This window comes from Peromyscus eremicus, chromosome 9, assembly GCF_949786415.1.
Source record: "Peromyscus eremicus chromosome 9, PerEre_H2_v1, whole genome shotgun sequence".
NCBI lineage: Eukaryota > Metazoa > Chordata > Mammalia > Rodentia > Cricetidae > Peromyscus > Peromyscus eremicus.
In genome coordinates, this window is record NC_081425.1 from 88,181,455 (window position 1) to 88,469,812 (window position 288,358).

A 288,358-nucleotide genomic window follows, 5' to 3' on the forward strand; every position below is an offset into this window, starting at 1 on the left:
TCTCTCTCTCTCTCTCTCTCTCTCTCTCTCTCTCTCTCTCTCTCTCTCTCTCTCTCCCCCTTTCTTCTCCCCCTCTTCCCTATCTTTCTCTTCATCTCTGTTTTATAATAAACTTTCCACATGGATGCAGTACCTGGGTGTGAAGGACTGTCCACATGCTGCTGCCTCCTGCATCTGCCCAGCATTTTTTCCCCTCATGAGCGGGCCCTGGTCTGGCCAGCCTTGGGTCCTCCATGTGCACAATTCATAACATTGGCACCCAGTGTGGGGCAATCCCACTGCCTTCTGCCCACTGTCTGACAAGCTCTGGGACCCTGTGCTGCCCACCATTTTTCCAACTGGAACACCACCAGGGACTCTTCACCCTATGGGATTGGTAAGATTCCTCCCTTCCCTTCTGGCCATTTTCCCACAACTGAGGATTCCTCTCAGCTTGCTTGCCGGTACCACGCGTCTTTCAGGCTTTAGGCCCCCTGGCCCCCGGCCCTATGCGGCCGCATATGGAAACGGCCTGTGTCCACTCAGTTCCACGGCCCACAGCCTTTGTTACGATGGTCCATGGGCTATCTTGCACCGTTATCATTGGCCCTCGCTGACCCTCTGGGACACTCGAGGTCAGTTTGCAAGGCCTTCTACCTAACTGTGGAAAAATGTGCCTACCCTACCCCAGCTCCCTCCTCATCACCCACCTCCCCATGCTCCTCCAGTGTCTGCTAAGCAATTATGTCATCACCTGTCGCCAGGTTCCTTTCCGCAACATGTAAAATTGCCTGCCAGGAAAAGCTCGCTCTCTCTGCCTGTCCCTTGCCTCTAATTCCTCTCCTTGTCTGTAATTCTATCTCTTAAATGTTTTCCCAATGCCGCTTAACTCGGTTGCCAGGACCTGCTATTCCAACCGAGGGAACTTGGCGTGAAGCCCCTCCTGCTCTGGCAGCCTGTGCAGTGGCCGCAGAAATGTCTGTTCACTTGACTGTATTTCTGCTGCTGCCGCTGCTGGCGCTGCTGGGTCAAGCCAGGCGGAGCATAGACCCCTGCCCCCACCACGCCCGCTTGCACCATGCTGCAGCTCAAGGAAGGCGTCCCTCTCTCCCGCCAGGCTGCACTGCTACTCTGTTTGCCAGTCGGCCCCACAGCACCACCTCTGAGCTCCAATGCATTCCAGTAAAGTTTCCCAAAAAACTTTTCTCCATCTTTCTTTCACAAAGTCTACTTCCTATGTTGAATGGAAATGTATGATTGATATGACCATCTATATTTCTTTCTGACTTTGAAACACTTCAGTTTATCTGTTCCTTATCTGCTCAGTTTATTTTGGGAAAAAAAAACCCACGTGAACACATGGTCAGGCGCATATTTGATAGGGACCCACCATGTGGTCAGGCAGTGCCATCTTAAACAAGGGCAATGATGTGATCAAGCCGCCATCCTAAATACGTCAAAATGGACAGGTCATATGACCTCACTGCCATCTTTACTAAGGGCACCAGGAAGTCACTTCCTGACTCGTTATGGGCAGGGCGCCCAGCATGATGGAGTTCCAGTCGTGGCCTGGTGTTTGTTCCTCCATGGCCACTTGTGTCGGTGCTGTCTGGGTGGGGCAGAGGTCCAATTGTGGCCTGTCCTTCATTCCTCTGTGGCTACTAGTGTGGGTGGGACCCAGAGACATATGCGCTCCCCTCTGGGGCATCAGCAGAACCATTATATTAAGATTTTAAAATTTCAAATCTTAACATTAATACAATTCTGATACACTTTGGGTCACAAGCTCAGGATTTTAAATTTTTCTTGGTTATTCATTACCTGCTTTTCCTGATTTGAATTTCAATGCTGATTGGTAATACTACGGTATTTAAAACTTTTATGACATTTTGTAAGATAATTCCTATAGGCCTCAGAGGATTGAAAGAGTCATAAAACCTAGATCCACTTCACAGAGGTTGGAAGGACTCCAGATAAGTACAGCTTAAATTTTCTCCACTTGTCTATTCCAAAGGATGGTATTTTTCCTCTCTCCTGGTCTTGGGACTCCTGCTCTTCCTAATTACTAAGAATATGGGCCTAAAAATTCCAAATAAGTTCATAAATTTTAACTTCTGTTCCTAGTTTGAATTTGTCTCAACAGGTTTCCACTTGGCTGGTGGACACCTCCAAGCTTCAGTTGCTGACTCCACTGCTGCAGACTTGCTAATTGCTGATGTGGACCAGCCCAGCCACTGTAATTGTTCCTTGTCTCTACTGCTGGGTCCGATAACCACGTGCTTCTGACAGATGCCCCACTGCCCAGCCTTTGACCAGCCTTTTAGTCTTTTTTGGGGCCCTGACAACAACGCCCAATGCCAGCGTGCCGCAGTTACTGAAGAGAATACATTGTCCCATGTTCATTGTCCAAAATAGGCTGAAATGCTGGGTCAAAAGGAAACCCCCTGGCATAGAGGACCAATTGGCTATCTAATGCCCATTGATATTTATTAATTAAAATGGTTCTGCAATAAGATAAGAAACTTGACTTTCTTTATGCTGAACTAGGGAGGTATTGTATGACCTTAAGAAATTATTATTTTTTTCCAAGACAGGGTTTCTCTGTGTAATTTTGGTGCCTCTCCTGGATCTTGCTCTGTAGACCTCAAACTCACAAAGATCCAGCTGGCTCTGCCTCTTGAGTGCTGAGATTAAGGCATATGCCACCACTGCCTGGCAAGAAATTATTTCTATATAAATCATTTAGGATGGACTTTCTGGTCCACCAAGAGGGTCTTTTTCCTTTTCTCAGAGTTGTGCCATACCCTGACTCACAACCCCCTTTCTCCTGTTCCCATTTGGCCTTGGGATCTTTCCCCTGTCACTCTTCTTTGCCTTCTCAGGAGACAGCTTAAGAAATAATTATTTCTATATAAGTCATTCAGGATTATAATCTGGCTGTATTCAAAGATCAGTACCCCCCCCCCCACATCCTTGCTAACTTCATTAAGCTATAACTAACTGAGAAACCTGTATATTCAGATTTAAGTAATATATATGCTCTCAAAGTTATAAATACATCTAACAGATTTTGTTCTCCTGGTCCTCAAACACCTGTAGAGATCTGAGAATATGGCATTTAATATGAAACGTTTTATGATAAAGAGACATGTCAGCTCCTGTATCTTCTCCAAGAAGACGGTTGGCCACAGACTTCTACCTGGAAGCTCATGGCAAGGCTGACCACACAGCAAAAAACTGAGATCCTGTCCAGACTGTGAATAAGTGCCCCATACTGCAAAGTCAAGGTAGGTCAGTCTTCCCTAATTTCTACTCCACATCTGTCAGATCTTCTGAGCCTACCATCTGAACGAATGCTGCCTTTGGGGCCTCTGTCCCCAACAACCATGGAGAGACTTGGAATTGCTGCCTAGGTAGCTGGAAAACTATCTCACTTCTTGAATTTATCCTTCTCAGATCTGACGATGTTTAATGACTAGGTATCAGTTTAAGAGCTCCAGACTTCATGGTGCAGGGTAGACTGGTTTCAAACATAACTCCAGAGGTTCAAAGTTTTAACAAATGGTTCCTAAGGTTTTTAACCCTTTTGCCTTGATGTAAATTCATTCCAGCTGTCTTACAGATAACTACAGGCTCCTGGGAAAAGTTTTGCTACTGTATCAAGAAATCTGGTCTGATGAAAACTAACAATCTCCAGAGCCCACTTCTGACCCCACCTATTTTTTGAGCATATTTTGCAGATTCACTTTTCCCGCCTGACTTCCAGAGAAACAGCAGATACCATGGCTTCTCTACTCCGGATTTGGTGTGCCATTTCCCCCTAAGCTCCTGGAACACCACTGCTGCAACCTGCCTCCTCAGCTCCCTCAAGGAACGTTCCTGAGATCTTCCACCATGCATGACTCCCGGTTCCCCTCTCCCCACTTCACCCCTTGTCAGCTTGAAGCATTCTCAGGAATTCAGCACCCTTGTTCCCCGACTTGCTCCCATAACTCAACTCTTTTATAATAATCAAAATGGAGGAATGTTAGTATTCTGTTTTGTCCCTTGAAATCCTGCCCCTTGGGGCCACCCTGTGTCCTGATGTAAAAACCTCATTTTAAGGAAAACTCCTCCCCTTCCTCTCTTCTGCTTTTCCCCCCATGAGGTGCACACCCTCAACCCCCCCCCTTCTCCCCCTTTCCTATCTTTCTCTTCATCTCTCTATTATAATAAGCTCTCCATGTGAATGCAGTGCCTGGGTGTGAATGACTTTCCATGAGCTGCTGTTACCCCCCATCTTCCCAGCATGCTTTCCCTCATGAGTGGGCCCTGGTCCGGCAGCCCTGGGTCCCCCACATGCATAATTCATAACAAGAGGAGCCAGACATTTTGCTCTGATGGCATTATCAAAAGTGACTTAACTGCTGTTCGTCATAGCACTGGCCTGGAACCCCAGTTACTAGGAAGGCTGAGGCAGGAAGATCCCAGGATCCAGGCCTGTTTGGGTTACAAAGTGATTTCACAGCTAGCCTGGGCAACTTAGTGAGACCCTGTCTCAAAATGAATAGTAAAAACGCAGGCTGGAGCTATGGCTGAGTGGCAGAGTACTTGCCCAGCATGCACAAGATCCAAGTTAAATCCCCAGCACCATGAGATGCTATGTAACAGAACTTACGTTTAAATTTGTGTGTGTGTTCAGGTGTTGCACACACGTGTACATGTGTTCAGGCAGAGATCAACCTGGAGGTGTTATTCCTCAGAATCCACCTACCTTTCAGAGATTGTTATTTTATGCATGTGTGTGTACCTGCATGTATGTCTGTGTCCCTGTGTTTGTAGGTGCCCTTGGAGGCCAGAAGGATTTCCCAGAACTGGAGTCACAGGTACTTATGAGCCACCTGATGTAGGCGCTGAGAACTGAACCCAGTTCCTCTGCAGGAGCAGCAAACACTCTCAACCATCTTTCCAGCTACCTTCTTGTTTTTGAGACAGTCTCTCTTTCTGAGACCTAGGGCTTGCTAACTAGGCAGGCTGGCCAGTGAGTTTCAGGGATCTGCCTGTCTCCACTTTCTCAGCCCTGGAATTACAAAGTGCATGTCAGTACATTCAGCTTTTTGAAAACTTGAAATTAAAAAAAATTTATGTGTATATGTGTTCATCTGCGCGTGGGCTTCTGCACATGAGTGCATGTGCCTGCACAGAGTGCAGTGTCTACACATGAGTGCAGTGACCACACATGAGTGCATGTGTCTGCACGTGAGTGCAGTGTCTGCACATGAGTGCATGTGTCTACACATGAGTGCAGTGCCTGCACGTGAATGCATGTACCTGCACATGAGTGCATGTGTCTGCACATGAGTGCATGTGTCTGCACATGAGTGCATGTGCTTGCACAAGCAGGAGGAGAGTGTTGGATCCCTGGGAGCTGGAGTTGCAGGCCGTTGTGGGCCACCTGGTGTGGGTGCTGGGAACTGATCTCAGGTTGTCTGCAAGAGCAGGCTGGTATTTTAACTGCTGAGTCATCTCTCCAGCTGCCGCATTTTGTACTTGGGTTCTGGGGACTGATCTCAGGTTCTCACGCCTGCATGGCAAGCACTTTACCAACTGAGTGATCTCCCCAGACCTACCACATAATGCAATTTCGACTAAATTTTCATTTTGTTGAAATATTTATAAATCCTCAGTGTATATTAATATTATCAATGCACACTAAGTACGAAGAATATCAAGTATTAAAAATAAGAAAGGGGAGACAGAGTCAGCAAGATTGCTCAGAGGGTGAAGGTGCTTGGTATGCAAACCTGATGACCGAGTTCTCTCCCTAGATTCCAAGGTGGACATGTGTCATTAACTCCCCAAAGTTGTTCTCCGCTCCTCGCACCTGCACTGAGGCATGCATGCCCCTCCCAGCCCACTCCCTGTCCACACATACACTAACACTACTAATACCAGTAATAAAATGTCAAATAAAGGGAACGCTTGATATTTCCAATGCAAATGAAATGCCAAGAGGGACAATGTTGCTGCAGCCGTGGAGACTGGCACTGGCCCCCAGCCAGTTCTCCTGTCACACCCTCACTTCCTTGTCAGTCTCAAGAGAACTCTGAGACACTGGAGTAAGTTTTAGAAGTATGAGATACAGGCTATGGCTCTTTGCCTTAATAGTTTCCTCACTGTGCTTTCAAGTATTTAAATGGTCATGCATGATGGTTTCAGGTAGCCAAGGAGAAAGTATATAATGGTCGGAGCTTTAAGAAAGGACATTAGGGAAAGAAATACTTTCCAATATAAATTAAATTATATCCACCCAATTGTCCAAATCTTTCTGTGTTTGTATCAAACTGTGAGAAACTAGATAAAATCTGCAAAGATTTCCACATGCTTCAACACAGCACTTTGTCTCACATTTTCTCTGAAGGTGTCTAGCTGAACTCAAAGGCATCTGGTTACAGGACTTTTCTAATCAAGGGTGAAACATCAGACAGAATGAGGTAAAGGCCCATTCAAGGAGTGACACCACAATACTCAGTTTGGGAATTTTTTTTTAAGTAAGTGAAAATTTAAAAATTATCAGATGTTTTCTAAATTTGTTCAATTTAGTTATCCAGCTGACAGAGCAGAGCCACACCACGCTTGACCCAATGTTGAATAGGCAGGTCTGTTTCTAACAACATTGCAATAACAAAGTTGGTGGAATGTCCTGTAGTGGAAAGAGTTCCTTTACGTTCACTCGTCTTGTAGAGGGGACAGATATAGGCGTTTGTCTTTGTAATCTTGGACTTTTCATCTTGAAAAAGAAGAAAAGAGAGAGACATCCATTAAAGAAAGAGGAAACAGCCATTATTTCTAAAAGAACATTTGTTTACTTTGTAATAGAATGGCCAAGATCTTGAGTATGATATTTGAAAGATTTAGGTTTTTTTAACAGTGGGTATATCGAGGCAAGCACTTTCATATGGTTAATGAGTCTGGGTCTACAAATCAAGAGTTGATTGAAAAGTTTTGCTCCTATGGGACTGAAGGGATGGCTTAGTAGTTAATATATGGCTCAGGAGTTAAGAGCACTGACTTGTTCTGGGGCCCCAGTTCAGTTTCCAACACTTGTATCTGGCAGCTCACAACCTTTTGTAACTCTAGATATAGGAGATCTTTTGTCCTCTTCTGGCCTCCACAGGCACCCGCATATGTACATACATAGCACACACAGACAAACACACAAATTAAAAATTAAACTCTTTCAAATAATTATGTGTATATACATGTGTGTTTCTTTGTATGGGGATGGGAGTATCTGAATATGAGTTCAGTTCCCCACAGAGTCCAGAGAGAGGGCACTGGATCCCCTGGAATGGAGTTACAGGCACTTGTAAGCCATCCAACATGGGTGTAGGGAAGGCAACTTGGGTCCTCTGCAAGAGTAGCAAATGCTCTTAACTGCTGAGTTATCTCTTCAGCCCCATAAAAACCAATCTTACAAAAACAGTTTGGATCTCTGGGAAGGTGTGAATCTCCAGAGGATGAGGGAGGGAAAGAGAAAGCACACACACAGGGAGTGTGTGATAGAGGAGATTGGGGAGAAACTGCTTAGACTCCAAGAGCACTCCTTAGAACTGCACTGGACATTCTGAATTACAATTGAAGCAAATGCCAAGAAGTACAACAGCGCTGCAGGGGTGGAAGCTGGCACTACCTGCCAGCCAGCTTTAACAGGCCAATTAGAAGAAGCTGAAGGTCCTACCTGTTTTTAGCAGGTTATTAATAAGGAAAGTATACCAACTCCCGTAAACTCACAAAATAATCTATGTATAATTCCTAGAAGAGTTTTTCTAAATGAAAGGCACCCTTGTCATCGTTGAATAATGTTAGTAGAGAAGATATTTGATGGTTGGGTGGTGACTGTAGGTAATTGGTGAATATGTTCCTCCACTGTTATTTAAGACTAGAAAATTGGGGCTAGGGGTCTTAGGGGGCTTAGGGGTCTTTAGTCAGTGGAAGAACACGTCTTCACATGTGGGAGGCCCTAGGTTTGATCATAAGCACTTCAAAAATAATTTTTCAAAAATTAGAAAAATGAATGAGCCTCATTATTCATTTACTTTTAGACAAAAATGGTCATAGTAGAAAGAGCAAGTGCCTCCTCAAAGGGGTAAAGTTGCCCTCTATCCCACGTGGTTTCCATATGGCTCTTAGATCTCCTGGTTGGCTCCAAGGCCTATGGGTCTCTTACAGGCAGAAAATGCTGGGCACTGGCAGTCTGCATCAGATCCTGTGGGAGGGGGAAGAGGCTGTCGCTCTGTGAGATCCATCACAGAAGCGTGAGGATGTAATAAACAGGATGGTATCTTAAAAAGATGGGTAGTTTTTAATTTACATGTTATGTGCGTATGTCTGTGTGTACGTGTGCCATGTTTGAGCTGGTGCCTGCTGAGGCCAGAAGAGGATATCAGATCCTCTGGAGCTGGAGTTACCAGCTGACAGACATGGGTGCTGGTAATAAACTTGCGTCCTCTGGAAGAACAGCAAGTGCGCTTCTCTGCTGAGCCATTTCTCCAGCCCTTAAAACTGTATCTTGTAGAGGCTAACAGAGTAAACAAAGTAATATAAGTGCTCCCAAATAGTTAGAGCACAGACATTCCATCTTGTGTAAATCACAAATGAATTAAAACCTAAAAGGTTTGGGTAAAAAGTTATTTAGGAGAATAATTATCCTCTAACTATATTCTGTTACATATTTACTTGGTTTTATCCATATGATGGGCATCAGGTCAAACAAAAGTTTGGGATATTGTTCAGCAAGCAATCCACTGCAAAGAGAAATTGATGGATATTAGTAGTGATTCTGAAATTTACTCATTAGAACAAAGTTGCCATTTGGACATTGACCAGAGATACAGGAGAAACATTAGATTTATAGAAAAAGAGAGAGGAGGAAGAAAGGAAAGAGGAGAGGGAAGGGAGAAGGAGGAGACAATGGAGAGTTGAGAGAGGAAGCTTATGGACAGGCGAGGTGGACAGAGGTGAACAGATACCAATGCTGGCCAGTTTTCAAGCGCTGCTCAGGACGCAGACACTGTGCTACCACACTCCACACCCACGAGGCTCATGCCGTTCCCAGTCCACAGAGAGAGTGGAGGCTCACAGACAGAATAATCTTCTCCAGTTCCTGACAGGGTCAAGGGTCAAGTGTAGGCGGGGCATGTTGACTCATCCCTCAAAGTTCAGTGCTACAAAGGCTGAGCCAGGAGCACTACCATGAGTCCACGTCTACTCTAGGATAGAGTGAGACCTCCATAAACAAGACAAAATAAATATAAAGAAAACAGGTCTGCTCTCTAGAGAATCTGTTCTCCTTTTAGCATGCTACATTTTTTTTTTTCCCGGTTAGGAAGGAAGGCAAGTTAAGCAATTGAAGAAGGCGAAGAAAAATGGCAATGAACTGTTGAGGGGTGAACCAGCCATGGTGGTGCACACCAGGAGGTCAGTGCTTGAGAGGATGCGGCCAGCCTGGACTACACTTCTGTGGGGAACAGAACTCAGAAGTGTACAGGGGTTAAAGATGAGAGGCTGCCATGAGTCTCAGAAGAGACTCTGAACTTTGGAACTGTGACAGTGTTGAGACTGTGAGACTGTGGGGACCTTTGAAGTCGGACTGAGTGCATTTTGCATTATGATCCGACTATAAGACCCTGGAGGCCAGGGAGGGGACTGAGCCTCTTCAGTAACCCTGTCTGGAAATTATCTCTATAGAATTACCATATTGCTTCCTTTTCAGTGGTTTTTTTCTACCTCATTTTCCACAGACTTGGGAGCAAAGTCCAACCCTGTTTTTGAACAATAGATCATGCCGATAAATGAATTGTTAAGGACCAGGCTCTAAGGGAAATGTTCTGCCTTTTCTTCTCATCCCTACTTATTTTAAACCAGGAAAAGCTTAATACTTTCCTCTCTGTTTCTAAGAATAAAGCTGGGAATCTGTACACACACACACACACACACACACACACACTCAGATACACACAGACATACATACACATAGATACACACACACACACACACACAATCAAATGTCAGCAGAAGATTTCCATTCACTAAATGGGAGCTTTATTAAACTGTCAGTGGTTAAAAAATTGATTCAGTCTTACACATTATAAGATGGAAGGGATCCGTTTTCAAGTAGAAGCAGGAAAATAATTTCAGCTAACTTTTTTACTAATGAGACGACTAGAATATTAGCTAAAATTGTTAGGACCTAAAAATAATTCCTCGTCGATTTTCCCAGTCTGCATGATGACTTGTGCAAGGATTCTGATGACATGTTACTTCTCATAGAAGAGACCCTTTGCTTTGAAAGAAGACAGGAGACCACTATCATATCTATGACTAATCTGTGGTGGCAGACGGTTTGAGTGGAAAGCACTAACCTGGTCCTGTCCCACCGTGCTCCATCAAGGTATAACCCATGAATATACACGCCATCTTCTGGTGCACTGTCAGAGGCGTGACGAGAAATCACCTGCAAAGAGACCCACACTATTAATGTTGTTCACCACATACCTTCATCTCATGAAGAAAACTCTGGCTGAACAGTCAGGGTGCATTAAGAAAAAAAACCTGTTAGACTATAAAGTTTTTCAGCCATAATGTCTAAAATACACAATATTATATAGTTGCTGTGTGTGTGTGTGTGTGTGTGTGTGTGTGTGTGTGTGTAGGCATATGAGCATGTATATGAATGGGTGTGTGGAGGCAGAGGTCAACCTTGGGTGTGATTCTTCAGGAACCATCTTCCTTGGTTGGTTGGCCAGTGAGCCCCAGGTATCTACCTGTCCACTTCTCCAGCACCGGGATTTCAGATGCATGTAATCTGGCCAGCAGTTTTACATGGGTTCTTTTCTAGGGGTAGAAGTCAGGTCCCCAGGCTTGTGTGTTAAGCATTTTACTAACTGAGCTATCTAGCCAGCCACATATAATTATTTTGAAGCATTTTATCACATTAATTTTTGTTAACATAAGAACAATACTGGGTTATTTGTACCAAATATTGACATTACAAAAGTTCTAAAGACTGTAAGACAAGAGTTACATAATTTATAAAACACAAAGAATAGAGAAATAGTTTGGTTATATCGAACCTTTATATATAAATTTTCCATATTCTTCTTGCTTAAGCATATGACTGATTTAGTATCATATTATTGAGTTAAAGGAGTGACCTTCTGTACCTCAAATTCGTAGCCTAGTAAATCAATAGGGATGGTGTATTTTCTGGCATAATTCTGCATCGCTCCGGTTAAAAAAGCTTGGGTGAAAAAGAAACCAGAGATCCAAAACACATTGGGTTTTCCCGAAGAGAACCATTCCTACAAAGGGAAACAAGACACATTATGTCCATTTTCACGAAAGTGTCACTGCACATACAATTCCTGATTCTGACTTTCATCTATGTTGTCCTCACTTTCCCTGACATCAAACGCTCTCTCTTTCCTCCTTTCTTTTTCCTAGTTATTCTTCTTGAAAATTCAAATGGTTTCAGCATTAATTTGAGTAAGTTTAACTTGAAAGAGTCAAATCTGCAAAAGGCCAACTGTAATTTTGAGTATTCATTGCATTGTTGAGCCCAGTGAAGAGCTGCCATCTTTAGAAATTTTAACCCTTAATTAACGATATTTCTCATGCTAGTCCAGCTCTTGAGCCCGGGTAAGCCCCTTGTTTGCATGTGCACTGCCCATCCGGATGCTCCGTCTTCTTCCTGCTCCAGCGTGACCTGTCCTCTTGCTCCTGTCTACTCAATGTCCGAACAATGTCGCCGAGACACTTCTGACCAGGCATAGTTTGTCATCATGCATAATTCTGCAGCGGCCCACCAAAGTAAAACCAGACCTCCTAGTCTCCTACTCAAGATTCTTTTCCATCTGCCCCCATGGTATATTTTCAAGTGTGCCTTTTACTTTCAGGAATTCTTCAGTCTAATTAACCAGGCCTACATGGTGGTCCTGGCTATGCTGAATGAGCACTGTGGGGTTTTTTTTTGTTGTTGTTTGTTTGTTTGTTTTCTGCCTTTTTTCCCGCCCCTCCCACATTCTCAGTCTGAGTCTTTCTGGAGGCAGAACTCTGCCTAGTCCTGGAGTGGAGCCTGTGATTAACATCTGGCCAATCATACTTCAAGTCACGGCGGCAAGTGACACAGTGTAAGCCAAAGATGCAGAAGCGCTTGCTACAGGTTTTACCCTACTCTCAAATATCCCTCTAATTCTCCCCACACAGTACCTTTGTGTAAACATAAACTATGAGATGAGAAAGCACAGGAGCCAAGGAAGAGCAGCAGCTTCTTGTCTTACACTTTCCTGTGCCCTGACATCTTTGTGCATATATATGCATGTGCAGCCTGGGAAGGGAGATTCAAAGAACTTCTCTCACACTTTTTTTTTTTTATATAAGATAGAAGGCAAAGGACAAATGTTGATAAATCTAAGCCTTGGGCTTTTTTGTGACTTCCTTTGAGCATTAAAATCACAAGACAACATTAAACAGTAGAGTCTGGGAATCATAGACTTAGAAATTTTATAAATATGTCACTTGAGTTTGACTAAATTTCAATTTTCTACTCAGTACTTCAAAACATGTGCATTTTATTTATTTATTTATTTATTTATTTATTTTTAATTAATTAATTATTATTATTATTTTTTTTTTGGTTTTTTTCGAGACAGGGTTTCTCTGTGTAGCTTTGAGCCTTTCCTGGAACTCTCTTTGGAGACCAGGCTGGCCTCGAACTCACAGAGATCCGCCTGCCTCTGCCTCCCTAGTGCTGGGATTAAAGGTGTGCGCCACTACTGCCTGGCATTTTATATATTCATACATTTTGCTTAGATAACCAGGAAACTACTCATCACATTTCTTTCAACCTAGGGACATTAAAGTGACCACAGTTGATTACTAATCTCTCTCTGCTCAACAATGACAAGTATATATTTTGCTATATACAATATATACTGTGCTATATACAATATTTGCATGAATGTTTTTTCATTTGAATAATACATATTTTAAGTATAAAATTATCTATCATCTATCTATCTATCTATCCTCTATCTATCTATCTATCTATCTATCTATCTATCTATCTATCTATCTATCTATCTATCTAATACTTTACCTGTAAAAAGCTCAGCCGGGCTAGGAAATCTGTGATGTAACTTCCAAGGGGCTTCAGACTTGGGTATGATCGTTCTGCCCACATTTCTGGAACCTTCCCAACAAGCAAGCTGCTTGAAAGCGCTTCCAATGCAGAGTCCATTACAACCACACCTTTAATAGCCTTTTTAAGGTCCTGTAGAGTATTACGTATAGTTCTAATTAAACTGCAATGAAAGAAATGGTGTCATCAACATATACTTGATAGTAAACATCCATGTACAATCTACAAAAGAAGAGACAACAGGAAACAGTCACAGCTTTGTGGGAAGGTTCCCCAAAGCATGGCTATGCCAGTTGATAGGTGGCATATGAAGTAAATGTAGGTGCCATTTGAATGAGCATTGTTATTTTAGCCATTACATACTTTTTTTTTGAGACAAGGTCTTACTGTGTAGCCCTGGATAACCTGGAATTGGCTATGTAGACCAGGCTGGCCTTGAACACATATAATCATAGTATTTATATAAGAAATACTGAATTATTGTTGGAGATATGACTCAGTGGTAGTGCATCTGCCTAGCACATATGAAGCCCTTGGTTTCAATCTTTAGAACCACAGAACAAAGAGGCAAGCAAACAAATCAATTATGCTCCCCTCAAAACCCAGAGTTAAATAGAACAACATGGTATTTTCATATAGTTTACTTTAGTATGTCAACAAGTCTAGAAAACAAAATAAGCATGGAAATATTACAGAAAACTCATAACAAAAACAATTTTCTCTTTCTTGATCCAGTTTTTGAATTATAAAAAATTCAATAAAAGTCAGCGCAAATAATTTGTTTATCATGGGGTAATTAATCAACTTCAGTAAGAAAAGGGAGCCAGACATAGTGATACGCACCTGTAATTTAGCATCTTCAGAGGTGGAGGCAGCAGGTTTAGGAGTTCAAGGCCACATGAGCTACATAGCAAGTTTGAGGCCAGATTAGGCTATACTCGGTCTCAAAAACCAACCAACCAACAAATGAATAAGGTCAGGTCTAAAGGTTAGTTGATAGCTAATCTGGGCCACAGCACTTAAAAATAAAGAGAAAGGAAGCACATATCAGTGACAGAAACTGGTAGAAAGGACAGATAGACCCATCCATGCTCACTCTGTTTAAACTATTTTTAAATTATGTGTATGTTTGGGTATCTGTGTTAGGGTAAGTGCGTATGAGCGCAGCTGCCAGACCAGAGGAAGGAGCTGGATACCATGGAGCTGGAGTTACAGCTGTTTGGGAGCTGCCTGATGAGGCTACCAGGAACTGAACTCAGGTCCCCTGGAAAAGCCGCAAGTGATCCTAACCACTGAGCCATCTCTCCAGCCCCATCTTTACTTTGTGAAGAGGACAATAATAGATGAGAAGTTATGTGATTAATGACTACTTCTAATCAATAAGAGTAGATCTCTTTTTCATAATCATTTTTACATGATAAAAGATTCTCTCCTGGGGTAAAAGGCTATGGTACTTAAAAAAATAAAATTGGACATTTTGATAATTTCTTAAGATTTTAAAATTCAATAGCAGTAAGTCATTTTGTCAACTCTGGTTGGCTGCTTTCTGACTTCCTGGGGATTTACTCACTTGTTAAACCGTTCCATTTCTTGCACTAACACAGTATTCATGCTCTCTTCATACCTCACAGGATAATAGCGTAGTGCTCTTTCAATGTCAAAATCATTGGGGAGCTGAAAGAACATATGTTGAAAATCACAAGTTACTCTCAAAATAGACAGTAAGCTTCATTCAGCTATAATGTCAATAATAACTAACACATAGGTAATCATTATTATTTCCACTTTACAGATAGGACATCATTATTTCTAAAAATCTGTATAGTTTCTTTTTGCAAACTGAGTCTTGTTTTCCATGGATAAAACGTATTTACAATTTCATGAATGTTTCATGTTCACTTATAATTGATTATCACTTACCCTCCTATTAAATGGTTAATCTTGTAAACACAGAAATGTTCTAGGGCACAGGGAGAGAGAGAAAGCCATATTCTGATGCCATATTTACAGATACTTGAGGTGACGAGGTGGTGAGGACTTTGGAATGTTCCAAGTCCTAAGACATTGGAGCTCACACTCCTGAGGTGGCAAAAGAATTCCCAGTTAGGGAATGCTTGAACTGAGAGTCAAGCTGCCCTTTGCGTCCTAAGAATCTCAGTGGTGCCGTCTAGTGATTTTGACTCAGCACTCCCCCAAATATGTCTTAAATCTTCTTCCAGTTCCTTCCTAGGAATCTTACTGGAGACAGCATTCATGAAGTCAACTGCCTTTCCCCACAGAGGTAAACCATAGAAGCAGGTGTGAAGAGTGGCATGTTGCAAAATCAGTAGCTTGGAGGCCAGGACTGACTGTGGCTGCCATCATGGTGGCATACAGTGGACCTCCCTCCCTACTTTAGTGACCACAGCCAGGATTGTGTGGGAATCCTGCAGCGGTACAGCCCATGGCCTCTGGAGGCAAGTGGAATAGGGGCCAGATTCTGCCACGTCAGGGTGTCTGACACTGAAGGGTGGGCATACTTACGGTAGCTACATTGGAAGGGAACTATAAGATTGCTGCTGAGGGTCATAATCTGTTCACATTCCCCTTAGTCACTGGAAAAGAGGACAGTAGAGTGCCATTCCGCATTACCTAGCAGGCTAAGTGCACTGGGCTGTACCATGGAAAGGGAATGCATAACTGCTGGCTGAGCACTGATATGACTTCCTTGTGACAGCCACCTCCTAAGGTACAGATAAAATAAAATTTAAAAAAACCCACCATGTTCTCCCTGAACCAGCAAGTTCAGAGCATTCCATTAAAAATGTCTTTTCACTTTTGATTTAGAAATAAAAGTGAATGATAGGCACAGTAGTTCATCCACAACTATAGTTATTAAGGACTTAGCTATGTAGTAGGCATTTTACAAACTACTTTAATGTTCTCCTTAATGTCCTCAAAAAGCCTTATAACAACTGCAACTACTCTCCACCTAGCAGATTTGGAAACTAATGCATGAGAAGTAAAGTATGTTGCTGAAAGTTATAGTCCAGCTTCATGGAATTTCCCATCCAAATGTAATTTCTATTACAGCAGAAGCACCGCATTTCAAACCAAGTGTCACCTGGTAGAGGATATCTTCAGTAATTTCTAACAGGATCTGGTCAGTACTTCCCGAGGAGCCTGATTGCTTGGAGCCTCCCTGGGTGAGAAGCAAGGACTCAAAAAGGACTTTTGTTTGTTGAAGATCTTTGGAGATATCAACATTGTCATGTAATCCGAATATCTCAGGTTCTTGAGTAAATGGAAGTTTCTAGGGAAAACAGATTCAGCATGTATCATATATTCACTAGGGATCAGGATATGCCACTCCAAACATGCCACCTTAGCATAAGCATTACTTTGAGCTAAAGGCTCATTATATTTGGGATTTTCTTCCTCCCCTAATCTGCCTAACAGCAGGGCGTTTGTAATTTCCCCCTTGTGTTGTGCCAAGAAGAGGAGAGTTCTTACTAGAGACAGAACTGTACTGGGGTGAATCTGCAGATTCTACTAAGATAACTTGATCTTCCATTAGTTTCCCTCATATGTTTCCTAAGCACTTTCTCACAATTTATTGCCCCTTAAGGTCCAAGGCTTTTCCTTTGTTTTATCTGTGTATTTAAATGGCTTTATAAACCCCAAAGTAAACTGCGTCTTTTGGTTTTCAATCCTTTCACTGAAGCTTCCGTAGACACAAAATATTAACATCAATACAAATTATATGTTGTTTCTCCCATGAAACTGCCTTTCATCCAGGGAATACCATAAGGGCAGAGGAAAGTGTTGTTCTTTTCCTACTACAAAGCATCAATTCCTGTTGTAGAATATTTTTTTAAGGTGTGTTACTTTTGTTTATGTTGCATTTGTTTAACTCTGTGAAGCTGTGTTACTGTGCCTGTCTAAAACACCTGATGGTCTAATAAAGAACTGAACGGGCAATAGTGAGGCAGAAGAAAGGATAGGTGGGGCTGGCAGGCAGAGATAATATATAGAGGGAGATATCTGGGAAAAAAGGAAGAAGTAGCCAGAGAAGGTGGAGGACATCAGGGGTCAGCCACCCAGCTACACAGCAAGCCGTGGTGTAAGGGTGAAAGTAAGATATACAGAAGAAAAGGAAAAAGCCCAGAGGCAAAAAGTAAATGGGATAATTTTAAAGTTAAGAAAAGCTGGCAAGAAACAAGCCAAGCTAAGGCCAGGCATCCATAATTAAGAATAAGCCTCTGGGTGTGATTTATTTGGGAGCTGGGTGGCGGCCCCCAGAAGAACAAAAACAAAAAACAACAGATTCATAAGGCAGATGTGCAAACAGCAAAGGGTTAAGAATCAACTAAACATCAAATACTGAAAGCTTCAGATTCTCTGATGTAATTACCTGAACAAAAATGAGTCTGAAAGCTCATTAGAATCTTGCTTGTCTAAACCTGTACATTAGAGGGTACAGATCATCGCTCAACACACACACACACACTTTCTCTCTCACACATTCATACTTTTTCTCTCTGTCACACACATACACTCGCACATGCACACACACACACTCAAATATTCTCACACACACATTCACATACTTTCTTTTCACACACACTCTTTCACACACACACTCATACACACACTTTCACACACACTCTTTCACACACACACTCATACACACACTTTCACACACACTCTTTCACACACATACACTTTCTCATACACACTCACAAACACTCTCTCTCACACACACTTTTTCACACACACACTCTCACACACACTTTCTCACACACATTCATACACACACTTTCACACACACACACTCATACACTTTCTCACACACACTCAAAAACACTCACACACTCACACACATTTACACACTTTTTCACACACACACTCTCACACACACTTTCTCATACACACATTCACACACTCTCTTTCACATACACACTTTGTCACACACTTTCTTTCTCACACACACTTTCACACACACATTCACACACTCATTCACACACACACTTTCTCACACACACTCTCACGCAAACACAAATCTGTTTTACTCTCGTTTCAGACCACCACTTACCTTGATGAACTCAATGTAGTCCTCGTAAGTGCCTTTGGGAGGAGCAAAATAGTTACCACTGGGCGAGAACTTGTAATGAGGGTTTTCGATGATGTGTAAGTTGTAGAAGTCTGCCAGCATGGTCAACAGGAGGCGTCTGTCCCAGTCGTCCGTCACTCTTCCTCCGTAGTTACACTCCCCGGTCAGGTAGGAGATAGCTTCAAATGGGATTGTGTCATATTCGTTTATGAACAACTGAAGCAAAGACAGAGTGAAAAAAAAGTAGATTCTTTCATTTCATTTCCGGTTTAAAATGGCTTCTCTTTTCTCTCTCTCCCTATGTAGAAAGGGAGTTGAAAGAATTATTACCGAATGTCCGGTGTTCAGTATTTTATTTTGAATGATTTTGTCTCCATTCTCCATTCTTCCGATATAAAGACCTTGATATTTACTATTTATTTACTCTGACTCTATAGTCCGAGCTGGCCTCAGACTCAAGCCAATATACGTGTTTTAGCCTCCCAAGGCTGGGATGACCAGGGTGAGCCACCGTGCCTAGCTCATCCGTTGATTATGTGTGGGGGTGTGCATGCATCTCAAGTGGGTGCCTGTGGAGCCCAGATCAGGATACTGAGTGGCTTTCTCTCTCTCTCTGCTTTGCTGCCTTGAAACATGGTCTCAGTGAACTGGAAGCTTGCTGTTTTGGGCTAGGCTGCCTGGCCAGTGAGCTCTGGGATTAGCCTGTCTGGGCATTAATATAGGTGCTGGAGATTCTCAGTCAGAGGCTCAGGTAGATCACGTGCTCTTTTCCAGTGAGCCATCCTCTAGCCCTCAAAATGCCTTTTTCTTGAAAAAAAAAATTACATGTGATCATGCGCGCGTGCGTGCGTGCGTGCGTGTGTGTGTGTGTGTGTGTCACCTACACATGGGAGTGTAGGTGTGTGGGGTCACCTACACATGGGAGTGTAGGTGTGTGGGGTCATCTACACATGGGAGTGTAGGTGACCCCAAAGCCAGATTGACATTGGGTCCCCTGGAGCTGAAGTTACAGGTGGTTGTGAATTACCCAGCATGGGTGTTGGGAACTGAACTCAGGTCCTCTGCAAGAGCAATATGTGCTCTTAACCATTGAACCATCTCTCCAGTCTTCATAATGCATTAATAAATGAGAAAAATACTTAAGTTAAATAAGCGACATGGGAATTGCTACAGCTTTTAAAAATGAATCAATCCTAACAAACCTTTTTGGGTATGAATTGGGGTCCATTTTTATCTGTGAGGGATACTCAGCAATGACTGGAGATCAGTAAATTATAACTGTGGTAGGTGTGAGGTGCTATTGTCATCTCTTGGGTAGAGGTATGGGATGCTCTGAATGCGCAGGGTAGCTGCCCACAGTCCCAGATACCAATAAGGCCAAGGCTGGGGGCCTGAGGCCTGTTTCAGGACACCTTTCATGGTGAGATAAAAACAGCAGTTCTAAGTCTTAGTGCCGTGTCCTTGTTCCCATGGTGACATGGTTTCAATACATAAGTTTCCTTGTAATCATAGCAATAATGGTAAAGCTGTGATTTGCATGGCTTTCACACTGTCTTACACATCTGCTATTAACCCTGAAGAACATGAAATAGAGTTAGGAAAATGTAAAGTAATGGGAAGACTTAAATTTATTTCTTCCACTTGTAGATCCTGTGCTTGGCTCAATATACAGGGGTAGTGTGTGTGTTGCAATGGTATGTTACTTGCTGAGAGAGTTTTGCCTGTCTCTGAATTATAGAAGAAATGGTGCATGGTTGAGAAAGTATTTCCTACATTCTCCAGAGCCCAATCAAAATAAGGGCTTAGTCTTTTTTGAGACCCTCATGTTTTTGGGAGGAAGATAATTGTCAAGAGATTTGAGAGAGGGGGCTGAGAAAAAGGCAAGGTTATCCTTGGAGGGAATGAATTATGTGCCATTTGAAAAAAAGTTTCCCCTTCCTTCTCTTTAGGGGAGGACACATGTATGTTCAACTGGGTCCCCCCAAGCTGGAGGAGACCCCTAGAGAACGGAATGTTAAATTTGTACCATATGCAAGAAACAGAGACAGCTCTCTCCCTGATGTTTAACCACTTAGCTGCCAGTTTCTGCTTGGGCCTTTTGGAGAGATACCCTGCCATTGTGACCAGATGAAGATGGCTTAAAGATGAATCTCATTTCATGACCTTACCACTAGATATGAAAAATGGATCTAGCTGATGTCTGTGGATTTCAATGCTAGTTCTGGGAAGGGTGAGGTCATGAGACTGACATCTGGGGCCTGGCAGATGGTGAGTTCGCAGTTGTTTATAGGTTGTATGGAAAATATTTTAAGCAAAATATTCTCCTACCTACTACAAGTTTCAAAAACAATGTTCAAATCAAAGTCATTCAACATATATTGTAATTTATAAGCACTGATTTCAGCAACTATAAGGATTTTCAAAATAAAGGACTTATTTCTGTTTAAGGTTTCTGATTCATTATTTTTTAAAGACTTGATAAGATACTAACAATTTATTTTTAACTCTTTTTTCCTCCTTCAGTGCTGGGGTCCAAACTTGGGCCTCATGTATACTAAGGCAAGTGCTTACTTCTGAACTACATCTCCAGCCAAGTATCAATAATTTCTACAAGAAGAATCTGTTATCTTTATTATCAAGTCTGACCTATGTGCCACGAAGTGCGGCCTGGGGACTGTTAGAGTGCTCTGTCGTAAATGCTTGTTCTGGTCTTACTACCTGCAGTTGCCTGGGGACTGTTAGAGTGCTCTGTCGTAAATGCTTGTTCTGGTCTTATTACCTGCAGTTGTCGGATACTGATGCGTAGGTCTGACTCATTAAATCCATATGGGATGTTCCAACCCAGAGGACCGAATTTCTTTCTCTCTTGAACAAGAGCATGAAAAAAGCAAACTCCAAAAAGCAACTTCTCCCATGCCTTTAATGCAAAAATTGTACAAGAGAAAAATATGATTAAATTTCCATCGGTAAAACTAGAAAAATAGATGATCTTTCATTACAAGATTCTACGTTCCCATGTCAGTACAAACTTCTAGTTTAAAAAGGCATGTATCTAAAGGCATACTTTCTATAAAAAGCATTCATCTTATGCTTAATTCAAATATCCAACTAAGCAAGCCATAATAATGTTGAATGTCACTAAAATAAAAATTACTACTATTTTATAAAAATGTTGGTTAATGATACCTGCCATCCACAGCTATCTCTAATCCCAGCACCCAGTATTATTTTGTGGATTTGTGGGCATGTAATTGAGACTGTAAGTGCAAAAGAATGACTAATGAAGAGAAAATGAATGAATTCCAATATGCAATGCTCAATTTTATTACTTTTCATTTGGAGAGCACAAGGGAAAGCATTTTTAGCTGATCTCTCCATGACACTGTCCAATGTCTAATATGGATGTCACGTACCTCCTGTATCAGTGCTCTGAAGGATGCTCACCCATCTCTTTAGGTCTTCCACAGTCGATTTCAAGTACACTGATGACATGTACTTCAAGTTAGAACACCTCAGACACAGCTCTAAGTCAATCGCTCCCCTCCTGTGATGCACTGGTATAACTGTTTCCTTCCCTCCTTCCCTTCCTATTTGTTTTCAAGTAGAATCTTGCTCTGTTGCCCAGCTGGCCTCCTGGGCTCAAGCAGTCTTTCTGCCCAAGAGTCTGGAGTGGCTAGGACACAGTCACAGTTCATGGTTTCTTTCCTATTGAGATGCAGACCAGGCATGGTGGTACACCCCTAGCCTTAGCTGCTCAAGCAGGAGGAGAGCTTGAGCCCAGGAGATGGAGGTTACTCTGGGAAACGTAACAAAATTCATCTCAATACTGAAGCAAAACAACAACAACAAAATCTAAACCCAACCAATCCAGAAATGTAAGCATACTGTGCCTTAATGAAGACACTTTATTCTTGAAACATACAAAAGTCAAAATATATGTTCATACACTAGATAATGGTATAGTGAAACAGGGAGAGAAGAACCTTTTGAGAACAATTCCTTGATACATAAATATATTTCTTCCTCCAGACACTTAGATAATGGGTCTGTGCCACCATTATGCCTTGCCTCCCATGGATAGTTGATCTACCCATGACATCTTCCAGTGTTTAATATGGATGTCACATAGGCTTCCTGTAACAGTGCTCTGGAGGATGCTCTGGAGGATCTCTTCAGATCTCTCACAGCAGATTGCAAGTATACTAATGGCATAGCTAGCTAGCTAGAGGAGCATGCCTTGCACTTAGTAGGTGTTCAGTAAATATTTATTGACTGAATGGAGATCACCTCCTCCAGGGAGACTATAACTGGGCATAGGAGATGTAGAAACTGAAAAGGAACTGATATCACTGTTAGATATCTAAGATATCAACAACCTGTACCAGTAAGATATTTATTTCCAATGGCCAAATGATGACAGCTCAAATTATTGTGGGCTCAGCTGTCAGATATTACTAGGGGCATATCAACTATTTCTGGGAGCCTCTAAAAGAATTTTATATGTATCTATAAGCTAGTGAAGAAACCTTAGAATAATGGTTTCCAAAGTATGAGTGCCAGGGTCATCAGCATCATTTTCTCTTGAGAATTATGATCCCAAATTCTTAAGCCTCTTCCTAGACCTACTGAGTTGGAAACTTGGGGGCGGGGGAGGGTAGGGTCTGGCAGTGCATGCTGGAACAAGCCCTTTAGGAGAATCTGCAGCACAGTGAGAACAAAAATCATAGAGCATTTCACTCCGTGTGGGTCTGTTTCTTTTCTTTTCTTTTAATTTATTTAACTTTATTTTATGTGCATTCGTGTTAGATCCCCTGGAACTGGAGTTACAGACAGTTGTGAGCTGCCATGTGGGTGCTGGGAATTGAACCCAGGTCCTCTGGAAGAGCAGCCAGTGCTTCTAAGCCCTGAGCCATCTCTTCAGCCCCTGGGTCTGTTTCTTTTTTGCCTTGACACAAACTAGAATCATCTGGGAAGAGGGAACTTCAATTAAAGAACAGCTCCATCAGATTGGCCTGTGGGCATGTCGGTGGGGCATTTTCTTGATTGGTGATTGATGTAGGAGGATCCAGGCCACTGTGGGCAGCACCATACCTAGGCAGGCAGTCCTGGGCTGTGTAAAAAGGGGAACTGAACAAGCCATTGCACAGCTTTCCTCTTAGTTCCTGCCTCTGATCCTCCTTGAATTCCTGCCCTGATGTTCTTCAGTGATGGTCTGTAATCAGGACATGGAAGCCAGATAAACCCTCTCCTCCTCAAGTTGGTTTTGGTCAGTGTTTTATCACAGCAACAGAAAGCAAAACAAGGCGCAACTTTCTTATTTGACCTATCTTCTATTTGTTTTTACTTCCAGAGAAGTTTCTTGGTGAAGGTCACCACTATTAACCATAAAATTATGATACGTGGCATGGACACTAACTTTGGATCTCACAGACAACAATAATGGAGTGCCAACATCGCTTGATCAATGTTATAATACAGAAAGTGCAAGGGGGGTCTCTTCTCCAACACAGCACCATTTTTTATTTGCATAATCTGAGTCCCAAATTAGCTTTGCTTATGATTTCCTGTCTTTGGTCCTCTGTCTTCTAATTGTAGGGATCACACACTATGCTGCCTTCTCTGTTCTGGTAAGCTCTCTTCTAAAACCATAAAGTGTCTTCTTAGACTTACAGAGTTACTGTGCAGAAGTAAGAGCATAGGAATCATCATTAAGCAGAGGCAGTAGTCTTTCAACTATTCAGTCCTTTCTCTTGCCTTCACTATTATTCTTTTTTTTTTTTTGGCTTAAATAGGCAAATATAAAATAGTTAATGTTGGAGCTAGGTATGATGGCACATACCTAGAATTGCAGCACTTAGGAGGCTGAGTCAAAAGGACTACTGTGAGTTTGAGGCTAGCCAAACCCTCACTCAAAAGGTTTTGGGGGGTCTGGGGAGATGGCTTTTGCAGGGAAAGCAGGTTCAAATCCCCAGTACTAATGTAAAAGCCAGATATGGTAGTATGCCTGTAACCCAGAGTTGGGGCCAGAGACCTGTCGATCCAAACAGTTCACTGGCAAGCCAGCCAGCCTAGCCAAAATGGCAAGCTTCAGATTCAGTGATCTCCTGCCTCAAAAAATAAGGTGGAGAGCAGCTGAGGAAGACAGCCAATATCATCAATAAAGTTGTAATTTCGTCTTTCCTATGTATATGCTTTTTTTGGGGGTGAGATTCTTAGTTGGAAAGAATTCAGACAGGAAAAGTGCGTGCTAGACTGGGATCCCCTAAAGTCTTCAATACCATGTGCAAAATTGTACATTTATTTACTTGAGGGGTATTATGCTTTACAATTTTATTGACATGTTCATTTATATTCATGCTATCACTCTATATAGTGTTGCATTTTATGAAGAAAATTTATTTCAAATTATATCATGTACTTTAATCATACTTACTTCCCTTGTCTCCCTACTATGTTTATATGGTGTGTGTGTGTGTGTGTGTGTGTGTGTGTGTGTGTGTGTGTGTGTGTGATTAATTACAAGGCCTACAAATAAGAGAAAATATGTGATATTCATCTTTCTTTGTCTGGCTTTTTTTTTGCTTAATACGATGATCTCCCATTGCATCAATTTTCTAGCAAATGACATAATTTCATTCTTATTCTTGGTAGAATAAAACTCCTCTATGTATATATGCCACACACTTTCTAGTCATTGAGCTATTGGCAGACATGCAAGTGAATTCTACAGCCTGGCTGTTGTGAATAGTGCTTCAGCAGACATACTGTATGGATGCCCTGTGGTGTATTGCCTTAGCATCATTTGGATATTGTGCTGGTTAGTCTTCTGTCAGCTTGACACAGCCAAAGTCATTAAAGAGGATGGAGGCGCAATTGAGAAAATGACCCCATAAGAACAGGATGGAGGCATGCCTGCCGGGAATTTTCTTATTTAGTGATTGATAGAGGATGGCTCAGCCCATTACGGAGGGCACCATTCCTGGGCTGGTGGTCCTGGGTTCTATAAGAAAGCAGGCTGAGGCCAGATGGTGGTGGCGCATGCCTTTAATCCCAGTACTCGGGAGGCAGAGGCAGGTGGATCTCTGTGAGTTCGAGGCCAGCCTGGGCTACAGAGTGAATTCCAGGAAAAGGCGCAAAGCTACACAGAGAAACCTTGTCTCAAAAAACAAAAAAAAAAAAACAAAAAAAAACAAAAAAAAACAAAAAAAAAAAAAGAGGAAGGAGGAAAGCAGGCTGAACAAACCTCGGGAAGCAAGCCAGTAAGCAGCACGCTTCCATGGCCTCTACATCAGCCCCTGTCTCCAGGTTCCCGCCCTGTTTGAGTTCCTGCTCTGGCTTCCTTCCATGATGGACCACAGTGTGGAAGTGTAAGTCAAACAAACTCTTTCTTCCCCAGCTTGCTTTCGGTCATGTGTTTCATCACAGCCATAGTAACCTTAATGAAGACAGACTTTATCCAGAAGTGGTGCAGCTGAGTCACACGGCCACATTAGTTTGAGGAATCTTCATACTAACTCCGCAATGGCCGAACCAATTTGCACTTCCACAAGCAATGTGTAAAAGGGTTCTCTTTTATCCACATCTGCACCAGCAATTTTCTTGTCTTTTAGGTGATAATCATTCTGGTTGGGATGAGATAAAATTTCTATGTGTTTTCATTTGCATTCCCCTGGTGGTTAAGACGTTGAGTGTTTTCCCATGTGTTTACTGGCCATGTGCATGTCACCTTCTGAGAACTGTTTGTGGGCTTCAGTCGCCCATGTGTTGGCTGGTTTGGGTTTACTGTGTAGTTTCATTGCATCTCTCCACCGCCCCAGTACTGTGGTCCACAAGGGCATCTCTCCACCCTCACGGCACTGTGGTCCACGAGGGCATCTCTCCACCGTCAGGCACTGTGGTCCATGAGGGCATCTCTCCACCGCCCCGGTACTGTGGTCCACGAGGGCATCTCTCCACCGCCACGGTACTGTGGTACCCGAGGGCATCTCTCCACCGCCACGGTATTGTGGTACCCGAGGGCATTTTAATGTGAGTCTATGTTGTACATGGAGTGTATTTCCTCCGCAGCTCTATGTTCTCCTCTTTCCCATCGTCCTCCTGGCTTGCTCCACTCATTTCCCTACACAGCTTTGCTTCTGCTTTCATGTCACACACACATGCATGGTTCATTACACAACATGGAGGAAAACGAACAGGAGAAAGTATTTTTTGACTTGGCCACTTAATATATTTATATCCCCTGCATCTATTTTCCTGCAAATGATATAATTTCATTATTCTTTACGACTGAAAAAGTCCATTGTGTCTGTATACCACAGCTCCACAACTTGGCTGTTGTGAGTAGTGCTGCAATAAATACTGTGTGCAGGTGTCTGTGATGTGTTGACTTGCAGCCCTCTGAATAAAAACCTGCATGCGTTTTACAGTAGATCTAATTTTAGTTTTTAAAAAAGATTTAAAATTTTTATTTTATGTATAATGTATGTGTCTGATTCCCTATATGTACACTATGTGTGTGCAGTGCCCATAGAGACCAGAAGAGGGCGCTGGCTCCCCTGGAGTTGGTGTTACAGATGGTTGTGAGACACCCTATGTGGGTGACTGAGCTATCTCTCCAGCCTCTCATTTGTTTTTTTAACGTCTGCTAGTCTAACTTGGGTCACAGAAACTCCTTTTTTAAAATATATATAATCTATTTTTATTTTATGTGCATTGGTGTTTTGCCTGCATGTATCTCTGTGTGAGGGTGTCAGATCCCCTAGAACAGGAGTTACAGACAGGTATGAACTGCCATGTGGGTGCTGGGAATTGAACTCAGGTCCTCTGGAAGAACAGCAGTGCTCTTAAATGCTGAGCCATCTCTCCAGCCCTGAGGACCTCTTAATGTAGTTTTAATTTGCATGTCTCTGATAGCTAGAGAGGTTGAGCATTTTTTCACTTGTTTATTGAACGTTCGGTATTTCATCCTTTGAGACTGTTCATTTCATTAGCCCATTTACTGACTGAGTTGATAGACTTTCTCCAGCTCTCCAGGCTGTCTCTTCCATTGATTAGCTGTTCCCTTTGCTATGCAGAAAGGTTTAGTTTCATGGCGTCTCATTTGTCAGTATTCCTGAGTTACTGGAGTCCTGTTTGGAAAGTTCTCAGCTATGTCCACATTTTACAGTGTTGCCTCACTTTTTTCTTTAAAATTCTCAGAGTTTCAGGTCTTGATTCATTTAGAGTTGATTTTTGTGCAGGGTGAGAGGTGGGATCTAGTTTCATTCTGCATGTGGGCACCGCTTGTTTCAATCTGTAGCCCAGGCTAGCCTAGAACTGCTTATGTAATCCAGGCTGGCTCCAGACTTGCAGCAATCCTCCTGCATCAGCTTCGCGAATGCTGATGTGACAAGCATGCACCATGTTGTCTGACTGTGAAGTGGTTTTAGTTATACAATGAAAAAACTAGTATTTGAAATCATTATGATGAGAACACAAGTTCTTCAAAGGCATGCTTCTCTGCATCTGTATTCTTTTTGCTTCATAGCTAGTACTTTGGGACATGCCCAACACACATATTTGCTGTAAGAATAGTTAAGTTACATAATATAAAACACTCTTGGGCTTTAGTTTATAGACTAAATTACATTCATTCAAAAATATTTCCATGTCTACTACATCATAAGCAGAATATAAACCACTGAGAATAAAATGATGAATTATATAGAAACAATTTTTCTTATGTTAGAAAATATACCCAGTTTAGAAAACATATTAAATAAAAGCCTTGTATTAGCATGTTTCATTACTATAAGAACACAACTGGGGAGTCTTGGAAGCTGAACATTACCAGTTCTTTGCCTGGGCATCCCTTGAAAAACTGAGAATCAGAAATTGGATCAGAGACATATGATTGAAGGAGATTTAGCCGAAGACCCGTGGGAGGTTCATTAGTCATTTTTACTCCATTCTGTAGAATTGTTACTGGGAACTAAGACAAAACAAACAAAGTATTATGAAAGATGACAATCTTCAGCCCTAAAAATGCAGACATCAGTGGATTAACAAAGGAGTATAGGAGCAGAATATTCCCAAAAGGTTAAGAGTTTAAAACTTAATTAAGAAATACGGTATAATAGCTAAATAAATGTACTGGACTCTGTCATAAGAAACATACTTTTGGAGATGGATAGCTTGTGAGCCAAAGCCTAAAAGTTGAATTGCAGACTTCAGGTGAAAAGTCTTCACATATCTTTTCCAATGTGGGCATCCAGGAAACAGCAAGGTGACAGTTTTGTAGACAAACCCAAGTTCCTTCTTCTATTGCAGCTGTGATCATTTTTGCTGCAACCGGCCCTTGTCCTTGACCCAGGGAAATAGCTTGAAACTTATTTCCGGACATAGATTTATCATTTGCAAACTTCAGCAGGCCTACAAGGGACGGGAACAAATGACACCACTATTACTCTAGACCAGCTTACAGTTCCTGTGTGTGCATGTGTGCTTTATCACGGTTGTGGGCTGAGATGGCTCAGTGCATAAAGGCATTTGCTGCCAAGCCCGATGCTCTGAATTTGACTTCTAGCACCCACACAGTGGAAGGGGAGAACAGTTCCCACAGTTATCCTCTGACCTAGGTATACAGCACATAAACAAAAACAAATAAATATATGTAATAAAATAAATTAAACAATAATAATAATTTGTTCTTGTGTCTTTCTACCTGAAACAGTCATTTTCATTGTCATTCCCTAACCATTGGATTTGTTAACAGATTTATAATCATATAACAAATGCATGTTGAACAAATGTTTTTAATTATAAGTTATAAGCTTACAATATATGCTGGACATGCAGTACATTTATATATATGCAGGCAAAACATACACAGAAAATAAATTGTGTGTGTGTGTTACAGTATATATACTTACTGGCCATGGGATCTGCTCCTGGAGACAGCACAAAAATTAAGGGAATGGTGCAATTTGAATCCAAGTAACTCTTTGTCAAATCAAATGGTGGAGGTTCTACAAATTTTTTCCCTAGCTTGTCAGTTACATAATTTGTTATAGCTGGGGTTATCTGGGGATAGAGAAGATACAGTCTTTTGAGAAAGTTTTACTGCATACCACAGATTTACTGAAAAACAAACAAAAAATAGAGTATCATTTCCAAAAGGCATACAGTGCATAATAGAAAACCATTGATTTCCTTAATATGTAAAAAGTAATCTGTAAACTGAGAACAAGAAAAGCATTCCAAAGAAAAATGGACAAAAGAGATTATCTTTTTACAGAAAAAGAAATACAAGTGAGTCTTAAACATAATGAAACATGGGTCTGGACTGGAGAGATGGCTCAGCAGTTAAGAGTGTTTGATTCTCCTCCAGAGGACCTGAGTTCTGTTTACAACATCCACACCTGTCACATCCACTTGTAACCCCAGTTCCTGAAGAGCCTATATCCTCTTCTGGTCTCTATGGACACACACACACACACACACACACACACACAATTTTAAAAGATCCTTAAAAAATAAAATTCTTTCACTTAGTATGGCAGAAACTGTAAACTATCCGTGGATAGTTTTTGCCTCCTTTAGGTAATAGATCCCCATGTATTTCTCAGCATTTCTTGTAGACAATATCACATATGACTGTTTCAGGTAGAAAGACACAAGAACAAATTATTATTATTGTTTAATTTATTTTATTACACATATTTATTTGTTTTTGTTTATGTGCTATATAGGTCAGAGGATAACTGTGGGAACTGTTCTCCCCTTCCACTGTGTGGGTGCTAGAAGTCAAGTTCAGAGCATCGGGCTTGGTAGCGAATGCCCTTATGCACTGAGCCATCTCAGCCCACAAGCAGAAATTATTTATATTATTTTGAGGTCACATATTTATAAGGAAGTTTCCTTCAATACCTTATTTCCCTCTTCAACAGATGTAGTGTTCATGAGGAAGTGCCAATCTTGCCGACTAAGCGACCTTTCTAGATGAGCAAAAGAACCTGAGTTTCCAGGTGATCTCCAAAGCAAAGCTAGCCCAGCAGGGTAACCCTGAGGCAGAGGGACAATCTGATACCTGCTGGGGTTCCATAGCAAAACTGTCTCAAAATAAGGATAAGTAGGATAAGGGCTGGAGAGATGGCTCAATGGTTAAGAGCATCTTTGTCTGGCAGAGGACCTAGGCTTGGTGGCTCACAACTGCTTGTAGCACCAGTTCCAAGGGATCTAATACCCTCTTCTGACCTCCATGGGCACTAGGCACACATGGTATACAGACATACATGCAGGCAAAACATTCACACTCATAAAATAAATATCGTAAGGAAGGAAGGAAAGAAGGAAGGAAGGAAGGAAGCAAACAAGGAAATACATTAAGCCGTCTTGCCATTTGTCTTTGGGCTGTTGAGAGTGAAATTAACTTCTCAGCAGCTGTATTTTTATGTCTTTATTATAGTGTGTTATTTTATACTCATATTTATTATAAGAAAAATAGAAATTATAACTATACTTAGATATAATATTTTCCCTCTCATCCTGCTATATAAACAAACAAAAGATGTCTTTTAAGGCCACAATACCCAAATATTTGGTCTTCACTTTTTAGCTGAGACTAATATTTAGATCAGTAGACTAAGTAAAGCTGAGTTTTCCCTCTGTAATACAATGTGGGTAGGTCTCATCCAGTCAGAGTACCAGGTTACAGGACAAAAAGGCAGGGGGCAGATGTCTTATGGACTGCCTCTGGAGCTGAGCAGCACTGTCTGTGTTGCCTTGAGTCTCAGGTCCCCCAGGCTCCCTGGCCACTTGCCAGCTTCACCATCTCAGGACCCAATCAGTCTGGACAGCCCCAAATGACACATGTTTTGATTCAAGTTAGTTCAACCCACTTTGTAGAAACTGACTGACCATATAGTACCTGCCTGTGCAGTGCTTCAAGTCTTGAAGATACACAGCAAAACAAGATATGGGTTCCCACCATCAAGAGTTCCCTGCTCTAGCTAGAGAGACCCTAACAAATCAACAAGTATTGTGAGTTCTAGGGAGGTAAGTCCAATGGCGTGTAAGGTAAGTTCAGCCTTCAAAGTATGGATGGCAAAGCAGTAACCCCACAAGAGGTGGGACTAACTCCACTTGCCGCCCGAGAGCCAGTCTGTGACTCACAGACAGGTGTCCCCAGATACAAAGCAAGAATCTTATTAGGTCAGTTCACCAAGGTTTTTTGTTCTTCAAGAAGAAATTACCCTTAGCTTATGGTAGTTTTTAGCTTCATAAACTTACTCAGCTTTTAAACTTTTTAACACTTAGCTTATACAGACATTACACAGCATCCCAAAACATAACCCTTTCTGGCCTAATTCTATATGCTTTTTTTCTACATTTAAATTTTAAAATACTTATTTATTTTTATTTAGGATTTTGGAAACAAGGTCTCACTCTGTAGCCTAGGCTAGCCTGGAACTCGTGGTGGTCCTCCTACCACATTTTCTATAAGCAATACCCAGAGAAATGGAGGGGTTTCCCCCTCCTTCTTCCCACTCTGGCTAAAACTGTAAGTTCATTTCCTCTAGCTTATTGCTGTCTCTAGGTTTTCAATACCAGTCAGAGAAAGCCTGAGATTCTGGTTACACAGTGTTTGCTGGTTAAGAGGCCCATCACCATGGACGACGGTGTCATCACACACCCCAAGGCAGTTGTGTTAAGACTGGAGCTTCATAAACTGCAGGTTATCTGGATCTCAAATTTGTCTTTTACCTTATCGGGCCTCAAGCACCGAAGAACAATTATTTTCTGCAGTTCATTCAGCGTCTTATCCATCGGTTCTGGAAATTTCACATTGTGCGGCTCTTTGCTGTCATAGATTTCCTGCCACTCCTTTATGTGCTCACAAAAATGCTCCCTAGTGGAAAAAATAATTATTTTTTCATTGAGAAATATCTTAAGAGATGATTGAGCAAGGGAAGAAATAAGACATCAAGGGGACCATGTTAAAATTACTAGAATACAGGAGTTGTTCTTTTTGTTTGTTTTTGGTTTTCGAGACAGGGTTTCTCTGTGTAGCCTTGGCTGTCCTGGAATTCACTCTCTAGTCCAGCCTGACCTCAAACTTAGAGATCCGCCTGCCTCTGCCTCCTGAGTGCTAGGATTCAGGCGTTGAGGGGAGACGGGGAATGCATTCTATCTAGGAACAGATAAATAAACCCTTCTGTCCGAGTAGAAGGTGTGACAGAAGCCGCCAGAGGCCTTGATTCATACAATGCTGCTCTAGTCAGAGTTCTGACACGATTCTCCGGCAGCTTGCAGGACTCTGGCCTCGGTGACGACAGACTCAGTTGACTCCACCCAGCTGTGAGTTCTTCCCTGACAAATGTACCATGCTATTATTTCAATCCTGAAAAGAAATGCCACTTTTTATTGCTCCCTGGACATAAAAATTGTAACATCTTCACAAAGAAGAGCACCATGTAAAAAGAAATGGAGAGTGATATGCAGAAAAGTAAAATAACCAGAACTGTTTTTTTGTTTGTTTTATTTAAAATTTTTTTATTCATTTTACATACCAACCACAGATCCCCCTCTCATCCCTCCTCCCACTCTCCCCCTTGACTAACCCTCTCTTCATCCCCTCCTCCAAAAGGGTCAGGTCTCCTATAGGGGGACAGCAAAGCCTGGTACATTCAGTTGGGGCGGGATCCAGCCCCTCCCCCTGCATCAGGGGTGAGCAAGGTGTCCGACCACAGGTAATGAGCTCTAAAAAGCCAGCTCATGCACCAGGGATGGACCCTGAAACCACTGCTAGGGGCCCCTCAAACAGACCCAGCTACACAACTGTCTTCTGTATGCAGAGGGCCTAATTCAGTCCCATGTAGGTTCCACAGATGTCAGTCTAAAGTTTGAGAGTTCCTATTAGCTTGGCTCAGTTGTCTGTGTACATTTCCCCATCATGATCTTGACTCCCCTTGTTCGTAGAATCCCTCTTCCCTCTCTTCAACTAGACTCCCAGAGCTCAGCCTGGTGCTTGGCTGTGGATCTCTGCATCTGCTTCCATCAGTTACTGGATGAAGGCTCTATGATGACAGTTAGGGTATTCACTGATCTGATTACAGGGGAAGGTCAGTTCAGGCACCCTCCCACTGTTGCTAGTAGTCTAAGCTGGGGTCATCCTTGTGGATTCCTGGGAATTTCCCTAGCACCAGGTTTCTCCTTTACTCCATAATGTCTCCCTCTATCAAGATATCTCTTTCATTGCTCTCCCACTCCATCCCTCCCCCAGCTCAACCATCCCATTCCCTCATGTTCTCATCCCCCATCCCCTCCCCTCTATTGCACCCCCTCACCCTCAGTTTACTCATCAGGATCTCCCCAAGGTGATCCATACATTCCTCTTAGGGTCCTCCTTGTTAGGTAGCTTCTCTGGGGCTGTGGGTTGCAGTCTGATTATCCTTTGCTTTACATCTAGTATCCACTTATGAGTACATACCATGTTTGTCTTTCTGAGTCTGGGTTTCCTCACTAAGGATGATATTTTCTAGTTTCATCCATTTGCCTGCAAATTTCATGACGTCATTTTTTTTTTTTTTTTTTTTTTTTTACAGCTGAGTAGTACTCCATTGTGTATATGCACCACATTTTCTTTATCCATTCTTCAGTTGAGGGGCATCTAGGTTGCTTCCAGGTTCTGGCTATTATGAATAATACTGCTATGAACATGGTTGAGCAAGTGTCCTTGTGGTATGATTGAACATCCTTTGGGTATATGCCAAAGAGTGGTATCCTTGGGTCTTGAGGTAGGTTGATTCCTAATTTTCTGAGAAGTCGCCATACTGATTTCTAGAGTGGCTGTACAAGTTTGTACTCCCATCAACAGTGGAGGAGTGTTCCCCTTGCTCCACACCCTCTCCAACATAAGCTATGATCAGTGGTTTTGATCTTAGCCATTCTCACAGGTGTAAGATGGTATCTCAGAGTTGTTTTGATTTGCATTTCCCTAATGACTAAGGATGTTGAGCAATTCCTTAAGTGCCTTTTGGCCATCTGGGATTCTTTTGTTGAGAATTCTGTTTAGATCTGTAGCCCATTTTTAATTGGACTGTGTGATATTTTGCTGTCTAGTTTCTTGAGTTCTTTACATATTTTGGAGATCAACCCTCTGTCAGATGTGGTGTTGGTGAAGATCTGTAGGTTGTTGTTTTATCTTATTTACTGTGTCCTTTGCCTTACAGAAGCTTCCCAGTTTCAGGAGGTCCCATTTATTAATTGTTGCTCTCAGTGTCTGTGCTACTGGTGTTATATTTAGGAAGTGGTCTCCTGTGCCAATGCAGAACTGGGTTTTTTCAGTGTCATCAATGGCTGCCATTTAGCCCATAGCTTTGAGTAAAAAAGGTCCAGAGTCTGAGCCCAGATGCCTCTGCTCTGGCAAGTGACCAGTTTAACCTTACACTGGCAGATCAAACTGACCCTGACTAGTTTTTCCACAAAGAAAAGACTCCAAGGATATCATCAGCAACATGAGTGACCTGAAGATCTCCATGTTCACGATACACATACATTAACACCTCTACTTCATCGACTTGAGGTACATTCTGTGTGCTGGGTGTTATGGATTACTTGCACTTTCATGCTCTGTTGTACGGGCCTGGAATTCACATTTAGACCAGGCTAGCCTTGAAGTCAATCTTGTTTCCTCAGTCTCTGGAGTGCTGGGATTACAAACATGTTCCACCATGCCTGGAGATGCTGATTGCTTTATGTGGAGATGCTTCAGCAGCGCTATTTCAGTCAAACAGTTAATTGGGAGTTGGTTGATTTGTTTGTTTTTTAAAGATAATTCCCATTCTTGTCAAATTCTTTTTCTGTCTCTCTAAAAAGGGTGGGGAGGTTTCCCCACCTCAGGACTAAAGATTGATAAAATGGAAACAATTAAATGAAAGCTCCCCCCTTTAATACAACCCTTAAGGGAAATGAAGAACTTTTAGGCAGTCTCTACCATGCCTTTGCTGAGATGCCGAGGTGGTTGTTGGAGACTGGTTCCTGTCTCCAGCTTGGTTCTTGTCCCACATTTCCGCAAGAATGGAGCAGGCAGATAGCAAAGGGTATTAACGGTGAGTAACTCAACTGCAAACTCGGGGTTAAAATCCTTAACAGGATAAAGCAACTGAGAACAGGTTGCCATTTGGGATTTAAATGATTGGGTTTGAACTCCTGGGAGCAGTGAGCAAGTCTGAGAAGCAGCATAGCCCTAGAAATCACGAGCAGCTGCCAGAACAAGTCCGCAGGCTTCGGAGGGCTGCGACCTCGCAGGCTTCCAGAGCAGCAAAGGGTCTTAATATCTGGAGGCTGGAATCCATCCAAGTCTGAAGCGTGGAGCCTTGGAGGCTGACACAGGAACAGGTCCTTTGCCTGTGGTAGCAGGTGAGTCCTGGAGGCCGGCGCACGTGATCTGTCGACCCAGTACAAAAGCCATAAGCATAGGCAGTCTTCCTTCTTCTCCATCTAGTTCTACATCACCCCGCGCCCTGAAGCCCAAATTCACAGAGTACCAGCTGGGCCCTTGTTGACTCAATGGGCATGGAAGCCAAGTGAAGAAAACGGGTCCAATCAGACAAGAGAGGCTAACCCTAGCGAGAGGAGAAGCCCTGGAGCTCACCAAATGCTCACTGTCAGGTCTTCCAGTGTCCAGACACTTGTTAGAAAGTTCCTCTCAGTTCTGGTTGCCATGGTGCTCCTCTCAGGTTGCCTGCTCTTTCCCACTTTCTTCATCTAGGGCAGGGTCCTCACCCTTCCTAACGCTGTGACCCTTTAATTCAGTTGCTCATGTTGTGGTGATCCCCAACCACAAAATTATTTTCAATGCTCCTTCATGGCTACTGCTATAGATCATACTGTGAATAGCTGTGCTTTTTGATGGTCTTAGGCGATCCCCCTGAAAGGGTCGTTGGACACCCCCAAGGAATCTCGACCACTGATCTAGGGGGCCTTCCCTCAGCTGAGGTCTTGTTTCTTCTTAGCTGTCGCCGCCTCCAGTTAGCGGCCATCAGCAGTCCACCCCCTTCAGCTCCTTTGCCCACAGGGTCGAGCCTCCAGCTGTCGGAAAGCTCCGTACTGGGGTATGAGGGAGAGGCTGTGCAGGACACTTACCTGTACCATACCTTCCAGAGTGTAAGTATAACAGGTTGTGTTTCTGTTATAGTGACTTAAATGTTAGCTTCAAGGCTACATGGTTAAACAACACCGGCTTTGACTTTTTGTAAGGCAGGTGCTGCAGTCTGTGAAATGCTTATGAGAAAGATCCTTGGAAACGGATTTTGAAAATGTATTGACTCCCCACTTGGGCCCAAAAGGTGACTAACAATCAACGCCTGGCATCTTGTCCTTGTTTCATGCCTGTCTCTTACTCTGGGCCACCTATAATCACCTCTCAGGTCTTCATGTGAGGAACTGGAGGAGCATCTGTCTACCCGGCCTCAACCCCTTCAAGGCTGGAGGTGCAGAGGCAAGTTACAGTGTAAACCTGCAGTCACCATTGGTGCTAGGAAGAACAAAACCTCGGAGGATGGACGCCCCGCCTCCCCAGGGGAGGGCAATTGTCCACGAGGGCCAGGTGGCTCCTGAAACAGGAGTGATCATCCAGCTGTCAAGACACTGGTAAAGATTTCTTTGGGCCACTTTGCAGGAGTGGATCAAGAAGACACACCTGTACCAGTGATGAGAGCAGGAGACAGAAATCGGTCAGGTAGTTTAGGGCAGGGACCTTGGTTCCTGTGCTTGGTCAGCAGCTGGAAAGATCTCTGGTTCTGTTCTGGCCAGAGGCTAGAAATGTCAGAAAAAGCAGGGTGGGCTTTGATTCCTACTTTGGTCTCTTGTTTTTCTCCTAAATGAACACTCTTGCCTGGAAACTGTGTGAGGGACGTGACGGGAACTGAGAGGCATCTGGACATCCTTGGATGAACTGACTGACTGACCAGCTCATCTCCCCAGGCCTCACCCCAGTCTCTGCTATAAGCCTGATAAAACCTTCCTAGGCCAGACACTCACTAGCTACCTGCTCCCTGGGATCTGTTCTGCTGTCCAGGAGCCCTGCCTTCTTTATAGTAAACTTTATATTAAGTTTTGTACCAAAACTTCCAAAGCTCACCCTTCTGGGGTTTAGGAATTTCATTTTTCAAGTTTACAAGACAGGAACCTGGAGCCATGGACTCAGTGGAAGTTGTGTGTGTGTGTGTGAGCTTGTATACCCTAACTCCTGGGGAAAAGCCCACCCGAGGCCAGGATCCTCTGCCACATTCAGAGACCCCTCTTTTTGACCTTAAGTACCTCACTTCCTCAGTATCACTAGGACTAATTAATTACACATGCTCTTGCTCTAAGTCTGTCTCTGTAGACCTAAACCTCACATCAGCACTCTGAATACAGACTTGGGGGAGGGTCACTGGACCCCTATGTCTCTCTTCCCAGTGTGGCCACTGTTACTTGTTTCTTTCATTGGTATACTGGGGTAGATGACAGAGCTGCAGGAGACCATGCTTTTGCCCTAAAACTTCCTTACATTCATGTGAAGTGTCACATTATGCGAAGAGCCTGTCTTTCTACTAACCACGGAAAAAAATGTAGATTACCAGTTTAGTATTACCATTCAACGTAAGTCTTCAAATGGACACAATTACCTGAGTCCTTGGAAGACAGGAAGTTCACTTGCTCTGCAAATCTCCTCCCAGCTTTTATCCTGTAGCCACTTCGGAGCAGGATTTTTTTCAGCACTCTTAAGACTTACTCCTCCAGTTAAAAGAAACATGAGTTCCTGGTATTCGATCTCTTTCTTGGCCCTGTGTTCCCAAACAATAGCCGTTGTAAATGGTTGCTGTTAAGTGGGATGCTATCAACTTCTGTATCATAGCCTCACACCAATGAAACAACAACTGTTGTGGACACCGCAATAGACTGTGCAGAATGCAGCCACCAAGAGACAGAGGAGGTGGCTGACATGGCTGTCTCAGCTACCTGCCCAGTGCCGCTTCCCAGATGCAGAGCAGAGGTGGTAAAAACGGAAGCCGGCAGGCAGTATTGTTGGGACAGGAGCAGGGGTAAGAGGGCTTGTCAGCAGCAGCAGGGAGACCCAGTCAGCAGTGCTGAGTGTGGCTGTATGAGTGCAGCTCCTTAGGGACCTCTGCTCAGGTAAAGCTGACTCTTCACCTATGCTACAGAAAAGAATGTCGAGGTGAAGCATCGGTCACACATTTACAAGGCAGGGAGAAGGAAGGATGAAAAGGTGTAGAAAAGTAAGGGGACTGGGAAAGGGGTAGGAGTCTGGGAGTCTCACAACAAGACTGCTTAGTCTTTGAGTACGGTAGAAACATCGTAACCTCCTCTGGGACCCTTGTGACCTAGGATTTTACTGTATCAGCAGTAATCTTTTCTAAGGCACACTGGGAACTATGTTCTCATTTACTGAAATCAAAACCCTTTGAGATGTAACCTCAGAACTTAACAAAACCAGCCTATCTGCTACTGTAAAGATATGTAACCCAGCTCTCTTGGGAAGCCCATACCCACACTTGTGTGTGTCTTATTGCTTTCCTTAGCACCTCACTTTCTATTAACTCCTGTGTTAAAATCTGTGTTACATCCATCTTTCAGTTAACTCCAACTCTGCTTCATAGTGGCTCATTCTGAAATTATTTTCTGTAGTGAAGTCAAGGGTCAATGACCCAGCTTTACCTCACAGAGCTCCTTGAAAACTCAGGAGGCTGGTGGCTTACTCACGGAAACATCTCCCTAGTCACGTTAATTTTTTCTTATGTTGAATCAATTTCTTTTGTAAATGAAATTTTAAGGTGGTTTTATGAGCTCACTGTTTGTGCTCAAAGATAAGAAAGGAGTGCCAATAATTTCCAGTTAAATTCAAGGGCACACACATCCTGGTCTCAAGTAAACATAGTTTTTCTTTACATCCTTGTTTGATATGGCTTTAGGAAAATGAGCAATATAAGAAGGCAGACCTACTGGAATAATGTCTGACTTTAATGAGCGAATAGCTATATGGATAAAAGGTAAAACTTGACGTTTAGATTATGCTCACAGATCTGTTACCTCTGGCTTAGATCTAAATGTAAAGAAAAAATAACGAAGTTTAAAGATAATTATGAAAATCTTTATGGTAGTGCACTGAGGGCAAAGTGTTTTCACTAATCACAGACTGCAAACCAGACAATTTTAAAATTAAGACTTTGTGTTAATTAAGAGAATGAAAAGGCATTCTAGATAGTGAGTGACAATCACACATTGTTAGTGGGTTTGGATCTAGATTATATGAAGAACTCATATAAGTCAGTTAGAAAACAGCAAAAACCCAATAGGAAAAAGGAAAGTGATACAGATTTCTAAAACTCCTATGTGGATGTAATGAGTATGTGTGTATGTGTGTGTGTGTGTGTGTGTGTGTGTGTGTGTGTGTGTGTGTGCGTGTGTGTTTATGTGTGTTAAACCACAAAGGAACAACGCTTATCACATACTAAAATGTATTTTGAAAATGACAATAGATAACACATACCTATAATCCAGCACTTGGGGGACTGAGTCAGGAAGATTGTGAGTTCAAGGCCATCATCCTGGCTACTGAGGACCCTGATGCAAAGGGAACAATACAGAATTCGGTGCAGACCTAGAACCACAGAAGCTTGACCGCTCACTGGATACAAACTGGGGCATCTGGCAATAATTTGCATGTTTCTTTCTAGATATCTTCCAAACGGAAGTGTGTGCACTAGAGCACCAAGACCTTCATACAGCAGCGTCTGTAGTATTGTTATTTAGAAGATGTTGAGGGAAAAAGCAGACAGAATACCTACTTTTGGATACTGTTTATATAAAAGCAAAACTAAACTGCAGCATTGGAGAAGAGACTAGTAGTCACCTGTGGAGAGAGTGTGGGGTGAAGTACAGAACAGAATCAGGAATGATGGGACCACTCTATTTCCAATGTTACCTTTGTGAGTTGACTGAGCTCTGTGTTATATTTTGTACATTTGAACATTTATGAATATATAAATGTTAAGATTAAAATAAACACCAGAATATCAAGACTATCGTGGAAACTATTGTTATGAGTGAAATAATGAATTAAACCAAGCAAGACATTGTACTACTTTCTAAGAAGCCATTTTGTAGATTATATTCCAAGGCACGTTTTTAAAGTAATTATAATAGGAAAATGCAAGTCACTTACAGAAGAAGATTAGCACATAACAAAAAGGAGAACAGTAGCTTGTCCTTCTCAAACAGCGATCGGCATATGTTGCAATATAAGTTGTATGTGAAGTGGTCATTTAAATATCGCAGGCGCTTTTCCAAAATTTTGGATCTGTTACTAAAATGTTAAAAAAGAGAAATATGTTATCAAACAAAAATAGGAAAAATAAGTGACCTGGGTTAACCTATGAAATGTTTTAAATTGCCAGGTGGTGGTGGCGGCGGCAGCGGCTGGCAGCAGCAGCAGCAGCAGCAGCAGCAGCAGCAGCAGCAGCAGCAGCAGCAGCAGCGGCGCACACCTTTAATCCCAACACTCGGAAGGCAGAGGCAGGCAGATCTCTGTGAGTTCGAGGCCAGCCTGGCCTATAAAGTGAGTTCCAGGATAGCCAGGACTACACAGAGAAACCCTGTCTTGACAAACCAAAACCAAGGAGAAAAAGAAAGAAAGAAGGAAAGAAAGAAAGAAAGGAATCCTGAGCATCATTGGAATACTTAAAAGACAGACAGAAGAGCGAGGTGTGGTGCCACATGCTTTAATCTCAGCACTCAGGGAACCGAGATGGAATGACTGCCACAAGTTTGAGGCCAGCCTGGGCTAATAGCAAGTACTAGGTCACTCAGGGCTACATCGTGAGACCAACCCTACACATGTAAATCTTCGGTGCATGAAACAGCTTTTTAAAAGGAAGACTTTAGTTGTCTTTCTTTTGTTCTCTTCTCCTTTCACTTCCTCACACTTAATGTCCTACAATGAAAATACTACAGAAGTAACTGCAAACAGTAATTCTATTGTTTTTAAATGGGAAGGATGGTGAAAAATCTAATCTAGGGAGAATGGGCGAAACTGGCAATGCGTACCTGTCATGAATAGAGTTGATGTAAAGGTTCACAAACCAGATGAGAGAGTACTGGTACATGGGGTCGATGTTAGCCAGGTCTGCAATGCTAAAGAACAGCACCGATGAGTGTTTAGCGATGGGTCTGTACCCTTCTCGGGACTCTGCTATTTTGAGTTCTGTTTTTTCTGCAACCTGGTAGAAGGGAAAAATCAAGATGAATGAATAGGGAGTGTCTTACTCACATACTTTCCATATAATGAGTCTTATATGTATTTGAAAAGCCCTTAACTCAATAACAAGTTACATGAACTCAATTTAAGTACATTCTACATGAGAGGAGTTTCTAGCTAAAAGCTAGAAAGAAAGAAAAAGGGAAGAATTACAGAGAGAGGAAGAGGAAGGTGAGAGTCAGGAAAGAGGAAAGGAAAACAGATGAACTTTACACTGTAGATTAACAGGGTAATTGCCCACCGACCACTACTCTCTTATCTGAAGAATATGAGTCCTCAGTCTCTGCCTGAGTCTAGCATGTGTGTCTATCAGTTATTTACCATCTTTTGTTTTAATAGGTCAAGAGGAAGGGGGATAGATAACAGTGTGCACATATCCATGTTAAAGGACATTACCATGTGTACTATAGCTCAGTACAAACCCCAACTATCTAATAATTAATGGTTTTATATACACTTAGAATACATTTCTCAACTAGTCTCTCACACATTTAACCTCTTTGCAGTTAACTGTACCATAGATATTCAACCATGATAGAAGAAGAAGAAGAAGAAGAAGAAGAAGAAGAAGAAGAAGAAGAAGAAGAAGAAGACGACAAAAACAAAAACAAAAACTTCCCTAAGGTAATAGCTCTTCACTTGACAATCCAATCTGCTAGGCTGATATTCATTCTATGGGGAAATGTTTAGGACGCTGCCCCAACCCACTTTCCTTGTTTTGCTATGGTGTCCTATCCACCCATTGCTGAATGGGTATCCTATGCAGGCTTGATCACATAGAATAATCCCATTTGTAACTACACAGTCGGGTGTCCTGAGAGAGTTAGAACTTGAACCACTCAGAACTTCAGTCAGATGGTGCTTGTCCTAAGTGCTAGCAGATAAAGGGAAATTTCTCTGCGTTGTTTTCTACATGGTAGACAAATGCATACAGAAACAAGGACAGAAGTTTTGCTAAGAGACTGATCTTTTGATAGTGTAGAGAAGGACCACACAGCCCCAGTAAGGAAGAGACAGCGTGGGAATACTGTGCTTCTGCTCATCCCTCAGCCCTTGATGGATCATGTCAGAGGAAAAGAAATATTCTAATGTAGACGTTTTTTAATTTTTAGCTAGTCTGAATGGAGTTCTATTCTTTCTGAAGTTTCCCCAAATCGATAAAATATAATCACAAATGGTCTGAAAGTTCTGAACCTCAGTCTTGACTAAAGAACAGCTAACAGCCATTGAGAATTGATAGTATGTTATGTAAAGAAGCATCCTACCACATGACTCACTTTTCCTTCTCTCCTTCACCCCCACTCTTTCTTTATGGCAGCGCACCCTTGGGCAGGTGGTCCTGCGTTAAACAGAAATCAAGCTGAGCAAGCCGTGGAGGAGGAGCCACCATGTGCTGGGTTTCAGTCCTGCCTCCAGGTCCCTGCTTTGGTTAACCCTGACTATGGACTGTAACCTGTGGACCAAATAAACATCTTCCCGTGTCGGTTGTGGGCAGCGTTTCATCACAGCAACCGAACACAAACAAGGACAGCTCTCCTCTCTGAGAGTCAGTTTCAGAGGAACTGGGAAGACACCACAGAGATCTCGGCCATGGTCTCAGATGTGGGCTGCTGCGGAATACTTCTCTAAGACACTACCTTCTTTGGTTCTTCAAAAATATAAGATAAGGACCAAATGCCTGACAGAAAGGATCTTTATCAATCATTAATGTAAAACCAAACCTCTTGAGCGCCTGTTCCAGAGTGGAGCTGCATTGGAAGGGGAACAGATGGAAGATGCTGAGTGATTAATGCAACCTCTGTTAGCTAGAAGAATAAAGTGACAGAGGCTGGAGAGCTGGCCCAGTAGTTAAGAGTACTAGCTGCTCTTGTGAAGGACCTGAGTACACTTTCCAGGACCCAGATAGCAGCTCAAACCATCTAACTCCTGTCTCAGGGGATCTGACACTCTCTTCTGGCCTCAGAAGACACCAGGCATGCATTGTAGTGCACAGACATAACATTCATATATATATGAAAGAAAAAAAGAATAACAAATGTTTTAGAGGGCAAGTCCTGAATTGAGATGGTGAGATGGTTCAGTGGTAAGAGCACTTCCTGACCACCTGAGCTCCTCTCCAGACCACATGTAAAAAGCCAGATGAGGTGGCTCCGTCTGTCATCCCAGAACGGTCTATGGCAAAATGGGAGGCAGAGACAAAAGACTCAGCCGAAAGTCTGAGACGCAGTGCAGTAGTAGAAGTAACCAGGAAGACTGGGCTTCAGTAACGCAGAAGGAGGGAACAATTCCAGAAAGCTGGCCTTGGACTCTCCATCTCAAAAACACACACATCTTTGGGTAAAAAGATGTGCTATAAAAATAGCGCCTGCCTGTTTGATGAATTTGGAATACATTATTGGCTACAGACACCTGCCTCCTCTCTCCACCTGCCACTTAATGTCCTCCCTCCCCCCTCCCTCCCCCTCCCTCCCCCTCCCCCCTCCCCCTCCCTCCCCCTCCCCCCTCCCCCTCCCTCCCCCTCCCCCCTCCCCCTCCCTCCCCTCCCCCTCCCCCTCCCCCCTCCCCTCCCTCCCCCTCCCCCCTCCCCCTCCCTCCCCCCCTCCTCCCTCCCCCTCCTCTCCCTCTCCTCCTTCTCCTCCTTCTCCTCCCCCTCCTCCCTCCCCCCTCCCTCCCCCCCTCCTCCCTCCCCCTCCTCTCCCCTCTCCTCCTTCTCCTCCTTCTCCTCCCTCTCCCCCTCTCCCCTCTCTCTCCCCTCTCTCTCCCCTCTCTCCCCTCTCTCCCCTCTCTCCCCTCTCTCCTCCTCTCCTCCTCCCCCCTCTCCCCCTCTCCCCCTCTCCCTCCTCTCCCCCTCTCCACCCTCTCCACCCTCTCTCTCCTCTCTCCTCTCTCTCTCTCTCTCTCTCTCTCTCTCTCTCTCTCTCTCTCTCTCCAATGAGCACATGAACCACTTATTGCTCAGCCATTCAGGACTTATCTCCACACAGCTCAAACTCCAGCCACTAACTGGGGTAAGACAACTTTCAAAGTTCAGTTTTTAGATGGAGAGTCAACTAAAACTAAACAAACCTAATACACTGCACATGTAACTATTAACTTTATTTCTTCTGTGTGTAGGTAATGTATGGATTGAACTAAGTTTAGAGAAATTCAACAGTAAGATATTATGTATCCTCTGAGCTTAAAATTAGTTTCTAAGTTTTCATATTTGATCAATTATTCTTTTCTTGAAAGCCTACTTAACAGCATTTCCTCAGAGACGAGAAACCAATTAGAACGTTAGAATCCGAACATTTCCAGGAGTCTTTCTTCTCACCTGCTGTTTCTTCGTTATCTCATTAGACATCATCTTGGCAGAGTCTAAGACTTTTATTGCACTCTCATCTTCCAAAATGTTTCCTTCTGAAGATGATAATGTTTCTAAAATCCTTGTCTCTATGTCTTTTAGCTGCTTCTTATTAGCCGCAGACTGAAGAATAAGAGCATTCCGCTCCTCCTCTAATTCCGGTCTAAAAAAGACAGACACCTTTGCTGTAAATTTGTAGCAATTAATCCAATTTATATCTAAATATCATATATAAAAGTTTGTGAATATTTGAATTATTTTACAGCTGTAACAAAAGCTAATCAATTTTATTATGGTAAGGGGAAATATTTGCATATTGTGATGGTTGGTTTTAATGGTTAATGTGACATAATCTAGAATTGCCCAGGAAAGAAGTCTCAGGGAGGGATCATCTACGTTAGGTTGGCCACCACTTCATGAGCTGGACCCTGAACTATGAAAAGGAGAGAGGGGGCAAGTGCAGGCATGCATGTATCTATTGCTCTCTTCTTCTAGCACATGTCATGTGACTGGTTCATTCACTCTCCTGCTACTGCGACTTCTTTGCTAAGAAGGACTATAAGCTGGAATTGTGGGCTAAAATAAACCCTGCTCCCCCGAGTTCCTTTTTGTCAATGTATCTGATCACAGCAATAGGAAATGAAAAGGCTCATACAAACATTGAGTTGAGAAGTTGAAACAAAGAAAACATCATTTGTCTACTTAAAATGTGACAGCAACTCTAAGAGTGAGTTAGATCAATCCTTATGGCAGAGCTGCTTACATACAGGAAAATAAAAAGACTCCAAGTAAGAGATTTCTTTCTAATACCTTGGCTTTGTCATCAATAACTCCTCTAAAAGAACAATCATAAGAAGAAGGACTGGTCTTTCTGGAGTTTTAAGTGAAAGGCAAAATTGGCATTAAGCATTAATGAGCAAAAACGAGATCACACTTCAAAATAATACCATCTGGTATAGGATATATTATAACACAGGCCTTGTTTATATTTAACTTTCGGAAGTAACAAAGCTACTTTTATATACTTTTAATTGATTTCACTCAACAGACCACTTAATAATGTCATATTATGCTTCAATTGAATCAACTGTTTTCTTCCAGAGTAGTTCTTTCCTGTAGCTTTTCTGGGCATTGTTATTTTTTTCTCATTTGAAAAATAGTGTATATTAGTAATGGAAAAATACCAAAGTGTCAATAAAACCATAAAAATTGCCTATGCTCTTACACACTGGGTAAAATAACTGCTAATATTCAGATATATTCTTAATCTTTTCCTTTCTTTTTTCATTTTCAACACAGAGATTCATTCATCAATTTTTTAAATACAATATTACTTATATTACATATATAGTTTTTTTGTTTTTTTTTGTTTTTTGAGACAGGGTTTCTCTGTGTAGCTTTGCGCCTCTCCTGGAACTCACTTGGTAGCCCAGGTTGGCCTCGAACTCACAGAGATCCGCCTGGCTCTGCCTCCAGAGTGCTGGGATTAAAGGCGTGCGCCACCACCGCCCGGCTCTATATTACATATATAGTTTTATATCCTGTTTTCACACCCTACCCCAAGCATTTTACAAATTTAATAGTCTGTATAGGAGTCTTTGAATACATTTCTGATTATATCTATGGCCTACATTATTATGGACAAAATTTCTAGCTTAGTCTGATAGAAGTCACAGCATGTATTCTGAATCTCATTATCTGTAGTAAAAGACCAATATAACATGACTTGGCTTAAAAGTTATTACCAAAATGATATTTTAAAGGACTATATAATTGCCTGACATATAATGACAAAATATAAAATTTAGTCATTTCAAAATAGTCACAATACAAAAATACTAATGGCCTACAGATATTCTCTAAATTGTCTGAAAGCTTCAAAAAAAATACATACCTCTCCTTTGCAACAACAATGCCTAGTAATTGATCTTCAAGCCCTTCTGGTGTTATCATGAAATTGAGCAAAGATACTTTTGTAGCCAGTTCTGGCATATAGTGTGGATTTCTCAGTTTTGTGGTGATATAAAATTTAAAATCAAAAGAATATTCAATAATGACTTCACCAAGTCGGATGCAATCAATGCCACCTATATTTCAGGAAAAAACAGATAATAAACGAGGCAAAGTTACTTAGCCTCTTTTCCTATGTACCTTTAAGGCCTTACCTAAGTTATAAACAAAGAGGCCTAAGTAAGTTAAATTAGAAAACAGATGTGACTAGTAAGCAATTATACAGTAGGACTCATTTTGGAGCAATGGAGGACATTGTCTCTGGTTGTCATGAACCTTTGTAAATCAACATACTTTTTGAGTTTTTTTTTCTATCAAATTTTAGCTGTGATTCCAAAATTTTTATATGACCAAAGCTCACCAAAGTATTAGAACTTGACAGAGATAAATGTTCATCAGCAGAAAGATACATAGTGGGTCATGTTCACCTAGATTCAACTCTGGCCCACATTCTTGTCATTATTCATAATTAATGGACTTTCTGAGGTCAACCATCATAAGACAAGGGGATTTCGATCTGGCTTAAACTGGATCATGCTCTCACCAGAGCTAGAATCCAGGCAGTAGTGGATGAGGCAAAAGAGGCTGAAGTTCTGACCTTAGGATACCCAGAGAGATTCACTTCTGAAAGCTTCTTTCGGGTTTCTCTCCCTACATAGCAACACTACAGGAGTTCTACCTTATCACCATCACCATATTAAGTTTATGTATTGTTTTTCTTTCATTAGTTCTACCTTGTTTAAACGTTTGTCGAAGTAACAAAGGCTCCAAAGAGGGATCTAGGTCTTCACCGACATTTTCCAGCAGAAGTGGAGTCCCAAACTGAATGCAGTTTTCCAACGTTCTCATATAGTCGGTATCCGATAGCTTAATAACACTAAGCTGATTTTCTTTCTCAGAGTTTTTGATCCACTTATTGGCTTGACCCTGGGGATCAATCATTAGGGGCCTAGAAATAGAAGAAAATTCCAAGAGGAATACATAAATGCTGCAATTTCTTAGAATCTGTACAATTTAAGTAAATGTTGCCATCAATTGTTACAAAGTATTTTACATCAAGATTTATCTTCATAAAAGCCCTATGATTATATATGTATACTATGTAACAATAATAACTAAAGAAGAGGTCATGAATTTGCCAGGGAGGGGAGCATAGGAGGAATGAAAGAGGTTAGAGGGAAGGGTAGATATTGTATAAATACAGTATTCATGTATGCAATTCTCAAAAAATTAAGAATTTAAATTAAAACAAAAAGTAAAAGAAGTGTCCCTGGCTAAACCCAGTGGTCACAAGGCAAAACCCAAAAGACAGGAAAGTACAATGGTGGGAGGAGCTGGAGGACTGGTGGTGGGAGGAGCTGGGGGAGGGTTGATGTTGGTGGGAGGAGCTGGGGGAGGGCTGATGTTGGTGGGAGGAGCTGGGGGGAGGATTGTGGTGGGAGGAGCTGGAGGAATGGTGGTGGGAGGAGCTGGGGGAGGACTGCTGGTGGAGGAGGATAAGAGAGGGTAAAAGGATGAGTGTAACCAGAATATATTATATACATGTATGAAATTGTCAAGAGAATAATTTAAAAATTGAGAATTTTATTCTTATAAATGAAGAAATTCAGTCTCACATTGGCCAAAATCCCAAGATTCTAAAACTAGGCCAGTGTTAGAAGAACTAGGAATTTGTGAATCTGTGAGTTCTTCTGTTTTCAATAACCTGTCATCACAGCAATTTTAATGCATGGCATCAGTTACTGTAATGTGAAAAATATGGTACAAAACATTTGTTAAAAGTTTAAAATAAAAACACACCAGCTAACAAATGATTTTTACAAGTTTGTGAGTAAAGCTATACAGAGTGAGTGCCCAAGTTAAGTCTGGTATATATTTAAAATCTATTCAGGAACGTTTTCTAAGACAGTGAAGTAAAGGCTGTGTGTTTGGGAATATGTAACTGGTGGCTGGAGTGACGGTTCAATGACTTAGAGCACTCATTCCTCTTACAGAGGACTCCTGTGCAGCTTACAAGCGTCTGCAACTGCAGTTCCTGGGGACCTAACACCCTTTTCTGGTCTCTGCAGGCAACCAGGTATGTGTGTGGCACACAGAAATACATGCAAGCAAACATTCATGCACATGAAGTAAATAAATCTATTTTTACACAAATATATAATTAATTAGGAGAGAATAGAACAGTGGTTACTCAGCCTGGGACTTGCTGGAGGATGGAGGCTAGAGAAGAAAATAGTAAATGGTTATTATAATCAACTTTAATATGAGGAATAATTCCCAATATTGGAAAATTACTCTTTTTTTTTTCTTTTTTGGATTTTCGAGACAGGGTTTCCTCTGTGTAGCTTTGCGCCTTTCCTGGATCTCGCTCTGTAGACCAGGCTGGCCTCGAACTCACAGAGATCTGACTGCCTCTGCCTCCCGAGTGCTGGGATTAAAGGCGTGCGCCACCACCGCCCGGCTTACTCTCTTTTGAAAAAGTATCTTCAGTGGTTATTCAGCCATCTTCTCATCCAATTTTAAGTCTTCCCATTTCTAAAGCTTGCCATGACTATACTCTTGAGTTCTCATATTCATTTGGTACTACACTTAAGTGTCCCACATCCTCACAACAGGCTGGCTTAGGCACAATTATTGCCCCACTTTATAAACAGAGAAATCGAGGCAAGAATGACTTAGAAACCTTTAATTTGGTAAGATAACTGAATAAATGGTAGAATCATAAGTGCTGATGTATTTATACAACAGAATATAAACCTCCCTGGAACAAATCACACCCACACATGGAGTAACATGGATGATTCTAAAAACAGTTATGCTGAGAGGAAAATGTCTCATATATATGTCAAGAAGTAGATATGATGTTACATTACAGGCATAACCAATCTATGCTGAGAAGTAATAGGGACAATGATTTCCTGGGTGGGATGAGAGCAGGAAAGGAATATAAAGAGATAGCCTTGCTCTGCATCTTGATGGAGATTTGAGTGCACAGGTGTGTACTCTTTTTGAACTCACCAAATGGTACATTAGAGTTATATATAATTTTTACCTCAAACAAACAATACATACGCTAATATTGATGTAGTTAACAATATGCATGTTGAAGTGGCTAAGGGGAAAACACATGTCTGCAGCTCATCCGTAAGCACATTTAGAAAGAAGGTTGGCAGAGGCGTATCAGATTCGTGATTAAGTGGCAAACAAAGCACAGTGCTAACTGCAGAGTCTCGGGGTGACTATCACACTGTGCTCCTTGTGAAAGTCTTTCAACTTTTATATATATTTGAAGACTTCCAAATAAACACAAGGAAACCCTTTATGTTCCTTACCATCGTCTGGAATTATTAACAATCACGCCATTGTCTATGGAGAATGCATCTGTTGGCAGCCCAGCAATATTCCAAGCTCTAATTTTTACTGGATCACCCAAGGTTTTACTCAATGAGAACTCCTCTGAACATGGGAATTTTTTCTCCTGTAAGAAATAAACAAAAGTCTGATGGTTTCTTTCATCTTATTAATTGAAATATTAAGTTAAATACATATTTAATTTCCATAACTAAGGATCATAAAAAATTGCATTGAAAGTTGGACTTTGAGTTAAAAAAGAGGGAGAGAAGGAGAGGAAGGAGAGAGAGAGAGAGAGAAAGGGATCTCCCATATTTTTAGTACTCTTCCTTTCACTGTCCTTATCATATTTTCCAAAACACGCTTGGAATGTTCCAAACAAAAGTTGCTAGGTGTAACTCTAGTACCTTGCACAACCTGCTCCAATCTTCCGTGCATTCTTGTCGAAATCCGGAAGTGAAAGCACCAAGGTAAGCTATTACTCCTGCTGACACGAGGACATCACCCGTTAAGTTCTCATATGTTATTTGAAGGTCATTGGCAGCTTGAGACCATCTGTGCAGCAAGCCAAAGGCAAAACCAATTTACAACAGACACTTGTATGGGAAGGGCTGGCTGGAAGGATGGCTCAGTGGTTAAGAGCACCGGGCTGCTCTTCTAAAAGACTAGGGTTTAGTCTGCAACATCCACATGGTGGCTCACCACTGTCTGTAACTACAGTTCAGAGGATCCAACGCCCTCTCCTGGCCTCCACAGGCACCAGGCATGTATGTGGTGCACAGCCACACACATAAAATTAAAACAATAAAAAGGAAAGTACAAGGGCCTTCTTGTCCAGTCCTGTTAAGAAAATATTATGAAATGTTGAGCTTATCTGTAAAACAAGTAGGTTGGACCCCTTCCAGCTCTGATATGCTACATTACATGAATTTCCACATTTCAGTATTAGAGCAACAGTTATGCCCTGTGGGACTCAGCTTCACCACCAATGACAACCCAGCATTTTTTCCTTTATACTTTTCTGTTGGGTCCCACTATTTGTTTCAGTATTTATTTCTAGAAAATAAGATCCAGAAACATTTGCAGGTCATTCCAGAAATACTATTTTGAAGCAAGACTCTTTGAAATTCCTTAAATTAAAAAGTTGAGATCCTGCAGATAAAGTCAATAGTTTTTCCATTCAACAAAACCGTCATGGTAGAAGTTATTTCAAAACCATCTAACCTGGACTAAGTTACTATGTCATGCTATTCACTGAATAAACATTACCAATACTGAGACAGCTGACTGTCCAGTCCAACTTAAAGATACATAGAAAACTGGAAAGTAACTGCACACCCACCAACAACGACCACTTAGATTAAAAATTGTTGGCCGGGCGGTGGTGGCGCACGCCTTTGATCCCAGCACTCGGGAGGCAGAGGCAGGTGGATCTCTGTGAGTTCGAGGCCAGCCTGGTCTACAAAGTGAGATCCAGGAGAGGCTCCAAAACACCACAGAGAAACCCTGTCTCGAAACCGCCCCCCCAAAAAATAATAAAATAAAATTAAAAAAAACTGTTAACATTGCGTTTCCTTTTCTCCTTTTCCCCTTTCCTTTTGTTTGTTTTTGATTTTGAAAACAAGTTATAAATATTATCCTCAACACTGATCTTGCTCCTTTGGAGAGTCCCAGCCAGGTGCTTTACAAAACGCCTCCTGTTCTCAATCAGCCACTGTAAAATCGGGAGTGACTGGGACAAACAACGGATGAGAGCCCCCTCTCAAGCCTGTCACCCTCAGCTCTCATGAGAAGCGGTCGGCTCTACCTCGATTTTTCTCCTCCCAGTCCTCCTATCAGTTTGGAGGCTCGTTCCAGCTTCTTAGCACACAGCTCCACCTGATCTTCCAAAGCTGCCTTTTCCTCTGTTTTCTCAAGAAAAATCTTCTGTAGATTTTCCAGGTGATGCTCTACTTCTGCCAGTTCTCCTCTCTTCTGATTCAGAAGCTCCATGGTCTCAGCTAAGGACTTCTGAGCCTCCGATAAGCGAGCTTTCTTAGGAGCCACAACCTGTTTGGGAACAATATGCAAATGTTGTGCGCTTGATGTAAAAGTTAGATGTTACGGGTCAGACATGGGGTATAAGGATACATTATACATAATAAGCATCTAAATCTTATATAAAGCAAACCACCAATATACTCCACAAAATATGTAAATCACTTGGACTTGTAAAGTATAGCATATAAAATTATTCTAGAATAACAAGGTATTTTAATGTGGAATAAAAACACCACAGTATGTAGCACAGTGTTTTAAGATAACGAGAAGTTGCCAATTTGGGGGAGGGAGTGCAGGTGGTTCTGTTTCTTCCTCTTTGCTTAACTTGTTGGTTCTTTTGAGACAAGTTTTTACTCTGTAGTCCTGACTGCCTTGACCTCATGACAATCCTCTTGACTTAGCCTCCCAAGGGCAGGTATTAGAGACGTGAACCGCCATGCCTGGCTTCTCATTCTGTTTCTATAGTAAGTTGTTTTCTTTTCAATATACGAATGTGCTTTTGGTTTTAGTGTTTTTGAGTTTTTTTAAATATCATTTTCCTCTCTAAATTGCCGGGCGGTGGTGGTGCACGCCTTTAATCCCAGCACTCGGGAGGAAGAGCCAGGCGGATCTCTGTGAGTTCGAGGCCAGCCTGGTCTACAGAGCGAGTTCCAGGAAAGGCACAAAGCTACACAGAGAAACCCTGTCTTGAAAAAAACAAAAACAAAAACAAAACAAAACAAAATTTAAAAAAAAGCAAAAAAACAAATTATGACAATTTCTTGGATAGATATGGGGAAAGAACACTTATTCAGTACCGGTAGGAGTGAAAAACTTGTATATCTGATATGGAAAAAAGTGTGAAGGTTCTTCAGAAAATGACCATACCGTCCAGCTACACCACTTTTGAACAAATACCCAAGGACTTTATATCCTATTATAAAGATACCTGCTCATCTTTATTCATTGTGCTCTCCTCACAATGCCATGAAACAAAAACTTAGATGTTGTAGAATATTATTTTAAGATGTATTACATTTGTTTATGCTGTGAAATTTTTGTTTGATGATGCAAAGATGTGTTACATTTGTTTGATTAAATAAAATTAACCTGCAGTCAGGAGGCTGAGTCAGCAACTAGCTGACAGGACGTGGTAGGGAGGAACCATGTGTAGCGAGGGTTCTTAAGTGGGGTCGGAGCACAAGTGTGATGGGAGACGCGAGCAGTGGGAGAAGGTTAGCTACTGGCTATTCAGCCTCTCTGAGTGAGCAGAATTTCACCTCAACCTTGGAATCCTGAGTTCTATAGAGGGGCAGAGATCTAGATAAAGTTTCCCTTAGTGGCCTTGAGAGAGCCAGAGCCTGAGGGAACAGAATTCCCTGGGGTGATATATTGTGTACCCTAATAAACTTGCATGAGGATCAGAGGACAGAGCCAGCCACTAGATTAGACATAGAGGTCAGGCAGTGGTGGCACACACCCTTAATTCTATCACTGGGGAGGCAGAGATCGTCTGGATCTCTGTGAGTTCAAGGCCACCGTGGAAACACAGCCAGGCAGTGGTGGCACACACTGTTAATCCCAGTACTGGGAAGCACACGCCTTTAATCCCAGGAAGTGACATGGTTGGGTGGAGAGCGATATATAAGGCAGGAGGAGACAGGAACTGAGCAGCAGTTCAGCTGAGAGTCTTTTGGGTGAGGACTCAGAGGCATTCAGTCAGAGGAAACAGGATCAGATAAGGAGAGGTGAAGTGAGGTTGGTTGTGGCTTGCTCTTCTTTGATCTTTCCTCTTTCACCCCAGTATCTGGCTTCAAGTTTTTTATTAAAAGACCACCTAAGATTTGAACAACTCATGCCCGCAGCGGTTGGGTTGCTGTTGCTGATTAGGACAGCAGTTACTTAAGAGACCGCCACTGTATTTAGTGAAAAAAAACAGATGTCCATCAACAGACGAATAGACAAGGAAAATGTGGTATATTTACATAATGGAATATTATTCAGTTATTAAGAATAATGAAATTATTTAATTCACAGGAAAATGGACGGAGCTAGAAACAATCACTCTGAGGAAGGTAACCGAGACTCAGAAAGATGAAGGTTACATATTTTCCCTCATTTGTAGATGTTAGCTTTGAATCTTCAGATGTGTATATTTCATTTGGAATATCCACAGAGATCTGGAAATAAGTAGGAGGCCACAGGCTGGGGTAGAGTTGGGTTTTCAAGGGAAGGGATAGAGAAAGCAGTGATATAAAAGCTTAAGGGGGCTAATAAAACAGAAAGGGTTTAAACTGAGGTGGGGGATGGGAGGGAAGGCTAGGGGAAGGAATACAGGGGGGATAATTAACTCTAAAGACTTAAAAATCATATAGAAACCTACTTACTACTGTAGAAACTTACACACACACACACACACACACACACACACACAGAGAGAGACAGACAGACAGACAGACAGACAGAGAAAGAGAGAGAGAGAGAGTTAACATACATATATAATATCCTATAACACCAGAAGCTAACAAAAGCCCAGTGCTGGGAACGGATTCCCTTGTTTGGAGCTGTTGGTCAGTGAAGTCCCATAGACCCCCAAACGTTATAGGCTACTGCCAATGCTACTGGTTACTTCCGAGAACTCAGTGATAAGACCCCTGTTGCTGAAGACACCATGTACTTGAGTCACAGAACATGGAGATTGTTAGTTGGTACTGACCCAAGAGTTTCCTCCCATTGCTAGCTTCCTCAGTGCTAGAAGGTGCGATGAAAGCTGCCAGAGGAGAAAAGTAGTCATCAGTCTTACCCAGCTGTGAACGCTGGGAGCCACAATAAGGACTAGCTTTGACAAGACATGCCGGTGGTGTAATAACGACACAATAATTATGGAATAACCAACCACTTTCTGACTGGATTTACACCCCACTCCACAAGATGAAGCCCATACCTGCACTATTGTTGGACCAAGAACCCAGGGCTAGACAGATCATATGCCTTAGGGAAGAACCTACTACTACTATTCTGCTAAATGAACAAAGTGTTAAACCCGCTCCTAATGACAAATTGACATATTTGTGACGTATCGCATCTCTCAGCCATCATCAAGGAAGCTTCTATTTGCAGCAGATGGTAGTTAAAGAGACTCACAAATAACCGAGGTCTAAAGATCCTGCAGAATGCTTAGCCCTAAACTGAACATACATGCTGTACCTGCCCCTGAAGCTCAGGGATCCTTACGGAAGAGGTGAATGAATAGAAGGAAGCAGTGTCCCCTGGACACACAGAGCAGATGCACACATGAACTCCCAGCTGTGATGCAGCATGCACCAGCCCATGCAAGCTCAAGCCAGACCAAAGCCCAGAACGGACAGTGGAGGTGGAAACGAAATCCACCTTTAGCTACTGGGAGAGGGCGAGTCAGTTGTCTTTAGGATGCTGCCACGGGTGGTTGGCCATGCTCCAGTGGAAGACCACACATCTAAGAATACCTGTGCAGCACGGACTGGACTGGACGGGCAGGGAATAACAAGGAGAACACAAAGTCGGGTGGGTGGGCAGGGGAGTGGGATGGATCTGCGAGGAGCTGGGGAGAGGTGAATATAGTCAAAACTTACTTTATGAAATTACGAAAGACCTAAAACAAGATAAATGAAAAAACTTAAAGTGTACATTTTTATTTCTGAGACTATTTTAGCAGGAAATAGGTACGAAAGTTCTGAAAATACCTTTGCAACTCTGTCATACACTTCCATAGCCATGATCCATTTGCACAGACCTTCAGCTGCAGAAGAAGCTTTAGCCACCTTAGGGGGATCAAACTCAGGGTTTGTCAAGTATTCACTACGAATCTTCTGCATAACAGCCACCTATATAACAGAGATTTAGAATTTAAAATTAAAGCATTCATCACACAATCGTAAAGTGGAAGAAAATCACATGTAATAAAACCATTTTGGCTGGTGGCAGTGGCACACACATTTAATCCCAGCACTCGGGAGGCAGAGGCAGGCAGATCTCTGTGAGTTCGAGGCCAGCCTGATCTACAGAGCAAGATCTAGGACAGGCAACAAAACTACACAGAGAAAACCCTGTCTCAAAAAACCAAAATAAATAAATAACATTTGGACTTTTAAAAGTGACATCGAGGGCCCTTGAGATGACTTATTGGGTAAAAGACACTTGCCACCAAGCCTGATAATCTGAGTTCAATCCCTAGCACTCACATGATGGAAGGAGAAACCTAGATACTTTACATCATCCTTTGGCCACCTGAGTGCCACAGCACATGTATCCACACTTATAACACACACACACACACACACACACACACACACACACTAAATAAAATGATTTTTAAAGAGTTACATTGTTTTTAGAAATCAAAATAAACATTTTGAGATAATTTTAAAAGTGTAATTATAGCAGAAACAAAATATTTGTGATAAAAATACATAAATTTATAGATATTGAAGAAAGATGTTTCTTCCAAAAATGCAAAAAAGACTCTGTAGATTGATAGGACATTTGAAAACAGAATAATTAACATCAATAAATAACAATTCAAATGGAAAATATGATATCTTCTTATTTTATGTAAATATGAACAAGATTTCCTAATAAAGAAACTATTATATGAAGATATTGAGAGAACTTTTTCAAGTCAACAGTACACTAAAATAATAATTTACTAATTTTCTAATAATCTGCAAGTGTTTTTTGTTATTATGAAAATTCATTCTATAGCCATTAATAAATGCAGTATCCCTTTATCAATTATCATAATCTCACAAAAGGATTATCTCCTTATGTTTTATAAGTCAGTATGTAATTTAAAGATTATCACATCCCAACAAAAAATCACACTTAAAGAAGAAAATCCGATATAACTTACTGGAATATTGTCCTTGTCATACTCTCTCAAATCTCTTAAGAAATTCATATCTCCCAGAAGTTTTTTGCTAGGTCCCCAGTAATCAAATATCTACAAAAGAAGTTTACAGAAGTGGACAAGTTATACAATTAAAAGTGCATATCAGTCAGAAAAATGTTTATATATTTAAGAAATCTTAACTTCTTGAAAATAAAGACTCATTTCTTGCCAGATGTGGTGGCACATACCTTTAATTCCAGCATGCTAGAGGAGGCAGGCAGACCTCTGTGAGTTCAAGGTCAGCCTGGTTAACTTTAGTGTTCCAGGGCAGTCGGGGCTATGTGTGAAACCCTGTGTTTAAAAAAAAACAAACAGGAAAAGACTCTTCTCCCCAAGAACATGTTAAGGATACACTATATGAAGTATTTTAAACATGCACATAAACTTATTATTGAAGCTTTAATCACTGAAAACAGAGGCGGCCATCTCTTTTGAAAACTTAAACAAGCAGTGACCACAGTCACGGCCACAGCAGTTTCACAGAAGGAAGTACATTTTATTACTTCATGTTTTTAAAGGTTGGCTCTTTTTGTTTTGTTTTTATTAAATTATTTAGTGTGTGTATGTGTAAATGAGAATAACTAGACAAGGGTCTACTTACTTTATTATCTTAATGAAAAATATAATTGAAAATTTTTAATTTAGGAATTCAAACCCAGGTATTATAAACCCTGGAAAGAAAGTGTCTGTAAATTCAGTGTAGGATGCCCCCTCCTCCTTAAGGGATATGTGCCTTGAATTATAATTGCAATAACGGGCTACATTTATTGTGTGTGTGCTGTTGACGAGGCTTTCGATATTGAGCTTTGTAGGCATTAATTAGCTAATACCCTCGGACTTGGTGAGGTGGATGCCATGATTATCTTTTGACTAGAATCTCCTAGAGATTCAGACACTTCTCCCAGAGGTCACATGGTTACTGGGATCTTCTGGCTCCACAGCCCTTGCTTTGATGTTCATGTTTTATAGACAGAACCTCACCCCATGACTCAGGCTGCTTTGGAACTCACGATGGAGCCCAGAGAGGCCTGGAATTTACAGCACGCTTCCTGCTTCAGCCTCCTGTGGTAGAATGATTAGGTGAGGCACAACACACTACCTTTTTTGTTTATTTGTTTCTGTTGCCCAGGCTTGCCTTCAATGCTGACCGTGAACTCCTGATCCTCTTGCCTCCCTCTGGAGAGCTAGGATTACCACACCTGGCAGCACACGTTGATTTTTTATTTGTTTGTTTTGCTTTACTACAATTCTCTTAACTCAGTAAAAATGTATGAATTCTCAAAAACACCACCGGAAGGTTCTATGTTGCTTTCTTACAAGTCTTAGCTACAAAGTACAGGCCTCAGGACACAGGACTGTAGCAGGGGTCTGTATGGCCAGAGAAGAAAATAGAAGCAACTAAAACCACAGCTTTCTGACACCGTATTCACGGGAATCTGTACAGACACTATTTTCTGTAGGTAACTGAGTCCATACAATCTGGAAAACAGTATTTCTTTCCTGGATTGCAAGTTGTTGGTATTTAATTTGATAATGGTAGACAATTAAAAAACAATAATATGATTTAAATCTGTGCCCGGCTATTACCTTGCCTCCAGTTCCTGAAGGATCTGAAATTTTTTCTGGTTTTATATCTTTCATGACACAAACAGCAGCCATAACAAGTTTAACACCAGCAGGAGGATTCTTCATGGATTTCACAATTGTGATATCAGCTGGCTGTATCAAAAGAAAACAAGACATCCTTATAGAATAGCTTGTTTTTAAATAATGGGAATTAAACACCAATGTTGGGGCTAGCTGTGGCAGTGTTCACCTATAATCTCAGAGCTCAGGAGGTGAAGGAAAGGGTTAAGAGCTTGTGGCCAGCCTGGGTTACACAGTGAGATGCTATCTCAAGAAACAAAAAACAGCCGGGCGGTGGTGGCGCACGCCTTTAATCCCAGCACTCGGGAGGCAGAGCCAGGCGGATCTCTGTGAGTTCGAGGCCAGCCTGGGCTACCAAGTGAGTCCCAGGAAAGGCGCAAAGCTACACAGAGAAACCCTGTCTCGAAAAACCAAAAAAAAAAAAAAAAAAAAAAAAAAAAGAAATAAAAAACAAAGTAATTTTTGGAAATAAAAACCATCTTGGTAATTTTGGCTTGCACGGTTATAAAAAGAATTAGCAATAGAGAATGGAACAGAGACCAAGCCTCAGTCTTGATGAAGACACAATTAGTGTTATGAAACCTCCAGAGAATCATCTGTAAAATGATGTAAAAATAATATGACAAGCCTCTATTAGAACTATGATTTGTTACCTGTATATTGTTAAGAAAGATACTTTCAGTTGTCTGATTATCCCAGTACTCTTCTGGTATTCCTTGTAATGGTTCAAGTGCTGGAAAACTAGTAAGTATCTTAGTCCCTACACGGGAACAGATTCTAAGATCACATCACCCAAATCCCACTAGAATTCAGACAGTGAGTGGGAAGAATGGCTGGTGTGAGGCATTTGTTTCACTGCTGTGGATGAGTGTGGAGCTGTACAGTTATGTGGACAAGGTCTGTAGGCTTCATTACTGGAGAAACAGCTCCTGGTAGACCAGTTCTGTGCTTTGCCTTTGTGGGTCATTCTTAGTAGATCATTCCAAGAGCTCTTCTGTAGTTCTTCCAATAATTCTGTTATCCATTTATACATTTCCTTAAAACTTCTTGACTTCTCATACTAAACAGAATCAACTCAGACCCTGACTCATATTAATAATGCAAACCAGGAAATACACAGCAGCAGACTCTAACTGAAGGTGGAGGCTAAGACCTGAACTGGCAGGGTTTGAAGGTATTAAGACTCTTGTATTGGAAAAGAGTCTGAAAGTTCATGGAACACAGTGATAAAATAGTTCCTTAAATTGATGGTCTTGGTTGCCTAGAATGATGTCTGTGTTAAAAACAAGGATTTTTGGGTTCAGTTCTCAGCACCCACATGGTGGCTCACATACAGGGATCTGATACCCTCTTCTTGTTAAGCTTCAAACCCAAGACAAATGGCTGAGGTGCTTATTTAACATATCAAAGTTGGACCTGGCATCCAGGTTCTCCCAGCAACCCTCAGTCCCTACCTGTTAGACTATGGCTGGCATACCCTGCCCTCTATCCTGAACTCTCCAGCCCAAGGGGTATGCTGCCCTTCCCCAGAGGCCCTTCCCTACATAATCCAGACATTTTGGTTACCCACCCTTTTGAACCTTTGGCCTTCTGGCTGCTGCACCTGGTTCCTCTCTCTCCCCTCTCTCTGTTCCTCCCCTTCTCTCACATGTCCCAGCTCAGTCTGGTCATGTCCACTCTGGACTCTCCCAGATATCGCTGCCTCCGACTATGCTCTCCCATATATGGACAATAAACTTTCTCCTCCACTATACCTAGGAACAGTCATGTCTTTTCCTTTTCATTTTTTTCATTCACTTTTGACCTCTACAGGCATCAGACAGACATGGTGCACACGTATATACAAGCAAAACATTCATGCACATAAAATGAAATAATCTAAAAACAATTTTTAAAATAAAAACAAAGTTTTGTTAAATTTGTCTGTGGTGACAAACCTCTACAGGGAAACTAAGCACCATGTGGCTTTTAAATGTAGTGGGAAGCATAGAGAAACATAATCATAGGTTCTGTGGTTGATTCTGCTTTGTTTTTTAACAGTGTCAAAGCTACACTGTTTACTGTACTGCTTGAAACCAAACCAAAGTGCCAATACGTCACTACAACTACAGAGATTTCCATCTAAATCTTCATGACACTGCAGGCACAAAAATACTGGGACATAGTTTCAGAGAACTGATATTTTTCAAAATACAGCAAACATTTTCGTTTATGCTTGAGAAAAGGAAGTGTTCAAAGAGGTGTGCATTTCAAACCATCACAGGTGACATGTGAGAGAATTTCTGCAGCCAAACATCTTTAAAATTTAACCAATGGCAGTGTGTCAGCATATTTAAAAATCACAGGACCCATGTTGCCCATGACGAACTCTTCATGATGCTGTGTGTTTGGAGCAAGATGTCCCAGTAGCATAAGTTCCATGGTGGTTTGGTGTTCTCTGGAGATTAAAACTGTTCTTCTTGGGATAAATGTAGCTCAAAATACAACCCAGTTAACCAATAATGCCCTTCTGCCACAGTCCAGTGACTTCCAGGACATTCCCCTAACACTAGTTTTGTTTTGGGGGCCTTATTCAGAGTTTTGAGGATTCTATCTGTGCACTGTGATCTTAAGCACATCTATAAAAGCTATTCTCTGACAGCCTAGATGAGAGAAGTTAATCGGACGATCCATTTACCTAGCATAGTGTATCATGTGCCACCTTCTTCTGACTGTTAGTTGAAGATATTGGTTGATTTGATCAATTTGGCATTGAGTGATGTTAGCTAACATGAACTGCATCAGGAAGCCCTCCATATTAACTACATCTATGTTTAACTCCTTAGAAATAAAGGGACAATATCTTCCTGTGTAAGGCTCAGTTTACGAACACTGGTGTTCATAAGAGTTTTGTAAAAGATCTCAGTGTGTGTTCTTATGATTGCATTCTTCCTGATGTTGTGATTTGTGTTAAGAATCATTTCAAATTCAGTGATATCATTATTCTGACAGCCATTGACTTGATTTATCATTACTAGAATTTTTGTAAGGTTTGGCTTTCTGTGGATCAAATGGATTTATTTTAAATTTCATCCGTATATTTGCTGGGGCCAGATATTTTAAATGAGCGGTAATTTTGACTTCCAGATTGATTGTAATTCCCCAAATAATCAGCATATTCCTTTCTCTGTTCACCACTCAAGTGCATTTTGCTGTCACCCTGTGTCACCCTCACTGTGAGGGACGACAGACTTGATGAGAAGGGACCTCATAGAGAGCCTTAAGGGTTTCTGTTGTTATCTGCCTGTGTTCTCTGTGCATTTGACTCTCCAAGGCGAACATTCTAATGACTGTGTACCTCTACCTCTCCCCCCCAGGGCGGGGGGGGGGGCATCATTTCTATCACCAGTCTGGCTGCACTGATACAACTAGCTTAATCATTTTAGAGCTCCCATATTCTTCTCTGTATCTTGAGCCTTGTGTTTGTTTTAAACCACAGTGTGCCATTGAGAGCACGGTCCTAAGCTTCCAGTGCTGCTTCATAAAATTCCTCAGGCAATCCATTTGACATTTTAAAAGTCAGAATTTTGTTTAGAAGTGGAGATAGCATTAAAATATAATTAATTGAGAATATAGAATATTAATGCATTTTATATTAATTTAAGAGTATTAATGAATTTTCAGAATAATTTCCTGTTCCTATATTTTGAATCTATGCCAATAGCTGCTTGAATCTATTCATTATTCCTGGGAAACTTGTCAAGCTGAAATTGATCTTAACCACTTGTTTCATTGCTTTTAATCCCTCTTCTCCATTTTTATCTTCAAGTTCTAAAACCTTTTAGAAGCTGCTTAATGTTGCTTCAGCATCACCTTCTTTTAATGCTCTGGAAATCTATAGCGATTTTCCATTTGCCTAGAGTATTATAGACCGTAATTCTCCTCCTCGTCACACAGGAGTTCATCCTCCTTGTCAGATATTGCGGCTGGGAGCCGGGAAAGGGAAGGAAATATTAGAAACAAGTTCTTTACATACTGCCCCCCACTCAGAGACATTGTGTTCAGCTTCTCAAAATTTTTTTTTGAGGTTTTAAATTCCTAGTTCACGGCACAGTGAAAATACTAGGAAGTTTATATCAGTATGAATGCCCTAAAACAATCTTGTCTTAAAGCTACCACTAGGCTGTCTAACTAAAGTCACACAGGGGTTGAGCCTGTGAAATGCTAAGCTAGCTGTTGGTTGAGTTCATAGTCTTGTCAGGTTTCCCACATGGAAAATTATGGTAATGACTAAGGATGCAGGCTAGGAATAGGGTCTGGATACTCTCAGCCTCCCAGTCAATGGGCTCTTGACTCTCCTGTTCTGATTGTGAAGTAGTTCTGGTCTCGTGTAAAGAGCCTTAAAAGTCACACACAACACAATGTACTGCAGAAAGGTACAACTCACAGCTGCATAAGACATAACTTTTGAATTTTCTGTGCACATATATCCAGGAAGCTGCAGAAGTAGAGACACACCTGTTCTTCTCTTTCCCTCCTCTCTTATTCCTTTCCTTCTGGCCCATGAGTAGAGCCTCTTGGGATTCACAAAGACTACTCATTCCATTCCCACTAAACTATCCTGATTGAAAATTAGATACAACTTAGGAAAAGCAAGTATGTACATATAACATTGTATCAAAGAAGAACTGTTCAGACGTAAGTTTCACTTAACTTGACAAATAAACAATACAACCCAGCAAAACAGAGCCAGAGCATGCTAACCAAAGACCTGCATATTGCTTCCTTGTGGCAAATTCAAACACTTCCCTTCAGAGTATCCAGTGCAGACAGAGCTGCTTCCAAGGCAGGAATGGCCTCAGCCAGGTCACTCTCACACTCATTCTTCAGAGCCTGGGCTTCTTCTGCCTTCCCACTGGCTATCTCTTCATCCAATTTCACAAACTTTCTTTTTGCTTCTACTTGTGCAGACTCTATCTCAATAATCTAAAGAAAAGACATGAGGTAAAAATAAAGACAGATTTTCAAGTAATGTATTGCTTCTTCAAGCCTAGAGACAAAAACTATTTGAAAATTAGGGAATCCAACACATCATTTTGGATAGTAGAAAGATTTGTTATGAAAAATTAAGTTATGAAGTTCGAAGATACATGGATAATGCTGGAAACAATCATTCTGAGTGGTAACCCAGAAAGACAAATGTCATATGTCTTTTGTGGATGTTAGTTTTGGATCTTTAGATAGCTTTATCTCATTCAGAATACCACAGATATCAGGAAATTAATAAGGGAATGGAGAGGGAGAAGATTTCAGAGGAGGGAAGACAGAATGCAGTGATACAAAGAAGAAAGAGGAATAATGGGACAGGAATGGTCAAACGGGGTTGGGGATGGGAGGCTGGTTAGTGGAAAAAGTACAGGGAGGGATAATTAACATTAAAGACTTTCTGAAAAGAAAACCACATGAAAACTACTATTGCAGAAGGCTCCTAAAATATAAACATTTACACACACAGAGAACTTCAATGCAGTTGCCCTAAAATAATGCCCTACTAACCACAGGTTAACAAAAAGCCCAGTGCCGGGAATGTGCTACCTCTATAGGATTTGTTGGCCAGTAAGGTTCCACTGACACCTAAATATAAGAGGCTCTACTATCACTGCTCTGGGTGACCCTCCAGAGCTTCATGGTAAGACCCTGTTGGTGAAGACACCCATACTCAGAGCAAAGAACACGAAGAAATCAAGCTGGTGTTTAACTTGGAAATTTCATCCCTTACCGGCCAGCTTTCATAGTGCTGGAAGGTGCTATGCGTGTTACCAGAAGAGAAAAATAATTATCAATCTTATCTAGCTGTGAACCCTGCCAGCTACCGTAATGACCTGCCTGTCAAGAAAGTCTCACTGGTACAACAATGGGAGAATGGCAGGAGAGTAGTCAAATACTTTCTGATACCATTTAAAGCCCGATTTACAAGATGCAACCCACATTTGGCACTGCTGGTAGGATCAAGAACCACCTAGGTTGTAGATGAGAACCCATCACTATTACTCTGTTGACTCCTAACAACTTCTCATCCTAACCAAAGATTAATGTAGCCCTCAGATCTCATCAGAGAAGCCTCTATGTCACAGCCTTCCCCTTCTGAGGTTTGAGATCATTGTAGAAGAGGGGGTAGAAAGACTGTAAGAGTCAGAGGCAGTAGATGACTACAAGGAAACCTGTTTTCTGGACACAACAGGGCATATATGAACTCAACAACTGTGAGAGCACGCGCAAGCCACTTGGAAGCTCACACAATGACAATCCCTAGCTGAGGGTTATTGGTAATTGATAGATGTTGGAAGAGAGAGAATTACTTGCTTTCTTTTTTAAAAAATTTTATTCTTTTTTACTTTACCTCTCAGCTACAGCCTACCCACACCCAGCTTCCCCATATCCCCTCTGTTCTCATCCCCTAATCTTCTCCTCCTCTGCCTCTGCCCAGGAAAGGGCAGGTCTCCCATGAGTATTAACTAAACATGGCATATCAAGTTGCAGTAAAACCAAGCACCTCCCCATGCACTAAGGCTGGGCAAGGCAACCCAGCATGAGGAGGAGAGTGCCAAAAGCCTATAAAAAGAGTCGGAGACAGCCCCTGTTCCTAACATCAGGAGTCCCACAAGGGGACCAAGCCCCACAACTGTAACCCATATGAGGAGTGCCCAGGTCAGTCCCATGCAGGTCCCTGGTTATTTGTTGGTCCAGTCTCTGTGAGCCCTTATGAAACCAGGTTAGTTGATTCTGTGAGTTTACTTGTGGTGTCCTTAACCCCTCTGGCTCCTACAATCCTTTGGCCCCTGGTAGGTCTAACATAACTCTAGTATTTAGGAGTCTATAGATAGCACTAATAGGACTCAATGAGTTAAAAAAAATGAGGACGTGAAGTTGGGTGGGTATATAAAGGGGAGTGCATCTGGGAGAAGATGGAGAGGGGAATGAAGATAACTAAAATACAATGTATGAAATTCTAAAAAAAGCCTAATAAAATACTTTAAAACAAAAAGATAGGTCTACCAAAGAGAGTGGGAGGTGTGACTCTGTTGGAATAGCTATGGCCTTGTTGGAGGAAGTATGTAGTGTCTCAGTTCACTTCCTGTTGCCTTGGATCAAGGATGTAGAACTCTCAGCTCCTTTTCCAGCACCATGTCTGTCCGCATGCTGCTCTCTCTCCACAGCAATGAAAACCTTAACTAAGACAGCTCTTAAGGTAATACATGTAGCCGGTCTCTAGAACCCATCTTCATGGAAGAAGTGACATGAACTTTGAGAGAATTTCGCTGTAATTGTGCCTCCTTCTGCACACAGGATTATGTTACACCAGGAAACTGTTCCAAATTGTGCTGTACTTAAACATGCCTAAAATACACTGCCAGTGTCAGGTTCTAGAAGTTCGAACCAACACTGGCTACGAAGTGTGGTGAAAAAAAAAAAAAAGATAGGTCTAGCTGGGCAATGGTGGTGTGCACCTTTAATCCCAGGAAGACAGAGACAGGAGGATCTCTGTGAGGCAGCCTGGTCTACAGAGTGAGTTCCAGGTAGCCAGGACTGTTACACAGAGAAACCCTGACTCAAAACAAAACAAATCAAAAAGAAAGAAAGAAAAAAAGAAATAAAGGAAGGAAGAAAGAAAAAAAGGTCTAAAACAAAGCAAAAAGAAAGAAAGATAGGTCTAAAATGAGAATATAAATGCGGCCTTATTTGGAGATGGGTTTCATACCAGCCTCTGAAAGTGACAAGCATAGAGAACCCGTGAGATACCCAGTCAGTAGAAGAGCATAAACTCCATAGGGTCTAGTAACAAAAAGTTAAGGGTTAGTTTCAAGACTAGTGTTACACAATTCAATTGTTTTTTGACATCAAGAAAAATACTGATTTCCTACCTGCATCATACGTGCATTTTCAATTTTAGCTTCCTCCAATTTGGGCTGCAGTTCAACGAGCTCCAGTTGCATTTCCCCAACCTAGACAGACAGTTTGTCATTAAGTTTTCACTGCTGTAACAGCTGACAGAGAAATTATAAATTTAAATGCATCATACAATGCTGGCCATGAGAAATCCTAATTTTCCCAGTTCTTTGCATGATAAAAAGAACCACGATAGCATATCCAGTCCTGTTCACAAAAGATTATGAATCTTTTAAGTATTTTACAGGGCACTGGAACAAGTGGCCATGGAGGAAACGAAACCAGAAAAGATGTCAGCTCAGGTATTCTCATTATACTATGGTATACAAATAAAACACTAGCAAGTATTAATAGCACTGGACTCATTAGAAAAAGCCCATCTTATATTTAACACCTGCTACAATAGAAAGCCAAAATAGATTTCTTATATTTTCAGATGACAACAAATTATTTAAAAATAAACAGAATGTATTTGAGTCTCTGTGGTCTGGGCAACTTAATGAGTTTCTCTAAAACTTACTCATCTATAAAATGAGGACATAAGAGTGACTACCTCTGGCGTTGCTAAGAGAGTAACTGAGATAGTGTATGTGAAATATATGACAGAACCTGTAATTGTAACTTACAGTCAACAAACAGTTGCTCTTGTTTCTGTTATTATTTTTTGCATTTATCAGTATATATTATTATTTTGGAAGCTTCTCAAGTTTACCTGAGACTCGGCAAAAGCTAACTGGTCAAGTCCATTCACGTAGCGTTGTTTGGCTTCCATGACAGCTTGCCGTTTCTTAGTCAACAGTTGCCGAAACGAGCCAATAAGTTCGAGATAAGAAGTAGCGGTAACATAGTTATGTCGTCCTAACTCTTCTAAGAACCTAAAAAAGGGGCAACAGACAACAGTATAAGTAATGGATTTCACAATCATGTAAATTCAGCATAGCATTAACCATAGGCAATTATGAATAAAGGTTAAGGTTTATGCAGAACATGCTAAGTATTTTAACTTTCTGAAACTCCAGAAATCTATACATAACCACATTCCAAATTCTTACCTGAAAAAAATATCAAAGACCAATGACACATTTAAAAAGCACAAATCAACAAAGGTGTGTATAAAGGGTGAACTACAGCAAAAAAAAAAAAAAAAAAAAAAAAAAACAGTCTTTCTTTTTCTATGTCATATACCAGGAAGCTCTAGATTTATAAGACATTCAAGCTATTGAATGAGGTAGGCAAGCATCCAGAAAGGGAACTGCAAATGGGACAAGTATGAGTTTCATGGCATGTTACATGTTGACTGAATGTATAAGGCCACACACACAAGACTGGTACACACACACACACACACACACACACACACACACACACACGGAAGGATATACATAAGATACACAAGTATGCAGACTTTAGATGGGCAACATAACAGCAGTTAAGTTCATGTCTCTATGAAACAAGGACTTAGAGATCAATAGTTATAACACTCACTATTGAGGTATCTACCCTCCCCTGACCATCCAATTAGCTCACCTTTTCTATAACTTTCACCCAGTGTCTTAGTAGTAGTGTTTTCCCTAAGAAATCTGCCACACTAACCATTGTTGATTAGATCAGGCACTAGACACAATGATAATCACACTTTGGGATAAATGTGGAGCAGGAAGCTAGAAATAATTGGCTAGCTTCTCCCTCTACCTAAAACTGCAAGAAGTATGTTCAAAAGCAAAGAGGCAGACAGCTTCCTCTAAACACAAAGAGGAAGAAAGGAAATGCCCATAGGGAAGCAGTGATACATATCGAGAAAAAAACACTTGTATGTTTTTCGCAGATTCTAACTTCTTCTGGTTGTTTTTCAGATCTTTGTGAGACATTCGTGGACCTTCATAATAAATTCTTCCTTTCTATTACTTCCTAGCTGAGGGTTTCAACTAATTAAATAACCAGAAAGATTAGAAGACAAATAATATCAAAATGTTGAACTTTCGTAGAAAATACAAGGCACTTAAAATACAAGGCATTTGCATAATTTTAAGTATCATTACTATTAACCTTTCTGAAAGGGTCATAATGGAAGTATGAAAGTGTTTACAGATCGGGACTATCTCTTTCCGCTCAATCTCAGTAAGCTCCAGGGTTTCTAAGAAATTCACAGCTACACGTTCAAGAGCATCTTCAGGCCATGGCTGGAAAGGAGAAGAAAATTTTATTAGAGATGAGCAGTCTCCAGTGGTTAAGAGCTCTGGCTGCTCTTCCAGTGGACCTGGGTTCAAGTCCCAGCACCCACATGATAGCTCATAACTGTCTGTAACTCCAAGATCTGACACCCTCACACAGACATACATGCCGGCAAAACACCAATGCACATAAAAGAAAAATAAATAAATTATTTTTGAAAAGCTGAGCAGTCTCAATCCAACAATGTAAGTAGTGACTTCATATAGAAGAAGAGTTTAGGGTTATGAAGTTGAAACTTTAATGAGGAAAACAGAATTAAGTAGACTGGGGTCTCGATATTTTTGAGATTTCTTTACATATTAAAATAAAAATAAGAATAGTAAACAAGGTTTAATGACACATTACATATTAAGAACATAATTATATCACTTTCACCCACTCCTCTACTTAGATGTCCATTAGGCATCTCAGCTTTAGCATGTCAGTTGTCGAAGATGCTAACTGTCTACTCAATATCAGTTAGTCTCTTTTCCCACAGGAGAGAAAAGGGAAAAAACATACTTAATTTGGATTTCTGTCCTTAGAAGTCCTTCATAATCCCTATCATAATATCCAAAGCTGAAGTTCTTCTTAGCTAGTCTTTTCCACATCAGTGAAATGCTTCTTCTGCTCTGTCCTGATCTATGCCAACCGTGATCTTGTTCCAGGCCTTCTCTGTTTCCTCTGACCGGAACTCTGTTTTCTCAGACCTTCACATGGCTTGCTCTCTCACTTCCTTCATATTTATATCCCAAAGGATCATAAAGGTGTTCCTGGAACACTCTTTCTAGAACAACCTTCTTACTGTCACTATTCAACCTCTTGTAGTGAGTGTGTCCTCAGAACTTACTAAGACCTCTCACACCATTTACTCATTTGTCTACTATTGGCTTCCATTCAACCCTTGATAGAATTATAAAATCCATATAAGGAAGGACTTTCTTTTTATCACTGCTGGATCTCCAGTGCCTAAAACAATACTTGACAACAAATATTTTAAGTGTTTAATTAAACAGTTTATGCTTCTTTACTTTTTCATTGGCGTATTTTCCTGATTTCCTTTCACTCAGTTTCAACAAGGTGCTTGTAATTTTTTCCTTTTAGAGAAGAGCACATTTTAAGATTTTTTTGTTGCTTGTTTGTTTTGTTTGTTACTGTGGAATAATCCTTCTGTACACTGTGTAAATTATGCTGTGATTGGTTTAATAAAGAAGCTGACTGGCCAGTAGCTGGACAGGGTAAGGTTAGGTGGGAAAACCAGACTAAGGGCACTGGGAAGAAGAAAGGTGGAGTCAGAGAAGTCGCCAGTGAGACAGGGAGAGGAAACAGGAGGTGCAAGATGAAAGAGAGGTAACATCACATGGCAGAATGTAGATTAATAAAAATGGGCTAATTTAAGTTGTAAGAGTTAAGTAGTAACAAGCTTGAGCTATTGGCTGAGCATTTATAATTAGTATTAAGTCTCTGTGCTCATTATTTGGGAACTGGTGAGCAGGAAAGAAAAGTCTGGCTACAGTTTGTATTTTGTTTTTGGGGACAGCCTTGGCTGTCCTGGACCTCACTCTGTAGACCAGGCTGGCCTTGAACTCAGAGATCCACCTACCTCTGCCTCTGCCTCCCGAGTGCTGGGATTAGAGGTACAATCCACCACCCTAATGTCAGCAAACCTCTTTCAATCAGGAGAAGCCCTGAACCGAAGAAAAATGTTGCTCTTCTTCCAAATAAGGAGGAAATTCTCCTCTCTGACTGCTCTCAGGCTGCCATATTGGTTTTGTTGTTGACATAAGAAATGAAGTAAAACCGGAGATCTTTGAAGTCTTGAGATTCATGGCCTTCATACTAGAACTGTATCACTGACTCTTTAAGACCTCCAGCTTGTGGACTAAAGATCTTGACAACTGTAAGACTCCGTAATTATGAGGACCAAATCCAGTCACCTTACACCTTACACACACACACACACACACACACACACACACACACATACACACACTTCTCTTTGTTTAGGAGTACTAGCTGCTCTTCTAGAGGACCCAGCACTCACATGGCAGCTCACAATGGTCTTTAACTCCAGTTCCAGGAATCTGATGCCTCTTTTGGCTTTCTTGGGTGCACAGGTATGAATGCAGGCAAAACACCCATACACATAAAATAAATTAAATTAAATGTAAATAACTAAAAAAAATATAGTCTAGAGCATGATGTGCTACTGGTGCAATGGTGAGGTTTTCTACAACTTTTTGATTAGATTGGAGGCCTACTCCATAGTATTAAACACACACATACACACTCCTCAAATGGGAAGAATTAGTTAGTTATTTAACATAAAAGTATAATAGAAATTTGGACTAATCACATTATATACAACATATATTCATAATTACACATTTTGTTAAATACACACACACACACACACACACACTATCCTATGGTTCCAAATCCACCCTTCTATATAACTGATTTATTTTCATACTTCAAAAAATCACTATCTTAATCAGTATACACTTTGCATATCACCATTATGCCTCTGTTTTTACTTACTATTGTTTTTTGTCTCTTCTAGTCCAGACTATGAATTCTTTCTGGGCAACACATAGCCTTATCAGCTCCTGGTGCTAAATACGATGCCCATCATTATAGTAACTGATCAATGAACACTTGCTGAATATTAGTCAAGCTTAAATATGGTTTTGGTAAGATTTTCAGAATTAGCAACTCTGCTCCCTCAAAACCAAATGAAACAAACCTGAAACCAATCAATAGTACAGCAATTGATGAGGGATGGGAATTGTCTCAGACGATTGCGAAAGGCATCTCCTATGGGGCTGAAGGCCACAACGATGTGAAGATTATCTTTGCAGCGATTCACAAAGAAAGCAAACAGGGCTAAGGGACTGAGTTCATCGTGTTTATTGCCAGCCTGAGCTACTGGACGGACACCCTACAGAATAGAAAACAGAAACCTTGTGAATAAAAACGGATTAATATAAGGAGATGATCAGAGAGCAGAGTATGAGGTTTGTATGAATTGTATTTAAATTTTTATTTTTATACCACTGGATGTTTAAAAGCAAATATCTGTCAAGAATTTACCTGGTAAAGATAATCGGAAAAACCCACCAAGATTCAATGCGGGCCTACGTGCAACATTGTTTTTAGAGGAATAATGGAAATGAATGCAATATCCATCAGTAAGAAACTGACTGAACTCACAAAACAGCCTTGTGACTTTACACTGGATTTTATGTAACCTTCAAACAGCAAAGTAAAGCCAGACTCAGAAAGACAAATATTGAAAGCATGCTTTCTCCCATAAGCAAAATCTAGATTTTATATGTGTGTGTGTAATACACATGATGTACAGTAGAAATATGGAGAAAGGAGTCTAAAGAAAGGGTGAGAAGAATGACAGGATAATGGGAGGGAAAGAAAAAAGACAAATATTGGAAGTTCTCTCTCAAATGTGGAACTTAAAGCAGAAAGGAGACTATCTGGAGGGAGGAAAAGATCCAAGGGAAGGTGACGGGCAAAGCGCAATGTCATAAAGAAACCTAGTAGTTTGGATGCATACTAAAATAACGAAAACAAAACACGTATTATGTGAGTGCTCTTAACCACAGGTCAAGACACTTCTGAGTCCATAGACCTACATGGGACATCTCTATCATGTGCCCCTACCCACATACCAAGGCTCAGAGAACATCACCATCATGGAAAAAATGAAAGGAATGCAGAGTGGAGTGCCGTGAAATGCTGTCTTCTGGTCATGAATCACCCTAGTGAACTCACAGAAGCTGTAACTACCTGCACAAAAATCAAGCCAGTCAACATTCCAGTATGGATGAAGTAAGGGCTCACTAGTCTTCATACCTGAGGTGCTCTTGGCAACTGACTGGTGCTAGAGAAGGGAGAGTCAATTTTATTCAGGGGCATGGCCACTGGAGGCTGCCTATGCCCCAGTGTATGGCCCCTTCCTAAGTACATGCTGGCAGCACTAACTGGACTCAGCAAATTATTTAAAACAACACCCATGTCTGGTGGCTCACAACTGCCTGTAACTTCAGTTCCAGGGGATCTGAGGTGGGTACTGGCACACACTCACATACACACAAATAAAAATAAAACATTTTAAAAGCATGTCTAAAATATGCAAATATAAAATAAGATAGTGAAGTAGAGAAAAGTTTAATAAGAAAATAATAATAAACAGTTAATAGCTAAGGCAAGCAGGAAAGTCTGGCAAAGCTAAAGAAATCTCACAGCTGTGAAACAATATTTATACACTGCAAATATATATTGCTCTCATTGTTAATAAAACTGATTGGTTGATAGCTGAGCAGAAAGAGATTGGGCAAGACAGCCTGACACAGAGAGAATTCTGGGAGGAAGAAGGGCAGAGTCTGGAGTCATAAGCAGATACAGAGGGAGCAGAAGATGAATGTGCTATACCAATAAAGGCACTGCCACATGGCAGAGTGTAAATATGGAAGATAGGTTATCTCCATGTTGGTTATTTGGAAGCAGGCAGTTGGGACAGGAAAACTTCAACTACAGATGGCACACAATGTGGGGCGTAGATCCACATAAGACCTGAAAAAGCTTAAAAAAGGTTCTAAACACACAAAAACAGAGCCAAACTCAGCTTCCTAGTCTCATGTCTCTTGTGCCGGCCATAGTACAGAGATACATCTCCTGGCAGCTACCAGTACACCATAGCTAAGCCACATGGTGGGTTCTTGCAGTATCTCACACGGGCAGTGGTGCAGAGAGGCATCTCTCTCAGCTGCTGCCTGTAGGTTTAAGCTACCAGTGCAAGCTCCACCAGCAAGCTGCATGGTGGGTTTGGGGTTTTTGCTCATGTAGACAGAAAAGGTTACAGATATGCAGTAAGACAGATTCAGATAGAAAAAAAAACCCTCCAAATGGGTTACAGTGTGTTTAAAAATATATGTAGGCTTGGGAGAGAAGAGAAAAAGGGTAGAGAAAGTCCTTAAAAAGGGAATAGAGTAATAATAAGCCATGTAAAGATATAAAATACACAGAGAGACTGGATGCTGTATGTTATTGTGTTGTCTTTGATTTTTTTTTTTTTGGCTGCTAAGAGACACTGAATTATAAAAACTGCTAGATTCAACCAACCTATCTATTTAAAAAAATCTTGATTTCAAAATTTAAGTCAAAAGATGTGTTACTTTGGGAGAGAAGTTATACTTTATTTCTACAGGAAATGAGAAGCTGTGGATTCATTCTGGGTTAAAAAAAAAAGTCAGGTTCGATTGAGGAAGACACCCTGAAATCCTGGCTATAAATATAAAGAAATAAACCTAGAAGAACTACAAGACATGTGATGTATATTTTACCTGTTCAAACATATAACAAAAAAAATCATCTTTGGCTGAGTTACGTACAATGCACAGTCTATACTTGTATTAATGCAGATATTTTTACCTTTAAAATTTTATGTATTTTCAGAGCAAGGGGACCAAACACCAATGAAAACAGATGGCCCAGGTGATCCAGCATTTCAAAATGCTTGTTATAGTCTCCTCAGAATTCTGTATCCAGAACAGCTTCAAGGCTGCTGGTTGATATGATACAGCTTCACATAATACTCCAGTCAGGACTTGACCATAATCCTAAATTTTCTCAGGGTCCCCCAAAGATAACAGTACCCACAAAAAACAGGAAGCAGTCTAGAGAACTATGCCCACATTCCCAAAAGGTGGGTTATGGATATTTATTATCATTTAAGGGGAGTTGGTTACAAGTTGTTATTGGTAATGGTCAGGAAAAAAGCTGAACAAAGGAGATTAGATTCAGGGATCTTGTTCTAAAAAGAAAAGAGGGGGGATATAGAAATGACAGGATAAAAGGATAGATTATTGAATCTACTTTAATACAAAACTATTAATCTTACATATTTTAAAAAATAATTTATTTATTCTTATTTCCTGTGCATTGGTGTTTTGCCTGCATGTATGTCTGTGTGAGGGTGTTGAGTCCCCTGAAACTGTAGTTACAGACAGTTGTGAGTTGCCATGTGGGTGCTGGGAATTGAACTCAGGACCTCTGGAAGAGCAGTCAGTGCTCTTAACCACTGAGCCATCACTCCAGCCCAATCTTACATATTTTACATTGGTATAGATTTTGGTTTATTGATACAAATTTAAAGTTAATTTTGTTATACTGTATGTATATTTATACTCTTGTTTAAGGTATTCTGTTTATGCAGCTCATTTAAAATGTAATATATAATTAAGAAATACAAATTAATAGCCACCTGTAATAGTAAAACTTACAGTCATGTTAGGTATGTTTTCAAGGTCATATACAGATATATTTAGATAGATAGATGGTCTTCAAACACTTCAAAGACCTACAGAATAAGGTATTTCATACGTCTAATAACCTAAGGCTTTTCATGACAGTGAGACACATCTGCTCCTGGCAGCACCAATCTACTTCAGAGAAGATGATGGGCATCAAAGAAACTCCATATGGAATTTGTTTTCTTTATGGCAAAAGCTAGCCACATGGGCAAAGCAACTGTCCTTGCCTCAGTTGCTGACAGTATACTTTCCAACCTGGACCAGCAGGATGCCAGAAAGGCAATTGCCAAACTTTGCCAAGACAAGGTAGGACAGTCCTTCAAAATTCCCTGCTTCACAGAAAAGTCTGTCATATATGCCAGGCCTATAGGCCAGAGTTGGATGCCTCAACATTACAGAGGAATTTGGGTGACTGTCCAGGCAGCCTGATGTCTCTGTCAGTTGGGTAACATTTCATCTTTCTGGGGTCTTTGACAGAGTTAAAGACTAAGTAGTTAAACTTATAGTTTTCCTTAGTTATGATAGAAAGCAAATTAGATGTAAAACTTTGAACTCACAGAGATAGGACAGATAATGGAGTAATTTTCTCTAATTTTTGCCAAATGCAGATAGACTGGATATTGTGACTATTATTCTTACTTGATAACTGTTTTTATTGTACATAATTTTATTAGGTTAAAACCTTCTTTTTTAATTAGACAAATAGGAGGAAATGCTGTGGAACAATATTTGTACACTATAAACATGTACTGCTCTCATTGTTAATAAAAAAACCTAATTGGTCAATAGCTGAGTGGGAAGAGATTGGGTGAGACAGCCTGACACAGAGAGAATTCTAAGAGAGAGAAAGGCAGAGTCTGGAGTCACAAGCAGACACAGAGAGAACAGGCAATGAACATGTCATGCTAATAAAGGTACCACCACATGGCAGAGCATAAATAAGGAATATAGGTTAATTTAAAATGGTTATTTGGGAGCAGGCAGGTGGGTCAGGAAAACTCCAACTGCATCTCACTCCCCACAGGTGACTATTCTTTGTTTGGGAATATGAGAATGAATTCTTCCTATTATTTGGGAACATCATCATTCTTGAGCCGTCCTGATTACAGCACTAGTATTGCTAGGTAAACGCAAAAACATTTTTTTCTTTTCAACCCATGCCACAAACTAGTAACATTTCATTTACTGAAGGGTTTCTAAGTGTTAAACACTATGTAAGTGCTTATTTTGTGTGATTCCCTCACCTCATTATAACCCTATGTAGGGGGAATTGCTCTCTGTGCTCCTATTTCATAGAAGGCAAAAGCAGAGGGCCTAGACTACCAGGGCGAGTCCATTTCACTCCAGGAGGAAACATCCAGATATAAGTAATAAGTTCCATGGATAAAAGTAAATCGAGTCAACGAAAAAGGAGTAAGTCTTAGAAATGGGATCAAAGTATCTGACAGTTGACAGTAGTATGTGCTACACAATTGTATCTTGTCATTTAGATCAGAAAACCTAACTTTCATATATATATATATATTAGAACTGTAAGAAAAGATAGTTTAGTAAGACTTTTGAAAACTATACTGGAGAAGCAGAAAGCCATACAACTAATCAAGTAAGATGTCAGTCATGTTTTCATTCTTCCTGTGTCTATTGTTTATTTCTTTGTTCTGTTTTTGAGATTAACATCTCAAAATATAGTTCAAAAGCTGGGCAGTAGTGGTGCATGCATTTAATCCCAGCACTCAGAAGGCAGAGGCAGGTAGATTGCTGTGAGTTCTAGGCAGCCTGTCTACAGAGTGAGTTCCAGGACAGCCAGGGCTGTTATACAGAGAAACCCTGTCTCAAAAAAACAAAACAAAACAAAATCAAAATATAGTTCAAGCTGACATCAAACTCATGATCCTTCTGCTTCAGTCTCCTGAGTGCTAGGATTAAAGGTCTATGCCACCACATCCAGCTCTGGATCTCTCACCAGTTTAAGAGATGATAAACTTTAACCAATCATAAGCATGCTAAGTATCACAAAACATGTAAAACAATTGCTATTTTATGAAGACAATTATAAAATAATTTCTGACTTACAATGAAGCTAGAATTTAAAATTCACCAAAATGATGTGTTAAACTAATTTAAACTTATAATTTAAATTGTATAAGCTATATTTATTTAATTGCTTAATTATATAAGATGTATGTATCCTAAAGAGCACAGCAAACTGCTCATGATAAGAAAATTCCTGTGCTGACAGCAGGACTCCCCAAAAGCACTTACCTCCATTACTTCTTGCTTTTCATCTGCTGCAAAAATGTTAGGAACTTCACCAGTATTGAGCACACTGTCAACATCTTCTAGGAAAGCTTCCTCTTTAATCTGAGTGTCTGTGATCAGAAAGACTGTCTTCTGGCCCTTCATGCCTACATTTTTTAACAAGGTCTTAAAGGGAAAATGCACTTATAAGCAGAATGCAGTGAACTTGTGTAGGTTTTGCTTCCCCTTCTGTTTATGCATGGGTTTAAGGGTACGTTGATTCTGGTGGGGCTGTCAATCAGGAACTCCATTTCTCCCACACTGTAGGTGGACAACACAAATGACTTAGTGGCCTCAAGCTCCTAGACATAACAATTGGATCAGAGGCATGTGATTAAGAAGGACCCAGTCAAACTATTACCTTAAGGATTGAGACAGACAACACACAGCCCTTGCACTGAGAAGGATGCTTACAAAGGCCAGTAATACTTGGGTCAACTGTGTTGCCTCACGGACTGAGCCAGCTGGAGAAGTGAGACAAATGAAGAACACATCCAGGAGTATAGAGAATTTCTAATCTGGGCCCTTAGATTGAAACAAGTTAAATGACTGTCCACTTCTGAGCACTTACGTCCTATAAATCAATAACTGCCTCTTCTGCTTAAGATAGCTTGAGCTAGGTTGTTTGTTTTTTTTTCCATTTGTTTTTGGCCAATTGTAAACAAAATTCCCACCTTAAATAAAAACATGGACTTAGTAGTCTGATAGAGCTAATTTGCATAGGTCTGTTAAAATTTCAGGAACTTCTTAGGAGATTTTTAGATACAGCCAGGATTAAAATTAAGTGATATAATAATGTTCTTCCCAGAAGCCATTAAGTTAATCAAACAAAAAGTCCAGTCTCTGGTATGAGTTACCTCCCTTGAAGTTGTTGAGCAGGGACTTCCCAGGGATGCCCCCCCCCCCAACAATACAGGCTATTGTCCCTACCCTTGGTCACTCATCAGAACTTGATGGTAAGCCCCTAATATTGACTGGAAACTTTCTCCCTGCTAGCTAGCTTTCATAGTAACTGAAAGGTGCTATGTAGGCTACTGTGAGAGGAAAGGTCATCAACAGTTGTGAACCCTGTGAACCACAATGCCCAATAGTGAAACAGTGGCATGAATATTATGGGGTGCAGGGGATAACCAACAGTTTTATGATTGGATGTAAGGCCTGATCCACAGGAGGGAACTCATACATGGTACTTGTAAACTTGCCCAACAGTCCTTGGTTGGGAAGGTGATTTTCCCTGGGGAAATAACCTTCTAGTGTTATTTTTGATACCTGGACATAACATTCGTGCTGGATAGTTTTATGCCAACTTGACACAAGCTATAAAGTCCTCTAGAGGAGGGAACCTCAATTGTGAAAATGCCTCCACAAGATCAGGCTGTAGGCAATCCTGTAGGGCATTTTCTTAATTAGTGATTAATGAGGGAGAGCCCAGCACATTGTGGACAGTGTCATCCCTAGGCTGGTGGTCCAGGGTTCCATGGTTGAGCAAGCCATGGGAAGCAAGCCAGTAAGCAGCACCCCTCCAGTGCCTCTGCATCAGCTCCTGCCTCTAGGTTCCTGCCCTGTTTGAGTTCCTGCCCTGACTTCCTTTGATGATGAACAACAATATGGAAGTGTAAACCAAATAAACCCTTTCTTCCTCAACTTGCCTGAGGTCATGGTGTTTTGTCACTGCAATAGAAACCCTAACAAAGACAGTATTACATTGCCTCCTAAATACTTATCCTTTTCCTCACAGATTAGTCTGGCTCTCATCCCTCATTAGAGAGTTTTCTTATTATAGTGGATGGTCATTACACAGACTCACAACTACTAAGGTGCAGAGAATAAGTGACTTCGGTGTTCAGCCCATATCACTCCCTTCTCCCTAGGCTCAGGAAACATCACAGAAGAGGGAGGAGATTGACTGTAAGTGCCATAAGCTGGGAATGACTGTTGGGAGATTGTGGTGGACATGACAGGGCTTTTGCTCTCATGAACTCACAGCAACTGCTGCTGTCTGTACAAGACCCTACGGAAATAATATATTCCCGTGAAATAAGTCTCCTCAAACCAGGATGAAGACAGAATCAGTGGCAACGGTGGTAACTTGCATTAGAAAGCCTTGTTCTGCTTTATAAAACATAATATAATTTCCTTTAGCTTCAGTGTCCTCAACAGTGAAACAGCGATAACTATACCTGCTGCATCTCAGTGCTGTCCCTATGGAAGGAGATTATGTAAATAAAGCACTCAGGAGGTGTCCACCACTCACAGCAGGCACCCAATGGATAGGACAGTATTGCCATAACTACCCAAATATACACAGCTGCACAGGCTGACTCCCCTTTTACTAGTCCAAGAATGAACTATCATCATTTTTCACACTAGATATCTTCATAATTTTACCTTCATATCCTCTCTCCACTCATTCATCCCGTAACTCTTAGAAATTTCTGGTTGGAAAATCTGCATTTTTGCCATGGAGGTGGCTAGACGAGTTAAAGACTGCCGACCACTTCCTCCAAGCCCGATAAGCAACGCATTTCCGCCAGACTGCTTTAGAATGCGGCATATTCTTGATAAATGTTCCAAAACATACCTACAAAAAATAAGTTATTATCCATAGCAATACATGTACATTTCCTTACCTTTTTATTATAAGTATTTTATAACATCATGTTGTGCTATAAATATACACAAAATTTACTGAAAAACTACAGCATGCAGGAGCTGGGGCTGGGGAAGTTCTTGCCTCACAAGCTTGATGACCTTAGTTCAAATCTCCAGACTCACATAACAGCTGGATGCCACAAACATTTGGTATTCCAGCACACCAACGGGAGATGGGGGCACAGATCTGAGAATCCCAGAGGCTCATGAAGCCAGCTAGCGGGGCTGATGCAGCGGCAAACAGGTCCTGTCTTAAACGAGGTGGGAGGGGGAGGATGGACACCTGGAAGCTGTCCTCTGAGCTCCACACTCTGACCGGAAAACCAGGAGCTGCTTTTTATTAACACAGATTAAGGGAACTGTTGGCTGAAACAGGCAACTTAATAAAATCCTGATGTTTTATATTGTAATACATAGGATAGGTATTTACTATATTTTCTGTTTTAATACTCAGGAAAATTCAGAAACAAAGTATCCAACACATACATAAATGCAAAACATAGGTACCTAAACACAACAAGACTCATTCTTCTCTTGTGAGTTTGATTGTACTCATCCAGACACTGGTCAACAACATCATTAAACTGGTTAATATTTGGAATTTCAATGTAAGTTCGATCATCTCCTTCAAGATCAGGGTTCATATAATCCCCAAACATGAGACTTCTTAAGTCTTCTTCAGTTACCTATAGAATATAAATCAGAAAGTTATAAAAGTTAAATTACAAAGTGAATTTAATAAATAATACAAAACTTTGTTTTATTTATGTCATGAGTTGACTACTAGCTAATCACTTTTAATATTAAGATAGCAAATAATATTTTGCATAAAATTAACACCTAAGATGATAACTTTATGTGGCAAAAAGAAAATTTTGTTACTTTTTCTATAGACTGGGAATCAAAAGACTTGTTTGTTTTTATTTTGTGAGTGTTTTGCTGGTATGTATCCAAGTGTACTGTGTGTGTATGCTATGCCCGAAGAGGCCAGAAGAGGTCATCATATCTCCCAGAGCGGGAGCTACAGGTGGTTGTGAGCTGCCACGAGGGTGCTGGGAATCAAACCCGGTCCTCTGCAAGAGCAGCCAGTGCTCTGAACTGCTGAGCCACCTCTTCAGATGCTTTTTCTATAGACTGGAAAGTCATCTTTTCCAACTTTCTTTGTTAAAAAGAGTATACTAGTTGATATAGCAATGCTATGTGCCCTGTACCATCCCATTAACAGCCACCGCAGAGTAACCTAAATAACTAAATAACTCTAACTATCCTCTATATCACATGCATTCTTCTACAGACTAATCTCAAAATAAACTCCTACCCATAAGAAAAAGTAAAAAGGATACGTTCAATATAAAGCAAGTACATTTTTGCAAAGGTTCATTAATTACTAAGGAGATCCCACTTTAACCTGACATGTTTTTAATCACTAACCACACTTACTGGAGCATTCTCTTTTCGAAGATGAAAAAAGACAGTATCAAACGGCTCCTTAAAGTGGTCCTTCACAACAGTTTTAATTAATCTGAAGAGCCAATTTCGATCTTCATCATTAATGAGGCGATCATAAAACACGCGGAGAACCTCATGCACAAACAGACGGACCATGGTGTGCTTGCTCTCTACAGCATCTTTCTCAATGAGCAAGCAACCTCGGATGACACGTGAGAAATCACGCAAATTGAAAGTATAATGAGATTTTGCAGGAGTGGGCAAAAGATTTTCCATAGATTGCTTATATATCTGTGAAGAAAAAAATGCAACAATTCGAAAATGAAATACCTATAATTAACAGCCCTAACAAATAGTATAAACAACATTTCACTTATCCTATTAGATGATATCACTTTGGAAACCACATAAATATTGAGCCTAGCATGGAGTATATGCTCATTTTGGTCCAGAGCACTCAACCAGGTACTGTGAAGCCAAGTGAACTTGGGTTCCATCCCTCTCACTTTGGTTCCCGTTGGATGTCATTGTCCCACATACAGGGGACCTGAGGTTATTAAGCAGTTTAAAATTGCAACAGAAACTAAAATCAGGTAACTCATTCTAAAGCATCCCAAATAGAGAGGAAAAAATAGTGTCTTTGAGATGGCCACTGAGTTTAAATCAATCAATTCTCTCTCTTCCCTTCTTCCTGTTAGACTCTGACTCCTTTTCTTCCTCCTCTATCTTAACTGGCAAGATATAGAAACAAAGTGTATCTTTCCTAAAGCTCTATTCGTCATCGGAAAGTTACTGCTCTCTTTAAAAAGGTTAGTTAATTTTTAAATATATCCTGACAAAAAGAATGACAAAATTATTTTTCACTTGGATGTGTTTTGTGGTTTATCCCCCTGTCTACCCATGGTAAGTCTCTAATGCTTTAAAGTGAGAGAAAAGGTATCTCTTCTACCTAGCCAAAGCCCGTTCATTCCAAATAATATTTGAAATATTGTATTTTACAAATAAAAGCACTTTCCTGTATCAGAATTAATCTTCCACTCAATCATGGTTTGAATCTGAAATGCTCCCACCAAAGGCTCTCGTGTTAAAGGCTTGATTGGCAGAAGATGGGCTTTGGGAAGAGATGAGATTCTGGGCTCTTATCTAATGATAGGTTCATAGCACAGTGGCATTATCAGAGATGGATGAAACTACAAGGTGAGGCTAGTGGGAGGAAGTAAGTCACTGTGGCCACGCCTTTGAAAGATACACCTTGTACCCAGACCACTCTATCAAGCTCCCAGACAGCCTAGTTTGGTGACATTATCCCCAAATTACCTTCGAGTGCACTGTTTTCCTTTTTAATACATGATATGAGGCTGGTTCTGGCTTCTGAGTGAGGTCAGATAACACATCCTGAACAAACCAGGAGGTGTTCTTTGACCACATGGGCCTAAGGTTTTTTTATTCCCGTCCTTGCATGCTCTAATTTTTCACTGTAATGTGTGTGGTCTGAGTAAAAGTAATATATATATAAGCTGCTTACATTTCTTTTTTTAAGAAAAAATTACAGCCACAAGACCAGACCAGTTCCTAGCCTGTCATCAAAGAGGCTTTCTCTAGCACCTCTAGCCAAACACTGGGCAGAGCTTGGGGAACCCCACAGAAGAGGCGGAGGAAGGATTGTAGGAGCCAGAGGGGTTGAGGACACCAGGAGATTACAGCCCACAAAATCAACTAAGCAGAGCACACAGGGGCTTCAGAGACTGAAGCAGCAATCGTGGAGCCTGCATGGGTCTGCACTAGGTCCTCTACATATATGTTATGGTTGTTAGTTTGGGGGTTTTGTGGGATTCCTAAAAATGGGAGTGGGGGTGTCTGTGACTCTTTCGCTTGCTTTGGAACCCCTTTCCTCCTACTGGGTTGCCTCATCCAGCCTTGATATGAGGGTTTGTGCCTAGTCTTATTACATCTTGTTATGCAGTGTTCGGTTGATATCCTTGGGAGACCTGCTCTCTTCTGAAGGAAAATGGAGGAACAGAGGACCTGCGGGAGAGGCGAGGTGAGGAGGCTGGGAGGAGTAGAGGGAGGGAAGGCTGTGATTGAGATGCATTGTTATGAGAGAATGTTGTGGAATATTATTTTAAGACGTGTTACATTTGTTTGTGCTGTGGAATATTTGCTCAGTGATGCAAAGATGCATTGCATCCTTTTATGTTGCATTTGTTTAACTCTGTGAAGCTGTGTTGTTGTGCCTGTCTAAAACTCCTGATGGTCTAATAAAGAATTGAACAACTAATATTGAGGCAGGAGAAAGGACAGGCGGGGCTGGCAGGCAGAGAGAATAAATAGGAGGAGAAATCTGGGAGGAAAAGAATGAAGGAGCAAGAGAACAAGGAGAGGAGGATGCTAGGGGCCAGCCACCCAGCCACCCAGCCACCTAGCCACCCAGCCAGCCACGGAGTAAAAGTGAAAGTAAGATTACAGAAGTAAGAAAGAGAGAAAGCCCAAAGACAAAAGGTAGATGGGATAATTTAAAGTTAGGAAAAGCTGGCTAGAAACAAGCCAAGCTAAGGCCAGGCATTCATAAATAAGAATGAGACTCCGTGTGTGATTATTTGGGAGCTGGGTGGTGGGCTCCCCCCAAAAGAGTAAAGAGCCTAAAGAGTAAGAGTAAAAAACAGCCAACAACATTTTGGCTGTGTGGGGCAAGAGTAAAAGAAAATCCAACAATAAGAGAAGAATAAATAAAAAGAAAACAAGTGTGAAGAACAAGAAGAAGACAGAAAAGAGACAATTTAACAAATAGCACAGTGAGAACCTAATTATCAAGGAAATGATTACGACATGGCAGGCACTGGTTATGGGCAAATTCCTTACAATAACCTTAGGAAACATATCTCATTTTAGTGATTAAACACTGGGACTCCAAAAGGTCAAACGGCTTGTTTTGGGACATCCAGCTAGGGATAGCAGCCAAGGCTCAACTCCAGTTAGATTCTCTGCTTTCAAAATCTATCGTCTTCCTGCTCTTAAAACTGTCTGAACAGGATCTCTGACAATGGAAACCAAAGATGGCTAAGGGAACGGCGTTTTTAAAGAAGACCAAGTAAGGGTGGCATCTGACACTAACACATCTTCCGTCGTATTACTTGCTCACCTCCATAGTCCCACTGACTATTTGGTGTCCAATTGCAAAGTACTCTGGAGAGAAATCACGAGACCTAAGGTAGAATGCCACGATTGATGAGAAGATTCGGACCATGGTTTCATCACTGAAAGTATTGATAGTGCAGATGTTGAAATGTCGAATGAAACGGGGAGTGACTGCGTTCCTTCCTCCACCTGGAGGACCCATGGCTGCTATCAGTTCTATATCAACCAGTGTGATTTTACTGGTGTCCTTAAGGTCATACCTGTCACACACAAAGACAAAGAAAGAGAAGACAGAATGAAGCACAAATAGCCTTAGAAATTTAAACTTAGCTTTAGCTTTTGTAAGGGGAATAACTCTTAGATAAGGTTTCAAGTAGAAGAAAATATTCTACTCCTCCTGTCAGGGATGCTAACTCTGTTTCCCTTCTCCTGCCTTTCCCCTTCTTTCCACGCTTCCTTACAGTTTGATTCTGTAAATCTTCCTTTTCTCTGGAAGTGTTGCTGCAATGTACTTGTAGCTGGTTATTTTAGGGGTGGCTGCTCCACTTTGCCTAGGATGAGTCTGGTGTGCGCTTGTTATTCTCAGCAGTGTCTCAGTTTGAAGTATACATCACTCTGGTCATGGTAAAGTCCTGATCTTCTTACCATCTGGGATCTTATCTTTAGAGTGCAATAACAATGTCTACATATTACCTACACATTTTGTATACAGAGAGGACTCCATTACACAAACATAAAGCTTCAAAGAAGTCCTCATCAGATATCTAAACAACAAAATTTAGTTGGCTATTTTCAACAGGTGGTTAAGTTCTTTAATACTGAAGCTTTCATCAGAAGGTGTGAAGAGTGGGGAGCTGGGTTCAAAGGCCTTGCAAAAAATAGTGGTTTTATAACAAATAATGCTACGACATCCACATGTAGAAAAATAATTTTTTTTTTTTTTTGGTTTTTCGAGACAGGGTTTCTCTGTGTAGCTTTGCGCCTTTCCTGGAACTCACTCTGTAGTCCAGGCTGGCCTCGAACTCACAAAGATCCACCTGCCTCTGCCTCCCGAGTGCTGGGATTAAAGGCGTGCGCCACCACCGCCCAGCCAAAAAATAAATTTAAACACTGACTTTATACACCTTTCAGAACAATTAATTCAAAATGGACCACAGACCTAAATATTAAGTGCGAAACCATCAAAGTCTTAGAAGATAACGTTGGAGAAAAATGTAAATGACATTAGGTAAGTCAGTTTTTAAGTTATGATAACAAAGGCCCAAACTGTGAAAGAAATAATTGAAAAGGTGATCTTCATTAAAATAGAAATTTCTATTTGTAAAAGACAATAAAGAAGAAAAGACATAGATTAGGAGAATTCAGACTAGCTTCCTGAGTGCTGGGATTATGGGAGTGTATTCCATACTCATTTTAAAACCGAACACTGTATTACCATAACAATTTGTGAAGGTTAGTTTTAATTGTCAAAATCTAGAATCCCTCAGACCTCGGAGGATATCTATAGGAGATTGTCTTAATTACATTAATTGAGGTGGGAAATCCTGTCCACTTTGGGCAGTACCATTTCCTAAGCCTGGGATCCTGGGCTGTGTAAGAGTGGAGAAAGCAAGCTCTCACGCCTGTATTCTCCTCTGACTGCTGATGGACTGTGAGTAGCTGCTTTAAGTTCCTGATGCCCTGGTTTCTCTCTACCATGGCAGACTGTAACCCAGGAAAGCTAAAATAAGCTCCCTTTTTCTTTAAGTTGGTTTTGACAAAGTATTTTATCATAGCAACAGGGGAAGAAATTAAGATACTCATTACACTAGCTATTTTTGTAGTTGGTGTTTATCTAATGCAATTTAAAACATATCCACATAATATTTTCAAACAACTGTCTATAGAAGTATTATTAGTTGTCCTGAAAACAAGCAAGATATCCTCAACAGACGAGTGGACTAATAAACTATGGAACATCTATATAAAGGAATATTAACTCAGCACTAAGAAACACTTGCTACGTGAAAGGAGCCAGTCTATAAATGCCACTCACTTGGTTTTTTTGTTTTGTTTTGTTTTTAAATAAAGAAGCCAGAATAGACAATGGAAAAAAGAAAGTATCAACAAATGGTGCTGGTCTAACTAGATGTTAGCATGTAAAAGAATGCAAATAGATCCATATTTATCACCCTGCACAAAACCCACGTCCAAATGGATCAAAGACTTCGACCTAAAACCAGACACACTGAACCTGTTAGAAGGGAAATTGGGGAATAGCCTTGAATGCACTGGCACAGGAGACAACTTCCTGAACAGAACACCAATAACACGGGGACTAAGATCAACATTATGGGACCTCATGCAACTGAAAAGCCTTTATAAAGCAAAGGACACAGTCAGTAGGACAAAACAGCAGCCTACAGAACGGGAAAAGATTTCCACCAACTCCACATCCAATAAAGGACTAATATCCAAAATATGTAAAGAAATCAAGAAACTAGATATCAACAAATCAAATAATTAAAAGATGTGGTACAGACTGAAACACAGAATTATCAATAGAGGAATCTCAAATGGTCGAAAAACACTTAAAAGCAAATCAAAACTACTGTGAGATTCCATCTTAAACCTGTCAGAATGACTAAGATAAATAACACAAGTGACAGCTCATGCTGGCAAGGATGTGGAGTAAGGGGAACACTTATCCACTGCTGGTGAGAGTGCTAACTTGTACAGCCACTACGCAAATCAATAAGGCAGTTCCTCAGAAAATTGGGGATCAATCTACCTCAAGACCCAGCTATTCCAGTCCTGGGCATATACCCAAAGGATGTCCGTCCTACCACAAGGACATTTGCTCAGCTATGTTCATAGCAGCATTATTCATAGTATCAAGAAATTGGAAACAATGTTGATGTTCTTCAACCAAAGAATGAATAAAGAAAATGTGGTACATTTACACAATGGAGTATATTACTCAGCTGTTTAAAAAAATGACTTCGTGAAATTTGCAGGCAAATGGATGGAACTAGGGAAAAAAATCACCCTGAGCAAGGCAACTAGACCCAGAAAGAAGAACATGATATGTGCTCACTTACACATGGATATTAGGTGTTAATAAAGGATAATCCCACTACAATCCACAGACCCAGAGAGGCTAAGTAACAAGGGTAGTTCTAAGGAGGACATATGAATCTTCCTGGGAAGAGGAAATAGAATAGATTATGTGGGTGGACTGGGGGTAGGTGTGGGAACAGAAGGGATGGTGGAGAAGGGAGGGATGGAGGAAGAGATGACTGGAACTGGGGGGCATTTAACGAGTGATATAGAAACCTAGTGCAGTGGAAACATCTTAGAACCTATGAGGGTGACCCTAGTGAGGACTCCTAGTAAGGGAGGATAAAGAGCATAAACCAGCCATCTTCAGGAACCAGGCAAGCCTTCCAGTGGTAGGACTGGGACACTAGCCCAGCCACAAAACCTTTGACCCACAACCTGTCCTGCCTGAAGTGCTGAGGTCTAATTTGAGGCCCGGGCCACAAGAGGGAGCCCATGACTGACACTGCCTGGACCAGGAACTTGAAGCTGAATAGCCCAGAGTCCTAGGACAGAACCAAACACGACCGGCAAAAAAGAAAAAAAGAGTCAATGAAATGATTCCTAATGCTGTTCTGCTGTACTCATAGATCAGAGCCTAACCCAGTCATCGTCAGAGAGGCTTCCTCTGGCAGCTGATGGGAGCAGATGCAGAGACCCACAGCCAGACATTAGCCAGAGTTTGGGGAACACTGTGGAAGAGGGGGAGTAAAGAAATGAAAGTTAGTAGTTAGACATTACAATAGAACTTGTAGTCATATTAGGTATGTTTTCAAGATTGAGCAGATATATTTTAGATAGACAGGTTATCTTCAAACCCTTCAGAGAACTACAGAATATGGCATTTAAATGTTTTAATAACTTAGAAAATTTTTCTTTTTTGTTATGACTATGAGACATGTCGGCTCCTGGCAGTACCACTCTACTTCAGAGAAAATATGGGCATTGAAAAAACTGCAATTGGAGTTAACTTTCATTGTGGCAAAAGTTAGCCACTGGACAACAAAGTATCCTTGAATCAACTGCTGACAAACAGGACAGACAAGACACGAAACCAATGACTACTGATTCTTGTGAAAACAAGTGTGGTTATGGCTTTATCAAAAGGCATCTTCTGAGGCCAGGACAATATGGCACCATCCCTGAAGTGGCCTTCGCAATCCGGAAAAGGTACAGTGCCCTTTTCTTCAAAGGCAGCTGAACAGGCAGTGGGCCGATGGCTTCTGATGTGCAATGGAACAGCAGCTGAAACAGTTATTCTTGAAGAGTAACTAAGCTCATGCCTCTCAATAGTAGACTGGCATTTAATAGAGGGATGTGGAGAAGAACGGGATGCTGAGATGAAGCACATACACACATAGCCAAGAAGAATGGACAGCTGAATTCAAAAAACATCAACAATTTCCAGAATTTAAAAATCCTAAATCATGACATGACACTAGTGGAATTCAGGTGTTTCTGGTGCATGGACTGCTCTCACCCAATGTGAGGTTGAACTGTTGACCTTGTGTACATCCTACTTCACAAATGAGTCTGTCAGATACGCTAAGCCTATAGGCTGAAGATGATGCCCCAACACTGCGGAGAAACCTCAGGTGACTGTCCAGGCAGCTGGCTGTTTCTGTCAACTCACAATTTTTTGGAAGTTGCTTGCATGTACTTCCTGTTTTTATTTTTGTTAGCTAATATTATTTCCTTCTTGGGTCTCTGAGGGAGTTGAAGACTAGTTAGTTATAGTTGAAGACTAGTTAGGATAGAAAGTGAATTAGATACAATAGGATAGATAATGGAATTATTTTCTCTGAATTTGTCAAATACAAATGAACTAGACATTGTTTAGGTATTTACTACTTGTATATATTATATATAGTTATTGTACTTTTGTATATAGTTTTTCTTATGTTAGTTATAAGCTTTTTCCTTTTTTCTTTTTATTAAAATAGAAAAGGGGATTACATAAAATTCCATCTCCAACAGCTCTGGCAATGAACTGGCCCACCAACTGTGGTGCTCAAGGAGTATCCAATGCTAATTCAGGTAGATCCTTCAACAACTTATCAAATGACTTCTCCACATCATTTGTGCTCATTACTGTCCCACAAAGGTCAGAAGGCAGCTTGGATGTCATTTCCTGATGACTGGCCTTCCCCTCCAATGCTAAGGACACTGCTAACACAGGCACTCCACTTTTCATTTCACCAAGGTTTAAATCTCTTAACATTTCCGCAACTTCATTGGTATCTCCATGCTCAAAGTACTCTTGTATAATTGGTGTTAAAGTCTTCTCAAATGCTGTCTCATCCAGAGGCAAAACCACAGTTTCATAAACACAGTTCTCCTGGTCATCATCATAGTTCGGGTCTTTCACATCAACCTCCTCCACATCATACACCTGTCCAGGTGTACCCCAGACACCCTTGCCTCCTGCACCACCTTTTGGACTGGTGGGCACAGTCACTCCACTTCTAATGACTTCACTTCCATTATCACTGACGGAGTCGCCTCTGCCAGAGTCCCGGGACGAGCTTTTCCGTAGTCGTCTTTTTGCCTTGGCATTGATTCTAGCTTCATTAATAGAGGACGTGGAAATCCAATTCCCATTTATTTCATTCTTTATGTCCTCAGTGCCAGCATATCGATACTTACAAAGGAACTGTAGGTTGTGTACAGGCTAGAGCTGCTTTGGATAAAGCTACTGTGCTTCTGAGTATGTCTAAAGGTGGAAAGCGCAAAGATAGTGTGTGGGGATCTGGAGGCGGGCAGCAGTCTGCCAATCACCTTGTTAAAGAGATTGATAGGCTGCTTAAAGAGTATTTACTCTCTGGAGATATCTCTGAAGCTGAACACTGCCTTAAGGAGCTGGAAGTACCTCATTTTCACCACGAGCTTGTGTATGAAGCCATTGTAACTGTTTTAGAATCAACTGGACAAAATGCATTCAAGATGATCTTAGATTTATTAAAAATCCTTGTGGAAGTCTTCTACCATTACCATAGACCAAATGAAAAGAGGTTATGAGAGAATTTACAATGAAATTCCAGATATTAATCTGGATGTCCCACATTCATACTCTGTGCTGGAGAGATTTGCAGAGGAATGTTTTCAGGCTGGAATCATTTCCAAACAAGTCTGAGATCTTTGTCCATCAAGAGGAAGAAAGCGTTTTGTAAGTGAAGGAGATGGAGGCCGTCTTAAACCAGAGAGCTGCTGAACACAAGAACTCTTACAATCTTAGGTGTGATAATGGCAGATCTGAACTGTAAGAGTTGTTAGTGCAGTTTTTTTTTTGGGGGGGGGTCGGGTAACAAGGCATTTCTGAAATTTTATAAACATACATTTAATGGGGATTTTTGAAGGAAGTATTTTCTCTTTCTTTCTTTCTTTCTTTCTTTCTTTCTTTCTTTCTTTCTTTCTTTTTCTTCCTTTGAGGGGAAATTAAAGGAGGCACAGCAGAGTAACCAACCACTTAAGTGTGGACTATTCTGATAAGCTACTTTTTCTAAGTGCCATGTTTATGACCTAATCATTCCAAGTTTTGCATTGATGTCTGACTGCTACTCCTTTCTTTCAAGGACAGTGTTTTTTTTGTAGTAAAATCACTGGTTTATACAAAGCTTTAGTTAGGGGTGAAGTGACACTACTAAGCCCCATGTTGGCTGCTGCTGTGGAAATGCTGTGCTTTGGGAGTAAACACACACACACACACACACACACACACACACACACACACATTTTTGTCTTAAAGAATTTTTAAAAGACGAGTTAGTCATGAGACTTTTTCATCTTTCCAGGGAACATATTGATTGGTCTTAAATACTAGACAGTTAAGTAAATGGTGGCTGGAACATCTATTTTTCTACAAAACTGGAAAAATGGACCCGGTTCTACGAGAATGTACAACAAAATAAACCGTGAAGCAGTGTTGACTCTTAAAAAAAAAAAATAGAAAAGGGGAAATATGGTGATATTTTATTTGTATTAAAATGTTATTTGTATGTTAATAAATTAAGTTGCCCGGGGTCAAAGCTATTAGCAAGCCATAGGAAAGCAGGGCAGTGGTGGCATACGCATGTAATCCCAGCACTTAGTAGGCAGAGCTAAGTAAGTCTCTGTGTGTTCAGGGATACAGCCAGTATTGGATACACATGCCTTTAATCTCAATACCAATCATAGAAAACCTGGAGGCCTATACAGACAGGCCGTGACGAGGCGGTCATGTGGTTGGGTTTACAACCAATGAGAAGGCAGAACAGAAACTCTATATAAAGACTTTAACACAGAAAGTAGCTCTGGTTCGGAGAGGTAGGACTACCGCAGGAGGAAGGGTAAGGTTTTAGCTCTTAGCTCTGACCTCTTGGCTTTCTTCTTTGCATTGGTTCTGTGTTTCTTATTTAAAAAGATGGTTGGTTACATCTACAGGGGAGGAAGGATTGTAGGAGCCAGAGGGATTGAGGACACCAGGAGAACAGGTCCACAGAATCAACTAAGCAGGGCTCACAGGGGTTCACAGAGACTGGAGTGTTAATCACAGAGCCTGCATGGTTCTGCACTAGGTCCTCTACATATATTGGTAGCTTGGGTTTTTTTGTGGAACTCCTAAGAGTGGGGTTGTATGCGCGCGCGTGTGTGTGTGTGTGTGTGTGTGTGTGTGTGTGTGTGTGTGTGTGTGTGTGCTTGCTCTTGGGACCCTTTTCCTCCTACTTTGCCTCATCCAGCCTTGATATGAGGATTTGTGCCTAGTCTTATTGCATCTTGTTATGCCATGTTTGGTTGATATCCCTGGGAGGCCTACCTACTCTTTTCTGAAGGAAAACAGAGGAGGAGTGGATCTGGAGAAGAGGGGCAATGGGGGTGGGGGAGCTGAGAGGAGTGGAGGGAGGGGAGGCTGTGGTAGGGATGTACTGTATGACAGAAGAATAAATAAAAAGAAAAAAAGACTTTAATTGAATTACTTACCAGTGTCCACAATCAAAAAACTGTCGTAATAACTCAATAGGAGGTTGAGCTCCATATTTCTCCAATGAAGGCATGTTCATATCATCTATAAACACTATACATTTCTTTCCCATAGGTGGTCCAAATACTCCCTTGCGCCTTTTGTCCAATCTAGACATAATGATGTTCTAAAAATTTAAAAAGAAAAGGTATATTTACCTATGAAAATATTACAAATTTACTATTATCATCATTGATTAAGTCAATATTAAGATCTATGCAGCCAGTATCCATGGTATACCAGTAGCAGCTACCATTTGTTAATTAGTCAATAACTTAACATAAAAAATTAACATCAGAAAAAAGGACTGAACAACCTTTGAGAGGAAATAATGTTATGTGCGTAATTACTCTGAGCTACTCTTACTTAAAATGATACTAAACTTTAAACTTGACATCAATTCAAATAACATCTGTTGAAGCTCTCCCTTGCTCTTAGATTTATAACAGGTGTTTACATGTCAAGCTTGCATTACATATACACATGTATAATTCTATAATACTTTTCACACTGGATACCCCTTTACCTAAGGTTTAATTAAAAGCATTAATTTTTCCAACCTTTGTTGGATTTTTAAGGTCAACATAAATGTATATGCTTTTTAAATATTTCTGGTAATTTTTAAACTTGCTTGGACATTGTAAAACTGAATAGCAAGATTATTTTATTTAAAAATTTTACAGTACTCTAACTTTGCATGACTTTGAAATGAAGATAAATCTCTTGGCTGAAAACAACAGAAATAGGGTTGGGGAGAATAAGTAGGCACAAATTTAGGAACAGATGCTAAATGTGGCAATTACAAGAAGCTTCATGAAATAGCTTCAGCTTGTTGCATTTAGGGGCCAAAGAAGGTCATGCAATATATCATGGTTGGACCAATCAAGTGAGCAGCAAATGTCCTTAAAAGTCATCCAGCAGAGTACAGGAAACAACTGGATATTCTCCTATGCCCGCCCACTACTCTTGTATGCACACACATGAGCGTTTCTTACACTTTATTCTCCAGGTGAGTCAACTGTTGCTTCTCAAGCCACAATTAGTGACAAATCTTAATAAAGGGCTAATGCAAAAGCGTTATCTTTTTATTCATAGATTTACAAAGCTGCATGTTTAACATATAACTAAATATTTTAATGTTTATCAAATAAGATAAAGCATAATGCTTATAAGGCCAAGTTCCTGGCTTTATACTAACCTGAACCTGATTCGCACTGGTCCGTGCAGAGAAATTGACATAGAAAGGGAAGTACTTGTCTTTTTCCAAGTGATTCATTAGCTTATCCTTCACATACACTGACTTTCCTGTACCAGTTGGACCCACAAAAAGCAGTGGCCTTTATGAAAATAATGAATAACATAATTCAAAATGGAAGAAAGTAGGAGAGCATTTTTATGGAAAGAAACTCAAATAAGTATTTAAAAAACCTTTAAATAGTAGTTAAGTCATTTCTATCTAAAACTCCACATGCATATAATTGTTCGTGAAAGCCCAGTAAAGGTAGGACCAAGGCAGCGGCTCAGCAGGTGAAAGCACTTGCCTTGCAAGTCTGATGCCCTGAGTTTGGATCCCTGGAACACATGTAACAAGGGACCTGGAAGCTGGTGTCTGCAACCCCAGCATTCCTACTGTGAGATGAGAAGCAGAGACAGGAGCATTCTCCAAAAGGTTACTGCCCTACTAGTCTGGAGACACTGAACCTGTATGTAAAACGCATAGACTTGTGGGGGGGTGGTTGGTTGTATGAGTACATATGTATGTGTAGACATGCACAGGCACAACACATGTATGGAGTTCAGAGACGACCATGGTAGTATTCCCAGGTACTTCCCACCTTTTGTTTGAGACAGGGTCCCTCAGTGGCCTAGAACTTTGCCAAGAAGGCTAGGCTAGCTGGCCCATATGCTTTCAGGGTTCAGCCCGTGTGTGTGTGTCTCTCTCTCTCTCTCCCATCTTGCCATGGCTGTGACTACAAGTGTGCACCATCATGCCCATTGCTTTTTAGATGGAGTCTGGTTCCACACGCTTAGGAAGTAAAACTTTACTGACTGAGCCATTTCCCCATCCCAGAATCTATAGCTTTTCAATAGTAACACTACAAGTGAATTTTGATGACTTAAAAGGCACTAAACTATAGTTCCGTTAAAACTTTGCAGTGAGTAATAAGAAAGCTGAATTCTAGGTTTTCCAATAACAGTAGCTATCATTTAGAACATGTTAATTAGCTCCCAGCCACAGTCTCAGCTGCCTGAAACTCAATGACCTTAAAGTTTACTTTAAAAAATGCTACCATTTTATTAGAATGGTACTGTTACATTTAGAATTCATGTTTACAGTAGAGTTTCTTACTTTGCATAGGTAATACTCAAATCCATTAGGAAAGTATATCTTATTGTGTCCATTGTAGGAACTATGATGTCTTGAATCTTGGTACGTTTGTCTTCTAAACTAGAACTTTTAATTAATTCATTCCAATGGAGCCAGCGACCCCGGTTTTTTAACTGTAAGAGAAAATGTTTTAAAATATTATAACTATGTACTTGCTACATCTGAAAGAATCTGTTCAATACTTACAACACTTGCTTCTTAAAATTTGAGCCCTTAGCCAGGCGGTGGTGGCGCATGCCTTTAATCCCAGCACTCGGGAGGCAGAGGCAGGCGGATCTCTGTGAGTTTGAGGCCGGCCTGGGCTACCAAGTGAGTTCCAGGAAAGGCACAAAGCTACACAGAGAAACCCTGTCTTGAAAAACAAAACAAAACAAAACAAAACAAAACAAAAAAAAAAAAATTTGAGCCCTTAGATAAAACATAACAACTGTAACACAATGACATTTTACCTGTTGACAAGGAAAAGTTAACTCAGTTGAAAGATGGGTAAAGAACAGAAACAAGCTGTTTACAGAAGAATAAAGACAAATGGGCTACGGCAGCTACTACAGTAAGGATCTGCAACCTGAGATAACATCGAGAGTCCATTAACACTCACAGCCAGAGCCTCCATTCCTGGATGACTAGCACTGGAAAAGGGACTTACTGTCTTTTTTTTGAAAAGTAAGTTTTATTAAGAATTCTAAATCAGGGAGAGATGGCTCAGTGCACAAGAGCACTGGCTGTTCTTCCAGAGGACCCAGGTTCAGTTTCCAGCACCCACGTGTCAGCTCGCAACTGTAACTCCAGTTCCAGGAGATCTGATGCCTTCTTCTGACTTCTCTAGGTACCAAACATGCACTTAGCGCACATACATACATGCAGGTAAAACACCCATACACATAAACGTTTTTAAATATTCTAAAGGACATCTCTCAAAATTAAAAACTTTAGCCTTGCCGGGCGGTGGTGGCGCACGCCTTTAATCCCAGCACTCGGGAGGCAGAGCCAGGCGGATCTCTGTGAGTTCGAGGCCAGCCTGGGCTACCAAGTGAGTTCCAGGAAAGGCGCAAAGCTACACAGAGAAACCCTGTCTCAAAAACCAAAAAAAAAAAAAAAAAACTTTAGCCTTTTCCCCATTTATAATGTAATATTATAATAATTCTATAAAATGTAAGTAACATCTTTATTAATAAAGCAGATTAATAAACAAACATCCATGAATCTACCGCTCAATTAATACAATTAATTTTTAATGATAATCCAAAGAATGTAAACATCACTTTATCATAAACTCAATGTATCTAAAATTTATGTCCTTTATTTTTTGAGATAGCTGTAGCCATGGCTGTCCTGGAACTCACTCTGAGGACCAGGCTGGGCTTGAACTCACAGAGAGCCGACTGCCTCTTTCTCCTGAGTTCTGAGACTAAAGGTGTGCACCATCATGTCCAGATGAATTTATGTCCTCTTAATATCTAATCTTTCCTAAATGCCTTTAATATGCCTTTTGCATATGCTGAGTATTTATTTCAAAGTATTCTAGTTTAACTTAAGTTGCAATTTGTTAGATTTTGGTTTCGTATCTTTCATGTCTTAAAGTAAATAAGCTATAATCTAACTAAAAATAAAACATCATTTGAGACCTCTGTATTTGTTTGCTGTTTTGTCTTTTTTGACCTAGGCTGATGTTCAGCCAAGACAATCAGCAGAGCTGTACTATTAAAGTCTTTTAATTCATGCTGAGTGATGGTGGGGCATGCCTCTAATTCCAGCACTCTAGAGACACAGGCAGGTGAATCTCTCCAAGTTCAAGGCCAGCCTGGTCCAGGATGGACAGGGCTACACTCAGAAAACTTATCTTGTAAAAAACAAAAACGAAACAAAAAAGTCTTGCAATTCTTTTGAACCACTGGCTGAACATGCTGCTGTCCTGATGTCTTCCAGTCAGTACCAGCCTCAACCATTGCTCTCTTCTCCTGATTACTCTTCCCTTCCCCTTGCAGATCCCTAGGTCTCCTACTATCGAATAATAAAAGTTAATTCCTGGCAAAGTAGCCAGAGTCTAGGACCCGCTCCAGTGCTTAGCTGGTGCTAGGAATTGTTTGCTGTGTTCTATTAGGCAAAGAAGTGCCACAGCAAGCCTATGAAGGTCAGTGGACAACTTTTGGGAAGCTGCCCTCTCCTTCCACTGTGGGACACACACGGTAGAACTCAGGGATTCAAGTTTGTGTGCCAAGTGTTTTTGCTAATTGTCATCTCACTAGCTCAGCAATTAATTTTTTAAAAAAACTCTTAGAGTCATATTAAAGTTATATAGACATGTATTTTGGAGTTAAAAGTTTTATTAGGTTAAGAAAAAGATGCTGGATGTGGTGGTGCACACCTTTAGTCCCAGAACTTGAGAGACAGAGGCAGGCAGATCCCTGAGTTCAAGGCCAGCCTGGTCTACAAAGTGAGTTCCAGGACAGTCAGGGCTACACAGAGAAACCCTGTCTTGAAAAACAAATCAAAACAAAAGCAAACAAACAAAAAGATTAAAAAAGGAACAGTTGTCAATTCCCATTTTCTCTTTCCCAATGGCAACTACTTTTACCTATTTAAACTGGATATTTTGATATTTACTTTCAGTTGTTAGAAAACAGCTTATACTACTGTCTCTTGATTATTCACTTTTAGAGATTATTTCACTGACTTCCTCTATGACTAATAAAGATAAAACTGCCTTTGGTCATATTCTTAAAATTCTATGTTTATATGATTTGTGTGAAGGAATTCATTTTCCACTGCTAGTTGGGTTTGAGTCCTGTCTCTTTCTAGATTTCTATAAATAGGTAAAATTATAACTAAGGCTCTAATTAGATCTCATGGTTGCAAAATAAAATTTGCACGAATAAGATGATGGATTAAATGTTTTCTGTTTTAAAGAAGGCTATTAAGAATTCTTTCACAGAGTGGAAAAGTAAGTTAAAGTTGCATGTGACATCATAAGCTGTGACTAGAACAAGTCTACAGGAGAAAGAAGAAGGGACGAAGCATCTCAGCACAGGAGTCATCACTCAGATGAAAACTCAGGCATTGTGCCTGCTGCCCCAGGGCTTTGTGTTTCACATTTTGTCCTCACATGCACTTTAAGTCATACCTCATACATGTAGTCATAGACCAGGCCTTTTTCATCAAATGGGCATTCCCATTTACCCACAGAGTTTGGCATTGGTTCTTCTTCATCTTTCCCTGTTACAATTGTTCGTAAGAAATTATCAAAGGCAAGGCGACCGTTTGTATCACAACTTGCTCCGATGGACCAAATCAAAGAGAATATAAAGCAGGCCTGTTGGGGAAAAAGTTAACTAGAGTGACCATTTTTAAAGAACATTTACAAGGAATAGCTAAACTTTAATATATTAAGGCCTGATTACTGGGAAAGGTCATGCAAATAAACAAAGTAGAACTTAGTACAGCTAAATCATATAAAGAATCATTTCTTCGGCATAGTGATCAAAAACTTAAATGCCTACATCAAATGACCTAGGGACATCTATTCAATTCATCCTCAAATATATTCCTACCAGTGAAAATGATATATGTATAAAAATATTCGTTACATCTCTCTTATTTACAGTTTGTCCCACATGTTGATGGATACACAGTGGTTAAAATGATGTAACTCTGTAACGCTGATATGGAAAAATCAAGACATATTGCAATTGAGATGCAAATAAGTAAATATAGTTTGTAAATATAATTAGTAAATATTGACATATAAAATACACACACAGGAAAGAGTATATATATATATATATATATATATATATATATATATATAAAATGATGCCTTCGCAAGGCGATGAGGGGCACTAACAATTGTTGCGTTGAGGTGGCTGAAAGACTGGTATAAACAGAAAATATGCCTTTGACTTTTGAATTTCATTCTATGTGCATGCCTAATCTGGCTAAATGAAAACATTGCCCTCAAATTCTCAATCAGGAATCAATCTACATAAGTCTTATGAAGTATTCTGAACCATGTGATAAATTAGGAGTCTGGGTATATCAAGAGAACAAAAGTTTTCTGGAAATGCACAAAATTATAGATAGATGGACTATTCCTGGGGTAGTTTTATGAAAGCTAACAATAATAGCTGTGGAAGAATGTGAACAGATAGTCCTGAAAAGACAACTCCAACCATAAGGAGAAGTCAGGTAAACAAACGCCACACAACACATTTGTGAAGGGATGAAAGGTGCGAGGGAAGGCTTGCATTACATTTCATTCATTTATCTGTGTGTGTGGGGGGGGGAGCACACGTGTTGAGGGCAGAGGACAACTGATGGGAGTTGACTCTCTCCTTTCCACTCACGTGACTCCCGGAGATTAAACTTGTCAGCAAGTGCTTTTACCTACTGAGCGACCTCGCTTGCCTAAGAGGTAGTTTTTTGTTTGTTTGTTTGGTTGGTTTTGGGTTTTTGTTTTTGTTTTTTTGTTTTTTGTTTTGTTGTTTTGTTTTTTTACAACAAGGTGGAGGAAAAACCATGAGAGGGAAGTGCTGCTGCCACATAAAGGAAGACAAAGGGAGGGTAGAGTGCATTAAGAACAAGGTGGTAGATTGGAGAAAGGTGCAGACAGGGAACAAAAATGTTTAGTTTTCTTCTTTTGTTTCCCTTTGGTAACTTCTGTTCACAATTGCTATAGTCTCTGGTCTTCTTTGAACTCTAGACACTGGCTAGCAAGGACTACTACTAATGTCTCCGTAAGTCCTCCACTGATTCCGCCTATATCCACCCATCTGGTTGGGTACCTCCCCCAGTCTTTCTGCTGGTTTCTGTGCAGCCTCTAGGCCTGCTTAGCACTAAGACAAACAAAATCAGCTAATTTAAAGCAAGTGAGTTTAACACTGCGCCACCCATCAAGGGACTATCAACACATGGTGCTTCATTAAGAATAGCATAGTTTGAGTTCATTCTGACATATTTTATTTTCTTTAGAGTTGTTTTTAGAATATGAATGCCAGGTCAGGCTAACTTAGTGTCCTCAGCTATTATTCAGTGATCATCAAAAAACTGCTCTGGGTCTTATAAAGGTCTTTCTGAATACAAATCTTATTTTCTATCACCACATTTTATTTTTTAACTTAAAACCATCTTAAATATAAAACCAACCATAATCCAAACACGAATGTGCTTGGTAGTGGGTTCATTTTCCAGCACATTACAGAGAAGTATCTCAAAGAGGCGTGTGAGAGAGACAACTGCATTGATGTTACTTGTAGGAATTAGTTCCTGCAAAGGGAAAATGATAACATGCTTTTGAAAATTTCCATCTTATTTGGAGAAGAAATGCAAGTAAACATTTCATTTTATAAAAATGGTAAGAGCATGTACATTATTGATATGTTCTTTTAACATTTAAACTTACAGAAAATAAACTGTAGGCACAATAAAACCATGTCTCAAAAGGTTTTAGTTTGGCTTATCATATGACAATACACAATGTATTCTTATTCTAAATCCCATGACAAATGGAAATTAGGTACTATACAAAGAATAAACAATATTCTAAGGATAGTGGAATGGAGTCTCTTATAGCCAATCATTAAGTTATTTATTCTATGTTTATGAAAGACATATTATATTTATAACCATGGAGCAAGCTGGGAGATGTGGAAATAAGAGACACAATCCCTGGAAAGGAGCCACACTAAAACAAAACAGGCAAATATAACATAGTGAGATAATTCTATGACGGAGGCAGTCTCAGAAGAGAGAAGGTGCTAGAGTACTTGGGGGAGGAATAGGCCCAGAAATTGGTTTCAGGGAAACTGGAGAAGGATAAATAACAAAAAGCCTTCCCAGGGAAGAAGAAGGTGAACTGAATTTTCAAGGAAAATGGAAGTTAGGTAAACAGAGGAGAGGAGGGAAGGATGTTTAAGGCAGTAAAATTATATAACAAATACAGGCAGAGACGGACTACTAAGGTGAACTTACAGGATATAAAGGCGGGATGACAAAAAAATTATGCTTGAGGAGCAGACAAGAATCAGACTCCAAGAGTCATATGGGCTTGTTAAAGGTCATCATAGGACTAAGGCTCCAAAGGACTTTTAAGTAGGGAATAAACAGGATGAGTGGGCGTTTAGAATCTCTGTTCTAACTGTAAGTAAGGTGTGGACTGCACCAGAGCAATGCTACTGTGATGATCCAGATAGGAGAGAAGTCAGAACTGAGGCCACACTCTCCAGGGAAGGCTGAGGTATGGACATGGCTGGAGAGAAGACACATGCAAAGATTACCAAGGAGAACATAAGCCAACGTTGCTTTAGAACTGGCTGCACATAGAAAATACGACAACTATGAAAAGAAAACCCATCACTCACTACCTGAAAGACAGAGCTTATTTTGTTTTTATTTATTTTTATAGTAGTAGGGATTTAAAACTGAGAAATTGCTAACAACTTTGATTTTCCCTATGAAGTCACCATAAATAATCTTTGCAATGTGGAATTGTCTAGTGCTTTTCTTTTAATACCATATCTTTTCTCTTCCTAAAATCGTATTTTAGGATGGGAAGCCATTGAGTTTCTTCTGGTATCAATATATTAATGATATATGTGCATTGGTGGTCTTCTATATTATGATCCCAAGAATTTATGGTAAAAGATCTTTATAGATGTAACTAAAAATCTGGAGATGAGGACATCATTATGAACTATTCAATAGGCATGAAATCTAAGACCCCAAGTGCCACAGAGAAAAGGCCGTGTGAGGCTGGAAGAAGGGATTGGAGTTATGCAGCCATGAGCCACAGAACTGGAGCCACCAGAATCTGGAAGATAAAGGAAAGATTCTCCCTTAGCATTTCCAGGGAAGCACAGCTCTGCCAACATCTTGATGTCAGCCTCTAACCTCCGGAACCATGAGAAAGTAAAGTTCCGTTATTTAGGAAACCACATTGGTAGTAATTTGTTATGACAGCCTCAGGAAAATAGCACAGCATAAAGAATCTTCACAAAATGCTAAACACTCATGTGAGTTTAAAAAGACACATATTTAAAATATTTTAAAATCTATTTTTATTAAAGTGTGTGTGTGTGTGTGTGTGTGTGTGTGTGTGTGTGTGTACACATGCACATCTGAGTGTAGGTGGGCATCAGAGACCCTGGAGTTGGAGTTATAGACAGTTGTGAGCCACTCAACATGGGAGCTGGGAACTGAATGTGGATCCTCTACAAGAGCAGTGTGTATTCTTAACCACTGAGCCATCTCTCTAGCACCTAAAATATTTTTTAAATATAGGGATTTTTAAAGGTCTAGAAACTATGGCTTGATATAAATATTCTAGTTAAAGTTAATTTAATCTTTTAAGTTATTTGCAATTTAAGCAACATAAAATCAAAGAAGGCTGGGCATGGAAGGGACATGCTTGTAATCTCAGAATTTGGGAGGCAGAGGCAGAAGGATCAAAAATTCAAGGTCATTCTCAGTTATATAGTGAGTTCAAGGCCAAAATGATAAATAAATAAAAGAAAGGTAAAGAGAAATTGGCTTTCGTCAGTCACTCAGCACAGTGACTGTAGATTTAGTTAAGTTGGACAGTCTTCGGAAATCAGAGTTGAGTCAGAGAATTACAGTGCCGTTACCTTGCATTTTTTCTTACGAAATGCTAAAGAAGGTGGTACCAGCCATCTGAAAAGTTCATTCAGCAGAATTTGATATTCTGGTTCACTTAGAGGCTCTCTCAATGAATTCAACCACGAACTCACAAGTGGTTCCCATCCTAACTGTGAAGGTTCCAAATAAATCATACCACAACGACTCACAGTGGCAGGCTGGAGAAAAAAAAGGTTTTCTTTTATCTGACAATTATCAGCTAGCACTTCAAAGTCCATTCATGATCTAGACCTGCCTGTTTCTACAGTCTAACACACACTAACTAGATGTTCCCCGTTCAGTCAGGTCCTTAGACATACTATACCTCTTCATGTTTATACATCATCCAGTCATAATTTGAAATGCCCGATCCTAGCTAACCTCTTTGAAGAAGTCTTGACTCTTCTGCAAAACTAGGTTAAACACAAACATCTTCTAAGGTCTTTCTCTTTTCATTACCCCCATGGATACTCAGTTCCCTCCATACTCTAAGAGTACTTATGTGTAACTATGTATTGAGATTATTTATTAGCATGCTTCTCATTCTTTTTAAACATACATTGAGTCTTATTCATTTGTACATCCTTGATGTTAAACCCATTTTAGGACACAAAATAAAATATTTTGATTCAATTAATGAATAAACAAACAAATAACAAAATACTATTATATCAAGAACTCACGGAAGCCTGTGAAAGGTCCATTGTTTCAAAGATGAGGCTCATCTGAGGAGACATTTGAATGATTTCTCCACTCATAAGGCAAAGCTAAGGGGAAATATTTTTCACATATTTTAAAATTTAGGTAAAAGTAATCTGTTTATAGATAAAGCACATGCTACCATATAAAGACATAAATATGGCTGGAAGCCAGAAAAAACTCTAGTCTAGCCCTGTGTTTATGATGTCTCCTTATCTTCTTTAATCTAAAACACTCCCTCTTTTATCATATATGTTCAAAACTTGAATTCATCATTTCTCTCAATTCTCAACTTTCCCATTATTATTAAACTACGTTATCTCAATCTCCTTGGCTTTGAGATGATTAAATTTTAATAGTATTAGTAACTGTTATTATCAACTATTCATATATCAAATTAATTTCACTACAAAGTCTTTCCCACATCTACTTTTCTCTCAGTTTCCAAAGTCTTTCCCACATCTACTTTTCTCTCGGTTTCCTCTTTGCTCCTACAATCACCATTCTAGACTCAAGTTTACCTTATCTAGAAGGTCATATGTCAACAGTGAAGCCTCTAACACTTCTGGATTCAACTCCTTAGGTATAAAATAGAATGGCAAAGAGTTGCATTGTGTAATATGGTAGCTGCTAGCCATTCAGAGCTATTTGTATTTAAGTGACCAATGTAAAATTAAATGAAGTTTAAAGTTCAGTTCTTTAGCACTGATTTTCTTGGTGCCAAAGAGGAAGTGAGGGCATGCTAGGCAGGCACTCTACTTCTGGGCTCTCTCCCCACCCCAAGGTCAGGTCTCCAGCTATACTAAGCCATTCTGCAAATGAAACGTTAACAAGCCATATGTGACTGATTGATGGCTACATTAACAGTGCAGATGTTTCCAGAACTGTAGGAAAAGTTCTACTTGAGAGAACTCGTCTAGAATACTTTCCAAATGTATATCAGATTATGCCAGTAAACACTCTTCTACTTGCTACCAAGTTAAGACAACATCATCACTCACTCTACTGTGTTGTCTACCAATCTCTTAGACTTCACCATCAAGGGCAAGTCAGCCGTCTGTCAACCCTTGCCTTGCTATCACCCACCAGGCCCCAATGATTCTCTCCTCATCAAAGCCCTCAGCACTTGGCCCAGTCGAATTCTAACTCCAGCCTGGGCCAGAGTTCATGAGCATGAGCATTTTAAAACAATAACATCTTATGTTCCTGACCATCCTGTCTTCGTTTGTTTTTTATTTACTTTGTTCCAGCCATTCATTTCATATATCTGGAAATTTACCTCTTGAAAAAAAAAAACCTAAGTAATTCAGAACTATTAAATTCAAGCGTCTTAGTCTCTGTCCACAGCTCCAGCCATCCAGTTCTCCTTCCCACGACACCTAATACACTTTTTCCCCTTTCACTAAAAATACATTTTCTTCTAACATAATATAGCCTGATTACAGTTTCCACTCCTCTACTCTTACCAGTTCTTTCCTAATACACTTTCTCGTCATTTTTTTTTTTTTTTTTTTTTGGTTTTTTGAGACAGGGTTTCTCTGTGTAGCTTTGCGCCTTTCCTGGGACTCACTTGGTAGTCCAGGCTGGCCTCGAACTCACAGAGATCCGCCTGGCTCTGCCTCCCTAGTGCTGGGATTAAAGGCGTGCGCCACCACCGCCCGGCTCTCGTCATTTTTGTAAGGAATTTCTCATCATGGCTGGTCTTATCTCCTTTGTTAGGTAAGTTCCGCTTTATATCCATTGCTTCTACTATCCTCATACCATTGTCTTTGAAGTCTTTGTATATTTCCAGTATTGCAACATTACCTTTACCTATGCCCAGGCTGCTTATTTATAGACTATTTCACACAGTCAGCCTTTGGTAGAATGAATGGTGATTCAAGCTTTTTCATTTAACCAGGTCCTCAGCACTGCCCACACATACTTCTATATTTCCCTAAGCCAGTGGTTCTCAACCTTCCTAATGCTGTGACTCTTTAACACAGTTCCTCATGTTGTGGTGACCCCCAACCATAAAATTATTTCATTGCTACTTCATAACTATAATTTTGCTACTATTATGAATCGTAATGTAAATATCTGATATGCAGGATATCTGATATGTGACTCCAAAGGGGTCGTGACCCACTGGTTGAGAAGCACTGCTAAGCAGATCTGCTTCCCAGCTTCTACTATGGCTAACTAAAACTGTTTCATTGCTTCTTACATCTGCAAAGAACCGAGGCTTACCACTTGACGAAGACAAGTTGTCATAAGCCTTGTTTTTCATTTTCACCATCAACTTTGAATACCCAAACTTCCTGGCTATCCTCCCCCTTCCATCTAATGTGAGAGCACCCTTACATTTGAGTTGAAATTCTTATATTTCATTCTACTGGTTAGTTACTGCTTTCTGAATCATCAGAACTTGTCAGTTTCCTTTTTACTTTCAGCACAATCAATATTACTGAGTAAAAATAAGGAGAAATATAACGACCAACAATGATAAGATACTTGGCCATAAATTTGAGTATTAATTAAATGAATTTACTACTTAGTAGGACAGTCATTTCATATATGTATGGGAATAAATTGGGCAGGGGAAAATGACCTATTGGTGGAGTACTTGTTTAACATATGCAAGGCCCCAGGATTCAGTCCCTAATGCCACAGAACAAGTACGGAAATAAACTGAGATACACACAGATAGGAGAATACTCATACAGATATGAAAAAGAATAAGGAGTAAAGTTGAACACAACAACACAAACACCTCATGTACATGGATGGAAACAGGAAAGCACTAAAGAGCCTGAGCCCACTGTCAGATGTACAAGACCCACTGAAACCAATTATTACTGGTTAAGCGATGATCTCTAGAAAATGGACTGACTTGGAATGTGCATGAATGACCCTTCAGGTGCAGAGAATTTTATGCATCTTTATTTTTGTGACAGTTATGAAAGTATACAAATACATTAAAATCATAGCATCTAATTTTAGAATTTTATGCCCATTTACTCCCAATTAAAATAAATATTATAAGACTTTTATTGTCTTGTTCTTTTATATATTGCTTATATCCCAGGGAAATATATTACAGATAAAAACTAAAGTATTCAACTTTAAAAAAATGAGACTTTCATTTTCTTCTGAGATATTAAAGTTCTATGTGAAATTATAAAACTGAAATAACTTACTCTTTTTTATGTGTATGAGTGTTTTGCCCAAATGTATATCTGTGTACCATATGTGTGCAGTGCCAAGGACTGAGCTACAGATGACTGCTAGCCACCATGTGGGGGCTGGGAATCAATGGAACACAGATCCTGGGTCCTTGGGTTCCCTGAGGAGTAGCCAGTGTTCTTAATGGCTGAGCAATCTCTCCAGCCCAACTTGATTTGTTGGTAGATTACTGTGGTGGCTTGGATAAGAATGCCCTCCATAGGCTCATGTATTTGAATGCTGGGTCATCAGGCATTATTTGAAAGGATTAAAAGGATTAGGAGGTGTGTGTGGCCTTATTGGAAGAAGTGTGTCACTGGGTTTGGGCTTTGAGGTTTCAAAAGTCCGTGCCAAGCCCAGAGTCTCTCTCTCTGCCTATGGATCATGATATAACTCTCAGCTACTGCTCCAGTGCCTGCCTGCATGCTTCCATGCTCCCTGTCATGATTACATGAACTAACCCTCTAAAACTCTAAGCAAGCCCTCAGTCAAATGCTTTCTTTATAAGAGCTGCTTTGGTCACAGTGTCTCTTCGAAGCAATAGAACAGTGACTAAGACAATTATTATGTTAACACAGCAGCTTTAATATAATACACTTTCATTCTATTAAAAAACAAAAAGACTTACTTTAGCATAGTCTTTACTAAAAAGAAAATTTATAAATGTATTCAATTTTTATTCGCTTTAGCTTAATTATATAATCCTAGAATTGCTTAATTATATCTGAATAAGCTCTGCTTTAAATAACAGTGATTTACCTTTTTATTATCATCCAAGACTGTATTCATACTCTCTATCCACAAAGTGTCAATAGGACCATCAAATACAACCCATTTCCGATCAGGGGTTTCTGCTAAGGCAAATTCTCTAAACGTGTTTGCCACAATGCCGTCAGTCCACTGAGGAAAAAAGGAAAAGCTGAAAAGCTTCCTTCATAAAATAAATTGGATTTATCATTAAAAACATAGAGATACTTCTAGATTCTTGCTTTAATATGCACTGTCACAGGCAAGAGTGTTATCTTGTAGATTACCTCATGAGACACTGGGTCAAACTGCCCAAAAAGCTGGCCCATAGTAATTGACTTCGGGTTTACAGTCCTGTACATGACCTTTTCTTCCTCTCCATAATTGCGTTCATTCATAAGACTTAAAGTATCAGCCAGCACATGCAGAACTTTGGTCTTAGCAGCAAAAGGCTCTCCTACCAGCATAAAACTATGAAAGAGAATTATACAATAAGATGGTAAAATATAAGCCGGGCGGTGGTGGCGCACGCCTTTAATCCCAGCACTCGGGAGGCAGAGCCAGGCGGATCTCTGTGAGTTCGAGGCCAACCTGGGCTAACAAGTGAGTTCCAGGAAAGGCGCAAAGCTACACAGAGAAACCCTGTCTCGAAAAACCAAAAAAAAAAAAAAAGGTAAAATATGGCCAATTAAATTATTTATACCAGGATAGAAAACATCACTCTGTGTTAATCACCATACATAATTTTTGAATCTCTAAAATGTTTCCTCAGGTAGATGAAAATACACTTCACTTCTAAACTGATCGAATCTACACTGAATTTTCCACGTTTATAACACTATCAAAAATAGACTATAATAGAAAGTCTCTAAATGACAGAAAATTTTATTATTTATATATTCTTAAAATAAAAGCTAAGGCACGGGAAGAACTGTTTCTAAAGCTTTCAATTGCTGTAGTGGCACAATGTTCTTTACCAAAGATTTCCAGACCTCCTCCTGGCACACAGGCCTCCTTGCCACTCTTGTGGAAACATGAGGTGACTAATTCCAACCAATGAGTTGTACAAGGTAGATAATTGCCAGTAAGGGAATTGACAGAGCTCTGTCCCCCCTCTAGCAAGATTGTAATCCACAACAGTGAGGTGGTGGCTGCTCTTTATGACTATGATAAACAGAGTCTCCCTGATAACCTATACATGAACATACAGTATGAGTGGAAAAATACACCTTTGCATTGTAAATCATTCACATTTGGCCCTGGTTGTTCCTACAGTGTAGTCAGCCCATCCCAGGGAGGATGTTCTTGTCATAATAGAAGAAATCCAAAATATATGGCATTGGCTTAGAAACCAGAGCAAATGAAGTCTCCAGAGGATAAATAATTGACAATTGCTATTGTACAATGGTAAAACATTTGATGAATTTAATCATTTAGATAACTTGGAAGACAGATAACACACCTAATGAAGGGGAAAGGGTAGTGAATACGGTGTTATTTGGTACAATGGAAGGATGTGGCTGGATTTAACAAGAAACTATAAACAATGAGCACAGAGGATGTGAGGGAGGTCTGTCTGCAGGTGGGTATGTAAGAGAACAGAGGGAGTTCAGAAATTCAGGGACCTAGAGAATTCTCATGCACGTTGGTAAAAAATTAAGAACACTTTTCAACAATGAAAACTCAGAATGACATAAAGGATGAAATCAAGGACAGAGCTACTTTATCACATGTCCATTTACACATCTATGAAGGATTAATGTGGTTCTCAGTACAGAAGTCCCCCAGTCTTTGGAAGTTATTGTGGTGATATTTTATTTGTGCTGAAATGTGGTGATATTTTATTTGTATGCTAATAAAGTTTGCCTGACGATCAGAGGAAATAGCAAGCCAGTAAACACAAAAGTCATGCAGTGGTAGCACACGCCCTTAATCCGGTCACATGGCAAGCAGAGTCTCTGTGTGTTCAAGGACACACTAGGGAACAGCCAAGCTGGTGACACACGCCTTTAATCCCGGTACCAACCATAGAGACCTGGAGGTCTGTACAGACAGGCAGTGACAAGGAAGTGAGGTAGCTGGGCTAAGAGCCAATGAGAGGGCAGAACAGCAAGGCAATAAAGGCGTGGGTAGGCAGGAAGTAGCTCCCTTTTGGAAGCTGCAGAGCTGGAGAGGTAAGGTTGGTGGCTATAACTATTTCCCTGATCTCTATGGCTTTCATCCCCATATTTGGCTCTGTGTTTCTTATTTAATAAGACCATTTAGAAATTCGTCTACAAGTTATGTTCTAGTTCACCAGTAGACACCTAAAACCATGTGTACTATAGAAGTGTATACAATACTATGTTTTTTCCTGCATATTCATAACTATTATAAAGGTTAATTTATAAATTGGACATAGTAAGAGACTAACAGTAGCTAGTCATAAAATAGAATAATTACAGCAATATTCTTTGGGAAGATTATATGACAGTGCCCTCTCTCTCTCTCTCTCTCAAGTTGTAAAATTGTCCTTTTAGTATTTTTAGACTGCAGTTAGTTGATTGTGGTTAAATAAAGCCATGGAAATAAAAACTGTGGGTAAGGAGGGCTACCATAATCATTTTAGGAGAAGAAGGCTTGATGAAAACAGGCTAGAGGCACAGAATCTACTAAGCCTGGCAGGGTTAAGGTTACCACAAGGATTTAGAGAAATATGACACTAAAACTGTACTTAGGGCAGATGGAGGATAAAACACATAAAAGCTGCTTCAATTTCTGAAGATGTCTACTGATTTCTACCTCCTGATTCTGTTCTAACAACATATATAGGTACTCAACCCTGGATGCATGAGGATTATTTACTATTCCTTCATTTTAGTATATGTTTGAAATTTTGCATAATACAAAGTTTTTTGTTTTTTTTGTTTGTTTGTTTTTTGTTTTTTCGAGACAGGGTTTCTCTGTGTAGTTTCTTTGAGCCTTTCCTGGAACTGCCTCTGTAGTCCAGGCTGGCCTCGAACTCACAGAGATCCCAGAGTGCTGGGATTAAAGGTGTGCGCTACCACCACCCAGCCAAAGTTGTTTTCTTTAACTTTACAAAACTTGTGATTATTGGACCCTAACTTTCTGTAAGCAGGAAATGGCTGGAATCATTTTTCAGTTACTATGAATAACATTTTTCTTTCTTGTTACTTCATGCATATTAAGGAAAGAAGACAAAAATAGGAAGACCTTTCAAAGGTTAAGTCTAGTCCCTTGGAAAACAGCTGATGAGAAAGTCCCTCTCAGGAAATCAAGCAGAGTTAGATCCAAGACATTATAAAGAGCCTTAAGTTTACACAATTAAAGAGATCTTGTAAAGGAAAAATATACATATAATTATGAACACAAAATTACATATCTACTTTAATAAAACCTTATAAAATCAATTATGTACATAAAATGTTTACAGCTGCTTGGATGATTCCCTACAAGGAAGAGATCCTGAAGCTTACCCTCCATTAGTTTCACAGTAAATCCATCTCTGGAAATGGGGCCATCATGTGTCCAAGTGGATTTCAGAATTGTTATCTAACAGTGTGTTCCTCCAGTTTCTGAGACAGGATCTTCATATATAGGCCAATTTGGCCTGGAATTCAAGATCCTCCTGCCTCAGATGATTATAAGCTAGGGTTACAGGCATGCATCCCCATTCCTGGTTCTGTGTTTTTTGCTATAAGCTACTGAGAAAGGAGAAGTTATTTGTTCCTTAGTCCTCCTAATATAAAAAGTTTATTGCTTCTTTTTTTTTCTTATTTTTTTCTTCGAGACAGGGTTTCTCTGTGTAGCTTTGCGCCTTTCCTGGATCTCACTCTGTAGACCAGGCTGGCCTCGAACTCATAAACATCCGCCTGGCTCTGCCTCCCCAGTGCTGGGATTAAAGGCATGCGCCACCACTGCCCGGCTCTTTTGGTTCTTTAGTTTAAGATAACATCAAACTATGGCAGATAATCAATACTCTTACCCATGTCGAACAATCATCATTTCATACGTCTGAATAATTTTTTCAAGAAAAAATTTAACAGGCTGAAGATTATGTACTCGGCAGGTTTCATATGCACATTCCAAAAATTCCTGAAATAAAAGTAGAATGTGTTTCTATGAAACGTTATTACAAATCATGTTAGAAAGTTTTATATTTTCAAATTAAAAAGAATATTTAAAACTAAAATGCCTTTAATATATCAATGTAAGTTATTAATGATCACAACATCCTAGCATTGGATATATGTTAAATAAAAATAATTCTTTTTAATGGTGTCTGCCAAAATTCTGTTTTTGGTTAAGACATAAAAGAAAATGCTAGATAATCCTTCATATCACATAGCAACTAGGAATAAACAAGAAGCTAAAAAATCATTTAAAATTTAAGAGCCATAAGGTACAGTAGATGCAAATCATTCTGAAGGAACTTAAGTTCAGAAATGGTTTAGTCTTTCCTGGGTGTCCTGGCTAGTTTTCTGTCAACTCAACTTGACACAAGATACAGTCATCTGAGAGCAGCTAACCTCAATTGATTGGGCTAACCCATAAGACTGGGCTGCAGGCAAGCCTGTAGGCATTTTTTTTCTTTTTTTTTAATTAAGAAAATTTTTTCATTCATTTTACACACCAATCAAAGATCCCCCTCTTCCCTCCTCCCACCCACTTCAGCCTCCCCTCTACCCACCTCCAACTCCCCTCCACAAGAGGGCAAGGCCTCCAATGGGGAGGCACATCCAGTAGAGGCAAGTCCAAGCCCTTCCCCCTGCCTCAAGTCTGCACAAGGTGTCCCATCATAGGTAGTGGGCTCCAAAAAGCCCCCTCATGCACCAGGGATGGATTCTGATTCTACGGCCAGAGGGCCCCCCAAGCAGATCAAGCTACACAATTGTCTCGCCATGTAGAGGGCCTAGTCTAGTCCAATGCAGGCTCCACAGCCATTAATCCAACTAGTTTGGCTTGGTCATCACTGCAGGTTTCCCCATCATGATCCTGATGCACTTGCTCATAGAATCCCTCCTCTCTCTCTTCCACTGGACTCATGGATCTCTGCCTGGTGTTTGGCTGTGGATGTCTGCATCTGCTTCCATCAGTCATTGGAGAAAAGCTCTGTGATGACAGTTAGGATATTCACCGATCTGATCACTGGGGCAAGCCAGTTCAGTTCAGGCACCCTCTCCATTATTTCTAGTGATCAGATCAGTGACACTGGCACAGCCCATTGTGGGTAGTGCCATCCCTGGGCTGGTGGTCCTAGGTTCTATAAGAAAGCAGGCTGAGCAAGCCATGAGAGGTAAGCCAATAAGCAGAACTCCTCCATGGCCTCTGCATCAGCTCCTGCCTTCAGGTTCCTGCCCTGTTTGAGTTCCTGCCTGACTGCCTTCAATGATGAACTATGATATTGAAGTGTAAGTTAAAGAAATCCTTTCCTCCCTAAGTTGATTTTGGTCATGGCATTTCATTGCAGCAATAGAGGCCCTAATAAGACACTGGGCAAACATGGCTACAGCTCTTTTAAAGTCCTCTTTAGGGTAGTGCACACCTTTAATCTCAGCACTTGGGAGCAAAAGCAGGTAGAAATATATGAGTTTTAGACCAGTCTGACATAGTTAGATCCAAGCCAGCCAGGGATACATTGTGAGACCCTGTCTCAACCCTGCCCTGACTCCCCTTCCCAAAAAATAAATTCCTGCTGGAAGAAAAGACCTATACTACAGCTGGATAGCACACAAAAACGTGGAAGAATGAAACTCATTGTCAAGAGTAAGTATACCCTAAGAACCAGCTATTGGGCATATACCCAAAAGATGCTTCATCTTCCCATGGAAATATTTGTTCAACCATGTTCATTGCTGATCTAGTCATAATAGCCAGACATGGGAGACAAACTAAATGTCTTTTAGCAGAAGAATAGATAAAGAAAATGTAGTATATTTACACAATGGAGTATTACTCGGCCATTTAAAAAAATGGAATCATGAGTTTCACAGGTAAATACATGGAACTTGAAAAAATCATCTCGAGTGAGGTATCCCAGACCCAGAAAGTCATATACGGTATGTACTTGCTTATATGTGGATATGAGCTGTTAAGTCAAAGACAACAAAGTGACCATTTGTAGAACCACCGAGTGTAGGAATAGAGTAAGGGGGACAGCTAGATCTTGTTAGGAAAGGGAACTAGAATAGATATGTAAGAATTGAAGAGGTCGGACTGGAATGGGGGATCAAGTGGGAAGGGGAAGGAGGGATGGGAAGAAGGAATATGAAGAGAGACAGCTAAACTTAAGGGGCATTTGAAAGGTAGTATGGAACATAATATAATAGAAGCTTCCTAAAATAGATACATATATGAAGGTAGTCTAAATGAAATTACCAAATAATGGGGAAGACAGTGTCCCAACTGGCAAATGAAGCTTCCAGTACCAGGACTGGGATTCATCTAATTGAGTTGTTGGCCAAAGCAGTCCCATGGCAACCCAACAACCCAGGCTGTTGCCAAGACTGTAAGTAGTTCTCCACAAAGTGACAGCAAGAGCCCTTGCTGAGGACATCTACACACTTTATTGAATATAGAGAAGTCGAGCTGGTGTCTCCATAGCGCCTCCACTCCTACTTCTAGCATCTTTGGTACAGGAAGGCACTCTGTATGCTACCAAAGGAGAAACAGACGCCAAGCCAGCCACAAATCCTTTCACCTACAACGGTATCCTGCCTGCAAGACACGCTAGGGAAACGGTGACACAAAGCTTGTCGGAGTAACCAAGCAATATCTGAAGGCCCACTCCATGAGATGGAACCCATACCCAGCACTGCTTGGGTGACCAAGAATCAGAGATTAGATAGCCCAGGGACCTAGGGTAAAACCAAATACTACTGTTCTAAACGGGCCCCCCCCAATACCCATAGCAATAAAGTGACTCCTAATGACATTCTGCTATACTCCCTATATTCACAGATCAGTGTCTTACTCAGCCATCATCAGAGAAGCTTCCTTCTGCAGAAAATAGAAACAAATACAGAGACCCAGCCGGGTGGTGGTGGCGCACGCCTTTAATCCCAGCACTCGGGAGGCAGAGCCAGGCGGATCTCTGTGAGTTCGAGGCCAGCCTGGGCTACCAAGTGAGTCCCAGGAAAGGCGCAAAGCTACACAGAGAAACCCTGTCTCGAAAAACCAAAAAAAAAAAAAAAAATACAGAGACCCACAGCCAGGCATTATGCAAAGTGTGAATGACCTTGGAATACTCATCTTTAAATGGGACATCTCTATCATGTCCCTCCCCTCAGGGCACAGGGAACCCTGTGGAAGAGGAAGTGGAAAGAGCCAGAGGGGTTGGAGGACACCAAGGAGATGGGACCATTTAAACCAACATGATCAAAGCTCACGAGAACTCAGGGAGATTGAGGCAGCACGTACAGGGCCTGCATGGGTGTGCACCAGGTCCTTTGTGTATATATCATGGCTTCCAGCTTAGTGTTTCTGTGGGATTCCTGAGTGTGTGAACGAGTGGGTCTCTGATTCTTGTGCCTTCTCATGGGCTCTTTTCCTTCTGTTTGCCTTGTCCAACTCTGATATCTTAGTTTTGTTTTATCTTATTATATTTTATTTTATAATTATCCCTTAGAAGCCTGTTTGTTTTCTCATGAGAGACAGAAAGGGAGTGGATCCAGATTGGAGGAGAGGAACTGGGAGGAATAGAGGGAGAGGAAACTATATTCAGTGTATATTATATAAGAAAAAGAAATCAATTTTCCTTTTTTTTTTCCAGACAAGGTTTCTCTGTGTAACAGTCCTGTCAGTACTGGAATTCACTCTGTAGACCAGGCTGGCCTCGAACTCACAGAGAGATCTGCCTGCCTCTGCCTCCCAAGTGCTGGGATTAAAGGCATGCACCACTGCCGCCGGGCTAGAAATCTATTTTCAATAAAAGAAAAAAATTGTTTCACATATGAGATAGGGGGCCCACTCATTAATTCCAATGTGACTATTTAGCCGCACCAGTACTATTTTTTTGGAAAAATTATTCCCTAGCCCAAATGAGTTGACTTGATACCTTGTCAAAAATTAGTAAGTATGGACATTTTTTTCTCTGTAAATTCTCTTCTGTTGTTATATTTGCCTATCCATATGTCAGTATCACTCTATTTTAATCATATACCATTTTATTATGTTTGGAATTGAAGTGTGAATGCTCCTACCTTTTTTCTTTTTTTGTTCACCTTTTGGTTCTGCGTCTGAACCCACTGTCTTGCTAATGCTAAGCCTGTGTTCTACAGTGAGCTTTATCTACACTCTCTGCTTTTCTTCGTCTTTCAAGATGGTTTCAACTGAGTGCCTTGCAGTTACATGTGACTTTTAGAATGACCTTCTAAATGCCTATAAAAGCCAACTGGGATTTTAGTGGAGACTGAATTGATGCTGTGGATCAGTTTGTGGAAAGCTGTCATCTTAACCATTTTAATTTTCCCAACCTATGAACATGAGATAGCGTCCCATTTATTTAAGTCTTGTTTTGCTTCCTGTCCCTTCCCTTCCTCCCCTTCCTTCTTCCCTCCCTCTCCTTCCTCCCTCCCTCCCTCCCTCCCTCCCTCCCTTCCTTCCTTCCTTCCTTCCCCCTCTGCTCCTCTCCCCTACCCTCATCTTGAGGTATAGCTCAGAATGGCCTTGAACTCATAAGCCTCCTGCTTCGTACTCCTTGATGCTGCATGCTGGGATCCTAGAAATGCACTATGTCACTACACTTGTTTACTTTTGTTCAATGAAATTTTGTAGATTTCAGAGTAAACATTTTTCACTTTTTACCAAATTAATTCTTAAGAATTTTATTCTTTTTGTTGCCATTGAAAACGAACTGTTTTCTTAATTTCACTTTGGATTGTTCAGTATAAACATACAGAAATGTGATTGGATTTTGTATGGTGTACCCTATAGCCTTGCTAAACTATGTATCTCTTGTGGCTGGGCGGTGGTGGCGCATGCTTTTAATCCCAGCAGGCAGAGCCAGACAGATCTATGTGAGTTCGAGGCCAGCCTGGTCTACAAAGCGAGATCTGGGACAGGCTCCAAAACTACACAGAGTAACCCTGTCTCAAAAAACCAAAAACAAAAACCCAAAACAAACAAAAAACCCTATGTATCTTCTATGTATCTCTCGTCATTATTATTATATGTTATTCAAGATTTTTTATACAAAATCATATCATTTGTGATTAAAGACAGTTTCACTCCTTGCTTCCAAAACAAACAAACAAAAAACAAAACAAAACCAAAAGAGTAAGTTTACTGTCCAGTCCCAAAAACTATAACACAATAATGGCAGTGGGTAAACAAATTCTATCTCTAGTAGAAAGATTAAAAGACAAAACTATTAAAGGCAAAGCAAGTCAAATGTAATTAAGTGATACAAATTAATAGAAGATATAAAATGTAATACTAAAAACATAAAATGTGGGAAAATAAGAGTTTAAGTATAGCATGTAAGTGTAAATTAAAGTTGCTACCAACTTTAAAAAGCCAGAAACCCTGTCTCGAAAAAAGAAAAACAAAACAAAACAAGCCAGCTCTAAATCCGGTTTATGTAAATCTTAGGAAAGCACAGCACTATAGGAAGCCTTCAGACAGCAAAGGAAACAAGAAAAAACAGACATGCAAACAGAAAACAATTAACAAGATACCCTGAGTTACTCCTTACATATCAGTAATTAATTTGGACTGACTGAGCAGGTGAAAGCATGGCCACCCACCAAGCCTGACAGCTTGCATCCCACCCCTGAGAACGGACTCCTGCAAGCTGTTCTCTGCCCTCTACACGAGACACAGACCAAATTATCTGCAGCTTGCTTCCTCTTCTAGAACACCCAGAGAGCGAAAGCAAATGGACGAAAAGACATGCTGTGAAAATAAAAATGAAAAGACAGCAGAGGTAGCTATACTTTTTTATAAAAAATAAATAAATATTTACCAATAGTAAAAGAGTAAAAAGACAAAATAAACTTTAACCCAAAACTGTAAACTAAAATAATAAAAACTGAAAAGGCAAACGAAGTCTTCAACAATGACAACGAGGACAAAGCAGTTATAAACGGACGCCCAGCACTGGACCCCTAGCGACAGACCACAACACTAAGGCTCTCAACATTCACAGACAATCCATACATCAAAGCAATACAGAAATAAATAAACAAAGTCCAAGTGGAGCTAATAACAGACCCAAGCATTCTCCTCAACAGCACCAGAATACATATTCTTAAGTATGAATGAAAAAATTTACAAAATGGACCATTATATTAAGATACAAACCAAACCTTAACATATTTAAGATAAAATCATATCAAATACCTTTTTTATTTTTAAACTTTTTCTATTTCAAGTTTTATTTGAATTTTGAGTATTTTGATGGTCACAATAATTACAGTGGATTTTGCTAAACCTTTAAAGACCTAATATCAATGCTTCTCAAACTGTTCCAAAAATTTTTGAAAAATAGGGAGTGACTCCAAACTCCCCCTTATAAGACTATCCAAACAGAATAAGGACCCCAGTTTAATAAAGGTTTGTAAATAATTGAGCCATCAGTTGAATTTATTGTACAGAGGAAGTCATTCTCATGGATTCACTTACATTATAGTCAGCTTCAGGAAGTTTAATACCAGGAAATAAGTCACTAGTTATTCCATTAAATAAAGGTATGTCATGTGATAGAAACTTTGGTTCATTTACATCTTTAATTGATCGAAGAAGCTAAAATCACAAAAAAGACAATGTAATTTAATTGTCTGCACTTACATGTTCACAGTGTGCAAGCGTGCGTGCACGAGCGCTCACACACACACACACACACACACACACACACACACTCTTAGCCGAAGTCAGTTTATTTTATATTGCTCATAGCATCCCCATAATGAAAAACTAACACTATGGTTATCAAACCAACAGGCCTCTGTATTAATATAAAGTATCATAAATAACCTAAAAGTACAATTTCAACCTCACCTAAAAGACTTGGAGCAACAACTCTCTCAGGCGCCGTGTGCGGTTCCTGATTGATCTCCCTAAAGACGTTATATTTCCACTGAGGTTTTCAGAATGCACGTATTCAATTAATACTTACCAATATGTCCTCATTTTCATCGGGATATTTTAATTTTAAGTTTCCAGCTGCCACTAAAACTGCTTTCACTGCTCTCATTCCATAGTCATAATGAAATTGTGAGGAGAGCTGCTCCGAGCAAAGCCTGTAGGTCATTACGATCTTCACAGACAGAGGCTTTGCATTCAGAAACCCGTAGGAGTAGAGGGAGATTTCGGCTATGAGGGCGTAGTTTGGAACCATCATAGCTACCGTTCTAAAAAGAACCTGAGGCATAGAACAAACCAAATATATTACTTATGCAAAAGACGCCATTTTTAAAGCTGAGCAGAGGCAGGATCAAAAGATGCTGATAGCCAAGTTTATTCCTTAAATGCAGCATCTATTTATAAACTATTTTTTCAGCAGTAGTTAAATGTTCTTAGGTAACTGGTAGTTTTGGATTTCTAAAAACGCTTTCGAAGCTAGGCATGGTGGCATACATGCACAATCTTGGCTACTCAAGAGATTGAAGTTCAAGGCCAGACTAGGCAATTTAGTAGGACTGTCTCAAAATAAAAATAAAAGCAACCTTGGGATGCAGCTCAGTGGTGGAGTGCTTGTTTAGCATGCCTGAGCCCAAGCCCCTGCATCACCAAACAAACGAGAGTTTGAGGTTTACCTTATACCAGAGCGAAAAGGGGGAAAGAAAGGGCGAAATAGATGGAGGAGTTTATAACAGTTTGAGTGGATTATGCTATTAGTTTTGATTAACAAACTTATACTCTCAAAAAATTTACCTTGAGGTTGTCTGGCAATTCAGAACGTCCTGCATAGCCAGGATTCATGGTAATAGCTACAAAACAGTTCGGATTGAGCTTAAGTTCTGTCCCTTCAAAAACAAACACATCCAATTTCTGCTGAATGGCTCTCTGAATGCAGAGAATCTGCTGGGCCACCACTGATAACACTTCCAGTTCAATTCGATTAAACTCATCAAAGCAAGCCCAAGCACCTGAAGAAGCCAGCCCTTTAAAAAACTAAGGATATTGGGGGGGGGGGTGTAAATGGTGAATACTCTTAAGAAAGGACATCATTTGTAAACAAAGCAAAACAAACAAACAAAAACATTTGACCTTCTAAGTCAAAATTAAAAGTTAAGCTTAAAAAGCTCCAAGGATATTCCCAATGTCATCACCACTAAAATCAAAGTTCAAGTAACACTGAAACTACAGCCCAGTAATATTAATTAGCACGTGACTTTGCCTCAGTGTGCCCAGGTAGACCTAGCAGTAAGCCTGTAACATTTGACATTCCTACCTTTCCCATTGCTAGATAGTCTAGCCCATCAGAGCAGTTGAACACCACACACTGTACAGCAAGAGCTTTAGCCAAGTCTTTGGTGGTTTCAGTTTTTCCTGTGCCCGCTGGCCCCTCTGGAGCACCTCCGAGGTTTAAATAGAAGGCACCTATCTGGAAAAAAAAGTTATGTGTGAAAAGAAATCTATGATCGGCTAGAAAAAGAAACCAAACTGGAGAGTTGCTGGCCAAATGAATTTATTTGTATGTATAGCTTCAGGGAAGCCAGATGTTATTATATTGGCGTTACTTTTGAGCACAGAACCTTCTGGCTGTAAGAACTGTTATCTCATACTTCACAAATACATAGTTCCCCTTTAAGAACAGAGAATCGAGCACTGAGGGAGTAAAATTAATTCAGGATGATTTCCTTCAGAAAGCAGATGTGGGGATATTGGTAGAAGATAATAAAGATATCTTCCAGATAGCTAATTGAGCAACAAAATAAGCGATACAAATGGGGTCCGTATTTGGAAGACAAACAATGTATCATCTATGATTTCTCTAGATTTTACCTTGGAGAACATACTCTTGGTATGTTCTTCTTTTTCTGCATCCCCCCAAAGAACTGCTCTGTTATTTCTCTCACCAATATTATTGCTTTCTACTTTGTATTGTAGTTAATATGCATTCCTCTTTTTCATTAATCAGAGTTTGAATTCAGCAGTATATGACTTATTTCTCTAATAAATCATATGCACAAGAATCCTCACTTCATCTGTGCTAGAGAATTCAATTTTATACGCTAACCTACTCAGCATTAAATGAGTTGCTGTTTCTTCATGTCCCTCCTCACGTCCCAGGTTGGCTTGGCACGTGTAGCAGACAAAAATATGGAATGCATAGGGAAACTTAAATTTCAGAAGAACAGTGGATGACTTGTTAGCGGTTCCCTTGCTTCCCTTGCACTATTTAGAGAAAACAACACACACACACACACACACACACACACACACACACACCCCGCATAATGATGCTTCAGTTGACAATAGAGGGCGCCAATCACATATGTCATACAGCCTCATTCTGTTGGCCATACCATCTAGTTTTGGGAAACATCTCGTTTTGCAAATGCATATTTTGTGGCGTTTACATGAGACATGATTGCCTAAAAAATATTTCCCAGACTGTATCTCTATCCTTAAGTGACATCTGAATAAATTTTTTAATCATTTGAAATTTAGATTTACCCAGGAGTCCTATATTCTATCCATTATCATCATTATATTGGGGTTTTAATGGTTGTGCTTCTGTCTCCCACGGCTGCTCAACCAAGCGCAGCCCTCTGCAGGCCCCTCTCTGAGTTCTGTGGGCACAGTAACTGGGAGTCCAGGAACGCAGCTGTGCTCTGATCTTCCCCTCATCTCTCCAGTACTCCACTGGGGAATGGACCCTGTTTGCTGAAGCTCTGCTTTTGTCTTTTATCTTCAGTACCTTTCTTTTTCTAATTAGTCACCGTGGAAGTGACCTGAGACTTGTAGACAATAGAATCCAAACACGTTTGTATGCTAAAAGGGGGGCTGAGAAGTAAATACTCAGCATTACAACGCCACATAAAGGGAATTTGGGGGTGCGGCAAGCTAAGCAGGACAAGTGCTTGCCACACAAGCCGGGTAAGCTGAGTTCAGTCCCCGAAAGCAATGGGAGAAGGCAGAACAGGCTCACTCCTGAAAGTCGTCATTCTCTGTGGCACATGCACACGCTGTGGCACACACCAGCATTCTCATTTACCTGCACACATTTTATATTATATATGTATACATATATAATATATATACATCGTAAAATAATTTGAAAAAGAGAAGTCGGGGTTAGGGAAGGTTAAGTGCATCAGATTATTAAGGTTAAGTTAACAAATGAGAGGCCGTGAGATGGCAAGCAGGTGAAGGTATATGACACCAAACCTGATAACCTGAGTTCAATCCCCAGGTCCCATAAGGTAGGAAGAACAGACTCCTAAAAGTTGTTCTCTGACCTCTACACATGTATTGCTTCATGTATACACTCCCACACTCGCTCCCTTTCACACACACACATATAAATAATTGTAAAAATGTTTTAAAATAAATAAGGTTAGCCAATATTAAATTTGGACAAAAAAATAAATTCTGTACCAGAAAGTATGATTTAATGTGTGAACAAAATAAGTTAAATGCATACCAATGTTCTGTAACATCTGTCAGTCAGAGGAGTTATGACAAGGCGAGGGGAGTTACCAAGATACTCATATGCATATTTTACATTGCAATTAATGATACGAACTCGTGCATTCTCATATTCCCAGTAATAACGAAGCTGAGCAAGCCACTGGAAATCTGTATCGTGTGAGACACCTAGAAAGGATGAAATAAAATCGTGAGGAGAAAATATTTGAAAAGCAATCTTTTATTATAACAGCAAATATTAAAATAATTCATGTTTTCAAATTAAAGATCATTCTAAGGAAATCGTATTAAGAAAAAACCACTCCTCTTTTGGAGTGCTTGCTGGCAGACTCGCTGTCATGGGCCGTGTGACCCGAGGGCAGCGGAAAGGTGCGGGGTCTGTGTCCCGCTCGCACGTGAAACGCCGTAAGGGCGCCGCGCCTGCGTGCTGTGGACTTTGCCGAGCGGTGGCTATATTAAGGGCATCGTACTATCATTCATGACCCTGGTCGCGGCGATCCCCTCGCGAAAGTGGTCTTTTGTGATCCCTACCGATTTAAGAAGCGGACATCGCTGTTCATCACCGCAGAGGGAATCCGCACTGGGCAGTTTGTGTACTGTAACAAGAAGGCCCAGCTGAACATCCGGCAATGTTTTGCCTGTGAGCACCATGCCTGAGGGTACTATCGTGTGTTGTCTGGAGGAGAACCCTGGGGACAGGGGCAAGGTGGCACAAACCTCCGGAAACGATGCCACAGTCATCTCCCATAACCCGGAGACCAAGAAGATGCGAGTGAAGCTGCCTTCAGGGCCAAGAAGGTCATTTCATTGGCCAACAGGGCTGTTGTTGGTGTTGTGGCCGTGGGGGCAGAATTGACAAACCTATCTTAAAGGCTGGCCGTGCCTACCACAAGTACAAGGCCAAGAGGAACTGCTAGCCACGTGTCCAGGTTGTGCCCGTGAATCCTGTGGAGCATCTCTTTGGAGGTGGTAACCACCGGGACCTTGGCGAACCCTCCACTAATTGGAAGAGATGCCCCTGCTGGGCGCAAAGTTGGTTTCATTGCTGCCCGCCCGACTGGGCAACTACGTGGAACCAAAACTGTACAGGAGAAGGAGAACTGGAACTCAGGAGCTAATAATAAAGTATGTCCTTTGGCAAAACAAAGTCAAAACCAACAACCAAACAAACAAAACCCACTCAAGTCTTTGTTTCTTAGCAGCTATCGAAATTTTACATTTTATATGAAAGAAAAAGTCACCTACCCATTTCAATCATGTCCATAACGACATCCCTAGCATGGACATCAATGGTAACCAAAGCGCCCAGTGTGATCCTGGTCTGTTTAGACAACTTTCCTCTTACTAGCTCTACAATATCATTTAGTTGATACTGAAGTTCCTTGTAGTACTTCCTTAATCCCTACAAAATATCAAAACAATTTAGTTGATGTTATATAGAAATGTATGTATATGACTCAAAACACTATGTTCACTTATTTATGAAATAACCATGACTTCATAATCTATTTGAAAATATGAGTTACAGAGTGAATTTGTGTGTAATCCTAGTAAAAAAATAACAAGCTTTCCAAAATTTGTATAATTTTAATGCATATAGAAATCGAGGATATTATCTTTGCAAAGAACAGACAAGCAAACAAAGAAATATGAAATGAGAAAGAATGTTGTTGTTTAAAATCAAATAATGCTTTACCTCTGTTCCACCACTTATAACTTCCTGTGTCTCAGAAGTCCAGAACATTTGAGAAACACAAAGCACAACCTGGCCAGGCCACTCTCTGACCCAGTCTTTTCTTGCAGATTCTGGATAAGCCTGAATAATTAAAATTAATTTCTATCTTTAAAAGGTTGCCAAAGAAAAGAAGTCTATAAACATCTAACAACAATTTTTAATTCTTCTGCTGGGTTAGTTGTCAAGTTTTTGATGAACGATACACATTATTTCTATTATAAGGAAAATACAAAAAAAATCATTAAACCACTTAAAAAGTCATACATAAGGAGGGTGAAGGTTATGAGATGTATAATTTGTGCATGTACAAAAGCTTGAAAACAAGTCAAATACAGTATGATATTGATGTCGAACTTGAATTGCAAAGGAAGCTGCTGGTTAGTGTTGTCAGCTGGACAGAATCCACAGTCGCCTGGGAGACAGGCCTCTGGGCATGACTACAGGGGTTGATCTTGATTAGTTAATTGATCCAAGAAGACCCATCTTTACTGTGGGAGGGACCACTCCCTGCGCAGAGGATTCTGGAGTCTGTAAAGTGGAGAGACAGCTTAGCACTGGGAAGCATCCAGGGCTCTCTCCTTCCTGGCTGTGGCTGCAGTGGAGCCAGCTGCTTCTGGATCCCGCTGTCTTGACTGCCCTGCCACAGTGGACCTTGAATTGTGAGCTAAAATAAACGCGTCCTCCCTGAAGTTGCTTCTATGATGTTATTTTATCATAGCAACAGGAAAAGTAACTACGACAGAGACCATATAATATATTTAAAAACTGGGCTCGTGTGAGACCCAAACAGGAAAAATCTACCTTGCAGGTTGAGAGTTCTGTTTGCAGTTAAGAACAAGTTCCTGTTTGTCCTATGTTTGACCCATCTACACTGGATGTGCTTGACCACATGTGGGCGGGAGGTACATGGACAGGAAGTACGTCATGATATTCGTTTGCCCCTGAGTGGACCTGGTGGCAAGTACGGTGGCCCCATGGTTTTGCTTTTTTAAGTCTCTGTAAAACATGACTTGTGGCCATTTGCTGGGAACTCCAGGGCGATCCTGGCCAGAGCCCATCCTCCTGGCCAGTATTTAATTAAAGCTTGCTTTAAATTTAGCTTAAAATTGTTGTAGTGGTCTTATTCTTACTTGGTGGGATTACTACTAGTAGTTAAGAGTGTCTGTGTTACTTATCCATAACTTTTCTAAAACTTACACTACTAAGATATACAATTACATTTAGTATTTAAATTATTAAATTGATTAAATTATTTTAACAATCTGTGCATTTGAATTTGAAATATACTTTCATCTACTACTAATACTTTCATGTTTCAAAAGTTTTAAATATATTTTGAAGGGAAGATTTAACAGTTTAAAAATAGCTTGCTTCATAGTGGAGAGGTGCTTGAACTGGCCCTCCCCTGTAATCAGGTTGGTGAATACCCTGTCTTCATAGAGCCTTCACCCAGTAACTGATGGAAGCAGATGCAGAGATCCACAGCCGAGCACCAGGCCGAGCTCCGGGAGTCCAGTTGAAGAGAGGGAAGAGGGATTATATGAACAAGGGGGGGTCAAGATCATGATGGGGAAATCTACACAGACAACTGAGCCAAGCTTGTCGGAACTCATAAAATCTAGACTGACAGCTGTGGAGCCTGCATGGAACCAAACTAGGCCCTCTGCATGTGGGCGACAGTTGTGTAGCTGGGTCTGTTTGAGGGGCCCCCCGGCAGTGGGATCAGGGTCCATCCCTGGTGCATGAGCTGACCTTTTGGAACCCATTACCTATAGTGGGATGCCTTGCTCAGCCTTGATGCAGGGGGGAGGGGCTTGGACCTGCCTCAACTGAATGTACCAGGCTTCGCTGACTCTCCATGGGAGGCCTTAACCTTTTGGAGGAGTGGATGGAGTGGGTGGGGGGAGGTGGAGGGGCAAGAAGAGGGAGTGGGGGGTGGGGGGAAGCAGGAGGAGTGGGGAGGGGGAACTGTGGTTGGTATGTAAAATGAACAAAAAATTAAAAAAAAATAAACTTAAAAAAGAAAATAAGAACCTCACAAATTCTTTATCCTATCGTCTCATTGCACAAATAAAGAAACTTAACCATGAAAAAAAAGTAGCTTGTTTCAATAACAAATGGTAACAGCAAATAACAATTATAAATTATAAAGACTTTGTAGGATGAATTTTGAAGCTGATGATAATGAAAAGTATTCTTTTAAACTAACACATTAAATATAAGAATATAGATATATTATATATAAAATATTTTTATTAAAGTACTTATAGATAAATTCAAATAACAAAGTAACATAAGCTCTAAAGAGAAGTAATGAATGCCAGGTACGTGGCAAGTACATTTTCTATGTCAATGAAGGTAATACCTCATGGACAATGTTGATGCTTTCCTACATGTTTTTAGTTTGTTTGGAATCATAGAGAAAGGAGAAAAAAAAAATCAAGATTTAATTGCAAAAACATTGAAGCCACAGAAAAGCTATCTCAAGAAAATAAGCTCCAGGCTGGAAAGATTGCTCAGTGGTTAAGGGCATGTACTACTCTTCCAGAGGACCAGAGTTCAGTTCCCTGCACCCACATCTGGCGGCTCACAACTGCCAGTAACTTCTGATTCAGAGGGATGCAATGTCTCTGGCCTCCATGGGCACCTGCACTAATGTGCACACACTCTCACACAGACGCACATAAATACTACACATAATTCAAATAATAATACTTTTGAAAGATAAGCTTCATAGGGCCCTTTAGTGAGAAAGGTTATCTCACTCATGCAGTGACTTGCTGGATACAGGCTGCAAGGGCTTTTAAAACTACTACAAGGGCCGGGCGGTGGTGGCGCACGCCTTTAATCCCAGCACTTGGGAGGCAGAGCCAGGCGGATCTCTGTGAGTTCGAGGCCAGCTTGGGCTACCAAGTGAGTTCCAGGAAAGGCGCAAAGCTACACAGAGAAACCCTGTCTCAAAAAACCAAAAAAAAAAAAAAAAAAAAAAAACTACTACAAGGGAAAACATATATTTCAAGATTAGGATAATTTGGTTAGCCTTGAGTGAGGTATATAAAACATCCAGGTGCTATATTTCCTTCAGATTTATTAAGTATCTCGTGTATGCTCATCTTATTTAGAATTTTACAGTAGTTAAGTTTCAAAAAGCAGTAAGTGAAGCAGAAAATGTATTTAACATGTTTGAGCAAATCTGACCTGTAGATCAGCAAGTATTAAAGCACATGACTATTTGCCTACTAGACATATGTAAGTAGCACTGCAATGTTTTATTTTTTCTTGGGTTGAAAAAGTATTTGTTTACTTATTGTGGGGGTGGGTATGTGTGAAGAGTGCATGTGTGTAGATCAAAAGACAACTTGTGGGAATCAGTTCCCTCCTTCCATCATATGAATTCTAGGGATTAAACTCAGATTGTTAGGCTTGGCAGAAAGAACCTTTACACGTTTAGCCATTTCTATGGTCCCTATTTTGCTTTTTGAGACAGAGTCTCACTTTGTAGCCAAAGCTACCTTGGAACTTATGTAACTGAGGTTGGCCTCAAACTTGGGGCAGTCTACCTTCCTCAGCCTCTCCAGCTACTGAGATTGCAGCTGTGAGCTACTATGTGTGGCAACATTCTAATTTGGACACTTATGAAATAAAATTCTGATTTTTCACAAGCCTCCGCAAACCTACTTCTCTTACAGGCATTCCCCTGAGTAAATCTCACCTATGCGCTCATGGAAAAACTATTAAAGTAAATCTTGAGACCTTCTCCCTGCTCCCCGTTTCACTCTACAACCAGTTTAAGGCCTGCTGAAATTAAGATACAAATATATTTCTCATCCATCTAATTTGTTCCATATTTCCCACCAACTGTCTAGTGTCAGACCACGTCATCTATCTTCTAGGCTAATACCAGGTTCTCCTAATTTGTCTTTCTCTTTTGATAGTCTGCTAATGCATTTTTTATACCATAGTCTTACTAGTATAAAAATATAAGCCAGATTATGATTTTCCTCGATTAAAATATTTTAACCTTCCTATGTACAATAAAAATGAACCCCTCCTTCTTATCCTCCTTTCTGCCTTCCTTTTCCTCCATTCTACCCCAGATACAGAGATCTTCTCACAGTTTCTTACAGATTCTTGAATCTTCCTGAGCCCAGAGCCGTTACACAGGACCCCAACACGTTCTTTAATTCACTCTTTATCTAGCTATTTTCTACTTATCCTTCATATCTTGGTCTCAGTCCAACTTCCTCCCTGAGCCTATTGCTGGACCCTCTCCCATGCTAAAGTGATGTACTCTACTATTCTCTCTGATGACACATCTTCCTCTTATAACACACCTGTATAAGTTATTATATACATTATTCTCATCAATTCTTACTACTGATGTAGAAATAAAGAGAAAAAAATAACGTCACCAAACAAACCAACAGCCCAGCACTTGTAGACTACAGAGCATGCGTTTAAGCCTAGGAGACGCACCAGCCTGGACGCAGCAATCACGTCATGAATACTCCTGAGCATCAGGTCTTCAACTTGAATCAGCCACTTCTCCACAGCACCCCTTGCTGCTGACGTGGAGATCAGTGCAATCAGCTCCACTCGCTCGCCTTCAGAGCTGTACATGGCTTTAATGTCCAGGTTAGGCAGGAACTCCAATTTAGCAATGCCTTCAAAGCATTTTTTTAAGTGTGGCTGAACTCTGAGTGGATCTTTGGTCTCCGACAAAATCTCTAACATCTCATCATTAGATAAAAAGAAAAATCTGGAAAAGAAATATGTGAATAAAAACTTTTAGTGGCAATTCACCACCCACCAGAAAATGTTTTAAATTACAGCACAATTGATTATCTATCATACCGAGGGAAGAAAAGTCGTTTCTTTTCGAGATATGCATTCAGTCCCTTCATGATTTTCTCCAAAAGGTCATTGCAGTTCAGGAGTTTTTCTAGTAAGCCTGTTAAAGAAGTAGCAGCAAGAACCTAGAAGACACAGAGTCATATGAGACACACTAGCATGCTTGGTATAAGACATAAGCATGAATACACACATTTAAACATGATAAGGTTTTTGAAACTTTATGAAATTAGTAATGAAACATCTCCTCCTTTTTTGAGACAGATCTCATTATGCAGCCAAGGCTGGGCACGGACTTGTAATTCTCTTCTTGCTTTAGCCCCCCAAATGGACCACACCCAGCTTTGAAATTTCTTTTATAACATAAAAAATATTAAAATTCACTAAGTCATACATATTATAATCCAAGGGCATTAGTTAGGAACGATGTTATCATTATTGTGTATATTTTATTATACTTGAGTGACTTTTTTATTTTTAATTGTGTGTATAAAATAAAGGTATGTCTGAACATGGGTTTGTGCATGTGAGTGTAGTGACTTGTGAGGTCAAAAGTGTCAGATCCCCTGGAGCTGGAGTTGCAGGCAGTTGAGTAGGGCTAGGAACTGAACTTGGGTCCTCTGGAAGAGTGGGAAGTACCCTTAGCCAGTGAGCCTTCTCTATAGTCCCCCTCCTGTGTTCTTTTGAATAATATGGGAAAAGTCTTGTTAGGATGGTGTATGATTTAATTTTAGCTTTTACAATTGTGAACTTTAAACTTAATTTACAGCAGGGTTTTGGCAATCTATATCTCACTGACCAAATCTAGCCAGCTGCTAGTTTTGTATGATCCTCAAACTAAGAATATTTTTATACTTTCAGAAGGTTAAAAAATTAAAGGGAGGCTAGGAACGTAGCTCAGCTGGCAACATGCTTGCTTAGCAGGCACGAGGCCCAGGGTTCTTTTGTCAGCACCATGAGTAAACTGAGTGGGCTGGCACACAGCTGCAATCCCAGCATTCCACAGGTGCAGGAGGATCAGAAGTTCAAGGTCATTTTCAGCTACACAGAGAATTTGAAGCAACTTGGGCTAGAGACCCTGTCTCAAAAAATTAAATTAAACAAAAAAAATGAAGATAATAATGCTGTTTCATAATGTAAGTGACAATGTTGTCAGTGTCTATAAACAAGCTTTATTATGGTAGAAGCATATCCATTCATTACATGTTAGTTCTGGCCGCTTTCCACTGTGTGACGGCAGAAGTAAGCATTACAGAAGAGACTCCATGCCTCACAAAGCCTACAAAATGTATTAACTAACTATTTACAGAAAAATCTAATCTATAAGAATTCATGAACTGAAAAGCTCCTGAAGTCAGTGAGATAAAAATCCTTGAAATTCATCCATTTCTATAACTAACTCTCAATAAGTCTAGCACTTATTTGGTTTTTCTCAGCATTGAAATATGTTATTTCTTAAGTTGAATACATTTTAAAAGTAGATGCATAGCTATGATGTATGCTAAATGTGTGAAAAAAAAACCCCACTGTTTTCAACACTAGAATCCTACCTAAGGTACTCCTAATAGGAAAGACACATAGAAAATGAGACCATTTGAGAGTAGATTCATTTCCTCTAATTAACACTTTCAAGCAAATAAAGAACTGCTTGAAGTGATCAGGCTTTCTCCATCCTCTTCTTTATCTCATTGTTTTATGTATCTGTTTACTTTGTGAAGTGATGGACAGTGGTTGTATATAGTGGAAGTCAAGTGAGATAACTATTCATCTCAAGTGGCTACACTATGCTTATACATACATACATACACACACATATATGAATGAGTTGCAAGTACTTTTATTATGAATTGAAAAATGAAATTATTTTGATACTTTTGAACTTACATTTTTATGAACTTTCCAATTTGTATACAATGAGTAAGTTTTATTTTAATAATCAGAAAAAAAGCCAAATGCTTTTTAAAACCCCTAAGGTTTTAACTAAGGTTCACCTACTACAGGAGAGAAAACAAGCTCTTCACCTTTGGGTCTTTAGCACAGAACTTCATGATATCCCTCCAGTTTCTGTCTACTGTCTGAAACTGACGTCCTTCTTCTGGCATCTGCTGCATGATATCCTCAGAGCAAAAGATAGGCTCTAAGTACAGCCACTGAGCTTGCACTTTTAACCACTCATCAATTGTTTCCTGTATTCGAATCAGACGGTCCTCCCAGGCCTTAAGAAAAAGCATACTGTACTAAATTCCAGTTTTTAAAAGAAAAACTATAAACTATAGCAAGAAAAAAGGATTAGAATTCACTACTGTTTTAATATCAATACAACACAACTTATACCTTAATATTGCTTATAGAAATCTCATATAGGCTTAGAAAAAACATGGGAGATATAACGTTTCCCTAAACCAAATGAACTCACATTTGGTAGTGATTGTAAAATTATTTCATTTCATAATCTCTCAGGGAATCAACCCAAATCTTAAATGTATGTTCTGCTCTACACCAGTGATAATCAACTGTGGATGATGTTGTCCTCCATACCAGGTAATATTTCAGAGTGGCTGAAGGATATTGAGAGAGGGAGAGGATACTGCTAATGCCTGGTGTTATGGAGACCAGACACACTGCTAAATGTACTACAATATGCAGGGTAGTCCCCATCGTGTAACAAGTCTTTCTCTGTCCCACCATCCAGCACCCAAACAATAACACAGACTGATTATTAATTATGAAAGCTTGGCCTTTAGTTTAGGCTTGTTTTTAACTATCTCTTATAACTTAAATTAAGCCACATTTTTATTAATCTATGTTCTACCACATGGCTTTTACCTCTATCCCATTCTGTGTGTCTCTCTCATGCATAGATTCATCTCCTACTTCCTCTCTCCTAGCCCAGAAGTCCCATCTATACCTCTTGCCTAGCTATTGGTCATTCAGCTCTTTATTAGACCATCACAGCAATATATCTTCACACAGTGTACAAATATCCCACCATAGCCATAACGAAGAATTATTTAGCCCAGGCCCAGAGAGGTGGCTCAGTGAGTAAAGGAACTTGCCACCAAGACCGACATCCTGAGTTTGGTGGCCCAAATGGGTCCTACACAGTGGAAGGAGAGGACTGACTTCTACAAGCTGCTCTCTGACCTAGTCACATGCACTGTGGCATGCCTGCATGCACACACACACACACACACACACACACACACACACACACAGTAATAAATAAACATATAAAGAAAGAAATGTATATAAAAAAGAATTACTTAGCCCCAAATATCAATAGTGTAAAGTTGAAGGATCTTGCCAGGCAGTGGTGGCGCACGCCTTTAATCCCAAGCACTCGGGAGGCAGAGGCAGGCAGATCTCTGTGAGTTTGAGGCCAGCCTGGTCTACAGAGCAAGATCCAGGAAAGGCGCAAAGCTACACAAAGAAACCCTGTCTCGAAAAACAAAAAAACAAACAAACAAACAAAAAAAGTTGAAGGATCTTGCTCTACATCAGCACAGTTTGAAGAAAACTGAAATTTGGGTTGGGGATTTAGCTCAGTGGTAGAGCACTTGCCTAGCAAGCACAAGGCCCTGGGTTCAATCCTCAGCTCTGGGGAAAAAAAAACAACTTTAAGAAAACTGAAATTAAAATTTTAAAATAAAGTAAAATAAGCCTCCTTATCCTCAGAGATTGCCTAGAGTTAATAAAATATTTCTCCAGTGTATGTCATAAGGTCCTAGGTTTGGAGCTTCATCTCTCTCTCTCTTTTTTTTTTTTTTTTAGGGTTTTTTGAGACAGGGTTTCTCTGTGTAGCTTTGCGCCTTTCCTGGATCTCGCTCTGTAGACCAGGCTGGCCTCGAACTCACGGAGATTTGCCTGCCTCTGCCTCCCAAGTGCTGGGATTAAAGGCGTGCGCCGCCGCCGCCGCCGCCGCCGCCGCCGCCACCGCCGCCACCACCACCCGGCCCATCTCTCTTTTTCAAAACATAAAATTTCTAAATTTCTCTTCTTAAACAAGAACTTTTTAATACACATACACACACACACACACACACACACACACACACACACTCACAAACCAGGCTGATTTGTAGAAGCATATCCAATGTTATGTTTTTTTTTGGAAACAACTATTGCTTTCACCAAATAATGGCAGCCAACATCAACTATGAAACACTGCTTATGGTTAAACATTTCACCTTATAAAAATGTGTCAAAACATCATAATGGTACAAATATATACAATTGTTACTTGTGAGTTAAAAATATAATTAAACATTATATGTTTTTTTAAAATCTGCCTTGGTTTGAATCTCAATTCTGTCATTTAATAGCTAAGTGAATTTGGGCAAATAACCCATCCTCAGTTTCTTAACTATTTAGACAGATAATAACAATGCCTACCATGAAGGTCTGCTGTGGGGAAAAAAATCAGTTAGTAAATGTGGAACCACTAGACAGTGACCAGCATAGTTAACATCAATCAAAACTGGGTCTACAATCCAGTAACTTGTCTTTTCCTCAATTTATATAGCCCCCAGTTAGAATGCTGACCTTATTTAGTTACCTAACAGGGACTTAAAGGCTTAAGTGCCAGTGCTTGGGTTGGAGGACAGAGCTGCTGACTACAAAGACCCTGTCAAGTTGTTCTTTGTTTCAAATAAAACCAAGGAGCTTGGTTAAATCAACCACGGTTACCCAGCTCCTCTTCCAGGCAATGTAGAATGATTTGGGGTTGTTTTTTTTTTGTTGTTGCTGTTTATTTGTATAAAGGGTAGGGGAATTTCTCTCTACCACCTTTAAACATTCAATGTATTTAAAAGCATAACCTATTTATTTATTTCCTTATTTACCTTTTTTTGAGACAAGGTCTTGTCATGTAGTCCAGGCTGGGTTCTAACTTGCTAGATAGCCTATGGTAGATTGCAATGCATGATGATTCTCCTGCCTCAGACTCCTGAATACTGGAATTACAAGCTTTGCTAGGAGCAGCTAAGAAGTAATCTCTAATTGTGCTTGTACAAGAATGTGCCGACCTGGCTACCTCTACATCAGATGACAAGTCTCTTCAGTCTAAATGTCATCACACACACACACACACACACACACACACACTGCACCAAGTTCACTTACCTTCTTTGTTCAGTGTTTTGGGAGTTCTCCTCAGTGCTTTTCTTAGTTTATACACTTCATAACCCTTTCTTAATCTCTTGTCTCCTGGTTGTGCTTTATTGGCTTTGTACTCACCAAGGGGAAAACCACTGGACTTAGTTATACTATGAAGCTATTATCATTATCCGCATGCTTTCCTTAGTTACCGGAATCAGTGATAAGGATACATCATTTATTTTTCTGAAGTGGGCAGCAGTAACTCATTAATTACTCTCATGCTTGTTGTTTACAAATTAAATAGTGATATAGATAACTTCACTCTGCGGATACAGTGTGATATGATCTGAGCTTTCTAAAATTAGAAATTAGCTGTATTTAAAAATTCCCAGAAATGAAGTTTTTAAATTTTACTTGCTATAAAAACTGCTTGTCAGTCTGGAGTGTATGCTTAACATGTGTGAGGTCTTATTACAGAAAGGAAGGAAGAAGGGAGGAAGGGAGGGACGGAGGGAGGGAAGGAGTGAGGGAGGGGGAGGGAGGGAAGAGACAAAAGCATAGAGCCAGGCATGGTGGCTCATGCTGTAATTCCAGTACTCAGGACCTGAGGCAGAATAATTATCACCAGTTTGAGACCAACTTGGCCTATATAGTGAGTTCAAGATACAGAGTGAGTCCATGTCTCAAGAAAAAGTAGGGGAAAGATGAGGAAGAAGGGAAGGGAAGCAAGAAAAAGCAAGAAACTTGTATTCCTTCTATCAATATCATTGGAGAAAAATCTTAATAAAGAATGAATTTCTTCTCAAAGGGATCAGTTAATATATTATTTGTTCTTTTTTTCTTTTCTTTTTTCAAGACATGGTTTCTCTGTGTAACAGCCTTAGCTGTCCCGGAACTAACTCTGTAGACCAGGCTGTGCTCAAACTCAGATGAACCTGTCTCGGCCTCCTGAGTGCTGGGATTAAAGGCGTGCCCCACCACCACCCTGCTTGTTTGTTCATTTTTAAGTTTTTATACATATGGCTGTTTTGCCTTTGTGTATCTGTTTTTTGTGTGCATACAGTAGCTGCCGAGGCCAGAAGGGGGCACCAGATCCTCTGGAACTGGAGTTAAAATGGTTGTTAGCCACCTTGTGGACGCTGGGGACCAAACAAGTGCTCTTACCACAGTTCCAGCTCTTCAGCCTCCTACTGCATGCTCACCACACAAAATATAAAGGCTCAATTCTATCACTTGAATAGACATTTTAAAGGCATCCAAACATGTTTCCACGAGAACATATATGAAACAAGATAGAAGCCTTTGTAAGTGACAAGGAGCTATCGTATTTAACATACCTTGATCTCATTTTCAAATGGTTTGATAAAAGGTGAGCCTCTCATTGTCTGAGTCTTTATAATTTGGTCATCAAGAATCGCCTGAATCTCATCCACTGAGGAAAGGATATAGACTCCAGTGTCACGGTACAGACTTATATGAAAAGAAATATCGTCCCAAGTTGCTATCATAGCATTCATGGCTCTCTCTAAGGAAAATTCCTGAAAGGGAGAAGTGGAAAAGAACAGGATGGTTAAAAAAGGAATCATTTATGTTGTTTTATTTCCCTTCATGACTCAGTAAGCACTTTGCTCATTACACCATAATCTCCATAACTGTCTGTCTGTCTGTCTCTACCTACCTACCTACCTACCTACCTACCTATCTCTTGAAATAGGGTCACTTTTTAATGATTTAAAAGTTCCTTAGAGAAGTCATGGACCCAGGAGAAAACCAAACACTACTGTTCTGCTAAAGGCATAGAGCAATAAAATGATGCTCTCCTATACTCATAGGTGTCTTGCTCAGCCACCATCAGGGAAGCTCCTTCCTGCAGTAGATGGGAACAAACACAGAGACCCACAACTGGACTGTGTGAAGAGACTGGGAGATATTGGAACACTCAGTCCTAACTGAGATGTCTGCAGTAAATCCTCCCTCTCTGGACTCAGGGAACCCTGCGGCAGAGGAGGTGGAAAGACTGTAAGAGCCAGAGGGGATGGAGGACGCCAAGGAATCAAGGCCTTCCAGACACAGCAGGACTGGCCCAGACGTGAACTCACAACGACTGTGGCAGCATGCAGAGGGCATGCATGTGTCAGGTGCGGTCCTAGTGCTGAGAGGGAACCCAGAAGCTATCTCTAATTGATAACTGCTGATAAAGGAAAAACTAGCTTTCTCCAATGAGTGTACAAACCACTCTTAAGGGCAGGCCCCGTGCCCAGCAGCAGATGGCCAACAGAAAACTGATTCAATGGCGTTCTTTTTTTTTTCTAACTTTACAGATCTTTTGCATATATTATGGCTTCTGATTTTACGTTTCTATGGGATTCCTGTGTGTGTGAACAAGTGAGTCATTGCATCTATATGTGTTTCTTGTGCTTTATCTTTGGCTCTTTTCTTCTGTTTGTTTTGTGCTGTTCTGGTTTGTTGTTTTTATTTTAACTTATTTTGTTTTACAATTAATTTTTTAGATGCCTGTTTTCTATTGAGAGAAAAAAAAGATGTAGATTGGGGTGGGAGGTGAGGTGAGAAGCATGTAGGAGGAGTTTAGGGAAGGGGAAACCATAATCAGAATTTATTGTACAAAAAGTTCTATTTTCAATTAAAAAATTGAATAAATTCTAAGAAAAATTCAGTTTTTTAAAGTTTAGTTTTTATAAAAACTCTTGTCACTGTTAAAATGGGCAACAGAATAAAATACCCACTGGATTTTCTCCAAAGTGCCCTTTTTGCAGGTAGCCTGTAGCTTGAAGTTTTCTGTGTATTTCAAGAACCTTCTCTATAAGGCCATACTTATTTGTTGGAACAGACACACACACACACACACACACACACACACACACACACACACACACACACACTATATGCCACACACATATCGATCCACCCAGATTCTTAATAATCATACATCAAAACTAGTATATCATTCAATTATATCAGAATGTGGCAGAATTAGGAATATGTCAAAGGAGCAATTTCTAGTCTGGGTTTCAGAGAAGCAAGCACACGCTCCTGTCATAGAAGAGTGACTTTCTGTCATCTTCCACCCCTGTCTCTTCCACTGCTGTCTTCCCATTGCCACCACACCAAAAACACCAACCACGCCTGTCAGCGGACAAACTCATCGGGCGTTTCAGTTTCTCTTTATGCTCACCTTGCTTGCACCTGCACTTATCACTTCAAATTTTTCTAAATATGGTGTAAGGTTTAATTTTAAAACTTTTCTCAGAGTGGTTCCAGAATCTGGAGTTAAGTCATAGCCCACAATCTCTGACATCTGTTTCCAGTGGCGGGCTCTCATTCCTGGATTGCACAGAATGGAGACAGTGGGGATGTACTCCTGAGGACAGAAATACAAACAATGATCTCATTTGACTCCCATACACATAGACTCCATAAACAAAGCCTTGATAATAGGAAGATTACACTTCTTCAAATGATTTAATGTGAGTACAATTAAAAACGTCAACTAGATGTAGAGGAAGGAACAGGGAACAAAGTGATTCTAAAGTTCATCAGCAATATTAGGCATGCAAAGTGATCAAGAAATTACCATAGAAAAATTGATAAGGAAAAAATTTCATGAGCCTTAGTATCACAAAAAATAAAGTGCTTAACAGCAAATTTAAGAAATGTGGGCCTACATAGTAAAATTTGCAAATATAGTTTTAAGGGGAATGGAGATCTAAATGATTGGAAAGATAATTACTTATAGCTTAGCTCTTTTGAAATTGTTGGCCAGTAAAGTCCCCAAATATTACAGGCTATTGCCATTGCTCTTGGTTACCCTCCAGAACCCTACTGTTGAAGATATCACATACTCGAGTCACAGAACATGGAGAAATCAAGCTGATACTGACCTGGATATATCATATCTAATGGTTAGATTTTGTAATGCTGAAAAGTGCTATATACATGCTACCAGAGAACAAAAGTAATCATCAGTCTTACCCAGCTATGAACCTGTGAGTTACAACTGTCCTGGCAAGATAAGCCAACTGGTGCAATAGTGGCATTTAAATGTTATGGGAGTAGTCAACCACTTTCTGATTGGACTTAATGCATACTGTACAAGATGGAACCCATGCTTGGTACCATAATCAATACCAAGAAGCTGTGGCTAGAGAGGCCCTAGGCCCTAGGGAGAGAACTTACTACCGTTATTCTGAAAAATGGGCACAGTATTAAACTGAGTCCTAAGAACTTGTCATTACGCCTATAGTGGATCTCTCAAACCTCCTCAGAGAAGTTTCTTTTTGTAGATTATAATTAACATACGATAACACAGAGACTACAACTGGACGAGGTGCAGAGAGTAAAGATTGGAGTGATCCTGCCTAAATGGGATATCTCTACCACATCCTCTCTTCCCCAGGCTCAGAAATCATAGCAGAAGAGAGGGTGAAAAGATTGTATGAACCAGAGGCTGTGGGAGCTGTTACTTCACTCTGTCCCATGATGGCAGAGTAAAGGAACAAGGAAACAGAGTTTTCTGGACACAATAAGGCAGTTGTACATATGAACTCATAGTAGTTAAGGTAGCATATACAAGACCTGTGCAAGCTCAAATCAGACAAAATCTCACCAATGGAGGAGGAAGCTGAACATGAAGTTGCATTCCTAGATGAGGAGCTATTTGTTAAAGATAAGAGCTGGGAGAGGAAGAGTCAGTTTTCTTTACAGGTGTGGCCCCCCACCAATCAATCATACTGTAGCGGACGGGCAAATACTCAAGATTATACGGGTAGTACAGTATGGTTTAAAAATTCTGAGGGCACAAAGTTAGGTAGGTATGGAAGGGGAGAGAATGGACCGGGAGGGGCTGGGGGTGAACATGATCAAAGTACAGCTCTGAATGTTCTGATTTGTTTTCTGCTGCTGTGGTAAATCAATGACCAAACCCAATCCCTGCCCTTCCTTGCTCACCAGAACTACACGATAAGGTCCTACTGCTGAAGACACACACGATGCATTTTGGTTGCAGGACGTAGATCAAGCCGGGAACTGATCAAAAGCTTCCCCTCGTGCTGGCCAGCTTTCACAGTGATGGGAAGTACTATGCAGGCTCCATCTGTGGTATCACCCAGTGCTGGACCCTTCATGCTACAATACCAACCTGCCAGGCAGGATGTGCTTACCGGTGCAATGGGAACATGATGGGCATTGGGATAATCAACTACTTCCTGATTGGATCTGAAGCACGCTCCACAGAAGGGAATCAACGCCTACTACTGTGAATGTTGTAAAAAGCCCATGGCTCAGGAGGTCATAGGCCCCAGCCGGGAACCTACTACTGTTGTTCTGTTAAATACACATGTCGAACTGCCTTCTAAATAGCTATGTATAGACTCATACCTCAGTAAGTGCTTCTCTCAACCTAGGGAAAGAGGGTTCTATCTTTGGTGGGCAGGAGTTAATGCAGAGACTGCCAGAGTGCTAAGAATAGGTTCCGGGCGAGTGTTTAGACACCTAAATGGAACCTCTATATCATATACCTGCCTCGAGGCTCAGGGAACATCATAGAAAAGCAAATGTTGCCTGGCGGTGGTGGTGCACGCCTTTAATCCCAGCACTCGGGAGGCAGAGGCAGGAGGATCTTTGTGAGTTCGAGGCCAGCCTGGTCTACAAAGCGAGTTCCAGGAAAGGCGCAAAGCTAAACCCTGTCTCGAAAAAAAACAAAAAAAAAGAAAAGCAAGCGTTAAGACTCTAAGAGCCAGGGGATGGAGAGAAGTGCTGTGAAATGCTTTCTTTTAGACATGACATATCTGTCATGAACTGACTAGCTATAGGTTACTTGTATGAGGCCCACATAAGATCAAGTGAACAAGATCAGTAAGAATTCCAGCAGGCATCAGTAACTGGACTTCTTTTTTTAAAGGAGAGGACACAAAGACATGGGAAAAGGAAGAACAAAATGGGTAAAGAGCCAGGCACAGGGGCTTTCTACCTGAAATTCTGACACTCGGACAACTAAGGAACTGCCAGTCTGTCCACACAGTGAAAAGGCTAATCAAGGGGTGTACAGAGTGATCTTGTCTTAGAGCAGGGCAATTGATCTAAAAAGGTATTTTTCCAAAGAAGGCATGAAAATGTCCAATAAGCATGTGAAAAGATAGTCAGCCTTCAGGTAGATGCAAGTCAAACCCATGAGACCCCACTTCATCCTCACCAGAGTGGCCAAAGCCACCAAGACTGACAATGAAAGTATAAAGTATGTTACCTAGAAGTGTCAAACTCCCTTTCTGTCTCCTGTGACCCATGGGATTACTACTGGAGGGGCTGTGGGTACAGGTAGAGTACAGGAAACCCAGAGGCAGATGTTACAAAAAAAAAAAATAATCAAGAAATGTTGTGAGTAGTCTTACAGTAACAAATTTAACAACTTATGATCTTCAAGGTAAATTAAGCAAATAAGGGGTAATAACACATGCTACATTTTATGGAAAATAAGATAATACATTCACACTGCTGTATATGTAACAGAATTCTAAAAGTACTCAAGAAAGTGCTAACACTGATCACCTGGGTAATAAAGATGAGAAATATGAGAGGAGAGTGTGCAGATTTTTATTTGGGGGCCATAAAATATATTAAACATTGAAAGTCATCCTTAAGTGGTTTATTTTTTTAATGAGACAACTCATCTGACCACTGGGAGAATGTGGCACAGACGGGGCGGAACTCGAAAGCACCACAAGTCTGTAGTCTGGACACGGCAGCTGCACACTGGGCATCTCCACCAGAACCACTAGTGTGTGACCAGCTTTACAGAAGGAGAAGTAACAGCCAGGGCTGTGCTCCGTGCCTGCAGTCCGAGGACTGCAGAGGTAGGAGGAGGAGGAGGAGGATCACAAATCTGAGGCCAGCCTGGGCTACTCAAGTTCCAACCAGGTTGGGCTGCATGACAAGATGGATGACATGAGCTCAGTTCCAAAACCCGCATGGAGGAAGGAGAGAGCTGACTCCCACCTGGTGTCCTTAGACTTATAGACACATGTAAGGCATGCATGTGTATGCACCTGAGGAATGACAACCACAGCTGTCCTCTGGCCTCCAGATACATGGGTATGGACGCCTGTACACAAACATGCTCCCACATACATGAACACACACAAGTACACACAGAGATGTGCATGTACATGTGCATACACACATTCATATTCTTGCCTAGAATGAAGGAGGTGGAATTTGGCCAAAAGATGAGGCGAAAAGTATTTCAAAGCTACACTAAAAAAAAAAAACAAAAAAACTACTACACTGATTATGTAGGTCTCTGCTTATTTCTGTTTTTTTGTTTGTTTTGGTTTTTGTGAGACAAGATCTCACTAGATAGCCCAGGCTAGCCTGGAGCTTGTAATCCTCCTACCCCAGCCTCTAGGTGCTGGGATGAAAGGCGTGAGCTGCCACACCAAACTCTATGTTTTTACTTTTCTTTAGGTGCCAATGGTATTCTCTCAAAGCAGCCGTCCCAGAGCTACAGGAAGTTCACAGCTCATATCCCTAACAACTTGTGGAGCAATGAATGAATGAATGAATGAATGAATGAATGAATGAATAAATAAATAAGGCTCCTTTCACAGAGTCGGAGTTGAAATGCCAAGAAGGAACATTATTGGCCCACTTTGGACTACAGGCTTATCCCTGAACCAATTACCACAGCCAGAGAGATGATGTATTAGGATTTCCTCCTCTTGCATCAGGTGCTCCCAGAGGAACAACTAGTTAGTTACTGACCAAAGCCTGTTTATATGGAGCTGAACTACTGATATACACGAAGTCTTCAGATCAGAGGATGGATCTGATATTGTATATAGTATACAACATGATACTGAGAAGAGATGGATAATATTTAAATGCCATTAAAAACGTGTATACCTTAAAAACCTTTATCTGCTCCATTACTGTAGTACACATAGCAATTGTAGGATTCTCCTTTGGTTCTTCTTCAGGTTTCTCTTCTACCAAAGATCGTTTTCTTGCTGCCTTTCTTCTTTCTTGTAATTCTTTCTTTTGCTTAGTTTGGAAGAATTTCAGTGTCTTAAAAATTTCTCGGGAAAACTCATCGACATCAGCTTCCATGCTTTCCCCATTAAGGTCCAAAAACCCTCCATCCATCCACCTGAATAAAAAGAAAAAATAATTTAAAACTCATATTTCTGAACTACATATAAGTATGGAGAAACTTTTGTGTGGACTCATTTTCTCTGGCAAGACAACCGAGGCACACAGTAGAAATGATGGTAAAGGGACAGAGTTAACATCATCATTTAAACTACAGTGCCTATGCTGAAACATACATCCAATTACAAACAGGTAACTAACACTAGTCAAGTAAAATGTAGACTGGAGCCCACACTTCTAATTTTGTGTAAGTATTACTAAACTAGTTACATAAAATGTGACCTGACTCTGATAAACCCAAGCAAGACTCAGAAGTTCTATTATCAGGTTCAGTGGCACATTAGCGTCATCTGAGGTTCTCCTATATGACACCTGCTTTTCACACAAGCAAATGAATACATCCTACTTTTAAACTTTTAACAAGAAATGTCTTAGATTTATACACCTTTTAAATCAGTTGCTTAATTTTTTATTACATTGCTAAAAATTACCGTTTTTCTGTTCGTTGCCACTTCAAAACAAAGTTAAAAAACTTCTGGTAGGGTTCAATGTTGACTTTTAATTTTTCCAGCTCAGGATACTTTGTCAATTCCCATTTGAAAAGTTCCTCTTCTTTATTAATAAACTGAACTGATTCTTCTGATTCCTGAATACGTTTTTGTAGCTGTCTTACATCTGTCACATACTAAAAGCAAACAAATGTTGCAGAAATATCCAGATGATATTATAACGAGATTGCATAATATTTCACAAGGAATATTCTCCTATTTGTACAATGACTTTAACTATCAACATCACAACATCACTATGGTGATGAGCAGGACATGGTTCTGTTTCACTGTACGACAGTAAACTAAGTCAGACATCAGGTTTGATAACCAAGTGCACCTTCTTTTGGCATGGTAAATGCATGTTTCGTCTACGTTTTAAAATGTGTTCACCTATGGCTGGCCACAGTTACAGCCCTCAGTGTGTATCTGACCTGTTGCATGCGATCCAGCTCTGCGAACTCTGCAAACTCTTCCATGCGACGTGATTCTTTTTCTATTTCCAAAATGAGTTTCTCTCTCTTGGCTATTAGTTCATTTTCTTTTGCACGTTTAGCATGCTCAATGAGCTTTTTAAAGAGATAATTCAATGATGTTAATTAATGTTGTAGAAAGAAAATAATTTTGAAATAAAAATATGTTTTACAGTAATTTAGAGAAAATGGAAACAATCATTGTCTTTAATGACTGATGCAAAAATGCAAAGAGTAAATAACAGAGACAAATTTTCCTAGATCTTCAAAACTCAAAGTTGTTAATTATATAGTTTGACTATTTAATATATTATGGCATAATATTTAAAGCCACCATTTATAGAGCATACATATACCATATATCAAGGGCTGTTAAGAACCCTTTCTACATTATTATTTTCTCTACAAAGATAAAGAAATTGAGATATATGGAAATCAAGAAGCATGTCAAGGTTACAAGGTTGTAAAAGCAAAAAGTCAAGATGAAAACCTTGTCTATCCCATGCTTTTTGTTATTGTTCTATTTTGTCTCCCAGTTTAGGATAAGCTGGCTGATTACTTTTCAGAATTTTAAATTATATTCACTCTAAAATCCTAAGTCTGACACCTCCAATCTCTGATAATTTGAGTTACTCAGCTTCTCTGCGTTACATTTTTTTTTTTTTTAAAGATTTATTTATTTATTTATTATGTATACAGAAGAGGGCGCCAGATCTCATTACAGATGGTTGTGAGCCACCATGTGGGTGCTGGGAATTGAACTCATGACCTCTGGAAGAGCAGTCGGTGCTCTTAACCTCTGAGCCATCCCTCCAGCCCTCTGCGTTACATTTTAATCATTTGTAAAATGGGGGCAAATTGGCACAGCTGGGGTTTTATGAGTATTTATTAACAATAAATGGCAATAACTTAGTTCATGCTTACTATTAATTTACATAATAGTTCTTTGTCGTTCATCTGGAACTTACCAAACCCCGAGAGTTGAGCCTAGAAGCCTGTTCTAAGCTGGCTGTACCATAACAGGTGAAAGACACACTGACATCCACACATCAGGTTTTAAAGTCAGATGGAAATTGGTATGAAAATTAAACATCCGCACTACTTAAAATGTCAGAATGTGGATGAAGTGAGAAGCCTCTGCCAGTAAAGGTAATTGCCACTAAGCCTGATGGCCGGAGTGCAATACCCAGGACCCACAAGGTGGAAGTAGAACCAGCTCCCACAAATCGTCCTCATATTTCCACATGCATGTCATAGTGTACACACACACACACACACACACACACACACACACACACAGGGCAGGGAGAGAGAGAGAGAATATTAAAACTTTCAGAACACAAATTATACACTTGAAAATATACTTACTTCATCATTCTCATCAAAGACAGGGTTAATTTTTGTAGGCCACATGAGGACAGTTGCATTTAAATTTAAGTCTTCTTGAGGAAATAGAAAAACATCCAAAAAGTAACTCATTTGCCGTTTAGATTCCTACAAAAGAAACTCTAGATGTATCATATAAAAAAGAGCACAGCCAACAATTTCTAATATTCCTTCAAATTTAATATTTGATGCTCCGTCCAAATTACATGGGTATTGTAATAGCTATCCTATATTTATTTGGCTTCAAGTCATACGACTATACTTTAATGTGGTTTTTAACGATTGTTAATGCTTTCACCAGGGGCCGGGAAGATGCTTTAGTGGTAACACACTTGCTGCACAGGACCTGAGCTTAGATCTATGACACCGACAATAAACAGGTGTAGTGGTGTGTGCCTGTGATGCCAGAGTGTGAGAGGTGGAGCCAGGTGGATCCGGAGACTTACTGACCAGCCAGACTCACTGAGTAAGTGAGCTCCAGATTCAGTGTCAGAAACTCTCTAAACAAACACAAATAGGAGAATGATAGAGGACATCCAATGTTGACTTCTGACCCCAACACACAAAGCCCATGTAACCCACCCCCAACACACACACTACACACACTCCCATACATGCAATTAGTTTTCTCTGATTGTTGACTCAATATAAAGATAACTCTTTGACCTCCTTGTCCATGATTTTAAGAGGTGATTAAGTGTTTGGCAACCTTTGAAACTTTTGATTTTAAAATATCTTAAATTCTTTTTGTTCTTATGATTTGATTTTTAATCATTGATGATAAATATTTTATTATCGTTTCTTTATTTTGCATCCTTAATAATATTATCATATTTTGGATTACTAAGCATTACAGCAGTAGTCCAGGAAGAGCTCCAGTGTGAACGGCAAAGGGAAAAAAAAACTGAACACAGTAGTTGTACCTAATTGGAGAGGCAGAATTTTTTTACCCCCTATGGACCTCATTGATCCAGATGTTATACAGCAGTGATGTAACACTTAAAAAAAAGTTGGGGATGACAAGATGGTTCAGAAGGAAAAGTACATGGTGCCATGCCCCACAACCTAAGTTAGATTCCTGGGCACCACACGAAGGGAGAGAACCAACTCTCTTAGGTTGTTCTCTGACCTCCACACATATGTCCTAGCATGTGCACACCCCACACTAACTAATTAATCCATTAATTAAAACATAATTAAAAGAAGAAAAGTCAGAATCTGGTGGTACTTCAGGATTCTCAGAAAGGAGGAATAATGCTCAGTTAAGTTCAAGCCTCCAGTCCCATGACTCCTGAGGGAAATGCATGAATGTAGTCTCCAGGATCCATGCACAGAAATATTTTCAGCAGTACCGCCATTAATAACAAAGAATAATAAATATCCAGAACAGTAAATTCTAAAACTCCTTTTGTGTGTGCAGATGTAGGTACATGTGTGTGTCCATGTGTGTATGGAGGCCAGAGGTCAATCTCTGGTATCATTCCTTAGGATCTGCCCATATTATTTATTGATTGATTTTTGTTTTTTGAGACATGGTCTCTCTCTATAGCTTCGATTGTTCTGGAACTCACTATGTAGACCAGGCTGGCATTAAATTCATATACACCCTCCTGCCTCTACCTCTGAAGTGCTAGGATTAAAGGCATGGACCACCATGCCCAGCTGCCCACCTTATTTTTTAAGAGTCTCTCTCACTGGCCTGGGGCTCAGTAATAAAGATAGATGAATTGTCCAGGAGGGTGCGGGATCCACCTGTTTCAGCCTCCCTGGTACTAGCATCATCAGCATGCAACACCAGGCCCAGCTTTCTATGTGGATGCTGGGGATCAAGTGCAAGTCCTCATGCTAGTGCAGCAAACTTAAAAACTAAGTTATTGCACACTGATACAACATCAGAAATGGACTGTACTCCAGTGAAAATAAGCTGAAAAAAAATAAGCTGATATAACACTGGCAATATGCAAAAGAATACACACAGAATGGTTCCTCTTAGATGAGTATCAAAGTCACATAAAAATAAACCATGTATACTAGAGATGCACACTTAGTTCATAAAACCATAAGGAAGGGTAAGAAAGTGAACTCAATCAAAAGGAAAACAACATTCAGATGCTGCTGGGCCAGGGGCTGTGATGGTGGGCTTCTGGGCTGTTGGTTCTATTCTTTCCCTGGGTAGGAGTCACTTGTTTCACAACATCCTAAACTATGTTTGATGTGATTTTTAGCAATCTTCATGTGTTACAGCATTAAAAGCCTTCCAAACAGAGTGGAAGTTAAATATATTTGAATGGGTATAGAATCTTGTGCCGTTTTTAAGACTACTATTAGATGTAGAAAGTCTAAAAAAAACCCTTAAACTCCACACTATTTAAGAATATAAACATAATTGGCTGGACAGTGGTGATGCACACCTTTAATCCCAGCACTCAGGAGGCAAAGGCAAGAGCATCTCTGAGTTCGAGGCCAGCCTGAGCTACAGAGTGAGTTCCAGGACTGTCAGGGCTACACAGAGAAACCCTGTCTTGAAAAAGCAAACAAAAAAAACCAAAAAACAAAACCATAATTGATGAAACTAAAGAAATCAAAAACACCATTTCAGAGAAAGTCAAGTCGAAGCCTACCTGGGATGGAGGAGAAAGAGAGCAGACATCTATAACGGAGAGGGGAGAAAGAGAGCAGACATCTATAACGGAGAGGGGAGAAAGAGAGCAGACATCTATAACGGAGAGGGGAGAAAGAGAGCAGACATCTATAACGGAGAGGGGAGGAAGAGAGCAGACATCTATAATGGAGAGGGGAGAAAGAGAGCAGACATCTATAACGGAGAGGGGAGGAAGAGAGCAGACATCTATAATGGAGAGGGGAGAAAGAGAGCAGACATCTATAACGGAGAGGGGAGGAAGAGAGCAGACATCTATAATGGAGAGGGGAGAAAGAGAGCAGACATCTATAACGGAGACGGGAGAAAGAGAGCAGACATCTATAACGGAGAGGGGAGAAAGCAATGGGTGTGACCAGAAGAACACAGGTGAGGCCTTCTGGGCTATTCTGCTATTTTACCTGGTGTGTCAACACTGATTACTTACTTCACAATAGTTGATAAGGTTTTTTTTTTTGTTTGTTTTTTTTACCTGGATCCTTTCAGCCAACTTACGAATTCCTGAGGTTCTAGCTTTTTCTACAAACGCGATTAGCTCCATCATTTCTTCTGTTGTCTCAGGAACTCGCAGAGCGTGCTCTTTGATTGTTTCAAAATCACTGCAGATACTGACAGAACACTCTGGTTTACTCGACTGATGACAAGTCATTTGTAGTACATTTAATAAACCTTGTTCTATGATTGTCATAAAACTGGAACTCTCCTAAAAACAACTGGCTGACTCACGAAGATATCCCATAATATTTAAGCTTAGCTTGTCTGATGTCACTATACACATCAATAAAAATCAAGGTAATACTTTCATTTGAAATTATGGCATACTTAATTACTTTTCTAGTGATCTCTTAAACTCTCTTCAAGAGTGAGATGAACATTGTAGCAGACCTTACATCTGACGGTCCTAATCTAAATCCCACCTCAGCTGCTACCAGGGTGCTGGTTAGCTTTTGTCAACTTGACATAAACTAGAGTCTTAGGAGAGGAGGCAACTGCAACTAAAGACTTGCTTCCATCAGACTGGCCTGGGGAAGGACTGATTGTTATGGGAGAGCCTAGCCCACTGTGGGCAGCACCATCCCTGAGCAGGTAGTCCTGGGACGTACAAGAATCCATGAGCTAGCCACGGGGAGCAAGCAGGTAGGTAAGCAGATCTCTTCCATATTGGTACGTCACTTTCCGCCTTGAGTTCCTGCCCTGACTCCCCAAATTGGTTTTTGGCCACGGTCTTTATCACAGCACTGAAAAGCTCACTAAGACAACTAGTTTTGTGAGTTTAGGGCAAACTTAGATCCAGTTCTATATTTATAAAATGAAGCTATTAATACTCCTCCTGCTGAACTGTGTAATACAAGTATGAATGTAAAGGGTATAGCATAGCTCAAGTCCCTGTGAAATATAACAATATAGCAAATAAAAAGATCGTATCCTTGTTTATATATTTTAAACTCTAAGATATTTTAGAATATCCTATGTATAGAAGTATGAATCTAGGTATCTTGTGTCATTATTCAACAAAAGTATATTTTTCAGACTTGTCTTCCTATGCCTTAAAATATTTGTATTGATATACCACTAGAAATACCAGGAAAGAATCCAGCTAGGCTGGAAAAGATGCAGGTATACTTTTTATTTATTTATTTATTTATTTATTTATTTATTTATTTATTTATTTATTTATTTTGGTTTTTCAAGTCAGGGTTTCTCTGTGTAGCCTTGCCTGTCCTGTAACTCGCTTTGTAGACCACGCTAGCCTCAAAATCATAGAGACTGACCTGCCTCTGCCTCCCAAGTTCTGGGATTAAAGGCATGTGCCACCACGGCCCAGCAATCTTACGTTTTTTAAACAGGAGTAATCTTAGTGAAATGTCCCTTTGGCCCCGTTATTGTGAACACAGTAGTGAATGTTACTTACGATTCATTTTCTTTCCTGTGTTTTGCAGCGATGTCACTTAATAGTATGTTTGCGAAGGCTTTTGCTTTGTTTGTCAAGCCTACCTTCAAGTCCTCACAGTCCAAACGAATCATAGGGTAATGAACCCATTGAGGCAAAAGCATTATTTCTGAAGCAAGACTGAAAAACTTTTCTATAAACTTTAAAGAAGAGTGTTTAAAAACAAAGTTAGACTTTTATAATTAGTGATTTTATAGTACTATATTATGATGAAATTCTTAATCATGTAATCTATTATTCTTGCTAAGTGACTCATATTCTTTTTGTTACACAAACTTGTTTCCTCTTGGGGCTGAGACTACACCCAGGGCCTGAGGATTCTGGCCATGTGCTCTACCACTGAACTATACAGTCAGGGCCTAAAGGCTCTTGTTCTTTTTATGGTGGAATTTGATCTACTAGTAAATAACAAATGTGCTGAGATCTATAGCGTCAAAATCTCCATATTTCACAAGGTTTCTTCAATTAAAAATATGCCCAAAGTCAACTCATTTCTGTTTAGGAACAAACATGTATTGTGCTATAATATTTGTAGCTTCATGTATTTGCTTTTGCCAATACTGACTACCTCTCTGAAGGTTATAATTCAATCTTTAGGAAAAGAAATCTAAGAAACATTCTGTGTTAGAATAGTCCAGAAGGATAGAAATAGTCTACAATTACCGAAGATCCAAGATCTTGGAATTTATATCAATTTCTTAATACTTAAAAACTGAGATGATTTTCAAAAATTAAACAAAGTAGTATAAAGTGCAACTTTGACAACATATGTTGCATTTTGTGCAAATGAAACACTCTTGCAAACTCTGAGCAATCTTTGACTTAATGTCACAATCAACATTGAATGTTTCTATCAACCTTCTTCCTTGTTATCCCTATCCCACCCACAGTCAAAACTCCTGTTCCTTTTGATCATTCGCAAAAATATTTTCCTTCATGTTAATCTCAAAGTTATCATATTCTTCTACAGTTTACAGTATTTAATGAATTGGGTTTAACCTTTTCTTTGTCCAAGGGATCAGAGGACATTAACTAATTTAATGATTATCTTGAATACTTGTCTTTTTGTTAAATGGAAATATAACAGAAAATAAATAGTGCTGATATTAACACAGAGCAATGAGTATCGATGAATTTAACAGCAACAAGAGAGAAAACCACAAAAAAGTGATTACTATAATATGTTTCATACAAACTTGTCACGAGACAAAATTAAACAATGCAGGTTTATATAAGACAAAAATGCCAGGGAAAATGAAAAAGCCCTAGGTGACACAGACAGTCTCCCTGTTGTATATTTTAATGTATGCTCATTATGTTCAAGAAAATAGAGGAAATATGAATGTAAGAAGGAAAAAGGAAACTCATCAAAGAAATAGTGACCCACAAAATCTGACATGCACATGTCACTTAACCATTACAGAGTGACACAGAAAACAAAAAAAAAATATAGCAGGAAACAAGTTACCATATAGCTATCATAAGACCTTGTCAGCAATTAATCCATGGATTATGTCTACAACCAAAAGATAGAGTGACTGATGGGCTGGGGAGAGGACTCAATGGTTAAACTGCTTGTTGCTAAGCATGAAGACCGGAGTTCGACGCTTAGCACTCACGAAATCTGAGTGTGCCCCTAGGGCCTTTACTCTCATAGGGACAGCATAAATCATAAGAACAGACAACACAACAGATCTCCACAAAATGCGAAAACGTGGAAACTTACTGAATATGCGATGAAACTAGAAACCAACATAAGAATTCTGTGGAAACTATATAAACACGTGGAAATTAAACAACTTACTTTTAAATAACAAGTGGACCAAGAAAGAAAGAAAAAAAGGAAACTTAAAATCTCTCCTTCTTCTAAGCCATTGAGATTGCTCAGTGCATAAAGGCACACGGTAGAGATAGAATTGACTCCTGCAGGCTGTTTTCTCACTTCCACACAAGTGCTATGGTAGGTGTAGGTACACACACACACACACACACACACACACACACACACACACACACACACCTCTCTTCTCTATTCCTTCTGTCTCCATATAAACATCTGCTTCAAATCTCAGCTGGGCATGGTATTGTGTTCCTGTAATCCTTGCATTTGAGAGGTGGGAGCAAGGAGATTGTACATTTAAGGCAGGCCCACCTGGGCTACATAGTGAGTTCCAGATTAGCCTGTTTGACATAGTGAAACCATGTCTACACACATGTGCACATGTGCACACACACATACACACACACTTGAGTTAAGCTCACATTTTCTTCCATTTCTTGTCTGAAACCTTCAACTTTAAAAACAATAGCAATTTTCTTTTGTGTTCACATAATACTTCGTTAATCTCTATTCTAATTTTATATCAACATATAATTGTTATTTTTGTTTGTTTGTTTGTTTGAGACAGAGTTTCTCTGTGTAGTCCTGGCTGTCCTGGAACTCTGGAACTCATTCTGTAGACCAGGCTGGCCTTGAACTCAGAGATCTGCCTGCCTCTGCCTCCCTAGTGCAGGGGTTAAAGGTGTGCACCACCAATGCCTGGCTAATAATTGTTATTTCTACATCAAGATTTCAGTGACAAACTGAAGCTCCTGAAGAGAGCATTTAAATATTGTTTATTTTAATCTTACTGTCATAAAATATTTTATGGAGTGGGTGAGATGGCGTATCAAGTGAAGTGCTTGCCTTCAAGCCTAAGTGCCTGAGCTCGAGCTCTTGGGCTCACATGAGAGAGAAACAACTCCTCTGACTTCCACATGTGCACATGCTCTCTCTATAAGTAAATAAACTCCATCTGAAAATGTTTAAATACAATTTTATTAACTCAACAAATTGACTGAAAGAATAATTAAAATAATTATGAGGCAATTAAATGGCTTTACTAAAATGATGCTTTGAATAAGAAATTTTATTTACATTATTTGAAGCATTACCTAGGGCAAAGGATCCTAATTAAAGAAAATTCAAAAAGTGTTCATTAAAAATAAACAGAATTGTCCTTCTGAATTAGCATGTCTATCCATATTGTGATTGTTCCAGTCCTGTTTTTGTAGCTTTTTCTAAGAGAGACAGTTTCACAGCATGGTATATGATATTGTGGCTCTTACACACTGGCAGCTAATGACTGAGAGAGGGAGAAATAGCCTCTTCAGGGGTGAGCCCCATATTGGTTATCCAAGATAAAGTGGTCAGTCCTGAAACCATATACATACAAACAATAAAAAGGAGTCAGTGGTGTGTGTGTGTGTGTGTGTGTGTGTGTGTGTGTGTGTGTGTGTGTGTGTTTGAGGGTGTGGGGGCTGGAGGGAGGAAAGGGAAAGAGAGAATGATGTAATTGTATAGTAATTAAAATGTGTTTTAATTAAAATGCTTTTTTTTTCAGTTTTTCGACATAATGTGGAGGCCCACAGAGGTTTCCAAGTGAGATCTGAGCTTGCTTTACCCAGCAGCTGCATTAGAAGATGGCTTGACCATGTGTGTGGTTACCAGGTAACTGGCAGGGTCTGCACATGGCTGTGCTAGGAGGAAATATTTTGCTCCTCCCCTTAGCATTCCTATAGAAAGCTCTTTTTCAGAGTCAGAAGAGGCTGATGGATAATGACCCAGGCCCTCCAGAGTCTATCCTGTGTTTCTATCTGTTTCTCTCCCCTCTATCCTTCTATCTAAATATTTTTCACTTCTCCCTCCTCAAGAGTACCCTGGGGGAAAAGTGGGATCAGGCTTCCCACAGTGAAATGGGCACCCCCTTCCCCCAAAAAAGACAGGTTTTCTCCATGTGTCCCTGACTGTCCTGGAACTCACTCTGTAGACCAGGCTGGCCTCAAACTCACAGAGATATACCTGCCTCTTCCTCTCAAATGTTGCAACTAAAGGTGTGCACCATCACATCACAGTGCACTATCACACCTTGTGGAGACCCACAGAGGTTTCCTAGTGAGAACTTACTTAGGGTCCAAGAATCTGAGCTTGCTTTACCCAGTGGGGCTGCATAAGGGGATGATTTGACCATGGGCGTGGTTACCAGGTGTTTAAAAGGGTCTACACTTGGCTGTGCAGCGTGCTTTGATCTAGCAAGGGGAGGACTTTTGCCCCGCCCCTTGGCATTGTTATAAAACGTCCTTTTAAAGAGGCAGAAGGGGCTGGTGTGTATTGACCCAGGTCCTTCTGAGCTATCCCGTGTTTCTAGCTTTCTTCTCTTTGCTATCTTTCTATCTAAAAGTTTCTTATCCCTCTCTCCTCCTCAAAGGAACCCTTTAAAAGGTGGGATCTGGCCTCCCACAACACCTGGCTTAAAAAACATTTTTAAAAATAAAAACAAGATCAACAGTTGTCTGTAATGTTATCAATTAGTCAAAGAGCAGAGAACAACTGATCACGAGGTGCCCAGCTCCATTGGATACATTTTCGACACAATCTTGTGCCTGAGGCTTAAGGAACATGGTGAAAGATGACTGGGGATGATTGTAGAGCTAGGAGACCAGGAAATCTGCTGTGAGATTGTGTCTCCTAGAAAAGACAGGGAAGCTATACCCAGGAAATCATCACGGTAAGGCTGCCGAAACAAGACCTGATAAAGGACAACACCAGTAGATATGCTTATGTGAAAAAGGAAAATCTCAAGGTTTGGGAGGCAGCACCTATAGATAAAGAATTACAAGCAACTAGGACTGCTGAGAGAGGGTGGATTCTTTGAGGATGAATCTCCTAATTGGTTATCCAATACCAAGTGGTCAGCCCTGAAATCATTTACAAACAGAAATATTAGATGGACTCAGCTTTATCTGACTTTGTCTTTATCTATTTAGGCATATACATATGTACATATATGTGTGTGTTATACATACGTAATATATGTGTGTGCCTAAATATATATGTAACAATAACAAAGAAAAAGAGGCCATGAATTTGAGAGAGAATGAAGGGTACATGGGAGTTGCTAGAGAAAGGAAAGGGAAGGGGGTAATGATGCAACTATATTTTAATTAAAAATATGGAAAAAAAACCAGAATTACCACTTACCTCTGTGTATTCATCAAAAGTATGGTCTTCTGCCTGGAAAGTTTCTATCATCTTTGTTGCAGTCCCATCAAGGAGCCAGTTATAGTTTTCAACTGAAAATTAACATTTCAATTAAAATCTGAATAAATTTTAATATAGTAAAATGTTTTTGTAACAGCAAAGAACAGAGTAGCCTACTCAAGCACAATTTTAATAGGGTATTAACAACATTTAGAGAAATAAAGAGAGGAAAAAATATTTGACAGCCATTACTTTGTATGCTAACCTAAAAAAGTTAATGAGAATGTTTAAAGACTCAAGAGGCAAACCAAGTAAATAGATTTTGAAGCCAAAAAGACAAGTTTATTTAGTATATTGCAAAGAGAGCAATAAAACTGTCTGCCCAAACATGTGTATCTTTAAATGTTAAATGTACTACAATATTTGAAGCTTTGAAAATAATTTAGAGGTGTTGTGCATAGCTGTTCTGTCTATGACCTTGAAGCACCATCCCTAGAGATATAGCAGGTAATTGCTCTACCTGCTTATGACCTTGAAGTGTATGCCCCTGGGGCGTGGCCTCACAGCGACCCTTAAGACCTGAGATGCGCAGGGCGGTAGTGGCTCATGCCTTTAATTCCAGCACTTGGGAGGCAGAGGCAGGAGGAACTGTGTGAGTTCGAGGCCAGCCTGGGCTACAGAGTGAGTTCCAGGAAAGGCGCAAAGCTACATGAAGAAACCCTGTCTCGAAAAAAACAAAAAAAACAAAAAAACCAAAAAAAAGACCTGAGATGCACGTAGGCATGCTCTTTTGCTCCCTCATGGGTTTGGATGCTGAGATGCACCAGGTGGAAGAACAGCATGGTTCTATAACTCAGCTTTCCAGGACCCTATGATAAATTTCCCATGCTGTCGTGAGTTTTTATCCTGTAATAAATTCATTTGCCCTTTAAGCAAACTCCGTGGATTTCTCGCTATGTAGACGAATAGATAATGTGAGCTAGCAGACAAGTTTAGTTAATAGCCTTTTGTTTTGTTTTGTTTTGTTTTTGTTTTTTTATTTTATTTTTCTTTATTAAGAAATTTTCTACTCACTCCTCATGCTATCCACAGACTCCCTCCTCCCTCCTCCTACTCCCAGCCCTCTTTCCCAAGCCACCCCGCATCCCCACATCCCCCAAATAGAGGTCTCCCATGGGGGGAGTCAGCACAGCCCAGCACACTGAGCCTAGGCAGGTCCAAGCCCCTTCCCACTGCACCAAGGCTGCGCAAGGTGTCACACCACAGGTACCGGATTCCCAGAAGCCTGCCCATGCACCAGGGACAGATCCCGATCCCCCTGCCTGGGTGCCCCCCAAACAGTTCGAGCCAAACAACCGTCTTCCAGTCAATAGCCTTTCAAAGGGCAACTCTCCATCCTGATACCAGATACACTTGTGCAGTAAAATTAAACCTCAGGCTTTTCAAAACTGTTCTCTCTTTTTTTAAAAAAAATATTGTTATTGATTCTTTGGTAATTTCACATCATGCCCCTGATCACACTCATTTCCCGGTTCTTCCACGTCCACCCTCCCACCTTTGTGACTCCCCCCAAAATAAAAAATTAAAATTAAGCCAGGCAATGGTGGCGCACGCCTTTAATCCCAGCACTCTGGAGGCAGAGGCAGGCAGATCTCTGTGAGTTCGAGGCCAGCCTGGTCTCCAAAGTGAGTTCCAGGAAAGGCGCAAAGCTACACAGAGAAACCCTGTCTCAAAAAAAAAAAAATTAAAATTAAAATTAAAATTAAAAAAAGAAAAGAAAAATATGAAGTCCAGTTTGTGTTGTCTACTCACTGTAGCATGGTCAGACTCATTTGATTTCAGCCTTGCCTTAGCTTCTTTATTACTCCAACATTTCCATTTTTCTTTTTCCTTTGACTTTTCCACCCTGCTCCATTAACATTCACCCCTCAAACCAGACAACAAAATGCAACTTTCTAGGTCTGATCCATGACTATTGAACCCATGATTCTGCTTATTTCTGGCTCTTTCATAACAGCACCAGAAAACCAGATATCTGCCCAAATTTGATCTAAAAATAGAATGATAAAAATCTATTTCATACGTACCGTATGAATCATAATGTGCTTTTGTGCCTTCTAAGTTGCGATGTACCGCTATCTTCAGTGTATTAAGAGCCCAGTGTAACACATGTTCTGGAAGTTCTGTGTCAAGATTGACAGGCGATGAAGTTCCTGACAGCCAAGAAGACACTGTTTGGACATTCTAACACAAATAAAAACAAAAATGAATGTTATAAACATCTAACTGAATTGATCTATAACATTTTCTTTAAATTTCTGTGGTCCAAGAAAAGGTAACTCAATGAAAAGTACTAACTTAATAGCAAATAGTTTGTAATACAATATGAAAACTTAAATGGGAGCTGAGCATGATGCATGTCTGAATCCCAAAAGTTTCTCTATGGAGGCTAAAGGAGGAGGATAAAGAGCTCCAGCACAGCCTGAGCTACCATGTCTCAAAATGTAAAACCTCAAAGATAAAACAGCTACAAAAAACCCAATCCACCTTAAGTTAGTTTTCTATCATTTAACAAGTACTTATTAACTACATCAAGGTGATAATACTAAAAAGCACTAGAAAGAAGAAATATGTGGTATATCTTGCTTTGGTTTTTGTTTGTTTGTTTTGAGACAGAGTTTCTCTATATAGCCCTGGGTGTCCTTGAACTCGCTCTGTAGACCAAGCTGGCCTCGGGCTCACAGAGATCCACCTGTCTCTGCCTCCAAAGTGATGGAATTAAAGATGTGAGCTACCATGACTTGGATTTTCTTTTTAAGACATTCACAACTTAGTAGCAAGAAGTCACACACAAAAGTATTAGTTCAGAACAGTAAAAAAAGGTAAACAGAAGGGAAACATCTCCAATTAATAGATGTTTTCAAAGAAAAAAGCATTTTGTAACTTAAAATAACTTGTAGGGTAATAAAAGGTGTAATATTTTATGTTTATACAGAGTACAGTGAGATTCAATTCAAATATTCTGAAATAGAATAGTATAAGGACACATAATGGTTAAGGATGAAGTAATACCTGCAGAATTTCAGATATTCGTTCTATCAAACCCAAAACAACATCTTCCAACTCTTGAAAGGTGGGATAAAATTCCATTTTATCTTCATCAAATGTCAACTCCATCTTAAATATTGGAAGCCTGTCTTGGTGTTTTGGATCAAAGAGTTTTACAAATTCTTCTACAGTTCTCCGTAAGAGATCCTTTAGCTACATGATATCATAAATTACTATTAATTATTTCAGAAGGTATAAACATACTCTTTACCTTAAATGAGTTGTGAACAATTACATGATCTCTATAAACTTGCTTACTCCTGGAGTTATAATCCTTCTTAATGAATATCTAAACAATAAATAGAATGATCTGTGCCAACCAGATTTTGTAACAGACTATCAGTACTCTAAACATGGCAGTGTAGAATTTCTACATTATTTATTTATTTTCAAAACCTGTGTGTGCAATATGTATGTGAGCACAGGCATGTTCATGCCACGGTACTTTTGTGGAGCTCAGGGGACAGCTTTTGGGGAGTCACTTCCTTCCCTTCACCTTGCTGTGGCAGGGCATCTCTTGTCTCTGCTGTTGGGCCGACTGCACAAGTCTGTGGGCAGCTCTTCTGTCTCTGCTACTCACCTTGCTGCAGGACTACAGATGCAGGCTACAGCCTCCAGCTCTTCACACGGGTCCCAGCAATAGAACCTGGGTTGTTGCATGGCCAGCTCTTTTACCTACAGAGCCGTTTCCCTGCTGGCCTGCTTTAATTTATTTAACAAAACTGCTTAGCACTATGCTTTAACGAATTTTTTTAAAGTACTGAATTTTAAGTGTTATCATTCAAGACACACATATAGAACATATATATGATTTGACATAATAGCATATATACCTGGTTTGACATAAGTATGGAGACACAGCTGTAAAAGGAATCCATTTTTTCAGGCTTAATGCCTTCAAGTGCCTCCTTCCTAGTAAAGAGATTTATAACCTTTGGATACCATGTGTTCATTATCCTCTCTTCTGATTTTTTAGCTTGAATTGATAGATCATTTCTCAGTGCTTCACAATCAATTGGGCCTCTAGCTCTACAGAGGAACAAAGGAAAATAATTCAAATGACAGGTTGGTCTTTATATATAGTTGTTGAAACAGATAAGATACAATTTTAAAGTTCTAAAATATAAAGAAAGGTTTTAGAGATTTGTAAATCAGTTTTAAAATTACACAATAAAGTATGTCAGACAAGGAATCATTCAGCTTCTAATTAATACATATATAAAGATTTTACGGGCTGGAGAGATGGCTTAGTGGTTAAGAGCACTGGCTGCTCTTTCAGAGAACCTAGGTTCAATTCCCAGTACCCACACGGCAGCTCAAAACTGTCTGTAACTCCAGTTCCAGGGGTTCCCACACCCTCAGACATATATTCAGGCAAAATATTAATGAACATAAAATAAAAATTAATAAATTATTAAAAAAAGATTTTACCTAATTCCTGTTAAGTCCAGCAAAATTATATCTGCAAATGTTGTATAACCAAGCTCCAGCAATATTTTCATAGTTGGATGAACAATGTGCAAATTTGCTAATATTTGGCTTCTTGCTTGAACAAAGCTAGAATGCCAAGGATTGGAATAATCTAGTCCTCTGGAAAAGCAAAACACCACATTAAACATGATTGAAAAACATACCCCAAGTTTTGAGAAATTAACATTGAAGTGAAGACAGTGGGGACTAGCAGGAAGGAACTGCAGTCAAGAATGGAAGTCTTTTGATTTTGCACACTCAGTCTTGAAACTACATTATCGTTAGAAGAAAGAGATCATTTGTGGCTAAAACAGACTGTATGCCCAGTTAACTTCTACTTTGCTCAAGCTCAGCTACCCAAAATACAGAAGCAAGAACAGTGTTAGGTTTATGGAAATATCTATCTGGCATATATCAAAGATTATTCAAGGCTAAGCTGAGTTTTTTGTTTATCATCATCATCTTCTTCATCATCATACCAAGTTTCATGTAACTTAGATTAACCTGAAACTCACTATGTGGCTGAGGCTGGCTTTGAACTCCTGATTCTCCTGCCTCCATATACTGAGTCCTGGCATTACAGGCGTAAGCCAACTTACAATGTACATCATGTTATGTTGAATTATTTTTCATATAGGTCTTCCTACTAATGTAAGTAGGACTTGATGATTAATGTAGAGAATATCTTTGGAGATTTTTTAAAGAAAATACATTTGGGCTTCATGACTGCAGACTTGAATATCAGGTCAGTTCATTTTTAAATTGTATCCAAAGCTAGATGATATACTGTTTTTTAAAATAGTTTACTCACACAGGAGATTCAGGCAAAGGGCCCCCTTCATCTTCAAGCCATTGAACTGGAGGTTTCACAAGAACACTTTGTACTAAAATACACATATATGTTAACATTTTTTAAATATCCTTCCAAGAGCTATTCTCTAACTAAGACCAAATTAGATTTTTTTGTCTAAATCTCTAACTTGATTCTGTAAGGTAGAGTTTACTGTACATTAAAATGAGTACAAGAAAATACTACCTTTCTTTTATATAATCACGTTCTTAGCATTATTTTGGCCTTCCTCTGGAGGTGAATTCAGATACAGAAACACTCTTAATTCTCAGTTCTTTTCATTCTATCTATTCAAAAATCACCGGCAAGACCACCTAAGAAGTTCATTCTAAGATAGCTACCAGGGATTGGGGAGAAAGGGAGTTAGGGAGATGTTGGTAAAATGTTAGGGAATTTCAATTAGCTAGGAGGAATAAGTTAAAGAGATCTATTGCACAATATTGTAAAGATAGTGAAAAATAATACATTGTTTACAAATATCTAACAGCACTTTAAAGTATTTTTAGCACATGCATGAAGTAATACATGTCAATTGGCTCACCTTAGACATTACACAATGTATACATTATTTGAAGCATATTGTATATGATAAATATATATATGCATATATAAATTTGTCAATTAAAGAAGAAAAGCCAGAGCCTAGTGTGTTGACTCGTAACCACAGTCCTCAAGAAACTGAGGCAAGATGATTGTCGTGAGCTTTGAGGTCAGCTGAGGGTACATAATAAGGTTCCAGGTCAGCCTGGGTTACAAAGTGATACTCTGTCTCAAAAGCAACAACAACAATATTCTAATAAAAATCACAAAGATTAAAATGCGTGAATATTTTCTAACAGTCATTAAAAATAGGATAGCTAAAACCATAGTAACAAAATAAAAAATCAAATAGTAATAAATAGTAGCTAAAAAAATACAGAAGGTACCCTTAAGTCGTAAAGTCATTGACTGGGTTGTAGTCTCAGAACATAACTGTAGGTAAAAATCATAGTGAAGAAATACATACATTTAAAATATATAGTTATTCAATATTCATTTTACTTCTACTATTTTGTCTTCTTTTGCTTTTTTGAGACAAGATCTCATGTGGCTCAGGCTGGACTCAAACTCACTATGCAGTTGAGGGTGGACCTGGAACTCTCTATCTTCCCAGTCCACCTCTCAAGTGCTGGTGTTCCAGATGTGTGCCAGACACCCAGCTGCCTTCCACTTACCATTCACTTGTGGGACAGAGGTAAAACAAGTTGGGTCTGTGTCAAACGTTACTTACCCAAATATCTCTTCATGCTTTTTTCAAAGTCACTTGACACCTCACTTACGAGACTTCCAAGCAGCTCTTCTCTTTTCTTCCCTTCCTTTAAGTGCTCAGGTATCAGCATTAACATGTGGTCCAGCCATTCTGGCTGAATCGGTACTATAGGACTACTCTCTACACACTGCTTCATGTAAATGTAGTTCAACTTGGAAACATTAAAAGAACAAGCCAAACGGTCAGAATGATAGAGCATTTCTGTGTAGCTCCTAAATTCTATTTTCTAAGACATTTTTTCAGAATAAAAAATACTTACTCTAAAAGTCTCACAGGCACATACACACCACCACCACCAACCACCACCACCACCACCCACCCCACCCCACCCACAACACAGTATAAATAAACATAATGGATTTTAAAAAATTTTTTTAGATAAACTAAACCAAAATCTTGACTAGTAAAAGGAGATTCTTCCATAGTATTCTCAGTTCATAAGGAAAATTTCATATTCATATTTTCAGTCCTCTATCCCCAAAGAAAATCTTAATGCACTTAGAAAATTTACAGCCCCATCTGCAAACATGCTTCATAATTTCCTCTTATATGTAATCAGCTCCAAAAATTTCTGGATCCTTTACTATTTTACATAATTTTACATGTTGGCATGTTTCTACCAATCGTTTCCCAGTCCCATGTATGTATGTATGTAGGGATACTCATGCAGTCAGTATCCCTAAAAAAAATCTCTAGCACCTAGCACATAGTCAGTATATAGTAACTTTCAATAAGTACTTGTTAAGTGAAAAATAAGTATTATATCAATATTAGGATAATTAATTATGACACTATTTTTACAAGAGAGATGTGTTTCTTCTATAACTGATATTTTGAATATTTTTCAATAGTTTGGAATAAGAACTAAAATATTTATGCAGATAATCCTCAAATAATGGATAGCAACACAAATACAACTCTTGAAAACCTCATTTGTGGCCCACAATATGCTTGCTCCTTTGAGTGGAGAAATATAAATTTGTTTACAGACTTCTTTCCTAGGAGGAGGCTTGGTGGGCCATCTTAGAAGAATATTTTGTAATAATTATTTTGAACATTTCAAAACAAGAAAATCCAACTCACTCCTTTTTTTTTAATTTCACTGGTCATCTGTCAAAAATAAAACAAAAGACAAATAAGGATGGAGTTTGAAAAATTTTAGTCAAATAAAATCTTAAATATAAATGTTCTTTTAAAAATGAGTTCTATTGAGATTCACTTAAGAAATAAAATGGAATAGGGTGGTTTGAAGGCGAGAACTCACCGTCGGAGGGAAGTCTGGCTCTGGTAATGAAGGTATTCTTTTATCCAGAGTTTTGTCTAGATTTTTTTTTGCTCCAGCAATTCTGAAATTTATAGTTAGAAAAGTGTATGATAAAATGAGCATTAATTACTAAATACTTCAAGTTGAACATTTTAGACATCTATACTTATACTAAACAAAGAAATTTTCAAGAGATCTTTATTTGACTACATTTTCATTTCCTTTTTTTTTAAGGAGGGGGATACTGAGAGACAATTTCACCCAGTCTGGCCTTGAACTTGCTATGTAGTTCAGGCTGGTCTTCTATTTGTGGCAATCCTACTGCCTCAGCTTCCCAGAGTGTTGAAATTACAGGCATGAGCCATCTGACTGAACTTTTTATGAGAAACAAATCCTAGTGACCATTACCCATGATATCTTAAATTTTAAATTATTAAAAACCTATCTTAAAAGAGTAATACTAAAAATAAAATAATTTTCAATTATAACTTACTGATATTTTTAAAATGAATTCTGATATAGAGTAAACCATCTCTGTTGAAATGCCAACATGTCTGAGAAAGCTTTCCTTACACCTGTATTAAGAAATACCTCTTGAGGGCTTCAGAGGCCTCCCTTTCTTTCAGCTCACATGCCTTGAGGTGGGTGAATGATTTATAAGCATCATATTAATTCCCATGCAAAACTCCAAGACCACATATGTCTGATTCTAATTGGCCAAAATCCAACATATGAGTCTGGACGTTCAAGACCAAAACCACCATGTTGCTTGACTTTTCCATTAGCAGACATCATGGGTCATGACAATGAGAAACTGTAAGACACTGTTGAGTAACATCCTAAGAAGCCTCTTCTAAGTCTTCTACAGTACTGAGGAGAGTCTGCAGAATGATTCAGGTAAGAGGCTAGAGAGATGCTCGATGATTCAGAGCTCTTGCTGCTCTTCCAGAGGACCAGCATTTGGTTCCCAGCACCCATGTTGGGCACAACTGCCAGGGGATACAATGTCCTTTTATGGTCTCTTGCATGTATGTACACACACACACACACACACACACACACACACACACACACACACACCACAATATTTTGTAAAAGAATGAAGAGAGCAAAAGATCTCTAACAGCATATACAATGATGTTAGTTAAAATTCTTCATAAACTTAGGTTTAAATATGAGTAAGTGAAAGATGGGATTATAAAAATAGAAGTCTAAGGAAGTTATATGATTCCATACCTGTTTAATTATAAAGTGTAACTACCAAAATTTAAATGATTGTTTTTGACAATATGACCATCAAACAATGTGGCAGTAAAATTTAAGTCAGTTGTAAAACCACTTTTAAAAGAAGTTGACCAAGAAGAGAAAGTCCTGATTCTTTTTCAGAACTCAGTCCAGTTCTAACATAATAGCAGACACAAGAACAAGATACTTAAACTGCAGAACCAGACCACTCGGGGCCAAACCATTTGTGTGAGCAAATGACTTTTCTGTTCCTTGGTTCACTCATTTAAAAAATATTGATAAATGGCTCAGGACCCAGATTCGATTTCCAGCACCGACATGGCAGCTCACAACTCTAGTTCTAGAGGATCTGATCCCTCTTCTGACTTCCCTGGGCTCTTGCATACATGTGGTATACATACATAAACTTAGGCACACACACACACACACACACACACACACACACACACACAAAATAAATATTTTAAAAATAAAATAAAATAAAGAGTTTAACAATAGTATATATCTCATTGAGGTGCTGTGAGAAGTATAGGTAACGTGATAGGAACAATATCTGGACAAGCAAGCACTCCACAAAATTGGCTATCATTATGACTAATTCTCAATTTCTTTTCTAATTAATTTGAATTTTAATCCTTGATTTATCCATGGATGGCATATATAGTTTTTAGAAATATTTATGAGTCTATTACACTAATCATTAATTCCAAGCAATAATTATTTACTAATATGCTACTTACACTAACTGGTTAATTTTCTTCTGCTGCTCCTTAGATCTTCTGTAATTTAGCAGCTCACTTTGTTTTGGTGTGTTAATACATATGTCTTTGGGGGGACGGACAATAGGGGGCAACTTCAAATTCAAAGCCTCCTTTTCTGCTGATATGGCAGTTGTGTTGGGATTCGACATCTTGGTCTCCTACGGATTAAAATACTCTATACCCTGGAAAGAAAAGGTTCATACAGACACTATCGCATGAAATCAAGCATCAATGTATTTAGTGTCTCTTACACATAGACAGCACAAATAAAGCTCCATATCTCTTCAGATGTGCTTGCCAAGCATGGTAGTGGTTAAAGAATGGCAGTTGAGAGGAGTGGGCAGGAATTCTAAACATAGCTCTACCTACCAGTCACTTACTAGGAAGAAGTGAGGCCAGACATTCTTTCCCTTAGGATCAGAAACTAAGGAACTGAATTTAGTGCGCTGTGAGTAGCCTTACAACTCTAAAACCCAGGGTTTGCTGTTTTCCCCTAGAGGCAAACCACAACAAAATCTAGTTGTTAAGAGAGAATGTCCCTCCCCCTAAGCTGGCATTTAATATCATTAACATTTTTCAAAACATTATTGAATCAGTCTGGCTAACATCATAGAAAATGATGTTATGATTTTCAAAAAGTCATACTTAACGCAAAGCAAATGTAAAACATATAAACACTCAACAATTTAACTGTGGTATCAACTACACTTCCCCCAAATGCCCCCAGGATTTGGAGATTTGTCTGCAGGCACCCAATTCATAGATCTCAGGGGGAAAGGAAGGGAAAAGCAGAGGGACATCACCTGATTCTCACCCAGAGACGTCTTTGAGAGACGTCTTTGAGCGTTTCTCCTCTGGTGAGAGAACGTGAACAAGGAAGGTTGAAAGCTCCAGGAAGTATCCAGTGGAGGGCGTAGACAATCCAGTAGAAACAACACAGTCACCACGGAAACTGCCCGGGCGCCAGGAAAAGCTGAAGGTTGCTGGAAGAGGCAGTTGCTGAACTAGGATAGATGTAAGATTAACAGTCACACAATTTTTCACTCAACTGAATGGAGGGCAAGTTGTTTTTGTTGTTGCTGCTGCTGTTTAACTAACTGCCTTACCTTGGAAGGAGTCCAGGAAAGAGGATTTTCAAATTGTAGAAAAAGGGACGAGTAGAAAATTAAATCCATTGGAAAACATATAGATTTGTGTAAATATTCATAATGAAGAATGGAGTCTACAAGTGTCCTCATAGTGACCTTCTGTAACTGTTGTAACTAATACTCAATATAATTTACCTTGCTTCTATATTTGCTGTTTGTTTATACAACACTTTCAGGAAGTCCTTACCAAAAATCAAACAGGTTAAGGTGCAAATTTTGCAGCTACGCTTGAGGAAAGACTGTTGTGAGTTGAAACCCCTGTGAATAGTCCAGGAAGATTATGGGGGATAAAAAATTTCTTGTAATTTTTTCAGTTAGCATACCAAATAATGGGTTTCACTATGAGATTTCTATACATGTTTCTCTTTCACTTTTATGGGCCCTCCTCCTGTTCTCTCCTCACACTAGCTCCTTTTTTTTTTTTTTCACCCTTCTACTTTTAAACTATCTATGTATTCAAACAGACATTCTGCACATGAGACTACCTGAGACATATGTCTCTGTCTGGCTTGTTTCACTTGACGTGACCTGTCACATTCAATACCTCGTCCTCCCACCAGCTACAGCCTTCTCTCTGCTGTGCGAGTGGTAGTAATTTATATTGGTAGTTTCCAAACTCCTGGCTGGGGGTGGGGAACAGTGTGTGGACACGTTCCTTCTTCCTGGATCTCAACTTTTCCCCAGGACCTACAGTTTTTGCCTTAGTATATTTGCTTCAATGATTCTGTCAGGGCTAGTTTATTTCTCCTGGTTGGAGGGGTTCCTCCTATGCCTAGTCAGAGGAGCTGTTTGGTACTGAAGGTTTTGGAGAGTTTAGCGAGAATTTCCTTCTTCCCCTGGCTGAACAGCATAATAACAGGGCTTGTTCTCAGAAATGCCCTTATTCACCCCAGTCTGGGAGGAAAGGAGGCCCAGCAGACCACAATTTGGTCCGAAGTGTGCTTCTCAGCTCAGAGCAGATTTATGCTTCAGATTATTATTTTTTTTTTTTGCAGTTTTCAGATGGTAAATTTATTGATTCCTGAAACATTGAGTATCTTCTGTGTGCCAGTCACCATGTCAGAATTTTTTGCATGGAGATACACAATATACTACTATGTCTTGCACATAGTAAGTGTTCCATATGTGTGACTTCAATAAGAGAATGAACTTCATAGAACTCTGTAGCTCAAGTATCAGTGTGTATAAAACAAAATAATTGTATAGTTTTTAATGCTATTTTCATTAGGCTAAAGTACAAGGACTAGAGGGAAGGCAGTGAAGCTTTGTGTGATGTACAAGCTCTCAGTTGTTCAAACAGATTAATTTAGTGATGTAGTGAAGAGATTTTATAGATATAATCAAGTCACCAGTAAACTGACAGTAATCTATTAAGATCAGCATTATCCAACTTGTCTCTATCAACAGATTTTTTTTTTTTTTGGTTTTTCAAGATAGGGTTTCTCTGTGTAGCTTTGGTCTTTCCTGGAACTCACTCTGTAGTCCAGGTTGGCCTTGAACTCACAGAGATCCACCTGTCTCTGCTTTCTGAGTGCTGGGATTAAAGGTATGTGCCACTATGCCCAGCTCTAAGGAAAGATAAAGAGATAGTATCTAAAATACATAAATGACTAAAAAAACTGACCATCAAGAAAAAAACAACCAATTTTAAAATGGAGTACAAAACTAAGAGTTCATAAAAGATGTACACAAATGGTTAAGAAACACTTCACCAATGTTTAGCATCCTTAGCCAGCAGGGAAATGCAAATTAAAACTGCTTTGAGATTTCATTTACCCCTGTCATAATTACGAAGATCAATAAAACCAACATCACATGCTGGTGATGATGCTGAGAAAGGGAAGCATCAATTCACTGCTGGTGAAAGTGCAGTCTGCAGTACAAATCAGTGTGGAAGTCTCAAAACAATCACCTTCAGATCAATCTACTTCATAATCCAGCTATACAACTCTTAGGCATATACCCACAGGACTTTACATCTTACTACAGAGACACTTGTTAATTCATGTTCATCTCTGCTTTATTCATAATAGCCAAAATATAGAAACAACCGAGATGTCCATTAGCAAAACATGGCACATTTACATAATGAAATATTATTCAGCTGTTAATAAATATGAAATTCCAAAAATTGAAGGTAAATGTGTGGAGCTAGAAACAATTATCCTGAGTAAGGTAATCCAGATTTAAAAGGGCAAATATTGCATGCTTTCTCTTATAAGTGGATGTTAGCTTTTAAGATTTTGATATGTATACTTCAATCCAAATAACCACAAAGGTTAAGTACATAGTAAGGGACCAGAGGGAATGAGGGACTCTTTTAAGGAAAGGGAAATGGAGTATAGGGAGATAAGGGGAAACTAGAATAGGAAGGTTAAGTTGGAATGGTCTCTGTTTTGATTTTCACTTTGGAGGGCTTTTTTTTGGGGGGGGCAGGGGGAAGAACATAAAGTTGGGTGGGTATGGAAGTGTAGAGGACCTATAAAGAGATTGGGAGGAGAAAAACATGATCAAAACATATTACATAGAAAAAAATCTAAATAAAAAAGTTAAAAATGTAAACTATTGGGAGGGAATATAGGAAGAGACAACTAACACTAAAGCCTGTTTGAAAAGCCATGTGGAAACCTACTACTATAAATACTTCCTAAAATATATATGTAATGCTATTCTTGGTTGTGAACTTGACTATATCTGGAATTAACCAAAACCCAAGCAGCTGAGTATACCTGTGATTTTTCTTCAATGAATCAGTTGAAGTGAGGAGGGCTATCCTAAATCAGGATCTTTTGATGTGGGTTTAAGTCCTGCTTTAAATCTGGGCCATATCTTCTGATGATAGCCTATATGAAGGGCATGGAAGAAAGATGTGTATTTACTCTTTGCCTGCTTGCCCTCACCCTTGCTGGCAAGTTCATTTCTTCACTGGCATTAATGCCTACTTCTTCAGGATTCCAGTGTATATGGAAGACTAGCTGATGTATTTACTCTTTGCCTGCTTGCCCTCACCCTTGCTGGCAAGTTCATTTCTTCACTGGCATTAATGCCTACTTCTTCAGGATTCCAGTGTATATGGAAGACTAGCTGATGTATTTACTCTTTGCCTGCTTGCCCTCACCCTTGCTGGCAAGTTCATTTCTTCACTGGCATTAGTGCCTACTTCTTCAGGATTCCCGTGTATATGGAAGACTAGCTGAGACACTCAACTTTGTGGACTGAACAACTACTGAATTCTTGGACTTTCCACAGGGAGACAGCCAATGTTGGAAAAGTCCAACCACAGACTGTAAACCACTCTAATAAATTATATTTATACATATAGATTCATTCTATCACTTCTGTTTCTCTAGAGAATCCTGACTAATACAATATACATATATGAAAGGAATTTAAATGGAGTCACCATATAAAAGAGGGGACAATGCCCCAGCTAGATCAGTGTCCCAGCTAGATAACTTATGACACCAAGTAAAACCTCCAGTGCTAGGAATGGGTTATATCATATTAAGTTGTTGGCAAAGGGGTCCCACAGATTCTCCCCAAACACACACACCAAACATCATAGGCTATTGCCAAGGCTATTGGTTAGTCTCCACAATATCATGGTAAGGACCTATTACTTAAGATGCCACTTACTTATGTCTTTGAACATGGAGAAAGCAAGCTGGTGACCAACTGGAAGCTTCACCTTACTGACTAGTATTTATGGTGCTGAAAGGTACACTGCATGCTACTGGAAGAGAAAGGTCATCATCAATATCACCCAGATACAAACTCTGTGACCTTCAACAATGACCTGCCTGCAAGATAGGCTGCTGTAATAGTGGTATAAACAGCGCAAAAGTAACCAACCACTTTTAAATGGATGTAAGGCCCATTCCATGAGATGAAACCCATACCTGACACTGTTAAAGTAGCCAAGGACCTGATACTGGCTAGGTCATAGGCTTAGGGGATAAACTACTACTATTATTCTGCTAAAGGAACATGGCAATAAAATTACTCCTAATGACATAACTTTGTACCCATAGATCAATGTATCAGTCAACCCTCATCAGAGAAGCTACTTCTTTCAGCAGATGAGAATTAACAGAGACTCACAACTAGAAAATGGGGAGATCGTTAAAAACAAACTGAAATTAAACAAAAAAAGAAAGAAAGAAAAGAAAAATGTGCAGAAAGTAAGAGATTTTGGAGCATTCAGTTCCAAATAGATGTACTTCTTAAACCCCCTTCCCTCAAGGCTCAGAGATTGTTTTAGTCAGTGTTCTATTTCTGTGAAGAAACACCATAACCACAGCAACTCTTATAAAGGAAAGCATTTAATTGGGGCTGGCTTACAGTCCAGAGGTTTAGTCCATTATCAGTATGGTGGGAAGCATGGTGGCACACAGACAGACATGGAGACAGAGAGGAGCTGAGAGTTCAACAACTGGGTCAGCAGGCAGCAGAAGAGAGAGAGAGAGAGAGAGAGAGAGAGAGAGAGAGAGAGAGAGAGAGAGAGAGAGAGAGAGAGCGAGCGAGCCTGGCTTGGACTTCTGAAACCCAAAAGCCCACCCCCAGTGACACACTTCCTCCAACAAGGACACACCCATTCCAACACACCTCCTAATCTTTTTCAGGTAGCTTCACTCTAATGACCAAACATTGAAATAGTTTAACCTATGGGGTCCATTCTCATTCAAACCACTACAGAGACCTATTCAGAAGAGGAGATGGAAAGACAGTAAGAGCCACAGGTGGAGATGGGTCCAAGGAAACATTATCTATCAGATACAATAGGACTGATATAAATATAAACTCTGAGAGACTGTGATAGCATGAACAAAATATGCATAGGTTTAAACCAGACAAAATCCTAGCTCTGAAAAGAACTTGCCAGGCGATGGTGGTGCACGCCTTTAATCTCAGCACTTGGGAGGCAGAGGCAGGACTATCTCCGTGGGTTCAAGAACAGCCTGATCCAGAAGGCAAGTTCCAGGACAGCCAGAGCTACACAGAGAAACCTTATCTCAAAAAACAAAAAATAAAAAATTTTAATTTAAAAATAAATAAAAAAAGGAAGGAAGAATTGGGCACAATGTTCCACTACTAACCAAGGTCTTTGTAATTGATACATGTTGGGAAAGGGAAAATAAGTTTTCTCCAGTGGAGTGTGTGTGTGTGTGAATTTTGTTTTGTCTTGATATTTTTGTTTTATTTTTTGTTTTTTAATTTTTAATTCTTTCTTTCGACTTTGAAAAGAAAGAGAGAGCATGAAGTTGGGTGGATAGGGAAGTGGGAGGTGTTGGGGAGAGGAAAAACATGATAAAATATATTGTATGAAATTTTTTAAATAAAATTAAATAACCAGGCTGGAGAGATGGCTCAGCTGTTAAAGGCTAGGCTCATAATCAAAAATATAAAATTAAATGATTATTATATGTGTGTATGATGGGGTGAGGGTAGCAATGTCATGGCATACCTGTGAAGACAACGTTGTTGTCCTTTTAATCATTTTTTCCATCTATGTTATGAAATAATCTTTTTGTACACTGTAAAGATATGTCCTTGCCAAGGTACCTTCTGATTGGTTTAATAAAAGAGCTGACTGGCCAATAGCTAGGCAAGAAGAGATTAGGTGGGAGAGCCAAACTGAGAGGACACTGGGAAGAAGAAGGGCAGAGTCACAGGAGTCTGAGGAGTCTTGAGGAGACATGGAGAGAAGCAAGATTAACTTTCATTGTTGAAAAGGGTACCACCATGTGGCAGAGCATAGATAAGAAATGAATTAATTTAAGTTATAAGAGCTAGTTAGACAAGTCTAAGCTATTAGCAGTGCATTTATAATTAAGTCTGTAGGGTTATTTGGGCGTGACAGCTGGGACACAGAAAAACTCCACCCACACTTCTACCTTTACATTGGTCCCAGGAATCGAACTCAGGTTAAGATTTCATATAGCTGTTTTGTCGCCTGAGCTATCTCAACCAGCCTGGATTATTCAGCTTTTTAACACTGAGTTTTAAGTGTTCCTTACATATTCTAGGAGCAAGTCTTGATTTAGATATTTTGCAAATATATGTTCTCTTGTTCATTTCATTTTATTCTTTTGTTTGTTTGTTTGTTTTGTTTTGTTTTGTTTTCCGAGACAGGGTGTCTCTGTGTAGCTTTGCGCCTTTCCTGGATTTCGCTCTCTAGACCAGGCTGGCCTCGAACTCACAGAGATCCGCCTGCCTCTGCCTCCCGAGTGCTGGGATTAAAGGCGTGCACCACCACTGCCCGGCTTATTCTTTTCTTAATGGTATCTTTGAAGAGAAATCATTTCTAACTTTGATAAAGCCAATGTGTATGTATATGTATTTTGAGGTAATTTTAGAAAGGCAGGTACATCCATGAAGATTTTGTTTTCTTCTAATTTTATGTTTTACTTCATTAAATTTTTACATGGATGGACCCATAAAAATGCAGAGGCTGGATAGATGGCACAGCAATTTAGAACACTTCTTGCTCTTGCAGAGGACTCAGTTTCAATGCTCAGCATCCACATGGTAGTTCACAACCAGCCTTAACTCCAGTTCCATGGGGTCTGATGCCTCTTCTGGCCTTCTTGGGCCTTCATGGCATATATATATATATATATATATATATATATATATATATATATATTATATATATATATAGTAAAATAAATCTTTATAAAAAGAAAATATATACATTCCAGTATCATTTGCTGAAAAAGATTGTCTTTTGCTCCTGATGTGCGCTGGCATCTTTATTTCAAAAAAAAAAAAAATTACTTGAGTAGCCAGAGATGGTGGTGCACACATGTCTATAGCTTTAGCTACTCAAGAGGCTGAATTTGGAACTTCAAGGTGTTCAAGTCCAGCTTGTACAACATAGTGAAACCCTATCTCAAAACAAAACAAAACCAAAACCAAACAAAAATAACAAAACCATCACTTGATTATAATGTAACTGTAGGGTTTTCTTTCTGAATTCTCAGTCTGTCCCATTGATCTGAGTGCCTACCTGTGCACAACACAACATTGTCTTGATCACTGTAATTTATTAAAAACAATTATAGTCTTAGAATCAGGTAGTTTTAGTCTTCGTTGATCTTTTATAAAATTAACTAGTTTTTACTATGGTAAGTCTTTTGTATTTCCATATAAAGTTTAGACTGTTTGTAAATGTCCTTTTTCTTTTTCTTTTTTTTCCAGATAAGACCTCACCACTATGTAGCTTTGGCTTCAGTTTGCACATTGTCAATTTCTGAAAAAAAAAATCAAAACTTGTTATTTAACTTTTTCATTATATTTATCAGTTCTCTCTTTTGTTCACTATTATTGTGTTGGAGTTACATCTGTGACTTTACACCTAGTAATATGTCTTATATAATTGAGTCACCCATGCTTGATGTGTATAATTTTAAATTGTTATGTCCTCTTTTCAGATTGTCCACGTAATCAGTGTCAAGATATCTTCCTTAATTTCTCTGACTAGTTTTAGTGTAAAATATCTTTTGTCAGACTTTAGAACAATGATACCTGCTTGTTTTCTAGTGACATTTGCTAGGAATACTGTGTTCCATCTTTTCACTGTAAGATAGCATCTGTCTTTGACAGTGAGGTATATTTCTTGCAGAATACCCCGACCCCAAATCAACCAGAGAGCTCCTGATTTTTAGCCTGATCTGCGAGTCCATATTTTCCAATTAGGAAACTGAGACTATATTCATAGTTGTTGCACAGTGTTCACTAATTCATGTCCTTTTGTTGGTTTGTAGATCTTGTTTCCCTGTTCTTAATTTACTTACACTGTCCCAATGAGTTGTTTTCTGAAGCCTTGTGGCTATCTTTCTCTTCTAAAGTATTCAAGTATCTTCTGTAGATACCATAAATTGTCTTAGTGGCCATGGATTCCTTTAGCCTGTTTTTATTACAGAAGGGTTTTCTTTCTCCTTCAGTTATGACATAGTTTGGTGGCAATTTCTCTTGCAGCTTTCGATGATTTCTTTATATTTAGGATTATAACTAGATGATGAAGGGAGTTTCTTTGCTGGTCATAACTGTTCTAAATGTCTTGTAGATATGGATGGGCATCCTTTTCCTTGATTTGGGAATTTTCTGCTATGATTTTATTGAAATGTTTTGTATTGCTAACATTCTTCTTTCAAGTTCATAATTCATTGATTTGGTCTTTTCATAGTGTCCCATTGATCCCAAATGCTCTGTTCATTGACAGTTTGTGAATATTCCAATTCCTCTCTTTTTCTTCAAGCCCTCACATTGCCCTTCCCATGACCCATTCTACTGGTGACACTTTCTGCAGATTTTTTGTTTGACTTATTGAGTTTTTTGTTTCCAGTATTTCAGCTTGATTTTCTTCAGTATTTCCATCTCTTTGTTAAATTCTATTTATTTTTATATCATATATTGATTTCCTTATTTCATCCAGCTATGTTCTCTGGAATTCATTTCATGAATGATCATCCTCTTTAATTTCTGTTAGCATACTTAGTATCATTTTTTTGAGTTCTTTGCAATTGGAAGCTATTACTCCAGGGTTAGAAATCTATGAAGCAGTTATGTTGCCTTGGACTTTTGTAGCACGAATCCTAATTGGTCTTAATAAAAACCTGGAGCCAGATATCAGGGTAGATGCTAAAAGATCAGAGAGACAAAGGAACAAGCCACAGCCACCTCTCTCCTCTAACTCCTCAGCCGAAAGGACAAATCACTCCTGCCTCCTTCCTCATATTTCTTGTCTCTGCCCAGCCATATCACTTCCTGTCTCAGCCTCCCTAATGTTGGGATTAAAGGCATGAGATTCCAAGTGCTTAGATCAAAGGTGTGTGCCACCACTGCCTGGCTCTGTTTCCCTTTTAGACTGGATCAATCTTGTGTAGCCCAGGGTGGCCTTGAACTCCTGATCTTCCTGCTTCTTCCTCCCAAGTGCTGGGATTAGTGTGTGCCACTACTGCCTGGCCTCTATGTCTAACTAGTGGTTGGCTTTGCCCTCTGATATAGTGATATTTTATTTGTACTAAAACGTGATTTGTATGTTAATAAATAAAGTTGCCTGGGGGTCAGAGCTTTTAGAGCCATAGCAAAAGCTGGGCGGTGGTGGTGCACGCCTTTAATCCCAGCACTTGGTAGGTAGAACTAGGTAGATCTCTGTGTGTTCAAGGACACAGCCAGCATTGGAGACACATGCCTTTAATCTCAATACCAACCATAGAAGACCTGGAGGTCTGTACAGACAGGCAGTGACGAGGCAGTCATGTGGTTGGGTTTACAACCAATGAGAAGGCAGAACAGAATGTCTATATAAAGACAAACAGACAGGAAGTAGGTCTCTTGTGGAGAGGTAGGACAGCAGCGGCAGGAAGGGTAAAGTTTTTAATCTCAGCTCTCAGCTATCGCTCTGACCTCTTGGCTTTCATCTCTGAATTGGCTCTGTGTTTCTTATTTAATAAGACGGTTGGTTACATCTACACTCTGTTCTTTAGGCAAGCTTTATATGTTAGAGTATACACAAAATATCACCAGATTTTCATGTTTCTTGTGGTTTTGTCATTCAAGTTGCACATTTTTCATTTCCTTACTCTGTGTGTGTGTGTGTGTGTGTGTGTGTGTGTGTGTGTGTGTGTGTATACCCGTGCATATGCCACAGCATATGTGTGGAGGTCAGAGGACAACCTGTAGGGGCTGGTTCTCTCCTTCAACCAAGTGGGGCCCAGGTATTCAACCCAGATCTTCAATCATGGAAACAGCCATCTTGCTATCCCAGGCTGAATTTAAAAAAAAAAACAAAACAAAACCTTATTCTTTAACTGGAATTATCTGCAATATTCAAGAAGGACTAGGTTGTGGTAGAGTTGAGGTGTCATTTTCCTGTTATACTGTTTGTTTGTGGTAACTGGCTGATCACCAGTACTTCCCCCTAGAGAACACTGCCTACAAAACAATCGATCTCCAAGATTAGGAACATTATGAAAAGTCATCTTGAAAGACCCTAGCCCTTCAAGCTTACACCCCCAAGCCTCAGAAAGAGAGAAACTTCAAACACCAGGAAATGAGAAACTAAAAATCTAGTTCCCAGGGCAACCTGACTCAGCTACTACTCAATCACCCCTGTAACAATATAACAATGTAAAAAGATTTCTGTTAAGAGATGTGCTCAACTGTGACTGGGATAGTTGCAGATGTTCCAGGAAGGACCACTGTGACCTTTGTGTAAACTCCACTGCTGCCCTGATTACTGCCCCCCTTGAGGTTTCAGGAAGAATGTACATGTGGACGTGACTGTACCCACTCTGTGATCAGACCATGATCTTGTGAAACGAAATTGTATGGGAACTGTAATCTTATGGCTTTTGTGGGGTTTTCCTTTAAAAGCCCCCATGAGGCTGCAGTAAGATGCAGCTCTTGCTCTTAGGAGCAGAGTTTGCCCTTCTATATAGAAAGCTTAATAAATCCTCGTGCTGTTGCATTAACTGGACTGGAGTCTGGGTTCTTGGGGCGCCCACTTGAGACCCTAAACTTTGGGGTCCAACAATCTTTTAATTGCCAATCACTTTAAGAAGGAACACTGATAGGACTGTGTGCAGTAATATAGCAGTTACTGTGGGTATGAGTGGAATGCACAAAGAGAGTAAGACTACTAGTCAGGCAAGTCCAAATAGAAGGGACAAGTGGGGTAAGGTGGGACATTCTGGGCTAAAGGTAGAAGGAAAAAATGAGAGGCAAAGAAATGTACTCAGGTTAAAATAGTCATGGCTCTCAGGAGGCTTAGATACAGCCCTCACAACCTATGCCAGCCTGTGGTCTCTGGGAAAGCCTGTGAAAAGGAAAAGGGGGTGGGAGTGGGGAATGAAACAGGACAAGAACAAGGGAGACAGAGCTGGTTTGCTTCCCCAACATTTGGCATTGTCCTAGTCTGCCTCTTACTGCTGAGATGAAACACTGGGCAAAATCACAGAGTCAGGCAGATCTCTGAGTTTAGGGCCAGCCTGGTCTACAGAGCAAGTTCCAGGACAGCCAGGGCTACACAAAGGAAGGGCTTTCCCAGGAAGTAAAAAAAAAAAAAAAGTGACAAAAAGTTTTTGTCTTGAAAAATAAAAACACAAACATAAACAAAAACAAAGCAAGGGCTGGAGAGATGGCTTAGTGGTTAAGAGCACTGCCTGCTCTTCAGGAGGTCCTGAGTTCAACTCCCAGCAACCATATGGTGGCTCGCAACCATCTCTAGTGGGATCTGATGCCCTCTTCTGGTATAAAGTTGTACATGCAGATAAAGCACTCATATACATAAATAAATAAAAAAACAAAGCAAACAACAAAACACTGAACAAAACCAACTTTGAGAGAAGGGGTTTACTTGGCTTATAGGTTATAGTTCATCACAAAGGGAAGCCAGAGGAGGAACTCAAGGCAGGAACCTAGAAACAGGAAGCTAAGGCCATGAGGAAAGCTGCTCCACTCACACCTGCTGCTGCCCTTGGTGGTCACTCCAGAGTCTTGGCATCTCCAATATGCTAGGATCTCCACTGGAACAGAGACTATACCTTCACCAACGGCTTCTTGGTTTCCCTCCAGGGACTCCAACCTTGCCATGTGGTGCCAAGTCTCAGCTTTTTTCTATGACCCCTTCAATCCTGCAGTTTTCATGCTACCAAAACCAGTACAGCATGGGCGACATTTACATATTAACACATTTAGCTGTAGATATAGTCTTGGCTCCCTTTCCCAAAGATTCTGTGTGCTGACCCTGAGGAAGTATTTCCCAGAGATTTCACCTAATGATGCTTGTTTATTGCTAATCACAGCTGATTTTTTTTCAAACCCAGCAAACCAGCTGGGTGGTGGTGGCACACGCCTTTGATCCCAGCACTTGGGAGGCAGAGGCAGGTGGATCTCTGTGAGTCTGAGGTCAGCCTGGTCTACAGAGTGAGTTCCAGGACAGGCTCCGAACGCTACACAGAGAAACCCTGTCTTGAAAATCAAAAAAAACCCCAAACAAACAAAAAAAAAATCAAACCCAGCAAACCAGTTATTTATTGTCTCAGTTAAGGAAAGGTTTCACTTCCCAGATTCTTAATTCAAATATATCACACCAATGGCCCTGATCCAATCTTTGAGGAACTCACAAATGTGAGGAGTAAAGGAATCCCTGAGTGAATGTGTGTTGTTGACTTGAGCTCTCACTGGAAGAAGGAAACACCCCAAACTGAGCCAATTCCTCCAGAACACACTCTGGACTTCCTTTCCTGCTTTGTAAAGCTCCCTGTGTTACTTTGCTACTGAAGCTAAAGATGATCAGTACTACCTACATCTGTTGATGACTGTTCCCTATCTTCACCCAGTTTATTTAACGGAGAGTCTAGCAAATCATGTCTGCTTATCATCTGCTATATTCCAACCAATCTCTCAGCAGTAAAATTCTGACAGAGTACATGCTTTGAAAGAAATTGTCTGAATTTATTAATTTTCAGACGAAAAAGTTCCCTAAAAGCTCTGGTTCTTTTTGTTGGTTTATTTTTGTCTTTTCTGAGACAGGGTTTCTCTGTGTAGCTTTGGACCCTGTCCTGGGACTCACTCTGTAGACCAGGCTGGTCTCAAACTCACAGAGATCCGCCTGCCTGTGCCTCCCGAGTGCTGGGATCAAAGGGTGCGCCACCACCGCCCAGCAAAGCTCTAGTTCTTTTACTTATTTGGTTTTAGACTTTTTCCCTTTTATTGAAAATAGCTTCCCTCCTTCATATAATATATCCTGATTACAGTTTCCCCTCCTTCTACTCCCCCCAGTTCTTCCCCACCTCTCCTCTCATTCCCATCCACCCTCTTCCTGTCTCTCATTAGAAAAACAGGCTTCTAAGGGATAATAATAAAATAAGATAAAACAAAAGCTAATGCATAAGAATAGGGCAAAATAAACAAATGGAAGGAAAAGAGCCCAAGAAAAGGCACAAGCATCAGAGACTCACTCCTTCACACTCAGGAATTCCATAAAAACATTAAACTCACCAGGTGGTGGTGGTGCATGCTTTTAATCCCAGCACTCGGGAGGCAGAGGCAGAGGGATCTCTGTGAATTCGAGGCCAGCCTGGTATACAGAGTGAGTTCTAGGAAAGGCACAAAGCTACCCAGAGAAACCCTGTTTCAAAAAACCAAAAAAAACAAAAACAAAACCCAAAAACATTAAACTCAAAGCCATAATATATGCATAAAGGTCTTGTAGGGTTAAAATATATATGCACACAAATATATACACACATATGCATAACATACAATGAAACACATTTAAATAAGTATACATTCAGAAATATATATTTATAATCATATGTATATATATATATTAAAAAGAAAAAATACGACAAAAAAAATGAAGCCGTGATATGGCATTATGAGACAAGGAACTGCCAAAGATCCTGTTCAGTTTGTTTTCTGTTGGCCATCTAATGCTGGGCATGCAGCCTACCCTTTAGAGTAGTTTGTTTTCCAGTGAGATTCCCTTGGAGAAAACTAATGTTTTTATTTGCAAGTGGTTATCAGTTGGAAATAGCTTTCTGGGTTAGGGATGGGAACATGTGTCCAATTCTCCTTTCAGCTCTAGGACCCCACCTGGTGCAGGCACTGGGCATGATGTCTCAATCTCTGTGAGTTCATATGTGCACTAGTCCTGTTGTGTGTAGAAGGCTTTGATTCTTTGGAGTTCTCCATGCCCTCTGGCTCTTACACTCTTTGCACCTCTTTTCTGCAGGGTTCCCTGAGCCCTGAGAGGAAGGATTTAACAGAGAGTATCCCATTTAGGGCTGAGTGTTCCAAGGTCTTTCATTCTCGGTATAATGTCTAGCTGTGGGTCTCTGTATTTGTTTCTATCTGCTGCAGGAGGAAGTAAAAACTCTAGTTCTAAGTTCAAGAATGCAATTTGTAAAATCAGATAAGCTTATTTTTTAAAGCCTATTTAAAAAGGATTTATTGAAAAGACATCAAAATGTGATCCTCGGGCTAAGCCTAGTGGTACACAGTGTAATTTCAGCACTTGTGTAGCTGAGACAGGAGGACTGCAAGTCTGAGGCCAGCCTGGACTAAGTGAAAGCCTGTATCAAAACAAAACAAAACACTAATCCAGGCAGTGATAGCACACACCTGTAATCCCAGCACTCAGAAGGTAGAGGCAGGAGGATCGCTTTGAGTTCAAGGTCAGTCTGTCTACAGAGAGTTCCAGGACAGCCAAGGCTACACAGAGAGACCTTGTTTCAAAAAGCAAGCAAACAAAACAAAACACCAAAAAAAAAGTGATCCTCTAACATGTATACCAAGTTTCCTCTTTAAAAAAAAAAAATTTATGTGTATAGATGTTTTGCTTGTGTTGGACCCCAAAATTTAGGGTCTCAGGTGGGCGCCCCAAGAACCCAGACTCCAGTCCAGTTGATGCAACAGCACGAGGATTTATTAAGCTTCTATATAGAAGGGCTCCTCTGCTCCCAAGAGCCAGAGTTGCATCTTACTGTAGCCACATAGGTGCTTTTAAAGGAAAACCCCACAAAAGCCATAAGATTACAATTCCCATACAATTTCGTTTCACAAGAACATGGTCTGATCACAGAGTGGGTACAGTCACGTCCACATGTACATTCTTCCTGAAACCTCAAGGAGGGTATCAGGGCGGGAGTGGAGTTTACACAAAGGTCACAGTGGTCCTTCCTGGAACACCTGCAACTATCCCAGTCACAGTTGAGCACATCTCATAACAGAAATCTTTTTACATTGTTATGTTGTTACAGGGGTGATTGAGTAGTGGCTAAGTCAGGTGGCCCTTGGAACTAGTTTTCTTTTTAGTTCCTTATTTCCTGAGCTTAGGGGGTGTAAGCCTAAAGGGTTAGGGTCTTTCAGCCTGCATGTACATCTGTGCCTGTGGAGGCCAAAAGAGTGTTGGATACTGTGGAACTGGAGTTACAGGCAGTTGTGAGCCATCACATGAGTACTGTGAGTGGAGCTGGTTCTCTGGAAGAGCAGCCAGTGTTGTTGACCACTGGGCCATCAGGTTTCTTTTTCTTTACAAGAGAAATGTTGAAGATACTAAGAGATTTTATAAGATAAATTTAGAGGGAAGGATAAAGAAGTAAGCTTGAGAATTCCGTATGGCTCTAAACTTGCATTCATGTTTTTAATTTTGTGTGCATGTTGTGTGTGCTTTGGGAGCAAGCATATCTTGCATAGAGGTCAGAGGACAATTTGGTTGTGGGATCTGTTTTCTTCTTTCACCTTTATGTGGATTCCAGGGATCAAACTAAAGTTGTAGGGCTTGTGTGGCAAGTGCTTTTACCTGCTCTAGGTCATCTCACTGGCTGCTAAATTTGGACAGATTTTACAGAAGCTCTTCAAACTAATTTTGATTGCTATTACATAACATTACAATTAATAGCATATATAATGTGTCACAAATGTTTAAAAGCACAAAACCTAAAAGGAACAAGTTAGTTAGCATGATAGTGTACATTTGTAATGCCAGTATTGAGGAAACTGAAGTGGAAAGTTTTGAGTTCAAGGCTAGCCTGGGCTACATAGTAAAATCCTATTTCCCATCTTAAAGAGAAAAAAAAAAGATAGAAAAAGAAATAAAAGAAGGGAGAGGGTTTGGGAAGGAAAGACAAAATAGATAAGTTGATTCTTTTAATTTTTATGAAAGGACAAATAGAAATAATTTTTAATGTAATGCCCCACCCCTTTTTCATTCAGTACAGGAGATTGAACCTAGTGCCTCGTGCCTGTTAGGCACTCTATCACAAGCCTGACTTTTGAATTATGTGGGGGAAATAACCCAAATTGATATCAAGTACTACTCAAAATTTCTGAATGCTATCACCCCAAACTACAGTATCACTTTGACCATACAGATAGTATGTAAGCAATCTATGTGTTTAACTGCCGATATCTACTAGAATGGAAGTAACTAGTTGTCGTGAGATGGTGGCACACGCCTTTAATCCCAGCATTCAGGAGGCAAGAGGCAGGCGGAGCTCTGTGAGTTCGAGGCCAGACTGGTCTACAGAGTGAGCTCCAGGCCAGCCAGGGCTACAAGAAATCCTGTCTCGAAAACCAATCCAAAACAAAAAACAAAAGAAAAAGAAACTATCTTCACGTATGAATATTGAGAGATTTATTAATGATGCATAGGTAGATATAATTCTGACTGGTAAAAGCATGTTTCTTTTGTGCTGTTTTATTATTTTGAGATAGCAATATATAGCCCAGGCTGGTCCAGAACGCATGATCCTCTGGAATGGTGGGATTACAGGTATGTGCTACTATACCTAGCTTAGTTTTGTAGGCTTTTCTTTTAAAACTTAAAAAAAAAAGTGTGTCAATGTGGGCACATGTGTTTTTTTTTTGTGTGAACATGCACATGTATGCACATGTGTGTAGAGGCCAGATGTCAACTTCCAGCATCTTTACTCAAGGCATAAGAGCCTTGTTTTTTGAGACAAGGTCTCTCTCTCACTGGCCTGGAGCTTGTAATTAGGCTAGGCTGGCTGGCCAGTAGCCCCAAGACTCCGGTTTGCATTCCCAGAGCTGGGATTACAAGCATACACCACCCTGACTAGCATTTTATCTGGGTCCTGGGGATGGAACTTAAATCCTTATCCTTGTATGACAAACACTTTACTAAGTATGCTATTTCACCAGCAGTGTAGGCTTCTCTCTGTATGGACTTTATAAAGCTCTCATACTTGCTAGCCAAGTACTACTCTACCACTGAGCTACACCCTCAGCTTGTTTCTTTTTTTTGGGGGGGGAGTGGGGGGGGTGAGATAGGGTTTCTCTGTGTAGTTTTGGTGCCTGTCCTGGAACTCGCTCTGTAGACCAGGCTGGCCTCGAACTCACAGAGATCCGCCTGCCTCTGCCTCCCGAGTGCTGGGATTAAAGGCGTGAGCCACCAACTCCCGGCCTTAGCTTGTTTCTTGACATGGATTGAAAATAGACGAATATGCCGGGCGGTGGTGGCGCACGCCTTTAATCCCAGCACTCGGGAGGCAGAGCCAGGCGGATCTCTGTGAGTTCGAGGCCAGCCTGGGCTACCAAGTGAGTTCCAGGAAAGGCGCAAAACTACACAGAGAAACCCTGTCTTGAAAAACCAAAAAAAAAAAAAGAAAAAAGAAAATAGACGAATAAAATTATTCCTATTCACCTCATCCCCCCATGTGTATTATCAAAATCATATTATTGCTTAATCTCTCAATGTCAAGTTTCAATTATGGAATTTATAAATAGGGCTATAAATTAACCTCATAAAAATAAATCTTCAAACATGGCATTTACTTACTACTTTCAAGCTTGTGAGTTAAAAACAAGCTTGCCACAAGACATGACACTTCAGAATACTTCTTGAAAAATAAAAGATCATGAAAATAGAAGGTTTGGGCTGACAAAAATGGCCCAGTGGCTAAAGGTGCTTGCTGTCGGGCCTGACAATCTGAGTTCAGTACAGTCGGTGAGACTTTCTTACTTGCTACTGTCCCCTGGGCTCACTGTTCTGGTCAGACAGGATTTCGTTTTGGTCTACAAATAACACGTTAAAAGAGTTTTGAAAGAAATAAAAACAAAACTCTCAGCTAAATTTAAACTTCAGATAAAGTAATACGGGGAGGAATTAAGCACGTTCCTTTTTTTTTTTTTTAAGTTCTTTAATGTTTTACGCGAGTCGTGCATTTTTATTTGCTAAAACTTGCCACTCTCCAAAGACAAGGCCTTCCAGGCTCTTTACAGCTTGCACAGCTTCCGGCAACCTGTCGGGACTCTGTCCATTTACTGTGCTCTGTGGCTCTGACCCAGTCTTTCTGGGTTCCACATCTCTAAGCGACGGACACGACACCTACCTCGAAAACAACAACTTGGGGCTTATGTAAATCACGGGCCCTCAGCGCTCACTAGATGGTTAAGAAACCGGGCGGGCGGCTCGTGGCTCCTCAGCGGCCAGAGGCTCGGCGCCTGCCAGGCCTTAGCTTCACTCAACCCGCCACACCTGGAAAAACAGGGAGCAGGGCAGCCCAACCGCGCAGAGCGGCGAGGGCGCCCACGCCTTCACACACCCAGGCCGGTGCAACGCAAAGAGAAGGGACGGAAAGCCTAGTGTTGCTGGGAGAAGGGCACGTGACACCGCTCAGTCACTTCCGGTTCGGTAAGCCTGCCATGCCGACCCTCAGACTGCACTTTCAACAAAACGCCGGGGTCTGGTATTTCCCCCCGCGGCACCTTTACACTTCCTTCCTTCTTCGCCTTTAACCCATGTGGAATACCAGCACCGAGGCGCTTGGATCTCGGCACGAGCGGCCATGACAGGGACGAGCGGGTAAGCGCGTCTGTCGAAAGTGCGGTTCGGGAAAGGGCGGTGCGCTTTCTTCTCCCGCCACGCCTTCTGCTCGCCGCCGACCGGAAGTCCCTGTTCTGAATGGGTCTGGAGCCGGTGGCCGCCGCTCCTCCGTGTGGGCTCCGCGCCGCGCGACTCTGGATCTCGGATCCCGCCGGCCGCTAGGTTCATGTGGAGGCTCCCAGGCCGCGCCGCGCTTCGTCGGGCCCGGTCGGTGGTGGAGCCGTGCAGCCGGGCCGAGGCAGCGACCGACGAGACGGTGCGCGCCATGGAGCGCGCTGTGGTGCGCTGTGTGCCCTCGGAGCCCAAGCTCAGCCTGTCGTTCGCGCTGGCCGACGGCAGCCACAAGAACATGCAGCGCGACCAGAGCGAGCCCCTGGGCCGGGCCCTCAGCCGGATCGCTACCAACGCCCTGAAGGGCCACGCTAAGGTCGCCGCTGCCAAGAAGAACAGGAAGAACCGGGCCCACTCGAGCGGCGGCGCGGCCTGCGCGGCGACGGGGCCCGAGCCGGCCGCGGCCTGCGAGCCGGTGGTGAAGCTCTACTACCGAGAGGAGGCCGTGGCGGAGGATGTGCTCAACGTGGATGCCTGGCAGGACGGCGCGGTGCTGCAGATCGGCGACGTCAAGTACAAGGTAGAGCGCAACCCGCCTGCCTTCACGGAGCTGCAGTTGCCGCGCTACATCATGGCCGGCTTCCCGGTGTGCCCGAAGCTCAGCCTGGAATTTGGGGATTCCGCCAGCTCCGTCTTCCGCTGGTACAAAGAAGTCCGACCCGGTGCGGCAGAGCCCGGGGACAGCGGCCTCGCGTCCTCGTCTCACGCTTTGCCGTCTTCCGCTTGGACCGAGACGGGCGTCGACGAGCGCGTCTACACCCCGTGCAATGCCGACATCGGGCTCCGGCTCAAGCTCCGCTGCACCCCGGGCAATGGGCAGCGCTTCGGGCCAAGCCGCGAGCTGGAAAGCGTGTGTCCGGTGGAGGCCGGGCCTGGCACCTGCACTTTCGACCACCGACATCTGTACACCAAGAAGGTGACGGAGGACTCCTTCATCCGTACTGTCTCCTACAACATCCTGGCAGACACGTACGCCCAGACTGAGTTCTCTCGGACAGTCCTGTACCCGTACTGTGCCCCCTACGCCCTGGAGCTTGACTACCGCCAGAACCTTATCCAGAAGGAGCTCACGGGCTACAACGCAGACCTCATCTGTTTGCAGGAGGTGGACCGCGCAGTGTTCTCCGACAGCTTGGTACCGGCCCTGGAGGCCTTCGGGCTGGAGGGCGTGTTTCGAATCAAACAGCACGAAGGCCTGGCCACTTTCTACCGGAAGTCAAAGTTTACCCTCCTTAGCCAACACGACATTTCTTTTCAAGAAGCCTTGGAGTCGGACCCCCTGCACAAAGAACTACTAGAGAGACTGGCTTTGAACCCTCTAGCGCAGGAGAAGGTACTCCAGAGATCGTCTGTCCTTCAGGTCAAGTAGCTCTGCCTGTTTTCTTCATATTCACCCATGTTTAGGGGCCTTCGGAGTGGAGGGATGGTGTTAGTACTTACTGAAACTGTCTAGATTGCATTTCTTTAAAGTATGTTTGCCCTAGTGTGGCCAGTGTGGCCGGTGCATTAATGCAGCACGTATTAAGCACCCCTGGTGTGCCTAACCACACCGCAGGTAGCCTTGGACAAGATGAATGGAGATATTCTTAGTGCTTACAATCCAGGTAGCTACACATGAAATTCAATAATGATAGTAACTTGCCAAGCACTGTTTTAGAGCACCTTAAAGCAGTTACAAATATAAGTGCCTCTTGGTTTAGGACCTGTTTCATAACTATTGTTACCTAGTATGTAAAAAAAAAAAAAAAAAAAAAGATTGGGTTTTTAGTCTATTTTACAGATATTATTTCATAAATGAGAAAATGTTCAAATGCTCTTACTCTGGTTCATAGACTTATGAACCAGGAGTCTTAGCCAGTTGACTAGGGTAGCATTATTGTTCAGGGTGTGAACTGCTTCTTAGTTTAAAACTGTCTGGCGGTGGTAGTGCACGCCTTTAATCCCAGCACTTGGGAGGCAGAGGCAGGCGGATCTCTGTGAGTTTGAGGCCAACCTGGTCAACAGAGCAAGATCCAGGACAGGCACCAAAGCTACACAGAGAAACCCTGTCTCGAGGGGAAAAAAAAAAAAAAACAACAAAAAACAAAAAACCTTGCAATATCAAATTTAAAAGATGTTATCTTAGTTTTCAAGGGACTATGGAATAAAATAGTTCAGCCTACAGTATTTGGTTTTTCAAGACAGGGTTTTTCTGTGTAGTTTTGATTCCTGTCCTGGATCTCAGGCTGTAGACCAGGCTGGCCTCACAGAGATCTGCCTGGCTCTGCCTCCCGAGTGCTGGGATTAAAGGCGTGCGCCACCACCCGGCTCAGCCTACAGTGTTAAGAACAAAACATTCTGGAGGGTGGGATGTTGTGGCACCGGCCCTTTAATCCCAGCACTTTGGAAGAAGAGGCAGGTGTATATCTGATTTTGAGGCCAGTCTAGTTTACATAGTTGTGTCCAGAACAGCCAGGACTGTATAGTGAGAAACCATCTCAAGCAACAGAAAGTTCTGGGTAGATTGGCAGACACCAACTGAACTCTTGGCGTTTCCTATTGTAGATTTCAGTTCTTCAGTCTACAAAGGACTCTTCTAAAAAGATATGTGTTGCTAATACCCATCTCTACTGGCACCCAAAAGGTAGGTTTTATTTAGTTTTACAAGTGACTTAATGTTATTAAAGCTGTTTTACTTACACACACACACACACACACACACACACACACACACACACACACATATATCTTGATTTTAGTTGATTTTTTTTTTTTGATAGAGCTTTGAAATATGTTGGCCTAGAACTTGAAATCCTGCCTCAGCCTCCTCAGAGCTTAGATTGCAGATGTGTACCCCCACCCCAACCCTATACAAACATTTATCTAGAATTTGACTCCAATGCTATAGGTGATTATTTAAAGTTTCTAAAGCTGCTTTTACAAAAATGTCTTGGGCCCAGATGGTTCAGCTGGTAAAGGTGCCTCCATCAAACCTGATGACCTAAGTTCAATCCCAGGGACCCGCATGGTGGAAAGAGAACCAACTCAATGTGAATTGTCCTCTGAACTCCACACAGACACCAAGACACATCCCACCTGTCACACACACTAAATGTAAAAATGTGTGTGTGCACATACATATACATGTTGAATGTTACTCAGGAACCGTAATTTGTGAGGGGTCCCCCTCTCTTTGGGGAGGGCTTTAAAAAGTACTTACACTAATTTCATTTGTTTGTAGGTGGATACATTCGTCTGATTCAAATGGCAGTAGCTTTGGTTCACATTAGACATGTTTCATGTGACCTGTATCCTGGCATACCAGTTATATTTTGTGGAGACTTTAATAGTACACCATCAACAGGAATGTATCATTTTGTCATCAATGGCAGCATTACAGAGGATCATGAAGACTGGGCTTCCAATGGGGAAGAGGAAAGATGCAACATGTCTCTCACACACCTTTTCAAACTGAAAAGTGCTTGTGGTGAACCTGCTTACACAAATTATGTTGGTGGCTTTCACGGATGTCTAGATTACATTTTCATTGACTTAAATGCTTTAGAGGTTGAACAGGTGATACCGTTACCTAGTCATGAAGAAGTTACCACCCACCAGGCCTTACCTAGTGTTTCTCATCCTTCTGATCACATAGCACTGGTATGTGATTTAAAATGGAAATAGATTTGGCTTCATTGAGTCTGAAAAGGAAGCTATTACTTTTCAGAAAATTTAATATGAATCAGAGCTTATATAAAAAAAAATCTTCAAAGAGGAAATCTGGTCACTAAACTTTATTGTGATCATTCCCTGTTAGCTATGTCCCAGATGGCTTTGTTACAGAACCAATTCATGTTTGCATCATATAATACCCTTTTCCTCTTTATAATTTCCTACATGTGGAAGAAAACATATTTATGATTAGCCAAGAAAAAAATTGAATTATTGTGTACATTTTATAAGTTTTTTTTTAATCTGGTAATTAAGATTTTTAAGTACTCTGAATAATCTCATAATTTTTCTTTCATAACACGTTTTACATTGAATTATGTTCATATAATTGGGGGAGGAGGGTACATGCAGGTAAAAGATGGAAGACTTCAGAGAGACATGGAATACATTAGTCTGTCACTACCTCAGTTTGGTTAGAATTTATTATAATTTTAGAGCTTTAACAAAAGATTAAAATATTCCATTACCAATTTTTATAGCTGCTTCATTTTTCAGTTAACAAGGTACTTTCTTTGTCATTTCTAGCATTTTGTGTTTAGTGTACAAAGGATGGCACAAATGTGCATAATCTGTGTTCTCATTCACCTTCAGCCCGTTTTAATAGTAAGGTGCAAGCACAGTGGACTCTTCAAAGGGAGCAGCAACAGCACTTGATCCCCTTGTCTTCACTCTTGATCATGACAAATATATGTAAACACACAGGGTACTTGACCATATGATAGGAAGTTACAGCACAGTTATTTTATGAGAAACTTCTGATAGGGGCTTCAAATTGTACATGAACCATTGAGCATTTCTATGCTGGAAGTGTTTTCAAAATTGTAGTTTTTATAAGTAGGAAAAGGGAGCCAGGCATGGTGCTTTATAGCTGTAATCCTAGCACTCAGGAGTCTGAGGTAAGGGCTGCTTTGAGTTCAATAGTAGTCTGGGTTACACAGTTCAAGGCCAGTTTGGGCTACATAAATGGAAAAAAAGGGAGACAGTGGGCTTTTGCCAATATCTGAAAAAAGTTTTTCTTTTCTTTTTTTTTTTTTTTTGGTTTTTGGAGACAGGGTTTCTCTGTGTAGCTTTGCGCCTTTCCCGGAACTCGCTTTGGAGACCAGGCTGGCCTTGAACTCACAAAGATCCACCTGCCTCTGCCTCCCGAGTGCTGGGATTAAAGGCATGCGCCGCCGCCACCACCACCTGGCTGAAACAAACTTTTTATAGACTTAAGGATTATAGTTTGAGTAACAGAAGAGTGCCACATAATTTATATATAAAAGAAAATTTAAAAATGAAGCCAAACATTTTAAGAGGAGAAATTACAAGTTGTATTAATTAGTATCTAGTTTAGATAACTAAATTTTACTAATTTGTTGTCACCATACCTTACTGGTAATGCTTTGGCTATTGCTTTTTGATGTTCAGAATTCACACTATAGCATAGCTCATATTTCTGCAGTTAATTTCTGGCTTAGATAGTAAAGGCTTGTCACCTCAAAAAGAGGTTTAATTTCCCAGTCTTGAAGCCTTTATTTCAAATTTTTTAATTTCTAACCCAATACCATAAAAACTTTCCTCTTTTGAAAATGTCTTTTCCCCCATATTCTTCTAATGTAGTTTGTGTTTTCATATTCTATCAGATACCCTTAAGTTATTAAGTCTAAGAATATATAAACATTTCACCTGCACTGCAGATTGAACCTTATTCAAATTATTTAAAGGGAAATAATCATTAAGGTGGCAGTTTCTTGGGATCTTGTTTTTAAAAAAAATAGCTCATGAAAAATTGATGCTACCAAATTGTGCCTTCCTAAATATGGTAGTGGGTTATTTTGTTTGTTTCTTTTCCTGAGGATCAAATTCAGGGCCACTGAGTTACATTCCCATCCATATATTTTTTTGAGAGCATTTCAATGGCAGTTTATATAGTCAGAACTAGTTCTTTCGCAAAATATTTTTTCAAGATTATTTCTGTGTTGCTGGGGATTGAACCCAGAATCCTGAGCATGCTAAACATGTGTAGTACTGCCAAACTGCAGTAGCAACACTTTTTAAAATTTGGGCTTGTTTTGCTTTCAAATATGCATGTTCACAAACTTTAACACTAACTCTTAAGGAGTTGACAGTAATTACTCTGCAAGAAGTCAACATTTTGAAAGAAAACTGTTTAATGTGAGATTATTCATACCCACAAAAAAAAAGTGCATTGAGATCTTGTATTTAATCCCATGGTGGGCTTGAATTGTGGTCAGAGAAACTAGGATTTACCAAACTTCCCAAGTCCTTAAATTTGATATTTGTGGATTAAATGATATAATCAGATTATATACAGATATTTCAGGATATTCAGATAATGAAGTATAAAGATTTGACTAAAAGAGCATACGGGTGTTAGGATGACTGGAGTGCAAGACAGGGAACTCTACAAAAATTCTATAAATACCATACCAAAATCTGTTTGTACTTGCAAGTTAGTACAAGGTGTTAATCAGAAGTGTTTAAGCTGTCTTTGTGGTTGAGTTTTTCTATTACATTTGGAATTTTTAATTCATTTAATTTTAATAAATATGAGAAGTCTAGCAACTTTGGGGTAAACCACATTTTATGTCACAAGTTCTTGCTGAAGGAAAAGTGAATATTTTAGAGCAGGTTCTTCTGTGAAAATCAACTCTTATACAGTTGTCCCCATAACAAACACTAACAGTTTGTAATTCATTTGTAAGACCATTTCTGGCTACAGTATTCAGGCTTTATTCACTTGGTATGTTTTTCAGGTTCATCTGTGTTATAGTATGTACCAATACTTCATCTTTTTTTTTATAGCTGAGTATTTTCTACTGCGTGGATAATACATCTTGCTTACCTGACCATGTGGATTGATTTTTTTTTTTTTTTTTTTTTTTGCTGTTGTGACTAGTACTGTGGATATTTGTGCTCAAGTCTTCCGTTGAACATTTTTTTTTTTTTTTTTTTTTTTTTTGCGGGGAGGGGGCCAGTGCTAGGGAATAAAATCCTAGATTGGTGTATGTTAGGCAAATATTCTACCACTGAGCTACAACCCAGAGCATCTGTTTTCAGTTCTTTTGAGTATATACTTCAGAGTCAATTGCTGGATCATAATTCTCTTTAGCTTTCTGGAACACTGCTAGGCCTTCTCACCATGGCTACACTATCATATATACTCCCTCACTGTTGTACAGACATTCAATTTTCCCTCCATCCTCTCAAACTTATTTCTGCCACCACTTTTCCCCAACCCACCAAGAGAAACTTTCTCTGTGGAGCCCTGGCTGTCCTGGAACTCCCTTTGTAGATCAGGCTGGCCTCGAATTTAGAGATCCACCTGCCTCTGCCTCCTGAGTGCTGGGATAAAAGGTGTGTGCCACGTCACTGGGCTTTTACTCCCATTTTTTAAATGGTCATCCTAGTTCATATGAAGTGATACTCTAATGATGCATTTCTAACTTTTGAATTGAAGTTGTTGAAGTCATAAACATGCTTTATTCTAAATAGTTTACCAAACCTTTTTCTAGAGCCTACCTTCAGCAACTGCTACTTCTTTTTATGGGTTTGTGCCAAGTAGAAAAGGTCTTATTGCTTCCTTTGAAGAAAACTAAATATCAGAGTTCAAAATACCACAACCTTGAATGTAAACAAAAAATTATGGTAAAAACCCAAAATGTTCATAACAAAAGGCCATTTTTTTTTTTACACTTCAGCAATTTGAGAGAACTTACTTTTAAATAGGACCATTTTAAATCCAGATTAGTAGATAGCATGAATGTATAAATACTAATTACTGAGAAATGAGATAAATATAATTGAGTATAATAATAAATTATAATGTGTAATCATAAAAAGTTCAAGCTATTAGATTTTTTAAATCCCTAAATTCAAGGTAACTTTTAAACTGTAAGCCAATACATTAAGCTGACATTTACCTTGTTAAATAAGGGGTGGGGAACTATTACTTGGCCACCTTTAGTATAGATGCTAAAATTTATATAAAAATTATAATTTCAAACATTAAGCATAATCTGTTGAGTTGGCTGGTACCAGCCTCTATATAACTATTAATGAGTGACATCTGAAACATTAAACCTAAGCCTGAAGAGACCACTCAGTGGTTAAGAGTGCTCACTCTTCCAGAGAACCTGAGGTTCATTTCCCAGCATCCACATGGTGGCTCACAACCTCCTGTAACTCCAGTTCCAGGAATCCAGTATCTTCTGCTGGCATCTCTGGCCACCAGGCATGCACCTGGGTGCAAAGACACATGGCAGGAAAAACACCTATACCCATAAATTAAGAAAAAAAAATTTTTTAAATGCCATCAACAAAAACCATTAAAGCTGTCACTTCAGCTGGCTTAATACCACTTTCATCTGCCAGCTGGATTCATTCTGATAGGAACCTCTTGTTGACTTGTCAAAACCCAAGTTCCGTAATGTTTTTTTTGTTTTGTTTTGTTTTTTTCAAGACAGGGTTTTTCTGTGTAGCCCTGACTGTCCTGGAACTCACTCTGTAGACTAGGCTGGCCTCAAACTGCCTGCCTTAGCCTCTGGAGTGCTGGGATTAAAGGCTTAAACTGGTTTTTATTGTTAAGAGCTATTAGTATAGTTAGTCACACACTAACAGAAACCCTGTACTTAAGGTCGTCACTCTGTTTGCCCTGACAACCCTTTACCTGTTATTTCCATGAAATGTCTGCTTTGGACTTTCATAAATGCGAAGAAATATATTCTTTTGTGATTGGCTTCTTAAACTTAGGCTGTTTAGGTACTTCCATATTGTAGCATCAATACTGAGCTTTTTTTTAAAATGTACTTTTCCATTGTTAGGTTATACTACATTTATCTACTTACAGACTTTGTTAGGTTATACTGCATTTATCTACTTACAGACTGGAGGGTATTTGTACTGCTTCCACAAATAATGTTGCTATAAACATTTGTGTACAAGTTTTGTGTGGGTGTTTTCATTTCTCTTGAGTATTCCTCTTCCACAGGAAAATTGTTGGGTCATATGGAAAAATATTTACTTTTGGGAAATGGCTAGAGTATTACTGAAAGCAGGTACACAGTCCCTACCAGAAATACACGAGGGCTCTAGTTTCTGCACATCCTCAACACTTACTAGTTTTATTCTTTAATAATAACATGTATTCTAGTATGAAGTGGTACTGGTTTTGCTTTTTAATTTACATTCCTCTAGGGAACATGTCTTCCCTATTTATAAGACTCCTAATGGACTCCTAAAACAGTATCACAGGCTGTATCATTTTTTGTGTGTGGGGTGGGTGCACATACTTATGATCAAGTTAAAGTGATAAACTAAGCACGTGCACTAACAATAAATAGAACTATAATAAAACTACTTAAACTCTTCATTCTTTTGAAAATTTCCCCGTTTTTTGTTTTTGGTTTTTTTTTTGCTTTTTGAGACAGGATTTCTCTGTAGCTTTGGAGCCTGTCCTGGAACTCACTCTGTAGACCAGGCTGGCCTCGAACTCACAGAGATCCTCCTGCCTCTGCCTCCCGAGTGCTGGGATTAAAGGCACATGCCACTACCTCCCAGCTTCTTTTTTTTTTTTTTTTTTAATTTTTTTTTTTTTTTTTTTTTTTTTTTTTTTGGTTTTTCGAGACAGGGTTTCTCTGTGTAGCTTTGCGCCTTTCCTGGAACTCGCTTGGGAGACCAGGCTGGCCTCGAACTCACAGAGATCCACCTGGCTCTGCCTCCCGAGTGCTGGGATTAAAGGCGTGCGCCACCACCGCCCGGCTGTTTTTTGTTTTTTTAACAGGTTGAACACAAGAACTGAAATTGTGGAAAGCAGAAGTGTAGAGAAGAGAAAACTACCATACATCCCTATTTGAATAGTTGCATGTCTGGACAAAACAAAAACAAACAAACAAAAAACCCAGTGTAACTAAAGCCAGAACAGTTCCTAAGAGTTAGTCCTTAAGTGCCCATGAAAACTTCATTGGCGAAGTAGAAACTGCGGACAAGGCAGAAGGACCTGGTTCCCCTCTACTCTAACAGTGACCCAGAAGGCACCACCTGCACTGCGGCCTCACTTGTTTCTTGATCTGAATCTTGTACTGCTGTCCACTGAATCCAATTGAGGCACCTAAACATAGTTTATAACCAGTTTTTATTTTATCAACACATTTTACAAGCATGTAGAAATAGATTTTTGAAGCCAGGCATAGTGGAACACACCTTTAATTTCGGCACTTGGGGAGGCAGAGGCAGGTGGATCTCTGTGAGTTTAAGACCAGGCTGGACTACAAAGCAAGTTCCAGAACAGGCAGGATTGTTACAGACAAACCTGTCTCAAAACAGCAAAAATTATGATCCATAAGTTTATATAAACATCTAAGAGCTATTAAGAAATCATAAAAAAAATTAAAAAAGTTTATAGTACATGAGACAAAAATCTATTAATAGACAAAAATCTATTCTAACTAGTATAGTTATGGCATGTACCATTGTTGTTGCCTTAACAAGTCAGTCACATACAGCTTTGTGTTGACATTGTGAAACATTAAGTTACAAAGTGCTTGTAGCCTATTCTCTAGCACACTTAGCAACCTAATGTTAGCTGCCAAACGTATATATACCTACTTGTTACTTTTTGGAGAAAGGTCTCATGTTTCCCAGTCTGGCCTCAAACTCACTAAGTAGACAATGACAATTTCTGATATGCCTGCCACCTCCATGGGACATGGTACTGAGGATCAAACTTGGGGCTCTGCATACAAGGCAAGCAATCTACCAGCTGACCTTGATCACCAATCCTTTTTTCCCTGCTTCTGGAGTTCATGTTATGACAACTTTTTACTCTTCTTGATCTGTTGTTTGACCTTTATAGCTTTAAATGGTATTCTACTAGAAAAAGTAATTTTCTTCATGCTGCACCCCACTTTGATGCACTTGATAAACCTTGGTTAAGTTTACTGCCAACCATTAGTAAACTCACTGGGATTTATATTACTAGCCATACCATGTAAAATATGTAAATCAACTTTGCTATGTAAGGAAATCTGTTTCAAATATTGCAAAGACTCAAAAGAACACAAATCATATTTTTTATCATTTTATTAGGAATAATTTCAAATGGGTTATGAAGAAAACTTATTCACTGAATTTGATGAGTTTTCAAAAAATTCTTAAGATATGTTCATCAATAAACAGTAAAGTATCAGCAGAACTATCATATACTGGGCAAAGAGTCAGGCTGATTCCAAAAGCAACATGCAACGTAAAAAAGGTAACAATATAAAGGAAAACAATCTGCTGAGTATTAAAAGTTATCTCAATATGAACTCTTTGCAACCAGCACAGAATTAGCTATCAAATCCAAACCAGATTGACGAGGTAAGTTTGGCTGATGGAAGCCAGGAGTCAATAATGTGAGGGTGGTGGCTGGTGGGGAATCCTCAGTAAGAAAACTGAATAGTGTTTTGGAGCACGTCATTGGCTGGTACAAGCAGTATTAGAAAAATCTTTTTTGGCAAGGGGTAGAAATAAATACAAATGGAATGCTACATTTTTAAATCAGCAGACTGTCCTAGGAATGATAAAGGTGTCAGTAAAGTATCAGGGGAACAACTTTATAACATTATTGGTGTGGGCTCAAAAAACACTCAAAACAGATTTGTTTAAAGGTGTCACAAATATGTCCAGGCATTTAGGCTTCAGGGAAGTATAATAGTGGATACTTTTTTTTTCCCAAGGAAAATTTCTCTTACACGCAAGCATATTGCTAAATAGCAACATTGTGCTTGGTAAACAATAATTGGCAACAAAATAAGTTTTAAATGCTGTAATATTCTGCCCAAACCTGTCTCAGATATCCTTTAATAACCAAGATGCAAACTAATTTTGTTGTAACAAGTCTAGACCAATTCTATCAAACATGTCCTTGGTTAGATATCCAGGTTCATTTAACGTTTTGAAAGTTCATTTGACAGCCAATCGAGTCCCTCATACAGACCAGTTCCTTGTGTAGCACAAGTGGCTTGAACATACCACTGTGAAGAAAGGACAAGAAAATACTTGATTAACAAGATGATACATACTGCCATTTTTAAACAGAAAATATTAAGTCCCTCCCCATAAATGCCTAAGGGCACTACCGAGTAAGTAATTACAAGTATACAAAAATGGAAACTATAAAATCACAGTAATAAACACTAAGGAAATAAGTGATCTACTTATATCCCACAAACATGAATTTAATGCTCTTAGTAACTACAAAGGTCACTCAAAAGAATCCTTTTATTATTATTCAATGGATTTATTAGGCTAGCTTTCAGCCACAAAATCTGAAGAGTAATGGGAAAATCTCTAACAAATTACCTCCCTGGTCCTTAAGACCCTCTCATTATAACCCAAAAACTAAGGAGAACATACGTGCAGATTTTTTAGACTTTGCTTTTTCTAGTGCTAGAGATCACACCCTATGTGCTAGGCGAGTCCTCTGCCATTAAGCCACATTCCCAGTCTAAAAGGGGTAAGTATCTGAAAGATTTTTGTTGATAGTCTAAGAACTTTAACTTTTCATGTAATTTTACTGTTTTAAAAAATAATTTTAACATCTTTGGTATCACATATTCCAAAAAGTTTCACTTTTTAAACAGGAAAGATTCTTAATTGCTTTTTTTTTTGTTTTTTTTCTTAATTGCTTATATGAAACACAAAATCTAAATAATAAAAAAAGAGATCATGTTTCAAAGAAACAACCCCCCCCCCCACAAAACTTGAAACACCTAGAAACAATTCACATTTAATGGATAACTTACTCATTTTTAACTGACTAGTCTTATTCCACCTTAGAAGAAAAGACGTATCTTAATGTTGCAAAACCATTGTAGGTTTACCATGTTGTCAATTATCTGAGTATCAAATACCCTAGTAACCCAGAAGGGAGGGGAAGGGCACAAATTCCTATCTCCACAGTATGAAAAACTTCTATCTCTTACAATGTATCTTTTTTTAATTCTAATGGGACATCACAACAGTCTACACAATAAACAGTATCTGCCTTGTTGACAAGTTAATGCAAAGCTGCTGTAGAGTATGGGACACTATTGTTTTTTGACTGTATCTTTGGTTTTTTGAAGACATGGTCTTATGTCTGTGATACAATTTCTATGTTTATGTTGGACTTTGCCAATATATCAATCACTGATAGGTTAGCACACTATTTCTTATAAATCTGTATTCAAACAAATGTGTCAGCTGAGGTTCTTCCCTAAGGTTCTGAAGTTAATAAACAAGGAGCACTAAATGATAGGATTTAAGATACAGCTGCTAAATCATGTGCCTTTTATAAACAGCACCAAATGTAGGGCTTGGTATGACTGCACATGCCTGCAATCCTGGTGATTAGGAAAGAAAAGCCGGAGAATGTCCCTAAGTTCAAGGCCAGCATAGGAAAAAAAAAACAACAAGCAAAGTATAAAATCTTTGCTCAACTACAGATACTAAGTGGTAGGGTGATTGCCCTAACATGTGAAAGAAACGCTCTGGGTTCAAACCCCAACACCACAAGAAATAGTAAAAATAGAACATTTGTATTTAAACAAAACAAAACAAAAACAAAAACCTTGGAGAACTATTTGAATGATACAAAATTAAGAATGTCTATAATCTCTACATATTCAACTCTTAGTACTGTTAATGTATCAATATAGAAGATAAAGTTAATAAAATTAAATAAATAGAAAAGTGAGAAACTATCAATATTTTTAAAAACAAAATTTAATGCAATATTTATAGTATTGAAATAAAACCCGAAAGGGCTGGTTTTTAGTATGTTATGCATTTTCTATAAACCATATTACCATATTTCTAGAAATGTCCTATCTGTCCAAAGGAAATAATTATTACACATTTAAACTGGGCAGGCATGGTGGCATAGGCAGAGGCAGGCAGATCTCTGTGAGTTTGAGGCCAGCCTGGTCTACAGAGTAAGTTCCAGGCCAGCCAGGGTTACAGTTAGATCCTATCTCCAAATAATAATATCAATAACAATACTAATAAGCAGCTGAGTATTACCTAATTACCCTACTTTCACCAGTGAGGAGGTTAGTGTCACCTTCCAATACTTACTGTTCTGTTACGGAGAGACTGAAGACCTAACTTATCTGTCATCTCACTGATGGCCATAGCATTTGGCAAATCCTGTTTGTTTGCGAACAGCAGCAGCACTGCATCCTGCAGCTCATCTTCCAGAAGCTGGAGATAAAGGTTAAGCCATTACCAGCTACCTTCTAAAATCAGACTACTCACAAATCTTAAATATGCATTTTATTCAACATTAAACAAGCTACTAGACACCAACTAAAGTTCTCTATGTAAATTTCAAGCACTCTTATAAATCTCATCCTTCAGTTTGAACAAATAACGATTGGCCTTTAAGAAGGTGGTTCTCAATCTTCGTGCTGCGACCCTTTAATACAGTTCTTCTTGTTGCAATGATCCATAACCATAAAATTATTTTCATTGCTACCTCTGTAACTGTAATTTTGCTACCATTATGAGTTGTAATGTAAATATCTGTGTTTACGATGGTCTTAGGTGACCCTTGTGAAAGGAGCATTTGACCCCCAAGATGGGGTTTCCACCCAAAGGTTTAGAACTGCTGAACTACATAAATAAATCAATAGACTATAGAGGGCTTTTCTGTGCATTCTTAAGAACTTGGAAATAATATAGTTTCCCAAGTTTACTTCTACGTCTAAAATGTGTGACCATAGACAATACCACAAAAACACATCTTGAAAATGATCAACTTAAAATACATACTTACCATTTTCTGCAGCACAGCTGCTCCTTCCTGAATTCTTTCTCGATCATTGCTATCTACCACAAAAATAAGACCCTAGGGAAAATTTTTTTCAATAAATTATAACAGTTAAACTTAAGGGCAACACTAAATATAAAAATATACTAGCAAAACAGTATGGAGAATTAGACACATGGTAGAAAATGTTCTTGCGTCCTGGCTAGGTTTACGCCAAGAAGCTAGATCTGATAGGAGGAAACCTCAAGTGAGAAAATGCCTCCAGAAGAGCCAGCCGTAGGACGTTTTCTTTCTTTCCTTTTCTTTCTTTCTTTCCTCTCTCCTCCCTCCCCCCCCCTTTCCCTAGACTTATTCTTATTATGTGCATGTGTGGGTGAGGTATGTGCACATGAATTTAAGTGCCTACAGAGGTCAGAGATGTGAGGAGTTGTAAGGAGTTGTAATAGCAGGCGGTTGTAAGCCACCTGATGTGGGTGCTGGGAACTGAACTCAGGTCCTCAGGAAGAGCCATCTCTGCAGCCCCTGTAGGATATTTTCTTAATTACTGATGTGGGAGGGGGAGGGCCCAGCCCATGGTGGGTAGTGCTACCCCTGGACAGGTGGTTCTAGGTTGCTTTGATCATGTTTCATCATAGCAGTAGTAGCCCTAAGACAGAATGTTTAAAAATAGTTTTTAAAAGTCTCTAACACAGGGGCTAGCAAGACAACACAGCAGATAAAGGCACATGATGACCTGAGTTTGGTCCCCAGAACCCACATGGTAAGAAAAGAAGAGACTCATTCTCACAATGCAAGTCTAAGTGGCATACCCTCTGCCCAACACACACCAGAAAATAAATAAATAATAAAATAAAATGTGACTTTAAAATTACAAAGAATTTCTGTTCTGGCTAATTTTATGTCAGCTTGATGCAAGCTAGTCATCTGAGAAGAGCAACCTCAGTTGAGAAAATGCTCCCATAAGATCTGGCTGTAGACAAGCCTGTAGGGCACTTTCCTAAATAGTGATTGATGTGGGAGGGCCCAGCCCATTGTGGGCAGTGCTATCCTTAGGCTGGTGGTCTTGGGTTCTGTAAGAAAGCAGGCTGAGCAAGCCATGAAGAGTAAGCCAGTAAACAAAGATCTTCCATGGTCAAGTTCAAGGCTCATCTATTGAAAACTGATTTAAGCACCATGTAATTTTAACCTACCATTCTTAAGAAAACAAAAAAAACAAAAAACAAAACCCAAACTTTATTAACCAATGACTACTTTTCTCAATGCTAAGACAAACAAATGTTGCCCCCTTTCTCTTCCCTATCATATTAAATACAGTAACATGTAAGTAGCTAAAGAGTTACAGGTATGGAGATGTCCCTCAGAGGGTAGGATGCCTGTCTGACAAGCAGGAAGCCCTGGGTTTGAGCTCTTACACTGAATAAAACTGGGTGTGGGGCTGCACTCCACTGTGATTCCAATATTCAGGAAGCAGAAGCAGGAAATCACAAGCTCCAAGGGACCATCAGCTATATTTTGACTTTGATGGTGGCATGGGCTATGTGAGACCCAGTCTCAAAAATAAACAAAACAGATAAACAGAGGCTACATAGTGAAGACAAAAGGAAAAAATGAAAGGCTCCTCAAAAATTTATGACCTATGTGGATTTATGTATGCAATAAAAGGCATGTGCAAAGTGTAAAAAGGAGAGATGACACACTTCAATATTTTTTTTTGTTTTAAATAAAGAAATTAGAATTGAGAATTGCATAATGGTACCAGCATGTTCTTTTCAGGTGTGTGAAATAACTTCCTGATAGTTTAAAGTTAATCATCTTTAAGAAAAAGCATTTTCATTAGTAAGAAGAGAACTGTATAAATATAATTTTTTCTTTAAATTATTATGTATTTCTTTATTTTTTGAGAATATAATTACATCATTTCTCCTCTTCCTTTTTCTCCCTCCAGCCCCTCCCAATCACCCCCAGCCTCTTGCTCTTTTTCAAATTCATGGCCTCTTTTGCTTTGTTGTTAATGTATTCATCCCTAAATACATCAATACAAGCTGCTTAGTCAACAGTTTTTTATATACTTTATCATAGAAATAAAAAAAGTCTTGCTCCAAAATGTTGCTTGGTAACTCCAATTGGAAGAAACAAGCCCTAAGCAAGTATCTCATGAAAAATTCGAGGTTTGCATGGTCAAATAAGAAATCCGTAACAAAAAAAGCAACAGAAGAATTTTAAAGCTATTCACAAATATAATTCTATACAACAAAAGTAGCAATGGGGAATAACTGAATTAAGACTTTTCTGAAAACTTCCACATGATACAGCATGAAAGTCTCAGCTAATAAAATGATAGTAAATTGCATCTCTGTTAAAAGTTTATACCTTATATTATACTTAAGTGCTTGGTTAAATATTCTTTCTAAAACCCTGACCCCAACACAATTTTTTAATTAACTTATTTTTTAATGAGAGTGTGTGTGTGTGCCTGAGGGTTAATGTGTGGGCAGAGGTGTCAGAAGAGGAGAGCATCAGATCCCCCTGAAACTGGAGTTACAGATGGTTTAAAAGCACCATTTGGGTGCTAGAAAACAAATCTAGGTCTTTTGTGAGAGCAACAAACACTGCTGAGCCATCTTCCCAGTCCCAATCTCATTTTTCTAACATTCCATTTTCATTTTCTAAATGTAAATAATGTCATCTGTAACAAAGTAACATTAGTAGGAAGGAGATTTTGAGAATAAGTTCTAAGTTAGTCCTTTCCTGATAGTCTAGGATCAACAGTATGGAAAAGCTTGACTTCTAAAATTAAGTCCATCTGTTCGAAGAAAAGATGACTTAAAAAGCCAAACTGGGTGCAGCAGAGTTGGTTCCGTGGTTATGAGCACTTCCTGTTCGGATAAAGGACCCAGGTTCAGTTCCCAGTACCCACATGGCAGCTCACAACCATCCTTAACTCCAGTTTCCAGGAATCTAACAACTACTTCTGGCTCTGCAGGCACCAGGCATGTATGTGGTCAAAAATCATACAAAATAAAAATCAGCCTTTTAAAATAGGCCAATTAATTATTTAGAAAAGCAAAATAATTGGACTTATCTAATGATGGGAGAGGAATTTACCACAATAAACAATTAGTTTGATTTAAGTGCTAGGAGTTAGAAGTGGTTAGGAATGCTAGAAATGCAAGCTAGAAGAGCTTAGCTGTAATTACACCAGGCCTCACAGGGCTTTCCCTAGCAGGCAAGAACTCCCTAGGATGAAGAATGCTCTGGTCTTTAATTCTAAGGTCATCCAAGGAGGCCAGGATAGATCTAATCTCAAATTCATGATTCACATGTCTTACAAAGCATTCGAAACAAATATAAGAATAAGACTATTATTACAAGGTTTAAAATCAGCAAGATTTACATCATGCCTAATTTTACTTCAGATACACATGAGAGTTTATTGTGTTAGCTTCTATTTCCACAATGAAGTTTTTTTTAAAGCCTGTACTTTTGCAAAATCTGTTTTCTATCCAAAGCCATGGAAATTAAAATTCTTGTTTTTTAGTAAAAAAACTATGCCACATAATTATTTTTATATTCATACACTTATACTACTTAAGCCAGGATTGTTCCAGCTACTCAACAAGGGTGTTTATTGCTACTAGGCAACAGTATGCCTCAATGGAGAATAAGCACAACATTGCAAATCTTAAATATCCCAAATGTTTAGTATACTACGTCAAAAAATTCTCAACTTTGGTAGTAAAACAAAAACCTGATGTATAAGTTCTCATTATGGTAGAAAAGACAAAAGAACTGAGACCAGGTTAACAACAACAAAAAAAGAGTTCCTCAATCTTTGCTTTTTAAAGATAGGTTCTCCCTATGGAGCCTTAGCTGGCCTGGAACTTGCTATGCAGGAACAGGCTGGACTGAATTTAAGAGCCATCCTCCTGCTTCCCAAGTTCAATTACAGGTTCCAATTACAAGTATGTGCCATTGCTGTCCAACTATAATTCAATCTTGAAGTCACTTCTAAGTTTCTGTTTCCTCACATTTGGAAACCTCAGCATAGGGCCAAGCGGTGGTGGTACACACCTTTAATTCCAACACTAGGGAAGCAGAGCCAGGTGGATCTGTGAGTTTACAGAGTAATAAGTTCCAGGACAGCCAGAGCTACATGAGAAACCCTGTCTGGGGGGGGGGGGGGGGAACCAAAGAAAAGAAACCCCAGCATAATGGTGCATGCCTGCAATCTTAGCACTCAGAGAGGGAGAGAGAACACGAGAACAGAAGTAGAAGTGTTGTTCTTACCAGGAAATGAGTGTGCAAGCATGCAAGCATTTGTAGTTGTCACAACCTCACTTGAAAGGTACAGTGGCTACTAGCATTTAGTAGGTAGACACAAAGGATGCTATTAAACATCCTACAATCCAAGAGAGGCCTCCCCACAGTTCAAAAAGTCAGTAGAGCTGCTATCATAAGAACACAAACTAGCCAAATCAATACCACAAAAGAACTTGCTAGAAGTATCAAATCTAAGAAGCTTGTCCACAGGATCAATCTGTACTTTTAACAGATACCCAGGTGATTCACACACTTACTAAAGTGCTAGAACACTAAGACTGCTTGGCTTACATGTTCAAGATTCTGACCTATGACTGGACTTGTGAGATTTTCAAGACTCCCTCAAAAGTGCAGCCAAATTTGACAACTCCCAATCTACACAATCCCTAATGTCTCTTTCATGCCAGTATATCCTATATAATATAAAAATCTCCTACAAGTTAACAAAGCAGACTGAACTAAATCAAGTTCTACCACTGTCTTAGGTCCACTGTGATATATAACTCAAAATTAAGGTTAAGAATCAAAGGAACTACTGATAAAATACTTAATTCATTCTTGAGAACTCATTTACTCCTATCCAAAATCTCACTGGAGTAGCTACATTTAATTCTTCTACACTATGTAAGTGAACTTGGAAGGCATGACTAAGAGTATACTAAAGAATGAAATGGGTGATAAGAATGTAAACAAGTCAACATTCAATATAACATTCAGAATATGAAATCTATAAATTAAAGTTACAAATATATGGTATATCTCACCTGGGTATTCTGGAAGTAATGCCTCCAGAGAGGCCTAATTTTATCTTGACCACCAACATCCCATACTGTGAAACAAATGTTCTTATATTCCACTGTTTCCACATTAAAACCTGTAAGAAAAAACAAAAAACAAAATGACCACTGTCCATAATTAAGTACCAAGAAATAAACCCTTTTAATGTGGAATTCTCTTAGAATAGCTTTTTAAGTCTTACCAATATCAACTCTAAGATTAACAAAAACAAAATTTAATTTTTCACTGTATATAGTTATCTATAAATTTTCTTACCAATGGTGGGAATGGTGGTGACTATCTCCCCTAATTTCAGTTTATACAGAATTGTCGTCTTGCCAGCCGCATCCAATCCAACTAGAAGAAGACACCATAGATTTAAAATCTGAATCAAATATACATAAGCAATTCAACAATAATTTAGTTTCAAAGTAAAATGTAATTTTTCATTTTTCTCATCCATCCCTCCCCCCCCCCCACTGCCCCATCAACACCTTCCTAATCTTTGCCCTTTTCCTTGTAGACCTATAGACACAGGAAAAAAAGGAACTGGCAGGCTTGAGTTCTAATCTCTGGGCACTGTATCACCAACTAGATGAGTGCCTTTGTTGGAGACAGGGTCTCTTATGTATCCCAGATTGGCCTCAAACTCATTATATGGCTGAGGATGGCCTTCAATTCTTGATAGTCCTGCCTCTATCTCCCTGAATACTAGTGCTAGGATTACAGGTGAGCTGTGCCTGTTAGAAATGGAGAAGCCAGTATAGTACACCAACTAAGCCACATCTCCAGATCAAAAATTAATCGTCTGAGCCAGACGGATCTCTGTGAGTTCGAGGCCAGCCTGGGCTACCAAGTGAGTTCCAGGAGAGGCGCAAAGCTACACAGAGAAACCCTGTCTCGAAAAAACAAAAAAAAAAATTAATCGTCTGTTTAATATTTACACAGTGTATTTTGAATAAATGCTCTTCATGCTGGAGAGGTGACTTCGTGGTTTAGAGTAAGTACTAGTTTGGTTCCTGGCAGCCACTATCACATGTCTCATAAATGCCTTTCACTTCAGCTCTAAGGGATGCTCTCTTCTGGCCTGCACAGGCAAGTACACTCATATGCACATACCCGTACACTGACATAAATAACTAAAAATTAAAAGTGAAATCTTTCTTTTAAAAAGTTCTTAATGCTGGGGGGGGGGGGGCGGACATATATAGCTATGTACTAGTCTCCTGATAGGACTAATTTTGACTAAATCTGTATCAATATCAAATATGCACAAATAAGATTCAAAGTCTTGATTTGTGTTTTGAAAATGGTCCTATCATATTGTTCTCCAATTCTTAATTTTAATCTTGTTGTTGTTGTTATTCTCTAAAACAGGATCTCATGTAGCCCAGACCCCAAACTCACATTGTACCAAAGCTGGCCTCAACATCCTGATGCTTCTGCCACTGCCTCTCAAGTGCTAGAATTACAGGCATGTGCTATCACATATGGCTAAATGTTAATTCATGAGATGCAGGTAAGTAGAAGGGAATATGCTTGTTTATGAGACAAAGTCTATATTAGAAGGTATTATATAAGCCTCTTTATTATAGTAATAGTGAAGAAAAAATTAAATGCTTTTAAGTATGACTCTCAAAACCTATATATTGTCGATTAAAACTCTCATAAATAAAAGATCAATATCAAATAACTTCATTGAATGTACTTTTTTTTTTAAAGAACACCTCATTTGGCTGCCTTCACTTATTTTATCCCAGAATTTAAAAACAAAATCAACAGAGCATTAGTTTAGGCAAAAATACCCACTTAATGTTTAAATCAAATCACAACTTAAGACATGAAAACAGTGCTAGCAGGTTTTAACCTCACCTATCAGGTTATAGTCCTGTGAACTTCAATGTGACTTTTTAGTTGGTCCAAGAGAAATGAAAAGCTACAGGAGTTGGACTTCAACCTATAGAACAACCTTTTCAACCCATATCCTGAAAACAGTAGCATCTTTCTGATGCAGTTTAAAAGGAAGAAAGTCAGCACTCCTCTTGACAGCAATAGAAAAGGCCCCTAGGCCGTGACAACATGAACATGGTTTGTACTCCACCGATTTTTAGGAATCTACCTTGGAGAAAGGGAAGGTGAGGAGGGGTGTTGAGGAGTGAGAGAGGGGTGGGAATCATCCATTCATTTCCTTATTCCGATGCTCTCTAGTTGAACCCTGACTCTCACTTGCTGATACTGGGTACCAGCTTTTTCTTTCCAAAGGACTATGACATATATTAGTCAGTGACTAGTCTGCTCTCACTTACAGACCCAAGAAAGGCTAACTGTTACACAAGTATTTTGTTTTCCAAATGTGAAATAGTATCAACAAGATGAGTAAATCTGAGGGTGGTAGCTCAATGGTAGAACTCTTGCATAGCAAGTACAAGGCTCTAGATTTGGGGAAAGGAGCAAAAACAAAAACAAAAAACAAAAAAACCCAACCAGATTTTAGCGTAAGACCTCTTTGGGTGATTGTGATCAAATTTTATTAACATAAAAATTTACCTTTGGGCCAGGTGGGATGTTGTGCCTTTAAACACTTGGGAGGCAGAGGCAGGTGTAGCTGTGAGTTTGAGTCTACACACAAACTTGTTCACAAATGTACAATGACATTATTTATGAGAACTAAAAATAACTATAAATAACTATTAAGTGGATAAACAAACTAAAGTTTTCCACACAAGGGAATTACTATCTGGCCACAAAACATCACAGACTACTACTACATGTTACATAAATGATGAAAACAACTATGGCAAGTGAAAAGGCCAGACATTAAAAAAGCCATACATTATTATTTCATTAGCTGAAATGTCCAAGACAGTAAAACCTATAGAAACAAAGAATATTAGTGGTTGCCATGGATGCTAAAAGAGAAAAACAGCAGTGACTGATAAAAGTTATGGGATTCCAATGAATGAAGAGGTGTTGGAGAGACAAGAAAGATGGAGGACTAGAAGTGGCTTTTTGTTTGTTTTGATTTGTTTTTTTTTTTTGGTTTTTCGAGACAGGGTTTCTCTGTGTAGCTTTGCGCCTTTCCTGGAACTCACAGAGATCCGCCTGGCTCTGCCTCCCGAGTGCTGGGATTAAAGGCGTGCGCCACCACTGCCCGGCTGATTTGTTTTTTAATTAATATTTTTTAAATTTTCTTTTGGGAGGATGCTACAGGGGTGAGGTATGGAGGGACTGGGAAATGAATGGGATTGGGGTGCATGATGTAAAATTCCCAGAGTCAATAAAAATTACGTTAAAAAAAAGCAGTCATGGAAATATTCTAAAATTTGACAATGTTACACAACTTTGTAAACATAACAATTATACTTTAGGGGTGGCACATTTTTTATTACAGTTTATTTAATTATTTTGTGTGTGAGTTTCTATGTGCATGTGTGTGGCTGCATGCATGAATGCACAGTGCCTGGGGAGTCAGGACAGCGTGCAGGGGTCACTTCTGTCCCTCCACCATTCCACTCCTAGAGACTGAAGTCCAGTGGTTAGGTCTGATAGCAAGTGCCTTTATCTGCTGAGACATCTTGAAGGTTCACGGTGGCTTATGCTTTATGAACATATACCTCTATTTACAAAAATCAGAAAAACAAAATAGTTGGTCAGTGGTGTAATCTCAGAATATGGTAAATGGGACAGAAAAATCAGGAATTCCAACCCAACCTAGGCTATATGTGACCTTGTGTCACAAAACACCCACCAACATAAGAAAGCTAATTCTGATGCCAGAGCTCTCAAATAGTATTTATATAATGTGATCTTACTTTTAAGATTTTAAGACTACTATAGCTTAATATTCTATCTAGTTCCTCAGAGGTTTGACCATTTAAACTGAAATTGGAACTACCAGTTACAGAAAAATAAGGTTAGGTTTTTTTAAAATTAATGTTTGGATTTTTTCTTTTTTTTTTTTTAAATGTTTGGATTTTCTACCCAACATAGTTGAAGAGTATCTTCCCTTTTATCAATGAGTTAATTAGCAACAAACTATCAAAGGTTAGTAATTATGTTTGCAAATAATGGCATAAGAAAATGCTTGTAATATATTAAGTAAAAAGGAACAACACAAAACAATTTTAAAGGAATAAAACCTTCTAAAATGTGGAGAATAAATATGACAAGTAGGAGCTGAAGAGATGGCTCAGTGGTAAGCATTTACTGTTCTTTTAGAGGACTTGAGTTCAATTCCTAACACTCACACACCGGGGCAGTATACAACCGCCTGTAACTCCAGTTCCAGATCTCTCTCTCTCTCTCTCTCACTTACACACTTACACACACACACACACACACACACACACACACACACACACACAGAGTAATAATAGTGAAATGGTTGAATAACAGGTGATGATCACTTTTTTCATATCTAAATTTCACAAAAACTACTTAAAAAAGAATCAGAACCAAGAATTAACCTTAATAAAAAGATTTATAAAATGTTTTTGAGGGAAAAAAATGAAACATCATTCTAAGCTTAAAGCCTCACTTATTAGTATATTTTTATTACTTATAGTGTATTTTTTAAAATTGGCAAATAGAGGATCCTTCCCAGTACTCAGGAGATACATCAGAAGTTCAAGGTCATCCTTAGTTACATAGGAAGCAGGTCAGCCTGTGCTATATGAGATCCTTTCTCAAAAAACCTGGCAAGATGGCTCAGTGGTTAAAGATCATCCTCAGAAGCCTTTTCCCCAAGTTCAAAGAAAATAGGTTAAGATTAGTAACTCCTCTTCCAAATACATTAGTAATTTCAGAAATAAAATTTAAGTATTGATTTACCAAAAGCACACCTTATCATAGACCTCAAAGATATGGACCTATCTTACACTTCAGAGCTTACTGCTTTCTAACTCTGGCTACCTGAGTAATCTAAGGTAGAAACTAATTGTCCTTCAACTTAAATTTATTATTATTCAAGTGAGTAAATTTCCCTTATAAATAACTAGTACATCATTTCTGTTGATCAGGAGTCTAGAAGATTTTGGGGCTGGAGAGATGGCTCAGAGGTTAAGAGCACTCGCTGCTCTTCCAGTGGTCCTGAGTTCAATTCCCAGCAACCACATGGTGGCTGACAACCATCTGTAATGAGATCTGGTGCCCTCTTCTGGCCTGCAGGCAGAACACTATATATATCATAAATAATAAATCTTTAAAAAAAAGAGTCTAGAAGATTTTAAATTCAATATATTGTATTGGCTATTTGTTAGTGTTTGAAACATGGTCTTCCTGGCCTCAAATTTGAGATCCTCCTGTTTCAGTCTCCTTGGTGCTCGGATTACAGGCACACAACATCACGCTAACCCAGGCTTGACTTGTTTTTAATTATGGTTAACTATTAGACATATCTTCCAACATCTTCTCTAATTTTGGGAGAGCAGCTAGTACGGAAATTACGTTTTCATCTTCACAGTAGTTGGGTAATCCAGACACATTAGCTAACTACTACTGTCTCTTTATATGCTTTTAAACAGTAATCTAGGACTACAGATGTAGCTCAGTGGTTGTGTTATGTGCTCAAAACTCGAGACCCTAATTTTAATCCCCAGCACCAAAAGAATAAACAGACTATGAGAAGCTTTCGACTCAAGGAGGCATATATAAGCCTGATAAAGAAAATATGAGCCCATTAATGAGAGAGAGGGGTTAAAAAAAATCATTCAGGGCTAAGTTTAGGGTACAGTATGCAGACTACATGCACAAGGCCTTGAGTTCCAGTCTCAAAACCACACCACAAAGCAAATACACACACAGGAGCACATGTGCACATGTGTACATACAATCATCCATTCACTGATATTCCCAATACTCGAATGGGTAAGATACCATAAAAGTGATTATTGATTACAAGGTCAGTCACTCATAAAGCCACAAAGAAACAACAACAAACCCCAAAACGCTTAGGAATTACCAAACTTCCAAACCACTATGCTCCCAGTTCATGCACATAACCCTGACACTTATACTTCCTCTAATGAGTTATCATAAAAGTTGACATTATGAATAGAGTGCTTTTAGCCAAGGAAAACTCCAGGTGTGGTGGCACACATCTTCACCCCCAGCCCTTGGGAGGCAGAGGAGGGTGGATCACTGTGAGTTTAAGGCCAGCCTGGTCTATATAGTAAGTTCCAGAACAGCCAGCGCTATGTAGAGAAACCCTGTATCATAAAACAAAAACAGCAAAAAGAAAGCGAACCTGAGTGATCATCTACTTAACATAAAGAGTAATCCCAACCCATGACTTCTTTCCCTTTCATCGTCACAGCAGGTTAAAAGCTTGTCTACTTCCGTCTTCTTCCAGTCATTACTTGGGATGGATGGGAAAGTGTCTCAAACGTGGTAAGGTGCTTAAAGCATCATTTTACCCTTCTCAGCCATCCCTTTAGCCAGCCCAGGACTGTAACAAAGAAAGTCAGAATCCATCTACAATAAATTCTTTCTTCTTCAGTAACACAATCTTGTACTGGCTAATCTCGAAGACACTCATTTATCTCAGTCCAAAGTCCTTCCTTTGACTTCAGGTCTTTTTCCACACTGCCAATTTCCAACCACGTAAGGCTTAAAGAATACACCGGCCCTCCTAAAATAACTGTCCTCTTCATAAAGGGGAGCTGAGGAACTGTGAAAGAAAACATTTTCCCTTAGCTTTGTGAATGAGTCATGAACAATTGTTTTCTGGATTGTAAAGAAGCTGAACAATAACCAACTTGTACCCCCATACTCTGCAACATTACAGAAACTGAAGCACTTCTTGGTAGGGGTGCTCAATACGATCCCTTTCTCCTCATACTCAACAAGTGTCAAAAGATACTATTCAGGTCCTCGGAACTCAGCTGTGAGGTATTAAGGAGAGAACTCTCACTTCATCCTTGTGAATGGCCTCAGTGGGCAATAAAACCTGCCACTGAGAAGCAGTTTTTAAACAAACTATTTTTTAATAGATTACCCCGAACTCAAAAGTCATGCTCAGTTCAGGTGCTTTAGAACTATCCAATTAAAAAAAAATTTTCGTTTCTAAAGTTGACTTTTTAATTTTATTATTATCTAGGCCAGATAGATAAAATTAGTTTGAAAGAGCAAAGATAGTAAACCAAACAGGTTCAGTGTTTTAGGTTTAGAGCTGAAAGACGGTCATGGGATAAATTCTGTTTTCACAGAATAAGCTTCATAACCATGAGAAAATAAAGTCGAATCCAGATCCAAGTAAAGTTTAGTAAAATGAGCTCAGAGGACTCCGGGCTTTTTGCTCAAACCTTGGGTGCTCCTTCGCCACAGTGGGCCTGGTCACTTCCTGCCCCAGGCGGCTCCTGGCTGGGCTCACATACCAATGGTGTGTGCACAGGGCGGACACGACCAGGAAAGGGGGAGGAGGAAGGCTGGAGTCGCCGGCCTCACTCTCGGCCGCTGTCCACAGCCAGGAAAGTGAGGCGGAAGACTGCACCCTTAGGACGGCCTCGCCACGGTGAACTAACCCTGGAGCTCGGCTCTCTCTTCTCAGGCTCTCAATTAGATCAGGGAGAGAAAGGCAAGCAAAGCCGAGAGCGAGGACATCCGGCCCAAGTCTCCGGCTCAGCCTCTGTGGAGACAGACCACTCACCCCTCGCCCCCATTGTTCCCCCTGCAGCAGTCTTCTTGTCCGCCCTCCCCCACCTCGGCCGGGGAAGGCTGGGCCCGCGGCCCCCGGGCAAACACCTGGCCCTCCCCGGCTCCCGGCCCCTCACTCACCCATCAAAATGCGCATCTGCTTCTTGCCGAAGAGGCGAGAGAAGAGGGAGGAGATGGTGAGGCCCATAGCGGTGGTGGCACTTGCGACGGTCCAAAGAGGGGGTCTGGTGCGTCCTCGGGCCTTCTCGGTTCCGGCTCACGACCAACGGGGCGGAGGAGGAAAGGCTGAAGACTGTCTCGCCGGCCGGCGTGTCGGCGAAGCCGCGGGGCACGACGTAGCGGGACCGGGAGCTGCTCGGCGACTGGTGCGGTGGCTCCGGCGCGGCGTTAAGTGTTCGGCTGTGCCACGTCACACGGCGGCCGCGGAGGCTCTGGCGGCGGCCCGCCCGCTCCAACGCGGACAGAATCGCGTCACCGCGGCCCCACCCCCCTGCGTTGCGGACGCCGCCCGTACCACAGCGCCTGCGCGCACAGGGCCTGAGCCGGCTTCGCCGACGTGCGACCCACCGGAGGTGCGGCCCAGCGAGGACGGTTTGCACATGCGCACGGAAGGACAGGCAGGCTCCCAGGAGTCCTTGCTCCATCGCTTCCAATGGGGTTCGGAGTGAATGGCTTCCGCCCGGATGAGTGAGTTGTAGTCCACGGTTCCAGGTTGGCGAGATGTGCATTGTGGGCTAAGTAGTGACGTTCTTGTTGGCCTTTGGGTGACTTCCTCCTTCCGGGGAGCTTTGGTGGTTCCCCACTCCCACTAATGTAATCGAACCTTGCGCGCGACCAAGATGCTTGCCACAATGAAGAATCGAAGATAGACCCTGTTTTAAACAATAAAGATTTTTTCCAGGCTAGGTGGGGAGATGGGCGGAGACGGATTTTATGTGAAATATCCTTAAATAACCCGGCTGGCTGCTCACAGCAATCTGGGATAGGAGATCCAACGACAGCCCGCACAACAAAGGAAATTCCTATAGAATTTTTATTTATTTATTTTTTACTTATAGACCTCTAAAGTCTCCAAGGGGAAAGAGGTCTCTGAGTTTAGCAGTTTAATGAAAGTATTAGATAGTAAATAAAGCGAAGCAAATAAAGCATCTAACAGACCCTAGCATCTCCGGAGATACTTAAAAAACAGACCTGCTGGTAAAGGTGGAAAGCTCCTAGACTCGATGCCAAGTTATATTGAAATCACTAATCCCACTAATTACAAGAGTGCTTCAAGGCTTTTTGCCTTCCCCTACCAACACTGAGACTGAACAGAGGATCTCAAGCGTGCTAAGAAACGTTCTACCACTGCCGGGCAGAAAAGGCAGGACGACCTCGAATTTGTGTGATCCTCTTACATCTGCTTCCTGAGTGGCTGGGTTTCTAGGCTTGTACCACCACACCCAGCTGAGTATTTATGCTTTGAGAAGTCAAGTAAAGACTGCTTTTCTGAGACCTTTTCATTCCCAGAAGAATAATGAAAGATTTGCTACTGTTTTACTGGTTACAAAATAAGGTATAAATATCATTTGTTTTTTTTAAAGAAAATTTTCTTATGACTTTCACCTCCTCCCACATACTTCCCCTACCACCATTGCTGAAGTTTATCATCAGAAGTACCCACAATCCACCCTTGTTAGTGCTCACTAACTCTTAAAAGTTTGTAAGCATTTTCCCTATTTAATGTTATTGGCAACACCCCACCTTTCCCTCTTGTCTGAAAGCATTAAGAAAGCAGAGAACTTGGTACACCACAATGATAGGGAGATGACCAAATAAACTAGGGTCTATCCATACTCTAGAATACTATGAGGAGTTAGGATGAACCGGAACTCTACTCAGTTGTCCTAATAAAAGTGGAGGGGAGAGGGAACACATAGAAAATACAGTAAGGTGTTGTAAAAATAGATTTCTGGGGATATAGCTCAGTTGGTGAAAGTCTTGTCACAAAAGCTTTGGGTTCATTCATCCCCAGCACTGCATGAGACCAGTTGTGACACATACATACCTGCAGTCCCAGCACTTGAGAGGATAATCAGAAGTGTAAGGACATGCTCCACTACAAAGGTTAAGGCCAGCCTGGAATACATGAGACTGACTGTCAAACAAAATACAAAGTTCTGCAGTCAGATAGGGCACATTTGTAATCCCAGCACTTGGGGGAGACAGAAAGTGGAGGATCTGGAAGACAAGGTCATCTTGGCTAGATAGCAAATGTGAGGCTAGCCTGAACTATATGAGACTTTGCCCCACAATAATGCAGATCATCATTACGTGTCTATGTTTATATGCATGCATGAATGTGAACTCAGCACAAGATTTCAAATAGAATTCAGTAGTCAATAGCACTTCCCTGATTAGCTATGGAGGAAGGGAACCTTTCCAGGGAATGGAAAAACCTGTACAAAACAGTCAAAGGACAGCTTTATTTGTACTTAAAAAAAAAATTCACTTCATTGAGATATAACTTACGGCAATGATTCACCAATTTTTAAGTGTACAATTAGTAACATATTCTGTAGTATCCATTTCTAAGGCTAGTGAGCATAGGGATAGCTCAGCAACTTAGGATCCTTCTTAGCTTGAGCTACACACACATCTTTCCCAATTAATGCATCTGTAACCTGAAACCCTTGCCTACATTAAGCTGACTTAATTAATTAGCTCCCGAGAAACCCTTAGTAACTCCCCTTTTGTGGTCAAACACATACTCAGGAGCTAAGGACAATGGGACAATCCAGCCAAAACTGGCATTGGATGCATATGCTGTAAGGCAAACTGTCATGTGAGTGAACTTTTAGGGAAAAACCACTGATTACCTTATTCCTGTTTATGATGGAGCATGCATATAATTAAAATCAGATACAGTATAAGAAAGGACATGTGCAATGAACAAAGGCTTACAAAACACAAGCCTACGTATCAAAACAGCAAACCAAAAACCAAAAACCAAAACCAAAAAGAAACAAAAGTACCCATACACCACCCCCTAGGAAATAACTCCTCCTTTTCTTAAGCCCATAAAAGGAAGCCCCAAGCAGTAACCAGGGCTTTCTAGGGCCCACTGCTCCCCTGAAGCACATATACTCTATATTTTCACTGTGCCTTGAATAAAAACCTTTGCTACATTCCTATTTGTGATATATAACCACTGGTAATATTTCTGTTACCCACAAAAGCAAGCTTACCCATATTCCTTTGTACTTAAACTCTCTTTGCTAACAGCCTCTAGCCAATCGTTGACCCCTAGTATTTTTTTAAGGTTTATTTGTATTTATGTGTATGTGTGTATCTGAGTGTTTCTATATACTTGCATGCAAGTCCCCAAGGAGGCCAGAAGAGGGTGTTGGATCCCTTGGGGCTGGAATTACAGGCAGTTATAAACTTCCCAATGAGTTCCAACTCTGGTCTTCTGCAACAGCAGCAAGTATTTTTAGCTATCTCTCTACACTGAGCTATCTCTCCAGCCCCTATTTAATAATTTTTTAAAGCCCCAAATGAAAACAGAGATGCAAACAAACAAGATATCTTTTTAAAAATTTTAATAGAGAAACAAACAACCCAGATAACCTTTAAAAAAGATAATAAAAGGTACTAGAGAGATGGTTCAGTGGTTAACAGTACTTGCCATTCTTCCAAGTGCGCTCTCTCTGTCTATCTCTCTGTCTCTGTCTCTCTCTGAAGTATTATAATATGCCAGGCATTGCATTTGACATACAGTATTTCATTCAGTCTTCTTACTTTGCCTAGTGGTAACTTAGCTTGCCGTGCATGCATGCAGCTCTCTGTTCAAATTCCAGTACTGCAAGTAAATAAAACTTAATCTCAATTTAATATATACCACTCACTGTTCAGAGAATACAAGTGACTCAGTTCACTAATTAGTTATACAAACAGTAAATTTTGCCATTGCTTTCCCTTAGGCTCTGTAAACAGTATCATCAATCTCATTCTTTGATTTTAGTCCATTACTTGTCTTTTGAAAAAGTTAGATCTTCTGAACTTTATTTATCTTCAATAGTAGAAAAGTATCTACACTACTAAGAATCTTACCCACCTACATTTTCTTCTGTAGGCATCAGTGTGAGAATTTCTGGAGTCTTTAGCTAGCTCAACCTGTTACCTTTCAGTAACTCTGAGAATCTGCTATGAAGTTAAACCTTCCCTTAGTTTTCATGATTTCTATAATCACCTCTCTTTGTTCTTTTTAAATTTTTCATTTCTATTTTATGTGCCTAGGTGTTTCGCCTGCATCTATGTCTGTTCATCCTGTGCATGCCTGGTCCCCAGTGAAGGCAGAAGAAGGTGTCCAAGCCCCTGAAACTGGAGTGATGGACAGCTGGCTGTGAGCCACCATGTAGGTGCTAGAAATCCCATCTCAGGTCTTCTAAAAGAGCAGCTGGTGCTCTGAACTGCTAAGCCAGCTCTTCAGGATCTACTTTCTTCACTCTTTTTTAACAAGATGTTTTATTTATTCCACATGATTTTGGGAGAGGGTCTTGTACATCTGGATCTAAGCTTTCCCGAGGTCAAGGTTGTGTTTGCTCTTTAATAGTTTTGAGAAATATTGTTGACTTGGGAGAAAATAATAAAGTCTGTTGACTTTACTAAGTTCAAATTTACCTACTTGCCCAACTGAGGGGAAGTCCTTACCCTTACCTTATTGCTTTAGGAAGAAATATTATATATGCATTAAACTATTTTAACACTTCTTACAGGACATTTTTATTTAATAAATATTTCTTTTTTTGAGACAGTTTTCATGTGGCTGAGGATGACCTTGAACTTCTGATCTTCTTATCTCCAGGTGTTTGACACCATGTCTATTTTATGCTGGGCTTGCTGCATGCTAGGCTAGGATTCAACCAGCTAAGCCACATTCTCAGCCCAGAAAACTTAAAAACAAAGTGTAACTACTAAGCTATCTCCCTTCAGAATTTATAGTGGTCACATTCTGACTTCTAGATATTTTCTACATGCTTTACAGTAATTTCACAAAGAGTATACCAACTGAGGCCATTATTTCAGTATTGTATCTACTTTTATAAAGGTTCCAGTTAAAGAAATGAAGGCAAGAGGAAATAAGAAATGTGTGTGGGGGTGGGGAAGGGAGAGTCCAACCATATGCCTTGCATGTTAGGTTGCTCAAAGATAATGTCAAATTCACTTACTATGTACCACAGCAACATTAATGAAAGAAGGTTAATGTCTCAAAGCTTCCCTTCACACAAATCTATGGCCTTTGTATGGTATGAATGGTTTATTTTTATTTTCAGTTTTTGTTTGTTTGAGACAGGGTGACACTGCAATCCAGGCTCGCCTCCACCTCACTATGTAGCCCAGGCTGCCCTCAAACTCATAGTAGTCTTGCCTTAGCCATGCTGGGATTATAGGTGTGCGTCACCATGCCTACCCAACACAAATGTTTTATATGCTCCCAATTATTGAAAATATCCCCCATGCTTCAGAAAGTTAGGAACAAGCTACCTAACAAATGTTCCCCAACCCTGGAATTAGAGTTAATGAGTCACTAATCCTGTCTTCAGAGCTGGTAGTGATAATGAAACCATTACCTCATGTTAACAGGATGTGGTGGTGTAGATATGTCATCCTGACATTCAGGAGGCTGAGGCAGGAGGATCACAAGTTTGAAGTTATCCTGGGATGGCAAGTTCCATGCCAGGCTATACAGCAAGATCCTTATTTTTTTTAAATCACCTACTATTAAATTTTAAAACAGCCTAGAAGCCCATTAAAACTAGATTGCTAGGTCTTCCTGCTAGCAAAAAATCAAGGAACAAGGATCATATTTATCACCTAGAACAATACAAACACCAAACCAGCAACATATGAGACAGTGTTTCAGATGCAGCAATGACCCCTAAAAGACAGGAAGCAGGTCCTGGAGACTTGGCTCAGTAGGTAGAAGTGCTTGCCATACAACCAACAGCATCTGAGTGGCAATCCCCAGAACCCACATGAAAGGTATATGTATGCTCCTAAGGTGAGAGGAGAAGCAGATACAGAAGAATGCCTGAAAGCTCACTGGCCAGCTACCCTGGCAGATGTAGTATCCACTCACATGTGTGAACGAGTGTGCACATGTGTGCGGGCACACACACACTAAAAATAAAAATTCATTTAAAAGAACTCTGTAATTAATATTATACTTGATTAGAGACTGCATATTTTCCTTTAAGACCAGGAATAAAATAGAGATGTCTACCCTTAACAATAACATTCAGTATTGTACTACAAATACTAGCCAATACAGTTAGATAAGAAAAATTAATAATAAAAAGCAATCCAGACTAAAGGAGAAGTAAAACAGTCCTTATTATATGTGGCATAATCTTTATATAAAAAGTCTGAAGCAATATTAAAACTTTGTAATAAAGGAGTTGGCAGATAACAAGATCAGTGTATCAAAATGTGCTACTCTTCCACATACTAGTATTTTAACTGAATTTTCAGATGAAGAATTTCAAGTTGAAAACTAAAATTTTAAGAATAGAATTTGCAACTTCAGAAAAATATGTTAGGCTTAAAGACAAATCTGACAGACATGGAAAAACTGAATCCTGAAAACTACAAAATAGTTCTGAGCAAAATTAAAGAATACATAAATAATGAGAAGACATACTCTGTTCATGTTTCAAAACCTCAGTGTTACGATGTCAATTCCCCATCAGTTGGTTACTTTTGGAATCCCAGCCCTGGAGAGATGGAGACAGGAAGATCAGGAATTCACAGTCACCTCTGGTACCATAGTGAGTTTGAGGCTAGTCTGAAAATAAATAAATAAATACAGTCTTAATAAACATTCTAATAAAATGGGGAAGGGAGGTACAAACTCTGGAGAAAGGCAGAACCATTTAGAAAAGATGTATCTGAAAACTGGAACTCAAATTTGTCTCTTGGGCCAGGCACGGTGGTTCACGCACGCACACTTTTAATCCCAGCACTCACAAGGCAGAGAAAGGTGGATCTCTGTGAGTTTGTGACCAGCCTGGGCTACACAGGGTGTTCCAGGTCAGCCTGGCTACATAGTGAAACCTTGTCAAAACAAACAAACCAAAACCAAATGTATTTCCCATGGTGGCAAGATGGCTCAGCAGTTAGGCATTTGCTGTGCAAACCTAGGGACCTGAGCTGGATTCCACCTCATTAAAGCTTACTGAACCTACATAAAAGTGGAACCAATTCAACAAAGTTGTCCTCTGACATCTACACACACACACACACACACACACACACACACACACACACACACCCATGCATACAGTCATCTAAAATTTTAAAAAGAAAACAAACCAACCCTAAACCAAAACTGACTTTTAGGGGCTACAGAGACAGTTCAGAGGGTAAGCATGTTGCCTGTGCAAGCAGATGACACACGTGAGTCTCCAGCACCCACATAAAAGCTGGGCCTTGCACACCTGTACCCCAGCACTAGGTAAGAGAAGTTCCTGGGCAGTCAGTCCAGCTGAAACTGAGCTTCAGGGTCAGTGAGAGACCCTGTCTCTGTCTCAAAAAATAAGGCAGAGAGCGATAGGGAGAGACACTGAAGGCCTTCCTCGGGCTTTTCTATTCATGTGTGCATGCAAATGCACCTGCACACATGGGTGTGCATGCACCACACACACACATACACCATGAGAAACTGTCAATCCATTTGTTCCTACACATCTGAATTTTACTTTTTCGCATTTCCTCATGACTCAGAGGAAAATACTAATTTTCTAATATTAGTTACCCAAAAACAAGTAGTTGAATAAAGCTAAGGGCCTCTGTAATTACAGATAATTTCTTTGTTTTAGACCAGGTCTCACTATGTAGCCAGGCTGACCTCAAACTCAAGATTCTCTTGCCTCAGTTTCCCAACTGCTAGGATTACATCATACCCTACTCTGGATAAATAATTTAATGTAATAGATTAGCTTTTAAAACAGTATTTATTTTATGTATGAGTGCTCTATCTGCATGTATGTCCTTATGCCAAAGAGGGCATCAGATTCCACTATAGATGGTTGTGAGCCACCATGTGGTTGCTGAGAGTTGACCTCAGAACCTCTGAAGAGCAGCCAGTGCTCTTAACCACTGAACAAACTCTCCAGCCCCTAGATTAGCTTTTTAGTAGCAACCAAGTTACCACATTGCTTAACATCTATTTAAGATACAATACTTATATACCCAGCTTGGCCCAATTATTATATTATATAATATACCACTGTATTTTGTGTTAGTAGAAATTAACATTTTTAAATAAAACAAAGCTCATAGAAGTTTTTCCAGTTACACTTGCCAGTTTTAAGGTGAAACAATTTGACACAAGATACAGAATTACAAGCCAGGCGTGGTTTTGCACACCTGTAATCTTAGCATCTAGGAGGCTGAGGGGGAGCCCTGAGATCAAGACCAGCCTGGCCGGGTGAAGCCTTGCCTCCCTATCCCCCTCCAAAAATAAACAAACCAACAAACGAGTTCTACTTGCTAGTAAGAGTTTCTTATCTGTATGAAAACAAACTTTAGGGTTAATGAAGCCAGCCTCTCTCTCAGACACGGAGGCCTGCTGTACCTTCTCCGGTGCTTCTTCCAAACTCCTAAGTCCCAGCCTCTCTGCTGTTGCTCGAACGCCATGCCTTTCTCCACAACCGGCTCAGAATAACGTCTCGTTTTGTTTACTGGTTTCACTGGCAGGCTTGTCTGCGTTCTGCCTCCCCATTTTTTTGGTCATCAGAACATTATTTCTGATTAGTCATTAGGCAGAAGAACTTCATGGATCTTCGTTTTCGCCAGTCCCTTGTTTTTTTCACTCAGTCAAAAGACATACTTCACAGTGTGAACTGCTTCTACGGTGGCTCAGTCGCTTTTGAAAAAAAGGAACTTTTACATTTTAGAGTAGTCACCGTGTTCCTAGATCAATGAATTGTGCTTTGGAAGAAAAGTGTTTAAATGATTAATTTTATTTAATCAAGTTTTTATAGAGGGGCTCTGGTTATAGAATCCAATGTACTGTGTTTTTAAAAACATGTAAGAAACTGAATATATTTAAAGTGTACAATTCGTTAAATTTCATTATTTTACTATTTTCCCATAAAACTATCACCAGTTGAGATAGTGAGCATGCCCATCGTCCCCAAGTTCTCCTCTTGTCCCTGTGCACACCTTCCTGACTCCACTCAATCAACTATTGATGGCTTTGATCACTAGACTTTACATTGTCTACAGTTTCACATAAATGCAATCATACACCATTACCCCAGTTTTTTTAAAGACAGGACCTCATCCAGACTGTCATCCTTGCACTAGACACAAAGATGATCCTGAGCTCTGGATCCCCAAGACTCCATCTCTCAAATGCTACAATTACAGGCACATTCCACTTGGATTTTACTAATAATCTAAAAAATGATGAAAGCCAAAGAATGTAATGGTTATCTTAGATAAAATTTAATCACATTTATTTGTGTGTGCACACGCATATACATATGCTATGGCACACATGTGGAGGTTCAAGGACAACTTGTGGAAATCGGTTCTCTCCTTCCACCATGTTGGGCCTAGGGACCAAATTCAGTTTATCAGCCTTGGCTATAAGGGAGGGCCTTTACTCACTGAGTCATCTTGCTTGTCCACAGTTACTGCTAAGATTCATTTTTCTTTCTTTTTGTTGATGCTGGGGATCACACCTAAGGCTTTGTATATGGCAGGCAAACTCTCTACCACTATTATAGCTGCTACCTTAAAAAACAGTAAGAAATGAAAGCAAACTGAAGTTCAAATGTGTTTATATGTTGCATTCATGTTTGGGTAGTTGACTTTTGGGTTTGTTTCCGAGACAGGGTTTCTCTGTGTAGTCCCGATATCCTCAAACTCACTATGTAGACCAAACTGGCCTTAAACTCAGAGGGATCCTCCTGCCTCTCCTTCCCAGGTGCTGGAATTAAAGGCGTGTGTCTCCATGTCCAGCCTTATGTATGGGTGTTCATATGGATGCGCATCAGTCTATGCACATGTAAGCTTGAGATCCACCTTGAGTGCTGTTCCCCAGGAACCATCTCTGTGTTTTTAGAGACAGTCATTCACTGCCATGGTGCTCACTAAGTAGGTACAGTGGCTGGTGAGTGGGACATAGGGCCCACCTGCCTCTGTGTCCCCAGTGCTGGGATTAAAGGCATATGCCACTGCATCTGGCTTTTTAAGTGTCTTCCCACTTGTAAAGTAAGCCCTTTACCAAGTGTGCTATCTTCCAGCTCACCTGACAAGGGTATTTTCTTAAGTAAAGATAAAACAAAATAAAATAATCTAACAATACCTAGATAATTAAACTAAACAAGGCTTTTGTTGGTTTTGTTTTCATCCAGGCAGGGTTGTGCTAGGTCGTGCTATGCTGCCCAGGATACTCTTGAGCTCCTGAGATCAAGAAATTCTCCTGCCTCAGCATCCTAAGTAGCTGGAACTATTGGCATGTGTCACTATGCTTGGTTAAATTACTTACCAGATTATCTCATAATCTGTAATGTTGGGTGTTAAATCTATTGATCTCTTAGGACTAAGATACTAGACTAATCTTTTAATTTCACCCTGTTCATAGTAAAATATACAGAAAAAGGTTTTGATTTTAATTTCATTTGAAAAAACCATCTGGAAATTAAGTACTTTTATAATGTACAAGTTTTATTATGTATGTTTCCCATATATTCCAAATATAAGAACTACAAGTTAGGGCTGGTGATGCAGCTCAGTTGGCAGACAGCTTGCCTAGAAAGCATGAAGCCTTGGGTTCAAACCTCAGCACTACATAAACCAGGCATGGGAGAACAGGCCTGTGAGCCCCCAACTGAAGAGGTGGAAATGGAAGAGCAGAAGTTCAAGGTCATCCTTGGCTACACAGCGAGTTTGAAGCTAGCCTGGGACACAAGAAAACCTGTCTCCAAAACAAGAAATGACCAGAAGAGAAGAGACATAACACAAGCTATCCAGGTGTTTTAAAATCCAAGGCTTTAATTCATCTTTTGGTAATGACCATAAATGCCTCCACAAAACCTCTTTTCCACTGTAAATAGAAGGCACTAGGCATTACATAACACTCTAAAAGCACTGATTCCTTCTTATGCTGGTGGAGATAACACATTAAATGGCAGAGTTTGAATACTAAACTCTAAAAAAAAAAAAGACAATTCTGAAAATCACATGAAAAATTAAGTTCCCATTGAGTCTTTCTTGGGTTTCCAATGCAACCTTAAGATATTCTTGCAGGTACATAATTTGAAGTTAAAGAGATAAAGTAGGTGAGTATGATTTGGTTTTTAACATGTGTTAAGTTTCTGTTATATGTGGTAAATGTAAAGACAGCATTATTATGCTAATTGATATTTCATGTTATTCTTTAGGTGTGCAAAATAAATTTCAAGTGATATATCCCACAGAAGTATATTTCAAAACATACTTGATATAACACTAATGACTTTCATATTCATGTCACAAACTGTATATAAATTGTGAAATTATTAAAATACATTGTTCTGAAAAATAATAAGATGACCATTTCTACCTAAATAAAGTTTCCCAGAAAGTTATGCAGTACATTAGCATAAAAAAGTAGTTGCCCTTTTTCTGAAAGGTCAGTATTGTTTCACAAAATAACCCATACAATCCACACAAATGATTTGTCCAAATGCCCTATTCTTTCTATGACAGTGGTACGTTTCAAGAGACTGTATCCATGATTAAAGGGCACACTTGGCTGTGAGACCACAGTCACGAGCACAAGGAACCATCTTAGATCAGGAATGCCCTTTACCATCAATAGAGAACAAGAGATGGCTTCTGAAGCCACTCTTTGAAAAACACATACACCTAATTTGGGCTGTTTGGAAGGTACTTAAGACACAGCTATTTACATATGTGCTACTTCCTGTGTGCCTATCTGAACAGTGGCTTCTGCAGACACTCCCATTTAAACACAACCAAACAATCTTAACACATCAAATAATACTATTCTACTTTTGGCAAGGTAGTATAAACAAAACAAACAAACAAAACTATAATTTTGATTTAGATAAAAGTTCCCATATCAAACAACAGCAAGAAAAGTATTCTGAAAATCATTAATTTAGGGGAAATAGTATCACCCAACAAATAATGTTGAAAATTAAACTTAAAATCCTCAAATAATTATTACATGAATGGCTTATGAATACTTTTGACATAAAAATAATTATTAAAAAAAACAGCTGACTATGACGTTCATAGTGAGAATGTCTTCCAAAGACATTCAAATTAATTAATTTATACAGGCCCAGTTAGTAAAAGGGAAGAGGAAGATCAACTCTTCCATAAGCAGAACTACATATGCCTCCTTCCTCTGGAGAAACTCATAAAACCTAATTTTGAAAAAGGTAAAAAAAAAAAAAAAAAAACAGTGAAATGAGAACCTACATGATAATTTAAAACACCTGTCAATAAACATGAGGAGCAACAAAAAACACTTTTGAGCAAATCTTGACATAATTAAAAAGTTGTGTATCATAATTAAAAAAAGGAAAAGCTTTATAATTAGCAGCTGGACCCTGTGAAACATATAGGACAATGGAAGGCACTACATAAGCCTCAGTTCTATCAACTAGAGTTGGAAAATTCAGTCTTTCCTTCTTAAGAAGACAGCCAGTGTGAACGTGATTTTCCTATCCCCTGAGTTTCAACACGATTGGGCAAAGCAGCACCAATTTAAAAAATACCTGCAATGCCAGCACTGCAGTTTGGAGTCACTTAACTGACGGCCCACAGGTCTCTCCTAAGAGCACTTCAGAACATGATTAAAAATAGGGAAATGTCTCTTGGAATTGCAGTATCGTGGAACCACCACAGAATGTACTAAAATGTCTTCCACAGCTCAGTCTTTCCACCTGTATCTAGCAATTGCTGCTGTTTTCCATGTTACTGCCACTCAGACAGCTTCTTTGTGCGTCTGGAGGAAATGTTGTCAGTTTGCTTCATGGTGTACAGTCCTTTTTGGCTGGAAACCTTGTATCATGTCATGCCAGTCTTGAGCAGTATGCCTTGCAGGTCCTCTGGCAATGCTAAGATAATTGCATCTATATGTGTCCGTAACTTTGCCACAGTGTCTGGTTTCACAGGTAAATTCTCTCGGTCAGCCTGCAACTGCATAAAGAACAGTTTAAGTAAATTTGTATTAATGCATTGTGCATACTATATAAACACATTTTTATATCCTGATATCTTGAAACTTTAGGTCTTAGTCTAGAATGTACAGAAAACAAAACCGTAGAGATATTCCACTAAGTGGGGAAGAGGGTGTCAAGGGACCTCGATAGAAGGTTAGTCTATAAATTCACAAATGGTGCCTGAGGATATCATACGGCATAAAATGTAAGGGAGATGATGGTTTTATAGCATTCAAAAGATTCCATTGTAAGTATCTTTAGAGGGGCTGGAGAGACTACTGGCTGTTCTTGTACAAGACCTGGATACCGTTCCCAGCACATACATAGTTTCACTGTTCCAATGATGGGGTGCCCTCCTCTGGCCTCTGCAGGCACTGCATACATATGGTGCACTTAATAAGTACAGGCCAAACACTCGTAAGTAATTTTTAAAATTATTTAAATAGCTTTAGAATAATTTGAAATCACTGTGATCTGTCTGAGTGATCAAATACTTCTAGTGAGATCTACCATCAACTGTCCAATCTCAAATCTTTTCTAAAAAGTTACCTCTGCAGTACATATTAAGAGTCAGCTCAGATGAGAAAAGTATTTTCACAAAAGGTCCATTGTATATTATTATATCTTCATCTCTTTAGTTACATACCAACTTATTTTTAAGCTTCAACACAAGGTCTACTGTTTCTACTTCTGTATGTTTCTGGATCCAGAGAAGGAGGTCCTAGACAGTAAGAAAATTCCAAATTGGTACATACTCAAAAAATACTCGAGCCTCTCTGTCTCAACCAGTGAGACCAGTGGAAAGGAAGGACAAGATGGGAAGGAAGACAGGACACACAACTCCAACACAGCAGGACAGTGCAAAGGGAATTTTCACGAAAATCTCAAAACTGCTAAGGAGATCATTTTTAACATTAGCCAAAACAATTGTAAACAAAACTTAAGAAAACTCCTTTCTGAGGTGGCCCTTTGTCAAGAGGGAAAAACAAAACAGCAGCTCAATGCAATAAACACTAATCTTTCTTTATTATAAGAGTAATTTATAAGGAATTTTTAGCTAACAAGTCAAGATAACCAAATGTGAATACATTACTCTATATAAATTTCGTATCTTCGAATAAAACTTTCATAGGGCTTCCTTGTGGCTGCTGTCACCACGGCATCTGTCTAAAAGCCACAGTCACTAGGAGTTTATGATTAGGAAAGCTAACACTGTGACCAGCCCACCTCAACATTTAAAGTGAAATACAACAGAAAGTAAGACTGTATCATCTCAAGAAGCTTCCTTTGAAGTAGGCTGGTGTGAGGTACAGGTATAAAATGCAGCCCGACCACGTCAACAAAACTGTCAGCACTAACTGGAGATGGTGACTAAGTCACACTGGAAACAGCTGGAGCCACACAGCAGGGGCGGGAGTCCTGATCCCAGGTGCACTCTGCTTTATAGATTTGCCAATTTCTGTGGTATAATACTCCCACTGCAGGTGACTTCATGCTACTAACTGAGGTCTGAACACAGAACTGGGAAGAGAGGTGCACAATTAGTTCATGTAGACCAAAAAGCAGACCACAGCACTCCATGGCTTCACAACTTGGGGTGGTGCAAACTGAGGCAAGCTCACTAAATCCTAAACCACAGTTGCAGCATAATGCACATCACAACACCCCCACCTCAAGGAATTTTTGTAATAATTAAGAGAGTCCTGACTCATAGGACAAGATATGAGCACGTTAGCTATGAGTACTATTTATAATAATAAAGTGGGGGTTGGTGGATAAAGGCATTACTGCCAAGCCAGACACCCTAGTTTAGACCTGGGACCCTCATGGTAGGAGAGAACTGATTCATGAAAGCTGTCCTCTGACCTCCACACTCACACTATAACATGTACACACACACACACACACACACACACACACACACACACACACACAATAAGTAAATGTAATAAAGTGGATTCTAAGTATTATTTTCAACCTCTATATTAACACTTGCATCATACTAACACACTGTTTTCTAACCTCTTCACAAAGAGCTTCTAGATGAAGTGCCTCCAATTTTTGGGTCATTTCTTTCCGACGGGTCTTGAACCAGCCATCAAAATTAGGAGACTTTAGAAACTGCCTACAAAAATAAATTTTAAAAAAGGCAAAGTTTGGTTAATATTTATTTCTTCTTTTAATAACCCCTCTTAAAAACAAGACAACCAACAAATAAAACACAAAATAAACAAACAAACCTACCCAAGGTCTCAAGTAACCCAGGCTAGCCTCAAACTTGCTATGAAGCTGAGGATGACATTTAACTCTGGATCCTCTTGATTCTCCCTCCCAAGTGTTTGGATTACAATGTGCCACCATTCTAGCCTTTCATTCCTTTCTTATAGTTCAGAGATACATGTTACATGAATTATCTAGGTTTTACAACTAGTTTTTAAGTAAAGATTCACAGGTAGGTGGAAAATAAGTAAAGTGATTAACCGGTAAAGTCCAATCCAATCGCCCTTGATTCCAGATGTGAGCTGAGGCCCCGTTTTTTCAAGTGTTTTCATAAATTCTTCTGGAAGGAACTGTCTTAACTGGGGTGGACTCTAGAAAACAAGGCATACTATGTTTAGAGATAAGGAATTGCTCTATTCAAAAAGGGTAACTATAGCTAGGCAGCTCAAAGAGGAAAGCACTTGACTAGCACATACCTTCCACGGAGAAATACTTTTCTGCAAAGGCATCAAGCTTGCCACATATCTTTCCTAAAGCCAAAATAAATAAATAAATAGATAGATAGATAGATAGATAGATAGACAGACAATGAATGAATGAATGTTAGTGCTTACATAGTCTTACTTAAGAGTCTTACATTTTAATAAAATGGTTTTCTAAGTCATACTAGGACAGACACACACACACACACACACACACACACACACACACACACACACTTTTTTTTTCCATCCAGTTTCTGGCTTATAACTCCCTACTATAGGTAGTTCATAAAAACTAGAACTTCTCTTCCCCACAGTAGGTTACAAAAATCTCATCTTCCCTGGCCTTGCTGACCATGACTTCTTTACTCTAGGCTTGTCTAGAAGGAGTGGTTAAGACCTCCAGTTCAGAAAGAGTCTCAATCACACCTGTAAGGAAAGGATCTGACAGACAGGCTTTGCTGATGGTCACCACCCAGCCTGATAGCATCCGACCAGAACATGCACTCTTTGTGCCAATAACATCTGGACACAGATATACATGCTTCAATCATGCTTATGCAATGAAGTCTCTGTAACAATCTAAAGGACATGGGCTAAAGAGTTTCAAGATAGCAGAATACATGACATTTATAGTGGGTGGCACACTCAGAGACATCATGCAAGCTCTATGTCTCTCCCTCCATACCCTATCCCATCTATCTATCTATCTATCTATCTATCTATCTATCTATCTATATATATATATATATATATCTGTACTTTGTAATGTTTTGTATAATACACCAACTAATATCAATGTTTCCCTGAGTCACTCAAGTAAATGAGTAGATTCTGAAGAAGGGATTATGGGATTTACAGTGGATCAGTACTAAGCATAGACTGGAGCTTAGGACTGGCATCTAACATGGAGTAGGGCAAACTCAAGAATCCAGCCCTCAGGATTTGGCATCTGAAGCTATCGCCAGGCATAGTGTCAGAATTGAATTTGAGGACACCTTGCTGGTATCTACTGCAGAACTGATTGCTTGCTTGGTAGTGAGGTAATAAACTGCATACCTCATGGAGTCACAGAAATGATAGATCTTGTGAGTATATAGAAAGAAAAAGTGATCCACAGTGTTTTTTTTTTAAATATTTTTAAGTTATTACATTCATTTATTTACTGTGTGTGTTTCTCTTGGCACGTGTGCATGCAAGTGCACGTGCATACGCAGGGCATGTATGTGAAAGTAAGCGCTGTTCCAATGGAACTCAGATTGTGAGGCTTGGCAGCAAGTGCCTTTCCTCAGTGAGCACCTTGACAAGCCGAATCTGAATTATTCCATCATGTTCCTTCAATGATTTCACCATTTCCTACAAAAGACTGCTCCAGTTAAACTGACTTGGAAAGTCATGTTTCAACAAAATTTAACTAAGACTTGGATACTCAAAACGGATTACTTTTCCTTTGTTCCAAGATTGGTGGTTTGCTGTACTGCACAAGCTGATTTTGAACTCATGGGCTCAAGTGATCTTCCACCTTAGCTTCCCAAGTAACTGAGACATGACACTGTGTCCAGTTCATATCTTCACTTGTTTAAAATTATTTATGTGTGAGTGCATGATCTATATGGGCTTGTGTGCCGCAGCACACACATGGAAGTCAGAGGACAAATTTGTGGGTTGGTTCTCCCCTTCTACCTTTACATGTGACCGAACAAGTTGCCAGGCTTGTGCAGCAAATGCCTCTCCTTCTGAGCTCTCTCACCAGCCCTTGTTTGGTTTGTTCAAACAGGGTCTTGCTATGTACTCCTGGCTATCCTTGAAATCATGATCTTCCTGCCCCCACGCCAATGGTTGGAATTACAAGACTATGCTATTCTATCTGGCTCTAAACTCAGATATATTTTTAAGGTTTATTTTTATTTATGTGTGTGTGCAGGCACATGCACATTCATACTCATGGACATCAGAAGCTGGTGTTAAATGCCCTCAAGTTAGAATTACAGGAGGTTTTGAGCCCCTGGAAATGGGTGCTGGAACAGGTATCGGGTCCTCTCTGCAAGAGCAGCAAGTTCCTCTAACTGCAGAGCCATCTCTCCAGCCCCTTATAATTTGAATGACAATAGTTAACTGTGTTGACTAACTATGTCAGAAAATATACTTAACACTTTAAATGCTTCATCTCTGGTAATCCTTGAAAACACGATTTGTGAAAGTAACTACTGGGAAACTGAAGGTTCAAAAAGCTAAACGGCCTGACCAGACTCATTTGAACTTGAATTCAGATATACTTGATATTCTCTCACTTTTCTTTCTTTCTTTTATTGTTGCTATTTATTTAAATATTTTTAAGATAATAATTACATCCCTTTCATCCTTCCAAACCTTCCATATAACCACAAGCCTACTGTCTCTCACACTCATGGCCTCTTGAACTGTTGTCGTGTGTGTGTGTGTGTGTGTGTGTGTGTGTGTGTGTGTGTGTGTGTGTCTCACATACATAAATATAACCTGCTCTGCCTGTATACTGTTACCTGTCTGTGTGTTTTCAGGGCTGACCCTTCAGTATTGGACAGCCAATGGTGAGCTCTTCCTGGGGAAGGCTTTCTCCCACTCTCAGCCTTTCTTAGCTGGCTAGAGTTTCTGTCTGGTCGAAGCCTCACGGACTTTCCCTTCTATGTGAGTATGCCTGCTGTTGTCATCACCGCTCAGCTCATGTGTCGGCAGCCAGGGTGGTGAGACTTCTGACATTTCTAAGATACAGTCTCACAGAAAACTTCCTGTTTCTCTGGATCTTACAAACATCCCATTCCCTTTTCCACAATAACCCCTAAGCCCTCAGTGTAGGAACTGTGCTGTGGATTATCAGCTGGAACTGGACTCTAAAACTCTGCATTTTGATTGGTTTTGTTATTTTTGAGACAGCATCTAACCCACAGCCCTGGCTGGCTTTCAGCTTGTGATGACAGCCCTTCTGCTTCGGAGTCCTGAGTGCTGGGACCACAGGAGTGAGTGACCAGGCTCAGCTCAGTCTGTGCTCTTGTGTACCAAAAAAAGTTGATCTACTTAAACAAGCTGTCTCATTTGTTTGATTCCAGGCATCAAATCCAAGGTCTCACCACCAATTCTTATTGTACCACTGAATTATATCCCCAACACAACACAGGTTTAAATGAATCAAAATTCCATCCCCAAATGAAGAAAGAATACTTTTTTTCTAAAATGAACAACAAAGATCTTCAGGTTGCTTTCATATCTTCATAGATTCTATAAATAATGACATAAAAGCAATGATACAATCTCCAGACCAAGCTATTGTGATACTGCCTATATTTATATGTCAGTCCACTAAATTCCTTAGAATGGCTGTATTAGTCATTTACTCAATAAATAGTTAAAAGTCTACCCTACATCAGACTGCGGGAGTGCTAAGGAACAAGATACACATAGTTCCCTTTATCATAGAGTTATATAGCTTCTTGGATGTGGTATCAAATTCTGTTCAAGAAAACAGTATCAGCCAGACATGGTGGTACATGTCTTTAATCCCACAACTTGAGAGGCAGGAGCAGATCTCTGTGAGTTGGAGGCCATCCTGATCTATACAGTGATTTCTAGGCAGCCAAGACTACATAGTGAGACGCTATCTCAAACAAAACAACAAACAAACAAACAAAAAACCGTATTAGAAGAAGAAACTCCAAGGTGACCTTTTAAAGTCCAAAATGCAGGCATTATATAAAATCTCACAACAGACTAGTTCAGTAGATGTGTGTACCAGGACTATGTACTCCCTGGGCCAACTTGGGCCAAAGCACAGCACACTGCCCTGCACTAACCCTGACCAGGCAGAGGCAGCCACCCCAGGGTCCCTGTCATAGAGCAGCCTGTGTGCCAAAACTTGTGGGGTTGCTGACATACTTCAGCAATACAGGAAACAGGAACTTAGCTCCAGCCTTGGTTTCTATTTATAAGGGTGATGGGGAAAAAGACTTCCAGGTGCTTAGTATGAATCTGAATCTAGAAGTGCCACAAGCTCTTACTATAGCAGATTCCTCACTTCCTCCTGAAACAGATCCCCACATCACTGGAGCAGATAAGAGCTCCTAGTCTGAGGAAGATGGTATTTAAGAGAAGGGAAGAAGCTGAAAAGCATCATGAAGGAAACCATAAATTAGATATAGGATTTGTTGAATCATCCAGAAAATATCCCACTCAAGAAGTTCCTCCTGAAAAACCCAATGACTACAGCTCCTCTCAATATGAGAAACAGCAGTACTATGGTGGAAGGGGCATTTTCTCGGCAGCTTTTCTGGGTATTTCTTCCTCTTTGTTGCATCTGACACCCTCCACTGGTCATTTCTGATGAACAGCTGGATCCAGCTTTGCCCTAGTGGGGATTTATATCTAGGTCTGTGACAGCTAACACAAACCCAACCCTATCCTTGGGTGTCTGCATCACTTGTAATTATTTGTTCTATGAATGCTGCACATACATAAATTCATAGAACAATCACCAAAGCCAGGTACGGTGGCACACGCCTTTAATCCCAGCATTTGGGAGGCAGAGGCAGGAGGATCTCTATGAGTTCTAGACCAGCCAGAGCTATACAGAAAGACACTGTCTCAAAAATCAAACAAAAAACAATCACCAAAAACATCTATTATACCTAGAGGATAAACTGGTATGCATGTTGGACTGGTTAATATCTAATGTAGCATTTGGCAGTAAATTGTCTTTGGATAAATGACATAAGTATCTACTAAAAATAGCTTCACTACACTAGTTAAAGTGTTCATAGTAATTTAAAAATTAATTCAATTGAAACACTTCAGTTCCTAAAGAATGAATAACACTGATACTAAAATCACTACATTAAGGGGGTTCTGTGGTTGGATATAACGTATCCTGCCAAAAAGACTCATATGTTGAAGGCTTGGTTCTCTAGCTGGTGATGAAATTGAGAGGTGATTGGATCATAAAAGTACTAAATTCATTAATGGGTTAACCCACTGCTGAGTTTGTATGGAATTGGCTATTACTGAAGTAGGCGCTAGCTAGAGGTCACTAACAGCACAACTCTGGATATACACCCTGGCCCTGGCCCCTTCTCATGAAGTGGGCAGCCTGTGTTACAAGTTCACATTGCTGTGATAGTCTACCTTGTCTCATGCCTAAAACAATAGCAACAGTCTAACCTTTTACACAAGTCTCTAAAATTATGAGTCAAAATAAATCCTGTTCTTTAACTTTTTTTTTCAGGAATTTGTCACAGTGATAAAACATCTGAATAATACAAGGTTTATTGTTGTGGGATATTTGTACACTGTGTGAAGATGTATTGCTGTGATTGGTGTAATAAAAACCTGAATGGTCAATAGCTAGGCAGGGTATAAGCAGGACTTCCAAGCAAAGAGAGGAAACAGGAGGTGCAAGATGGAAGAGAGGTAACGCCATGTGGCAGAACACAGATTAACATAAATGGGTTAACTGAAGATATAAGAGCTAGTTGCGACAAGCCTAGGCTAAAGGCCAAGCTTTCATAATTAATAATAAGTCTCCATGTTGTTAAATGTGGGCTGGCAGTCCTGACGAAAAAGTACTTCTACAATTTGTGTAAAACATTGTGGCTTTGTGGTGATACAACTTTAATAATGTATTTAATAGGCTTTGGGGTACCTAATAAACACTATACTTGTCCAGGTGTGGTGGCACATACTTATAATCCTAGCACTCACAAGGCTGATCTGCCTTGACACATGGCAGTTAACGCTAAGCACCAAAGGAAAGACAGAGGGAAGGGAGAGAGGGAGGGACTACACTTGACTAATGGTTCTTAAGTAACAAATACAAATGAGGATACAGCCACATGCTCCACTGTGCAGTTGATAAACTAACCTGATCTTGCTTTTGCAAAACAAGGCCTTTGGTGGTTGTTGTTGTTTTATTTTTTTTGTTTTGTTTTCTGAGATTGGTTTTCTGTGTATAACAACCCTGGCTGTCCTGGAATTCACAGAGATCTGCCTGCCTTTGCCTTCCAAATGCTGGGATTAAAGGCATGTGCCACCATGCTCAGCTCTTTCTTGTGTTGCTGTTTTTTGTTTTTGAGGCAGGATGGCACTGTGGGGTCTTGACTGTATTCTAATTTTCAATAACCCTCCCACTGCTGTCTCTCAAGTGCTGGGATTACAGGTGTGGACAGTAATGTTCCACTTCAGTATCTGACTGTTAGGTAATCACCTTGGATGATCAATCAGTTTCTCAGAGGCAGCTAGCTGGTATCTTGTATTGTTTATCACCTGGAATTATGGATTTAATCTTATTGTTTGTGCTTAATTTTCTCATCTCTTAAAATCAGTAGTATAGTGTTAGGGCTATAGCTCAGTGGTAGAGTATTTGCTTTGCATGTGCAAGGCCTTGGGATCAATCCCAGCACCACCCTCCTTCATTACTGTGCATGCCCCACCCTCATCAGTTTAATTCTGTGCATTCTGTGTGGTTGAATGATAATGGCCCCAGGGGCTCATGTATTTACATACTTGGCCCCAGCTGGTGAAACTGTTTGGGAAGGATTAGGAGGTGTGGCCTCCTAATCCTTGTTGGAGGAGGTGTGTCACTAGGGGTCAAGTGAAGTTTCAAAAGCCCACGGCATTCCCAGTTAGCTCTCTCTGCTTCATGACTGTGGATCAAGACTTAAGACTCTCAGCTACTGCTCCAGCACCATGCCTGCCTACAAGCTGCCATGCTCCCCTCCATGATGGTCACAGACTCTAATCCTCTGCAACTGTATGCTCCAATAAACTCTTTCTTCTATAAGTTGCCTTGATCATAGTCTCTTATCACAGAAATAGAAAAGCAACTCAGACAATTCTATGTCTATTTAAAAAATGGAAAGTAAAAAAGAATAAAATTTTATCAAGTCAAAAAATTGTATCAGTATCTCAATCAAGACTTACAACATGTGACAATCCTTCAAGAAGCCCACAGCCATATTCTTAGGGGTATCTTTCTGAGTGCTATTCTTTCTCCCTTAATCCTAGTGCTTGAAATATATATTAAAGGTCTTTTAATAAACTCCAACCCTACTTAAAAAATGTCACAACAAACTTGAAAGGTATTTAGGAATCACAGAACCAGCCACATGTGGACAAGCAAACTGAGGATCAATGACTTACCAAAGAGAATGAGAACAAAGAATCCAGGTCTCTCGTAAATAACTTTTAAATCAATAAACACACTAACTGGTAAAGCATAGAACTTATGATATAGAGGACAGAAATCACATTTATTAAGATTAATAACTTACTAATGGAATGATGAAACTTTGTGTCAGTTCCAAAAAATAGCGTCGGAGAATAACACTTTGAGCCTCAGAAGGACGTTTCTGCTGTACACCCTTGAGAGAAGACAGAAGCCCGTATGTTAGTGTTCGGGAATGTAAGATAATGACCAAGTCCAACTGTTTTGTAAACAGGCATTTAAATTTAATACCAATCAACAACCAATAAAAAAAAAATGCTAGAATGTTACAGAAAAATAACTTAATTAGAAGTTCATTTTGTAAAACTCTGTAAAAGGAAGTTTTAGCTAGAGGCTAGGGAGTTGGGGTGGGGAGGGGAAGGCTGAACTTTCTGTAACTGTACTAAGTTACAGCTGGATAGCAGCAGGCAGTTTTGGTGTGTTACTATTGTACAGTAGGGTGACCACAGGAAAAATTACATACTACCTATCTCAAAAACATAAAAGAAAGGATTTTAAATGTGTTACCACAAAAAAATTATAAATGTTTGAAGAAATGGGTACATTTAACCAGCCTTAAACATTACTTAAACCAGCCTTAAACATATGTACTGATACATATAATTTGCTTTTATCACTCAAACATAAATTTGAGACCCTATAGATTTATTAATATCATTTATCCCATACTTAAGAGCATCAGTTCACAGTGAAAATAATCTTTATTTTGCATACGCTGTATTAATACAACTGACATCTTTAAAAAATACTTTCTCTTACTGTTAGATGCTACTGACAATTTACAACAATGTCTAAGTTTCCAGACTGACTTGTTTTTCTATAGCTACAGAACCAATACTCAAGTCTATGGCTACTGCTGCATTGGTGTCTTGATTATGTGTGCATGTACCTTACCAACTAAGCCATCTCTGCAGCTCCTGGTCTTTTGATTTTTTTTCAATTAAAATTTTTTATTACCCTTATTTGTGTATATGGGTGCATGTGCATATATGTGCCAAGGAGTGCTTGTATAGCTCAGAGGACAGCTTGCAGGAGTCAGTTCTCTCTTTCTCCCATGTGGCTCCTGGGACTGAACTCGGGTTTATGCATTTATTTTGTGTGCAGCAGTATGTGTGTATGATTTGGGAGGTGGGAAGTGGCACACATGGACAACAGCAAAGTGTGTGGAGTTAGCTTTCTCCTCTCTCTGACATCAGGTGGGTCCCAGAGATTAAACTCAGGCTGCCAGCTTGGCAGCCGACACCTTCACCTCTTGAGCCACCTCGCCAGCACTATCTACTTATTTTAGAGACAAGGACTCCCTATCTAGCCGGGTTTGTCTAGAACTTAAGATCGTCCTATCTCAGTGGCCTAGTGCTAGCATGACAGGGATGAGCCACGACATCCAGACCTAACTAAAGCTTGGACTGAAAAGTAATTCAAGACTGAGGTATGCGAGGCAAAAAACAAAAGTGATTCAGGGCTAGCAAGATGGCTCAGTGAATAAAGGCATTTTTCCCTGGAACTCACATAAAAGGTGGGAAAGAGAATTGACACTACACTACAATGTTTCCCTGACCCCCACCATCACGTAAGCACGCGCGCACGCGCCACGATGGCACAGGCCTATAACATAGTACTTAAAAGGTAGAAGCAGGAAGATTACAAGTTCAAGCCTAGCCTGGTCTTCACAGTGAGTTCTAGGCAAGCCAGGTGAGATTCTAGGTTAGGGATATACCTCAATGGTAAAGCACTTGCCTAGCATGCATGAGGCCCTGGTTCAAGCAGCAGTATTGTTTTTAAGAAGTGAAGTTCTATTTCACATTACTACACATAAAAACAAAAACGATCCCCCCCCACATATGCACACACATTGCCTAACTAAATACTACAGACCTCAACAAGGAGATTTAAATTAATAATATGAGCAAGCAGTTACCTTCTGGAGTTGTTTTATGATCTCCTCATCTCTGTTTAGATATGGCTTGTAAGAGGTATAAACTCCTAAGAAAAGAAGATAGATAAACAGAAAACCAACAACCTAGATGAGTACACACTTCAGATTAATAAAAGTCGGGGCTAGCAGGATGACTCAGCTGGGACAGGTACTCGCTATGCAGGCCTCACTACATGAGTTTCATCCAGCCCTGCAATCCATGGAAGAAGGAGAGAAATGACTCCCAAATACTGTCCTCTGATTTCCACACATGCACTATGACACTTGCATGCAGACATTCACAAATATACACAAAATAAAAGTCAGTAATAAAAGTCAATACCAGGTTTAGAATCCAGAGTTTTTAGGTTCTTCAATTTTTTTACTTTAACTTGCTTAGGAATTTCACCTGAAAGAAAAAAACAAAAAAACTCTTATAAACTGGGCTGAGGATGTAACTTAATGATAGAATGTTTGCCTGGCATGCTCATCTTTAGCATCATAATACTCTTAGTTACATCATACATGCTATAGGACTCATATTTTGGCTAAAATGTTTTTTCTGTTCAACAAAAACTAAATGCTGGGAGGGAAATAATTTAGAAATAAGTTTCATATTTCTTACAGTCACTAGTTCTGGGTAATAATGAAGATTATTATATAGTAATCTACATGTGCTCTTTTAGAATGAGGAGTGACAAAACCACAGCAGTGCAGCAGGCTTCACTGTGACGCAGGAAACTTCATTAGCTCTAAGACACATCCTGAGCTCCAGTCCTAGTCACTAGTGGAGGAGCGGCAGGTGGGCTTAATCAAAACACACTGTGTGCATGCACAAAATTCTGAAACAACTGTTTAAAAACATCAAATAGATGCCAGGAAGCTCCATGAAAAGCTCACAAATGTGAGGAAACATACCGCAGTTCTATGATTATAAATATTTGATTTAAAAAGGGTTATTCAGTGTCTGATGTGAATAACAGACCACAAGAAGGGCTTAACATTAGCAGAGTCATCTTAATGCACCATTGCGTGTTTGCACATAAATCTTCTTGACTTACAGCAAGTATTTCCTCTTTCCTGTTGTGAAAACACCAAATCCACTTTCTCATTAGAAATGATCAGTTTCTAGTTAGAGCCAATATAAACCAGGACTCTTGGTTTTTTCTTCCACAGATGTTATTCTTAGGTTTTATTTCTCCATTTAGTACAAAGTGGATTATTAGGTAAAACACAAAAAGAGCAACCTCTGCATCGGAACTAATTACCTTGCCGTGTTAAAACCAAACACACATTTCTAGGATAATTATAAACTTCTGAGCCTAAGAGACACTCTGTTTTGCCATGTCTTCCCTCTGGGGCCTACAGGATATGCTTTTTCTGTAATTCTATAGATTCTGTCTGTCCTGAGTTTTCAGAGTCAGAATCCTCATCACAGTTTTATGCTGCACATCTTGTGTACCATGTGCAGTAGGCCTGGCTTTGTATTCAAGAAGCCAAACTATATGCCCTAAGACAAGACTCATGATTGTAAAGTTAAATCTGATCTCATGAATATGGCTCTAAATCCACAAGAAATAAAGGGAAAAACAGATATAATGAACTTCATCAAAACTAAAAAAGCTAGTGCATAAAAGCATCTATCCAAAGAGTAAAAGGTTAGTCCACAGAATGGTTCAAAATTTACAAAGCATGTCTGATAAGAGACCAGCACCTAGGCCTTTTTTTTTTTTTTTTCCTTTTTGAGACAAGGTCTCACTGTGAGAACGTGCTAAGAACATCAGGTTGGCCTCAAACTCATAGAGATCTGCTTACCTCTGCCTCACAATTGCTGGGGAGCTAGCATTAAAGACATTGGCTAAAATGTCCAGCTTCCCTATGGTGATTTTTAAGACAAGTTTATCAGTTCATACTATGTCACTAATGGTTTCTGGCAAAAGTTTCCTACCTCTATCCCTAAGGGAACCTTTTTCATAAAAAGCAAAGTATTGTATTATAGTCAATCAAACAGTCTAGATTAGTAAAAAACCAACCTGATGATAAGTATAAAAAAAAAAAACTTAAAAACCTCCCATGTCTTTTGTGAGTAGAGTAACTGCTATTCTCTGAACTATCATTTGTATCTCTCAGCAAACTAATGTATTGACGGGAGCATGACAATGTTAGGGGTATCATTAAATTGGCATTTAAATTAAACATCCAATCTCAGAATGCATTTATTCATGTAATCAACACTTACTAACCTAATACTATATGTCTTTTTCTCAAGGAAAGCACAAACCTGTGAGGACTTCCTTAGTCAATACAATGCACCAGGCTACACAACACTTCTCTTAAGATCTACCTGAGAATTTCATGCCAAGTTTGGAATAATTATAGCTTTTTGCTGTTGTTTTTGAGACAGTTTCTCTATGTTAACAGCCCTGGATGTCCTAGAACTTGCTCTGTAGACCAGTCTGCCCTGCAACTCAGAGATGTGCCTACCTCTGCCTCCCGAGCACTGGGATTAGAGGCGTGCGCCACCACTGTCCAGCCTTTCTGTCCTTATTTTGAGACAGGGTCTCCATTCTATAGCTCATGCTGTCCTGGAACTATGTAGTCCAGGCTGGCTTTGAACTCAAAATCTTCCTGCCTCAGTCTTCAGAGTGCTAGGATTATACATAGGCACTATGACTTCTGGCTATCATTTAGTTTTCTATATAAGACTTTCCTCGAGCAAAATAGAATTCCCAGTTGTATCTGGCTTATAAAATAAAAGGCTCAGTTTCCCTGGGCTTTATAAGAATGCTTTTGGGCGAGGGCATATGCCCATTTTAGTGAGAAGCTGTAACTCTCCTCCAAAGGCTCTTCTCTAGGCCATCTCCAAGAATGTTGCCAATAATATAAACAGCAAGAGACAAACACAAGGGGAGATACAAGTAAGTGCCCATCCCATCACACACTGTACACACCAAGTAGACACATTACCTGCAGGTTTAAGATCTCCTATTCGAATAATGTGTGGCCAGTGCTGTAGCGTCTTAGCAAAAAAGGGGTTGGTTACTCCTAAGATGACTGAGGGCCTGGATAAAAATGAGACAAAATAAAAAGGTGCAAAACAAAAAGTTAAAAGAATGTTAAATCACTGAAGAATAAGTGATAGTTTCTGAGTGGACGATATATAGAATATTGTTCCCTTTACATGGTTTATTACATATCAACCTAACAGGTAACATATTCGGTATTAGACACATGAAGATAAAAAGATATGATATGATTATTTTTATTAGATTTATTCATTTTATTTTGTGTGAGCGTTTTGCCTACATGTATGTCTATGCTTCACATGTATGTCTGGGACCCTAGAAGACCAAATGAAGGCATCAGAGGCCCTGGAACTGGAGTTAAGGATGGCTGTGAGTCACCATGTGGGTGCTAGGCACCATATCTGGGTCATCTGCAAGAGCAGCCAGTACTTTTAACTGTGAGCCATCTCCCCAGCCCCCCCCCCCCCCAAAACATGATTCTTAACACAGTATATAGGTACAGAGGTGTACACACTCAATCATGATGCCAACAATTAAAGACACTGGAGAACAAAATGAGAATGAAGTGCACAGTAATCACAAGGAGAACCTATGGTCTGCCAGGGTTTTAAAAGGACAGACTCACCAAAGACACGATACAGACAAGACACGAAAGATGAATAGTTTTCTGCCAAGTAAACAAGGGAGGTGAGGGCAACACTGAACAGTACATGCCAAGCAATGAGGTGAGGTCAGTCTCTACCCAGAACTATACACATGGTAACAGGTACTTCGGCACTCCTGAGCAGACTGGGGCAGATAACAGTTAAAGAAGAGTCAAGGGCAGCACCGAGCATATACAATTAATATGTTATCTTGGGTTTTGTTTGTTTGTTTTGTTTTTTTGAGACAAGGTTTCTCTGTGTAGTCCTGGCTGTCCTAGAACTCACTCTGTAGACCAGGCTGGCCTCAAACTCGGAGATCTCCCTGCCTCTGCCTCTGCCTCTGCCTCCTGAGTGCTGGGATTAAAGGTGTGCACCACCACCACTGCCCAGCTAATGCTATCTCATAAGCAAAGAGCAGCCACAAAGAATCAAGTGGAGTTATAGCATATAAAGGTTATAGATCACTGTAGGTGTACTTTGTAGGATGCCCTGTAAGGAAGGGAGGCCTGGGGAAAAAGCCAAATTGGACAGAGAAAAACTGAAGTCTGAAGAGGGAACTATGGAAAGAAGATGATAAATAGGTGGAAAGACGTTAAGAGTTGTTCCGGGCCATGTTAAGAAGACATAATACTATGTTTTGGACAACTAAGTCAAAACTAATACCATTTATCAAGAAAGTAATAGGAGATTAGACCAAAAAAGAGGGAAATAAAAATAAATCAGTTAAACATGCTTAGTTTCAGATGCATTAACACATACGTGTGTGAAATGGGCATTGTGGTATAGGCCTATAATCCCAGCACTTGGGAGGCAAAGGCAGTAGGATCAGTGGTTCAAGATCATCCTAAACTACATTATCAAGTTCAAGGACACCCTAATGTATAAGGCCAGTTCTAGGCCAACAGAGCTAGGGATTGAGATCTCATCTCAAAAAGAAAGAACAGATATACAGGTGTAACATTCTACACCACCAATAACATAGGTCTGGGTGTTGGAGAGATCTAAGGTACAAAGACATATTTCAGTCATTAGTATAGGATCTTTTAAGTTTTTGTTCTATAGTTAGTCCAGAGTGGCCTTGAACTCACCTCAGTCTTCCGGTTCAGCCTCTCAGTGCTGAGATTACAGGAGTGAACTACCATGACAAGTTAATATAGATTCTTTAAATTAATTACAATTAATTAAATATTAATTGTATGTGAGAGAACGAGCCCAGGAGAGAGCACAAGAGCATATGGGGGGGGGAGAAAGAGAGAGGCAGAGAGAGGGGCAGAGAGAGAGAGAGAGAGAGAGAGAGAGAGGCAGAGAGAGAGAGAGAGGGAGGCAGAGGAAGAGGGAGAGGAAGAGAGAGAGATGAAGATGCTCTTGTACCATGGCATGCTGGGGTGGGGATGGTATCAGAAGAGTTTTCAGGAGTTGGTTCTCTCCTTCCACCTTCCTGAAGCAGGGTCTTTCACTGTTTCTGTTGATGCAATGCATAGTCCAGGCTGGCTGGCGCACAAGCTTCCAGGGGTTTCTCCTGTCTCTGCCTCCCAGCTAACTGCAGGAGAGCTTAAACTACAGATGGATGCCACTGTGTCCAGTTGTGTACGTGGATTTGGGGCCTCAATTGACAGCTTGCATGGCAAGTGCTTTTACCTGCTTAGCCACCTCCTCAGCCTTAGTATAGGGTCGTAACAGAGACCATGGGTGCTGTTAAGGTTATATAGAAAATGATCTGTCTGAAAAAAGAACCCAGAAGACAATCTTTGATAACATCAACATTTAAGGGAAGAGCAGAGAAAGAAGTCTACACATAAGACTAAAATATACCACCAGACAGCCAGGAGACAGGAGGATCAAGGATTAAGATATTCTGAAGATGAGTGTGAAGTAGGTCTTTAATCCTATGAGAGGCTGAGGCATAGGGATCAAAAGTTCAAGGCCAGTATGGGCTATGTACGGAAACTCTATCTTTAAAAGGGCACATCTGCCATTCTCATAGTTGGAAGGTAGCACCAGGAGGCTCAGAAATTCAAGGCTACTCTACAGTACATGAGAGCTATCTCAAAAATTTGTGCAGGCACATGCACACACACACACACACACACACACACACACACACACACACACACACACACATACACACACACGGGCAATGGAGTTCTTGTTCATTACCTCAAGCAATGAGCATAAAAAATGTTTACGAGTATTAAGAAGTTAGCCTCGGGTTTGGAGGGATGGCTCAGAGGTTAAGAGCACTGTCTGCCCTTTCAGAGCACTCAGGTTCGTTTCTCAGCACCCACATGGCAGCTCACAACCATCTGTAACTCCAGTTCCAGGGGATCTAATGCCCTCTGGCCTCCATGAGCACTGCACACACATGGTGCACAGACATCCATGCAAACAAAACACTCATACACATAAGATAAAAATAAATTTTAAAAAAGAAATTCTATCAAAAAAAAAAAAGCCTATCTTTAATGCCAGCACTTGGGAGGCAGAGGCAGGTAGATTTCTGTGAGTTTGAGGCCAGCCTACCTGGTCTACAAGATGTCCTGTTCCAGGACAGCCAGGGCTATACAGAGAAATCCTCTCTCAACAAAACAAAACAAAACAAAACAAAACAAACAACCCCCCCAAAAAAAACAGGAAGTTTGCCTGCACCAGATACTGTGACATTAACAGAAAATCAAGAAGTAAAGAAAGTAAATGGAAATTATTTTTTTTCCTTTAAAACTTTAGCTAAGAAAAGAAGATAAGCAATTATAAAACAAGAGTTAAAATGGAAAGAATATGATCATTTTCCCTTCCATAGATCAGAAGAATTTTTCATAAAAGTTAAAATCTGAGGTACAGTTGTGTAATTGTTAATAACAACACAGATTCTATTAAGTAAAATCTCTTAAAGAAAGTTACTAACTCTTCAAATCTTAAATTATTACCAACAGCTCCCCAAACCTTTTATAAAATCAATTTGTCAGTAAGTCAAAATTTTAAATTAAAAATTTATTACACAACAAAATGTATTATACAATTCTACAAAATGTTGGAAATAAAGGTACTACTTAGTTAACAAAAGGTACTGTGTTTACTCACGGAGCTTGAGTGCGAGTAGTATATTCTTTGAATTCACTATCATGAATTGTGAAGTAAGGTCGAAAATCGCTAAAGTACTTTAATGGAGAAATACAGCTGTGGAACAGGAAGACACAAAATCAAGGTTTCAATCCATAACTATGATACATCCATATAAACAATGTATATCCGACAGACAAATCATTCTAATATTGCCTTTAGGTAAGCACTGATGACTAATATTAATTGGAACCTATCAAGGTCTAACTTAATGAAGAGAGAGAGAGAGAGAGACAGAGAGAGAGAGAGAGAGAGTGTGTGTGTTATTCAAAGCAGGAGAAACATGGTTCTAGCTCTAACTGAACCTGAGTCAATCTTTTCATCCACTCTGAGAAAGCTGTTGCATGGACTGATGCAGTGGGTAGGGAACATCACAGACTGGAAATACTGAAAGTATCGGCCTCAAGAGCCAATATACTCACTTAACAAGGGCCAGCACAGTTTCTGAAGACTCTGATGGTGATGGTGCCATAACCACCAGGGGCTCTCCCAACAGCACCAACTCCCATAGCATCTGACTATGAAGGAAAACTGGGCAGAAACACCTACAAAGTGTTTACACAGTAGAAATACTTTATTATTTATCCAATTTTGTCTTTCCCAAATAATCATTCTAAGAATTTCACATTGATACAAATTCTTCCTGATACTGAATGTGGCAATATGTAGAGATATAAGTCTCTCAAATATACACACATACATACATACATACACACACACACACACACACACACACACATATATATGTATATATATATATATACATATATATATACATATATATATATATATATATATATATATATATATATATATATATATCAAAGCCAGGTGTGAGGCACACTCTTGTAATACCAGCACTTGGAAGGGAGAAGCAGGAGGATCAGAAGTTCAAGATCATCCTCAGATAGTGAGCCCAAGACTTGTCTCAAAAAAGAAAAGAAATAAAAGAAAAACAAAAACAAAAAACAAAACTATCTTATATATCAGTTTGACTTGTTCCATTTTTTTATAAAATTAGATGCAACACACATAGAACAATTAACAACAATAAAAGCCTATCATCAAATTGTGTTAATAGAGGACAGGCCTATTTTATTAGCAATCCTGTTATATTTTAATTTCTATTCTAAGTATTTTGAAGGAAACAAAAGAATCTTCCAAGGGACATTTACTGAATGTCCATAACTGAAATTCAGTGCTAGGCTGGGGGCAGTTTTGCACAGAGCATCTGCTTTGCACAGTGCAAGGCCCCGGGTTCAATCTCTAGAACACACACATGCACACATTCTACAAAGAGAAAAGCCAACATTTAAAAACAAACAAACAAACAAACAAACCAACGCCAAGTGCAGAAGCAGGAAAAGGAAAAGAACAGAAGAAGCAGTTCATCTGTGACTGGTTCTGACGAACTGAGGAGGTAACTACCTTTGCAGCAGCCTAAGAGTGGAAGCCTCTGATACCAGAATGATGACAACAACTCACAGGGGACCGCTACATGACAATCAATTCCTGGACAAACCCTTTTCCAAACAAAGACTGCATTTCTACACAGGCCCTACAGTTAGTGTGGGCAAATAGTGAGGACATAATTCCACTAGTGTGTATAAGTCAACTTTTACTTATTTAGTTTTCTTTCTTGTTTGGTAACAATTTTTCCCTAGCAGATTAGAGAAGAGAAAAAATTATTTCTAAACATCATAACCAATTTCACTAGTTAAAAGCACGAACACTCCCCCCAAACCAAAAAAAAAAAAAAAAAAAATGTAAGTACAAAAGCATGAGACAAATTTACGAGATAAAAAAATAGATGGGTTAATTTAACTAATCAAAACAAAAAGACAAATGAAAATAGGGTCTCTCTTCAACACAACTGAAGGATAAGGCAAAGGAGCTGTTCCTTTTCCTTCCTAAGGGTCTCAAACCTAAAGTAGAACATAGCAGACATTGTTGCCACAAGAGCCTGGTGTGTGTGTGTGTGTGTGTGTGTGTGTGTGTGTGTGTGTGTGTGTGCACACTCTCTCGAGTGTCTAAGTACCTAACAGAAGCAAGTTTAGGTTTATAAAGGTTCACAGCAAAGGGGGTAGTCCATTATGACAGGGAAGGCATGGTGGCTGCAGGTTCCACCTATGGGTAGGAACTGGTGGAAGCTTGGTTTATTAGTTTTCAACAAAGCAGGAAGCTGAGAGTTCAGATGGGGAAGGGATCCAGGCTCGAACTCACTCCCAGTGATTTACTCCCACCAGTCAGGATTCACCTCTTACACGGTTCTAGTCACCTAGAACAGTACCTACCAGCTGGGGCTCCAATGCCTGGGGTGGGGACATTTTACACTCCCACCATAACAGTAGGAGACCACCTGGCACAAGGGGTCAGGACAAGAGGAGGATACCCTCATGGAGGGGTGCCTTAGAGTGGGAAAGCAGAGCAAGGAAGGCGCTCATGTGGCAGGCACCAAGTCAGAACCCGAGCAGAGGGAAGCACGCATTCACTGGAGAGGTGGTCAGGTCGGGTGGCATAGGGTCAGTATAAGGAGTCAAAGACTGAACAGGGTAAGGAGGGTCTCCATGTAGAGAGTGGCTAGATGTAGGGTGTCAGAGTCCAATGGAGAAAGGCATGTGCGCAGGATTACAGTGGATATGGTAAATTGTTTACTAGCCAGAGGGTTGATCAAATCAGTAAATAAATTTTAAAAATTGTAAAAGGTAATTTCTCAAGGAAAGGAAATATAAGTATGTAAAAGAAGAAAACAAAAATAAACCCTGTCACATAGCATTGGAATTGAGAACATTTATTGTGACTTCGTGGTTTTTAATATATGTGGATAGAGAAATACGAACATATATAAAAATTTATGTTTGTGTATCTATTATATATGCATGCATTGTCAGACACAAAGAAAGTCTAAAAGCTTTGTGAACTCAGTCAATGGGTCTGCCAGAACTGCTTCCTTCTGAAATTACAGGGTGTGAGGAGGTTAGGAGTAACTATGTGCATCTCATTGTACTAGGAATTACCTCCAAGTATCATCAGGCAGAGTCCCTGACTTGAAGAGACTGTAGTAAGAGAATGCTAGTTTCTTTCAACTGTTTCAGAAACTACCCCTTTAACTCCTATTTCAACTTAAGAGCTAAGAGGACGAGTTCTGTGATTCAGAGGAAACAAAAAGCAAGGTCCAGTCCACTGTGGACTGGACCTTGTGAAAGCACAAGTCCTGGCCTAGTGAAAGCAGGAACATGGGCTTACCCTCAACTGTATCTCTACAACTTCAGGTGTTTTTTAAGATCTCCATCCTTTTTCTCAGAGTCCGAGTGTAAAAATATCATTTCAACATAACAAATGCCACTTACATTAGCAAACATAAAATGAAAATGAGGCAGGTATTGTGCAAAAGCCTGTAATGTCAGCAGTTGGGAGGTGAAGACAGGAAGACCAAGTGAGCTGGAGGCCAGACAGGGCTACTGGAGAATCTGTCTCAAAAAACAAAAACCAAAACAAAGAAAGAAAAAGGAAAGCTCTATACACAAAGTACTAGCAAAGGGAAAATATTAATGTAATCCTTAGATATTTTGCCTGAGGTTATTTTTCATGGTTTAATTTTTTATTTTTAAAAAGATTTATTTATGCTATTTATTTATTTATTTATGCATACATATTTTTATATGTATGCATGTGTCAGTTCACCACATGCATGCTTGGTGTCCATGGAGGCCAGCCAAGGGCATCAGATCCCCTGGAACTGGAGCTATGGATGGTTGTAAGCCACAAGTGGGCACTAGGAATCAAACCTGAGTCCTCTGCAAGAGCAACAAATGCTTTAAACCACTGAGGCAAACTGTCAGCCCCTATGGCTTAGATTTTTCTTTTTTATGTCCTTTTTCCTTCTCCCTCTTCCCCCAAGATAAAAAGATTTAATACTCTCTGAAGTTCAAAGAAAAACTTTCTAGTATATCTAGGCATGATGGCACACACACATTCTTTGCACCTGGGAGACTGAGGCAGGAAGGCTATCCTGTCTCAATTATACAAAATGAAACCAATCTCACATACACATAAACAACAACAACAAAACCCACAAAACACCACCACAACAACAAAACTCCACAGAAAACAAAAAGCTAGTAACTAGGGACTAGAGAGATGGCTCAGCAGTTAAGAGCACTGACTGCTCTTCCAGAGGTCCTGAGTTCAATTCCCAGCAACCACCTGTAATGAGATCTGGTGCCCTCTTCTGGCCTGCAGGGATACATGCAGGCAGAACACTGTATAAATAATAAATATTAAAAGAAAAAGGGGGGAAAAAAAAGCTAGTAACTGAATTCTGAGTTAATTTATACAAATTCTTCAACTTATCCCTCAATGACTCAAGTATCAAAACTATCAACAGTATGTAATCTCTATGTATCTTTTCTGTAGTATTGATTTATTTTATAGATACTCCATCTTTTTATTCAAAGTTAAAACTTTTAAAAATCATAATTTTAAGCCTTATTCATATTTTATTTACAGCAAAATTGAGCCTTGCCAAAGATACAGAAATAGTTCCACTACCTCAAAAAATTCCCTCATTCTCAAGGTCCCTCACCTTGGGTTTCTGGCCCTGTATTTTGCCTGCCAAAATTATGTAAAGGAAACCATCTATTAAGTAGCTTACAAAAGTCTGACATCTGTAATGAGCATACTGTCTTTGAAAGTCATTTATGCTGTTGTATCTATCAAAGGTTCATTCACTCTATTATTGCTGAGTGGTTTTCTATGTGAATGGGGATTTGAGTTGTATCCTATTTCAGGCTCTATGAATAAAGTAACTTTTTTATTTCTTGGCCTTTAAAAAGATTTTCATAGTATATGTGTATTTTTAAATTTTATTCATTTATTTTATTTTATTTATTTTTTGAAACAGGGTTTCTCTGTGTAGCTTTGCGCCTTTCCTGGAACTCACTTGGTAGCCCAGGCTGGCCTCGAACTCACAGAGATCCGCCTGCCTCTGCCTCCCGAGTGCTGGGATTAAAGGCATGCACCATCACCGCCCGGCTCAGTTTCATATATTTTTATATATGAGTGTTTTGCCTGGGTATATATCTGTACACCAGGTATGCGCCTAGTGCCCGACGAGACTGGATGCCCTGGGACTGGGGTTACCGGAAGTTCTGAGTCACCTGTGGGTGCTGGGAGTTAAACCTGGGACCTCTGGAAGAGCAGCCAGTGCTCTTAACCTCTGAGCCATCTCTCTATCCTGATAGAATATGTTTTGATCATATTCTTTCCCCTTCCTCAACTCCTCCCAGATTCTTCTCACCCACCCAACTTTCTGTTCTTTTCTTTCTCAAACAAACAGCCCAGAAAGATTAAAACAAAAACAAAAACAAAAAACAACAACAACAAGCAAACAAACAAAATCACCAAAACAAAACAACAAGAAGAAAGCATGCAAGCTGTGTTGGCCATCTACTCCTGAGCATAGGCCCTGCCCCAGACTGTGGGTGATATGACCCATGAATAAAGCAAATTACGATATGCATGTATCTATATGCAAGTCTTTGTACAAGCTGTTGTTTCTCTATTTTTCTTTAGTGAATTTTAATTAAAGTACAAATCTTGTGAAATTTCACCACAAAATTGAAAATTCAACTTAAAAAAACCCTCAGCTTTTGTTACATCTCCACAATACAACTCTCACACCAAATGAAACAAAAACTATTTGTCATAACCACTGAGTCCCCAACGTATATCTCCATTTTCCTATTTCATCAGATGCAGCTGGGATGGAACACTGGACTTTACCATTAAAATATAACCAGCATTTTCTTCTAGGTTTATTCACATTCTCCATAAATTAAAAACAATTATCACAAAATAAAAAGACAAAGTAGTTAACAATTTTTTTTTATTCTTTACCTGAAAAGATCCACCTCATGAACAGTAGGTAAAATAATAGATGTGTGTGTGTCTGCCTAAAGGATTAAAAGAAAAGAAGAAAATTAGGGGAGATAGCACTAAATTTTACAGAAACTGTTTTTCAGTTTTGTTTTTAAGACAGGGTCTAATGATGTAGGCTTGGTTGTCCTAGAACTCACAGTATAGTCCAGGCTGGCCTTGAACTCACAGATTAGTGCAGGGACTCAGGGTGTGTACCACCATGCTGGTTATCTTAAACCAAGTATGATACACTATGGTACATGACTGTACTGTAATAGTGCCACTGAAAAGCGGAGGCAGAACTGATGCAAGTTCAAGGTCAGCCTCACTAGCAAGTTCTGGCCTGACAGGGCTACACAATGAGATGCTTATTCTGTATTTTTCATGAAAGAGAATGGGTCTTACCAGTCTCCCCTAATACAAAAGATAGGAGAAAAATATGAACATCGTGGGTAAGCACCAACCCAATGGCCAGAGGTGAGACCAGGTCACAACTGCAACTCAGCCTGCCATTAACACTAGGATCTACGCAACAAGCACAATCAGTTTTCCTGCTGTTCTCGAGCTTTACTCAAAGAACAAAGGGAATGGTAATAGAGTCAAACCAACTGATGAACAGAAACTGCTTTCAGAAAAATAAAAGTTCCGAATCCTTTTGACTGAGTCTTCTAAAATTAGGAGTCTGTTGGCTACCTTTCTTTTTTTTTTTTTTTTTTTTTGGTTTTTCGAGACAGGGTTTCTCTGTGTAGCTTTGCGCCTTTCCTGGAACTCACTTGGTAGCCCAGGCTGGCCTCGAACTCACAGAGATCCGCCTGGCTCTGCCTCCCAAATGCTGGGATTAAAGGCGTGCGCCACCACCGCCCGGCTTGTTGGCTACCTTTCTAAGAGAAAACCTTTTCCAGAATCAAACCTCCTTTAAAAAGTATTTACAGTCCTTTTGTCCTCACAATTACAACATAAACTCTGGGTTCTGCAGGACCTACTGTGGTAGTAACAACAACAAAAGCCAAGAAATGGTAAAGTTTCTCACCAATTAACCAAAAAAGTAGTGGGTGTTTCAGTGTGCTCAGAAATGTGTAACAGGCCCGAGCCTCCACTGCGGGGGTCTTGGCATCACAGTACCTGCTGAGTTAACTGCGCCATCTGAGTGGTCCCAGGCTTGTCATGACACGTGGGAATCCGGACCTTAAAGACAGAGAGAGAAGGTTATCACCTTCATCTGTATGAGAAGTGCTCTATCTGGCTGCTAAAAAACACACACTCAGCACGTCTAAAATGCTGTAAACACCAAGTATTTATTTCTGGTTTCAGAACTAACGATATTCATTTTTAGTTACAGCATAAATGGGGAACCAAAGTTTCCAAGTGAACAGAGATCAGTAAACTCCAAGAAGCAAATGTGCTGAAAAACAAAGTCAGGACTCCAGCCTCCTAGAGCTTCCTGCTTATCTTTCCAGTCTCTGCTTCATAATATACACACACCCAAACACACCCTCTCAAGCCTGCCAAATCTGTGTATAAATCCCACAGGAAACCATGGGAACTCTCAACTCAGTGCTATCAGTATTATTTTTTATGTTTGCCAAAGGGGTTGGGGGATACAAAACAAGCAAATCTAAAGGAACACCCTGAAGAATAAAGCCAATGTCACAAATACTTGAATTGCAAAGAACCTGAGTACATTCACACAAAATCTGAGAGAAAATTCAATTAAACACAAGACAGTGGGTTGGGAATATAGCTCAGTGGTAAAGCACTTGCCTAGCACTTGTGAAGCTCTGGGTTCAATCCCTGATACATAGAGAGAAAAACAATGAAAAGAAAAAGAAAAAACCTCACTGTAACAGAATATTCCAAGATAAACATGCTTGGCCTGACATTAAATGTTAAAGACCATTTAGACCTGAAAACCATTGGTTTTTCTAGTTTATCTTAATTTTCAGCAATTCACACTCAATACAACTGTTCTGTTTCTGCTTACCACCCATACTGCAGAATTTAACATTCCCATGCAAACTCTACAAGGTGCAGTGTCTGACTGGAAGGGCTTGGAATTGTATGAAGGATTTTGTGAAGCAGGATAACCTGTGGTGTGCTATAATGCCTCACAGCAATAATAGCAGCAAAGGCAGTAGTACTACTAGATGTCATAGGATGCTAAAAACCAAAACCCATGTGTGAGGTCTCTAGAGAGTTCTTTAAAGGGCAGACAAATGAGTGGTAAGTTGTTACCTTCATTACTACCCCCATGATAGGCAGATGCAATGTTTTCCCTGGCACTGGGGCAGGCCATCGGTCAACATCATTACAAGCTGAAAATGTAACAAAATATTTTCTTAATGGAAGTGGAAAATTAAAATATTTAAAATGGACACTGCAAGTTAAGACTTCTTTTGTAACATGGGAGAAACATAATAGTAATAACAGCAGATAAAGTAAATTAAAAGTGATGAAATATTTTACTTACAATTCTTTCAGAAATACTAGGTTCTAGGATATATATATATATATATGTATGTATGTTAATTGTTCAATGGGAGCATGAGAAATGGCTCAACAGTTAAAGAGGACTTCCTGCTCCTGCAAATGACCTGAGTTTGGTTTTTGGCACTGATGTTAGGAAACTCACAACCACCTGCAACTCCATCTCCAAGAATCTGATGCCCTTTCTGGTCTCCCCTCAGGTGTACACACGTACACACACACACACACACACACAAAGTGGTGTTTTGCCTTCATGTATGTCTGGGTGAGGGCATCAGATCCCCTAAAAGTGGAGTTACAGACAGCTGTGACCTGCCACATGGATGCTGGGAACTGAACCCAAGTCCTCTGGAAGAACAGTCAGTGTTCTTAACCACTGAGCTATTTCTCCAGCCCAATGTATGTTTTTTAATTAAAAGGAAAAACCTGTTGAATGACAAATAGGTTTGAGGCCAGTTTTCTTACGTATTTTTGAACTACTAAAATGCTGCACACTAAGGATTTCTGTTCAATAGTACTCCAAGAACTATCAGTTGAAAACTGTATTCCTAACTCTAATAAACATCATTTATGTTGTTACAGTAGATAGGACCACATAGCACTTTTGGTATTTATAGGTAAAGACGCCAGACCAAAAACTTTGTATCTCTCTCATATCATGTAAGTCTTAAATCCTCTTCTGATTCTTTAGACTATCAACTTCCACTTTATTAAAACTCTTTCATTAATTGGAGGTGAAGAGATGGCTCAATTGTTGAGTGCTAACAGATCTACCAAAAGACCAAAGGTTGGTTCCCAGAACCCATGTCAGGCAGCTCACAGCCACTTGTAACTCTAGCTCTAAGGGATCTGATACACCTGCACACACACACACACACACACACACACACACACACACACACGGTGGGGGTGGGGGGTGGGGGGTGGGGCAGAAAGTCAGTACAGTGCTTGCTGCACAAGCATGAGGAACTGAGTTTGATCCCCAGAACTCACGGAAAAGGTCAGGCATGGGAATGATGCATGGTTGTAATTCAAGCACTGGGGAGGAGAAGGAAGCTCACTGAGGCTCACTGGCCAGTCAGCCGAGCCTTATTAGAAAGCCCCAGGTCTCAGTAAGAGACCCTATTTCAAAAATCAAGATGAACTGCTCCTGAGGAATATCACAAAAGTTTGACCACTGGCTTCCACACACACGCTCACAGACTGGCATGTGCACTTGCAAACACATGCATCTGAACACGTGGATTTGCCCACATGAAGAGATACACTTGCACACAGAATACATAACTAATGTAATATTTAACTTACCTGCTTCCAAGTAAGGTTCATTTTTTTCAAAATACTCTGGTGCTATCTGTTTGAGTACGGTGTGAAAAAAATGAATATAAGGTAGTTTGCTGATCAAAACCAACGACTGAAGAAAGAAAGGGGACAAAAGTTTTTTTAATGCCTAATGATTATAATTTGTTTGCATTTAGTTTTGCATGAACAATTATTAATGAGCTAAAATTCAGCAAAAAAATGTATGGATTTTGAAATTAAAAGGTTTTTATAGTACAAGGTTAAAAGAAAACACAAAGCCATAACTGGGGAACGCAAGAAGTTTAACCTTATTATTATACTTTAAGAACTAAAGGCATATCACAGATGTTCCTGCTCTCAAGTAAACAAGTTCCCCCCACAAACAAACTAATATAATGGACAACATTAAGAGCCAAGCATAACTGTTAGTTTGAACCGTCAACTTGAGACAATCTATAACTACCTGGGAAGAGAGTATCAAGGAGTGACCCTCTGTATCAGGCTGGCCTATGTCTGTAGAGATTAACTTCATGATGCTAAATAAGAAAGACCCACCTCGCACGCCTTTAATCCCAGCACTCGGGAGGCAGAGGCAGGCGGATCTCTGTGAGTTCGAGGCCAGCCTGGGCTACCAAGTGAGTTCCAGGAAAGGCGCAAAGCTACACAGAGAAACCCTGTCTTGAAAAACCAAAAAAAAAAAAAAAAGAAAGACCCACCTACTGTGGGTGAAACCATTCCCTAGGCAGGGGTCCTGAACTAAGAGTGAAAAGAACAGGCTGAGCAGGCTATGGATGCAATCATATGGGGTGCAAGTCGTCAGTGTCTCAAGCTACTGCCACTGTGACCTCTCCACAAAGGTGGACTATACAGAACCCAGAACTAGGACTAACATAAGCTACATAAGCTTGTTTGGGTCAGGGCATTTTATCACAGCAGTAGAAACAAATTAAGATACCGACCTATTGTCGATAACACTGCAATATCAAAAATTAGCCACATGAAGTCTTTCTACTAAGGAAAAAACAAACTGTGATGCTTGGCCCAAATTCCTATGACTGTTAGTTCTACCGTCCAGCTGTCCTAACCTAGCTACACACTTAAAAACTGCAACTTTGCCGGGCGGTGGTGGCGCACGCCTTTAATCCCAGCACTCGGGAACAGAGCCAGGCAGAACTCTGTAAGTTCAAGGCCAGTCTGGTCTACAGAGCGAGATCCAGGAGAGGTACCAAAACTACACAGAGAAACCCTGTCTTGAAAAAAATTTAAAAAATGCAACTTCTAGTATAACTTTAGATACAAATTACACTGATTTTAAGTGTAGTTCTTTTTCCTTCAAAGATGCGACTTTTTTTTAAAGATTTTATTTTTATTTATGTGTATATGTGTGGGTGTCCACGAAGGTCAGAAGAGGGCTTCAGATCTCCTGGAGTTGGAATTATAGGTAGTTGTAAGCTGTCTAGTGTGGGCGCTGGGAAGTCAACTGGCATCCTCTGCAACAGCAGTAAATACTCTTAACAGTTGAGCCATCTTCCGCCTTCAAATTATACTTTCTACCTTTCTATCTAGCATCAATTGATGGGCACTGAACATCCTGATGACAGATGGAGAAGGTATGTCCTAATAGCTCACATTAGGCAGGACTGATTCATTTTCCTTTAATTTATGAAAAAGACTGTCATGTAGGTTGGAAGCAATATGGCAAAGGTGTTGCTAATTTTACTTACTGAATCATCAAAAAAAGAAAAAAAAAACTGTAGGTTTCCTGGGTTGTAAGATCATTACCACTTGTTTATTTTCTCCCTTATTCTCCAATGTCAAAATACAGGAGAACTCTCCCATGTATTAATTGAAACACTACAGCTTATCAGAAGTCTAGTACAGAGACAGCGACAGTACAACAGTTAAAAATTACAAAACATGGGCTGGAGAGATGGCTCAGAGGTTAAGAGCACTGGCTGCTCTTCCAGAGGTCCTGAGTTCAATTCCTAGCAGCCACATGATGGCTCACAGCCATCTATAATGAGATCTGATGCCCTCTTCTGGCATGCAGGCAGAACACTATATACATAGTAAATAAATTAAAAAACAAAACAAAACTACAAAACATAGTGGCACACCCCTTTAATCTCAGCACCCAGAACAACCAGGGTGTTGATTATATATATATATATATATATATATATATATATATATATATATATATATATATATATATATATATAATCAGACCCTGTCCAAATAAATAAATAAGAGGAGGCAGATGCCTATAATCAAAAAAGCACAGGTAAAACATAAAAACCTTAGACATTATTAAGTCTAAATATTCCTACTTTAGGGTGGGGAATTGAGGCAGGGTCTCATGTAGCCCAGGTTGGCCTCAAATTCCTGCTTCTTCTATCTCCACCTCCCAAGTGTTCAGACCATGGGCAGATACCATCGAGTCCAGTCTTCACTTTTCTAATCACAACATAAAAAATATTAATAGTTCATATAAAAATTACCTTCTGAAAGTAGCCTCTTTTAAGAGTTTTATCTCGAACTTGTCGAAAATACACATATCCATAAAAATATGCAGGATCTTTCTATGAAAGAAGAAATAAAAATTGTGTGTATGTACGTATGTATATACATATGTATAGATAGCCTTTAACAGTACCAGTGGACTTCCTTAATAACCCAAGTCAATATGTGAGCAACACACAAAAGCTAGTCATACATTCCTACCAACAAACAAAATTCAGGAGAATAAAGAACCTGTCAACTTGCCCAAAGATTAAAACCGTACCCTAAGAACTAGAGACAGGATTTTCTCTAGGAACCCGTTAGCTTATGTTCTTTATTCACATCTAAATCAGCAAACTATAATCAGAAAACCATCAATTTCAGTATTTTCCCCAATGCTACATTGTTTCTTAGATTTTGTAGTAAATACCTATAGTTATAATAAAATCTGAGGTACTTGCACAGGAAGACTCCTCAAGTATGACTGTATTTACTGTATAATGTCACTCCACCTGCACATCTCAATAGATCACAACAAGCAAAGCTCCTCCCCAGCTAATCGACTTTTATAATTGACAATGGCATCATTTCCAGAATAGTAACTTCAGAGTAATTTCACTCACATACTGAATCCTTACCATTTAGTCTTTCTTGGAGAAACCCAGATAGATAACAGAGTAGCCCCCCCCCCCCCCGAAAAGGCACACAATAATGAAATGCTGTCAAAGGTGACTGAATATACTAGCTCTACAGCAACAAGTTATAACGTTTCCTCTCACATGGACATTTTTCCAACCTTTAAGTAAACTGGTAAATCTTTGTCAAATTGATCGAGGAGACAGTGCAGGGATACCCTCCTCCCAGAAGACTGCCGGAATCTAAAACAAAACTGGGTGTCTCCAAGACAACCTAATGAAAACAAAAGGGAGAGCCAGTCAGGATGGCTTCGGGTGACATTTATCCAGTCTCATCAATATTAAAGTGAAAGGACTTCACAAATAATGTAAACACAGTTCTTCATGTTTAAGAGAAGAAAAGACAGCTTGAAATTTCTAGGAATTAGCCAGGAGTAGCAGTGCACACCTTTAATCCTGGTACTTGGGAGGCAGAGGCAGGTGGGTCCTGGAGTCTGAAGCTGGTCTACAAAGTGAGCTCTAGAACATCAAGAGCTACAGAATGAGACCGTGTCTCAAAAACACAAACAAAATAAATTAAGACTTGCTCAAAGACACCTTGCTAGTTAGAGGGAAAAGCCCATCTTAATTCCTAAGTGTTTCTGCATGCTTTCCTGCTTCATTTCCCAGTGCCACTGCTTTAATTTGTCTGCATATGATCTCGTCTCACAAATATAAACAAAGCTAAACACACACACACACACACACACACACACACACACACACACCCCTCTTGTTCAAATCTACGTCTATATGAACTTTTGTTTTTCTGTTTTGATTTTGAGACAAGGTCTCACTATGTGGATGTCCAGAACTGTCTGTGTAGACAAGGCTAGTTTTGAACTCAGCAATCTGCCTGCCTTGACCTCCCAAGTGCTGGGATTAAAGGCGTGTGCCACCATATCCATGTATACAGAAGTTTTTTAAAATCTTTCTGAGCTAGGGTCTCATGTAGCTCAGGCTGGCCTCACCTTGCTATGCAGCAGCCTTGAAGTCCTGATCCTTCTGCCCCTACCTCCCGAGTGCTGTGATTACAGTTAGGCTATCATGCCAATTCTATGTAGTACAGGGCAGTGAACACAGGGACTCTCGCATACTAGGTAAACACTACATCCACTAAACCACGGCCCCAGTTTCCAAATACAGAAACTCTTAAAAGTAGACAAAGCTGTAGTGTTTTGGGATACATGACCCAGTGATGAGAAAATAATAAGAAGGAAAATATGAAGCCTTTATTCTAACAATCAGTGGCTACACGTGGAGGAGGGAGCCGAGGAGTCACAAGAGGCTTGAGGAGGTTCTAGCAAAGTTATATTAATTGGTCCTGTATGTTGTACATTTCACAATGGGTAGCTCCTTTAAAAATGCATAATATGCAAGATTCAGTAAGAGTCCAAGTAATCAACTTATTATCTTAATCATGTGATTAACAATTAATTTTCAACTTTAATCATTTTAGCAAGCCTCTAAAAATGCAAATTTTAATTAAACTTGTCAGGCAATAATTACTTTAAAAAACCATTAAACTCTAAAATTTAGCTCATTAAAACCCATGCCAGCTGGTGAAATGGCTAACCCAGTACAATGACTTGGCAGGTGAAAGCACTTTATACTCAAGCCTGATGAACATGGCAGTCAGTCCCCAGAACCCACAGATGAAGTAGAGAACTGAGCCCTGACAACTGTCCTCTGGCCTCCACCAATGCATGCCAGCACAGTGGCACATGTGCACCAACGTGTACATGCGCACACATACACACAGAGAAAGAGTTTTTAAAATTATATTAAATTAAAATTTAAATACTTGCAGTAATCACTTAGATTTTTCCCAATATGTTAGAATATAATAATGCTCAATATTTTTACAATTACATATGTAACTACTTTTTTATTTTCCTTATATAACATTCTAAATAGGAAACATAAATGTCATAATTGTTCAATCTTTTCAAAAGCCAGTTAGGTAAGAGAATCTGGGTTCAATTCTCAGCACCCACATGGCAGCTCACAACTATCTATAACTCCAGTTCCAAGAGATGACACCTTCATATAAACATACATGCAGGCCAACACCAATGCACATAAAATAAAAATAAATAAAATTTAAAAAGTACAGAAGTGTAGAAGTGTATTAGCGTAACCTCTACACTAACACCAGTCCATAAACTTGCTACTGACACATGACCAAATAAATATGTAAGTTGAATACACTTAAAAGCTTTCTAGCAGTCTGATACTAGTGTGGCAAATTTATAGTTATATTTTGTTTTACTGATATTTTTAAATTTCCCTTTTCTGACATTTTGTTTAGCTTGCATTTTACAAAAGACATTTAAAAAAAAGGCCCTTCAACATAGATACTATAAGCTGTATATTACAGTGTCCTTGCTGCTAAACACAAATACTGTCTGCAAGCCAAGTCTACCCACAATGAAGACTGTCGTCCTTGAATTCACCACTACTTAAAATTCTCTCTGAGACTAAGTTTTTCCTTTGACATATCTAAAATATGGAGATTACTGCCCTTGAGTACTCAACATGGCTGCATTCAGATGGTGATACTGGTAAATAATGAGGAAAGTCTGGCATGTGTAACTGAGGGCAAGCACACTTTAAACTCATACTCAGATAAAATGCACTCAAAAGGCAAGAACAAGCCCAAGTATTTTTGTTGTTTGTTTTATAAAATCATGAAGATTTAAAATGTACATGAAGGGAATGTTGTAGGATTGGCAAACTAATTCACTATGAATTGTAAAAGCATTTTTCTCCTGTGTAGTTTTCATACAGTCTAAAATGCTATTCTACTTTTTTTTTTTTTTTGGAGCGGGGTGGGGTGGGGCGGGGGTGGTATATCATGGAAAGGAAATCTTGATTTATGACTCTTTCCTAAAATCTGCTCTGCTGTGCCAAGACTTCCTTCCACAGCAATAAACACTATTTTGGAAATTTTAAATCAATCTCAAAGTTGGCACAGTAATTATAACTTCCATTTGCAAGACACAGAGGAAAAACATTCGGATAACCACCATGGGCTCTGGGATCTGAGATGCTCTCTAGAGCATGCTCGTTAGACTATCAAGATGCTGTTTTCAATATCATTTTCCCAATCTCACTTATATGTTCCAACCATGCTTTGAGTAAAATAAAACATAATTCATTTGATGGGCAGCTTATTAAAAAGACATTGAAAAAATCTGTAGGTCATTCATATGCCTAAACTACTAGAATTTTTATTTACATAGATTTACACTTGAGTTTAAACTTACAAAAAGAAAAAAATGATCCACACAGATACTATTAAATAAGTTATCAAAAAGGCTATCAAGTGTCAGGTGGATCTCTGTGAGTTCAGGCCAGCTTGGTCTACATAGAGAGTTCCAGGGCAGCCAGAGCAGAGGAAACCCTGTTCCTCTCTCACACACATACAAAAACAAAACAAAATAAGGCTATCAAGTAGCTCAGTGGTAGAGTTCTTGCCTGGCATGCACAAGATCCTAGGTTCAATTTCCAGTACTACAAATAAAAATTAAATAAATTAAAAAATTTTAAAGGCTGTCAAAATACCATGAAATTAACCTTTTTTAGCCTTGATGTTTGGAGGAGAAGGGAAGTTTATCCTCTAGTTTCTGGGGTTTAGTGGCTAGGATCTATACATTAAATTGAACAATAAAATATTAATAATAGAAAAGATTTAGTTGCACATGTCGATAAGCCTTTAATCCTAGAACTTAGGAGGCCAAGGCAGGTGAACCTCTGTTTGAGGTCAGCCTGTTCTACAAAGAGAATTCCAGGACAGTCAAGGCTGCAAAGAGAGACTCTGTCTCGGAAAACTGGCTTACTTTCACATGTTTATGAAAACTTTACAGAAAAAGTTGACACCCCAAAGGAAGTTAGATCTGGGAGCTTACATACAATTTTAGCAGAGATTAAATTCCAGATCCATTAAAAAGCTTGGCCTTCTAGAAGTAATAAACTGTGGGAAGGTAAACATATATATGAAAAACTATAGGAGTTAAAGATTATTTAGCAAAGTTTGTTTATGATGATTTAAGTCAATGCCATCTCCAGCAAGAGGTAACAATCTTGGGCCAGTAAAATGGCTCAGAGAGTAAAGGCACTTGCTGCCCAAGCCAAGAAACCTGAGACTGACCTGTGGAACCCACTTAAAATGGTAGGAGAGAATGAATTCTATGAAGTTGTCCTCTGACCATGCCTGCCATGGTATGTGTAACTACACACATCTCACACACACAGAGAGAGAAAAAAAGAAGAGACCTATGACAGCCAGTTATAGATTGATAGGATATTACACAATCAACTGGGATTCCAATCACAGAAAGTCAATTCATCCTGCAAGCCACACATTTTAGCTCACTTTGAGTGCTAGAAATCCAAACCAACACTCACTACATTCAGCACTGTATACGTAGACTTCATAAGGAAAATGTTAAATGAAATAAGAATAGAGTCAGACAACTTCTCTGTCATGATATCATTATGGACAAAAACCAGTTCTAATCAGTTCAGATCAGGACAAAAGACTTGACCCACAGCAGTATCTATTTTACTAAGAAATTAGTTTTCTTTCACGTCTCTCACCAAGGCAGAGCTCCACATAATATTGGAGAAAAAACAAAACTGCAAGCATTTATGCAGAAAGAAAATTAATAGTAATCTTTCAAATCTCCCAAATCAAATTAATTGGCCTGAACTGTCAGGACATTAGAAATAACCACAAAAGAAAAGGAAACTGGAGTAACTCTTCCTTAAGGTTCTGTGTGTGGCCTGAGGAACTGAATGTTCTGGTTACTTTAAGTTTATGAAGCTGTTTTAAAAGTAAAACACAGAGGTAGCCTGAGAGATGTCAATGATCAGGACCACACAAGCACAGCTCATAGGAACCAGAGAAAGTAAGCTTAATAATAGGAAAATGTGTACATGGTTCTATAAACTAAGCACTATTTCAAGAGCTTTACATGAAGCAGCAACTCATATAAACAAATGCAAATAATTGATGAGAGCAATTTCACAACTATATTCTTGCTGGTTTGTGAATTTTTAGAATATCGGGAACTAGAGATATCGCTCAGTGGTTAAGAGTGCTTACTGCTCTTTTAGAGGACCACACTGGCTCATAACTGCCTCTAGCTCCAGCTCCAGGGAATCTGCTGACCTCTTTTGGCCTCTGAGAGCACTGCACTCATGTGCATAAACCCATGTTCAGCTATACACACATTTAAAAAAATTTTTTTTTACTGCCTTTGCACAGTTCCAGGCAAATTCCTAAGTTCTGAACTGAAAATAAACTATACACTTTAAGTTACCAAATATACTATGCTACCTTTATTTTAGAATTTATTGCTCTTCATATGTTTTATCTCATCATGCTTTCACAGTTACTTTAAGAGCTGAAAAAAGTGAAATCAACAACGTATCATTAAACAAAAACTCAAAATCATTGATGTGTTGAGCTAAAACTGAGTATGCATTCCAATGTGCCATATTGGCATCTTGTCATATATGAAGACTATAACCCATATTAGTTCAAGATTCAAGAGAAACATTATATGATAAATAGTCACCTGAATTTGAGTCTGGAAAGGACAAATAGCAAATATTGGTTTTCTGAAAAAGAAAACAAGAGCTATCACTGCTGGCATACACACACTCCAATAAAAACAAGCAAAATATAACAGTAGACTCTACAGAGAAACATATTCACTTACTTCTTTATCAGTAAGTTTGGAATGTTGAGGATAAATTACCTGGAAGAAAAAGGTTAAACTACGTCAGCATACAATGGGTACTTCTAAAATTCTAGCAGGCTGTGGCCAAAAAGTTCTTAAGAAATCACAGCTGATGCTGGGATGTCATCTATAGTCACAGCTCCTTTCGAGGCTGAGTAAAGAGGATACCTTGAGCCTGCTAGTTCCAGGACAGCCCAGAAAACATGGTCAGACTGTCTCAAACAGAAACAAATATTTTTTAGTAACAAAATAAAAAAGAAAGTAAAACTTATATTAGTCTAAAAATTATATCAAAATCATCTCTAAGACTGGTGAAATCTAAACTCATTCTTTCTGTTTGAAATTTAAAATGGAAAGAAAATATAATCCATATTTCAACTCATACCTGTTCAAGAAATAATACTTTTCAGTTGATTCCATGAGTACTATATATCAAATACTTAAGAGAAAAATGACAAGGAAAAAATTACCTGAAATTTAAAAAGTCTCTATCATAAAGCCTATCCTAACCACATACCCCTCACTCCTTTAAATACTCATGAAGTATTTTCCTAGTTTAGTACCTGCAGTGGCTAGACAAGTCCACGCCAGAACCAGCAACAGTCAACAGAAGACTCAAGAGCATTCATCCTGCAGATCAACCACTTGCACAAGTGATTAAAAAGCGAGTTCTAGCTTGGTGTGGCAGCACAAACTTATAATCTCAACATGCATGAGGCTGAGGCAGGGTTTGAGACTAGCCTGGGCTGCATAGTAAGTTTCAGGGCAGGTTGGGCTACAGCACAACTCAGTCTCACAAAAGTTCTAGAAAGAAGAAGAAGAAAAAAAAACCCTTATCTCCTCAAGAAAGTAAGCATTCAATACTTCAGCACTTCTTTCTAGTTTCTTGTTTTTGTTCTGAGACAGAACCTCATATATCCCACACCAAGCTGTCTGAGATTGAGAGGCCCACAAATGTATACATAGACCCACAATTTAATATTTCCTATATACTAGGTATTATGACTCAGAGGTTTGTTCTTGGTTGTTTTGGCTCTTTTGCTCTTTGGGGGTCCACCACACAGCTCTCATATAAATCACACACACAGAGGCTTATTCTGAATTACAAATGCCCAGCCTTAGCTTGGCTTATTGCTAGCCAGCTGTCCTTAAATTATCCCATCTATCTTTTGCCTCTGGGCTTTTATCTTTCTCTATTCCTGTATACCTTTTCTTTCCTTCTTACTTCATGTCTGGCTGTGTAGCTGGGTGGTTGGGTAGCTGGCCCCTAAAGTCATCCTCCTTCTCTGGCAACTTCTTTCTTCCCCAGATTTCTCCTTCTATATACTCTCTCTGCTTGCCAGCCCCACCTATTTTTCTCTCCTGACTAGCTATTGGCTGTTCAGCTCTTTATTAAACCATCAGGTGTTTTAGACAGGCAAAGTAACACAGCTTCAGAGTTAAACAAATACAACATAAATAAAAGTAACACACCTTAAAATAATATTCTACCACAGAAGTCTATAAAATTTCCAGTTTGAAGTAGTTTGTAATTTAGTTTTTGTTGTTTTGTTTTGTTTGAGACAGCTTTTTTGCTATGCAGTCAAGGATGGTCTTGACCCCCTGACCTTCTGGCCTATGCTTCCCGAGTGCTGGAATTACAGATGTGAACTACCATGCCTGATTTTGTTTTGTTTTGTTTTGTTTTTGAGAATTTGGAGGCTTTGTTTTCAGTTGGTTTATTGTTGTTGTTCTTTGAGAGAGGATTTTATGCTATAGCCCAAGCTGGCCTCAAACTCAAAGCAGCCCTCCTGTCTCAGTCTTCAAGTGCTAGGATTACAGGCATATATCATTACACTGCCCTTCTTTAATTTTCATTTTAAAAATCCCTGTTGTCTAAATTGTACCACATGGTTTATATTTTGAAATTATATCGGGTTATTTATTTATTTATTTATTTATTTATTTAGCATGTTTGAGGTCCTTGGTTTTATTTCCCAACATCACAGTAAAGTTTAACAGTAATATGTATTTGTTTTAAAGTATATTATGGAGCAAATTCCAACACTTAAAAAGTCAAAATGGAGAAGATGTCAGTCTACTCAGCCTTTTTCATCAGTACTGTCTGCTCCCCAGTAATGGCACAGAGACTTACTATTAATTATGAAAGTTTGGCCAATAGCTTAGGCTTGCTTCTAAGTAGCTCTTATAACTTAAATTAACCCATTTCTATTAATTTACTTTACTTGCTGCCTCATGGCTTTATTACTTCATCTCCATAATGTCCATCCTGCTTGTTCTGCATCTCCTGGCATCTCTACCTTTTTCTTCCCAGAACTCTCTCTGTCCAGAAGTCCCACCTATACCTCCTGCCTAGTTATTGGCCAATTAGCTTCTTATTAAACCAATCACAGTGACACATCTTCACACAGTGTAAAGGAATGTTCCACAACAACCCTGGGTTTGATCTCCAGAACCACATCAACTTAGCACACTGAAACATGCTTATAATCCCAGAATTCTAGGGACAGAGACAAGAGGATAAGAACAGAAAGCCAAGGTCAAAGTCTTCCTTGGTAACAAGAGTTCAAGGTCATCTTCAGATACTTGAAAAATTAATTGTCTCAAAAAAAAAAAAGGAGTAGCATAAATACAAATGCTAAATTAAAAAAAAAGTGGAATAAAGAATTCTCTCTCTCTTTTTTAAAGATTTATTTATTATGTATACAGTATGCCTGCAGGCTAGAAGAGGGCATTATTGATGGTTGTGAGCTACCATGTGGTTGCTGGAATTGAACTCAGGACCTCTGGGAGAGCAGCCAGTGCTCTTAACCTCTGAGCCATCTCTCCAGCCCAGGATGAAGAATTCTGTTAAAGAAAAACATTATTGCGCCTGGCAATGGTGGTACACACCTTTAATCCCAGCACTCGGGAGGCAGAGGCAGGTGGATCTCTGCAAGTTTGAGGCCAGCCTGGTCTACAGAGCAAGTTCCAGGATAGCCAGGGCTGTTACACAAAGAAAGCCTGTCTCGAAAAAGAAAAGAAAAGAAAATAAGAAGAAAAAGTAAAGAAAAACATTACTGTAAATATGACCAGAAATCATTGGAATTAAGGAAACAATGTCTTCAATTTTTTAGTACTTACTTTCTTCTAATATTTTAAGAGCTTTTTCTAATTTAATTATGAAATTGATTTGTTTTCAAATTTCACTACTCTTTGCTTCCAACACCACCTTTCCCACTGCAGCTCAGTGTGTGAATACTTGTCAGCATGTAAATGGTTTTGGGTCCTGTGCTTAGCTCCAAAGTAAGAAAAGAAGTACATACATACATTCTTAACTATTTCCCATTGATAAAACGATACTCTGCTGTGTTGCTTCTAATAACTTTACCTGCTGTTCAAATTTTACATTATTTTAATCAATCTACAGAGAAAGAGAAGTGTGGTGAAAAACCAACTCTTAAAAACGTTGTTTAACTGATAAATTTAATTGTGCTTTGGGTCACATTTAATTTTGGATTTTGAAACAGTATTCATCAATAAATTGTTTCCTCAACTAGGTCTGGTGTCACAGGTCTATAATCAGAACTACTTGAGAAGCTAAGGCAGGAGGATTTTAAGTTGAAGACTGGCCTTTACTACAGAGAGAGTTCAAGGTCAGCCTGGGCAATTGAGTGAGACATGTCTCAAAATAAAAAGTAAAGAGGGGTGGGGCTGTAGCTTGAGAGGTACAGTGTTTGCCTACTATTGGTTGAGGCCAATACAAACAAACAAACAAAATTATATTTTCTTATGCCATCTTAGGCTAAGCTTTTGTCACTTTTAGCAATAAAAACAAAAACAAAAAAATCATGTTTAATTTTTCCCTAAATGGGAATTTGTAAAAGAATTGTCTTGTTTTATTTACTACTGTCTTTAAACTTAGACATCTCTAGCCAGAGTAGACACTTAAAAAACAAAACAAAACAACAGCTTTGCTCCACCAGAGGATATACTCTCAAATCAGTTCTATTAAACCAGCAGTATTTAATATATAATTTTTATATCTACACAAGTCTCCCTTTCTTCATGTTCAAATTATTTCACTTGCAATTTTTAAAGCAGAAATAACACCTAAAAACCATTGCTACTAGGTTCTATTTAAGTCATGGTTTATGTAAATCTCATTACAAGCTGGGGGAATTGGTATGTGCCTGGAATCTCAGTACTTGAAAAGCCCAGGAAGGAAGATTTTAAGGTCATCCTGGACTTTATATAGATTCCAAGCCAACCTGGATAACACAGTGAGATTGGCTCAAAAAACAAAATAATCTGATTATAGCTAAATTAATCTAGAGTTTGCTGGGCCCAATCACGTTGGCAAATTTAGTGGCCTATAACAACTTATCTTCAACAACTCTACAATCAGTTTTATGGGACTATCCTTTCAATGTTTATTTAATACACACACACACACACAAATAAATAAAAGTGTTTTAAAAATTAAAGTACAGGAGAACATCATGGGTTAACTGTACTAGAGTCTTCTGAGTTACAACTAAAGGAGTGTGATTACACGACAAGACAGAAATAAGGACTAAGTGTGACAACAAAAACATTTCTCAGAAAAAATATTCATATATAGCCATATAAACACATATAATATATATATATTATATATATGAACTGCCTCATTTTATTTACTACTCTGTCTTTACACAGAATGTGTGTGTGTGTGTGTGTGTGTGTGATATATATTACATCCCTAGCCAAAAAGTGGTTTTAAATGAACTATTTCTACAGAAGAAGGTGCATCTGCTATGACCCTACCCACCTACCTTCCCACCTGAAGACTGTCTGTGGTCTCAGAAGAGAAATAATTAAGAATATGAGTTACTGGTGGTATCACATGTACACACATGTAAAAAAAAGTCTCATATACACTCAAGCTATGTCCAGTGAGACAGACCTACAAGTCAAAATGTAGGACACTTGGCTACTTCTCCAGCACCATGTCTACCTGCACACCAGCACGTCGTACCATGATGGTAATGGATTGAACCTCTAAAAATGTAAGTCACCTCAATTAATTGTTTTTCCTTTATAAGAGTTGCTGTGGTCAGGATGTCTCTTCACAGCACTAGAAACCCTAACCAAGACATATACTATATATAGCCAACCAAGTTCACCTCTATGAACATAACCAAGAGCAGGGAAAAAATATGAAAACTAGTACAGGAGTATTCTGTGCAGCATTCACAATAGTCACAATGTAGAAATAATTTATATCAAATGATGAATAGATAAACAAAATGTGGTATATCCAAGCACATGGTCTACTCTTCAGCAATAAAAGAAGTGCTGACATGTCCAACCTTAAGCAGCTTCTCTCACCCAGGAAAAGCAATGAATACAGCACACCACCAAATGACAAACTACTTAAAACATTTGGAGATACTTTTTTTGTAACTTGGTCCCACAGTTCTCAAGTATGACCTTTGTAGATGACCAGGCTACACTGTATTATCAAAAGGCTGAACACACCTGACAGATGAAACCTGAAAACATGCAAAGTGAAAAAAGACAGAAAAGGCCATGTGTGTGATTTCATTTATGTAAAATATATGCAAGAAGCAAATCTATAGTCACACATAGATTTGTGGTTGCCAAAGGCTGGCAAAAAGGTGTTGGTTTTCTTTTAGAAGTGATGAAAATGTTCTACAACCGGATTAGTGGTGCTAGCCGTGTGATTTAGGAAAACACTAAAACCACTGAACTGTGATTTTTAAATGGGTAGATCTTACAATATGCAAATATCTGAGCTAAAACAAGCATAACCCCTAACAGTCTGTGCCTGGGCACAGCTAATAATTCACCTTAAAATCATAAAGTGGAAATTACAGCCTTTCTCCCAGAGACCTCAAGATTCTCCGTCTTCCAGTATAACCATCATTAAACACTTTCCTTTCAAAGAAGAAAATTCACATATTTTTGGTTTGTTTTGAGATAGAGTCTCATTGTGTAGCCCTGGCTGGCTGGAAACTCACTATGCTGTATCAGCAGATTTGGCTAGCCTTGAAGTCACCTCTGTGGGCGATTAGGACTAAAGGTGCACACCACCATGCTCACCTACCTATTCACGTATCTTTAAGCTGGATTACACTGTATCACACCCTTCTATTTAACTGAAGATCATACCATATCAGTATAAAATCTATTCATTAATCTGAAATATGCTTTGGATTTGCCTGAGACTTCCTTTGGCCATGTTTAAGAACTGTTTAACTATTTTGACTTTCCATATCAATTTCTATCCAGGACATGAAACAAGTGATTTTTTTCTTTTCCTCTTTTCTACAGTGTTTTTTAAATGAATATACACATAATTTGTATTATGTGAGGTAAAAATTTTAATTTTCTAAGTTTTAAGATTCAAAATAAGTATCATCTTCCACTGGAAAGTTTTCACTTAGTCTCTAGAAAATTTAACTGCATGCTCTTATTCAACTCTTTTATTACATAATAATGAAGACTTAAATAATAATTCCACTACCACCACCTCACAGACAGACACCTCACAGAGAACAGGGCACGGGAGCCTGTATCTGTGGTCCTGGTATTCAGGGGACAGAAGCAAGAGGATCACTTGAGCTCAGGTTTGTGACATCAACCTCAGCAACACAGCAAGAACTCAACTGCTTGCCGTGTGTGTGTGTGTGTGTGTGTGTGTGTGTGTGTGTGTGTGTGTTGGGGGGGGGGGATGTTCACAGGTTTGGATAAAGGGTTATGGAGGCCAAGCTGACTTCAAACCCTGTAGGTAGCTGAGGGTAATCTTCAACTCCTAACCCTCCTGCCTTCACCTCAGTGCTGGGACAACAGACACACACCACTATGCTTGGCACGAGAATATCCATCTCTTTAAAAAAGATACCTAAACAGGGATAAAGCAATAACTCAGTGGTTAATCGAACTTGCTGCTCTTCCAGGGGACCCAAGATTGGTTTCCAGAATCCATGTCCGGTGTCTCCCAATCCTGAGTAACTCTAGTTCTAGGGGGATCTGATGCCTCTCCCCTCTGAGGGCACCTGCATTCTTGTGCATATACCTACACATATACATAATAAAAATCAAAATGAAAAAGGTACTTGACAGAATCTGCTGTGTGCATATGGTTTCTATGTATCCACATAACGTTCCTGTGCAGGAGGCTTGGTCCCCGTGTGATGCTGAGACAGTGGTCTAGAAAGGAATAACGACGGTCTCAAGATTGGTTCCTATGACAGGGCTGCTAAAAATTTATTTTTAAATTTTAAGAAGGAACCAGGACTCTCCCTGCCCCCATGGTCTCCTGCTTTCTTTCTTACCATGTGATTCTCCTTTTTTATGTTCTTACTGTAATGCCACCCCCTAATGTAATGGAGCCATGAGACCCTCGCTAGCAGATGTTACGGCCATGCTACTAGACGTCTAAGGCTGAGACTAAATAACCTTCTTTCCTTTTTATATCACCCAAGTATCCAGTATTTTGTTATCATTACAGAAAACGTACTAATACAGAATTTTCTGCACATGATAGGAAATAGACAAGCCAACTATTATGGCCTCTTCAAACAGCCTCAATGTTCCTATTATAATAGGTACCAACAAAACTTTAATCACACTATCCTCAAAATTGAGCCTATAGTACTTAGTGGGACTCTTATGAATTGATTAAATGAGAAATCTAAAGCTCTAAAGAGTTACAATTCATTCCATTTTTTTTAAAGTTTTAAGATTTCAAAGCATTTAGATTTCAGATTTCTAGGTTAGAAGTGCTCAGCATGTTTTATTTAATATTATTGTATGAAGGGAGATACTTTAGGGAAGGCAAATTATCATTGTGAATAAATTAGGAATCTCATTTTAAGTTATCATTGGCATTTCACAGGTCTGCCAGGTATATTTCTATGAGTAGCTTCATTTCTCACTCAGGATAGCTTGCATATTAGAGAAAATCAAGCTTTTAGAGTCAGAAGGAATCAAAAATCCAGGCTTACTAAACATTATGATTTGGGATAAGCTGGTTACATTTGTTTCCTTACTTAAAAAAAAAAAAAAAAAGAAAAAAGATTTTTAGAAAATCAATGCCACCCAAAACACATGGTTAAATCTCACACATCATTCTGAATGTTTTTCCAACACCAATTTACCCCACAAAGCAACAGTGTATGTACTACTGTTATCCCACAAACAGAGCAATGTGTGGCTCCAACTCACATGTGCTGTTTTGTTGTTGTTGCTCATTGGGGGAGGGGGGATATGTTCTCCCTGTGTAGCCTTGACCAGCCTGGAACTCACCTGTAGGACAGGCTGGCTATGGCCACCCTTCTGCCTCAGGTCTGCAGCACCACAATCTGCAGGCCACCACAACTCTTACTTTCTAAAGCAGTGACCCTTATCTGCACACAAATTCAAACAGAAGATCCAAGGATTCACTCAACTAGTCTACTTAACTATAAACATAATTTTGGCTTATTCATTTTCTAAGGGAGTTCGTACTGTTGATACTTTTTTTTTGAAGGTTGAGGAAGACAAAAAAAAAACAAGCTAAAAACTACTTTATAAAGAAAACTGCTGTTCAATGGTAAATAAAACTCAGTATGCACCCTTTAGTGATTCAGATTTTTTCAGCATCCCAACTATATTAAAATATTCCACTTATTTAAAAAAAAAAAACTCATGTTAAAAGCAATGTTCCAAATGACAAGATCACAAAAGCAATCAATGGGCTGGAAAGAAGACTCGGTGGGTAAGAGCACTGGCTGCTCTTCAAGAGGACCGGGTTCAGCGGCAGCTCACAACTATCTGTAACTCCCATTCAGAGGACCCGATGCCCTCTTCTAACCTCTGGGTCCACCAGGCATGATGTGGTGCAGAGACACACACATAAGCAAAATACCCATACATAAAAATTATTTTTAATGTAACCAAATACAACAGCCTCTGCTCTCTAGTTAAGTTTTACTTTGCTACACATATAATTTCAGTTTATCATTAAATAATTAGCATAAAATAATTGTCTTCAGGGGCTGGAGAGATGGCTCAGCTGTTAAGAGCACTGGCTGCTCTTCCAGAGGATCTGAGTTCAGTTCCCAGCACCCAGGTAGCCAGAACGGTCTGTAACTACACATCTAGGGAATCTGACCCCCTTTTCCAGACTCCACAGGCTTAAGACACAAATGTTCTGACTTACAGACATGGAGGCAAAACACTCATACACATTAAATAAGAAACAAATCTTAAAAAATAAATGTCTTCAGTCTTTGGAGATTGTTATTCCTGCCTCAAATCAAATAAAGAATTTCTCTATGTACTAACTAGATCTATTTTCAACAAATATTTACTGAATACTTGTGTCGGGCAATAAACTTGATCCTATGGACTACTGAGATTAATTCTTGGATCTCCACCTTTTGTCTCAATCTACAAATGCCGGTTCTAGCATCCTTTTATTTGTATGTCCACTATCTTGCATAATGCCTAGATCTTAGTAAAAACTCAGTATTTAATGAACTGTGCAACGGCACAAAAGACGAAGAGATGGGTGGAACACAAAAGCAGTAGTTCCTCCCTTGGAACAGCTTCCCTGGCCAACTTAGGCCACCAAAGTTAGAATGAGGTTAGAATTTTTCACTGACGCCAAAAGAGTAACAGCAAAATATCGAAAACTTTAGAACATACGTCTTTCTAATAATGCTTCTCTTGGATAAATAAGACAAATCTCTTATGCTACCAAAAAAAAAAAAAGGATGCTAAACAATGACAAAAGTGAGATTCGAAGGCCTTTTGGTAAATGTTATAAAAATGGGAAACTGACAGATTTACAAGACAGCGATTTGCCCTATGACATTAGGTTTCAGGCCAACTGTTAACAGAGTCAGTATTAAGAAACAACAGGGGATGGGGATACAGCTCTCGGGTGGGGAGCTTGCCTAGTGTTGGAAGTCCCTGGATTCCATTTGTAATGGGAGAGAGGGAACTGGAAGGAATGGGGGCCCGAAGACACACCAAACCAGAAAAGGGGAACAAAGAGAGGAAAAGGTTTTCACATGCATGCTGAGAGAAGCATTCTGGCTTGGTCTTAGTGGAATGATCTATGAGTGAGAACAACTGACAATACAATCTGTGCGCCCACACGCCTGGACGTGCACGTTTGGCTACTCTAATTCACCATATGTCGGGGGTATTGTTCCTTTCTTCAAAGTCCCAAGCAAACATCCTGTCTGCTGCAGCCTTTTCTGGGTGCAGAAAATCCTTTAGTTATTGCTGTGTTTTTTTTGTTTGTTTGTTTTGTTTTTTTTTTAAAAAGAGGAACATCAACAAGTATTTAGGAGGGGCCTACAAAGAACTTTTCACCCCTAGCCGCAGCCCACGATCCTCCCACGGAAGGGCCGGACGAGCGCCGCCCAGCTGAGCCGTGCAGGGGCTGCGAGCCACGCCCGGATGCGCGGCTGCCAGGACCCGGGCGCCCGGCTCGCGGGCGAAGAAGGGTGGAGACAGGGTGCGGCCCGGCCTCACCTCCACCGCCTGGCCCAGCTCCAGGTCGAAGCCCACCACACACACGCAGTGTAGCCAGGCCGAGAAGCCGTCCCAGCGCAGCAGGCCCCGGCGGCCATCGTCCTCCTCATCGTCCTCCAGCGCGACTCCCGCCGCCGCAAGGGCAGCCGCCTCGCGCCCCTCGGCCCCGGCCTCGTCCAACGACCCGCAGGAACCGGGTCCGAAGACCTCCGGGCCCCGCAGAGCCATCCGCCACCCCCTCTCAGCTCCGGCCGTCTCCACCGCGGACCGCGCCGCAGAGCGCGCAGGCCCCCCGCGCACGCGCACCAAGGGCTGCCGCGGACCGACGCTCCGGAGCCGCCGGATGGGGGCGAGGCCGCGAGCCACGTGACCCTGGGAGCGCCGCTCGCTGCCCTTCCCTACACCCACCGCTCCTCCGGGGACTGGGAGGCTGCAGGGCCTCCTGGTGTTGCACCTCTTTAAAATGAAACAGTGGCTCAGGAGTCGTCTTCTCGCCTCCACAACAACGAAGCGATGAATTGTTTCTTGGAATGTCACCGTTCGTTATCAAAGTATTACTAAAACATAATGGTAACAGTAACGAGTGTCTATTATTCCTCTGTGCCAGTTGATGAGCCAAGTTCAAATACAAGTATTAAGCTATTGAACGTATCATCGCGAGTAGGTGGACATTATATTTCTATCTTGTTTGTTAATGTTAGGTAGGTCTTTTTTTTTTTTTTTTTTTTTTTTTTTTTTTTTTTTTTTTTTTTTAGCTATGTTCTATGTAGTCACAGCTGGCCTCTGCCTTGTGGTACTCCTGCCTTAGTCTGCCAAGATGCTGGGTTTAGTGGCATGGGCCACCACATCTGGCTAATTTATTTCTCTTCACCGATAAGGAAACTGAAGTTCTGAGAGGCTACATGACTAGTCCCAAAAGTGTAAGAACTCTAATGCAAGCATAAGTTCACTCCTGCAGATCGCTGATAAAGAGATGTGTACTTTCACTCGGGCTGGACCTGTTCTACCAAGGCAACTCCCATCTTTATTGGTCTGTCTGACTCACTCAGCTCTCATACATCTCCAGACTTTCTTGGAAACCCAAGTTGGTCAAGTCACCTTTGGACCATGCTCTCTGAGCACTGGAGAAAGGTGACAGTTTCAAACTACTTTGTCAGAGTCCAGTCAACACTGGACCGGGCACTCAGGAGGCACCTGCCCTGTTCAATTGCTATGGACTATTGGCACAGCACGATACCACTTAATAGGATTTATTCAGTATCTACCAGGATTTATCCATCGAAAGCAATTAGAAAACACAGTAATACCCAATAAGAAAGTGTATAGAAGACAATACACACCGTGTATGTTTCAAAAACAGCCTAGTATTTGTGCTTTTGCACTCATTCCCATTCCCGAGCCTCTGGACAACCTCAAAAGACAGTGCTAGCATTGTTTCCATTTTACATAGAACAAAATGGGGCTCCAAGTGATAATGCTGTCAGAGCTAGTAAGGTGGCGGAACAGATTCAAACCCGGGTCTTTCTGATGGATAAGAATCTCACTACAGAAGGATGGAGAGTGGCTGGGAGCACTTGCTGCTTTTTGCAGAGGACCCATGTTCAGTTCCCAGCACCCACATGGCGGCTCATAGTTATCTGTAACCCCAGTTCCAGGGGATCTGATGCCCTCTTCTCATTTCCGACGATACCAGGACCGCATGTGGTACACAGATACGAATGCAGGCAAGACATTTAAACACAAAAATACTTTACCATCAAGGATATATGGCCAAGTATTCTCAGACACCAGTAGTAGTGTATGCTGAAGACTTTTTAAAAAGATTCATTTATTGTTTTTATTTTATATGTATGACTGTTTTGCGTTTTTTATGTATGTATGTGTACTGAAGTGGAGTTTGGTGCCCACTAAGGCCAGAAGAGGGTGCCAGATCCTCCGGAACCAGAGTTAAAGAGGGTTGCAAGTCGGTACCAAGAGCCAGTCCTTACTCTCCTGCAAGGACAGCAAGTGTTCTTCATTGCTGAGCCATCTCTCTCCCTAGCCCCACCTGGAAACTTTCTATAGTACACACCATGAACTAGGAACAACACTTACATTAGAAGCTGTCTTTGACTAAAACAACCTTCCTGTTACATAGAACCAGGATAGTTCAGAAAGAAAAACATAATCTGCATTCAAGGAAGGTTCTAAACTCACTGTCTGGAGAAAACAGTACTGTCTTGTATTAGAAAGAAGAGTAGGCTAGAAATAAAAAAAAAAATGTCTGTGGTCCACTGGTAGTTCCATCCATTATCATGGTAGCAAGCAGCTCCAAGAACTAGTTTCTGGACTGGTAAATGAAAATGATAATGTCTAACCTGCCTCACTGACCACTAAGAAGAGACAAATGGCCCTAATTGCATACACTTTACTGTATGCTACTTTACTATTAATGATTAATACACTCTAATGATCAGCTGATTGACAGTGCTGGATCTTTGACCTGTGGGCACAAACTACCATTCTTTGAAATACTACCTTTGTTTGTTTGTCTATTTGAGACAGGGTTTCTCTGTGTAACAGCCCTGGCTGTCCTGGAACTAGCTCTGTAGACCAGGATGCCCTTGAACTCAGAGATCCTGCCTCTGCCTCCAGAGTGCTGGGATTAAAGGTGTGCACCACCGCTCCTGGCAGGAACACTGTCTTATATAATATTTGGTTAAGGACACCTTGTCCAAATGGTGCACTCTGAAAACCACTTATTAAGACAGCCATAGGTCTGATGAGAAATTAGGGACAGCGAGCATCTGGGTTTTGTGACAAAAACATACATTAATAGTACTACTTCTTAAACCTTTATACTAAAAGTGCTATAAACACCAGGAAAAACTGGAAGTGGGTATGGGTTTGTGTTCTATCCATATTTATAACTTTGATACTGTCCCTGGTGTGTAGCTTGAGTTTTTCTCTCCGGGTACCACCAAGCCCCGGCAGTCCAACAGCCCACTTATAAAATAAACACACAGACGCTTACATTATTTAAACTGTTGGCCTAATGGCTCAGGCTTCTTGCTAACTGTTCTTATATCTTAAATTAACCCATATCTATTAGTCTATAAGTTGCCATGTGGCTCGTGGCTTACTGGTACCTTACATCTCACTTTTCATGGCGGCAGCTGGCAGCATCTCCCTGCCTCAGCCTTCCACTTCCCAGAATTCTCCTCTCTCCTTGTCCTGCCTGTACTTCCTGCCTGGCTACTGGCCAATCAGTGTTTTATTTATTAACCAATCAGAGCAACACATTTAACATACAGAACATCCCACAGCACTTCCTCTTTTCTTTTTTTTTTTCAAAAAGGAAGGTTTTAACTTTCATGTAGTAAAATTACAGATAACAAAACAATTATCAAGCAAGAATTACAGTTACACTGTCTAGTCTATTTATAATAACTAATCTATTTGTATTTGGCAAAATTAAAGAAGATATCCTATCTATCTTATATTTGTGAATCCAAGGTTTCATATCTAACTTATCTTTTGTCATAACTAAAGAAAATTAAAACTATCTAGTCTTCAACTACATCAAAGGCCCCAGAAGGATATAATATTACCTGAGAAATGGGAGAAGGATGCAAGCAACTTTTGGGAGTCTTGCAGGGTAGACAGAGACAGCTGGCAGCCTGGACAGTCACCTAACGTTCCTTTGTAAAGTTGAGGCATCTGTTTTCAGCCCACAGACCTAGAGTCTCTTAGTCATTTTTCTCTGTGTCCTGTAGAATGTGTGGCAGTTTCCTCTGCAAAGCAGGAACCTGAAGGACCATTTTGCCAAGCAATGTTCAGTGGTCACTTTCCTATGGGTCCTGCATGTCCAGTTGATCAAGCAGTCCAGGCAAGAACAGTTTCTTGCCCAAATGGCTATTTTTGCCAAGGTGAAGATAAACTCCATATGGAGTGTCTTCGATGCCCATCCTCCTCTCTGAAGTAAATCGCTGCTGCCAGGAGCAGACATGTCTCATTGTCCAGAAAGTCTAAATTTTTAAAAACATTTTAAATGCCATATTCTGTAGGTCTTTGAAGTGTTTGAAGATTACCTATCTATCTGAAATATCAAGAAGACTTGACTAACATGGCTACAAGTATGACTATCATAGATGACTAATTATTAATCTATTTCTTAAGTATTCATTACAATTTTAAATGAGCTGTACAAACATAATACCTTAAACAAGAGTAGAAATATACATGCAGTATAACAAAATTAACTTTAAATTTGTATCAATAGACTAAAATCTATAGCAATGTATAACATTTTTAAACAAGTTGTTACTCTTTAAAAGTAGGTTCAACAATCTACTCTTTTATCCTAACATATCTATATCCTATATATCTATATCATATCCCTCCAGCAGGAAGTAGTAAGAGAAGCTACACCCAAATTCCCAAATATACCAAGCTGGTTTTGGAGATGGAATTGGCTCACTCCTTCTCTAAACCCAAGTATATTGAAAAGAGAGAGAGAGAGAGAGAGAGAGAGAGAGAGAGAGAGAGAGAGAGAGAGAGGTTGAGAGATTCTTGTGTCCCATATCAGAAGAGTCCTCTGGTGTGGGACAGAGAAAAACCAATATTTTTATTTAAAGCAGGTTGATTATAAATGCAATGTCTTTCTAAAGAAGAAAAGGGGAGGGTTGGGGATTTAGCTCAGTGGTAAAGCACTTGCCTAGCAAGTGCAAGGCCCTGGGTTCCGACCTCAGCTCTGAAAGAAGAAAAGGGGCTATAGATATGAGATAGTGTAACTATAATTCTTGCTTGATAATTGTTTTGTTATCTGTAATTTTACTATGTGAAAGTTAAAACCTTCCTTTTTGAAAAAAAAAGAAAAGGGGAAGTGCTGTGGGATGTTCTGTATGTTAAATGTGTTGCTCTGATTGGTTAATAAATAAAACACTGATTGGCCAGTAGCCAGGCAGGAAGTACAGGCAGGACAAGGAGAGAGGAGAATTCTGGGAAGTGGAAGGCTGAGGCAGGGAGATGCTGCCAGCTGCCGCCATGAAAAGTGAGATGTATGGTACCAGTAAGCCACGAGCCACATGGCAACTTATAGACTAATAGATATGGGTTAATTTAAGATTTAAGAACAAGCCGGGCGGTGGTGGCGCACGCCTTTAATCCCAGCACTCGGGAGGCAGAGCCAGGCGGATCTCTGTGAGTTCGAGGCCAGCCTGGGCTACCAAGTGAGTTCCAGGAAAGGCACAAAGCTACACAGAGAAACCCTGTCTCGAAAAACCAAAAAAAAAAAAAAAAAAAAAAAAAAAAAAAAAAGATTTAAGAACAGTTAGCAAGAAGCCTCCCACATTTTATAAGTAATATAAGTCTCTGTGTGTTTACTTGGTTGGGTTTGAGCAGCTGCGGGACTGGCAGGTGAGAGAGATTTGTCCTGATCGTGGGCCAGGCAGGACTGGAGAAAACTCCAGCTACACTGGTGCCTGTTTTTAAGACTTGATTGTGTTTATTTATTTATTTGGGGGAGCACACACCTACTATAGCTTGTGAATGGTGGTCATAGGACAACATTTTGGAGATGGCTCATTCCTTGCATTGTGTGGGAACCAGGTTGTCAACCTGGCAGCAAATGCTTTCACCTACTGAGCCATCTTGCCCTGTGATCCAGCATGGTTTCTGTGCCGAATATCTGCATGGGGTCTGGAAAAGGGAAACTGTGACACCTTCCTTCTTCTTACAGTTTGTCATTAGAACCTTGGGATCGAAAGAATCTTGAGTCAGGTACTTTCTCCACACTTCCCATCCTGTTTTCAAATCTGATGCTGGGTCAGCCAATCCTTTTTGAATACACCACATGCACCAGCTCTTAAATGTAAGTCAATACCTTTCAGAGCTGCTCGTTTCTGGAGGTTCATAAGGACTAGGAAAGTCTTGCCTTTCACTGATTCCTGCTCTTCTAAATGATAGCCCTGTGGGATTGTTCCAGAATAGTCATCCTGTACACCCAAGTCTTCTAGTTTCTGGGGTAAATTACCCAAATCCTCCACCTGTTCCTCAGAGGATTCTAGCAATTCATCATCCTGTCACTCAACTTGGGTAAACTTCAATTTGTCAAATTGTTTTTAAGACACAGAAGCCAACATCACTCTCTAGGTGTGAGCCAATCCCAGCAGAGTGAACCTTGGGACTACATCCTTCCTTATTCTGCCCAGGAGTCTTCTTATATGGGTGCCACTTCAGATCACGTTTGCTTGGTTGGGCAGGTCACATTCCTGGCTCAGGTTGTTTTTCCTGTCAACAGAAGCCTTAGGTGGTAGGCATTCTGGTGGTGGTGGTTTTTTTCCCATATGAGAAGCACTTAAGTCAGAGTAAGCCACTTGAGCCAAAAAAAACTGACTGAATTCATGGCTTTGCTGCTCTTCTAATATTACCAAGAACACTGAATACAAGATTAAAAACATTCCAGACTTCCCCACTCACTCCTAGCCAAATTCCTGGTACTTACGCAATTTTCATAGCTTAAAAAAAAAAAGTAAAGAGTGAGCATGAACATGAGACATGGTGTGATTTGCAATGTCATGTTTTGGAGCTTAATTTTTACCAGAAGAGCCTGAAGGAAGACTAAATGTCCTAGACATTGACTCACCTGGGTAACCAGTAGATTTCCTTCTTGCTTTTTAACTAACTCCATTTAGGCATGACTACAGTGCAGTGGCAAGCAAATACAAGAAACAGGGCTGTCCACATAGTTCAAGGGTAGAGCACTTAGATGCCATTCATGACGTTCAATTCCCAGGACCAACCAACCAACAAACAAACACCACCAAAACCAAACCCAAACCACCCACCCCACCAAAGTCACTCTGGACTTAGTGGTTCACGTTTATAACTCCAGCACTTGGGGGATGGAGGCAGAAAAATAAAAAACTCAAGAAGGTCATCCTTGGCTACATTAAAAAGTTTGGGGCCATCCTGGGCTACATGAGACCCTATCAAAACAATAACAACAACAAAACATAGAGAGGCCAACTACCATTATGCTGTCATTAGAAAGCTGAGTTTACTACACCTCTCTGAAAGACAAACGTTTACATGCAGATTTTGGAGGGAAGGTTAGACAAAAAGCAACTATAAAATGCACTGTGAGGCGCTTCCTAAACGATGTCTGTGAAAGTTTTAAAAGGGATAATGAAAAGCTGGAAGAATGGCTCAGTTGGTAAAGTTCTTGCCATGTAAGTTTGAGGAGCTGAATTCGGATCCCCAATACCCACACAGAAGCCCAGAGTGATGACTCCTTTCTGTAACCTACTGTGGCAGGGATAGAGCAGAACAGATCCTCAAAGCTCACTGGCCTCTCAGGCTAGTCAATCATTGAACTCTGGATTAGGTAAGACACACTGTCAAGAAAACAAAACAAAGCAAAACAAAAAAAAACTGAAAAGTACCCTGATGTTGGCCTGGGGCCAACACACACACACACACACACACACTCACGAGGGGGCTGATGGAAAGCTTTGTTTTTCATGTTTATATTTGGAACATGCTTGACACATGGCACGTACTCAGCAAATATCTACTGAGTGTGTGTGTGTGTGTGTGTGTGTGTGTGTGTGTGTTGAATGCACATACATGTAACTGTTCTCCTATTTTTTTAATCCATTTAATTCAACACTATTTCAGTTTAGCTTTTACAATGTACAGTGCGTAAGATCACCATTTTAAGTTTTTGAATCATAAAAGACAAATTTATTTCTCATGGTTCTGCAGGCTAGGAAGTTTAAGATCAAGGCACGTTGATACATTTGGGTGAGAGCCCAGTATGCCAGCCTGAACACTGTGTTTCCCTGTTGCTTTCTTTAAAGGAATATATCAGCAGCAGCTCTCCTGGAGCCACCTTAAAAATCTTGACCACAGTTTTTGATTGACATCTCTAAAGCTGTCATGGCCTGGTGGGGCAATGAAGTCTCAGTGGGAACCGTCAGTGTTTCTGGCAGTGTGTGAAGCATACAGGATCCCCTTGGCTGGTGGATCTTCCTTGAATGGATTGCCTGTGGTATCTGTGAGAGAGTCCTCCAGAGGAACAGTAGACTGTTGGGGTTATTGGACTGGCTTACATGATAGGGTGAGTACTTCCTCCATGGCCGTCCATGAGCTGGAGAGTTAGAGAACCAGACAGCTGTTCAGGCCTCAGAGCAGCTGGGAGCCTCAGAACTGTGGTACACGACGAAGCAGTCCTGGTCCAAGGCTGAAGGCCTGGATGCTTTCTGAGAGTTGCTGCTGTGAGTCTTCATCGGAAGGCTGAAGAAGTGGGAGGCTGATGCCCACTGGATGTGGCAGGACAGAAGGAAATGCGCTCACTCGGGAAGAGTGGAGCTTGTGCATGCTGGCTGGCTTCCCTTCCTTCCACTTTTACTCCACTGGGGCTCCCAGCTCACTGGATGGTGTTGCTCGCGGTCAAGACAGGTCTTTCTCCCTCACTTGGTGTCTCACATGCTAATTGTCTCTGGAAATGTCCTGTTCTCTGTTTGTATAGAATATTCCTTTCATGGTCAGTAGTCTAAACAAATGAAAGTTAATACTAAATTTTTTCTTTCCTTTCCCTTTCTTTCTTCCCTCCTTCCCTCCCTCTCTACCTCTGTCTGTCCGTCCGTGTGTCTCTTTCTTTCTTTCTTTCTTTCTTTCTTTCTTTCTTTCTTTCTTTCTTTCTTTCTTTCTTTCTTTCTTTCTTTCATTCTCTCTCTCTCTCTCTCTCTCTTTCTCTCTTTCTTTCTTTTTTTCTTCCCAAGACAGGGTTTCTCTGCATAGCCCTGGCTCTCCTGGAACTCACTCCGTAGACCAGGCTAGCCTCAGACTCGGAGATCTGCCTGCCTCTGCCTCCCAAGAACTGGGATTAAAGGCGTGCGCCACCACCACCTGGCTAAAATTTTTCTGTTTAATGGATGTGTGTTTGTGTCTGGTGTGTGTGTGTGTCTGGTGTGTGTGTGTGTGTGTGTGTGTGTGTGTGTGTGTCTGGTGTGTGTGTGTGTGTGCCCATAGGGTCCACAAGAGGGTATCAGGTCCTCTAGAGTTGGAGTTGTGGCAGCTGCAAACTGTCTGACATGGGTGCTGGGAACTGAACTTGGGTCCCTTAACCACTGAGCTCTTGTGTTTGTTTTGAGACACGTAGGTCAGGCTGGCCCTGAATGCACGGAGATCCTCCCAAGTGCAGGTATTAAAGGACACACACACACACACACACACACACACACACACACACACACCAGACACACACACACACACACACACACACACACACACACACAGGCTTTTTTTTTTTTTTTTTTTTTTTTTTTTGGTTTTTCGAGACAGGGTTTCTCTGTGTAGCTTTGTGCCTTTCCTGGAACTCACTTGGTAGCCCAGGCTGGCCTCGAACTCACAGAGATCCGCCTGGCTCTGCCTCCCGAGTGCTGGGATTAAAGGCGTGCGCCACCACGGCCCGGCCACACACAGGCTTTTAAAGAGATTTTCATATAGATTTTAACCAGGAGAGTGAGGAGAAAGAGGTGACTGGGATGAAAGTGAGAGTGTGGCTGTGGGTTAAATGTCACTCTCTTTTATTTTATTTTTATAACTTTTTGGGTTGTTTTTTTTTTTCGGGGGGACAGGGTTTCTCTGTGTTGTTTTGGTGCCTGTCCTGGATCTCACTCTGTAGACCAGGCTGGCCTCGAACTCACAGAGTTCTGTGTCCCAAGTGCTGGGATTAAAGGCGTGTGCCACCACTGCCCGGCAATATCTCACTTATTTGAACTACTTTTCATTTGTCTCAAACAGCACCAAGAAGTGAATTTAATAGGCCTACTAGCAGTTGAAATGCAAAACAGAAAAACAAACAGTAATCAGAGAGAGATGAGATCTTTATTCCTAGTTATTTTGACTCAACCTGTGTGTCAACCTAGCAGATTTGTTTGTCTGATTTCCCCAACTGAGCAGAACCAAGAGGATCCCCGAACCTGAACACGACAAGAGCAGCCAAAGAACCAAGCAGTCGGAAAGCCAAGAGGGCTCAGTGAACACACAGCAAGCAGTTCGTGCTTGTTCTGAGGGAGACTGGCAAACGGAAGTGGAGGGGTAGGGGAGTGAGAGCTAGATATCCCAAGGAAGGGACCCAGATTCATGACTTACATAATCCATGACATATCATTTAAACCTAGTTATATCTCACATGCCCCACAGCTCAATACTAACATTTTGAGGATTAAATAAAATACAGATTTTGCTTCTTATTTTACTAAATTTTGTATTAATTGTAATTATTTAGAGAGAGAATTTGTTGCTTTTGTAATTAAAGAATTAAGAGATACTGAATGTATAATGGTTGTGTATATGAAAAAAATGAAAGCCACATAAATGTCCAACAATAGATTAATTTAAAATGTCATATATATTCAAGAAAACCACTAAAAATTTCATAGGTGACTATTTTGTGGCAGAATGTATTCAAACTATATATTTTAAGTTGAGTAAATGGTAGGTTATAAAACAAATATATAATGAATAATACATGCTTTAAAAAACTCACTATAATAGATAAAAATATTCTGACATAAAAGAGAAAATTTTTCTTAGATCTAACTATTTCATCTATATAACATCTATATAATCAACATCTTGTTTTTTACTGCAAAACTTCTAGGTATAGCTTTATCACATACAACTGAATCTCTATTTCATGTACTTGTGGCCCACAGCAGTGTTTTGAATGAGAATGGCCCCCATAGGCTCATATATTTGGATGCTCGGACTCCAGTAGGTGGAAATGTTTGGGAAGGATGAGTGTTGTATGATATTTTGTTTGTGTTCTGACAAATAAAGCTTGCCTGGAGATCAGAGGGCAGAGCTAGCCACTAGTTAACCATAGAGGCCAGATGGTGATGGCACACACCTTTAATACCAGCACTTGGGAGGAGCAAGCCAGAAGATCAGGAGTTCAAGGCCACCGTAGGCTACACGAGATTGAACCAGATTAAACGAGAAACAGAGCCAGGCAGTGGAGGCTCATGCCTTTAATCCCAGCACTAGGGCCGTGGAGACAGGAATATAAGGCAGATAGAGACAGGATGTGGCCCATTCAGGAGCCTCATTTCGGTCTGAGATTTCGTAGAGGTAAGAACTTTCTAGTGGCTGGCTGCTCTGCTTCTCTGATCTCCAGGCAAGCTTTATTTGTCAGAACACATAAACAAAATATCATACAACAGATGAGGAGGTGTGGCCTTGTTGGAGAAGGTGTGTCACTGGGTTGGGGCTTTGAGGTTTACAAAAGCCTACACCATTCCCAGTTAGTTCTCTCTCAATTTCTCTCTCTCTTCCTTTTCCTCTGCCTCTCCCTCTCTTTGGCTCTTGCTTATGGATCAGGATGTAGCTCTCAGCTACTGCTCCAGCTCCATGCCTGCCTGCCATGCTCCCCAACATGATGATCATGGACCCTAACCTTCTGGAACCATGAGCCCCGATAAACTCTTTCTTTTGTAAGTTGCCTTGGTCATGGTGTCTCTTCACAAGCAATTGAAAAGTAAATGAGACAGGAAATATAATGTTCCCATCAATATTTTTGGGAGCCAACACTGCTAGACCATGATGTTAATTATGTGCCTGTTAGCTGAGTTATGAACTACATAGGTAATTGATTGAAGATTGCTCTGAGTATATCTGTAAGGGTGTTCTTGATGAGGTTACCTTTATAATTGCCTTTCCTGTAGAGTCTTGTTCAATCAATTAGAAGCCTGAGTGGACCAATATGAGAGGTATCATGGGGGAGAGACTGTCTTATTCGACTTCTCTGCAGAATAATACAGATTACGATGTTAATAGTAGAGTTCTGCTATAACAAATATATAAGAAAGGGAATTGTGGCTAGAGAGATAACTCTGCGGTTAAGATCACTGGCTGCTCTTCCAGAGAATCTGGGTTTAGTTTCCTGCACCCTTGTGACAGCTCATAACTGTCTCCCCCCAGTTCCAGGGATCTGATGCCCTCTTCTGGTTTCCAAGAGCACTGTGATGCACACACATACATGCCAGCAAAAAACCCATACTAATAAAATCATTTAAAAAAAATTTTTTTTAAAGTGAAGAGGGAGCTGGGCGGCAGTGGCACACACCTTTAATTCCAGCACTTGGGAGGCAGAGGCAAGTGGATCTCTGTGAGTTCGAGGCCAGCCTGTGTCTACTACAGAGCTAGATCCAGGACAGACAAAAACTACACAGAGAAACCCTGTCTCGGAAAAACAAAAACGAAAACAAAAAGAGTGAGGTGGGTTTAGAACTGGGTAATGGGGCACGTAATGGGGTAGGAGGTGGAGGACTTTTGAGATGCAAATGAGAGAAACATGGATGTTAAGGGTGATAGTTCTGGTGAGGACACAGAAAGAACTATTTTTGTTTTGTTTTTTAGATAGATTTTATCGTCCAGGCTGTCCTTGAACTTGCTATACAGCTAAGGATGGCCTTAAACTTCTGTTCCTACTGCCTGCATCTCCCAAGTGCTGTGACTACAGGCAAATGCCATCCTTTCTGGTTTGCCTCCATCTTTTCAGAAAAATTACAAGTAATCATAAACACAACATTAGTACGAATGTGGGCAGTAAGCCATTCCAGTGGGGTCTTAGTGGTAGTAAAAGACATGTTATCCAATGGAGAAAAGATTATTCATGATATAATCGGATAAAGGTATTTGCCATATTCTATTTTGTGGAAGTTGGAACCTGTGAACAACAAGACTGGATATTTGTCTGAACTTTCTAAGCATATTCAAGTGGCTTAGTTCCTCCTAAATGTAAAAGGCAAAAAGGAGAGAATTTTAAAAGACATTATTAAGTAAAAGGGGACCAGGAATTAAAGGTCTGAAAAATTCTCAGCCTATTCATAAAGCTAACAACAAAAAGAGGAACTGTTTTAAAGCAGATACTGTGTTTGACCAGGGAATTCATATGCATGTACCCCTAGAGCTCATCAGCTTCCCAGCAAGCATGTCAGCCCCATGAGCTATCTCTCCAGCCCTGAACTTCTGAAATTCTATAGGACCAAGGAGTTATTTGTATGTGTGGTGGTTTGAATGAGAGATATCTCCAGCAGTCTCTGGCATTTGGACATTTGGGCCCAGTTGGTGGTACTGTTTGGGGCAGTTTAGGTGGTGCAGCCTTGCTGGAGAAAGCAGGCCACGGAAGGCAGGCTTCGAGAAAAAAATAAGCCTGGGGCCATTTTCCATTTTGTTCTCTCTGCTTCGTTCTTGTGCGAAGATATCAGCTCCTGTTGACGTGGCCGCCGCCTACTGCTCTGCTGCCCGGCCTGTAAGGAATCTAATCCTCTGGAACCAAGAGCCTCACAAAAATGCTCTCTTTTAAAAGTTGTCTTGGTCAAGGTGTTTTAATCACAGTGCTAGAAAAATAAGCAAGACAAACGGGAATGAAGAGGATTAAGGCTCTGGATTCAACTAAACCTGAAGTTTTCATGGTAAATAGCTTAAGTTACTTACATTGGTCTTTTGTTTGTTTGTTTGTTTGTTTGTTTTGTTTTGTTTTGTTTTTGTTTTTTTGAGACAGGGTTTCTCTGTGTAGCTTTGTGCCTTTCTTGGAGACAAGGATGGACTCGAACTCACAGAGATCCGCCTGCCTCTGCCTCCCAAGTGCTGGGATCAAAGATGTGCACCACCACCGCTGGCCCTTACATTGGTCTTTTACTACACTAAGTACTTATAGACAATCTTTCCTGGGCCCAGCATAGCGGTGCTGCATGCCTTTAGTCCCACTACCTGGGAAGCAGAGGCAGGTTGATCTCTGAGTTTGAGGCCAGCCTGGTCTATCTAGAGAGTTCCAGGATACCAAAGGCTACATAGAAAGACCCTGTCTCAAAATAAGTAAATATATAAATAAAAATAAAATTAAATCTTTCCTGAGAGTTTATTTAACAGAAAAAGCTCTATGATAGAGTATTAATCTAATTTATTATTTCTGGGTCTTTATATTCTAAAACAACCCACAAATGGGAGAAAGGAGGCCCAAACAAGGGGCAATAATATACACCTAGCTACATGATACCTATTTCACACAAAAAGAAACATTCTTATTGGAAAATGGTCTTCAAAACAGAGGAGATAATTCAATTCTTTATCCGTTCAAATATTACTTAACTGGGAAAGATACGGTGCTAAACTAGGAGTGTTTTCTAGGAATTCACAAGTTAGCAGGAAAAATAAAAAAGTGTGCAAGTGAGTTACACAAGTTCTCCTAGAATTGGAGAACTATTAGAAAGAATACCTTTCCTGTCCCTTTAAGATGCTGACCAGAACCACCTAAACACATATTTTTTTCTTTTGTGTTCGTTTGTTTTTGTTTTCTGATACTCTGGGCTCGCTCTCGCACTGTCTCTCTCTCTCTCTCTCTCTCTCTCTCTCTCTCTCTCTCTCTCTCTCTCTCCTTCTCTTTCTCTCTCTCTTCCTCCCTCCATCCCTCCCTCCTCCCTCTTTCTTTTCTTTTCTTTTCTTTTTTTTTTTTTTTTTGAGACAGGGTCTCATGTATACCAGGTTGGCCTAGAATGTAACTTAAGATGTAACTTTGTAACTTAGGATGACCTTAAATTTAGGAGACTCCTGCTTCTCCCTCCCAAGTATGCATACATACAAGTACATACTAGGTATGTAGGTGTAGGTGTGTGCCACCAGGCCCAATTTGGTTGGTTGTATATCTGCCATTTTATAATTTTTTTTAATGGCCAAAGCTCTGCCTCAGTTTGGCTTCAGTTTTTTTTCCATGGCTTTTCACTCACAGACTTTTGACTTTTATTAGTCTAACCTTGAACACATAGCAACCCTGCTGGGGAAAAATTCCAAACAGCTTTCTTTTCACTGTTCTAGACAAGCCAATGGAGTCTGATAGTACAAACTAAAAGAATTGCCTAAATTCAGCTCAGCCCCGGAAGTCTTCCCTGACTAGTTCCCCAGCTAGTTAGTCAGTGCCAGCCTGCCCAACTCTACCTCACTACAAATTGGAATTCCATTCTAACTAAGAGCTTTGTCTATATAGGAAAAATACAGGACAGAGGAAATTTCCAAGCTAGGGTTGCTTAAACACCTTCTCAAGAATTTACAGAGTACTGCAGGGATAGAGTGCTTGCCTAGCATGTACGAGGCCAGGATTCGATCCCCAGGCCCGATAATAACAATAATAAATCACGGCAAAAAGGAAGGGTTGGGGCAGCAGCTCATTTGTGAGAGTGCTTGCCTAGGGTACACGAGGTCTCTGGTCCGGAGTGCTTGCCTAGGGTACACGAGGTCTCTGATCCAGAGTGAGAGTGCTTGCCTAGGGTACACGAGGTCTCTGGTCTGGTTGCCAGTGACTTAGATAATAAATAAGAATCTACAAAGAGGACTAGTTCTAATTGCAAATAACTGCCATGAAGTATATATATTTTTACAATGTAACTGAGCTTGCAGTTCTCTAGGAATGATGTGAGGTGGTGGATTAAACAGGATTACATTTTTGTTTTCAAAAATGAAGTCAGAGGACTCATACTCCCTAGTATCAAAATATAACACAAAACCACAGTAGTAAAAACAGTGTAGTAGGGGCAAAAAGACAGACATACAAATCAGTGGGAAAGAACAGAGGGATCAGAAATAAACCACTGTATATGTGGTCAAATGGTTTCTGGCAAAGATGCCAAGAACACTCACTGGAGAAAGGCCAGACTGTTCAACAAACAGTGCCAGAAAAACTAGAAATTCACATGCAAAAATAATGCCGTTAGATCCTTATCTATCACTATATGCAGAAAACAGTTCAAGATAGGTGAATGATCTAAACGCAAAAGTTAAACTCCTAAAGCTCTTCGAAGAAAACACAGAAAAAAATCTCACGATACGGGGTTTGGCAATAACTTCTTGGGTGTTGCAGCAAAAGTATGAGGTGGGGCAACCAGTTATACTACGATTCCTCATCACCAAAACTTTCTTTGGGGGTGTACTGGGATCAAATCTAGGACACTGTACATGCTAGGAAAGAGCTCTAAAACTTTTGTATATCAAGAACACCACTAACAGAGTCAAAAGGCAACCCACAAGATGGGAGAAATATTTGTAAATCACTTTTCTGATAAGAGGAAAATATCTAGAGTGCATCAATAATTATTATACAAATTACCAACCAACAAACAACCTGTTCTACTTTGTTTTTCTGTTGCTATAATAAATACCATGAACAAAAGCAACTCCGAGAGGAAAGGGTTAATTTGATCTTACAGGTGACCATCCATCTTCAAGGAAGGTCAAGGCAGGAACTCAAGGCGGGAGCCTGAAGAAGAGACCATGGAGGAACACTGCATACTGGCTTGTTTCCTCCTACTCAGCCTGCTTTCTTACACAACCTGAGATCATCTT

General features: G+C 40.1%; 4 protein-coding genes and 1 pseudogene across 5 annotated transcripts; 2 read left to right on the forward strand and 3 right to left on the reverse strand.

The window, feature by feature from the left end:
• Nucleotides 1-6,490: 6,490 nt before the first annotated feature.
• On the reverse strand, nucleotides 6,491-164,358 carry Dnah12 (dynein axonemal heavy chain 12). 2 transcript variants are annotated; one of them, XM_059273985.1, is made up of 73 exons: nucleotides 164,054-164,297; nucleotides 162,069-162,150; nucleotides 161,888-161,914; nucleotides 160,766-160,955; nucleotides 159,457-159,529; nucleotides 158,607-158,765; nucleotides 158,009-158,204; nucleotides 157,140-157,328; nucleotides 156,155-156,311; nucleotides 154,068-154,159; nucleotides 149,009-149,187; nucleotides 147,569-147,704; nucleotides 144,420-144,545; nucleotides 143,013-143,147; nucleotides 142,522-142,715; nucleotides 141,785-142,028; nucleotides 137,064-137,249; nucleotides 135,208-135,408; nucleotides 130,795-130,989; nucleotides 128,777-128,898; nucleotides 128,399-128,681; nucleotides 123,884-124,003; nucleotides 123,433-123,589; nucleotides 122,183-122,355; nucleotides 119,984-120,136; nucleotides 119,464-119,703; nucleotides 118,706-118,951; nucleotides 118,213-118,332; nucleotides 111,575-111,684; nucleotides 107,877-108,060; nucleotides 107,602-107,742; nucleotides 103,623-103,706; nucleotides 102,930-103,118; nucleotides 100,453-100,572; nucleotides 98,435-98,623; nucleotides 95,275-95,426; nucleotides 94,123-94,261; nucleotides 92,885-93,051; nucleotides 84,855-85,110; nucleotides 81,707-82,006; nucleotides 80,774-80,952; nucleotides 80,003-80,195; nucleotides 77,579-77,740; nucleotides 71,734-71,928; nucleotides 68,823-68,956; nucleotides 67,489-67,651; nucleotides 66,752-66,832; nucleotides 63,633-63,815; nucleotides 58,791-58,922; nucleotides 57,165-57,254; nucleotides 55,999-56,139; nucleotides 52,065-52,306; nucleotides 50,665-50,812; nucleotides 50,239-50,384; nucleotides 47,641-47,855; nucleotides 46,791-46,983; nucleotides 44,867-45,059; nucleotides 41,343-41,515; nucleotides 40,462-40,602; nucleotides 37,904-38,062; nucleotides 31,995-32,139; nucleotides 29,162-29,312; nucleotides 28,408-28,661; nucleotides 28,081-28,221; nucleotides 21,031-21,168; nucleotides 18,234-18,467; nucleotides 16,263-16,451; nucleotides 14,730-14,833; nucleotides 13,118-13,322; nucleotides 11,184-11,321; nucleotides 10,383-10,474; nucleotides 8,698-8,765; nucleotides 6,491-6,748 (listed from the first exon to the last, which is right to left on the reverse strand). In XM_059273985.1, exons 1-73 carry the CDS (start codon nucleotides 164,221-164,223, stop codon nucleotides 6,558-6,560), a joined length of 11,889 nt encoding a protein of 3,962 aa, XP_059129968.1. In that variant the 5' UTR covers nucleotides 164,224-164,297; the 3' UTR covers nucleotides 6,491-6,557. The 2 variants fall into 2 exon arrangements, with proteins under 2 accessions (XP_059129968.1, XP_059129967.1); XM_059273984.1 differs by lacking the exons at nucleotides 6,491-6,748; nucleotides 8,698-8,765; nucleotides 10,383-10,474; ... (58 more) ...; nucleotides 147,569-147,704; nucleotides 149,009-149,187 and adding an exon at nucleotides 151,939-152,242 and having other exon boundaries at nucleotides 164,054-164,358.
• Nucleotides 164,359-183,610: 19,252 nt separating this feature from the next.
• Nucleotides 183,611-187,354, forward strand: Pde12 (phosphodiesterase 12). Its single transcript, XM_059273986.1, has 3 exons — nucleotides 183,611-185,051; nucleotides 186,236-186,314; nucleotides 186,912-187,354. Exons 1-3 carry the CDS (start codon nucleotides 183,747-183,749, stop codon nucleotides 187,352-187,354), a joined length of 1,827 nt encoding a protein of 608 aa, XP_059129969.1. The 5' UTR covers nucleotides 183,611-183,746.
• A 7,843-nt stretch (nucleotides 187,355-195,197) lies between these two features.
• On the reverse strand, nucleotides 195,198-211,423 carry Arf4 (ADP ribosylation factor 4). Its single transcript, XM_059273987.1, has 6 exons — nucleotides 211,068-211,423; nucleotides 203,571-203,651; nucleotides 203,282-203,391; nucleotides 198,204-198,275; nucleotides 197,504-197,629; nucleotides 195,198-195,420 (listed from the first exon to the last, which is right to left on the reverse strand). Exons 1-6 carry the CDS (start codon nucleotides 211,132-211,134, stop codon nucleotides 195,334-195,336), a joined length of 543 nt encoding a protein of 180 aa, XP_059129970.1. The 5' UTR covers nucleotides 211,135-211,423; the 3' UTR covers nucleotides 195,198-195,333.
• Nucleotides 205,303-205,403, forward strand: LOC131920213 (U6atac minor spliceosomal RNA; annotated as a pseudogene).
• Nucleotides 211,424-221,967: 10,544 nt separating the features above from the next.
• Nucleotides 221,968-272,272, reverse strand: Dennd6a (DENN domain containing 6A). The gene is made up of 20 exons (XM_059273988.1): nucleotides 271,973-272,272; nucleotides 261,437-261,475; nucleotides 261,293-261,335; nucleotides 255,830-255,942; nucleotides 255,033-255,113; nucleotides 252,538-252,643; nucleotides 250,978-251,057; nucleotides 249,868-249,930; nucleotides 248,725-248,780; nucleotides 243,249-243,371; nucleotides 242,788-242,883; nucleotides 239,007-239,101; nucleotides 236,383-236,448; nucleotides 236,043-236,107; nucleotides 234,171-234,260; nucleotides 226,873-226,926; nucleotides 226,658-226,767; nucleotides 226,199-226,301; nucleotides 224,823-224,897; nucleotides 221,968-224,153 (listed from the first exon to the last, which is right to left on the reverse strand). The coding sequence occupies exons 1-20, from the start codon at nucleotides 272,198-272,200 to the stop codon at nucleotides 224,022-224,024; spliced, it is 1,818 nt and encodes a 605-aa protein (XP_059129971.1). The 5' UTR covers nucleotides 272,201-272,272; the 3' UTR covers nucleotides 221,968-224,021.
• Between the last annotated feature and the right edge of the window lie 16,086 nt (nucleotides 272,273-288,358).

What these genes read in the sequence shown, in the direction of transcription:
- Dnah12 (XM_059273985.1), bottom strand. Translation starts at nt 164,223, where the DNA reads ATGTCGAATCCCAACACAACTGCCATATCAGCAGAAAAGGAGGCTTTG. An exon ending in TCTTGGATGATAATAAAAAG is followed by an intron (nt 103,707 to 107,601) that starts GTAAATCACTGT and finishes ATTTCCCCTTAG; the next exon opens with CTTTGCCTTATGAGTGGAGA. An exon ending in TTATGTGCTAATCTTCTTCT is followed by an intron (nt 38,063 to 40,461) that starts GTAAGTGACTTG and finishes TTGGGAACACAG; the next exon opens with GGCCAAGAAAGAGATCGAAT.
- Pde12 (XM_059273986.1), top strand. Translation starts at nt 183,747, where the DNA reads ATGTGGAGGCTCCCAGGCCGCGCCGCGCTTCGTCGGGCCCGGTCGGTG. An exon ending in AGAGATCGTCTGTCCTTCAG is followed by an intron (nt 185,052 to 186,235) that starts GTCAAGTAGCTC and finishes TTCCTATTGTAG; the next exon opens with ATTTCAGTTCTTCAGTCTAC. An exon ending in TCTCTACTGGCACCCAAAAG is followed by an intron (nt 186,315 to 186,911) that starts GTAGGTTTTATT and finishes ATTTGTTTGTAG; the next exon opens with GTGGATACATTCGTCTGATT.
- Arf4 (XM_059273987.1), bottom strand. Translation starts at nt 211,134, where the DNA reads ATGGGCCTCACCATCTCCTCCCTCTTCTCTCGCCTCTTCGGCAAGAAG. An exon ending in CACCACCATTCCCACCATTG is followed by an intron (nt 203,392 to 203,570) that starts GTAAGAAAATTT and finishes TTTTTCTTACAG; the next exon opens with GTTTTAATGTGGAAACAGTG. An exon ending in CAGCTGTGCTGCAGAAAATG is followed by an intron (nt 197,630 to 198,203) that starts GTAAGTATGTAT and finishes CTTTATCTCCAG; the next exon opens with CTTCTGGAAGATGAGCTGCA.
- Dennd6a (XM_059273988.1), bottom strand. Translation starts at nt 272,200, where the DNA reads ATGGCTCTGCGGGGCCCGGAGGTCTTCGGACCCGGTTCCTGCGGGTCG. An exon ending in AAAGAGGCTACTTTCAGAAG is followed by an intron (nt 252,644 to 255,032) that starts GTAATTTTTATA and finishes TTCTTTCTTCAG; the next exon opens with TCGTTGGTTTTGATCAGCAA. An exon ending in AAAGTTTCATCATTCCATTA is followed by an intron (nt 226,927 to 234,170) that starts GTAAGTTATTAA and finishes TTTTGGCTTTAG; the next exon opens with GAAAGATATGTGGCAAGCTT.